General features: G+C 43.3%; 1 protein-coding gene across 2 annotated transcripts; it reads left to right on the top strand.

Moving 5' to 3' along the window:
• The first annotated feature begins 14,607 nt into the window (after positions 1-14,607).
• On the top strand, positions 14,608-150,774 carry LOC137522551 (LIM homeobox transcription factor 1-alpha-like). Of its 2 annotated transcripts, none has more exons than XM_068242631.1 (9): positions 14,608-14,908; positions 16,576-16,657; positions 19,443-19,629; positions 130,039-130,271; positions 135,251-135,411; positions 137,517-137,594; positions 145,686-145,761; positions 147,261-147,428; positions 149,985-150,774. In XM_068242631.1, the coding sequence occupies exons 2-9, from the start codon at positions 16,582-16,584 to the stop codon at positions 150,140-150,142; spliced, it is 1,137 nt and encodes a 378-aa protein (XP_068098732.1). In that variant the 5' UTR covers positions 14,608-14,908; positions 16,576-16,581; the 3' UTR covers positions 150,143-150,774. The 2 variants fall into 2 exon arrangements, with proteins under 2 accessions (XP_068098732.1, XP_068098733.1); XM_068242632.1 differs by lacking the exon at positions 14,608-14,908 and adding an exon at positions 15,150-15,186.
• Positions 150,775-257,370: the final 106,596 nt, after the last annotated feature.

Here is a 257,370-nt window from a genome sequence, read left to right as displayed (position 1 = left end):
ATATAACACATGGATATATTTCTTAATAACCCCTATAACCTTGTTATATTGTTGGCTATATGTAGTTATAAAGTTAACGGAACTAGCATTAGATTCCTGCATCGGTGTACTGTTAGACTTATCCCTCAGAAGTTCATCTCTATCTCTGGAAACAGCAATTTTCTGGGCCCTATCAAGGTCTGGGTCAGAATAACCCCTTGCTTTGAAGCGTGATCTAAGAGTAGAAAACGCCTGTAATGTAAACTCTTCTGTAGAGAAATTTCTTCTTGCTCTAATATATTCCCCTACAGGGACACCCCTGAGGGTATGTTTCGGATGGCAGCTAGTGGCCTGCAACAGAGAGTTCCCAGCACAGGGTTTTCTGTAGGTCCTTGTGTCAATCATTCCAGAATCCCCTGATCCACAAAAAGTAATATCAAGGAAATCTATCTGTGTGTCATTAGATGTACATGTAAAAGATAGATTAAAATTATTGCTGTTGAGATATGCCAAAAACTGTCGTAAGGTTTCATCTATCCCCTGCCAAATTAAAAGAAGGTCGTCAATAAAGCGACCATACCAAACAATGGAATCAAGGAAGGGGTTCATCTCTCCCAAAATGCGGAGCTCCTCCCACCACCCCATGTAGAGGTTCGCGAGTGAGGGCGAAAACTTCGCCCCCATGGAAGCTCCGCACTTCTGGAGATAGAACCCCCCATCAAAAGAAAAATAATTATGTGAAAGGAGAAACTCTGTCACCACCAGAATATACGCTTGTAATGAAGTCGAAAATGAACTATACCTGGAAAGGTGAAACTCAAGAGCCACTGTGGCCAAATTGTGAGGGATGGAGGAGTACAATGCTCTGACAGTATATATGCTCCACCAAGATGTCAGTGTGTTTAGGCTATGAGTAAGGATCTTATCCGAAACATGTCAGCCAATTTTCTGTATTTGCGAGTTGGATTTAAATAAAAACCCTTGGATTATACCAGCGAGTGTGCGGATGTCTTCACTGTGTTCCTGTCCTGCTGTCCAGTATCCAGCACCTTGCACAAGGTATCAGAGGTAGAGTGGACTTTCTCTATTGCTTCTCTCTTGCCCTGCCGCAAGCGTCTTGTCAGAAAGGACCTTCAGTGCAGCTGGAGGCATTGTCACTGAGAAGAGAAGTCGCCTAAGTCACAAAAGTGTTCAGTACCTCACCTTTATCAAAATGATTGAGGCATGGATCCCGGAGGGCTACTGCCTGCCCGAAGACTAAGTCAGACCCCACACACAACATCTCTGCCTGCAGGCCGCTTGCCTTCTCCGCCACCACCAACAGGGTCCAGGACTCTAGGCGGATTCCTGAATTTTTAAGGCCGCTGCTAGCAGCGGCCGCTATACTAATTTTTCTGGTGCGTGTACAGGCCTGCCTAATTTTTCTGGCTGCACTGCGGGCGGCTGCAACAAAAAAACAAAAGGCATGTACATGTGCCCATCCCTCTTCGTGATCATTACCTTGCCGCGGTGAAGGGGCTTGCGTATCACAATGAAGCAATGACCGCCGGCTATATGAGTGTCTCGGGTGGGGGTGGCGCACCAAAGATAATAAGGTCGTTGCTTCATTGTGGTCAGACCAAATTTTATCAGTTGGACAGTCACTATTGTTCTATTATTGAGCTACCACAGCCCGGCGACCATATGGCCTGGTACATCGCCACGGCCTGCACTCTGGCCATGTTGCGCACCAGTCCAGCACGGCCGTCACTACGCAAACAGCTGTTTGCGGGGCATTACACATTGAGTTTGCTGTGTCAGTGTGAAGCAGTACTCTAATTACACTCCCTGATTGATGTATACACATGCAAGATGTTTGAAAGCACTTTAGGCCTGCAATTTAGCATTCAATGTGATTTCTGCGCTTAAAACGCTGCTTTGCGTCAAATCCAGATTTTTCCCTGGGACTTTTGGCGTCTATCCCACTCCGCCATGCCCCCCTCCAGGTGTTAGACCCCTTGAAACATGTTTTTCATCACTTTTCTGGCCAGCATAAGTGTTTCTATTTTTCAAAGTTCACCTCCCCAGTCTATTGCTGTTCGCGAAAGTTTGCGCGAATCTGCGGAAGTTCGAGAACGGGGTTCGCGAACCAAAAATCGGAGGTCCGCGACATCTCTAATTACTTCGCCTTTGTACATCTCAGATCTCATCCAGAGATAGTCCTGAACCTATTATTCAGGGATGTTCACCCCTTGCATCATTTGCTTACTTGCAAGGCTCCAGGATTTCTCCTGAGCAGCCCCTACTTTATAGAATCCCCTCCCTCTTCCCATCAGGTTAGACAGCACCTTCAAATTGTTCAAGGAAACCTTGAAGACCCATCTGAGCACAACAGTTTAACTGCCAATTTCATAGCTCTAACCCCGTTCCTTGGACATACAACCCACCCCTGTAGATTGTAAGCCAATTTGGCAGTGCCCTTCTCTGTGATCTAGTGATACAGCTCCTCACTATAAGAATTACAGTTACATCATTATGATCAGGTCCTTGCATTGCCGACACTTGTGTGTCACTTTCCTATATTAGATCGCTCTGAGAATCGTGCAGAACCCGTAATTCGGCAAATCACAATGGCTCTGTGGGCTCCGCTCCATTCATTTAATAGCTTAGCACTGAATTCCGGTGATTCCAAAGTGTGACTAAAAGCACTGTAGTGGGCCGTAGCCCCCATGGATATTATACAGTGGGATGCGAAAGTTTGGGCAACCTTGTAAATCGTCATGATTTTCCTGTATAAATCATTGGTTGTTACGATAAAAATGTCAGTTAAATATATCACATGGGAGACAAACACAGTAATATTTGAGTGAAATGACGTTTATTGGATTTACAGAAATTGCGCAATAATTGTTTAAATAAAATTAGGCAGGTGCATAAATTTGGGCACTGTTGTCACTTTTTTTATTCCAAAACCTTTAGAACTAATTATGGCAACTCATATTAGCTTGGTAAGCTCAGTGACCCCCTGACCTACATAGAGGTCAATTGTAGGCTTCCCTCCTCTTTTAATTTTCTCTAAAGAGGGGCAACATGGGGATCTTAAAACAACTCACAATTGACCCGAAGACAAAGATTGTTCACCAACACGGTTTAGGGAAAGGATACAGAAAGCTGTCTCAGAGATTTCAGCTGTCTGTTTCCATAGTTAGGATCATATTGAGGAAATGGAAGACCACAGGCTCAGTTCAAGTTAAGGCTTGAAGTGGCAGACAAAATATCTTGGATAGACAGAAGCGACAAATGGTGAGAACAGTCAGAGTCACAGGCCACCACCAAAGACCTACAACATCATCTTGCTGCAAATGGAGTCACTGTGCATCATTCAACCATTCGGCACACTTTACACAAGGAGATGCTGTATACAAGAGTGATTCAGAGGAAGCATTTTCTCTGCCCACAGCACAAACAGAGCTGCTTGAGGTATGCTTAAGCACATTTGGACAAGCCAGCTTCATTTTGAAATAAGGTGCTGTGGACTGATGAAACTTAAATTGAGTTATTTGGGCATAGCAAGGGGTGTTATGCATGGAGGAAAAACAACACAGCATTCCAAGAAAAACACCTGCTACCTACAGTAAAATATGGTGATAGTTCCATCATGCTGTGGGGCTGTGTGGCCAGTGCAGGGACTGGGAATCTTGTCAAAGTTAAGGGAAGCATGGATTTCACTCAGTATCAGCAGATTCTGGAGACCCATGTCCACGAATCAGTGATAAACCTGTAGCTGCGCCGGAGCTGGATCTTTCAACACGACAACGACCCTAAACACTGCTCAAAATCCACCAAGGCATTCATGCAGAGGAACAAGTACAACATTCTGGAATGGCCATCTCAGTCCCCAGACCTGAATATAATTGAAAATCTGTGGTGTGAGTTAAAGAAAGCTATCCATGCTCAGAAGCCATCAATCCTGAATGAACTAGAGATGTTTTGTATAGAGAAATGGTCCAAAATACCTTCAACCAGAATCCAGACAAATTTATGCACCTGCCTAATTTTGTTCAAATAATTATTGCACACTTTCTGTAAATCCAATAAACTTCATTTCACTTCTCAAATATCACTGTGTGTTTCTCCAATATGATATATTTAACTGACATTTTTTAACATAACAACCAGCGATTTTATACAGGAAAATCATGCCGATTAACAAGGTTGCCCAAACTTTTTTCATCACACTGTATTACAAGATGTAATGTTTTTCTTGCATGTAAAAATACACAGGGGTGACTAACAATTAATACTGGTTTTCATTTGTAATGTGATTTTGCATGTAGGAATATGTGCAATTTTGATAAATGTGGTCCCAGCTGCTACCATTTCCTTCCTTGTCTGCTAATCCGCTGCCATCTTTTTCTGTCCAGAACTCACAGTACTCGATAGCTAATATAATCTCTGCTAAATCCAGAGACTCGACAAGATACACTAATCAAAAAACTTTTCCAGTTTTAAAAACTATTACAGGGAAAAATGCAAAGATATTTCCCAACAGTATCTAATTTACAACCAGTTCCTTCCAGCCCACAGATAATTGCAACAATTTTGCAGATAACTGCACCCTGCGTTACTCTGCAGAACTGTGAGAATCCGCTCAGCTGCCTGCGCAGGCAGGCAAGCCTTTTGACCATTGTTTAGGTTTGCTTGCTGCAGGACTCTGGAAAGGAGACCTTCTGTCAGTTGTGCAGCTTGTGTTGCTGAGGGATTTGCATACATTAGTCATGCAAATCCGTTCCCTGCCTTCTTTTGATGACTGGCACTATAAAAGCATTCTGCTCCCAGAATGCTTTGCTGGACATTTCCCTTCCATGGTCTGTTCCTGATGGACACTGCAGGAGTGTTAGCCGTTGCTATGTAGTATACACTCCTAGTGAGTGTCAGCCATGCTACTTCTTGTTGAAGATTAGTTTAGAGTTATTCGTGGGACTGCGCTAGGCAGATTCCCTAGTCTAGTTAGGATTGTATTATTTGTATTGCCTGTTCTGTCTGTCTGTGGGGTGCTAACCAGAGCAGCGGTTGCTACTGGTAGGCCCTTCTGTTCTGTTATTATCTTCTCTGGATCGCACTAGTCTCTTTGCGCTAGTGCTGTGGATCCTTCTGTTCTGTCTTCTGGGATCGCGCTAGCCACTTTTCGCTAGCGCTGGGGATCCTTCTGTTCTGTCTCCTGGGATCGCGCTAGCTACTTTTCGCTAGCACTGGGGATCCTTCTGTTCTGTTTTCTGGGATCGCACTAGCCACTTTTCGCTAGCGCTGGGGATCCTTCTGTTCTGCTACGCTGTCTCCTGGGATCACGCTAGCTACTTTTCGCTAGCGCTGTGGATCCTTCTGTTCTGTCTTCTGGGATCGCGCTAGCCACTTTTCGCTAGCGCTGGGGATCCTTCTGTCGCTTGTCCCTGTTTTCGTGTGTCTGTCTTGTCTGCTGCGCTTGCTGGAGGCTCGGTGAGGTAACCGTTAAGCAAGCGCTCGCGTCCTCTGTTTCATGTTTGTCTGTTAATAGTTAGTTAGGCGTGCTTGTCTCTATTGTGCTTATCACGTGGAGACCGCGCATAACCGCGTGCACTGTTGCGAATGAGTGCGATGTTCGCGGTTAGCTAGCGTTTGTTATTTTCCGTATCTCCTTATTGTATTATTTGCTGTGCCTTTGCTACTCTCGTGCTCCGCCTTGCTGTAACCTTGTGTCACGTCTGGTGATCGCACCTCTCGCGATAGCGTTCCTGCTTCTTATCTGCTGTGGTGTGTGCACAGTCGTGGGTTGGCGACTAATTTTATGCACACACACACAATCTGTCTCTGTGCTCACTCTCAATCGCTTCTCTTGCGATTGCGTTTCTTCCCTTCGTACAATTCCTGTCTGGCGTGTGTGGTAGGGCAGAGGAGCTGTTCCTCTGCACTCCACAGCTCCACCTGCCGACAGGAATTTCCCTCTGCAGGTGCATAGCACCTGGCCTGGGTGTCCTCAATAATATGCTTGTGGAGGAAATCCGCCGCGTCAGCGCACGTCTCGTGCGCTGACCACGGAGACGATTCCGCAATCGTTACAAGAACATATCACCCAGCCTGTAGTTGATTAATGTCAATCTTCAGAAAATTGCATACCTCCCAACTTTTTGAAATAAGAAAGATGGGTACTTAAAGAAAATCTGAACTGAGAACGTCCTCTGCTTTAAAAGATATGCAACAGCATAATAAACTTTAAACAAAAAAACATTTCTTTGTTATAGCTAATACTAATCCTGAAATAAATCTGCAGTGTTCCTACTTCCTGATTCATGGAAGCAGACATATTGTTAGCATCCTGTGCTTTCAAATGAGCTTATCTGCCGTGACAGTCATGTGACACAGGGGAGAGATCAAATTACAACTTGCGATTAGACACAAATGAGAGGTAATTAAACAGGCTAAACTGTCTAAATACATACAGGGTGCATTTTTCTATGTTTTCCTTCTGTCCTGTGCAATAGTTCAGGTCCACTTTAAGCCACTTTTTTTTCATATTCACACTTAAAAATAAGAAATATTTCAGTTCAAAGTGAACCGAGCACCATTTTTAGCACACAGGGAATCTTAATAGCACATTGAAAGAAAGCATGCTGACAATGTGGCTCATAAATAAAAAAAAAAATCTTCAATTTTACCTCTTCTTTCTACATTTAAAAGTTTAGCAAAGTCTTTTATTACTTTACTTCTGTGGACTGCAGGACTACCTGACCACAAACATTTCGGGCAGATAAAGACTGATGTTTCTATTTAAACAATACAAGTTGCCTGGCTGTCCTGCTGATCATCTGCCTCTAACTACTACTGCAGCCAAAGAGATTAGCAGGACTGCCTGGCAACTAGAATGGCTTATAAGAAAATAAATATGGCAGCTATAATATCCTGCTCAGTTCAGAATTACAGTATTTCAAGCCTTGTACATACCTTCAATTTTGATTGGCCAATGTCTGGCCAATTTTACTACCTCCTTATAATACAAAGGTATACATATGTTAAATACTATGAACAGATTATGTAGAATAACTTTCATACTACAATGAGGTGGTAATATTGATCAGTGATTGGTCAATCAAAATTGAATGTGAGTACCAGGTTTAAGTCTGTAAAGCATTGCACCCAGCCTATAGGTAATTGTATTCAGTCTGTAGACAATCGCCTCCTGCTTCAATCTGCAGATGATTGCACCTGGCCAACAAATGATAACATCCTGCTCCAGCCTGTAAATGACTGCCTTAAGCTCAACACACACCATACAATCTAGGTTGTACAGATTTACCAAATCTATGTAGTATAAGGGCCAACAGATTGAAAATACCTTGAATGATTGATTGGATAAGCTCTTATACTACATGAAAGTGGTAAGATTGAACAACCAAGTTTGTATGGTGTGTGTTGAGCCTTAAGCTTACAGACGATTTCTCCCTGTTGCTTCTTATCGAAAATTGAATCAAGCCTGCAGACCATTGCAACCTCCTTCAGCCTACAAACACTTGCATCCAGTCAACAGACAATTGTACCCTACCTCGCCCTGCAGATAATTCAATCCAGTTTGCTTAAAATTGCACCTTGCTTTTTCAGCCTGTAGATTATATCCAGTCTACATACAGTATCACCACACCCTGCCTCTTCCTACAGAAAGTTGTATTCAGCCTTCAGTGGCAGCAGAGACTCAGCCCGCTGTCCCTCCAGTGCTAGCAGAGACTCAGCCCGCTGTCCCTCCAGTGCTAGCAGAGACTCAGCCCGCTGTCCCTCCAGTGCTAGCAGAGACTCAGACCACTGTCCCTCCAGTGCTAGCAGAGACTGAGCCCACTGTCCCTCCAGTGCTAGTAGAGACTCAGCCCGCTGTCCCTCCAGTTCTAGCAGAGACTCAGCCCGCTGTACCTCCAGTCCTAGCAGAGACTTAGCCCACTGTCCCTCCTGTGCCAGCAGAGACTCAGCCCGCTGCCCTTCCAGAGCCATCAAAGACTCAGCCCCCTGTCCCTCCAGTGCCAGCAGGGACTCAGCCCGCTGTTCCTCCAGTGCCCTCAGAGACTCAGCCTACTGCCTGCCACTGCCAGCAGAGTTTCAGCCTGCTGCCCTTCTAGAGCCAGCAGAAACTCAGCTCACTGTGCTTCTGGTGCCAGCAGAGACTCAGACCACTGCCCTTCCAGAGCCAGCAGAGACTCAACCCACTGTCCCTCCAGTGCCAGTAGAGACTCAGCCCACTGTCCCTCCAGTGCTAGCAGAGACTCAGCCCCCTGTCCCTCCAGTGCTAGCAGAGACTCAGCCCACTGTCCCTCCAGTGCTAGCAGAAACTGAGCCCACTGTCCCTCCAGTTCTAGCAGAGACTCAGCCTGCTGTACCTCCAGTCCTAGCAGAGACTCAGCCCGCTGGCCCTCCAGTGTCAGGAGAGACTTAGCCCACTGCCTGCCACTGCCAGCAGAGTTTCAGCCTGCTGCCCTTCTAGAGCCAGCAGAAACTCAGCCCACTGTGCTTCTAGTGCCAGCAGAGACTCTGCCCACTGCCCTTCCAGAGCCAGCAGAGACTCAACCCACTGTCCCTCCAGTGCCAGTAGAGACTCAGCCCACTGTCCCTCCAGTGCTAGCAGAGACTCAGCCCACTGTTCCTCCAGTGCCAGCAAAGACTCATCCCACTGTTGCTCCAGTGCCAGCAGAGACTCAGCCCACTGTTCCCCCAGTGCCAGCAGAGACTCAGCCCACTGTTCCCCCAGTGCCAGCAGAGACTCAGCCCACTGTTCCTCCAGTGCCAGCAGAGACTCAGCCCACTGTCCCTCCAGTGCTAGCAGAGACTCAGCCCACTGTTCCTCCAGTGCCAGCAGAGACTCAGCCCACTGTTCCTCCATTGCCAGCAGAGACTGATCCCACTGTCCCTCCAGTGCCAGCAGAGACTCAGCCCACTGTTCCTCCAGTGCCAGCAGAGACTCAGCCCACTGTCCCTCCAGTGCCAGCAAAGACTCATCCCACTGTTCCTCCAGTGCAAGCAGAGACTCGGCCCACTGTCCCTCCAGTGCTAGCAGAGACTCAGCCCCCTGTCCCTCCAGTGCCAGGAGAGACTTAGCCCACTGTTCCTCCAGTGCCAGCAGAGACTCAACTCCCTGTCCCTACAGTGCCAGCAGAGACTCAGCCCACTGCCCTTCCAGAGCCAGCAGAGACTCAGCCCGCTGTCCCGTCAGTGCCAGCAGAGACTATGCCCACTGTCCCTTCAGTACCAGCAGAGGCTCAGCCCGCTGTCCCTCCAGTGCAAGCAGAGACTCAGCCCGTTGGCCCTCCAGTGCCAACAAAAACTCAGCCCACTGCCCTTCCAGAGCCAGCAAAGACTCAGCCCCCTGTCCCTTCAGTACCAGCAGAGGATCAGCCCGATGTCCCTCCAGTACCAGCAGAGGCTCAGCCCGCTGTCCCTCCAGTGCCAGCAGAGACTCAGCCCACTGTTCCTCCAGTGCCCGCAGAGACTCAGCCCGCTGTCCCACCAGTACCAGCAGAGGATCAGGCCGCTGTCCCTTCAGTGCCAGCAGAGACTTAGCCCACTGTCCCTCCAGTGCCAGCAGAAACTCAGCCTGCTGTTACATCAGAGCCTGCAGAGACTTAGCCCGCTTTTTCCACCAGTGCCCTCAGAGACTCAGCCAGCTATCATTACACTGCCACAGTTTAGGTCTGCTGCCAAGTTTGCATCTGCAAGGCACCATCTCGTTACTAACATCAGCAACATTTCTGCCTGCTGTTCAGCCACACTTCATTCCTTAGTCTGGTCCAGCAAAAGCCTACCACTTGGCCAAACAATGGTTACACTCAGGCCTTGTTCCCATTGTGTTCCGTTCGCGTGGCTGTCCTCGTTCGGCGTTTTTTGATGCATTTTTTTTTTCATTTTCTGTGTGTTGGACGTTTTTGTTAAACGCTTTTGCAGAGTGATCGCATTTTTCCACTTCCTGACGTTAGTCATGAAGTGAACACTTCGATCCGGAAAAAAATAAATAAAATGTATGCTCAGAAAAGCAGTGCATGGAACATTTTTGAGGCGATTCCGCCTCAATGGAAGGTATAGGAAAACGCAAATTGCTCACAAAATTGCTTTGTGCAGCGATTGCGTGAGCGTTTTTGAATTTTTTCTTTTCCGGATCAAAGAGTTCACTTCCTGACTGATGTCAGGAAGTGAAAAAACGCAATTGCTCTGCAAAAGCTCTTAGAAAAGTGCTTAACAACAACATCCAACACACAGAAATAAAAAAAAGCATCAAAAAACGCCCAACGTGGACGGCCACGCAAATGGAATGCAATGGGAGCAAGGCCTCAATCCTTCTGCTCAGACACATTTCAGTTTGCTTTACAACTAGACTGCCACACAGTGTACAATTCATTCAAATTCTGCCCTTGTTTAGCCTGCTCCTCAGGCAAAATCTGCCATGCTTCAGTCTGCCAATAAACCAGAACCTGCCTGCTACTCAGAGACTTTGTTATGGTTCAGCCTACTGCACAGCCAGACTCTGATACTCTGCCACCTGCTGTCCAGCCTGACTGGTCTACTCTGCAGCTTGTTGTCCAGCTTCACTTTGCTGCAACTCAGGTCACCACTCTAGCTTCACCTCTACAGACTTCCTCTAGTCCGCCTGCTTCATCTAGTCATCATCTAGTTTCACCCACTCCAGCTTTTTTTGTTCCAGCCAGATTGTTTTCCAGTCTGCACCAGCTTCACCCATTCCAGTTCCTCCTCCTTCCTTTTCAGTCCCATCTGCATAAGTTTCTCCTGTTCCAGCATCATCTGTTAACCCCCTTAATCACCTTAACCCCCCTCATTACCCATAATAAGTATGGGGTGAATAAACATCCAGCCCCCCCTCTGAAAATGTGGGCTGTATAGCACTTCCCCCCCCCCCCCCACACACACACACTTTTTACACTATTTGGGTGTCTGATGGTCCCCTCTCCCCCTTACAAAAGGTCCTGATGGTCTAGCTGTAGTGGTCCCCCATCCCCCCTCAAATATTCCTTGGTGGTCCCCACATCCCCATATTGATTTTTCTAATGATCCCCCAATCCCCCTATGCAGGCGCTCCCGGCCACAGGGGAGCATGCACGGCCTGGCCACGCATGCACAGAAGAACCAGACTGGCCCCCACTGACAGAAATATCATCAGCTACCACAGGAGAACAGAGCTGCCAGGCAGGACAATGATGGAGCCAACAACCAAACTGGGTTGGAGGAAGCCCCAGCTAAGTATAAATAATGCAGGTTGAAGTTCACTTTAACCGTGACAGTGAAGCATACTGTTCATTGACTTATGTGACGCAACATGTGGATAATGTGCAGTGCGACTTTCCTGTTTCATTGCATTCCTGGTGTTACAGGGTACACAATGCCCACTGTTAATGTAACCTTAAAGTTAAATCCCCTGCCTAAGATGGTAGGTTACTTTCACACTAGCACGTTGCATTGTGTTGGCCAATACATTCGTAAACGTGATGTGTTTATATGGTAATGGGATTTTCATATTAGTGCATTAGCAGCGCATTGCAGCAGAATTCATTGGGATAATGTGAGGCATGTTACCGGATGACTTGTCGCATTTACAGTTGCAGTGAAGCATAGTTTTCATGTACTGTATGCGGCCGGCAGGGATCACACTTGGGGGAATCACTTGTGGCTTTTCCACATGCAGAAACACTCCAGGAAATGCAAACGATTCCTCACAAGCGATTTTCAGCTGGATTAGTGCATTTGTCTGCGATTGATTGCAGGCACTTTTTCTACGTAACCAGTGATTTTCACTGAAGAATTGCATGTGTTGTGCACAAAAGTAGTGTAGGTTGTATATGTTTTTAAATGCTATACACAATCTCAGAGGTTTCCTGAAAATGCGCCATAGGAAAGTATTGCATGTGTTTTCACGATTTTGACAAATGTGACAAATGTAAGGGTTACTTAAAGTGAATGGGAACCGCATTTTAAAAAAATGAAGCAAATACTGACCTAAGGAGAGGGAAGGCTCTGGGTTGTATAGAGCCTTCCGTCTCCTCTCTCGGTGCTCTCTATCCTGTGCTGGCTCCCCCTGTCCCCGTTTCAATCCCCCACTGAAAGAGTATTCGGAAGTCTTCGGGAGCCGTGTCCTCCCAAAGACGTGCGGCTCCATACTGCACACGCGTGAGCGTGCAAGAGAGCGTGCTTGGGCAGGTGCAGTACAGGGCCGCCCTTCTTCAGGAGCACTCGGGCTCCCTGAAATTAGTCAAATACTGCTCACGGGCGAGCCAACACTGGAACGAGGGGACCAGGAGAGGAGCGGGAAGGCTCTATAGGACCCAGAGCCTTCCCTCTCCTTGGGTAAGTATCTGTCTCATTTTTTTAAGTGCGGTTCCCATTCACTTTAAGTCAAAAACAAAAAGCAGTTTAACATACCTGGTGCTTCTTGCAGTCATCCTGTGCCCTCCTCGTCCTTCCCTGACCCTCCAGCCAGCAGCGGTACATACACAGCCCCAAGTTCTGGGCACTCTGATCTCGCTCCCATTGCTTGGAGCGCTCTGTGCTTGCGCATTAGCAATTTTCCCATACTGCCCACAGTCCATGCATAGAATACTGCCGTGCACGGGGATGTAATGAGGAGGTGAGTGGCCAGCAAGCTTTGAGGGGGCTGCGCTGCAGGCTGAAGGGTTGCGGAAGGACAGCCCAGGCACAGGATGACTGCAGGGGGCTGCGAGAAGCTCCAGGTAAATTATACTGCTTTTTTCCTTTAACCAATGGGCTGGCTCACGTTAATGCCATTCCTACATGCAGACAATTTTTTTTGCTGCATGCACTACTTTTTCATGCAATAGGCAGCATGCCATCAGCCAGCGTCAGACCTCCGAGTGGCGACCAGTGAAAAGTGGGTGCTATGACCTCGCGGACACCGCACTAATATGCGGAAGTGACATCACTTCCGCATAAGCAGCACGGTGTCCACTGGGGTTCCAGCGGGAACGGACGGGCGGCGATGAGTGGGGTCCCTGTCACTACCTAAAACTGGGGGGCACCTGTCACTAAACATGGAAGGTCCCCGTCACTACCTAAACTGGGGGGCACCTATCACCAACTAAACTAGGGGGGTCCCTGTCACTACCTAAACTGGGGGGCATCTGTCAACACCTAAACTAGGGGGATCCCTGTCACTAAACATAGGAGGTCCCTGTCACTATCTAAACTGGGGGGCACCTGTCACCACCTAAACTAGGGGGGTCACTGTCAGTAAACATGGGGGGTCCCTGTCAATACCTAAACTGGGGGGTACCTGTCACCACTTTCACCACCTAAACTAGGGGGGTCCCTTGTCACTGCCTAAACTGGGGGGTACCTGTCACTAAACATGGAAGGTCCCCGTCACTACCTAAACTGGGGGGCACCTATCACCAACTAAACTAGGGGGGTCCCTGTCACTACCTAACCTGGGGGGCATCTGTCAACACCTAAACTAGGGGGGTCCCTGTCACTAAACATAGGAGGTCCCTGTCAATATCTAAACTGGGGGGCACCTGTCACCACCTAAACTAGGAGGGTCACTGTCACTAAACATGGGGGATCCCTGTCAATACCTAAACTGGGGGATACCTGTCACCACCTAAACTAGGGAGGTCCCTGTCACCACTTTCATCACCTAAACTAAGGGGGTCCCTTGTCGCTGCCTAAACTGGGGGTACCTGTCACCACCTAAACTGGTCCGGCAGGAGTTGGAGTATGAAGCTCCACTGCCATCTTATTCTGCACCCCAGGACCAGCCAGGACTCTTAGCCCCCAGGCCCCACAATGGTGAGGGTTGTAAGGGCTATTGTTATACCCCAGATCCCAACGCACAGATAACAGGCGATGAAGTATTTTGGCTTTGTTCCCACTTGATCCAGCGCAAGTGGGAACTGAACTTTGCGCTTCATTATGCTCAGGTTTTTACAGGATGTGCAATGCAATGCCCCAATGTGAAATCAGCCTTGAATCCCCTGATTTAGGATTGGAACCCACTAGAGCGATTTTGTGAACGTTTAGGGAGCGATTCAAAATGCTAGCGATTTCCCTAAAAGCTCAGCTAATGTTAAAGGATGGGCCAAATTCCACTGGAGCGATTGTGATTATCAAAATCGCAAACGCAGGACATGTTTAGCGTTCAGCGTTAGCGTTTCTGCAATGTAAAGTGTATAAACGCTGGCATAATCGCTCATCAAAACCTACACAGAGCGATTTTGTTAGCGTTTTGAAATTACTGCACGCTGTAAAAAAAAAAAATTAATTGAAAGGACCGATCAGAATTAAAAACGCTAATCGCTAATTGCTACACAATTGCTGGCAAAACGCTTACACTTTTAAAAATCGCTACCCAAATCGTCATGAAATCGCTTACAAAACGCTCATACAAAACACTAGCGATTGCGATTAGCGATAGCGATTTGTAGTGGGTTCCAGGCCTCAAACGGAAGGGAAAGTTGTGAACCAATAACTTCAAAGGTTCATAAATATACTCCTTGCATCATGTATAAACTGAACCTTCCTGCGTGATGTGGTTAGGTCGTGCTCCCAATTAATATCAGATTATGTATGCCCTTATCATGTGATCTCTCCATACCATCCAGCTTTGCGATATGGGATATAAAGTAGAGAAACTAAAGGGATGGCTGTAATAAGGAAGAAGCTGGATGAACGCAGAAAGGAAGACTTCAGCAGCCAAAGGAGGAGAGGCGGGCCCGGGAGAGGGAAGACAGAAGGAAAACTGGAAGGAACATCAGGAAGTTTGTATCCACTTTCCCTGAAGTGAGAAGGGAGGGGTACCCCAGAAGCGATGCACGGGATCACACACCACATCCCTAGTGATAAGACGGAGATCAGTGACTAATAGAGACTATTGGAGGAAACTCTGAGCTCCAGCCTGGACTGTGGAAGCAGATCGCAGGTAATCGGCTCCATCCCAATATCCCATAAAACAGCGCAGGCAGCGAGCACACAGCTCTGCCAGTCTCCCGGGTGGCAGCAGAGTGACAGGTGTCAGAGGCTGGATCTGGGGACAACGCTGGTGGCCAGTGAGTGCCGAGAGGGGCCGGTCTCTAACCTGTGTGCAGGAGGTGGAGACAAGTCCCAGGACAGAGGCAGCTCTGCTCCTTATATCAGGATCACATCACTGTCTCCTTATATCACCACCAGGACCTGCCATCCCCTTTCCTGTACATCTGGGTGAGTGCTGCCCCTCTCCTGTCTGTACTATTGCTGCATTACCTTATCTCAGGACCACATCACTGTCTCCTTATATCACCACCTGGACCTACCATTCCCTTGTCCTGTTCATCTGGGTGAGTGCTGCCCCTCTCCTGTCTGTGCTACTGCTGCATTACCTTATATCAGGACCACATCACTGTCTCCTTATATCACCACCTGGACCTACCATTCCCTTGTCCTGTTCATCTGGGTGAGTGCTGCCCCTCTCCTGTCTGTGCTACTGCTGCATTACCTTATATCAGGACCACATCACTGTCTCCTTATATCACCACCTGGACCTACCATTCCCTTGTCCTGTACATCTGGGTAAGTGCTGCCCCTCTCCTGTCTGTGCTATTGCTGCATTACCTGTATGGATCGATTCCTCTACAATTTTACCATTCACACAACTAAAACGTATCTCTGTATAGCTCAATACACACCATACAATCTTGGTTGTACAGATTTACCAAATCTATGTAGTATAAGGGCCAACAGATTGAAAATACCTTGAATGATTGATTGGATAAGCTCTTATACTACATGAAAAGATTGAACAACCCAGATTGTATAGTGTGTGTTGAGCCTATGTCTGATCTAGCTGTTCTTTTATATATTTTACTAACTTATATACTCCTGTGTGTCGATCTGTATAAAGTTACTGCCTTTAAAAAAAAATCATCTAACTCTCTCTCTCTCTATCTTTTTATCTTTCTCTCTATCCAGCCTTCTATCTATTTATATTTTGCATCTATCCATCCATCCATCCATCTATCCAGCCATCTATCTCATCTCATCTCATCTCATATGTTAAATTTTGCCTGTTTGTTCGTCCTCACTTCTCTTTTACATTTTATTTATTTTTTAATATTTTATATCCTAATTTTTAATTAATTTTCTATGTGTTTTTAGATATAATAGTCTAGTTAAATCTAAAATACATTTCCTTAAAATATACAAGTTACTTTAAAATATACATATATAAAATATACAAGTTATCTCTGTGCCAGGGGCATATCTTGTGCTGTATTGTTATAAATTAGCGCTAATACTGGCTAGTAATGGACATGTAAGCAGTGATTAATGTGTGAGGCGTCTACCTGCCTGGGTGGTCGCAGTATGGCTATGAAATTACTGCTCAGGTGTAAAGATACCTTGTCTATAATTCACAGGTAATGCAATGCATGCTGAGGGGGTCTAATAACAAGAAAGCGAGAATTGTTAGACTAAATTGAGATATATATATATATATATATATATATATATATATATATATATATATTATTATTGGAGAGAGTGATATGTAGTTAATAAGGTGTCTATTTTTGTCATGTGTCCAGGTCTGTGACTTTCTGTGTATATTTCCAGTGTGTCATGATGCTTGATGGGCTGAAAATGGGCGATAATATTCAGAATGTCATAGAGAACTCGGCAGCTCTGTCTTTATTCGGTAAGTGGCAGTTGTGGCATCGTGTGTTTATTAGGACTGTGTGTACTACTGGATAGCGGGATCAGGTGTAGACTGGAGTCTTCCCAGGAGATGCAGCTAATCATTCATGTACTCAGTAATAATAATAATATTACCACCTACATGTGCCAACGGCTGGTATCACTCAGGACATTTCTTTCCAGCCAGTATTTATTCTGAACTAGTTCTTATGTATTTATAATCAGAGTTTTGCGTATTGTGATTGTATGTTCGATTATATGGTCCTATATCATATGACCGAGCAGCCAAGAAGTGCAATTAATATACCTTATTTATATAGACCGATACATGATAGAGATAGATAGATAGATAGATAGATAGATAGATAGATAGATAGATATGGGATACTTTATCTGTGACATTATTTAACTTTGTTTGTCCATCAGTATCAAAAACTGCCATAATTGCGTTAGAAAATGCAAGATCAATAGTTAGATAATGTTATATATGTTAAACATTATTTGACTTTAGATTTATCCAGCAGCATCCAGAACTGCCATTGTGATAGACATACAGACAGATAATTTTATATATGCTGACAATTATTTGGCTTTAGATTTGTCCAGCAGAATCCAGAACTGCCATTGCTTTAGCTTTTGAAGTTATTATCCCCTTATTATTAGTCTTTAAATTGACATATGTGTAATATAGGAAAAGTGCCCAGTGTGCGAGTAAAGAGCATGTGTCTGTGTATGGAGGGATAAGTGGTGTGGGATGGATGGAGGGATGGGTGGTGGTGTGTGTGGGACGGGGTGGGATTACGCTTGATAGAGTGAGCCCCCCTCCCCCCCTCTACATTTATTGGCCAGGCAGTAATAATGCAGCTCAGCAGTCGGGTTCAGGAATCACACCTCGGGCTCCGCAGATTTAATAAAGAGAATTAACCCTCTCCGCCCCGCGTGCCTAGGGGAGATCCATTATCTTTTTATGAGATTTCCAGGGACTTCATATCTTCCCCAGCCCTGAGACGGGGTGCAGAGACAAATAGCTGTGCCTATTCAGTTACAGAACAACACTCTTCCTGTATATCTATCTACAACTGGCTTCAGGAATCTGATGTGTGACAGATATATAATCAGCCGGCTATGGCTGTATATGGAATATGTAGCTTGTCATTGGAATATCATGCACACCGCAGCATGCCATGGCCAGAGACAGAGGGGCACAGAGGGCCATAGAGAGGTCCCCAAACACCGGCAGACTGACAGCTGAGGACAGAGCGAATACTGTACAGACACCTGAGTCCTCCCTCATCACACAGCCTGGCCATTCACATGCTGGATGTACACATAGATACATAAGATAGGCAACTGTAATATCTACATGCAGCAAATATATCAGCAATATACAAGTAATGTAGCGGGTACTGCTCAAATGAACTCTAGGTGAATTGTAACATTAGGTATGCTATAGTCTGCTCGCAGAGGTATTGCATTTATTGTAAAACATTTGCGCACACATTATAACAATGAATGTTATTAACTTTCGAGAATCAAGCATAAATAAATAATATATAGTAAATAAAACATGTATAAATAAGTACTGTTGTGGCAGTGATAACATGCTTTAAACAGAAAAAACAACTACTTTAGTGCGTCAGTGTCTTTAAGAGAGAGAGAGTCACCCTGAGCTGCTTGGTTACTCTGTTTAAGAGAGAAGTATCTAATAAAGATGTCAATCTAGAGGTTGTGCATATGTCGGCGCTTTATAAATGAATACTGATAATAACCATACTGGCAGCATTGTATAAATGACTTGTCTCCCTCTGGTAAGGGAAATAGTGAATTGGCTGGTTGGGTTTAAGCATTTTTTATTCAAACATCCCATTCTAGAACATGGAACGAAAAACTAGAGGAATAAATAAAAATCCTCATTATAAGACGTTTATTATACGCATAAAGCCCGCAAACGCAACAATAGTTGACCGTGAAATGTGACATCGGGCATCGCACATATATCTACAAGCGACGCGCATCCGATTCTAACTTCCAAACTTGTCGCATCAATTGATGAGAATGGGTACCAGTCATCTGCCCAATTATTATTAGGATGCCAGCATTATTCCTCTATCAGGAATGATTTGTGACAGTTTTAAAATGTATTTGGAGAATTGCTGAACTCTTTTATTATTTGTATTATTAATTATTATTATTTATATAGCGCCAACATTTTCCACAACGCTCTACAGAGTATATTGTTTTGTCACGTAACTTGCCCTCAGAGGGGCTCACAATCTAATCCCTGCCATAGTCATATGTCTATGTATCTATCGTGTTGTGTGTGTATCTGAATCTACGACAATTTAGGGGGAAGCCAATAAACTTATCTGTATGTTTGTGGGATGTGTGAGGAAACCGTAGTGACCGGGGGAAACTCACGCGCTCCTTTGTTGTAATACACCTGTTAACTTAGGTACTGTCACCACCAGTTCACAGTATCGTCAGCAGACCCGAGTTATTGATGTGGCTTTTAATGAGTACGCTTATTTGCTCCGTACAGATTTTAAACTCGGTCAGTCTGATTCCCACGTGTGTTGAGACTGTATTGGTTACATATGATTGTATAGCATTGTGATATGCATAGCAATATTGCTGTACGGGTGATGGAGCTGCGGCTGTAGAGTATCTCCTCTGCAGGCTGTCGGCCCAGTAGATGGTACCCGCAGATCACGCTGGTATCACTGATGGAGGAGGCTGGGGAGTCCTCTGTGAGCACCGTGTGATTGATCGCTCTTCTCCTCTGGCAGGACGAGCTCTGGATCAGAAGTGGGTGTGTGAAGGCTGTGATCGGGCGATCTGTGATCGATTCCTTCTGAGGATCAGTGACAGTCTGTGGCACGAACAGTGTGCTCAGTGCTGTGCCTGCAAGGAGCCTCTGGAGAGCAGCTGCTTCTACCGAGACAAGAAACTATACTGCAGAACCGACTACGAAAAGTAAGTGACAACACGACCCCCCCCCCCCCCCCCCCAATATAAATACTGGTTTCTGATTGAGAGGATGATTTGCCATCCAGTATCAGTTACAAACTGGCTGTGACATCATTCGGCTCACTGCATGTGCTGAAAGGGTTGTTGTAACTGGATAACTGGAAGAAAGTCACGTTTCCAGGAATAGCATTCGGCTAAGTACATGTCTTAGCATGTTACACACCTTCAATTTTGATTGGCCAATCATTAGTCAATTTTACTACCCCATGGAGTATGAGAGTTTATCTACACGATTTATTTCATAGTATTCAAAATCTGTTGACTCATACTACATGGAGGTAGTAAAATTGGCCAATCAAAATTGAAGGCATATATCAGGCTTTCAGGTGTGTACACACGTGAGATTTAAATATTTGCATAACGAGGAATCAATCTACTGCATAGGTTTGGCGGAAAGATTTGAACGACAAATCACTCTAACGATCTTGTACACATGCAAATGGTCAGTTCATGCAAAATAATCAAGAAATGCTTTGGTAGTCCATTCACTTCCTTCTTCTTCAGGCTTGCTCTCACAATTGTTCAGAAATATCTGACGATCTTGTACACGCCTTGCCGAAAGGAAAAATCAACAGGGACAGTTTTTGACAGATCGAAAGACAAACATCTTTTTTCATTATCTTTTTAGGTCAATGAGTACATTTTTTACAAAGATTATCTGCCTATCGGTTGTTGATCGTTCATTTGAAGAGACTATTATCTCACATGTGTATGCAGCTTCTTTGTGCAATTTTTATTTACAACTGTGTATCATTGGAAGATGGGGTAGTATTGGGGAAGCTGTATTGAGTTGATGAACCATTGTGTGAAGATTTAATGAGCTTGGTTGAAGATAGTGGAGACAGAAGATAATGTTTGTGGCCATAAGAATGTTGTCGAAAATGAACTGTTGTGACATTTCCATTTATTTAGTGGACAATTTGTTCTCTACAGTTAGGTTCGAAACATGTTAGTTGGAGTACTCTTTTACCTGCTTGGGATACGTCCTGAATAAATTTGTGGATTGAGGAGGCATCGTGCGGACCTTTTCTCATTTGATACTGTGTCCGGGCTGGGCAGCCCTTGTTCCAGCACTGTCTCCCCGTTGTGAGTTGAGCGGTATTTCTCTTCGTCTATTGGTAGATTAGATGGCACCTGCCACAATGCAAATGTACACGTCTAATTTTTCACACATCTGCGCAAGGTAAATATAATAATCTCAACAAGTGACCTTCAGGTAAAAACACAAAATTCCAAGTCAACCATTTATTGTATCAGGAACAGCTGATCATATTCCACCTATTGCCAAATGTTTGGAGGAACACATATAAATTGTTCGTTTACAATCATTTTTTTTTGTTTTTTTTTTAACTAATAGGTGCAGGTGGTGTCTGTCTCTAAAATTTGGATAGATGTGTTTCATTTTATATTGCTGTATGGTTGATAACCAGTTTATGACTGAACATACTTCATAGATAGTTTCTGGTGTATAACACATTCATTTTATTTTGCTTTTCTGCATGGCAATATGATTGTAGAGAATGACAGTGACGTTTTATCTGACACCACCTTTGTTTGGTCTGTTTTTGTGCTTTAAGATATTGTTGTTAGTTTTAGGCAAGATGAATCTTTGAAAACCCCATGTCCTTAAAATGATGCCCTTTTTCACCAGGATTTTTTATGTATATAATAACAGTGGCAAAGTGGCACTACACTACAGAGTAAATCATATCTTCTTTGGCTGTAGCCTGAAATGTTTCTTGTTGGACCTGATTTGTTGTATCTGTAATATGATTAGTGTGTTTTTGTATACTACAGTATCTGTAATGTTCATTTACTCATTGTAGGGTGTAATGGTGAGGACAGTGTGAATTACAAAGTATACAGAAATATGTCAGGATTTAATAAAAGAAAGATTAATATTTTCCCACTGCAGCTATTGCGATTTGATATAAAAATACTATTAAACTATTATTGCATTGCTATGAAAACAGAATTGCTATTTGCTCTGTGTAATGTAGATGTGCAGCTGTGAAACACTTTTGGGGTTATATTACCCTGATCTGTTTTGTGATAAGATTGCTATTTGTTTCTCCTTTACAGTAGAAGTGATGAGGATTTGTACAGTATAATATTGTTGCTGGAAGGTCCCCAAGTCTCCTCTTCTAGCTGAGATCAGCCTTGGCAGGGATAGTGAACCTGGAAGTGTATGTACGTTGCAAGGGGATAGAGCCTGTGTAGTGCCACAAAGGATTTAGACCTCACTGGGCATATTCATAGTACTGCGTTGTAACCAATCACATTATTCTAACTCGTTGCATGCAGGCTTTGTATTAGGGCCCGGTTCACATTAGCATTAAAAAAATGGTCTGTTCGTGGATCCTAACGCAATGGATCGTAATGGATGCGAATGGATCCAATGTTAACCTTCTTGATCCGTTCACATTGGTCTGTTAGAACATATCCATTCTGCACGATCCGCTGAACGGACCGCAAATTTGGTTCTGCAGCAATTTTTCCAGACCTCTGAGCTCAGCGGAACGGAAATGAAAGCTGAAGCACTGCACTGGGGGCAATGAGAAAACGGAACATTTCCTCACACTAGTGAAGAAATATGGGGAAACGAAATGGAAGCAGCTGAACGGCAAATGGAGTGAAAACGGATCCGCCTGACCGGTAATCAGATCCATTTTCATGGATCCTGTTTGCCACTATTTGTCAGTGTAAACTAGGCCTTAAAGGGACTCTGAAGTCTCCCTAAAATGACATTATAGTCCGACCTAAAACGCAGCAGAACCACGGCGGAAAAGCCCCTCGATCACCCCAAACTCGCAGGGGTACAGGGCAGGCAAAATCCATGACTTTCTTGGTCGTGGATTTTGCTGCCGCCTCTATGCGTGTCACTCAGCGTGTATCTCCGCCTCTCCCCCGCCCCTCTCAGTGAAGGAAGACTGAGAGGGGCGGGGGAGAGGCGGCTATCGGCAGAGCTGCGCTGCCTCTATGCGGAAGTTGCCTCCGTGTACCCCCGTGAGTTTGGGGTGATCGAGGAGGTTTTCAGCCGCGGTTCTGCAGTGTTTAAGGTCGGACTATAATGTTAATGAGGTTTTTAAACTAAAAACCTCATTTAGGGAGACTTCAGAGTCTCTTTAAAGTCTATTCTCAGTCTCCACTACAGTTCAAACTCATTATAATGAATGTGTGCTGCAATGCACTCCTGTGAATCCAGATTCAAAGTTGTTATTTTTTTTAAGAAGTCCTAGGGTGACAATACACAAGACAATCTAACTATGCAGTCTTATGACTTCTACAGTTACTTTGTAAAAGTTCAAAGAGGCACTGTAGTGACATACAGTGGGATGCGAAAGGTTGGGCAACCTTGTTAACTGTCATGATTTTCCTGTATAAACCGTTGGTTGTTACGATAAAAAATGTCAGTTAAATATATTATATAGGAGACACACACAGTTATATTTGAGAAGTGAAATGAAGTTTATTGGATTTACAGAAAGTGTGCAATAATTGTTTAAACAAAATTAGGCAGGTGCATAAATTTGGACACCACAAAAAAGAAATGAAATTTTAGTAGATCCCTCTTTTGCAGAAATTGCAGCCTCTAAACACTTGCTGTAGGTTCCAATGAGAGTCTGCATTCTGGTTGAGGGTATTTTGAAACATTCCTCTTTACAAAACATCTCTAGTTCATTCAGGTTTCATGGCTTCTGAGCATAGACAGCTCTCTTTAACTTACTCCACAGATTTTCAATTATATTCAGGTTTGGGGACTGAGATGGCCATTCCAGAACGTTGTATGCGTTCCTCTGCATGAATGCCTTAGTGGATTTTGAGCAGTGTTTAGGGTCGTTGTCTTGTTGAAAGATCCAGCCCTGGGGCAGCTTCAGCTTTGTCACTGATTGCTGGACATTGGTCTCCAGAATCTGCTGATACAGAGTGGAATCCATGCGTCCCTCAACTTAGACAAGATTCTGAGTCCTTGCACTGGCCCCACAGCCCCACAGCATGATGGAACCACCACCATATTTTACTGTAGGTAGCAGGTGTTTTTCTTGGAAGGCTGTGTTGTTTTTCCTCCATGCATAACACCCCTTGTTATGCCCAAATAACTCAATTTTAGTTTCATCAGTTCATAGCACCTTATTCCAAAATGAAGCTGGTTTGTCCAATTGTGTTTAAGCATACCTCAAGCGGCTCTGTTTGTAATGTGGGCGGAGAAAAGGCTTCCTCTGCATCACTCTCGCATACAGCATCTCCTTGTGTAAAGTGCACCGAATGATTGAACGATGCACAATGACTCCATCTGCAGCAAGATGATGTTGTAGGTCTTTGGTGCTGGTCTGCGGGTTGACTTTCGTTGCTTCTGTTTATCCAATATTTTTATTGGTCTGCCACTTCAAGCCTTAACTTGAACTGAGCCTGTGGTCTTTCATTTCCTCAATATGTTCCTAAATGTGGAAACAGACAGCTGAAATCTCTGAGACAGGTTTCTGTATCCTTCCCCTAAACCGTGATGGTGAACCATCTTTGTCTTCAGGTCATTTGAGAGTTGTTTTGAGACCCCCATGTTGCTACTCTTCAGAGAAAATTAAAAGAGGAGGGAAACTTGCAATTGACTGCCTTAAATATTCTTTCTCATAATTGGATTCATCTGTGTATGTAGGTCAGTGTTCACTGAGCTTACCAAGCCAATTTGAGTTCCAATAATTAGTTCTGAAGGTTTTGGAATCAATAAAATGACAACAGTGCCCAAATTTCACTTCATTTCACTTCTCAAATATCACTGTGTGTGTCTCCTATATGATATATTTAACTGACATTTTTATCGTAACAACCAACAATTTATACAGGAAAATCATGACGATTAACAAGGTTTCCCAAACTTTCGCATCCCACTGTATATTAGAATGCAGTAAATTATTCAGGATATCCACTTCTACAGTAATATTATTGGTTTCATCATCAGAAACACTTCCTGTATCTACAGTATATATTGCTGTATATTGGTATGTAGCCCCACCCTCCCAGTGATGCTTAGTCTAGGCTTTTTAGCTTTGTAGAAATCTACTCCCAGAGCATTCTGTAACATCATGTATATTTTCTACTAGCTTTAGTAAAGATCTCCTGACAGCACTAAAGATGTGGCCACCTGTGATAACTATTAGAATGTGAATTAGGGTAAGAGAAGATTTTAAAATGGTCAAACACTGACTAAACACTTTTTATATTGTAAAAAAAATATATATATATATATATACAGTGGGTTGCAAAAGTATTCGGCCCCCTTGAAGTTTTCTACATTTTGTCACATTACTGCCACAAACATGTATCAATTTTATTGGAATTCCACGTGAAAGACCAATACAAAGTGGTGTAAATGTGAGAAGTGGATCGAAAATCATACATCATTCCAAACATTTTTTACAAATAAATAACTGCAAAGTGGGGTGTGCGTAATCAGCCCCCTGAGTCAATACTTTGTAGAACCACCTTTTGCTGCAATTACAGCTGCCAGTCTTTTAGGGTATGTCTCTACCAGCTTTGCACATCTAGAGACTTAAATCCTTGCCCATTCTTCTTTGCAAAACAGCTCCAGCTCAGCCAGATTAGATGGACAGCGTTTGTGAACAGCAGTTTTCAGATCTTGCCACAGATTCTCGATTGGATTTAGATCTGGACTTTGACTGGGCCATTCTAACACATAGATATGTTTTGTTTTAAACCATTCCATTGTTGCCCTGGCTTTATGTTTAGGGTAGTTGTCCTGCTGGAAGGTGAACCTCCGCCCCAGTCTCAAGTCTTTTGCAGTCTCCAAGAGGTTTTCTTCCAAGTTTGCCCTGTATTTGGCTCCATCCATCTTCCCATCAACTCTGACCAGCTTCCCTGTCCCTGCTGAAGAGATGCACCCCCGAGCATGATGCTGCCACCACCATATTTGACAGTGGGGATGGTGCATTCTGAGTGATGTGCAGTGTTAGTTTTCCGCCACACATAGCGTTTTGCATTTTGGCCACAAAGTTCCATTTTGGTCTTATCTGACCAGAGCACCTTCTTCCACATGGTTGCTGTGTCCCCCACATGGCTTGTGGCAGACTGCACTTATTTGTAGCTTTAGAAGAGGACTATATAGACTGATGCAATCTCAAAAGACGGCAAAAATATTCTGAAAAATATTTATTAACACATGTAGAAAAACATCAAAAGAACATGGTTCTTCAGTATCACAGTGATTGGTCTTAGGAATGCATAAAGATTATTTAATTCGACAAGTGGTTGCAGCTTGGCAGGTATTGAACTTTAAGGCAACGACACATGTTCGTTTCGGGCTTTTATAGAAAATTATATGCGCCCTTCATCAGGCCGTAATACCAGATTCTGTGCAGTTCAACCAGAGGAGGGGACCAATCAAGCAACGAAGGCTAAGTACTGGGGGGTGTCTGAACTTACCAGACACACAAAATCTTCCCAACGGCTGGGGACAAGCGCTGCAAGGTGGGTTCCCACCTTGCAGCGCTTGTCCCCAGCCGTTGGGAAGATTTTGTGTGTCTGGTAAGTTCAGACACCCCCCAGTACTTAGCCTTCGTTGCTTGATTGGTCCCCTCCTCTGGTTGAGCTGCACAGAATCTGGTATTACGGCCTGATGAAGGGCGCATATAATTTTCTATAAAAGCCCGAAACGAACATGTGTCGTTGCCTTAAAGTTCAATACCTGCCAAGCTGCAACCACTTGTCGAATTAAATAATCTTTATGCATTCCTAAGACCAATCACTGTGATACTGAAGAACCATGTTCTTTTGATGTTTTTCTACATGTGTTAATAAATATTTTTCAGAATATTTTTGCCGTCTTTTGAGATTGCATCAGTCTATATAGTCCTCTTCTAAAGCTACAAATAAGTGTTGGTGGGTAAAGTGGATTACCCTGAAAAAGGACTGTGTTTTTGATCCTTCACAATACAAAGGACCGTACCTCTAGATTACTTGATAAAGATTGTGGCAGACTGCAAACAGGACTTCTTATGCTTTCTGTTAACAATGCCTTTCTTCTTGCCACTCTTCCATAAAGGCCAACTTTGTACAGTGCATGACTAATAGTTGTCCTATGGACAGAATCTCCCACCTGAGCTGTAGATCTCTGCAGCTCGTCCAGAGCCACCATGGGCCTTTTGACTGCATTTCTGATCAGCGCTCTCCTTGTTCGGCATGTGAGTTTAGGTGGATGGCCTTGTGTTGGTAGATTTACAGTTGTGCTATACTCCTTCCATTTCTGAATGATCGCTTGAACAGTGCTCTGTGGGATGTTCAAGGCTTTGGAAATCTTTTTGTAGCCTAAGCCTGCTTTAAATTTCTCAATAACTTGATCCCTGACCTGTATTGTGTGTTCTTTGGACTTCACAGTGTTGTTGCTCTCAATATTCTCTTAGGCAACCTCTGAGGCCCTCACAGAGCAGCTGTATTTGTACTGACATTAGATTACACACAGGTGCACTCTATTTAGCCATTAGCACTCATCAGGCAATGTCTATAGGCAGGGCCGGGCCGAGGCATAGGCTGGAGAGGCTCCAGCCTCAGGGCGCAGTGTCGGAGGGGGCGCACAATTCATTCAGCTGTCATTCCCAATTGTGTTTGAAGCAGAGAGAAATAAGAAAAGGGGATACATGGCAGTGACTGCAAGCCAGATAACTAGAGATTAAGGTGTTGGGGAGGTTGGGGGCCCTGGGGCACCTATTAGTCTAATAGCAATCAGTGTGTGAAGGCTGGGGTGGGAGGGATGGAGGGGCGCACTTTGCTGTCTCAGCCTTGGGTGCTGAAGGACCTTGTCCCGTCTCTGTCTATAGGCAACTGACTGCACTCAGATCAAAGGGGGCCGAATAATTATGCACACCCCACTTTGCAGTTATTTATTTGTAAAAAATGTTTGGAATCATGTATGATTTTTGTTTCACTTCTCACGTGTACACCACTTTGTGTTGGTCTTTCATGTGGAATTCCAATAAAATTGATTCATGTTTGTGGCAGTAATGTGCCAAAATGTGGAAAACTTCAAGGGGGCCGAATACTTTTGCAACCCACTGTATATATATATATATATATATATATATATATATATATATATATATATATATATATATATATATATATATATATATATATATATATTCATTACTTTAATTTTGCTACAGTTCTTATTTAACCTCCCTGGCGGTAAGCCCAACCTGAGCATGGGCTGTGATTTCTATGTGCACAGCGGTAAGCCCTTGCTCAGGTCGGGCTGTCAAAAATCTGCCTACTGCTCTGTAGCACTGGGTCCTGCGCACGATCAGTGTTGCCAGCGGGACCCAGGCTTCTCCCCCCGAACCCTTTTCTGCAGTTTTTCGGGTGCCGGGATCCCCAAGTCCCCTCTATTCTTCCGGGGACCCGGCAGCCAATCAGTGCGCGGCGGGGGCGTTGTGATGTCACGGGGCGGGGCTAATCTTTAAAGTGGACCTGAAGATGTTCAGATCCAAAAGTAATGTAAAAGAAAATGCATACATGCATGTACATACATACATGTATGTACGTACATGTACGTTCATGTATGTACATGCATGTATGTACATGTATGTATGTATATGTATGTATGTACATGTATGTCTGTACATGTATGTACATGTTTGTATGTACATGCATATATAATGAGAGTTTAGCATCATTTGTGTCTAATCACAAGTTGCAATTTGATCTCTCCCCTGTGTCACCTGACTGCCATGGCAGAGATGGTAGAAAAGCTTTTTTGAAAGCACAGGATGGTAACAATATAGCCATTTGGTTCCCAACTGCTTCTGAGCTAAGTGCTTCTGCCATACTGTTACCGATTTTTGCCCTTTTTTTGACTACTTTCTGCCTGCCGCCTGCACCGACCTCTGCCCTGATTTTGACTATTCTCTTATTTGTACAGTTTCAAAATGTTTAAAGGGAAGGTTCAGGGAGGGCTGTAAAAAAATAAAAATCAATATCCACTTACCTGGGGCTTCCTCCAGCCCTTGGCAGGCAGGAGGTGCCCTCGCCGCCGCTCCGCAGGCTCCCGGTGGTCTCCGGTGGCCGACCCGACCTGGCCAGGCCGGCTGCCAGGTCGGGCTCTTCTGCGCTCCAAGGCCTGGCACTTCTGTGTCCCACGCGGGCGCGCTGACATCATCGGACGTCCGCCGGGCTGTACTGCGCAGGCGCAGTAGTTCTGCGCCTGCGCAGTACAGCCCGACGGACGTTCGATGATCTGCTTTGTAAAATGCTGTATACCCATATGTTCCTTTGGTGGTGGTAAATTTCTTTTTTAAACAGCAAGTAACCCAGAGATGAAAGTCTCGCACAGACCCAGTCTGTAAGGAGAAAAGCAGATACCTCCAAAATAAACTTCTGCTGGTCCCTGGCTCTCCTCTTCTTCTTGGCAGTGTAGGTGGTTTTCCCTTGACTTTGTTGTGGATTTCCAGCCAGTATTTCAGTGTCTTCAGGACCATTCAGGCCATCACTTCTGATCTCGGGAATAGAAATGGGTAGCAGCCCTGTTAATCAAAGTCACTCCCTTTACCCACCTATGGTGCCTATTACTGGAAGGGGTGAGATGTGGTGTCCATCTTGGAAAATGTGTTGGAAAACCTTCCCTACTATCACTACAGCAGTTGGGGAGAGGAAACCTGAAGAGAAAGGAAAAGAGGGATTGGCTACCAGCAGGAACCATACTGGGTAGGTGAGTATGTCTTTTTCTCCTTATAGGCAGGGGTGCAGCTAAGGTTTTTGTGGCCCCAAGCGGACTGTAGGAAGTGGTCCTATCGGCGAAAAATGGGTGTGGCTATCCCGCATAAGTGGGCGTGGCCACGTCATGTGGGTGGCGCTGGAGGGTGGATTGGGGCGGGGCTGTTTGCGGGGAAAAATGGATGTGGGGTGATTGAGGCACGCGCGCCGCGCCGAAAGATGGATTTGGCCATGACATTGTATGGGCGGAGCTTAACCGTAGCACAGCAAATATAGCCAACTATGACCATTAAATAATAAATGCAGCAACAGTTACCCCAGACACCAGAAAATAAAAATGCAATTTGTGCAACATTTCAGCAGAAAACAAACAGAATTTGGGCCACATTTCAGCAGAAATCAAACGCAATTTGGGCCACATTTCAGCAGAAATCAAACGCAATTTGGGCCACATTTCAGCAGAAATCAAACGCAATTTGGGCACATTTTCAGCAGAAATCAAACGCAATTATGGCACATTTTCAGCAGAAATCAAACGCAATTAGGGCCACAATTCAGCAGAAATCAAACGCAATTTGGGCCACATTTCAGCAGAAATCAAACGCAATTTAGGCCACATTTCAGCAGAAATCAAACGCAATTTGGGCACATTTTCAGCAGAAATCAAACGCAATTATGGCACATTTTCAGCAGAAATCAAACGCAATTAGGGCCACATTTCAGCAGAAATCAAACGCAATTTGGGCACATTTTCAGCAGAAATCAAACGCAATTAGGGCACATTTTCAGCAGAAATCAAACGCAATTTGGGCCACATTTCAGCAGAAATCAAACGCAATTTGGGCACATTTTCAGCAGAAGTCAAACGCAATTTGGGCCACATTTCAGCAGAAATCAAACGCAATTTGGGCACATTTTCAGCAGAAATCAAACGCAATTAGGGCACATTTTCAGCAGAAATCAAACGCAATTATGGCACATTTTCAGCAGAAATCAAACGCAATTAGGGCCACATTTCAGCAGAAATCAAACGCAATTTGGGCACATTTTCAGCAGAAATCAAACGCAACTAGGGCACATTTTCAGCAGAAATCAAACGCAATTAGGGCACATTTTCAGCAGAAATCAAACGCAATTTGGGCCACATTTCAGCAGAAATCAAACGCAATTATGGCACATTTTCAGCAGAAATCAAACGCAGTTTGGGCCACGTTTCAGCAGAAATCAAACGCAATTTGGGCACATTTTCAGCAGAAATCAAACGCAATTAGGGCACAATTTAAGCAGAAATCAAACGCAATTAGGGCACATTTTCAGCAGAAATCAAACGCAATTAGGGCACATTTTCAGCAGAAATCAAATGCAATTAGGGCACATTTTCAGCAGATATCAAACGCAATTAGGGCACATTTTCAGCAGAAATCAAGCGCAATTAGGGCCACATTTTCAGCAGAAATCAAACGCAATTAGGGCACATTTTCAGCAGAAATCAAACGCATTTAGGGCACATTTTCAGCAGAAATCAAACGCAATTAGGGCACATTTTCAGCAGAAATCAAACGCAATTAGGTCACAGTTCAGCAGAAATCAAACACAATTAGGGAACAGTTCAGCAGATATCAAACGCAATTAGGGCACAGTTCAGCAGAAATCAAACACAATTAGGGAACAGTTCAGCAGATATCAAACACAATTAGGGCACATTTTCAGCAGAAATCAAACACAATTAGGGCACAGTTCAGCAGAAATCAAACACAATTAGGGAACAGTTCAGCCGATATCAAACGCAATTAGGGCACATTTTAAGCAGATAAACGCAATTAGAGCTACAAAAAGAAAAGAATTTACTCACCTGGCACTGGCAGAAGTCTTCTCTCCCCGTCTCCTCTCCTGGCCGGCTCCTCAGGCGCGCAGTTCGCACGGAGCTCCCTCCCTCCTCCAATCTCCCGCGCTGATTGAATGCAGGGCTACGGGAAGATGGCCACCCGAAGCCCTGTACTGGAGACATAAAATAGTCTCCAGAGCAGGGCTTCGGCGGCGGCCATCTTCCCGTAGCCCTGCTCTGCCAGCCCCGCGGGGCTGCGGGAAAACAATGACGTCACGCCGATGTCACGGAGCTGCCGAGGCCCTTAAGACCTTGAGGCCCCAAGCGGCCGCGTGGTCTGCTTGGTGCCTCGCGGCGCCACTGCTTATAGGTTATCTTTGTAGCCATGCCTGAAATTCCAGTTACCTTAGTAGAAGGGACTATGAACCCTGCCTTTCACCTTTAGAAATATTTATATACTTCCCTTACTCTCTTGCTGTTCTTCTATTTGTAACAGTGCCCCACATTTTGAACAAGTATGCAGGCAAAGGAGTCAAGTCATCAGATCAGGAAACAAATACTTAGTCTGTAGTTTAGGGCCATTTGCACACATGGGGCTTGATTCACAAAACCGTGATAACTCATATCATGGCCACGCTAGCATTTTGCGTGCGTTATAACGTGCGTATCGGTTTACGCGCACAAACACGTTTTTGCGCCTAAACGCAAATTTTTCCATGCAATTGCACACAAAAATTCATGTTTGCACGTGAAAATTCGCGTTTGCGCACATAAACCGCTACGCCCGTTACAACGAACGCAAAACGCTAGCGTGGTAGTGGTATGAGTTATCACGGTTTAGTGAATCAAGCCCATGGTGTGGTCCGATTTGTGCTTGGCAATAGGGCACACCGCACCACACCATTGAATGCAGAATGGTCCCTGCGGCAGATTGCGCTGACAGGGAACTCTGCATGTACCCCCCCGAACGTATACGCGAGTGACGTGAGACGTCACTTGCGTCCAAACCCTCACTTATATGCACTCTTCCAGACAGGAAGTGCATCACGTGGTTTCTGCATTATGCATTTGCGTGCCGGACCTCTACCACTACAATCTGTAAAAATTGTTGAGGTACCATTGACTGCCTTGCAATCGTGTGCCGTACGGTACTGCTCAGCAATGCTCTGAAGCCTCTGCGTCCCCCGTACTACTTCCTTAGCATTGCTTCATGTGATAAGTTGTGACGGGGAGCGGTAGGGAGAGAGTAAGCGATGTGATGTGCTGCGCTGTATGTGCAAGGGGGCTGAAAGGTATCATAGGCAGAGAAGCATTACAACAACCAAATAAAGCAGCATTTTTTAGGCCCCTTGCACTTATAACATGTCGCAGCACTCTTTCCCGCTACTCCCCGGCCGCAGCTCAATAATCTAACTGAGAATGGTCACAGTACCCATGGTGCGAGGCGATGCAATAGAAGTGGTTCAGGCGACACTGAGCCTGCAGTGTGTTGCCAAGTGGTATGAGCAGTAGCGCACAGCACACAATTGCATGGCAGTCTGTAGAGATTGTTGCAGTATTTGTGGAATGCGAATGCGCATCACGTCAAAATTGTGTGGCGTACTTCCTGTCTGTATGTGTGCGCATGACTAAGGGAACAGATGCAAGTGATGTCTGACGTCATTTGCATACACGTTCAGGTGGAGGGGGCATGCAGACTTCCCTGTTAGCGTAATCTGCAACCAATCTGCATGCAATGTTGCGATGTGATGCGTAGTGCATTAATCTGCAACCAATCTGCATGCAATGTTGCGGTGTGATGCGTGGTGCATTGCAATGCGGTAGGCTCTTCTGCTGCGTGCAAATTGCATACAATGAAACAAAAAGATGTTATATTTGATTTTACATGTGATTTGTGTCCAACTTTTGGAGAGTTTAGAAGGTACGTCTGCAAGTTAAATGAGATTTGCCAAAACAGAGATCCTGTAAGAAGGATATTTAAATTTCAGTTGCTAAATATGTCCTTGTTATGTACTGCAGGAGAGGTGTGCAGAGCAGAAACAAACCTGTTCACTTCTATACCCCTTACTGAAAGTAAAACTTCTGTAGAAATAAAAGTATTTTTTAATTCATTTCAGTATCACTTTAATTCATGCCTTGCTTTGATGAGGACCAACAAGTCTGATCAAGCTGTATGCATGTTGGACGAGCATTGCGCTGTAACAGTAATAGACTATAGGCATGCTTAAAGTTAACCAGAGCTGTTGAAAAAAGAAGAATTGATAGTCACCCGCGGCTTCCTTCAGCAGCATAAACTCATCTGAGTCCCACGCTGTCCTCGCGCGGTTTGCTGTTCAACCACTATCTGCTCCGGTACCAGGCTCAGTCGAGCTCAGTCTGGGTCTACTGCTCATTAGGGATGGCCCACCCTTGGAGAAGCACATGATCGGTTGATAAATTTGTAAGGCTCTGATTTGCTGATCATGTTCATGTGTTAAACCAGAAATTCATCTCAGCAAATCAGAGCCTAACAAATCTGTCAGCTGATCAAACAGATCAGGTGCTTCTCCATGAGTTCTCCAAGGCTGGGCCATCTCTACTGCGCATGTGCGGGAGGTCCGCACCAGGTCACTGAGATGTGGCGCCCCTCCGAGGAGGAAGATGGGAAAGCACAGAGCCGCAGGCTTGTACATTGAAATGGGGGGATGATACAGAGGGCAGGAAGGGAAATGTCATTTTTGATGGAGATGGACTTTTAAGAATGTTAAGGAGGCTGAATAATATCACAAGTATATTGCTATCTAGCTAGAAATCACAATAGGGCCATAGATACAAAACTGCATAGTAACATTAAAAAGATATATCTAGATGTGATCAATCTACAGCTGCAATAATAGGAGAATGATAATAATAATAATAATATCAGCTGGCCATGCATAATGAACGTCTATTATATATAGTAGATAGTGTAAACAAAGCAGATGACACTGTAGGGGACCTGTAAGATATTGTCCCATGAAGAACCTAACAAGTGTCAGTTATCTCTTGTTTGAATACATATGGCATTTATTTTCTTTTGGATCATATGTACATATACAGACAGATCTATATTTATTGGTTCAAAGAGCTCCCTTTCGAGATGTTGAACATTTTCCGAAGTGCCTTTATTCCTGTCTACAGATAGTTTTGCTTAAGGGTTTAATTAGCTCTTTGAACCTGCTTCTGTCCAAAGACTGAGGGATCACCAGAGCTATTTCTGGAATGTCCGAGTGGGTCATAATCAGTAGCCCCTGCTGGGTGTCAGCCCTGTGGCTACAACCTTTGTCATCTGCTGCAGAAACACTGTCTCCGGACACCTCTGCTCGCTCTCCTAAGTTGAAAGGTTACAAGTGTTTTCAAGTTTTACACTTCTCTCTTTTCAGCTTTACAAGTGTGTGTGACATAATGCTAAGAGTGCAACAGGGCTGGTGGATGAACTCCAATCCCATCATTTCCATTGTCCAGTACAGATATTTCTACATACAAAGTAACTATAGCTTTATTAAATAATTGGTTGTATGCATATGTGGCGGCTGTGGTCATAAGTGCTACATACAGATGCGCACATGCTGGCTCTATATAGGGTCATATCACACAGCCCTGATCAAGTAAATGAAGCTGAGTTTTTGTTTGTATGGGTCCCCTGGTTGGAACCAACACTATCACTATCTGCACGGAGTTTGTATGTATTCCCCAGGTCTCTGTGGGTTTCCTCTGGGCTCTCTGGTTTCCTCCCACGTCCCCAAAAAATACAGGTAATTTGACTGGATTCCCCCTAAATTGGCCATAGATTATGATGGACATATGACTATGGTAGGGATTAGATTGAGATCCTCTCTAATGGACAGTTAAGTGACAAGATAACATTTTCTGAACAGAGCTATGGAAGATGTTGGCACTCTATACATACTAAATAATAATAATAATAATATACAGCATGTATTGTATGAATCATATAATGTTATTCTGATTTTAGGGTTTCCCAAACCTGACCCCAGGTTTCACAAGCAGTTTGGCTTTGTGGCAATACACAGAGGTATACTATTTAGATTAAAACAACAGTATTTGGGAGAGAGTAGATTTTAGGGAGTGGATTCTAAGCTTGCTCAGTTCTTATTGGCTTGCAAGGAACACCTGTTGACAGTAAACTGTGTTCAGATCAGAGCAGCACTCTCTCGCACCCTGGTCTGGTGTTGCAAGGAGCAAATCACTGCTCAGTCTGGGTAATTGCCCCCTTTATCACTGATAATAAACAGCATGGTGCACGATCAAAGTAGCTGAATAATACTGGAGTAGGTATGGAAAATCTCGCACACAATCGGGCAAATCTTTGGACGTATTTATAACTGCTGCATACAGTAAAAATGCACTGAGCCAAAACACTTGAGGTGTGGTTAAACTTGTATGGGGCATCTGTAAATGAAAGCAACTATTTCTTGTGCTGAATGTAGGAAATCTATTTTCCACTTTGGCATTGTGCTTATTGGCAGTACAGCAGGTGGTTTGAGTGCTTAGCAGAAAGACTTACCAGTGTTTTGGTTATGGTTTGGGCACTATTGCTTGGCAGAAAAGACCGGTGTATTGATGGTGTTTTGGGCAGAGAAGATTTCCCAGTTTTATAATGGTGTTCCCATAGAAGATTTATTTGCAGAGGGACTATGTGTTGGATGCCAGGCAATAAAGCCGAAAAGAAGACAATAAAAAATGAATATCTGTTAAGCCTCAACTACACGGTACAATTTTCCATCAGATAGACAGATCTATTAGATAGATCTAATAAAAAATTGCATCGTGTGTAGACGTCCAAATTGTTTCAGATCAATTTTGCAATAGATTTTGCTTTGCTAAGTAACCAAAATTGATTGCAAAATCGAACACAATCCGATTGGACCGGTTGGAAATTATCTAATAGATCCATCTAATAGATCTGATCTGACGAAAAATTGTACAGTGTAGATGAGGCTTTAGGGGGCAATAAGGAATGGTGGAAGATAGTGTAAATGGAGGGTCATTATTGGGGGAGATTGGGGCAAGTTTAATTTAGGCATTAGAAGTGTAATATCTGAGGTTATAGATTAAGATTATCCATCACAAAAGAGGATTATATTAAGGATATATGTGTTGAAGTTAAGGGAGATTTCATTATGGGGAAGATTACATTTAGACATCAGTAACAGGGATTTTGTTAAGAAGGTAGATTTTACCATGTTCCCGCCACCATCTGATTAGGAGTGATGGTGAGATTTGAGAGGTGTCACTCTCAGCCACGCCTCTTCTCCCAGAAAACAGCACAGCTCAGGACTCTTCAGCATGAATCAGCCCACTGATCATGGGCAGCCACATGACCCTTTTTCCAATGGAGTACCATTATTTAGGGACTTTCCTAATGTCTTAGACTTGGCTTACATGACTATAGGGAGAGAGAGGCATAACTTTAATTAAAAAAAAAGGAGGCTGGACAGGAGATTTAATGCATAAAGCTTTTATCACATAGTTTTTTAAAAAGTTCTAGAATAATAAAATCAGCATCAGCCACCAATGCTGTAATCTACAAGAGAAGAAACATAGTGAAGGCAAATTTACTTTCTTGGTGACCACTTTAAATATCAAATTGTGCAATACAATTCATATTTTTTTAAGTTCCCCTTATAGGATACTTGAGATGTGTTGCAGACTTTAAGCCAGTTCATGATAACTCTCCATAGGTACAGGATTCTGGATGGTGCATCCACATTTTTGACTGTATGACATTATTGAAATTACAGAGTGATTTAATATGTATTGATGTTGTAATTTGTGATGATTTAGCATTGTATGTGGTACTGGTGGCCTTTACGTGACCTGACTATATGCTGCTCATTTTGTTACGCCTATGCCTTGTGCAAGTTTGAAAGCAATCAACACTCCATATAACAGCTACATGTTATTTTTCTTAGGAAGCAGACTGTGTTATGTGAAATGCATCAATGCATTCTTATTGGCATTGTATTTGATTATTCCTACTTGTAGAATATTGGTGTGAAATGTGGATTTTGTAGTTCTGTGTTTAATATGAGTAAAGAAAAATAAAAGGCTTGAAAGTAAATGTACTGACTTATGTCCAAGGGCATTTTATTAAGCAACAAAGCAGTTGGAACAAACTTACAGTTCACAAGACATGGACGAGTTGCCCAGGCTGGTGATTTTGATGGGGAAGATCTGATGGGGAAGATCTTTGGGCAAAGCTGTGAGCAAGCAGTGTTTAGACGCAAAGTAGCTGTCAGCTGTTTGGATCTTCACCTGCCTGAGCATCCTGTCTGTCTCTTCTGAGCTGTAAATGTGTCCCATTGGCTTTGTTGTTTAATAAAATAACCTTTGATATAATCAGTCCCTTGCCTTTCTATCTCTCTTTCTTATTACATAATAGTATGTATCTACTAGTAATGCTGCTATGCTGTTATATTGGCACTGTGCAAAGCAGCACGGAAAAATCCTGTTCATCCTATTTGTCTTTGTGGACACGGATCTCACCCAGTTATTATGTATTGATTCTTGTGCACATGCTACACTGTTCTGAGCTGAGTTGGCCGGTCAGAACTGTCTCCGCCGAGAATGTTCCCAGGTTACTTAATGATCCAGCATACTTTATCCTTAGTCCATTGTCCCCCTCCTTACCCCACTGGCTTCCTCCCTCTTTCACTTTCTTTATTTACACAGAACACTTTACTTCGCTGTTGCTTAGTGATGAATCTGTACTGCATTAGGCCCCCAGTGTCACCCACAGGATTGTGAAGGTATTGTGCATGTGTACAACCTCTTTAGTCACAGAGATGTTATTTGTTTTCAGTTCATAATTACTAGATGGAACATATAAATCTCTTCTTTGAAAAAGGAGGATTAAATTACCCCTAAAGTGGTTTTAAAAGTAAAAATTAGATTCTTACCTCGATAGTGGGAAACCTCTGGATAGTCCAGGGGCTTACATATCTTCTTACACCCCACTGTTCCAGCACTGGGTCCTTCTAAACATATTTGACTGGGGCCCTTCAAATAAGATTTTTTTGGCCATACTCTCAGTTTGGACTGGTGTATCCCAACTGTGAATGTGCAAGTTAGGTCAAAGAAGACCCAGTAGAATAAAGCCACTCAAGCATGGAGCAAAAAAAGTCATGTATAAGCAGTCATACTGGGCATGTGCAGACCAAACTTGCACATGCCCAGTCAGGTTGCGCTCATCCATGGCAGGGAGCATATCCGGAGAAACTTTTTTGGCTCCAGTTAAATAAGTTTAATAAGCCCTTCGCTGGAATGGTGGGGTGTGAGAAGATAGGGAAACCTCTAAACTATCCAGAGGCTTCCCTCTACCGATGTAAGTATCTATTTTTTATTTTTAAAACCGCCTCAGGGGTACTTTAAATTGTTATTAACAACTTGCTGGCTGAATCTCATTATCATCTAGTCATTTTTTCTTGGAAGGTCCAGGAATGCCTAGCTTCGTATTCAGTCTTCTGTCTTATCTCAGAAATGATGGTTTAGTGAAATTAGTAGTGGAAAGATATAATTAAAAAAATAGTATTAAAATGAAATGAAGCTTCTCCGTTTCCCTTGGGTTGTATGGAATTTTTATTGATGCCCCATACAGTTTACTTCTACATGTTTTTCCTCCCTTAGCCCGAGGGAGTTAGTGTCTTCTCATTGTGATCCCACATCCCCGCTGTGACTCTCACAATAAGCGTCACCCCTACCTTTTCCGTGCTTCCTAAGTCTGATGACTAATGGGACCCCATGGAGTCCATTCTCTATGTGACAGCGCAACAAATCCTGTTAAGCAAAATTATCACCGTTTATTCTTGGTAGCTGTGGTGCTTCCCAGTTGGGAGATGAATCATCCATTGCTTGTCTTATAGTGGTAAACAGTTATGCAGGCAATTATTGTTTATAGTGCATGATTTTTGGAACTATGTGTTATCATTATTTGTTGGATTATGTTGCACTTATAGCATATCTTCTGTAGTGCTGCACATACAGTACAACATAGACAACAATGGGTAAAAAAGTACACACATAGTTCAATTAAATACCAAAGATGGTACATAGTAAAACATCTACAGGATAGGTAACAAATACCTGTTACTCAAGCATAACGTACGCCATAAACAAAAAAACAATAGGGGCGGAGCATGGCCTAGTATGTGTGTGTATGTATGTATATATATATATACCGTAATTATTCATACCCCTGGCAAATTTTTTTAACTTAAAGTTACTTTTATTCAACCAGCAAGTAATTTTTTGATGGGAAATTACATAGGTGTCTCCCAAAAGGTAATAAGGTAATGGACTAGTCCAAAACCTGTCACTTCTGTCAGATTTCTACTACCTACTGTAAGAGACAGCAACATAGGAGAAAAGTAATTTATGGCTCAATTTACTCCAGAAAAAAACATACTTCTTATTTGTCTATGTTTGCACGTATTAAACATTTTACAAATTTTTCGCCACAGTGCCCCTTTAAGGCACCAGTTGCACTACCATTTTTATGATTGCTTTTTCATTTCAATTGATTTAACAAATTAGAAATAATCAATTGGAAATGATTGTATTTATCTAACATCAGTACGGTTTTATTTGAGTTAAGATCAGTCAAACCTGTCAGGTGGATCAATAAATTGGCCATAGACTATATGATCCTTTTTCTTCTATTGTGAGCAGCTGCTGACTCTTTCGAGTAGTTACATCTGATTAAAATAAAGGATCGCTCATAGAAATTGTTCAGTTAATGGGCACCTTTATACACCAGGTATAATTGTTACTTTTTATGCTATGAGGCCCATAGCCCATACTCTTGTAGTGTATGGGCTATGGGCCTCATAGTGTCCTCCTGTGGCAAACTGATGAACGGGACATACTCCATTGTAACCTGTGGTACTCTCCACTATATGGCAATCTATAAAATGGAAATAAGCTGATTGCTGATGTATAACTAAGGGTGCCCATACACAGGGCAGTTTCTAGGCTAAATTGCACCCAGGACGAGGGTGTAAAAATTGTGGCCCCTTTTCCCCCACCCCCGTGGACACGTAAACCCTTACTCTTTAGGGATAGTCACACAGCCACATGTCACAAGTAGATTTGCCTACTTACTAGTGACCAGCCACTCTTCCAGGATGAAGCAGGGACCAGGAAAACACACAGGTGAAGAGAGCCCGGAAAGCCGACTCCTTCATGGGCGCTGTGCACTGACAGCCTGCAGTACTGCTACAGGACATCAGGTGTCATCATGCGGTGGTGACGAGATGATGCCTTGACGTCTGATGCAGGCAGCCCAGGAGAAGTCAAGGAAGGTGATCGTGCTGGTAATCTTTCTTCTTCCATTTGTCTGCACCGTGCATCACCTGCTCCCTATTGGTTATGTCCTACTGCCTGCACCCCCCCCCCCTTCTTCTACTGTACTTGTCAGTCTGCGCACTGCCCAAGAAACGGCCCTGCCCATACATTACTTGATATCCAGCCCATTTGATCATAATGATTGAATATGGCAGAGATCAATGCCACAAGACGATCAGTCATTGCAAACAAAATGATCAGTCTGGTGTGCTGAAAAATCTTGGTCGAAAGGGTTCAATCAGGTGCACAGTGGTAATGGTGATTGTTTTCCCAAAGACTGATGGACCCCTGTCTGGTCTCCCCCAATTGTATGTGCCCTCCCTCCCCTGGACAATGTGTGCGCAGGTAATAGATTCCTCTTTGGTGACCTTGGTCTAACCTATGATCTTGCAGAAGGGGGAAAACTAACACAGAGAGCCCAAAATAGTGTAATATGTTCAGGAAGCAATTAGTAGTAGTAAGGTGTATAAGAGTTTATACTCATAAACGTGGGTTACCACAAAGGCAATCACTGTATAGGTGGGTGGGGATGTTATTACCTGACCACACTCAGGTGAAGAAGTCACTCTCTGTAGATAGGAATCAAGGGGTAACACCCCTCCACCAGGGTTGGACTTGACAATATGAAGAGAAGCTTGAACAGAGGTGCCAGAATAGAGTAAAAACATTTAAAAAAACTTTTAAAAAGGGCGTCAGTGGTGGGCTTACCTCCCGAATGTAACGATCGGTGAAGCACAGAGAGGATCTGATTACCAGTGATCTGCAGAATCACTGGGAATACAGATGTATACCAGATTATACGTGATCTGCAGTATCACTGATAATCCGATATACTAGCTAACCTCTGTTCACCTGAGTAGAGTGTAGTGTTAGGTGCAACAATAACACTTAGAGGACTAGGCCTCAGTGCAGCAAGGAGTACTGCACAGATTCCTTCCGCAGACCTGAGCTCTCCAAGACGGGAGGAGTCAGACTGACAGTAGGAAGGACAGACTGAAAGTAACCTTCAGGAGGAAGAATCACTAACAGAGCGAGGAACCGCCTCTAACAGTAAGGTCGGTTCTCGAGGTCGGACAAGCCAGGTCGTACACACACGGACAGATAAAGTACAAGATCAGGAGGCAAAGGCGGAGTCAAAGTACAGGCAGGGTTCAGCAACGGGGTATCAGATATATCGGGGTACAAAATCAGGAGGCAGAAGCAGAGTCAAGGAACGAGCCGGGGTTCGGCAACAGAGTATCAGAAATATCGAGGTACAAGATCAGAGTTCAGGAGGATAGTCAAGGCAGGCAAAAGTCATAACAGATAATCACAATCAAACTAGTACTTTAGCTATCAACAGAATCTAGCTAAGTGTAGGATTACAGCTCCAGCTGGTCCCGGCACACTGCGGATCTGACTATGGATCTGGGTGCTCCCACATATGTGATCGCACGCCAGACAAAGAGCAAGTGAACAACCAGCAGTATATATACTCTAGGACCTTTCCAGGACCTCCCTAATTGCTGGTCCAATGAGAGCAGTGGAATTTGTCAGCTGACCCAGCTGGTCAGCCGACTCCCTTCTAACTGCTATTTAAACTTTGCCTCTGTGCTCGCGCGCGTGTAAGTCTGAATCTTGGTGGACTATCAGTCCTAGCCACACCAGTACTGTCATGCAATGTATCTAGTGCGGGGGCCGCCTCTGATGCGGATTCCGGCGTTACCAATGCGGATTCCGCCGTTACCAATGCGGATTCCGCCGCACTGCCTATGCGGCATGCGGCGTTTTTTCCGCGTTGTGACGCCATGCTGGACGCGGAAACAGCCGCCTCACTTTGAGAGACGGCGGCCTTTCCGCGTTTCCTTACACCGAACAAGTAAAACACAGACTGTGTTGATTTAAGTTTCAACAAAGACACCGTTTATTTAAGTACTCCATAATGCAACACATTTCGCAGGTTCTATCCCACTTCATCAGGGAATCAAAAGATTAAAAACTAGTACAAGTCTGGGTCCAAGCCAAACACCTCTGTCACAGAAACTCAACCAGTGAAAAAGGGCTCTTATAAACATGTAAAAAGTGTTATTATTTCTGACACAGCAGCTCTTTTCAGGCAGTAAAACTGATTTTCGCCTTTATAAATAGGCACCAATAATTGAAGTGCTGAATTTTGGGATACTTTACATTACAAATAATAGTCTTTGTTTTCTTGTTTTATTTTAAAATACTCATGATAATAATGTACAGCACTGCTAATTCATAAATGTCTTTCTGGGGCCCTCCTTATGCTGTGTAATGCTGGCAGGGTTGTAGACTGGTGGACTGTGGCGCCCCAGTGTGATATCTCTCACCAGGGATGATGTGATCATTCAGTCACTTCACAATTAGCTGCAGGCGTGTGGAAGTGTTTACCTGCCTCTGCCTACATATCTGCAGCCATGTCCCTCGAGCTCCCAGCAGTTTGCTGAAAGACATTACATTACTATGATGATTGTGCAACATAGCCAAGTCTGCTGCTCTCTGGCAATGCCGAGTTTAGAAGTGATGCAGAAGTAGTATGTGACTTTACTCAGCCAAATAATACAGGGAACTACTAATAGAGTAGCTATTGAACAAAGCAGGAACAGATAACATGCCTTTTCCCTGGATGTAATGGGATTTAAAGTGGACCTGAACTCTTGCACAGGACAGAAGGAAACAGAAATGCACCCTGTATGTATTTAGAGAGTTTAGCCTGTTTAATTCTCCCTCATTTGTCTCTAATCACAAGTTGTAATGTGATCTCTCCCCCGTGTCACATGACTGCCACAGCAGTGATGGCAGATAAGCTCATCTGAAAGCACAGGATGTTAACAATATGTTTGCTTCCATGAATCAGGAAGTATAAACAGCGCATATTTATTTTTGGATTTGTATCAGCTGTAACAAAGAATTTTTTTTATGTTTAAAGGTTACTATCTTTTAGAGCAGAGAGGACATTCTGAGGTCCGCTTTAAGGCTGCCTGATGATAAACACCACAAGTCGAGTAATATAGGGGCACCTTTAGTCCTACTAGGCAAGCCCTGTTACTAAAAGTGCCCCTATATTACTCGATTTGTGGCTGGGGATGTCCCTCTGATTCAATCTGAGGGACATCCCCAATCTGGCATAGATCGATGCCGCAAAGTGGCCACGAATCAAACAAGCTGGCATGCTGGAAATATCTAGCTTGAAAGCTACCAGTCAGGTGCATGGTGGAAGCGGCATTTGATTCCCTGACAACTCAGTCAATGACCAAGTGTGAGCTTTGGGATCCTTGCCACCAACAATGTGAGAATGGAAGCAGTTTACAATTACCCAAATCAATCGAACAAATATGATTGGCTGTTTGTGGCTATGAAGGTGTAAGAACATACCATTGCAGCATAGAGATGGGGGGGGGGGGGGGCTAGGTGGGACATGCCTGATGGCTGTTTTGTGTGACGCTAAACCATGGTCAGTGGAAGTGCTAAACCACGGTCATTGTTTTAGCCTCAGAGGAGGTGTTGCTGCAGAGCGAAATGTCAGTCAGGCTTTTCCCACTTAACACCTCCCCATCTCTGTGCTGCAATGGTATGTTGTTACACCTTCACAGTAACAGATTGTTTTTGTTGATGACAAACATAACGTCAGTTCCGTGACAAGGCCCTCCAGCACTAGAGGCAGAGATTAAAAAGTGCGCCCCTATGCGAGCCAAGTATAGGTAATAAACATGCCCCTTTTATTATACGATAGCCAGATGTACCTCCATACAGTATTAAGCAGTCCCCTTCCCCAGTATAAAAGCCAGATGTGTCCCCATACAGTGTTATGCAACTTCTCTCCCCAGTATAAAACCAGATGTGCCACCATACATTATTAGGCAGCCCCCTCCCCCATATAATAGGCAGGTGTGCCCCTCTCCCTAGTATATTAGCCGGATCACCCTTACCCCCCCCCCCCCCCTCCCCCCACAGCTAGATATGTGCCCCTCTCCCTCCTCCCCAGTACAGTAGCCAGATGTTCCTCCATCGACCCTATAGACCCCCTGTCCACAAAAAGCAGATGGGTGTGCTTTCTGTCTACCCACTGTCTCTGTGTCTGCGGGGGGGATAGCGCACCCGTTGCCCTGCCACACACAGTGTGGGTGGCCCAAGGAGAGGGTGGAAAGAGTTGTGCCATGAGAGGGTGGAAGGAATTGTGCCGGGACCCTCTCCCCTGGCAGCCGTGCAACATATCTATTGCTACATTTATGTTTGGGGCATGCAGTTGCCATACTGCAGCATAACCTATGACCCCGAGAGGTCGGGCAGATACAAACTGTTTCTCTTTACAAATAAGTGTTATTTCTAATCAAAACATTTTGCTGTCCTGTGTATCTCCTGTGAGTGTGATACTTTTGAGTTTGTTAATATAATTAACTTGTGAGCAGGGTGGGGTAAACAGACAGCAATCTGGGACAGGGTTCTAGGGTACAGAAGAGGAGTGAGGTAAAAAAAAATTAATTTGGTTCCTTTGCAGCAATTTTAGGCCACCATTCACACCTTTTTTTAAAATCTCAGATATACACTCTACCTATTGGAGGGAAAGAGGAAGCAGAGGCAGAAAGATTATGAGAAGTGTACATATAAAGTAACAGTTATCCAGCACTAGGGGGAGTATGGAGGTGATGAAATGTGGAGTGGAAGAATCTGCTTATGTGGGTTTTATGTGCAGTTTTGGAGAGAGCAGGTAAACAAGGTGTTAAATGCACTATAAATGACAGTGACAGGAAAAAAGTTATTTATAGTGCATTTTACTCCGGGAGAAATGTACATTTATATGTATGTATTTTAAATTAGCGATAGTTGTCATTTGGTTTCTGTAACGTTTATCATTGGCTGTGCGTCCACAGACAGACATAGTTATACAGTATAAATCTGGTATGGAGTTTTTTCCGGTGAGTACAGGAAGATATCAGCAGCCCGATAGGAGCTCTATAGCAGAGCCCACCTTCACTCTTCACATGTTAGGGTTACTGATTCTGTTGATGAAACTGTTTATCTTACTGTAATAGCTGACACTTCTGGACAAAACCTTTGAGGCTTCAGTTTGGACAGTGTTCCAGCCTCCAGTCCAGATGTCTTCATGCACAATAGAACGTTTCATGTCAGAGAAACAGGACTGGGGATGCTTAGAAATCATCTGAAGAAGTTAGCGCAACCCTGGGCCAAGCAAGATCAAACAAACAGAACATTGTTACAGGCTTAACATGACAGGAGCACAACTTCTTCCACACCTGTGTCTCCCGAAGAAACAACTCTGAGTCAAAGAGTGGACCATACAGCTTCCAGCAAAGCCTCTATTTGCTTTATCTTTCTAACTTTATGACACAGTGAGGTCATTTAAAGAGAATCTGTATTGTTAAAATCACACAAAAGTAAACATACCAGTGCGTTAGGGGACATCTCCTATTACCCTTTGTCACAATTTCGCCGCTCCCCGCCGCATTAAAAGTGGTTAAAAACAGTTTTAAAAAGTTTGTTTATAAACAAACAAAATGGCCACCAAAACAGGAAGTAGGTTGATATACAGTATGTCCACACATAGAAAATACATCCATACACAAGCAGGCTGTATACAGCCTTCCTTTTGAATCTCAAGAGATCATTGTGTGTTTCTTTCCCCCTGCATCTCTCATGCACTGAAGTTTCAGGCTGCTCTTTTCTTCCTGCAAACAGCTTTGCCCTTGTCTGTAATTCCTCACCATGTGAAAGCCCAGCCAGCTCAGAGGACGATGTATCCAGCTTGTAAAAAGATAAGAGAGAAGAGAGAAGCTGCTCTAATCTAAATAACACACAGGCAGTGTGCATAGAGGGGCCTGGAAGGGGGAGTTCATAACAGAACCACAACACTGAAGAACTTGGCAGCCTTCCAGACACAGGCTGACAAGTCTGACAAGAGAGAGATAAGTTGATTTATTACAGAGACTGTGATAGTACAAAGTGCTGCAGTAAGCCAGAACACATTAGAATAGCTTTTGGAACTTGTAGGATGATAAAAAAACAGGATGCAATTTTTGTTACAGAGTCTCTTTAATAAAGCAACGCAACAAGCATTGACAATGTATGGATTTTACCTTTGTTTGTCAATAGAAGTCAGAACTATTCAAATTGATATTCACCTGGTGTTAATTGTTTACTATACTTTACATATTACATTTGCCTTGCCTTATAAGTTAGGATAGTTAGAAGTAAGGTGAAACTCAAAATAAAATGTTTGCTCTAAAAATTAAACACAGTGAAAAATGAATGTGAAATATGTCATCTGAAGGCATATTTACACTTCACTGAAGCTAATGGATAACATAGTAGCAGCAGGGATGAAGACAGGGAGCATGGACATAGCAGGCTGGGACAGTTGAGTTGTAATGCTGTAACTTGTCATGGGAGCACAAAGAAAGGAGGGGAGAGGGAGAAGTTTGTGAAACTGGGGAGGAGGCAGCGTAGGGGGTTGGCAGTGCATGGGGGCCCAGGGGCAATTGCCCACTTTGCCTTAATGGCCCTGGAATCACATAAAGTGCGTTGTGAAACGCAATTAAGTGAACTTCCCCTTACTCTGTCCACTTGCTCGGTGCTGAAATGTGGTGTTCAGGCTTATTCGGGTTTCTGAATTCAAACACCAACACCAGTCACAAGTGATTCAGCAAGACCTGGCTAGGTTTTAAAAAATCTGCTGCTTTAACGTGTTCTTAAATATAGAAGTACTAGCTGATGGTCCGGCGTTGCCCGGGAATGTACTTGGCTTTGCTACTTTGGCTACTTTTTCTAACCCTAACACACAATTACTCAATTACCTAGTTTGTGAGCTTTGCGGTTTTTGGCATCAATAATTTGCATTGAAATGAAACAAATCTGATTGGCTCTTTGTGGCTCCACCTCTTTTCCTGAAATTGAACCCCAGTCACCCAATGACCAACTGTACCAGGTTTGAGGCTTGTGCCATTAACAGTGCAAGAATGACAGCAATTAAATATTCTCCTTGAAAATCAATAGGTTAATTTTGATTGGCTTTTGTAGGTTCCATCCACTTTTTTGAATATTAATCCCAGTCTCCCGATGATCAACTGTGCAAAGTTTGAGAACCCTGCCATTAACAGTGTAAGCATGGCTGCAGTTTACATTTTCCCAGTGAAATTTGTATTTGTCTCCGCCCACAGATGACCCGGCATGGCCCGGGTATGTATTTGGCTAGTGTTGGCTGTGCCCACTTTTTCTAACCCTAACACACAATTACTCAATGACTAAGTTTGTAAGCTTTGCGGTCTTTGGCATCAATAATTTGCATTGAAATGAAACAAACAAGATTGGCTGTTTGTGACTCCACCCCCTTTTCTGAATTTGAACCCCAGTCATCCAATGACCAACTGTACCAGGTTTGAGGCTTGTACCATTAACAGTGCAAGAATAGCAGCAATTAAATATTCCCCTTGGAAATCAATAGGTGAATTTTGATTGGCTTTTGTAGGCTCCACCCACTTATCTGAATATTAATCCCAGTCACCCAGTGACCAACTGTGCAAAGTTTGAGAACCCTGCCATTACCAGTGTAAGCATGGCGGCAGTTTATATTTTCCCAGTGAAATTTGTATTTATCTCCGACCCACTTTTTGGTTATGGGGATAAATAGTGTCCTATATGTTATTCCAGGTAATGTACTATGTGTGTGCCAAATTTCATGCAAATCTGTTCAGCCATTGTTGCGTGATGAGTAACAAACACCCAAACATCCAAACTTTTGCATTTATATTAGTGAGATACGGTAAATATCTACAATTAAAGTTCCTTATTGAAAGCAAACCTGAAGCAAACTTTCTTTTTCCTGCGTCCATCTCTGCCAAATTCCTCACCTAAATAACACATTGACACCATACTCCTGGCCACTTGATCAGGTAAAGAACAGGCTTTCCTGAGCAATTTCAATCTACAAAATTATCAAATGTTGAGAAAACTTTCATTTTTGTTGGGTTTCATTTGATTCAGTGTTTCTATTGAAGGCGTGGCCCTTTCCCACATAGCAGCTTTTTCACTCTGCACCCAGGACTGTGCTGTCTCTACCGCTTCTTTTGTCCCCTTAACTATCAGAGATTAAAGGCCCATACTCACGGGGGACGCGTGGCACGCGCGTGTTGCGGCGACAGTTCCCCCGTGTGTATGACGCGCGCGCCCCGAACTGTCGCCCGTCGGAGCTGTCGCCAGGCGATTGACATGTTCAATCGCCGGCTACAGTCGTCGCCGCAACCTCGCCGGAACTGTCGCTAGCCCCGCATGTGTATGCGGGCTAGCGACAGCTACCCACACACACCACACGGAGCTTCCGGCGGGGGGGAGGAAACTCGGCGACAGCTTCCGCCGCATCGCTAATCCCTCTGCTGCCGTGTGGATGCAAAGGGATTTGGCGACGAGCTGTCGCCGAACTGCCGCCGAACTGTCGCGCACACGCTCCCGTGTGCGGCGACAGCTACAATTTTACCCCCGTGGGTACTTAGCTTAACATTAGATGGTGCATTCATTTGTAGGTGCCACCAAGCACTAGTCTATGACAGCCAGGAATACATCGGGGACAACAGAAAAAGAAAGTGCAGCTATTGTGGTGAAGTTGACCTTTAATTTCCCTACCTATAGAAATTGTGCAATTGATGGTGGGGTTAGGCAATATAGGGCAGTGCTGAGCAAATCAGCACTAGCCAATTCAGTGATTTTATTTTTCGGGTTTAGACAAGCAAAATATTGCGCGCTGCACTGTCCACCCAACATGTACATCAACCACAATAAGAATTATAGAACCAGAGGAAAGAATGGTCAAATCGCAGCACCATCTGTTGGAAAGTGTTTCAATTACAGCTTTATTTCAAGATATTTCAACTACATAAAACCCTTTAAAAACAGGTATTATAAACCTCCTCTTTGGCCATCCTTATCACGGTAGATAGATAGATAGATAGATAGATAGATAGATAGATCCATTATAGAACCCAGGTTCAAAGTGCACAAATTAGGACGTAATGAAACCTATAGTGCCCAAAAAAGGTCTCAGAGCAAACAGTGAAAAAACATTTTGAGCAAAAGGAATATCACCAAATACATATAATCCTTAAACCTAAACCTACTAAAGTGCATATCTGAATGGAGCAGCATGCAAGTCTAGTAACTAGACAGTACTGCAATGGAGTGCGGAATACAGTGATAATGGAGTGCAGAATAAAGCGGGTGTTCACACCTGCGATACTTGGTGGGTAATTCTTGGGATGTTTCCTGGACCTCCTCCTGGGTGCTGACTAGAAACCTGGCATTCTTTTTACTCAGTGGCGTAGCTAAGGAGCTGTGGGCCCCGATGCAAGTTTTACAGTGGGGCCCCCCAAGCACTTTATACATAGCAATTGATATGGCGCACCAAAACCTGCCAATGGCAACTACAGTGTCAGAGGTGCAAGAAGGGGATGGGTAACAGTGTGTTAATGATTACTACTATTCAAAGTATCTATAGAAGTAATAATTATGAGCACAGGACCAATTGAGAGCTTATACTGAAGTTGAGGGAGGGCCCTTCGGGGCCCCTCTAGCCCAAGGGCCCTGATGCGGTTGCTACCTGTGCACATCCAATTGCTACGCCCCTGTTTTTACTACACACCCAGGCCCATATGCAATTCACCTTTTTGCCTGAATTTTCTCCTAGAGGAGATAATTTTTCATCTTAACTTTACAATAACTTTTCAGCACTTTTTAATTGAAAAAGTACCAAAAAGCAAAGTAAAAGTACCAAAAATTAAGTAAAATTAAAATTAGTTTTAGCATTTTCTTGCTTGCTGGTGATTTAAAAGTATTTTTATAGACAACGGCCCATATGCAATTCACTTTTTCTCCTGAGTTTTCTCTTAGGTGATATTTTTAAACTTGTGAATAAAATGCCTTTCAAGCTTACAAAAAGCAAGAAAATACTCAAAATAATTTTGATAGTACTTTTTCACCAACTTTTTATTACTTTTTTAGTCCTGGACAGTTATTTTAAATTAAACATGAAAAATTATCACCTGGGTTTTTTTCCTAGGAGAAAAAAATTCATCTTTCATTTAAAATAAAATTTTAGCACTTTGCAATGGAAAAAGTATCAAAAAGTAGGTAAAAAGTACTATCAAAATTATTTTGAGCATTTCTTTGCTTGCTAATGGTTTAAAAATAAATTTATTGACAAGTTTTAAAATATCACCTATGAGAAAAGTCAGGTGAAAAAAATTTGGCCCCGGTGTAGTATCACTGTATTCCGCACTCCATTATCACTGTATTCTGCACTCCATTATCACTGTATTCTGCACTCCTTTGCACTACTGTCTAGTACAGGCATGGGCAAACTTGGCCCTCCAGCTGTTAAGGAACTACAAGTCCCACAATGCATTGCAGGAGTCTGACAGCCACAGTCATGACTCAGAAAGGCAAATGCATTGTGGGACTTGAAGTTCCGTAACAGCTGGAGGGCCGAGTTTGCCCATGCCTGGTCTAGTACATTTATATGCTGCTCCATTTAGATATGCACTTTAGTAGGTTTAGATTGGTTAGGTTGTTTGGATTTTGGATGTATGTATTTGGTGATTTCCCTCTTGCACAAAATGTTTTTTCTCTGTTTGCACTAAGCTCTTTTTTTGGCTCTATAGGTTTCATTACCACCTAATTTATGCACTTTGAACCCAGGCTCTATAATTGAAGCGGGTTTTATTGAATATTATATTTATTAGATATTATATTTATACTTTGATAAGGATGGCCAAAGAGGAAGTATTAAAATTCCTGTTTTTCGATGGTTTTAAATGGTTCAAATATCTTGAAATAAAGCTGTAATTGAAACACTTTCCAACAGATGGTGCTCTGATTCGACTATTATTTTCTCTTCTTCTCTAAATTTAGGTGGGATTTAATGAGGAACTGTAACCAAGGATTGAACTTCATCCCAATCAGTAGCTGATACCCCATTCCCATGAGAAATCTTTACCTTTTCTCAAGCGGATCATCAGTGTGATGTCAGGACCTAGGTACTGACATCACACCATGGGAGCCTTATTGCATTGTGGGAAATAACAGCTGTTTCCAACTGCCAAAAAAGCAGCATCTCTTTCCACAGACATCACCTGCCAGCAATAAAGATGTCTCCTGTGATACATTTCAGAATGTAAATGAGACAGGGGAAAGATTTGACAATAGGCAAACACTGACTAAATCATTTATAAATAATAATTGTAAAAATTAAGCACTTTTTTTCCATTATGTGATTTACATTGCAGTTCCTCTTTAAATTATCTAACTACAGAAAATGTAATCTGATTGTTGTAAGTTTGTATATTTTGCCAATTACTCTATAATATTTTACTTTTAGGAATGAATATTGATTTTCAGCAGGTAAAATCTTTTTTTTATGGGGTTAATCGTTACAAGCCTCATTAGGTCTATATTGAGAACATAGTTTTCGACAAGTAACCAGAAGGGCTCCTGGGATACGCCAGATGTTTTACAACAATCTCCTCCATCCAGCTGTGCTGAAACCTCTCAAAGAACTGGAAGGAGTTCCAGGCTTTAGTCATCCTGCATTAACTCTTGCTTGATTGGATATGAGGGCCTGCACTAATTTGTATGGTCACTTTACACATGGACAGACTGGAGACGGCAGAACTGTGTAGGAACTAGGAAACTGATATTTATTTATTTATAAATGATATTTATTTATTCAATCCCTATTCACTACACTAGCGTGCATTGACAAAATCATATCGACATGGTTTTTAAACCTGCTTTGATGTTTAAGAAGTACTCCTTTGTGTGTCATATTCTTTCAATTGCACCTTGACAAACATACATTTATATTGCTATATTTAAATGCATATAAGTACTTCCAAAGCATTACTTAAAGAGGAACTCCAGCCTAAACAAACATACTGTCATTAAGTTACATTAGTTATGTTAATTAAAATAGATAGGTAATATAATCTCTTACACACCCTGTTTTAAAGGAACAGGCAAATGTTTGATTTCATGATGGCAGCCATCTTTTTGGTTGAAAGGAGGTGACAGGGAGCATGAGACACAGTTCCAACTGTCCTGTGTCCTGAGCACCTCTCCCAGTTTTTTTTCTGTGATGGGTGGAGCTTCGCTTAAAATGCAGCTAAAAATTATGCTTTGGTAAGAAAAACAAAGTTCTGATGCTGTGAAACTGTTAAAGAAACACCAAGCCTTTTCAGTTCTGCTGAATAGATTTTTAGTCCGAAGGTTCACTTTAATGCTTTCAATTAATTAAAAATACTTACAGTAGATCTATGCATCAGTACTCAGCACTTCTTATAATTAATTGACTACACCCTCTGAACGTATCAGAATATATCGGGCTGATGGAGGGACGACAAGGGGCACATGCGTGGCGGCGGGCAGGAGAGCGGCGCAAACAGTGGGATCAGTGGGGGATTGATGTGGCTGGGATTGCAAGGCAAAGTCCTGCACTCCCCCAGAGGACCGCCTGACTTATTTAGCCTGGTTGTTGTGCCCTACTCATTATGCAGCTGGGAACCAGAGATGATGCAAGAAACCTGGGAGGTGACAACAGACAGAGAGAGGAGCCTTTGACTGAGAACACTGGAGAAGTCGTTATAATAACTACAGTACTCTTCTGAATGCTCTGTTGTGGATACTCTTCACATTAGGGAAACAAGCGGTACAGAGGAAGGCATTGGAAGGATGAATGGGAGAAGATACTCTGTTGTGCCCCGTGTGGTTTGCTTTGGGGAATGATGATGGTGGTGCTGGTTTGTGTATATGTGTGTGTGTGTGTGGTGGTGGTGGGGGGGGTTGTTGTCGGATCTCCTTCTTTTGTTTACAGCATTCCTAGCCCCTTCCTGGATAGCTAGCATCAGGAATCATTTGTTTCCAGGAGTCTTCAGAAATCTCCTTTGTGATTATTATTTTAGTTTTAAAAATTGATGTCTATTTCAATTTCAAATTTATTGATGATCTTGGAAGTTCACACAATGTTGCCAATCAAAGATACAGTATATAACTTTGGATTGCTTTGCTAATTAACAAAAATGAACAACCATAATGCTTTGGTGTAATTTGTGCAGTTGGGATCTAGTTTCCTTGATATGGCACTCGCATGAAAAAGAGATCATGCTTTAGGTCACATTTCTAATATCTTACCTATTAAAGTCCCAGCAAATCTACATCTACCACTTGTGTCCGTATCAGCCGTAGTGTGCATGCGCTGGGCCGCAGCCATAGACACAAATGCAGCCGCAAGTGCCGGATGTAAATGCGGCCCTGTGCAAGCACACTACGGCTGACAGCACTGTATGTCTGGAACTGTCAGGCTGTTGCACTTGAGGTCAAGTATAATATCCTCAAAATGACCCACTGCTGAGATGAAATTCATATTTTAAATTGTATAAACATCTTAAGTTCGATGCCTACAGAGCAGTTTTGGTAAATTATATTGCTATTGTTTCAGTTTTAGAGGCCCATTTAGATTCAAGGTCTATAATCTGACCTTACCGCCAGTATGAGCCTGGCAGACAGTCTGCCCTAGAGAATAAAGTCCTGGGTTAAGGAGTATACTGATTTAGCAGCTTGGCAAATCCTATGTTTGACTTGGTCGCAGGATAAGGTTTAATCACATTGGGTGTTGTGAATCAGCAGATTTGTAAGACCACAGGAGGTGGTCCTCTGGGATTCTGTAAGAAACAATCGTGTCCATATCCACATGTTGGTTGAAATTGTAATCTCACCATCCATCAACCTGAATATCAGACAAAATATTTTCATTTTAAATGTAAAAATATGGCACGACTGTTTAGCATACATCTATCACTTTAGCAGAAGTATCGGCATAGGACATCATGTTATATAATGTTATGTTTTTGGTATGCTAGTTTGGATTTTAATGACAATATCTCTGTGCTGTGTAATTTTAAACAGCACCAAACATTAACCTTAATTTTTAACTTTTCACTCCCCTACTGACTGACCCGCTGTAATCCTACCCTCCAAACCAAACATAGGAGACTTTAAATCATTGAGTCCCACAGTAAAAGTTTGATAGCACCCTAATGGCCCATACTCACGAGGGACTTTTGTCGCCTCAACACGCGGCGCGCGCGTGTTGCGGCGACAGGTCGCCCGTGAGTATGGGCCGTCGCACGCCCGCGCGCCCCCGAACTGTCGCCCGTCGCTATGTCGCCATGCGATTGAAACTTTCAATCGCATGGCGACAGTCGCCGCTGCCCCCCGCCGCAACTGTCGCTAGTCCGCGTGAGTACGCGGACTAGCGACAGCAACCTCCATTGAGGTTCACAGACCTTCCGGCGGGGGGAGGAGGAACGTCAGCGACAGCTTCCGCCTTGCCGCTGGTCCCTCTTCCGCATGTGTACGCGGAGGGACCTGGCGAGAAGCTGTCGCCGGCCTGTCGCCCACACGCTCACGTGTGCTGGCGACAGGCGAGTTTTGCAGCCCGTGAGTACGGGCCTTTACCACTACAAACCTCTTTCTTCATGCCTCTTTCTTCCTCACTTATAGATAAGGCATGGCGGGCAATGTCTGAGAGGTTACAGGGTACCCCATTTTATCAGGCAGGAACTGCGCAACCTGCTTCCATAACACCTGCACAGGAGAGCACTCCCAAATACGGTGGTAAAATTAAGGAAATACAAATCTACATTTAGGAAAATCAGGAGATACATTTACATTGTATTTGGCTGCTCTCAAAGGGGTCAAGTACGCTTGATGGGGTTAATTACGCTTGAATTGGGGGGTCTAAAATTCCATGCCCTCACCTGGCATAAACCATGAGGTCCAAGACCAGACCCACAGTTGAGTGATACTTGAAATGGATATCTTAGGTAGTCTCTCATATTACACAGAAATGGTAAAGGGGCCCATACACTTACACGATTTTCCGCCGATGTACAGCAGATTCGATCAATGTGATCAAAGCTGCTGTGAAATCGTTGCGGAAACGCTGACCAAACGATCCCGTCGATCTGTCTGCGAGGAAGATTTCGCTCGATCGCTGGCGGGTCGGGAGTGCGTCAATAGCGGCGTTCGAATGTCCAACGACCAACGCTAGCGGCAATACATTACCTGTTCCGCCGGCGCGTGTCCCCGCAGTCCCTTCTCTGCACTGGCCTCCGGCTGGCTTTACTTACTTCCTGTTGGGGGAAGTTTAAACAGTAGAGTGCCCTCTACTGTTTAAACTTCCCCCGACAGGAAGTAAAGTGAAGCTGGAGCCCTGGAGCCCAGAGCGGAGAAGAGACAGCGGAGACCGGGGGACCCGCACCGGCCGGATCAGGTATTATGTGCAGGGGGGGCGGCGGCAGCGGCAGCTCCACAGATTGTGAATCGGTTTCATAGTGAAATCGATTCAAAATCTGTTTGCAGTGTAGGCAGCCAATAGATCCCTCTTTGATCAGATTCGATCACAGAGGGATCTATCTGCTGGTCGATCTTGGTGGCAATCGACCAGTGTATGGCAGCCCTAAGATAGTCCACAAAAGATTACATCAATGATGCAAACCTTTAGACTGTTTATGAAGCCTAATATTTTCATTGCACTGCATCTGGGGACTTTCCAGATCTCACAACACATAGCAAAACAGATTTAAGATGAATGTTAACATTCTGAGTTTTGTTTGCCTTAAAGGGATACTGTAGGGGGGTCATGGGAAAATGAGCTGAACTTACCCGGGGCTTCTAATGGTCCCCCGCAGACATCCTGTGTTGGCGCAGCCACTCCCCGATGCTCCGGCCCCGCCTCCGGTTCACTTCTGGAATTTCTGACTTTAAAGTCAGAAAACCACTGCGCCTGCGTTGCCGTGTCCTCGATCCCGCTGATGTCACCAGGAGTGTACTGCGCAGACACAGACCATACTGGGCCTGCGCTGTGCGCTCTTGATGACATCAGCGGGAGCGAGGACACGGCAACGCAGGCGCAGTGGTTTTCTGACTTTAAAGTCAGAAATTCCAGAAGTGAACCGGAGGCGGGGCCGGAGCATCGGTGAGTGGCTGCGCCAACACAGGATGTCTGCGGGGGACCGTTAGAAGCCCCGGGTAAGTTCAGCTCATTTTCCCCCGACCCCCCTACATTATCCCTTTAATATCTACCAAACTAAAAAATAGAATATTTAATGAATGTCATTCCTCTGAATGACTTTCTCAACCAGGGTTCCTCGAGTACTCTGGAGGGCTTCCCTGGCATTTCCCCTTTTCTTTGGGTTGAGAGAAGTATAATAGAGCACACTATAATCGGGAGTACTGTAAAAAGATGCATTAAAGTATACTTGAGACAAATGGGAGGAAAAGATTTTTACTCACCTGGGGCTTCCTCCAGCCCCCTGTAGTCCATCAGCTCCCTCACCATCCTCCTGGACCCCTCTGTTGTCAGCCTCATAAATTCTGCTACTTGGCTCAGTCGCAGACTACAGCACATGCGTGGTCCCGGTCGAGGGCACCCATGCATCATACTCCCATGGCCAGGAGTGTTCTGTGCATGTGCAGTTCATTAAGACTGTAACCCACCCAGGCCGGAACAGGACATACCCCGTGGCTCGCAACTTGGCTGGATCACGTCATACTTCCCAGGACCACAACAGAGGGAACCACAAGGATGGCGAGGACGCTGGCACACTACAGGGTGGCTGGAAGAAACCCTAGGTAAGTAAAGATCTTTTTCTTCCCATTTGTCTCAGGTTTAGTTTAAATTGTGGGTCACATTAATAAGGTGCACATAAATAAAAAGCACTAAAATTTGGGGAATCTATAGCAAGAAACATTAACACGCGCTACTATAATAGGGAACACTGTAAGGAAGAAACGTAATGGGGGCTAAACAACAAGACTGTTACAATAAACAGAAACATTATTTGAAGGGTTCCTCCAGGGTAAACAGGGTGAGATAGTATGCTCTAAATGGAAAGGCAAGGGAAGGAGCGCAAAATCATAATGACTGTATTTTACTCTTTGAATAGATATTATTTATACCGGAGGCTATAAACCCAAATTCTAGATCTAGTAACATAACAATTCAGTGACGTTCAGGTTTATGTATTTATTTACTTTGGCAAATATTTTCCATGTCTACATTCACACATTGTAATCTGATGCAGCTGAAGACACTCCCAAAAAAAGCCATATGGGGCTTATTTCAGGTCTCTGCCCTGGATTTTTATGCCTCAGAACATGTTCTTCTGGAGCTCACATTCAAATTTCCTATGTGATGATTGCTTTTCATTTTAGTATTGTTTTCATGTTCTTCAAGATGTCAATAGTTTGTGTGAGACCCAACCAGTACATATAACCCGTGTTACAGATTCAGGAAGTGTTGATATGCATTTTTTTTCGCACACATCCATTTGCTGGGCTTCTCTGTTATTGTTTTATTGTTGCATAAGTTGGAGGGATTTAATGTCACACTAGAGAATATCTTGGCCGGTTCTGTCTTGGAAGCTGCCTGTGAGTTTTGACACCACAGAAACACATTTAGCACAGTACTTCTATATTTTGCCAGAGAGAAATTCAGCACAGAGCGCACAGAAACAAAATCAACATTGAGACAGTGCCTGAAACTTCGTGATGTGTGTTAACATATTTGGAATGGAAGCCTAGACCGATTTTATCTTTCAGATAATCCATAGATAAATTCTGTGGAGTGGGGAAGATTTGAGGGAAGCGGTCCAATCTATGGAAGATTTCGATTGGTATGGCCAAATCTCATGGCATTCTATGGACATGCGGACTGATCTGTTTAAAGGGAAATTCTAATTTTGTTAAAATGATAATAACATACTACAAACATAGATCTATACTGCTCAAGTATTTTTCAAGTATAATGTTAATAATAATAATTTAAATAAATATTTCCAATTCAATATGCAACCACTAAAGAAATTCCCAAATTGATCTTCTGAGCAGTCTTAAAGGACTCCTGAAGTGAGAGGGATATGGAGGCTGACATATTTATTTGATTTTAAACAGTACCAGTTGCCTGGCAGCCCTGCTGATCCTCTGCCTCTGATCAGGGCCGGCGCTGCCATAGTGAAAAGGGGGAAATTTCCCCCGACCTCTGCAGGGACTCCGTGCCGCGGACCCTGTCAAATGCTGTTCCCCTAGCTCGCACTGCTTCCGGGGGCCCTTGCATGAGAACCAGTAGCAGTAGTTACTCACCTGTAAGTAATTACTGCTGCTGCTTTACACCCAGGGCCCAGGCAACTAGTATTGTTTAAAAGGGAATACATATGGCAGGCTCCATATACCTTTCACTTGAGGTTCTCTTTAAGGTGCCTGGGAATCAAGTGAGTATGGGAGGGCTCCCCTTAATGCTAGGTGAGAGGGAGGGAATAGCAATCAAAATGTGTAGACAGCCTTTAAAATTACAGTCTCTAGCCTTGATTTTCATGATACATATCCTTTGAACTAGATGAAGATACCTTCATGCAGTCCCGTTTCTATGGGTGGGAGTTCGCCCAGGGCGCATTGAGGGAGGGGGGGGGGCACAGTGAGGGAAAGGGGAGCTGCAGTCTCAATGGGACACAGCTGTGGGGAGAGGGGCCCAACTTCTCTCACCCTATTCCCGGGGCCCCCCTCCATGCTTCCCCCTCTTGGCAGAGTAAGTGCAGCGGAAGACCTTAGGAACAGCTCACCTTCCTCCCCACTCTAACCACTGATCATTTGCTGCTGGTCTCCTCTGTTTGCATAGCCACTTATAATCTCTCTACTTCCTGATTAGCAGGAAGTAGAGAGAGTAAGTGGCTTGGCAGACAGAGTAGACCAGAGGCAAGTGATTGTCGATTGGAGCGGAAGGCAGTTGAGTTGCTCATACGAGTCTTCTGCTGTGCTTACTCTGCCAAGAGGGGGAAGCATGAAGGAGGGCCCCTAGGAGAGGGAGGGAGAAGTTGGACACCCCTCCCCGCTGCTGAGTCCCAGTGTAGCCGCGGCTCCCCCTCCATCACCTATACAGGGGCACCTATACCTAGCTAACCTATACTGCCTGCACCTATACCTAACTACCTATACTGAAGGCACCTATACCTAGCTACCTATACTGAAGGCACCCATACCTAGCTACCTATACTGAAGGCACCTATACCTAGCTACCTATACTGAAGGCACCTATACCTAGCTCCCTATACAGGGAGCACCTATACCTAGCTAACCTATACTGGTGGCAGCTATACCTAGCTAACCTATAAAGGCGGCACCTATACCTAGCTCACCTATACAGGGGGCACCTATACTTACCTAATCTATACTGGGGCACCTATACCTATCTAACCTATACTGGCTGCACCTATACCTAGCTAATCTACACTGGGAGCACCTATTGCTAGTTATCTATACTGGGTGCACCTACAGCTGGCTACCTATACTGGGATACTTATGCCTGGCTAACCTATACTGGGGCACCTATAGCTAGCTACCTACACTGAGGGACACCTACAGCTGGCTACCTACACTGGGGACACCTATGCCTGGCTACTTATACTGGGGACACCCATACCTGACTATCTATACTGGGGGCATGGTATGGGTTCTTGAGTCCCGGGGGGGGGGAGGGGCACAGTTCAATATTTACACCCTCGCCCTGGGTGCAATTTAACCTAGAAACTGCCCTGCCTTCATGTATAGTTACCAAATATTACCACTGGCAAAGACAATTTTTATTAATTCAAGTCTGACATAGAGATAGTTCAAATGCTTAATAGCCAAACAGTAAAAGTGGGAACTACATTAAAAAAAAAATCTTAATTAAAGTGCTTTTATCAAACATATTTTTATTTGTTCCGATTATCTTTAACAGAGAAGTCTAGCTTACGGAGAAGAAGTCTGTTCTTGTGTATGTGTTTCTGTCTTCGAGCTAATGTGAGCATTACTGGCACATCTTTGGATGGCCTGAGCTGCTGCCTCATTCACAAGGGACCATTGAAACCTCGTCTAAAGAGCCAGACATATAAGTAGTTCCGTAATGTTTAATTCCCCAAACCATCCTCTGACTTCATGTAGGAAAAGCTTTACATTAAAATAGACATGAATTATTTACTACCTGGGGCAAGTAATCGGAAGGCTTCACCACAGCAGACGTGGATAAAGTTAAATGCTATGACAGCACAATAATAAAATGGAAGAATTATCTTAGTGTAGGCTTTCAAGTCAGTGGAGGAACTAGTATGAATGCAGCAGGTGTCCTGCAACAACAAACACATCCTAAGTAGTTAGTTAATTGTTTTTGTACATTTTTTTTTGTTAATTGTTAAAACAGTAATGAGTCTGAGGGCTCGTACACACTTCCAAAGCATGTCACCTGTCGGGGATCAGGACCTGATTCCCTTGGGCGACATCGCTGGGCCAGGCTTCACACACATATTAGCTGTGTAGCTGACAATGTGCTATGTTGCTACTCAGAGGGACGACGCAGGGACGAAGAGCGGTGCGAACAATGGGATCGCTGGGGTTCAGTAGATCTGTCCGGCAGATCGCTCATTGGTTAGATGTCACAGGGCGTAGACTGTTCTTCAGCCGGGAAGGCCAATCAGGATTGTCTCAGTTGAAAATCTAGCATGTGTGGCGATGTCCCCCAAGGTGTTTTGAGGTAATTTAATGATCCACTATACCAGATCTTTAATCAACAATCGCTAGCCAAGTCCATTGTTTCCCTCCTTACCCAACCCACCAGGAAGCAGCTTCATTGTGGGCGACCCATCATCCATCCCCATAGCAACAGATGGGTCATTTTGCTGTAGCAGACCAATACGACTGTACATAGATAGGCTCCCACAAACTGTCACCCAAGGGATCGAGTCCTGATCTCTTTGGGGGACAAGCATTGTGTGTATGTACTCATTCCGTCATATTAACTATAATATACTTTCCCAGGATCCACAATACTTTTCAAATCAGGCTTCACCTTGGCTGGGAATCCACAACAGATTACATGCAATCACTGTTCATTTCATATCCATTTTGTTAACACAACCGTTTGAACTGTAAGAAGCAAAAAACCATTGCCCCCCCCCCCCCCCATTGTCAAAAAAGTTGAGATGTAAATTAAAGAGTGCAACAATGACATGTGAACCACTGAAAATATATACCTAACTGAAAATAGTATCGCAAGCACTGATTGATTTATTGAAAGTTTTTAAAGTGCTTTTCTAAGCGCTTTTGCTGAGCGATTCATTTTTTCACTTTCTGACATCATTCAGGAAGTGAACTCTTTGGCCCGAAAATGAATAAATAAAATGCATTTATTCATAAAAGCGTTTTTTCAAGCACTTTGTGATTTCCCTATACCTTCCATTGAGCCAAAGCGCTCAGAAAATGGTACATGTAGCGCGTTTGCTGTTATAGGGAATCATTACACAAGCGCTTAAAAAAAAAAAAAACGGAAATGCTCATAGTGTGAACGAGCCCTAAAAGTATGTAAGGGAATCCAGAGGCTTCCAAGTACTTAAGTATCTAACTTTTGTTTCATTTTTCATTTCAGGATTTTTAAATGACAGGGATCACCAAGTGCATTATTTCCCTACTCACCCCACCCACCATAAACAACTTTGTCATCGCACCGCCCTATTGTCTCTCCTCTCATCTGCACCCTCATCACAGAAACAGAACGTGGCCACAAAGTGTTATTTGACCACAATGTCACCCGAAGGATTGAGCTTGATTCTACAAGGCAATACTATTAGTATGTGTGTAGGCAACTATAGGTTAAAATGGGGCATATTTAGTAAATATCAGTAAAATGTAGGAGGAAACAAAGCAAGCGCTCACCAATATGGGCCGCATCTGAATGACTCACCACCTCATATGCACCGCTTAAATAGCTCAAATACACACTCAGCAATCAGACAGATGCAAAACATATGCAAAACTAAACTAAATACTTACCATTCAAAACAGGATAGCACAATGGGTGCTGCTAGCCTGGTAGTTACAGAACTGTGGATACAAAATATAGGTAAAAGGCTGCGCATCCCTGACCCAATACTGTACAATTGAATGGTTAATCGCTGTGGCGCACACCGCCCCCCCTGGACTAAAATGTACACCCGCATCCAAACAATGCAATACTGGTCTATGGAGAAATTTTAGCTTCCATCATAGTTTTGCATGCAAAAATATAGATATACTGGACATCTGCACCAACGTTGAGGTAAATCTCCAGAGCAGATGTCCTAACACTAAACTGACCTAAGTTAAAAGCAAATGTCTTTACCCTGGCAGCTGCTATGCTAAAATGTGTAACTTACATTCAATACAGACAGCAGTAAACAAAGCAAGCGCTCACCAATATGGGCCGCATCTGAATGACTCACCACCTCATATGCACCGCTTAAATAGCTCAAATACACACTCAGCAATCAGACAGATGCAAAACATATGCAAAACTAAACTAAATACTTACCATGCAAAACAGGATAGCACAATGGGTGCTGCTAGCCTGGTAGTTACAGAACTGTGGATACAAAATATAGGTAAAAGGCTGCGCATCCCTGACCCAATACTGTACAATTGAATGGTTAATCGCTGTGGCGCACACCGCCCCCCCCTGGACTAAAATGTACGCCCGCATCCAAACAATGCAATACGGGTCTATGGAGAAATTTTAGCTTCCATCATAGTTTTGCATGCAAAAATATAGATATACTGGACATCTGCACCAACGTTGAGGTAAATCTCCAGAGCAGATGTCCTAACACTAAACTGACCTAAGTTAAAAGCAAATGTCTTTACCCTGGCAGCTGCTATGCTAAAATGTGTAACTTACATTCAATACAGACAGCAGGAAACAAAGCAAGCGCTCACCAATATGGGCCGCATCTGAATGACTCACCACCTCATATGCACCGCTTAAATAGCTCAAATACACACTCAGCAATCAGACAGATGCAAAACATATGCAAAACTAAACTAAATACTTACCATGCAAAACAGGATAGCACAATGGGTGCTGCTAGCCTGGTAGTTACAGAACTGTGGATACAAAATATAGGTAAAAGGCTGCGCATCCCTGACCCAATACTGTACAATTGAATGGTTAATCGCTGTGGCGCACACCGCCCCCCCTGGACTAAAATGTACGCCCGCATCCAAACAATGCAATACTGGTCTATGGAGAAATTTTAGCTTCCATCATAGTTTTGCATGCAAAAATATAGATATACTGGACATCTGCACCATTATTGCATTGTTTGGATGCGGGCGTACATTTTAGTCCAGGGGGGGCGGTGTGCGCCACAGCGATTAACCATTCAATTGTACAGTATTGGGTCAGGGATGCGCAGCCTTTTACCTATATTTTGTATCCACAGTTCTGTAACTACCAGGCTAGCAGCACCCATTGTGCTATCCTGTTTTGCATGGTAAGTATTTAGTTTAGTTTTGCATATGTTTTGCATCTGTCTGATTGCTGAGTGTGTATTTGAGCTATTTAAGCGGTGCATATGAGGTGGTGAGTCATTCAGATGCGGCCCATATTGGTGAGCGCTTGCTTTGTTTCCTGCTGTCTGTATTGAATGTAAGTTACACATTTTAGCATAGCAGCTGCCAGGGTAAAGACATTTGCTTTTAACTTAGGTCAGTTTAGTGTTAGGACATCTGCTCTGGAGATTTACCTCAACGTTGGTGCAGATGTCCAGTATATCTATATTTTTGCATGCAAAACTATGATGGAAGCTAAAATTTCTCCATAGACCAGTATTGCATTGTTTGGATGCGGGCGTACATTTTAGTCCAGGGGGGGCGGTGTGCGCCACAGCGATTAACCATTCAATTGTACAGTATTGGGTCAGGGATGCGCAGCCTTTTACCTATATTTTGTATCCACAGTTCTGTAACTACCAGGCTAGCAGCACCCATTGTGCTATCCTGTTTTGCATGGTAAGTATTTAGTTTAGTTTTGCATATGTTTTGCATCTGTCTGATTGCTGAGTGTGTATTTGAGCTATTTAAGCGGTGCATATGAGGTGGTGAGTCATTCAGATGCGGCCCATATTGGTGAGCGCTTGCTTTGTTTCCTGCTGTCTGTATTGAATGTAAGTTACACATTTTAGCATAGCAGCTGCCAGGGTAAAGACATTTGCTTTTAACTTAGGTCAGTTTAGTGTTAGGACATCTGCTCTGGAGATTTACCTCAACGTTGGTGCAGATGTCCAGTATATCTATATTTTTGCATGCAAAACTATGATGGAAGCTAAAATTTCTCCATAGACCAGTATTGCATTGTTTGGATGCGGGCGTACATTTTAGTCCAGGGGGGGCGGTGTGCGCCACAGCGATTAACCATTCAATTGTACAGTATTGGGTCAGGGATGCGCAGCCTTTTACCTATATTTTGTATCCACAGTTCTGTAACTACCAGGCTAGCAGCACCCATTGTGCTATCCTGTTTTGCATGGTAAGTATTTAGTTTAGTTTTGCATATGTTTTGCATCTGTCTGATTGCTGAGTGTGTATTTGAGCTATTTAAGCGGTGCATATGAGGTGGTGAGTCATTCAGATGCGGCCCATATTGGTGAGCGCTTGCTTTGTTTCCTGCTGTCTGTATTGAATGTAAGTTACACATTTTAGCATAGCAGCTGCCAGGGTAAAGACATTTGCTTTTAACTTAGGTCAGTTTAGTGTTAGGTCATCTGCTCTGGAGATTTACCTCAACGTTGGTGCAGATGTCCAGTATATCTATATTTTTGCATGCAAAACTATGATGGAAGCTAAAATTTCTCCATAGACCAGTATTGCATTGTTTGGATGCGGGCGTACATTTTAGTCCAGGGGGGGCGGTGTGCGCCACAGCGATTAACCATTCAATTGTACAGTATTGGGTCAGGGATGCGCAGCCTTTTACCTATATTTTGTATCAGTAAAATGTACATGCTCTGGCAGCACGCATACATTTTAATGGCCATTGGCCATTATGCATACTGCAAAATGTGCAATATGATGTTTTTGTAACTCGCGTCATACCCACAAAGCGTACATTCCTTAGTGCACCTCACTCAAATAGCATAAAGTGCATTACACAAGAAAGCAATGATTTCCATAGCACTCTCCAGCGCCCTGAAGTGACTGTAGTGACAAATTATGGTCATGGTTTTTGGACACATGGAAGTGGTGACCTTTATTTTCCTTATTTTAAGAGGACTTTACTGTACTTAATAGTTATGTAAATTCCTATTTTCTTACCTCAGAAGTGGCTTTGAATTAATTTGAATGAATTATTACATTAGTCAAGTTACAACTTTTCAGTTCCCTGAAACAGTCCATTTATCTCACTGATATTATAATTGCGAATGTTTGGATGCTTGGATGTTTGTTACTCAATCACGCAACAATAGCTGAACTGATTTGAATGAAATTTGGCACACATATAGTGCATTATCTGGAATAACATATAGGATACTTTTCATCCCCATAACCCAAAAGTGGGCGGAAACAAATACAGATTTCACTGGAAAACTGTAAACTGCAGCCATTCTTACACTGTTAATGGTAGGGTTCTCAAACTTTGCACAGTTGGTCAAAGGGTGACTGGGATTAATATTCAGAAAAGTGGGTGGAGCCTACAAAAGCCAATCAAAATTCAACTATTGATTTTCAAGCTCACAAACTAGGTAATTGAGTAATTGTGTAAGTGTGTGTTAGGGTTAGAATAAGTGGGAGGGGCCAACACCAGCCAAATACATACCCAGGCAACACCGGGCCATCAGATACTTTATGATATATTTATATATTTAGGAAGGCACATTAGGGGGTATTCATAAAATAACGATAAAATTCACATGCTTATACAGCGCATGCAAGTTTTACTGCCACTATTCAAACTTTGTGATGTAACTTGCATTATACAAATTACATTTGACTGATTCCATGCAATACCCACCCTCTATGCTTTATTCTTAAATTGCACATCTCTTTGCTTTAATGGTAGGAATTGATAATTGGGACTATTTCCTGGTATTACCATTTGCTTATTTCATTAGTCAGCATTTGCATATCTTTAGACTGGCCCTGCCTGCGTGAGGCTGGTGCCTGTAATAATCACACCTGAAATCAGTCTGCCTGTTACCATCAATGCAGCTAGGGCTATATTACTCAGAACAGCTAAAAGGAGCGCAGGCAAAATTGGGCACCTGCTAAATAGTGGGCAGCGGGACCACCCGCAATGTGAACTGCGGCTACTAATAGCGGGCGTGACTGATCCGCTATTAGTAGCTGCAGTTCGCATTGTTGGCGACCCCGACTCCCGCTTTTTAGCAGTCGCAGAACTTTGTCTCTGGGGTTTAGGGTCCTTTTACACTGTATCCGTTGCTGTGATTTGTAACTGAAAGGACAACTGGTGCGCAGTCCAGTGTCCATGTTTCCCTATGGCCTCATCGAATAGTGTATACCTAGCTTAAAATCAGGATTGTGAGTGTATATTGGATTTAGCTTCTGATTGCAAAGTAGTTCCTGTTTCAGATAAACAGTACATTTTGAGCTTAATCAGTATTCTAAAGCTACTCACAAACCTTTGAATTTAGCCACCTAAAGCATTGGTTTGTGAATGTTTCAGGTGAAAATGTAGCGTGAGTACAGGTACAGTACATCGGCTGCCTCCTCACCTGCAGTCTGCCAAACTGGGAAACCCTTGGCTGATGCTGAGATTGTGCCAAGAGTGGAGTATCTTCCACTTGTTTCCCTGCCCCCTTTTACATAGAGCATAACATACTCCCTGGTAGATCATCCCAAAATTGTCATTCAAAATGATCAGAAATTTTTGTTTGTCAAAATCCACATACATAATCTTTAACACATAGGGCCTGAGCACATTTGTTCTTTTCTGGGCTGATTTTAGCAACACATCAATGTTACATACTGATATACATTGCTGAAATCAGCACAGGAACATTCAAGTGTGCTTGGACCCTTAGGCAGGGTTCATATTCATCAAAATCACATGCCATTCCTCTTTGCAAATTTACATTTGTACTTAAAATAAACCTGAAGGATAAATATAAACGCATGAGATAAACAATTGTATTTATCTTCCTACTCCTAAAAAATCCTTTTTTTTAGATATTCCATGGGCTTATTTTAAATGTAAACATTTACAAAGTAGAAGGAATGTTTTATTATCTCTGCTCAATGGCAGCCTATTAAGTGTCCCAGAGTTAAAATACATGAACTATTGACCTTTTTCTATCTTAACCCCTGCCCCCAGACTTTGTATTCTGCCAGGAAAACTTTTCTGGTTGTAATTTTCTTATCTGTGAGATTTACTATATTCCCAACAAGGTACCTGCAAGACAGAAGCTGTCACTTGCATTCAGAGCCGGGACAAGGTCCTCCAGCACCCAAGGCTGAGACACCAAAGTGCGCCCCTCCATCCCTCCCACTCCAGCCATCACACACTGATTGCTATTAGACTAAGAGGCGCCACAGGGCCCACAACCTCCCCAACACCTTAATATCTAGTTATCTGGCTTGCAGTCACTGCTATGTATCCCCTTTTCTTATTTATTTCTGCTTCAAACACAATTAGGAATGACAGCTGAATGAATTCTGCTCCCCCTCCTACACTGCGCCCTGAGGCTGGAGCCTCTCCAGCCTATGCCTCGGCCTGGCCCTGCTTGCATGCCTGAAAATTAACTCTTTCAGGCAGAAAAATAAAGCAAGAAAAACAGCCTGGTTATTAATGTGTTTTGCACAGCATTAAAAGTATGTTGTTCAAAAACCAGTTAAGGGGTACTTTAAGTTCCTCCAACGCTGGTGTAATGGATAGCGGAGATACCGCCGCAACAGCAAGTGGCATGGCGGCTATCTCCGCGTTGCAGCCGGCGGTTTCCGCAGCACAGTTACATGCTGGTGCTTTGCCTGGTACTTCTATTGCTCATAGACTAAGGGCTACGTGTGCGTGCGCCAAATGAAAGGACCTTTATGCATCTAGAAAGGGAGTCAGCTGATCACTCGGTCAGCTGACTCCAGCTATGCTCTGGATTGGCTGAGTGACTGGGGCGGCGCTATAGAGCGCGTTTAGTATATATAGGACCTGACTGTCAGTTGTTCCGCGTCTGCTGTTGCATATGCTACGTGTTAGCACTCAGACCTATTCATATCCCAAAGTGTGCTAGAACCAGCTGGAGCTGGGGATCCACACTTAGCCACATTCTGTTGATAGCTTAAAGTACTAATTGAATTGAATTATTTGTTATGACCTTCTGCTAGTTTGACTATTCTTCTGCTCTCTGATTCGGTACCTTTGCCTATCTGATATAAGTTGCCGACTCTGCCTGAACTACTACTCTGATTTAGCTTCCTGTCTCTGTACCGTATCTGTCCGTGTGTTGCCGAACCTGCTTGTCTGACTCTTCTGCCCTCACCAGGGAGCTTAGTCCTGGTGAGGGACTCTCAGTTTAGTTATCACCTGCTCCTCAGGTAGATAGCTGCAGTATAGTCTGAATCACCTGCTCCTCAGGTAGATAGCTGCAGTATAGTCTGAATCACCTGCTCCTCAGGTTGATAGCTGCAGTACAGTCTTAATCACCTGCTCCTCAGGTTGATAGCTGCAGTACAGTCTTAATCACCTGCTCCTTAGGTTGATAGCTGCAGTACAGTCTTAATCACCTGCTCCTCAGGTGACTAGCTAATACAGCACTGTCGGGATCTCCTGCCCCTCAGGGAATCACCTGCTGCAGTACAGTCTGAATCACTCACTCCTCGAGTGATCACTCTACATTGTCTCACTGTGTATCACCCTCTCCTCGGGTGAAAATATCACTATTGCTCTGTGTCTCCAGCCTGCTGGGGTACTGATTACTGTGTTCCTTAGAGATACCCCCTTCTATCAGCCCCTCTGGAATAGTGGGTATCTCCATCAATATTACTGTTGCACCAAAACACCAAAACCAAAAAAATCTTACACCTGTGTGTCCTGTGTCTTGCTATACTTGTATTATTGGTGAATCACCACATAATCTGGTATAACATCTGTATTATTGGTGATACTGCAGATCACCAATAATCAGAAAATCTGTTCTTGCTGACACCAATCGTTACAGCTGGTTTAAGTGCTCTTCTTTGTTGAAGTGTCCATCTAGATATACTGTATCTAGATACAGAGAGATCTGTGCACCTTAAAGGACTACTCTGGGGAAAAAAGTAAGCAGTTAAAATCTGATAGAACGGATAGGTTTTGGACTAGTCCATCTCCTCATGGGGTACTATCAGAATTTTATTTGTTTTCAAATGCATTTCATGAATGTCAGTTTAGCTGCAAAATAGCTGTACACTATTTTGGCAGTTAGACTTAACGTGGCCACACACTATACAATTTTTAAAATATCTTTCCAATTCAAGAATTGCAGTTTTTGTGACTGACTGTAATATTTCAAAAATCTGACCTATGTGTTAATTTTTTCTCCAATTAAGAAAAAAAATTATTGGACACTCTGAGAAAAGTGCTTTGGTGTATATATTAATAAATTGACAATCTACCACACACCATTCAATTTTCATAAAAATTGATTAGAAAAATCCACCACTCCCCATTGACTCTTATCAAATAAAAACAGGAAATCCTATCGGATTTCTTGTTCAAATAAAAAAAGCTTTCATTTATCTGGGAAATCCGATTGATTTTATAGAATTGCCGTAACATTGGATCTTTTTACTGTATCGTGTGTGTGGCCACCTTTAGCTACTGCCTTTCAGGAACTGCTTTTGAAAATCAAGACCCTAGGAAACCCCTCATGTGAAGATTGACTATTCCAAAACCCGTTGGTTCTTTCACATTTTAAAGTGAACCAGAGCTGAAGCACCCTCATGTATTTTACTATATTTATCAGTGGGAACATTAGAGAAAACAACTACCCTGCTCTCGGTTTCATTTTTCACTGCTCAGCCTACTTCTTATCAGCCCTGATAAAATCCCCGACTGAGCATTCAGTCTGGCTTTGCTCAGGAATCATTATAGCTGAGTCATTATAGCAGAGCCAGAAGGGGGCAGACTTGGGCTTGAAAAGACATCAGAGAAGACAGACTCAGCTATAATGATTCCTGAGCAAATCCAGACTGAATGCTCAGTCGGGGATATTATCAGGGCTGTTAAGAAGCAAGCTGAGCAGTGAAGAATGAAACAGAGAGCAGGGTAGGTGTTTTCTCTAATGTTCCCACCGATATATATGGTAAAATACATGAGAGTGCTTCGTCTCTGGTTCACTTTAACTGTTTGATTTTCACTGGAGTGGTCCTTTAACATTCTATTTACTGCTAAGCCTGTAAGGATGGGGTGATCCAATGCTCTTTTTGCTGTGGATTCCAGGCATGTAGCTGTCAGTGTTCAGTCTTCAGACAACTGTGTTTGCATTTTCATCTTCACTTGCAGTAAGAGCTCAACTTTAGTAAGTCAGCTCATGTGTGTTTAAGGAGCAGATGAAGGGGAAATTTGCAGAGCGTGAATCAATACTTTTCATGTTTTCTGTTTGTGTAAGAATACATGGAGGAATATAGCTGGCCTTTATCTAACACAATAGAAACAATGTCCCGAAACACATGTCCTGTTGATGAACATGATCATTAACAGATGCAGGGCCGGGCAGGGCGTCCCTAACACAAGCTTGCGCGGTCGCTAACAATGCGTAGCTGAGATTGTATTTAACTTTCCAGCCAGGGTTCCTAATTGGTACAATAAACAGCAGCTATAAAAAGTAATTTGGGGAGAAGGGTTTATTTACAAACCAGGAAATTAACACGGTCATAAAAATACGAGCTGGGTCTTCTTATGATGATTCTTTTAATTATAAAGCAAATATTGAAAGAGACAGTGGTGATAAAAAATGAAAGGCTAAATGTTAATGAGCTCTGGTGCAGTCATAACTGCCGCTTGCATAATATCCAGTCTGCTAGTTATAGCCTTGTGCTTTTATAGAATCGGTTGCTATGAAATGATGATACATTGGTGCGTTAAGTGCCTTATGTAGGAGCTGTATGTTGTATTTCTCTGACATAGTATTCTGTGATTAAAATTAACTTGTTCCTTTAATCTACAAGTCATTAAGAAATAATAGAGTGACATGTGTCCCTCTCAGCCCCGCCCTGCACACAGATCTGTGTACCAGCAAGCTGAGAGGGGTGTCACAGGCAGCACTGTCCCAACTTGATAACCCTTGGCCATGAGCGGCGCCCAAATACCTAGAGAAATGAGATGACTGTCAACCAATCAGAGACAATGCAACTCTATTTGGCACCCTAGTGCCGATTCCTTTTATGCCAGAGGGTGATATTATGTGCACTTTACCAGAGGAAGTGGAGGCAGACGATCGAAACGTAGTTGGTGCAATAAAATGTTTAGAATGATCTTTTTTTTAGTGCCCTTAAAGAGAAACCATAACCAAGGATTGAACTTCATCCCAATCAGTTGCTGATACCCCCTTTTCCATGAGAAATCTATTCCTTATCTCAAATGGATCATAAGGGGTCTCTGTAGGGCTGATTTTGTGGTGAAACCCCTCCCACAGTGTGATGTCAGTGCCTCACAGCACTGAGGTACTGACATCACACTGTGGGAGCCTGTTTCCAACTGCCAAAAAAGCAAGCAGCATCTCCTTCCAGTGACATCATCTGCCAGCAGTACAAATGTCACCATGTGATAAATGTCTGAATGTAAATCATGGAGAGGAAAGATTTTACAATGGGCAAACACTGACTAAATCATTTATACATAATTATTGTAAAAATTAAGCACTTTTTTTATTACATTATTTTCACTCTTTAAAGAAGGTAAAAGTCCTGCTTACCTTTTGTAATTTGTTTATTTTTTATTATTGTATAAATACTTCATCACCTCTGGAAATAGAGGTAGCTTAACAGAAGGTATTTTTAAAGTTACTCATTCAAGGGCCCATCACCAGACCATTCCTGCACTACAGACCTCTTTGTTGGAAAATTCTATATGTGCCCCACCTTCCTACAACATGGTGAAAATCCGGCAGCATCAGTTCTCACAGAGCCTGCTCTTAACCCCTACAGGTTACATGATTAAAATCGCAAATGTCCCCTGAGATTGGTTGACAGTAGTATCTGTGAAATCTGAAGATGCCAAAACAATGCCAAAAACATCACAAGCATCACTTCTCTTTTGAAATGCTCTCCCACAGCCTGCCCAGGGCCGGGCCGAGGCATAGGCTGGAGAGGCTTCAGCCTCAGGGCGCAGTGTAGGAGGGGGCGCACAATTCATTCAGCTGTCATTCCTAATTGTGTATGAAGCAGAAAGAAATAAGAAAAGGGGATACATGGCAGTGACTGCAAGCCAGATAACTGGATATTAAGGTGTTGGGGAGGTTGTGGGCCCTGTGGTGCCTCTTAGTCTAATAGCAATCAGTGTGTGACAGCTGGGGTGGGAGAGATGGAGGGGCGCACTTTGGTGTCTCAGCCTTGGGTGCTGGAGGACCTTGTCCCGGCTCTGAGCCTGCCTATGGTACTTAGAGCCTGGAAATGTACAAACATACGCAAAACACACATGTTCAGACTAGCCCTTCATTTACTATAGGTAGTAAAGGAAGTTTACTGCCTCATCCGCCAGTGTCTCCTTCCCTAATGTCTCCAGCCTACTACCCTCTAGATCAGCCTTTCTCAATCTTTGTACCTTGGAGGAACCCTGTAAATAACTTTTGGATCTCAAGGAACCCCTGCAAATAATGTTTTGGTCTCGAGGAACCGCCTACATTTATTTTTCAGGAGGCATGGTCTTTTAATAGGTTAGGCTGCTAATTTCACTATCTCCTATTACACTGCCACTCATTATACTGTCTCCTGACCCCCCAATGTAGTGCTTCTTGTTACAGTACCACCTATTATAGTGTGCTCTATTATACTTCCCCCACGATGGGGTAAAATGCCAAGGAACCCCTGCAGAGTCCTCAAGGAACCCTGGGGTTCCAGGGAACCCTGGTTGAGAAAGCCTGCTCTAGATTGTAAGCTGGCAAGGGCAGGGACATCCTCCTAGTGTTTCTTATTCTGCTGTAATGCATCATGTGACCATGCACCAGCATTGGTGATGTCCCAATACACGCATCAACTATGTATGTATTTGTATTTCTGGATGTCCTGATTGTTCAGAGTTTCAAACATCTCATGTATCTTTGCTCCCCATGATTTGTTTTGTACTATGTACAATGCAATGGAAGATTTTGGTGCTATATAAACAATTAATAATAATGCCAAAACATCACAGTCTTCTTCCAGTTCTGATGTACATCAGCAGTGAAGGTCTAAATGTTTTTAAACACCCAAATTAATGAAATGATATAATGACATTGGTCCATGAATTGTGTTTTCTATTGCAATAGGTGTTTTGACTTTCTTGCATCTTTTCCTGTTCTCCTTAAAATAAAACCCAGTAGAAAAATAACATTAGGGTAACTCAGAATAGATACCCCATTGAGATGCAATGGCCTAGAGCAATGTCCATCAATAGGCATTCATTTACATCCTGCTGTTAGTTCTGTATACATCTGTCCAAACAGTTGCCTTTATTTAATGGCAACTAAACAGTTACTGAGAACCAGCAGTCATATTTCCAACAATAACATCTAACTGGACTAATTCCCATGATTTCTGATTGGTTGCCAAGGGTTTCTTAACAGTATGCTGTGATTTTAGCATTGAATAAATATGACAAGTGTTACCCAAAGTTGCTATCTGTTGCCATAACTGAGTTTCTTTTCAACAGTTAGATAATGTTGTTTCATTATATAACTATCTATACATTATATTATATGGTTCTATGCTATTCAGTTTTTCTCCTGAGTTTTCTCCTAGGTGATATTTTCAAACCTCATCAATAAAATGCTTTTTAAAACATTTACAAACAAGAAAATACTTAAAATATTTTTTATAGTACTTTTTTACCTACATTTTTAATTGCAAAGTGCTAAAAATTTATTTTAAACAGATGATGAAAAATGATCTCCTAGGAGAAAACTCAGGAGAAAAGGTGAATTGCATATGGGCCATGGTGTCATCAGATAGAAAGCACAGTGTTGGCCATGTTTATCACAGTTACTATGCAAGTTCCTCGATAGCACTGTAGTTACAACATGGCACAAAAGTTGCACAGGAATGACAATATTAGAAGAGAAACGAAAGAAACTAAAAGACTGAAGCCAATGGCTGGAATTACAATGAACCTCCTACAGAGTCTCCAGTGGGGACATGACTGATTGCTGAGCAGTCTTAATAATGGCAACAATAAAAGGGCCATCATAGTCACCAGCTAGCTGAAAATTTAGGGCTACTTGACAGTATGTTAACTTCTCAACCACCCGGTGGCTATATGAATGTCAAGTCTTGAGTGTTATGAAGAGGTTGTTTTTTTTCTCTAATGATAGCTAATGGGCAGCTGTTTACTACTAGAGAATTATTACCCTGAGCAATTTCATTGTTCTATGAAAATTTTAGCATTGCATACAATTCATCTCAGCATGTGAAGCAAATATTTAATGTGAAAGTCTACTCTTGTTTAAAAAAATAATTGCTATGGCATAGATAAGAGGTGCAAGTTCTATCCCAGGAGATATTTCTGTTTAAAATAACTTTTCAGCACTTTGCAATTGAAAAAGTGTCAAAAAGTACGTGAAAATGTACTATCAAAAGTATTCTGAGTATTTTCTTGCTTGCTAATGGCTTAAAATTCATTTTATCATTACCAAGATGGGAAGATATCACCTAGGAGAAAACTCAGGAGGAAAATGTAATTGAATAGGGGCAATGGGGTGTATCCCTGAAACTGCGGTAATCGTATAACACACGTAGGCCCATATGCAATTCACTTTTTCTCCGGAGTTTTTTCCTAGGAGATCAGTTTTCATCTTCTATTTAAAATAACTTTTCAGCACTTTCAACTGAAAACCTACTGAAAAGTAGGCGAGAAAGTACTATCAAAATTACTTTGAGTATTTTCTTGCTCTCTGGCGGCTTAAAACGCATTTTATTGACAAATAGAAATGGCTCGAACTTCCGATTTTCGGTTCGCAAACCTCGAACGCGAACCTCCGCAAAAAGTTCGATTTGCGCAAACTTTTCGAAACGCAATAGACTTCAATGGGTAGGCGAACTTTGAAAACTACTAACACTTATGCTGGCCACAAAAGTGATGGAAAAGATGTTTCAAGGGGTCTAACATCTGAGTTTTTGCATGGAGGAGTGGGATACAAGCCAAAAGTCCCGGGGACAAATCTGGATTGGACGCAGAGCATGCTAAATTGGAGGCCTAAATTTCGTTAAAACATCTTGCATGTGTATACATCAATCAGGGAGTGTAATTAGTGTACTGCTTCACACTGACAGACCAAACTCACTGTGTAACGCACCGCACACAGCTGTTTGTGTAATGACGGCCGTGCTGGACTGGTGCGCACCATGGCGAGAGTGCAGGTGATGGCGGCTTTCCAGCCCATATGGTCGCCGGGCTGAGGTAGCTCAATGACAGAACAGTGACTGTGCAGCTGATCGAATTTGGTCTGTCCACAATGAAGCAACAACCTTATTATCGTGGGTGTGCCCCTCCCCCCGAGATACTCATATAGCCGTCGGTCATTGCTTTATGATGATACGCAAGCCCCTTCACCGTGGCAAGGTAACGATCACGAAGGGGAATTGACACATGTACATGCCTTTGATCTTGCAGCTGCAGTGCAGCCAGAAAAATTAGGCAGACATGACAGAGATGACACCACTTGCCTTTCAACATCACGGTACAGTTTGGGTGTCACCTTTTTTGAGAAATAATTGTGGCCTGGTATCTTCCACTGCGGTGTGTGGCTTTGCTTTTGTGTGCTGCTTTTCCTCAGGTGGTCATCCCATTGCAGTTTGTGCTTTGTCATCATGTGCCTTAGTAAGGAAGTTGTCCCTACGTGGGTCTTGGTCTTTCCACAGCTCAATTTTTGGTGGCAGAGAGTACAGATGGCATTGCTCTGTTCTGAGGCAGACACACACAAAAATTTCCACATCGCTGAGCCCTGGGATGATGGCACTTTGGTTGTGGCGGCCGACTGAGTGTTAAGTGGGGTGCCAGAATCAGAGCAGGAGGAGGAAGATATGTCACGCTTCCATGCGGAAGCTGAGGAAGATGAGGTGTTCTGTGTTAAATAGTCAACTACGTCCTGACAATCTTGGGGGTTGATGGCACGCGCCTTCTGAACACTGTACTTTGGTCCAGGGCCGCACGAAATCACGACAGTACGACCTTGAACAGACCTGCCGGGTGGCCTGCCTCTGCCTGTTTTGCCCATATTGGGAGAGATGAAGTGAAAGGTATGCACTGACTTGACTAATACAATGTGCAGTCACACAGGTGCAGTGAACAGGTATGCAGTGACTGCTATCAATACAATGTTCAGCTGTCACACATACAGGTACTGTAAACAGGTACAGTGACTGGTATATAATATAACACTGCATGCGCTCACGTAGGTAGGTGCACTGAACAGGTAGGTATGCAGTGATTGGTATTACAAATATGCAACTGTCACACACACAGGTACCGTGAACAGCTACAGTGACTGGTATATAACACTGTGTGCGCTCACGTAGGTAGGTGCACTGAACAGGTAGGTATGCAATGATTGGTATTACAAATGTGCAGCTGTCACACACCCACACAGGTACCGTGAACAGGTGCAGTGAATGGTGGTATATAACACTGTGTGCACTCACGTAGGTAGGTGCACTACTGATGCAGGGATTAGTATTACAAATATTACAAATGTGCAGCTGTCACACACAGGTAGTCACTGAATGTGCTGGGCCTAGCAGTGGCACAGTAGGAATTACCAAAGGGCCAAGGTCCAGCAGCTGCGACTGACTGACGGGGCTGTATATGCAACACAAGTGTCTGTGGGACACACACACACACACACACACACACACACACACACACACACAAAAAAGATCACAAGAACAACATTAGCTCTCAAAAGAGCTTTTGTGGATGAGGAGTGCTTTTTAGCAATAAGTATCAGCAAGAAGGAGCAAGCTAACAAGCCTAACACAAGAGTCTACCTAAGCTTTCCCTATGTCAGCAGGTTCTCTCCTTTCTCTAATTACTGCAGCCACACGAGTGAGTGAAAAGGCTGACGCTGCCTTCGTTTTATAAGGAGGCGGGGGCTCCAGGAGGGAGTGTAGCCTGATTGGCTACCCTATATCTGCTGACTGTGATGTAGAGGGTCAAAGTTGACCCTAATGATGTAGTATAGGGGGCGGGTCGAATATAGTTTGAGGTTCACCGTGAACGCAAACCACCGAAGTTTGCCCGAATCTGTTCGCGGTCGAACCGTTCGGGCCATCTCTATTGACAAATTTAAAAATATCACCTAGGAGAAAACTCAGGAGAAAAAGTTAATTGCATATGGGCCGTAAAGTCTTATCAGACAAATAGTAGAGTGTAATGCATTTCATGTAATGTATTGCATTCTGTTCTACTGATTGGCGCCAATTCACTAAGAATTACCATATTTAGTAATGCAGAAAACAGATGATTTTACCGATCATCTTGCCAAATGTCAATTTACTAAACCTATTAAGGAACTGAAAATGACTGACTAGTGAGGTAAATGACCGACTTGCTCAGTAACTACCATAAGAATTGTCGAGAAATTGCAATTCACAAAGATTAAAGCATTTGGTAAATCAAGTTAAAGTGTTTGGTATTTACCTCCAGCTCTGACCAGCCGGTAACTCACAATCTCCGATAAAAGTTGACAATAGGGAGAGCCAGACAGCCAATAGGGAAAGCCATACAACCCTGCTTCTCACTCCATTTGATTCCATACTCTGGAGGGCAGGACTTCAGAACAGCAGAGCAGGAGAAAGAGATGTTAAAAAAGGCTTTTCTGTATCCCTTTAGATGTGCACATCTATATACTGGTATACAGAAGAGCTCCCTCTAGTGGCGGCAGCATATCTAAAGGGATGTGAGGGATGCACTTGATAGTCAAAACCCAGACTCTCAATCACTAGTTGTGGGAAGATTCACAGATTCCTGTCCTGTCCACAGCAGGGCTTAGTGAATTAAAGCTTACTTTCACGGTATATTACCAAACTTTTACCGCATGCAGGAAATCTTAGTGAATTTGGAAAAAAACGTGTAAAATACGGAATGAGGTATTTTACCAACCTAAATTATTTTACTGAACTGCTATTAGTGAATTGTGGCCAATGTGTGGTAAGACTTTATGCATTTATGCAGGTTGATTTGCTTACTGCAGTATACACCCTATAGACAGAAACGTGTTCAGTTCTAATAAGGTTTAGGTGATTTGTAGACCTGTATATGTGATGTAAGCAAATTTCCGGTACTTATAAATGTTCAGGACTCTCCTCCACCTTATTACAGCTGAAGAAGCTGATGTATTAGACACCTGAAAGCTGTTTATTTCATTTGAACTCTTCTGTACTAGTTGGCTGCATATTTCCATGACACCCAGGTTTATATTTGATTATATATGCATATTATTTCTTTCTGAGTGAGTTTTATGACATCAGCAATCAGGAGCTATTTGTATAGCAGGATATTACATCTTCTTTTAATTAAAAGCTACTGCTTTAAATAGCAGACATCTGCGATCTGTTGTGTTACATGTATCTTTGTTTTTATACCCTTCAAGTGGTTACAATATAAAATTTAATAACTATCGCCTGGAGGTAGCATGTTAGCAGATTGTTACCTGCAATATACTCTTTTTCAGAGGCTATGCTAGCTAACAAGCAGAACAGATCTGAGCATCAAACACAATGACACCTTTTACCTGGAACAAGCAAAGCTTATACATGTCAGTGGTAGCCTCCCCAATGTTATGGGAGTCATGGCTGTAACCAGCTGTATAACTAGACAAGACAAGACAAGACAAATAACATTTATATTGCGCTTTTCTCCTTGCGGACTCAAAGCGCCAGAGCAGAGCAGCAGCCACTAGGGCGCGCTCTATTGGCAGTAGCAGTGTAAGGGAGACTTGCCAAAGGTCTCCTACTGAATTAGTGCTGGCTTACTGAACAGGCAGAGCCGAGATTCAAACCCAGGTCTCCTGTGTCAGAGGCAGAGCCCTTAACCATTACACCATCAGCCAACTGAGCCAATAACTAAGGCCCTCTAATGTCCATCTCAAAGGCAAACTCTCTAGCAACACCTGTGCTATTCTAATACTTTATGTACACACTTGCTATGATTGTCAACCACGGATGGTTGGATGGATCTAAGTGGCTTGTGTGCAAAAGCTTAAAGAGGAACTTTAAGCCTGAATTGAATTTCATCCCAATCAGTAGCCAATACCTTGTTTCCCAGGAGAAATCTTTACTTTTTCTCGAATAGATCATGGAAGGGTCTGTATGGCTGATATTGTGATGAAACCCCTCCCACAATGTGATGTCAAGACCAAGGTCCTGACAGTTTTTTGTCTGTGAACCTTGCTGCATTGTGGAAAATAACAGCTTTTTTACAACTGCCAAGCAAGCAGTATTTCCCTCTGTGCATAGAACTCTCAGTAATGAGCATTCCCTATAGATCACCTGGTAGAACTAAATGTCACCACCAGTGATACAGTTTAGAATGTAAATCAGGGAGAATAAGTATTTTACAGTGGGCAAACACTGACTAAATAATCTAAAAATTAATATTGTAAAAAATAAGCAATTTTATTCATATTGCATTTTCACTACAGTTTCTCTTTAACATACATGCTTCTCACAGCTCCCGCCTGAGAGGCATGGTTAGCTCTATGCATAGACCAGTGGAAGAGCGCCTAAGCAACACCCTGCAGGAAGTTTCCACTAGAGGGCAGACCAGCAATGCTGGGAGGCACCTGTGTATTACCAGCCAAATTTACAGAGGAACTTCACCAAAAGATGGCAGTAGGCAGGGCGGGAAAAATAAATCAAGACATTGCAAAGTGAGGAGTTAAAAATAGAATATAGATCAAGAAGTGATTGATACTCGCCATGTAATTGGTACATATTGCTTTATCCACCGTGAGCTTGCAAGTCATCATCTTTTCTGCTGGCAGACATACAAAAAAAAAGGCAGCACAAACTGCCCTTATCTATAAACATATCCACTAACAATGTTATTGTAATGATCCGCTCAGCTGGCTGCACAGGCAGACAGCTGTTTGTCCATTCCTCTAGTCTGTGGGCTGCAGGTCTCTGGAACAGAGACCTGTCTTTTCATTGCAAGTTTCTGTTCTGTTCTCTTGCTGGGGAATTTGCATACATTCGTTATGCAAATCCTCTACCTGCCTTCTTTGATGACTGGCACTATAAGACCTTTATGTTTCCCAGAAGGCTTTGCTGGTCATTTCCCTTCCTTGCTCAGTTCCTGATGGACACTGCTGGAGTGTCAGCCATTGCTATCTAGTATAGTTAATTCCTGGGGGTTGCTTTTGGCTCCCCTTCTAGCCCAGTCAGGTTGTATTATCTGTATTGCCTGTTCTGTCTTGTCTTGCCTGTTTGCCATTGTCCTGTCCCTATGGTGGTTGACAGGAAATGGTTCTGATCTATGTTCTTGGAGTATAGCTGGTGCAGCGATTGCTACCAGCTATCTCTTCTGTTCTGTTTCCTGGGATCGCGCTAGCTACTTTGTGCTAGCGCTGGGGATCCTTCTGTTCTGTTTCCTGGGATCGCGCTAGCTACTTTGTGCGAGCGCTGGGGATCCTTCTGTTCTGTCTTGTCGGTCGCGATTGCGCTGTCACCAACGGCGGTTGATAGCGAATCGTTCTGTCTTGCTGAGATCGCACTAGCCGCTAGCGTTAGCGGCTGTGGATCTTTCTGATCTATGTTCCTGCTTGGATCACACTTGCTCTGGCGGAAGAGCGGTGGATCCTTCCTGCCTAGTTCTTGTTTTTCGTGTGTCTGTCTTGTCCGCTGCGCTTGCTACAGGCTCGGTGAGGTAACCGTTAAGCAAGCGCTCGCGTCCCCTGTTTCATGTTTGTCTGTTTATGGTTAGTTAGGCGTGCTTGTCTCTATTGTGCTTATCACGTGGAGATCGCGCACAACCGCTTGCACTGTTGCGAATGAGTGCGGTGTTCGCGGTTAGCTAGCGGTTGTTGTTTTCCGTATCTCCTTATTGTATTTGCTGTGCCTTTGCTACCCTTGTATTCTATTCTGTTCTGCCTTGTGTCACGTCTCGCGATCGCACCTCTCGCGATCGCGTTCCAATTTCGTATCTGCTGTTGTGTGTGCGCGGTCGCGGAGTGGCGACTGGATTGGCGCACACACATACAACCTATCCCTTTTGCTCAATCTCATTCACTATCGCCTCTCTTGCGATTGCATTCTGCGCTTCGTACAATTCCTGTCTGGCACTTGTGGAGGTACAGAGGATTGGTTCCTCTGCACTCCCCAGCGCCATCTGCCGACAGGAATTTCCCTCTACAGGTGCGTAGCACCTTTTGCTGGGTTCCTGCAAATTATACGCTTGTGGAGGATCTCCGCCGTGTCAGCGCACGCGTTGTGCGCTGATCACGGGGAAAGTTCCACAATCGTGACAGAATGACCAGCCTAACCCAAAACCCCAGTGTAGACGGAATTTCCGATTTGTACGATTTTGTCGAATATGGCTCTTGTACCTTTAAGAGATTTAAAAAACTTGAACCTGAATCAGCAGACGAATTTTTGTCTGAGTGTACGAAACTGTTAGCGAACCCTGAATTCCAATGCACCCCAGTGTCTACCTGGGCCCCCCAAATGGTCTACATTCTGTTGGGGGGCGAAATGTCAATGTGGGGTTATGATGTGTTAGATCATACCACCCTGAGTCAAAGACCCCTGGAATTCTTGGCCTTTTTAATTCACAATTGGCTGAGATTACCTCAATTACCATACCCCCTTAATGAGTTGTTGTCAGCAGCTCAATCAGCTGTTCCATCTACTCTTTCATCCATAAAGCAGCCATCCAAAGCCTCTAAGTCTAAACGTAAAAGATCTAGGAAGGCTTCCCAGCGGAAAGATCCGTTGCCTATGGCAACCACAGATAGAGAGGTTATTTCTGTCAAGTCTGAAATGGGCAAAACCATGCATGATGATAATGATGTTTATAATGCATCTGCTGATCAGTTTCCAGGTTTTTTGCCCCAATCCAAAGCTTATGTGGATCCTGCTATAGGTAGGATCGCACACTATATTAAAGCAGTCAAAAAATCTGTACTCGTTCCTGATCCCCACCCATATGGAGATTATTTAGATACTGGGTTGTTCGAACCGCCATTTGCCTAATGGGAAATCGGGGCCTTGGTAGAGGAATTTGATTTGGATTGGAAAGCCTTTTGCGATTTTTACATCGCAAAAAGCGCGGATGTCCTGAACGATTGTCTTGACTCTGTGTGCCTTTTGATTGATTCTGATGAATGTGACAAGTGTGTTGTGGATCTGGTGATGTATGTGTGGCAGATCATTTTGGATGAATTACACACACACCAATTAATTGATCCCAATAAAGAGGTAAAAGATTCCCGTTCTGTTCCTGCTCCAGTTCCATCTGTAGACTGTGCGCACTATGATTGTTCATCCTTTGTTAAGTGTGCATGGGAGCCCCCGTTTGAGAAATGGGAGATCGAGCTCCTGGTCTATGAATTGGAATGTGATTGGAGATCGTTTTGCAATCAATACCGTTCTAAAAACGAAGCAGTTTTGTATGCGTGCATTGAGTCTGCGTGCACTTTAATCAAGACTGGTGAATGTATCTCTGACTTTGTGACTCCGCTGTTTGACGTGTGGAGAATGATTTTGGATGAACTACATGCGCTTCAATCTGCTAAAAACACATTGTCAGCGGACGATTGTTCCAATCCTCTGGATTTAAAGAAAGTGAGTTTTGAATGCATTCCCTTTCCCAAAGCAACTGAGTGTTTGAAGTCTGAGTGCAAGTCGTTCAGAGCAGTTGCTTGTGTGGAAGTTGAACCAGTGCGGTCTGATGTCGCCACCGCACGTATGGCTGCAAAAGGTCTGTGTGGTCCTGTGTCTAAGGAAGACAGATTTTTTCCCTCAGGATCTCTAAGATCGTCCGTTTGTGAGCCTGCCATGGGGAAAATTCCTAAGTTATGCAACTTTAAGAAAATTATTGATGTGTCTAATAAAGTTTCTCCTGTTGTTGTCGCCACTTCTTTTGCAAATTAATCTATGTCTTATTCTGTTCGCACCTGTGCAGGCCTGTTGCCTGATGACAGTTGCTCCAGTGTTTCTGTCCTAGATGCCTTGCAGTCTGCTCCGCAGATCGCGGAGGTTTGCGATATGGAAGCGTCAGTTTCGCAACCTAAAGCGATCGTGGATCCGCAAATTTTGCGTTCTGACTCCTCGGATTCGACCTTGTTAGCCGAATCTAAGAGTGAGACAGCGCTTCGGTTTTGCGAATCTGATGCTGAAGCTTCTTTGCCTTGTCCAGAGAAGCTTTCTCTGAACCTGCCCTGTACCATGAATGAAGGCATGATGTCCACTTGCATTGACATTTGCGAGTCTGATTCTGAAGAAAGTATTGACTCTCCACCCAGTACTCTGGATGAGTCAATATTGCCTTGTACAATATCTCCTGCCCTGCCCCTAGAGGCTCGTCTAGGTATTGCTGCTATTTTTACCTGTCTTTCTGCAGTTTTGGAGTTGCAAGCTAGTTTGATTACTACGCAGAGTTCTGGGTGCAGCGAGATTAAAGTTAGGGAGTCAGTGTGTGGTCCAGTGAATATTCCTGTACGTTCCACTCATGATGATGAAATTCAGTCTCAGTTTATGGTGGAACCTTCCCTGGGACATCTGCCCTGTTCTCAAAGTAAAGTTCCAGTTTTGCCCTGTAACATGGATAGTACAGAATCCTTCTTAGACAACTTGAAAAATGATGTTCCTGAGGTCTTGTTTGATGATCTGAAGGTCTCCGAGTTCCTCCCAAAGGGTGCAGAACTTGAAGGAGATGTCTCCTGCCCCCCAGGTCCTTCTGAGGTGTTGCCCACTTCAGTAGGCATTGCTGCCTTGCTGACTACTTTTGCAGCTCTTGTGGAGCTTCATTCATGTGAAGTCAATGATGATATTACAGTTACAGAAAATTCTGAATTTGAGTCTTCTTTTGAAAGACCAGTACCTGTGACCTTTACTCGTGATGATTTTCTGCCCGGTACTGGTTTTGGTCTTGTCGTGTCGGACTCTGAGGTTGGCAGTTCCCCGACATGTCCTGAGGTTTCTCCTGTACTAGTGTACCCCGATGTGCTCTGTGACCCAGAAAGCCCAAGTGTGCCTCGGTTACCAGCGTATTCAGATGCTTCCTCAGTGGAGACATGTTCTGATATAGCCTGCCTGCTTGCATGCCCAGAAGTGGTCCCTGAAAGTCCTGATCTTGATGGGTGTCCTGCTAATTTTGAGTCTGGAATGATCATAGGTTCCATAGGGGTTCTTGGTGGTTCTCCATGTGAGCCTGGTGAGCGTTCTGGCTTCTTGGGATCTCTGCGGAGCTTCAAGGCGTTCTGGGAGATTCCGGGAAAGGTTTTGCTTGGTGCCCTGAATACGATCAGCAATGGCTTTGGTGTTGTAAGGGACACTTCGAACAGGTATTGCGGCAGGTTTGGTATTCTTGGACGCTCCTTGGAAGGTGGTGGGTATTGTCTGGAGGGTGTCGATGGCTTCTTCTCTGATGTCCACAGTCCTGATGGGTGTTACGCTGAGACTTGTAGTGCTGATGGGCATGTTTCGGTGGCTTCTGCTTCCGATGAGGTCGGTTTCGGATGGACTGACTCTAGAATTGGGCCTTGTCGGGCTGTCCTGACCTTCATGAGTCTTCAGTTAGAGTTTTGTGATGTTACCAGTCTTGAGGGATGTCTGGAATCCATCCCTAGAAGGGGGGGTACTGTGATGATCCGCTCAGCTGGCTGCACAGGCAGACAGCTGTTTGTCCATTCCTCTAGTCTGTGGGCTGCAGGTCTCTGGAACAGAGACCTGTCTTTTCATTGCAAGTTTCTGTTCTGTTCTCTTGCTGGGGAATTTGCATACATTCGTTATGCAAATCCTCTACCTGCCTTCTTTGATGACTGGCACTATAAGACCTTTATGTTTCCCAGAAGGCTTTGCTGGTCATTTCCCTTCCTTGCTCAGTTCCTGATGGACACTGCTGGAGTGTCAGCCATTGCTATCTAGTATAGTTAATTCCTGGGGGTTGCTTTTGGCTCCCCTTCTAGCCCAGTCAGGTTGTATTATCTGTATTGCCTGTTCTGTCTTGTCTTGCCTGTTTGCCATTGTCCTGTCCCTATGGTGGTTGACAGGAAATGGTTCTGATCTATGTTCTTGGAGTATAGCTGGTGCAGCGATTGCTACCAGCTATCTCTTCTGTTCTGTTTCCTGGGATCGCGCTAGCTACTTTGTGCTAGCGCTGGGGATCCTTCTGTTCTGTTCTGTCACCAACGGCGGTTGATAGCGAATCGTTCTGTCTTGCTGAGATCGCACTAGCCGCTAGCGTTAGCGGCTGTGGATCTTTCTGATCTATGTTCCTGCTTGGATCACACTTGCTCTGGCGGAAGAGCGGTGGATCCTTCCTGCCTAGTTCTTGTTTTTCGTGTGTCTGTCTTGTCCGCTGCGCTTGCTACAGGCTCGGTGAGGTAACCGTTAAGCAAGCGCTCGCGTCCCCTGTTTCATGTTTGTCTGTTTATGGTTAGTTAGGCGTGCTTGTCTCTATTGTGCTTATCACGTGAAGATCGCGCACAACCGCTTGCACTGTTGCGAATGAGTGCGGTGTTCGCGGTTAGCTAGCGGTTGTTGTTTTCCGTATCTCCTTATTGTATTTGCTGTGCCTTTGCTACCCTTGTATTCTATTCTGTTCTGCCTTGTGTCACGTCTCGCGATCGCACCTCTCGCGATCGCGTTCCTATTTCGTATCTGCTGTTGTGTGTGCGCGGTCGCGGAGTGGCGACTGGATTGGCGCACACACATACAACCTATCCCTTTTGCTCAATCTCATTCACTATCGCCTCTCTTGCGATTGCATTCTGCGCTTCGTACAATTCCTGTCTGGCACTTGTGGAGGTACAGAGGATTGGTTCCTCTGCACTCCCCAGCGCCATCTGCCAACAGGAATTTCCCTCTACAGGTGCGTAGCACCTTTTGCTGGGTTCCTGCAAATTATACGCTTGTGGAGGATCTCCGCCGTGTCAGCGCATGCGTTGTGCGCTGATCACGGGGAAAGTTCCACAATCGTGACAGTTATAGACTAAAAGGTTGTGACTGATTAGGATAAAATTCAATCCTCGGTTAAAGTTCTGGGTTCACATCAAGTCCACTTCTATGCTTTTTGATGGATTGAGCTGCAGACTCAAAATGGATTGATGAAGACACCAATGATTTTTACTGGTCCAGTATATACATTATGTATCATTTTTGTATCATTTGTGTTTTGTTTCCACAATAGAAACACTCAAACATTTTTTTTGAAGCAGGCTACATTGCCATTCATCTGATGAATAGCATGCATCCACCTTGGAGTGGCACTGGAAATGGGCTCTGCAATGGACCCTGGAGTAACATTGCAATATAAATATGGTACCACACCAGCTAGTGTGTAAAGCTCTTAGACATGGGCAACATGTAATAGTAATTTATAGGCGGTACAGATCTCCAGCTTTAGCTCTGCAACAATATTGAGAGAAGATGCTGATATATGTGACACACCAACAGCAGCTTGTGGAAGCATGTGGAAGTATCCTGTCCAGTGGGGCCCCTTGATAACTGCAGGGCCTGCCATACTTTTACTACTGACTTTAGCTGTACAATAAAAAAAAGGCGGTCTGCCATGTTTCCTTTAAAATCACTACTAAGTGTAGATTATTATAATTTAATTCTGTAGGTAAATTACTAATCACACAGTTATGGATTAAACATACACACACCCTCAATTAAAGTACACCTGGAGTTTTTTTTAAAAATATAAGTTAGATACTCCCAGCCCTTGGATAGCCCTGAGATTCCTGGAATCTTCTAACATCCCAGCATTCCATGCCCAGTAGAATAAAACTATTTGTGCATGGCTTTTTTCCTTTGTGCAGGAGTACTTGATTCTACTGAGCATGTGTGGATGTTACTCACTCATGCTCAGTCAGGATGCACTCATTCATGGCCAGGAGAGCATCCGGTAGAAGCTTATTCGACTGGCTCAAGTCCAAAAAGTTTAAAGGGATCTTTTGCCAGAATGGTGGGGTGTAAGACGATATAGGAAGCCTCTGGACTAACCAGAGGCTTCCCACTACCGAGGTGGGTATCTAATTTTTATTTTAAAAAATGGTACTTTACATGCTTTTGAGTATTTGTGTTATTCTGTGCATTAGAGAGCATGCTTCTACAGACTTCCTGATCTTATGCTGAGCGCATACTGTGTTATTGCCACATGTGTTGTCTAACAGGTCTATTATATTTTGACTAACGTAAAGATATGTATCTGCTGTTTTACCAATTATTGCTGACATGTTTTTGCGGTTGAATCTATACTGTATATAATACTGACTGTAAAGGAGCAGTGGAATAGTGGAGGATGTGAGCATAATCTCACTGTTATAGATTCTAAAGTATGTACAAGGTGTGACATAAGTTCGTAACTTAAGTTCGTAAGTGACGTAAGCAGTGTTCAAAAGGATTTTATTGAAAAGTATAAGTTCAATAACAAAGTATTATAAACATCCTCATCATACAATCTCACATAATCAAATCCTCACATATATACAAAATGACAGTACTATCAAAGATTAGCATTAGCATGAAAGAACATACTAACTTTGCAAAAAGGCTAAAGGCATAGAACATTACCCTGTGAATAGTCAAACATAACATCCAACAACCATATAAACATAACCCAACAGTGTACCAGGTGTCACCTCTCCCACCCACCCTCCCAAGAAAAGACAATAAACACTGCAAGAGTAACCACATTCTCTAGAAGATTGTCCAAATCAGGGAAAGGGGATATAGGCAACCAGAGCCCATCACCCTATCCCTGAGATAATACTTGTTCTGTTTGCTGTTCAGTACCTGCATCGAGAATCTTTTATGGAGGGCAAGTCTGACATTGCGAGTGACCACGGGTAATGGCCGGGGAATCCTGGTTCGATTCCGGTCCGAGTGGGAGCCTAAGAAACAGCTACCACCACCACACATCCAAGGAAGGCAGCAGGCACGCTGTGTGCAAAGGAGCAGGAACAGCTACCACACACATCCAAGGAGGGCAGCAGGCATGGCATGCACGTCCCGAGGTAGTGACCAAAAATAACAATACAGGAGGACTTTCGGGGGCCCTGCTGTATATGTGAGATGAGTCAACTTTAAATCCTTTAACGAGAATCTGTTATGGAGGGCAAGTCTGCGTGAACATGAGAGAAGGATTACTGGAAGTGGTACCTTTTTTTGCGTTGTTCTGTGACATCACCCTTAAACGCATTGTATAGCATAGTTGCCAGCTTGTTCTGCATGTGCTGCATCCTTTCTGCCTTCTGGTGAGTTGCTAACATCCGCCATTTTGTGCCTATACCGAGGGTCCAGTAGCGTGGCCACTCAGTACAGCTCATCCCCCTTGAGTTTTTTTATATGGGGGTCCCTCAACTCAGTCCAAATAACTGAGGCCTACTTAAATTATAACACTGGACAACATGAAAGATGCCATCTGCACAAAGTTGGATGCAGACATACTATCAATCTCCTCTTGCTCTTCCTCAGTGACGTCAGGTAAGTCCTCCTCCTCCCCCCAGCCACAAACAATACCACGGGAACGTTGAGCAGCACAAGCCCCCTGCGACGCCTGCTGTGGTTGTTCTTCTGCCGCCGCCGCCTCTTCCTCCTCCAAAGAAACACCTTCCTCATCATCTGAGTCTGACTCCTCTTTCCCACATGACTCTTTCTCCTCCTCCCCTTCTGTGCTGCAGGTGTTGAGGAAACATCTGAATCTGATGAAAATTGCTCCCACAACTGTTCCTGCCGTATCTGTTCCTCTTCACGCTCCTCCACAGCTTGATCCACCACTCTACGCACAGCACGATCCAGGAAGTAAGCGTACGGGATCAAGTCGCTGATGGTGCCTTCACTGCGACTCACCAGGTTGGTCACCTCCTCAAACGGCCGCATGAGCCTTCATGCATTTTGCATCAGTGTCCAGTTGTTGGGCCACAACATCCCCATCTCCCCAGAGTGTGTCCTTCTACTGTAATTGTAGAGATACTGGGTGACGGCTTTCTCCTGTTCTAGCAGGCGAGAGAACATGACCAGGGTCGAATTCCAGCAAGTCGGGCTATCACATATCAAGCGTCTTACCGGCAAGTTGTTTCTCCGCTGAATGTCCGCAAAGCGTGCCATGGCCGTGTAAGACCGCCTGAAATGCCCACACAACTTCCTGGCCTGCTTCAGGACATCCTCTAAGCCTGGGTACTTTGACACACATCTTTGAATGACTAGATTCAACACATGTGCCATGCACAACACATGTGCCATGCAGGGTACATGTTTCAGCTTTCCCAAATTCAAAGCGGAAAGGAGATTGCTGCCATTGTCACACACCACGTTGCCGATCTCTAGCTGGTGCGGGATCAGCCACTGATCCACCTGTTTGTTAAGAGCAGCCAGGAGAGCTGGTCCAATGTGACTCTCTGCTTTGAGGCAAGACATGTCTAAGATGGCGTAACACTGTCGTACCAAGCATGTGACTGGCCACTGCAGGTGTCTGATGGATGCTGAGCAAAAGATAGGAAGTGACCACTTTTTATATGTTTTATTTTTGCTTATTCATTTTCATTTTTTTCCGTTTCAATAAAGTTTTTATTCAATAAAAACGGTGAACTAAGAAATAATGATATTATGAGAAAAATCCCCAAACGCCCTGTACTAGAGTAAAGTAAACCACAATATACAACACTCACAGATTTTTTATTTAATTTTAAATGATAAAGATTTAAATGTGCTTAGAAGTATATAATACTGTTTTAAAATGCAGGGCAGTTTCTAAGCAAAAATGCACTCAGGTATATGTGCCCACAATATAGGTTAGCCAGGTCTAGTTGCACTCAGTATAGGTAGCCAGCTATAGGTTCCCCCCTGGATAGTTAGCCAGGCAAAGGTGCCCCAGTATAATTGCCCCCAGTATAGGCTGGCCAGGTAGGTGGCTCCAGTATAGGTAGCCAGTATAGTTGCCCCTAGTATAGGTTAGATAGGCAGGTGTCCCCACTATAGGTTAGATAGGTAGGTGCCCCCAGTACAGGTTAACTAGGTGGGTGCCTCCAATATAGGTAACCAGAATAGTTACCCCCAGTGTAGGCTAGCTAGGTAGCTGCCCCCAATATTGGTTAGATAGGTAGGTGCCCCCAGTATAGGCTAGATAGGTAGGTACCCCCATTACAGGTTAGATAGATAGGTGCCCCCATTATAAGTTGGATAGGTAGGTGCCCCAGGTTAGTCTAGATAGGTAGGATCCCCCAGTACAGGTTAGATAGGTAGCTGCCCCCAGTATAAGTTAGGTAGGTACCTGCAATATAGGTTATATAGGTAGCTGCCCCCAGAATACCCTTTGCGGTATACACACTCTACTTCCTGTTTAGCAGGAAGTAGAGTGTGTATTAGCAGCTATGCAGAGGAGGAGACCAGCAGCAAGTGATCGGCAACAGAAAAGCAGGGAAGTGAGTTGCTGTATACAGCGCTTCCTGTTGCGCTCACTCCGCAGCGGAGGGGGGTGTGTGGAGGGTGGCCCCAGGGAGAAGTGGGGCCGCCCTCCTCGTGGCTGACTTACCCCTCCATCATGGCATTCCATCCCCACCCCTCCCTCAGCGCTCAGGGCAGCTGCATGGGCCGCACGGCCCTAGAAACGGGCCTGTTAAAATACATGCAATTCTGAATTTTTTAATTGAAAAATTAAAAAGAAAACGTTGGATGTTTTTAAGACTTCTTCAGACTTGTTCTTACAATGTTAACCTATCATTAATTTTAAAAGATTCTTCACAAAACTGATGAGATAAGCTGCGGCCAGTGGCAGGAGCAGCAGTGTGGGTCACTAAGTGGTGTACCTGTAGCTGAACTTTGGAGAATAGGGATGAATAAGCGGCGTTCAATCAGCTGTGACATGTTGCTTATGTTAGTGTTAGGAGTTTGTGTGTGAGTGTGTGTGTGTGTGTGGGGGGGGGGTAGTGTAGGGTTAGCGTTAGGCTTAGACAAGGGGAGGGGTCAGTTTTAGGCATAGGTAGGGGCAAGTTAATGTGTGAGATATGTAAGGTAAGGCCGTAGCTGAATATTGGTAAAATTGCCAATATTCTAACTATCATCAATAATTTTCCAGTTCATCCTGCACCATAATTACCTGTATGCCCTTCTTACATGTATGTGTGATATCTTCACACTCATGACAGTCCAATAAAGGAATGTGATGACAAACATTATGATATGATAGGTATACAGTATTTTGGTAAAAACTATATTGGCGCTTTACAATGGATAATAAAAATACTGACAATAATAGAAGCACTGTTGACTAGCATTATTATTATCACTAGTGAGTGAAATTCATGCAAATTCACACTAGTCCAAAAAGATAAAGAAATTAAGCTGGTTAATTAAGCAGCAGCAGAAGACTTTGATTGGGAAAATAATTGGCTCCCTGGGTCAGTGGAGATCAGCCATTTAGGGTCATTTTTTGCTCATTGCTATTTCTCAGTGATATATTTCAGTGATTTGTAGGAAATGTTTTTACTCAGGTAAGTTGTAGCAATTTACCGTAATTTACCTACATGCTCTGCAATGTTCTTTCCAAACATTACCGTATACAGTTGCTCTACCAAACATTGCTGCGTTATCAGATGCTGTGGGACTGTATTGTACCCCATGCCCATAGAAATTAATGGCTTTAGGCTTGCATGCCATGTCTTTACAAGGTACAATAAAATATTCAGCGTGTCTCTCACTCACATAACTGTGAACCATACAGGCAGCAATTTGTATAAACAGGTGGATGACAGAATTGGGGAAATAAAGCTAGAAGATGTCTATAAAATCCACCCTGCAGCTGCCACTCTGCACAAACATATGCCGCGCAGTCTGCTGAAATGTCACTCATTCCATGTATTCCAGGCACTCGCAGTAATGTGGAGTACACTCTGCTGGCATGGATCATCTGATACACACACACACAGGATCAGGCCTTGGAAGCTTTTTCTTTTAGTTCCTGCAGGCTGATTGTTACAATGTAACTGGTGTTCTTCCTTTCAGGAGGGTCTTTAGTGACAAATCTCAGAGGTCTCATTCATTGACATGCTGGCTTGTTTAGAACATTTAACAAAGACCTGTCTGACAACAAAGGCTGATTTACCACCAGGATTGTCCAGAACCCAAATGTCTTTATTCCTTGGTACATCAGGTCATCTCAGGTTTAAGGCGAGAGGTAACGATATTTTTGCAATGTGAAGGCATTAATGGAATTTAATAATAGCTCTCTACATTAAACGGAGAAAACTGCCCGTGACACCTCACAGCAGGAGACCTAGGGCTGGGCAAGACTTGCTTCAGTTGATTGACTGTGAAGCGGAGTGAAATTGACAGATTTGTGGGAGTGAAGGGGTTACTGGGGAAGGAATTCTCCATTACACAGCAATATGCTGGGAATCAGCTTGCTGAGTACAAGCTACATTGGCTGTCTTTGTTGAGGGGCCTTGTTAAGTATTAACTAGAGAAAAGCTGTGCCCGGCCTACTCCATGGGAACACTTTATCTCCTCTTCACTGGAGCCACGGCCTGTGGTGTTTAATTTTTCTCTCTCGGCTGGGCTGCGGCCCTGTGCCGTTCCAGCCAAAAAACGCTCATATTTGAGGAAGCTTAACTCTCCCTTGGTTGCCAGGTATTAAACGAAAACTTGTCTGTCACAGGAGGAGAGGGTCAGGGGGAGAGAATAAAGGGTCATGTTAACTACTAAGGCGAAAAACAAACTGCAGGCCAAACAGTCACGTGAAGCAGCTTTTAGCTATGGTGACAGTTCTGAGGCCAAGGCAGAGACAGATACAGTAGTAACCTCCAGGAGGCATGTGTAAAGCTTCAGCAGTTCCCTTTTCTGTCCCCGAGAGTTCACCAAACCTTACTTGCTTCATGAGATTACTTTTATTATTTCCTCCTGAGTGAAACAATGAACAGCATGTCTCACATGCCTTGCAATAACAAAACTTGATACCCAGGCAGAATATTGGTGTGAGGGATTTATAAAGTGAGATACCTTCTACATGCAACATGCAAATAGATTCTCATGGAGCCTGATGTGTATAATACTCCCAGCTGTCTTGATGTTGGCAGACAGTCCCTGTTTTCAGACTCTGTCAGACAGAATTCAGAAGAATAGGTATGATGTGAATGTCTGGGCAGGTGTGTGGCATACATGGTATATATCATGGCAGTTGCTGGGACTGATGGTCTGGGAAAGGAATTGATAATGTTTAACCACTTCACCACTGAGGGGTTTTACCCCCTGACCACTAGAGCAATTTTCACCTTTCAGCGCTCCTTCCATTCATTCGTCTATAACTTTATCATTACTTATCGCAATGACATGAACTATATCTTGTTTTTTTCCGCCACCAATTAGGCTTTCTTTAGGTGGGACATTATGCCAAGAATTATTTTATTCTAAATCTGTTTTAATGGGAAAATAGGAAAAAATGTGGGAACAAAATATTATTTTTCAGTTTTCAGCCATTATAGTTTTTAAATAATGCATGCTACTGTAATTAAAACCCATGAAATGTATTTGCCCTTTTGTCCTGGTTATAAAACCGTTTAAATTATGTCCCTATCACAATGTTTGGCACCAATATTTTATTTGGAAATAAAGGTGCATTTTTTTCAGTTTTGCGTCCATCCCTAATTACAAGCCCATAGTTTATAAAGTAACAGTGTTGTACCCTCCTGACATAAATATTTAAAAAGTTCAGTCCCTAAGGTAACTATTTATGTATTTTTTTTTTATTGTACATTTTTTTATTTTTTTTTAATTACAAAAAAAAATAAAATGGCAGTGTGGGAGGCAATGAGTTAATTTTTTGTGTAAAAGTAATTTATTTGTTTGTGAAAAATGTTTAGGGTGTAGTTTTACTATTTGGCCACAAGATGGCCACAGTAACTTTTTGTTTTAATGCGACCTCCAAGCGTCCTTCCGGACTCTTGGAGGAAGTACTAGGAGGCTGGGTAAGTGTGTTTTTTTTCACAATGATCGCGCTGCTCATCGGAGAGCAGCGGATCATTGCGGGGCTTAGATCAACGAACGGGAATGGGTTTTCCCGTTCATTGATCTCCGGGCGAGCGGCGGGCGGCGTGTTTACGAGCGGCCGGCGGCGTGTTTACGAGCGGGAGCGCGGGCAGCATTTCTCCGTCCCTGGGGGTTAAAGGATGGAAAAAGGGACGGAGAAATCCGTACGGGCGGGGGTAAAGTGGTTAAATAAGTTCCAAATCTATCCCCTATGCACTGCTTTTTTAACAATTCCACTTTGGGATTTGCTGGTCTTCTTCAGACAGGTGCTCAGGTGGGAAAGTAGATCCACTCCAGGCTTTGTTGGTCTCCCTGAAAGAGGTGCTATGGTGAGAAAAAAAGGATAAATTAGCCCAGTCCAAAGCTTAGTTCTGGAGAGCACATGCCTGGGGTTGACTGGACAAACTAGAGAAATAGAGTTTTCTGCTGCAAAAAGACTTGTTTTTGTTTTTGTTTTCTTCAAGACAAACAGTAGGCTTGCTGTTTGTAGAGAGGATTTTTATATTTAAAGGAATACTGAAGTGAAAATGAGACTGAGGAGGTAAACAATTGTATCTATCCTCCTTCGCCCAAAGATTACTTTTTTAAAATCCCAGTTTTATTTTAAGTTTAAATCTACTTTTTAAGTTTTAATTTTTAATCATCCCTGCTCGATTACACAGTCTTTGAAGTACAGCAAAACTAAAATCTATGAATTTATTGTACTTTTTTATCGCTTCTTTGCTCTCAGAAGCCGTTCTCTGCAAGGAATTTTGTATGGCTAAAATTCCTTATCAGTAAGAATTATGCTATAGTCTGACTAGGTTCCGACTGAAGAGAAGCTGCCACTTGCATACCTGAATATTAACTCTTTCAGGCAGAAAAATAAGGAAAGGAACACAGCCTAGTTAGTTGTATGGCGCTATACCTACACTGTTTATCTCATCAGTTTATTTTCACCTTTAAGTTGTAGATAGCCATCCAATGGCCAAGTTTTCATTTTTTCTATTACCAGCCTTCTGTAAATATTGTAAATAGCCTGTACAGTATGAGTAAAGCTCTGGTGTGTTGGTGATACACAAAAATGGCAAAAGTACCCCCTACAATATATATATATATATTATTATTTTTTTATCTAAATGTTTTGGGTGTAGGATGTTCTTTGCACTGAAGAAACATTCCATCATAATCTTTCCTTTTCCTGAAAACCACAAACAGTTGAGAATTAACAAGAATTCCTTCTTAATTAATACTTTACTTTATTCTGTGTGATGGAACAAATTCTAGTATAGCTCCAATTAGCAAAATTGCTTTAGATTTTCTAGAATGAAGTAAACAAAAAACTAGTTTTGAGTAGCACACAGGAACATATCAGGAACATATTAGATTATGGAACTACTTACTATACCATTTAAACCCAGGACATTCCATAGTATCCGCTATTTAATAACCATTATTTTAAGACCATCTCTAGTCATTATATTAATTTTAATTATGCATATTTGTTTTAATATAAGTTGAAATTACATACATGATGGAGTGCTAAGGTATAAATATATAATATACGTGGTAAAGTTTGTCATAATGGTTTTATATGTTAGGCATTGCAAGGGGTAATGATGGTACAGTTGGTGTGTATTATGGTACACATACATGGTACAATAAAAACGTTTGATTTTCCTGTTTATTCAACCAAAACAATCTAATAAAATGAAAGTCAAAAATAACCCTTTTTTTAACAAGAAAAAACTATTATCCTGTTGTTTTTTTTTTGTTTGCTTGTTTTTTTTAATAAAAATCCGATATGTTGGAAAAATCTTTATATTTGATTTAATTGAATAATCGAACAAAATTATGTAATCGAAAAAAAAAATGAAAAAAATCGACCATGCATGAGCACCAATAGACCGCAGATAATGATACCTGTCTAGCAAAGCAAAATTCTTGCAGTAGATCATGCTTTCACAAACACTACATGCAGCTTCTTGGAGTCAGCTACGTTCACCAAATGACATCACTGACATTGTACTTACATGCTTTTACATGCAATTGATTATACAAATGGCTTTTTCAAACGCCTTAGAAAAATGAGTGGACAGTACAGGAAAAGCATTTGAAGGCGTTCCAATGAAAGGCAACAAAATGCTTTACAATCGTTGTCTGAACCGGCCCTTAAAATGTACCTGAGATGTTTAATAGAGGTGCATTGATATTTACTTGGGGCTTCCTCCAGCCCCATGAGGTGAGTAGGCTCCCTCACCGTCCTCTCTGGCAGCTTTATTCTTTTGTTATCCGCGCCGGTAATCTGCCCTGGCCAGTCGCGGACAGTTGAGCTCTTCTGCGCATGCGTGGCAAGGCCAACTCCACGTCCAGGAGAATTCTGCAACTGAAACAAAGATTATCTCTCTGCTGCTGAAAAGTGTGAAATAGTTGAATGCCTTGGACAAAGTATGAAAACCTTCATATTTCACAAAAACTTAAGTATGATCACTGCACTTTTAAAAGATTAGTGTGCTGACTCAGAGCACACACAGGTTTGTGCAAATAAAAGCAAAATGAGGAAGGGTTCTGCTAAACAAAACATCAGATTGAGAGAACAGCTGCTAAAATGCCATTACAAAACAGTAAACACATATCTAAAGCTGGTGCCTTAAGAGTCACGCAAACATCCAAGTGCAGGATTCTCCAGAGGATTTCAGTGCAAAAAACTATTCAACCACACCTAACCTAAGCTCACAAGCAAAAAACAGCTGCAGTGGGCCCAGAACTACAAGGAAACTTTTCAAACAGTCTTGTTTATTGATAAGTGCCGTGCAACTCTTCATGGTCCAGATGAATGTGGAGTGGTGGATGGTTGGTCAACAGTCACCACATTCGAACAATCCCAACAAGGGTGCAATGTCAGCAAGGAGGTGGCAGTGTAATATTTTGGGCTGGAATCATGGAAATCATGGAAAGAGATCTGTTGGGTCACTGAAGGTGTGAAAATGACCTCTGAAATGTACGTGGAGTTTCTGACTGACTACTTTCTTCCATGGTACAAAATGAAGAACCATATTTTCTGTGATAAAATCATCTTCATGCATGACAATGTACCATATTCATGCTGCAAGGATTACCTTTGCGTCATTGGCTGCTATTGGCATAAAAGGAGAGAAACTCAAGTTGTGGTTCCCATCCTCCCCTGACCTTCATCCTATTGAGAACCTATGGAAAAACCTCAAGCAAAAGATCTATGACAGTAGGAGGCAGTTTACATCCAAACAGCAGCTCTGGGAGGCTACTCTGACATCCTGCAAAGAAATTCAAGCAGAAACTCTCCAAAAACTCACACATTCATTGGATGCAAGCATTGCAAAGCTACTATCAAATAAGGGGTCCTATGTTCATATGTAACTTGACCTGTTAAGACGTTTTTAATTGAAATAGCTTTTTTTCCCAATAATTTTTTATTAAATTTTTCAATAACATACAGTGAAAGCATTTAGAAATTGAAATTGCTTTTGATTTCAGTAAATATGACCTCCCAATGCTGCAAGTTCAACAAATGACCATTTTCAGTTCTTTACAACCCCTAAAATGTTTTGAAACTCTGTGGTGCATAATAATTTGGAACAGAGCATGTAAAATGTTTTATTTTTTAAAAACATACCGTTATCATTAGGAGGTTTGTTCACTAACATTCAAATTACAGTATGCTCTAATGGTTGATTACTTAAAAATGATGCTGACTGCCACTTGGATCAACTATATAGGAAAATCAGAGAAACATATAACTTGCATAATAATTTAGAACGCGGTGTCAAAGGGTGTATGTACTAAATGTCAGTAAAACTGCTGTGCCCAGAAAGCACACAGCAATTTTACCAGCACTCAAGTAGCATATGTTAGCGCGCGGTACCCTGGTGATGCTCACCATTCCTAGGTAATGCGGGTTACACTAATTAGGCAATTTGTGCTACCTAACTGTGCACTCTCTGCTGATAGTAATTTAAAAAAAAGATACTGAATACACCCCAATGTCTCTAATTTCCAAGTTACTGAAACTGATACTGTTCCCTGTTAAGAAAAATACATCTACTGCACTGAAAGCTTATTGTATTTAAGTTCCTACGTTGCTGCATACTATCATACTGGTTGTGTGATCAAGTGTTAAAGGCAACCCAAGTTGAGCGACATATGGAGGCTGATGTAATTTATTTCCCTTTAAACAATGCACATTGCCTGGCTGTCCTGCTGGTCCTCTGCCTCTAATACTTTTTGCCATGAACCCTGAACAAACATGCACATCAGATGTTTCTGAAAAAAATATGACAACATTAGCTCCTTGCTTGTTTTAGGTGTGTGATTCAGATACTAAGGACCAGAAAAATGAGCAGGGATGCCAGGCAACTGGTATTGTTTAAAAGGAAATACATATGACAGCCTCCATATGTCTCTCACCTCTAGGTTCCTTTTAAACTGTCTGACTTCCAACTTACTGCAATTGTGACTGCCCATTATAAAAAAAATAAATACATATTTTACTGCACTGACAGCTGGATTTTATATTAATAGCAGCCTTATCATCTGAGGGTTGAAGTTCAATGAAACTGACAATGACACAGACACTATATACAGTATGCTATAATCAACTTAATTACTTAAAGGGATTCTGTGGCCTTTTAAAAAAACAAAAAGTGTCACTTACCTGGGGCTTCTACCGGCCCTCTGCAGCTATCAACTTCCAGGCCGTCACTAAAGCCCTCTCCGTTCCTCGCTGCGGGTTGTTATAAACTGTTCTTATCACCTTGCTTCGACACCATCGTCTCACAGACTGTGAGATCACTTGACTCTCCACACCGCAAACAAGATATAGACTTTCTCAGGCTTCTTCAATGTTTACGTTATTTATTCAAGTCACAGAAAGACAGATAGATACAGTCATCATATCCTAGCTATGCCAATCTTCATGTTGCGTTACAAGCTCGTGATGAGACTCCCTGCTGAAGTCTATCAGGTACCTTCTTCCTAACTACGTTACACTAAACTACCTATGTACAGCATACATTATATCAGATTACAGAAAGGAAGAACATGCTTAGAATACGTTATTTATTCAAGTCACAGAAAGACAGATAGATACAGTCATCATATCCTAGCTATGCCAATCTTCATGTTGCGTTACAAGCTCGTGATGAGACTCCCTGCTGAAGTCTATCAGGTACCTTCTTCCTAACTACGTTACACTAAACTACCTATGTACAGCATACATTATATCAGATTACAGAAAGGAAGAACATGCTTAGAAGTCGTCCCAGTCAGCCTTGCTAGCTAGTGCGGAAGGAAGAAGCAGAAGTGAGCTCTCGTAGCTCCCTCAGCCTTTAATACTGACTAGGAAAGAGTTAAATATGACATCATCTTCGCCACCCCCTAAACCAGATTATTGGTGGACCCACTCGTGGTGTCATCATACACACCTACTTGATTAATAATCAATGAGGCATTTGACCCATATGCAGGAACGTGGATGTTTAGTAAATATGGCCAATGTTTTCTGTTCCTGTGGTGTAGTGTTAAGGTCAGAGTAGTCCGATGGCCTTCTTTTAGGAACATGTTCTCAGTATCTGTGTGTATCCTCTGCTACACGCAGACCCTGAGATGCCTCTGCCTGCATCACAAAACCTCTATTTATTTTAACGGCATACACTGCGGACAAGCCTTTTACATAAAACTCAGGCCAAGTAACTGAGGCCTACTTAAATTATAACAATCCCCCCTAAAACGGCTTGACCCGCAGATCCCAGCGTCTGAACCTCCCAGTACCTGGTTTCTTTTCTTTTATGTTTCACTTTTCGATGTTCGTGCTCACACAACTTCTCTGCTCTAGGCGATTACCCCTGGAAGAGAGAGAGCAAGACCTCTTGGTCTTCCTGTAACCAGGCTCTCTGGGGAGGCCCTACTTCTAAGTCCCTCTATACCACATGCTCAGCATTTGCGTCACTTACGTATCACTCACAAACTTGCATGACCACAGAAAAGTGAAACTCGTTTGGTTGTTACAAAACGGAGCAGTGCCAGGTGCCTTCTAAAAGAGCGCCTTTATACAATCAGCTCCATCACAGGTACTACTAAACCTATACCTGTAACCCTGTATATCCCTTAATTTAAACTATTGGTTCAGGAGATTGTTTATGAGGCACCAATCTCTGGACCAGGTTAATTTGTTTTACGTAATTTTAACACGCAACCTCACCTGGATAATGATGCCTAAAGTTGTCATCCCCATCCAGACGACCAGTGGGTGTAGAAAGAACTTTGGAACTGCAGAGGCCCAGTCCGAGTGTCCCTGGAACATCACCGGAACCATTGTCCACCAGGTCAGACTGGCACTCACCTGCTCATTTTTGTGTTCTACCTCGTTAAGATCACCTGTATCATGGTGAAATCTTACCTCTAACTTAGTGTACTGTTTGTTTAACCTTTGTAACAAAATGTGGTCGTCTTGGATCAAACCCTGTTCCCCTTTGTCCCATGTCGTGTTCTCTTTCAGGACGGGAACTACCCGTGAAACTTTGCACTTTAGAGTTCTCTTAACAATTTGAGAAATAACGTCCTCCAACCTGGATGACTGGATCCATATGGGATCTCCGCTCCCACAATATGTTCCCCTTGGAAACTCCCCCTTATCGGAACAATTATGAGAATATACCTTGAATGTATCATTAGAACTTATGTTACAAAACCAAACCTTTCCTTTCGCCACCGGAACTATCGGTTGGGCTTCAGGGTGGATCTTTTGAATGGTAGCCTCGCATTCTGCGTTATTGAGCCTGCAGGCTTCTTCACTAAATTTAACTTGCCCCGGCCAACGCAGGTACTTCTGCAAGAATGGCCCGCATGAGGACAACTCTACTTGCTTCACCTCCCCGTCTAGCACCAAAAAAGGTTGACCTCTCAGGTCCTGGTGTAAGACTCGGGTTGAGGTGGGAACTAAGGAAGTGGCGGTGCCTAAAGGAATGTTGCACCGTTTCCATTTGTTCACCCAAACATCTCGAAGCTGCCATGCAAAAGATCCTTCTACAGAAAAATTAATATACCTCCCCTTGTCCAATCTCTCGCTGACAAAATATGTCCCCAGCTGTCCTGATTGGACCTCTTCCCCCCTTATGTCCTGAGGCACACTATGTACCTGAGGTCGGGAAGACTGTACTCTCTGCAATCGTTCGATTAAGAGTACCTCTTCACTTACCAAACTATCATGAGGATAAGCTGTTGCATATGGACTGTGTAATATCGTCCCCTGTTGTGACCCGTGTGGTGTGAATGGGGTTCCCTGTGTGGGCTTTCCCTCCCCCGGGACCGCTCTCCCCACCCTCTTTGTCACCTGGAAATGTGGCTTGATCTCGATTTTTACTTCTTGTTTCAAGAACCACCCACCCTCGGCTTTCCAGCCTTTACGTGTGTATAGTTGTTTCAGAGGCACTCTCTGTTGGTAGCTCCAGAGTGTGATGTTGTCCCCTGCGTCTCTCTGGTAAGAGAATTGATGCCTCCTGCTCGTTCCTCTCCAATCTGGAACCATCTCACTCTGCATAACCAAGACAAGGTACCCCTGAATCACACACTCCACCTTTTGCATGTACCTATTGTACTGCAATGTACCTTTTAACAAACCTTTGGATCGGTGCGTCGATTCTGGGAGTGTGGTACTCAATAGCAGATTTATACTGCCATTCAATTCCCACTGCCCGCACACCTGACCCTTCAGACCTTTCACCCACATTGTGCCATGAAATTTGTTTTCTCCTGGCACAAGTGCTCTTTCCCTCCATCCCTGCTTGGTCCATCTGTGCCAATCAGAGGGAGGTGTGAAAGGATCAGTACCTTTGTCACCCAACATCAACATGTTTGGGCCTTGCATTCTCATTAACCCCTTATTATACATGAGAATGTCCTCTCTTCGTTCTCCTAGGACGAAATGGCAACCTAGGATCACCATCAGCACGGTACTCTTCATTATAAAAGCACCACCTTGGGAAAGAAAAACATTAGCACTTTGCATTATGCTTTGCTCAGACAGTTTTGTTTGTCTCTTTCCGATCTCCGAAATCTCGTGTTTTAATCTCTTTCCGATTTCAGAAATCTCGTGTTTTAGTCTCTTTCCGATTTCAGGAATCTCGTGTTTTAATCTCTTTCCAATCTCAGGAATCTCGTGTTTTAGTCTCTTTCCGATTTCAGGAATCTCGTGTCTCTCCAAGCTTAGATTGGCATCTGGAACCTTTCGCTTATCCGACTGACATCTCCATCCTTGCTGCCAGCACTGCAGCTGTCTCCATTCCATATTGCCAAACACCTGAAATCGAAATACAAGCAAATCAATTCTTATTAATGATTTGGGATTCGCCCTGCGGCTTGTACTCTTTACCCTTTAAAATGATCAATATATACCGTAATTGATCTCGTTGTTTTATGGTTCTCATGAACTCTGTTTACTCTTATTGGTAGATTGGAGTTAAACTTCACCCCCCCCTACCTCAGTACTATCCTCAGTACTTACCTGTTTAAAATATGCTCCCGCGGACTTCACCTTTGGAAGCTCGCTTCACCTTTGGAAGCTCTCACCCCATTGCAGCTCACTCCACATCCCCCCCTATCTGTCCATGCGCGGCCGTCGCATGCACAGATTCCGGATGCCACACCTGTTGCTGCTTTGCAGGTGAGCCTGCAATGCTCTTACTCATTATCGCATTTACTTATCTAGAACTTCATCGCGATACCAGCTCTGCTAGAAGTTCTGTGTGTTGTACCCTCTGATCAATGTTTGCCGTGCCACCACCTAGAGTAGACTACCCAAAAAAAAATGGCTGCCTCCCTGTAGGAAGGGGCACTTTACACTTAAACTACACAGGGTGCAGGGCTAAGCATACCAGCGTCACATGCCTGTATGCAGATCCCTGAATGCCCACTTGGCAGGTAGTCACATGGCAAACACCGTACTGATACACTGTCACTCTGTACATGGCAATTCTATCATCTGTATAATTGCCCCATGAACTGCGGTCAGTTGTTGTTCTTTGTGCTACAATTGATAAGAGCTGGAAAAAACATATTTGACCAATCAGTGGACGAAAAAAAAACACACAAAAAAAACGCCCCAGCCCAGCATAGACCTCTCAGTCAAGCTCTGGCCCTGTCCACGACAAAAACCGGAAAAAAACGTTACCGCTCTGCAGCAGCGGCGACGCCCTTTTTTCCACCTCCGGCACCCCCCTGATGCACTGTCCCCCCCTATACTCTATTGGGAACTCATGCTGCACCACCCATTACGGTGCCCCACTTACAGGAATAATCCCGTAAGCAACTCAGTACAGACACTTTCCTGACCTGCACTGCTACGTGTGTCCCTGCACCTAGCTGGGACACTTTTCCTATCCGTGCTCCTGCTAATCTTACAGTAATAGCTTGGCGCACGTATCCTGGCATTCCTTTCCATGGACTCAGGGAAAAGCCTCTGGGGAAATACTTCGAGAACCGAGACACTCAGTAGACTGTCTCTGTATTTCTACCCCCCTCCCTTTCAGCTGCTCTGCCCGGAGCCGCGAGCACAGCCTGACGTGACGTGGATCCCCCAGCCCCTCCTCCCCCCTGCCATGACGTGTGGGGGCCATGACTCTCGCGAGCGGGCTCTCTCCACTGCCGCCATTTTGAGTCCTGGACTGCCAGCTAAGATGGCTGCTCCCATAGCAGCCTCTCGTTCCTATATCTTAGGAGAGAACACAAAACTCACACAGAACATACATTTTATGCAGAATGACACAGTGCAGAGAGAAAAAAAAATAACAGCATTCTGCCACACACACTTCGTCCCAGCTGCGATTATTCACCCAGGGACCTGGAAAACTCCCTCTCTACACAAATCATCTGCAGTTTATCTCCGCTATAACTCAGAACTACACAAGCGCGCAGCGTAACTCTAAACCACATTAACAGCTAGTACTTCTGAGACGAACATTTATCAATCTGACATGACTAAACAACATTAAACATTTTAGCGGCGCTGACTGGAACTAGATAAGCTTGCACCTCTCACTACACTTTTCCACTACGCTCCTCTCTATCCCTTCTCCCTCCCATCCAGTACTAACAGAAGCACCGCTGGCTTATCTCCTGCTGCGGGGGACCCCCCCCCCCCCCCCCCCCCGCTCTATCTGAAAATTCTTCCCAGCCTCTGTAGAGACGGGGAGAGAAGAGAAGAGAAAAAAAAAACCCAATCGACTTCTTTCCAGCAAAAACATGCATGAAACAAATGCAGAAATAACCACCACGTAAATATGCAACACAGGAAACTTGAATCCGAAGAAACCAAACAAAGCACATAAACTCTGAAAACCGCACCCTGCATTTACAAGATGCGAAACCCGCAGCCTCTACGCTGCAATTAACACAAAACACAGAACACATTATCCTCCTCTCATACAATAAAGATAATGCAACATAACAACGTAAAACATACTTGCCTGAGCAAAAGACTTTGTAAGCCTGCGAATTCGACCAGCTTTTGGCAACTTTTCCACGACACTGAGTGGATCCCTGGAACTCCTGAGCGTCATCTCTGTGTACCCACACTGGCTCAGCGGATCGATATCCAGCGGCAGCTGCCAGCCGTCCTCGGAGCGTTCCAGTCACCTGCGATCCGGTTTAGGCTATGACTGATGTGCACTTACAGTCAAAGTTTAACATCCACGAGTGTCGCCGCTGGTTTCCTCGAATTGCAGCCCGTGTGCTCGGCTCCCACACACTCACATCAGCTTATCAGTATAAGCTTGATAAGCTTTACAGTCCGCGTCCATCTATTCCGCTTGTTTTGCTGTGGAATTTCTTGAAAACACCTTCTTCGGCCCCCGGCCCCTGTCTGCTTGTACTGCTAGACAGTGTTCAATCAGGGTTTAAATCGGCACCATTGTTATAAACTGTTCTTATCACCTTGCTTCGACACCATCGTCTCACAGACTGTGAGATCACTTGACTCTCCACACCGCAAACAGGATATAGACTTTCTCAGGCTTCTTCAATGTTTACGTTATTTATTCAAGTCACAGAAAGACAGATAGATACAGTCATCATATCCTAGCTATGCCAATCTTCATGTTGCGTTACAAGCTCGTGATGAGACTCCCTGCTGAAGTCTATCAGGTACCTTCTTCCTAACTACGTTACACTAAACTACCTATGTACAGCATACATTATATCAGATTACAGAAAGGAAGAACATGCTTAGAAGTCGTCCCAGTCAGCCTTGCTAGCTAGTGCGGAAGGAAGAAGCAGAAGTGAGCTCTCGTAGCTCCCTCAGCCTTTAATACTGACTAGGAAAGAGTTAAATATGACATCATCTTCGCCACCCCCTAAACCAGATTATTGGTGGACCCACTCGTGGTGTCATCATACACACCTACTTGATTAATAATCAATGAGGCATTTGACCCATATGCAGGAACGTGGATGTTTAGTAAATATGGCCAATGTTTTCTGTTCCTGTGGTGTAGTGTTAAGGTCAGAGTAGTCCGATGGCCTTCTTTTAGGAACATGTTCTCAGTATCTGCGTGTATCCTCTGCTACACGCAGACCCTGAGATGCCTCTGCCTGCATCACAAAACCTCTATTTATTTTAAAGGCATACACTGCGGACAAGCCTTTTACATAAAACTCAGGCCAAGGAGCTGAGGCCTACTTAAATTATAACACGGGTCACATGCCAATTATTGCTCTAACTAGATGAATAGCACTGCGGCCGCGCATCCTCTCCTCCGTGTGTGTCATTGGGAGCTTACTGCGCAGACGCTGTACAAGAAAACTTCGTACTGCACCTGCGCAGTAAGCTCCTGGAGACGCCATTGGGGGGATGTGCGTTGCCACGTCCGCGCAGCCGCAGTGCTATTCGTGTAGTTAGACGAATAATTGGCAGGTGACCCGCAGCGAGGAACAAAGGGGGCTTCAGTGACGGCGTGAGACTTGACTTGACAGTGGGCCGGTAGAAGCCCCAGGTGACACTTTTTTTTTTAAAAGGCCGCAGAACCCCTTTAAGACAAACCTGAAGCAAAATAAAAACTTATGATGTAATGAATTGTATGGTATGGATAAGGAATAGAACATTAGTAGCAAAGAAAAGAGTCTCATATTTTGATTTTCAGTTATATAGCTTTTTTTTCATCAACATTGCATCATTCTGTCACAGTTTCAGTTTTAAAACCACACTCTGTCTTTTAAACTATAAAACAAAGTAGAAATAATGATCCTTTGAACTTCCCTGCAATGAAACCTTATCTCAAGCTGTCTCACTGTTTCTTTGCTGTTCAAGTGCTTCAGAAAACAGCACTGTATCTGACTCAGTGGGTCAAAGAGCTCAGAGAAGCTCTTTTGCATTGATAACAACTGAAGTTTTTTAAGTCTTCCTGTACTGGAAAACAAGATGACACTCTTTTCTTTGCTACTAATGTTCTATCATGGGCCCATATGCAATTTAACTTTTCTTCTGAGTTTTCTCCTAGGAGATCATTTTTCACCTTCTATTTAAAATAACTTTTCAGCATTTTGCACTCCAAAAAGAACCAAAAAGTAGTTAAAAAACTACTATCAAAGTAATGTTGAGTATTTGTTTTTGCTTGCTGGTGATTTAAAATGGATTTTATCTACAACTTGTGAAAATATCACTTAGGAGAAAACTCAGGTGAAAACGTGAATTGCATATGGGCCATCATATCATAGGTTTAATGTTGCTTCAGGTTTGCTTTAAAGAGTAACTGTTTGGCATAAAATACAAAATCAATTCTCTATTGCAGGCTGTTACATTGGAAAAAAAGAATGCTAACCAGGCAATTTTAAAGGTTAAAAATCAATCTTACTTTTTTTTCAAATAGATCTCCTCTCCCCGTATCCCCAGGCTCTAACTTCATACACAGACACAAAAGAGAAGTGACATGGCATGCTGAATCAGCCTGATTGGCTGAAGCCTTTGTCACTCACCTCTCTCATCTCTGCTTGGCCACCTGGTCTCCCCTTTACTGTGGTGGTCATAGCCACTGTTAGGGCGCAGGGAGGGGGGCCAGAGGGTGTCCTCGGCCCCCCTCCTCCAGTGGCATGTCTGCTCCCTCTCTGCATGCTTACCGCATCTGCCGCCGCCGTATTGCCCCTCCTCCCCATGTTGCACATTGGGGAAGGATAAAGGTGGAGCACACAGTCTCACCTAATAATGGTTCCAGGTGCTGCAGTTCTCTTCTTTACTCTCTGCACTACCGCTGGCGGAGGGATTCTTTAACCTTGTAGGACACAATATGGCCACTACCAGGAACACAATTCTCTACATTTACTGTATAAAATTATCTGAAATCAAAACGTGGATGCTACAATACATCTGTTATGTAAGTAGAGCAAGTATTTATCTACTTACGTACATGGTTTTGTTTTTTGTGTTTTTGGGGGGAAGGGCATATTATGGCTAATAGTTTCACTTTAAACCTTTACTATTATTTAGTATGACCTAATTTTTAGTGCTATTTTAGTGCTATTTTTGAGTAAAAATAATTTTAGGGCTGCTGCATTCCAGAATCACTAAACTATTCACGACTGATTGTTGTGGTGTCTGGATCTGGGTCATATTTACTTATTAGTGTCACAATGAAAGGATGTGCATAAAAAGCTTAATGGTATGAAGTGTCTGTGGTAATTATACAGAAAAGCTGGAAGTATAGTAACTATTCATATTGTAGCTACAATTTCCATGAGCATGCCTGAGAATGGAATTGAACAGTTGATTGGCTGATTTAGTAAGCACTAGCAGAACCATGTTTAATTTTTGTAAGGTTTAAAGAATGAAACCTCCTGTGCCTTTTAGTACCCTGGTTGTATTGTATTTTGATTTTACCCATAATATAGGCTGTAGGCTACAAAACGAACGTCTGACAGTTTGAGGAGAACATCTTGATGGGCTTGCAGGTCAGAGATCCAGCTGAGGCTCCTGGCTCAGTTATCAGACATCCTGGTACAGTCCATACAACTCACCATCTTGCAGCTGCTCTTCCTTCTGTCTGATGGTCTAAAAACAGACACATTTCTTCCCCATCTCTTGTGGGCGTATTGTAGAACGGTTAATCCTTTAGTTTAATTAAAGGAAAATAAAAAAAAAAATCCGAAAACATGAGTCAGGCTATTGTTGGTCTCTTGGAGCAGAATGTCAACCGGTAACTTCACAATAGGGGAGGATAAAAGCATAGAGGAATCAGTATGGACCATGTGTTAAATCCTCTTATATCAATCCCACCTCCTTCCTCACTTTTCCACTACCCTGCTGAGCATAGAGAGCTGTAAGCATGCAGTAAATTGTCTAAAGAACTGCCTTTGAGAGAAAATGGGTTAGTGTTTTAGTTGAGGAATTTGACTTGGCTGCGAACACAGACAGAGACCACAAGAGGAGGACAGCAGAATGTAAAGATGCTCATTTAGACAGTAGATGAAGGACAGGCATGCCAATAAAGGGATACCCGTGGTGTATTATAGTCCTCAGTAGCAAGGCCATTACCACTTTGAGGCAGGGTGACAGATTGGCTTTTGATGGTGGCTTCTATGAGCAAAATAAGACAAGCTTTGCACCAAGTGCCATGGTCCTGAGTCCTCTCCTAATATGGAGACTAGGAAAACTGTAGAATCTGAATCCTTGCACTGTGTTCTCAATGTCCCCAATGTCAAAATAACAACAATTAGTGGAAGATAAAACTTAGAGGTGACGCTTAGTCTCATTAAAAATGATGCCCTTTTAACCGCCATCCCATCCACTGCACAGTATTGAAGAAGCCATGACATTATTATAGAACTTCAGCCATTTTTATTCTTTTTTGCTAGAATGGGGAATGTTCAGAATATCGTTGGGATGTACAGCTATGTGTGCCACCAATAAGAAGATGTTACAGTAGCCATTCATTATACATTTTTTCTTTTTAATTAGAGAATTACTGTATAATCAAATTTTCTAATTGATTGTAACATTTTAAAAATCTGACCAATGTATCACACACATGTTCAATTGTTCCCTAATTATGAATTTGAACATCTTTCCTACACCATTCAAATGTCATACAAATTGATAAGAAAAATCAGTCACTCACGATCAACTTATGTCAATAAAAATGTGAAATTCAAACAGATTTCTTACTCAAATAAAACAAAAAAGTTAACATTTTTCTGTACAAGTGTGGCCACCTGTAGTATCCCACTAGTAGACTTGTTCTAGTAATAGTAATACAATTAGGAGATTCCCTCCCCTTTTCTTCCATCCAGGTGACAACTGTCATAGATATGCGGAGTGAAGGAGAATTTTCCATTTGGAATACCGGTACAAAGAAAATAATACATCCTTTTATCTAAAACTTGATAGAAGATTGGATTTTGTATACATGTTATATTTATGTAGAAGATTGGGGAGTGAAGGTTAGTAAACAAGCAGGTATTTTGTATTATTTATCAAAAACATTATTCACCTACATAAATCCCTAACGCTAGTCTCCATGTTGCCAGAGCCCCAAACATTCAGTTTTTCTATAACTATACCCATAGTAGATGCTCTATAACTATAGCCATAGTAGATACTATGGAGCCCAGAACCAGTAGGGGTTTGGTCTGACCTGAACCTGTTGACTAATGAACACATGCTGACAGCACAGGGTAGTATTCTGATACTTTATCTACGAGAAGTAGGACTACTAATACATCATGGTGTCTACTCATATCCACAGAGGAAAGCGTGTCATTGCCCAAGTGTTCCATCAAAATATTGCTTTGGGATGCCATGATAAAATGATACATACTAGTTTCAAGTGACACCAGTTCCAGATTTGAGTTTAGTGGCAACACTGGTGCTGTCATATATTACCATTAGGGGTAGCGAACGTAATAATTCCCAGTTGATGCAGATTTTTTTTTTATTGCAAATATACGCTGCTTAAAAATGGACCAATTACCGTAAATCTCATGTCAGCTTCATTCAATTTGCATATGACTGTATAATTTTGCATTATCTGAGCTGTTTATCTCAGTAACTGCAAAACAGGAGCTTTGTAATGGGCTGAAATGCTGAAGAGCAGACAATGCATGTTCTGCACTAATGATTGTTTTTTCCTCTAATACAAAAAACAACAACAACAAAGAAACAACAAAAAAAATAGCATTGCTGTACCCCTTCCAAACTATTTCAGCTCCTGTTGATTGTTTGAGTCTCCCCCATTGCACTTCATCTGTCAGCATTGGGTGGTGCCTTACAAGGTAGAGAACATTACGGTACATTCCTTCCTCTCCCTCTGATGCTGGGAATACATGGTTCGTTTTTGAGCCATTTAGATGGCTCGATAGATCATTTACGACATGTCCGATCTCCCGCCCCATCGTTTCGTTGCTCGATTCCGCATTGAACACAATGGAAAAAGATAAGAAAAACCAGCGGAAGATAAGAGAACCGCCTGCAGAATCGAGCGAGGAATCGATCGAGCGGCAAAATCGAGCCATGTATTGATTGGTTTCTGAGCAAAGATGTAATTTTAGAATTCATACCACACCGGCCCTTTCTGTCATCACTAGTTTTTCTTCACATCAACATGAAATTAAGAAATATATCAGTTTAAATGATGGGACTAAAGTTTGAAGTCAACTAAGCACATTTTAAGTAGAAAAATACATATATTTACATAGCTCTGTACATCAGTCCTGAAAGAGGGACACATGAAGAAGAAAGAGGTACAGAGAGATTTGGTTCACAAAGAGGGACTTTCACTCTGAAAAGGGACAATTGGGAGCTATGACTATAAGGTACGATTAGGTTCACACTCTGCTCTATTGCTCTCTGTCTCCAGTGTTATCCTAAAGCCTCATATACATGTTACAGGGTTCTAGGTTAAGGCAGCTGCTAAGGGCCATCTCCAATGAGAATTCAGAGTCCCTGTATAGCTTTCTTGGATGCAGGTCAAGCACATACAGCATTCCTCCTTACCCCTTCCACTCAAAGCCGCTCTGACCTGTGCCACATCATTGTCCTTCCCCCTTCATAACAACAGAATGCATCGCTAGCCAGTAGGCTAACTTTCGCCCATGGGATTGAGTCCCAACCGCTGTGGGCAACAGTAATTTTGCACACGTACCCACCTTTCCAATGTTTTTGTTGCAAAGTGTATTATCTTATATTTTCTGTCCACAACCCTCATTCATTTTTGAAATCTTATAAGGGTACAGTATATTTACTGTATACAAAGGAGATATTCTTAGATTAACAGAAAAACAGAAGTGAATATATACTAAAAATAGCATATAAAGGCCATATATTATTTATAAGCAATATACAGTAAATAGCAGGGAGAACATGCAGCTATACCAATGTAAAACAGAAATCAATGTTTTTACAGATTAGCACCACTCTAAACTGCGCTAATCCAGATTATCTGGAAATGCGCTCACTGATAATTTGATGTCAATATACTGTGGTTTCACTTGATAATCTGCATTTGTACACAGGGCTGGATTTCCCACTAAGCACAATATGCTCATGTCTAACACCACTGTTAGGGCCCCATTCACACTTGTAAACGCAAAATGCAATGATTACACTCACGATTTTGCGATTACTTTTCCGGCATTTTTGTGGTGATTATGTTTTGCAATTCTCATTCGTTTGATTGAGAATTGCGCTGCAATTGCCCAGGAAAATATTGCCTGCAAAGCATTTGCGATCTGCAGTGAGAGTAATCCCATAGGATTATTTGTGCAGCAGCACTTTGCTGATCACCGCCGATCAGCAAACCACGAATTTTCAGCAAAAAGCACCCCAGAGTGAATGGAATAGAATGCACTAATAATATAGAGGGACCTGTTCTCAGGTTCTCCCTTATATCACTGCTATACCCAAGTGTGGACAGGTTCTTACTGTTATAATGAGGGATTGTCAGCCTCATAGATGTATAGCTTTTATAAAGGAAAAACTTTCCTGAACAGCTAGTGTTGTGAATCCTCTACTATCTTAATTCATTTGCAGGTATTATCTCTGCTTTATATTACTGAATGGGACTGGTAACAGCTGCCTGTGATCTTTGACCTGGCAGTGGCCAACAGGAGTGGGAATGGGAGCGTCATAATCATTACTCAAGGGTACCTTGGGGCAGCAGCAACCCTAAACTTGGCCCTACTAACCTGAGGACTGATTTCTAAACACCTAAAAAGAAAATGTGAGAAATAAACATAGTTGTTACCTGTAATGATCCGCTCAGTTGTCTGCACAGATGGACAGCTGTTTGACCATTCCTTAAGTCTGAGGGCTGCAGGTCTCTGGAAAAGAGACCTGTCTTTGCTTTGCAAGTTTCAGACCTGCTTTGCTGCTGAGGAATTTGCATACATTCGTTATGCAAATTGCCTACCTGCCTCCTTTGAAGGCTGGCAGTATAAATACCATGTTCTCCCAGAATCCTTTGCTGGTCATCTTCATGGTTTGCTACTGATGAACTCTGCTAGAGTGTCAGCCTTGCCTGTTTGTCAAAGATTATCTTAGAGTAATTCTTGGGACTGTACTAGGCATTCCCTCTAGTGCAGTCAGATTGTATTATCTGTTTTTCCTGTACAGTGTTTGTGTTGCGATTGTCCTGGGGCCAGCGGCGGTCGACAGGAAATCGTTCTGTCTGTCTGGGGTTGCTAACCAGAGCAGCGGTTGGTACTGGTAGCCCCTTCTGTTCTTCTGTCTGGATTGCATTAGCCCTAATGGTAGTGGCAGTGCTTCCTTCTGCTGCGATTGTCCTGCCGCCAGCGGCGGTCGACAGGAAATCGTTCTGTCTGTCTGGGAGTGTAGGCCAGAGCTGCGGTTGCTGCTGGCTGCTCCATCTGTCTGGATCGCACTTGCCCTAGTGGTAGTGGCAGTGCCTCCTTCTGTATCTCAGCCTTTGGGGTGTTACCCAGAGCAGCGGTTGCTACTGGTAGCCCTTCTGTTTATCTGTCTGGATCGCACTTGCCTTAGTGGTAGTGGCAGTGACTCCTTCTGTATCTCTGCCTTACTGGTGCTAGCCAGAGCAGCGGTTCCTACTGGCAGCCCCACCTGTCTGTCTGTCTGTCTTGTCCTGTGTGTATGCCTGCTGTTGCCTGGTGTGAGGCAACCGATTAGGAAGCGTCTACGCAACCTGTTTGTCTGTCTTGATCGCTTGCTTTTGCAAGCGTTCATTCTGTCTGTCTCAGTCTATTTGTGTTCATTTGTATTACTTGTAGTTAGTTAGGGTAGCACGCTTATCACTGGGTGCTTAACGCGCGGTGATCGTGTTGAAACGCGTTCGCTGTTGCGAATGAGTACGGTGTTCGCGTTTAGCTAGTGTTTGTTATTTTCCTTATCTTCTGATTGTTGTTTGCTGTGCCTTTGCTACTCTCATGCTCTGTACTTCTCAGACTGGTGTCTGTTGGCAATCGCGATTCGCGCTTTCTTTCCGTTGATGTGTGTTCATCGTCGCTGGGGAGCGACTAGATTGGTGAACACCCATTCTGTCTGTCCCTGTGCTATTTCTCTTGAGGGCTATTCAGTCCTGCTTGATCCTGCTCGTACAATTCCCATCTGGCATCTGTGGCCGTGCAGAGGCTGTGCTCGTCTGCACTCCACAGCTCCATCTGCTGGTGGGAATCACCCTCTACTGGTGCATTGCACCTAACCTGGGTTCTCCCAATTACACGTTTGTGGAGGATTTCCGCCGTGTCAGCGCACGTCTGGTGCGCTGACCATGGAAACGATTCCGCAAACGTTACATTACCCTTAGCAAACTTCACTCAATTCTTTTTGGGTCAAGAATGAAGAAATTGGATTTAATGCTGACACTTACGATTGCTGGAAGATCATCTGTTTGAAGAAATTAGATAATTTGCTATTGCAAAATTTAGACACAAATTAGAGTTAAATTTAGATGACAGACAAAGTTGTTTCAAACTGTGTAACTTCATTGGGCTTAAATCCCTTTGCAATACTTTCCAAACAGATCTAATGTCTTAAAGAGAATCTGTACTCTGAAATTCTTACAATAAAAAGCATACCATTCTATTCATTATGTGCTCCTGGTCCCCTCTGTGCTGTTTCTGCCATTCTCTGCTGCAAACCTGGCTTGTAATTGCCAGTTTTAGGCAGTGTTTACAAACAAACTAACCAGCTTCTAATAGGCTCAGCTAAGCAGAGTGTGTTAGTCACACAGAGCCTGCAGGGGGTGTGTACAGCTTCTAGCTAATCACAAGCAGCCCTGCACATTCCAGTCTGACTGCCTCAGCCTGACTGTGCCGACTGTAGAGAGAAGATTAGATCATATAACAGAGATAACACAGCTACTGTGCAATTAGGAAAAGCTGCTGTAAGCCAGACCACATTAGAAAAGGCATAGGAACTTATAGCATAGAAGAAATAAAGATAAACAATTTGTTACAGAGTCTCTTTAATATGCTGTCTAGCCATGGTGGCATCCACTGCTAAATTACACACAATTAATGTGAATTGTTCTTGTAATTAGATCACTTTCTAGAAATAGCTCCAGCAAGGATTGTAAAGACGTGATACCATCTGGCCAGTTACATGGTCTTTTCAGCTCTCACTGTTAATCCAACTCTTATGTGTCTTCATAGCACTAAGGTTGATGTGAGATAGACACATTTTTACATATTGTTCATACTGTTGCATAGAAATGCACTAGATCCACCTCCCCAAAAAATGACTGTATGTTGGTTGTTTTTTAAGATTTTTTTATTATTATTTTTAAGATTTATTTTTATTATTTTATTTTTTTGAAACCTTAAAGCAATTTCTTTGTAGGTACAATAATATATTAAAGGCAACAGTAATCCAAGAGTCGGGTGTTTTAAGTGGCATTCATCCAACACTTATTATCAAAAACAATAAAAAATGTAGGAAAAGGGAAGGGGGGGGGGGGGGGGGACAATATAGTGTAGTAAGTTTGCGACAGAGGGATTAAGACAACTTGAATCATTATACTCACATTTGTGTGCCACAGCAGTAGCACAACAGTAACAGGTGGGAAGAACAGCCCTAACCCCACTCAGGTTAGAAAGTTGCTCTTTTCAGTTATGGACAAAACATGAAAGGGGTATACCCTCCACACAAGGTGGTACTATTATGTACATGATGCCAAAGTGAAATAAAATTATTTAAAACAGTTTCAAAATAGAAGAGGTAAAGGTAAACTTACCTCCTCTACTAGTGTGGTTAAAAAGGAACTACAGTAAAAATAAAATAATGAATAAAATTGCTTTTTTTTTTTTTTTTTTACAATATTCATTTATAGATTATTTAGTTGGTGTTTGCACTTTGTAAAATCTTTCCTCTTCCTGATTTACAATTGAAAATGTATCACTGGTGGTGACAGCTTTAGTTCTGACAAGTGATCTGAACAGAATGTTTGTTTACTCAGCGTTCTATGCACATAGGGATGTATTACTTGCTTGGCAGTTGGAAAAAGCTGTTATTTCCCACAATGCAATGAGGTTCACAGACAGCAAACTGTCAGGACCATGGTCATGACATCACACTGTGGGAGGGGTTTCACCACAATTTCAGCGATACAGACCCCTTGATGATCTGTTCGAGAAAAGGTAAATATTTCATGTGGGAAATGGGGTATAAGCTACTGAATGGGATAAAGTTCAATCTTGGGTTAAAGGGAACCTAAACTGAGAAGGATATGATTTTTTTCCTTTTAAAATAATACCAGTTGCCTGACTCTCCTGCTGGCCCTGTGTCTCTAATACTTTTAGCCACAGCCCCTGAACAAGCATGCAGATGAGGTGCTCTGACTAAAGTCAGACTGGATTAGCTGCATGCTTGTTTCAAGAGTGTGATTCAACCACCACTACTGCAACCAAAGAGATCAGCAGGACTGACAAGCAACTGGCATTATTTAAAAGGAAACATCCATATCCCTCTCAGTTAAGGTTCCCTTTAAAGTTCCTCTTTAAGAACTGTAATTTTATTTATTCAAATTAGCAAACCTTTCATAGACTACAATGCATTTCTCAGGACTAGTTTTCTACTTCTTCGGGCATATAAAGAGAGCAAAATCTACAATGAGAGCCTAGTGTCTATTTCTAAACTGGTTTTAATAATCTTATTTCACTTTTGCACCTCTAAACCACATAAATAAAAAATATATTACAGTATACTAAGAAAAAAAAACAACTTTAAAAATCACTTATTGTGTTATTTTATTGTAAAAACTTCAATCTATATTGTAGTGTCAAGTAAAGTACATATCAATAAGCTTTTAGCTCTGTGCAATAGAATTTATTGGATAGATAGTCAATTGATTCTAATAATGCCATCTTGCAAGCAAATGTAATGCAAATTATATGCACTGGGCTAGCCTTAACTGAAAGTGCATTTGATTAACCCAGTTCCAAGGTACATTTAATTTGCATGAAAGCAAATTGAAGTAGCATCTCGTTAAAGTGGATCCGAGACAAACTTTTGCTGCCTTCATTTTTCTGCCCCTTACATATATATTTTATTGGACATTTTCCCCCAAAATGCTTTTTTTTTAAATTTTATTTACTACCTAATTGCATATAAATTAATGTATCCACACCCCCAGCTCCTAGGCATTCTGAGTCCCATGTAGCAAGTGTTAATGGGAGCTCAGCCTGGGGAGGAAGAGGCTTTTGCTGAAGCATGCACGAGATTTAAGAGCAAGGGGGAGGAGAGGGGAGTGGAGTTTTCACAGGCTGAGGGGTGGAGATGCAGAGCAGCTTGCCTGTGTATTGATGACAAGCAGAATATGGCTGCTCTCGTATCACAGGAAGAAATAATCATATATATAGAGATCATGTTACAGTATACTACAAGTTTTTATTACATAGTGAATTATCTGCACTCTCACAGTTTCTCAGTGTGTGACAGGCAGCTCCCTCCCCCCTCAGCCTTACAAACTGCATCACAGACAAGCTGAAACTGAGGGCAGAGACACTGTCTGTGAGGAATAAACAAAGCACAGGGAGCCTGGAGGGGGCGTGCATAACTTCTCCCTATTACAACAGAGGAAGCCCATTCCTCCCTGGGTCAACAAAGCTTCACAAAGAAAAGAAGATTAGATATATTACAGAGACAGTGCAACTAGAAAAGGCTGCAGTAATCCAGACCACATTAGAACAGGTATAGGAATTTATAGGATAGAAGAAATAAGGCTGAACATTTTGTTACAGAGTCTCTTTAAAGGGAGCTCGAGGTGGGCTCATATAATTAAAATAATCTTGGCTACCTGATCCGGGGGGACTGAGCAAATCAGGTAGCCGCAATCCATGCCGCTCGTGAGGCCCGCACTGCCCCACGTTCACTTTCGTTACCTCTGGGTTATTTTCACTTCAGATTGGATTTAAATATACTGTATGCACACTAACGCTTAAAGCTATAATAAAAAGATGTATATAAGTACTGTTCTACTAATTTCAGAACATAAATCAATCTTTTGCTGGGAATACACGATGAGATTTTTTAATCGATTTTCCAATTGTTTTTCTGATTGATTTCCATTCACTTCTATGACAAATCGATCAAAAGAATGATCATCAAACAATCTCACTGTCCTTGCAATCACTTTTCCATAAGCGTAGCTGAAAGCACGCTATATGGAAACGAGCCCTTAGTCTCACCAAGCGGTACTTAGTAAACTGTGACTTTAAGAGGGGTATGCAGTATAGTTTTATAATGCTGAGAAATATACCAATTTCACTGCCAGTCAGCGGCAAAGTGCTGGAAAGCTTTATAATGCTGGAGATGAAGACATAACAAGAAACAATTTAGGAGGAAAAACTCCTTCTTGACCTTGGAAAGAGGCCTGATGTACTGTATGCAGCGTGTTTTATGTCAGTCACAGTGGGAGTTACGGGATGTCTCCTATTATCAGACTTTGCATGATGAGTTTAGAATCACTTTGTACACAAGTCTGGTTCAGTGATTGGGTCTGTTTTCTTCTTTTATGAGTAAATACAATTCTGATTATTTTCTACCTACACAACAATGTGTTTGAATTCAAGCAATTTTTTGGCACAGTAAAACATACATTAAGAGGAACTTAACTAAATATAGCTTGAATACAATGAATCAATTGCTTGATCAATACATTTTGATAATTTTGTACAATATTAACCACTTTAGGATCAGATGGTTCTGGCCCTTCAAGGTCCAGACCCGTCCTTTCCCTGTTTAGTCATGTGATTACTATGTTTGGTCAGGAGCCAATAAAATCTGCTCCTCACCATGATATGGAAGCTCTTCTGTCAGCGTGACAGCAGAGCGAGTGGGTGTAGTGGCATAAACAGCAACTTGAATGGCGTAAGCGAGGAGACCATGCAGCATGGCTGATTGAAATCTACACCCTGGCAGGAATAGCAGGACACAAAAAGGGCCAGAACCTGTTTAAATTTCAATCAGTTTGGTCTGGAACCGGTTAATTTATAAATGATTTAGTCAATGTTTGTCCATTGTGAAATCTTTTCTAACACTGATTTACAGTCCAAAAGTACTTTTGAAGCTGGGAAACAATTGATTGAAGCCCATGGCAAGTCCCTCCTACTCCTGGTCCTCTTCTCCCCACAGCCTCCTCGATAGTACCTCGATCAGTGATGAGTGATTCTGAGAGGCAGAGATCCGAAGTGCACATGCACAGTGAAAGAAAGTTCTCATGTGCGAGTGCTTGCTTTTGCTTTTGCTGTGCATGCGAGGTATGGGACTCATGCATGAACAGTTCTGAATCACTCAGGCATGGCCACGGGCACTTTCTCTGGGCTTTTCAATGGAGGGAGCCATTCAAATGTGAAGAAGACTGGGAATGAGGAATGGGAGGGACCCCGAAGACATTGAGCAACATTAGGAGTCTCAAGATTAGGTAATATAGCTCACCATGGGGATACTTCAATTTTTTCCACTGCTTAAGGGGTACTTTAATTTATACATTTATCACAGATGGTGACATCTTTACTGCTGGTGAGGTGCATCACTGTTTAATGTTTGTTTGTTGTGAAGTGAGCAGAAACATCACCTCTCCCAGCATGGTAGAAGGCTTCATGATATCTTAGCTAAGGCTAAGGATCACTGGGGGTTACTGGTGGGGTTACATACATTTAATATACATCAATATATAGATATAGAAAGTTTTTCTGATGCTGAGGATGCAGTCTTAAAATAAAGATGTTCAATTGAAATTAAACTAAAAATAAAATATGAAACACTGTTCTAGGTTATTAATGTTCTATTTATTGCTAGTACTACACATAGAATTATTTATCTCATAGATTTATTTTCAGTTCAGGTTTGGTTTCATCTGTGCAACCTAGAAAGAAAACATGAACAGCCTAAACATAGCACTTACTGTATACACAGCCACTTGACATGGTCCAATACTGAGTGGGGGTTGTGCTGCTATCCATTCACCCCAATAGTGGACTAATAAGAAATGCATCTCTGTCCCTACTAGCGTATACAAGTTTTTCATAATACCCCTGACATATTTGTCAGTGTTGTAAAAGTAGAGAGTATAAATCATATGGTGGTTGTAAATTTATATTGCCCATTTAAGCTTATTAAAGTTATCAGGAATTTTCTCTGGAATCTGAACTCACTCTGCGTCTTCTTCTGCTTGAAGAATCTTGTCAGCTTGCTTGAAGCCAGCACCTTCTCACTGTTGACTGCATTTGTTGTACGATCTCTGAAGATGCTGATCCCAGCATCTTTCTTCTTTGAGCTATTTTGCTCAACTGATTCTCTTCCTCTGCCCCCATTTATTTTGCATTGCAAAACTTATGAATTGTCAATTTAAAACACTCAATGAGTACCTTTAGTTAGTCATTAAAGGTATTATCTAAACAAATGTTGTTAGGTTTTCTCTCCATGACTAACACCACACCACTTACAAATGAAATATATATAAAAGATCTCTGAGCCTGTCTTCAAATAGTTTTTACAAACTCTCTGAGCCCTTCTTTAAATCGTTTTTACCTTATAGTATACCGGTACATTTTGATTTTTGTATATATTAATTTAATAATTATGTGTCATTTAATCATATACTTCAAGCATTTGAAATCTTCATAGGACAGGGTAAGATCCTGTGGTTTGCTTAGACCTCTTTGATTAAAACTATGAAGTGACAATGGCATGTAAATAATGTTTCCCATCTTCCAAATAGTTTCTGAAACCAGCAGTGGTCCTGTGTAAAAATAAGAACCACATGCATCTTCCTTCTCTTCAAAGTGCATTTTCTTCAATGACTGAGGCTACCACTCAGCATTCTCCAATCCAAGTGTGTGACCAGACAGCAGAATAAGGAGTTATTTAGACTGTGTATTGAACACGCTGTGGCCTTGGGATGTAGTGTCAGGATAAATAGCCAGTGTGTAATTTGGTGTTCCTCTGCTGATTAAGCAGCTGGACAGGATCAGAACTTGTAAAGGGTCACTTGTTTTGTGGGAGGTGTGTGCTTTTGCCGCTGAATTGAGAAGTCCTGTTATTTTCAGCCATGTTATCACTGGGTTTAAGCAGATTAGCTCTATTCTGGCCTAATAATGAAATCTGTTCATTGCTCTGTCTCCTTCCCTCCTCCAGACATATCTCAGGATAGGAGTGGATACATTCCATCATACTCTAAAACAAACCAAAAAATATATATATTTTGTCCGCTAATCCATCTGAAAATTCCACTAAATATAATTTTTAATCTCTGCGTGTGCAATTTCGCAAAGTGCAAAATCAAATCACATGTAATGCTTGTCAGTGGTGACGGAGGAGTTTGTCATAACTCCACACAACTTGTGCACATTTAAATAAACTGATACCCCGCCGCACAAAACAGCAACATGTGTAGGATTCCCATAGATTGCTAGTAGGTGTTGACGTGTACATATAATGAAGCCGCTGGGATATTTGGCCGCAGGGTAAAGCCGATAAATGGCTCACCCTCCTGCAAAAATCCTGGGAGTGTTAGTTATCATTCTCTGTCCAGGTCGCCGTGGACAGTGGGGAATTACACTGTTTTTATAGTAATTTGGGCTCTGTCTTTTGACTGCGCACAAATTACTGTCTGAGTTCCACTTTTCCTATTATGGCCTAAGGCGACGCCAGCTGCACTGAAATCTCCAGCGCTGTTTTTAGTTGCTTCGGCTGTTGACAGCCTATGGTGGATGATACGTACAAAAACATACATAGGATGCAAAAAATATCCTGCAGAAAAATACTGGCATTTTCAGCGGACACAAGTGTGGTTTCTATGGGCTCAGTTCCATCCATGTGATTCCAGCCTTATGTAGGAAACGCAACGCAATGCGATCCATAGAAACATCAGTACAGTCTGAGGTTTCCTCTCATGCATGGAATCACAACACATGGTTGCATGCATTTCGGCACGTTTACAACGTCATTCCATTCATTCATGATGAATGAAATTGCAATTGCACCAAGGAAAAGCATGGAGCAATGCAGGACCGTGCGTTATGGTAGCCACCTGCATTGCCCGCAGCCCTGGCCGTACTGATCACATAGACAGATATACAGTGATTATTTTGTAGCAGTCATATAGTGTTGAGATATTTCACAGCAGTGACAGTATTTAGCGGAGTTCATTTTGCTATTTACATTAGTTTCTAATTCCTATATACATAACTTCTCCTGCAGCATCCCTATTACCCTCCTACAAGCACACACATGCACAGTCTAACTTGTTCAGATGCTAATCAACCTCACAATATGTCCTCTCCGATTATCTGTGAAGCGTTGCTGTGATGCTAAACCCCCCATTAGAGAAAGTGTTGTGGAAACAGGGTTCTGAGCATATTGGAGCTGAGCACTTCCTGTCACAGCTGCTCGGTGCCATTATATGTCAGGCAGAGGATGCACCAGGGGACAATTTTTACTCAGTACCATAAACATTAGCATCATCATTTCATCACTGGAGATAAGCAAAGGGACATTTTCTTTTGCTCTTTTTTTTTCTAGAGGCACGTGAAAGATTTTATTTTGCAATGATTTAAAGGGAACCAGAGAGGAATCAAAACCTAAAATAGGAAAAGGTTTCATACATACCTGGGGCTACTTCCAGCCCCAGAAGCCTGGATCGCTCCCACGCCGCCATCCTCCGCTTCCTGTTTCGGCGGTACCGGGTACCGTCACTTCCGGCGGATGCGGGCAATTGTCCGCATGCACAGGGGTTCTCGGCATACCCTTACGCATGCGGTTGCGCAGTATGGAGCCGCATGCGTAAGGGTATGGAGGGAGCCCCTGTGATGCGGACAATTGGCCGTGTGATGACGCCGACTGGCCGAAATACGGGACCCGGTTCCGGCTCATACAGGCCGCGGAGGACAGCGGCGTGGGATCGATCCGTGCGTATGGGGCTGGAGGAAGCCCCAGGTATGTATAAAACCTTTCCTTCATGTCTTCGCTGGTTCTCTTTCATGGCACAGCTCTTGGAGCTCTTTAAAGTATGACATACCTGAAATCTGATTTATATATATATATATATATATATATATATATATATATATATATATATATATATATATAGGTAATTTTATGCTTTCAGAGGCGTGATGTTCTTTACTGTGAATTTGGTAGACTAAATCCTTCAAGGGAAACTGAAGTGAAAGGGATACGGAGGGTGCCATATGTATTTCCTTTTGAACAACACCAGTTGCCCGGCAGTTCTGCTGATCATTCCAGCAATCAGTAGTATCTAAATCACATGTCTGAAACAATATGCAGTTAATCTAGTAAGGTTTGTGTAAAAAATATTTGATCTTTGATATTTAAGCAGAGGATCAGCAGGACAGGACTGCCACGGAATTAATGATTGTGGATCAATCGTTAAGGTAACACTGTGGGGAACATGCACTGTACAGGTATGCTGTTCAGTGGGTACTGCTCATTATCAGAGATGACAGACAGAGTGGCTCATGAGTGAGTGATGTCTTGTGGTGCAGTAACAAATCTACAAAATTACATCTTTAGAAAACTGCCAAGGGGGGTGGGGTGATTGGGGGGGGGGGGGGTTGTGGGGCAGCAGTACCTATGCTAGATTCTCGGCTGAGATGGCACAGGTCAATCAACACTGCTGAGGATTATCTAGCGTGTGATTTTTCCCATTACCTGTATGCAAACTGGCAGCAAACCTAGAGGCAGTGAGTAGGAATATATGAGGGATGGGACTCCACAGAGACAAAATAAAAGTATGAAGCTAAGCTAATAATATTTCCTTTGAAGTACATATAGAGCTCAGGTAATTTAAGACCTCTGTAAGTGCTGAGCGATTTATGGAGCGATTTTGAAAGTGCTTATCTAAGCGTGTTCAGAGCGAATTTCGCTTAAAAAAACGCTTTTCTAAGCGCTTTTGTGTAGCGTTTTTTTCCCCACTTCCTGACGTCAGTGAACTCTTTTCCCCGAAAACGAAAATAAATACAATGTATTTATTCATTAAAGCGCTCAAGAAATCGCTTTTCAAAGTTCTTTTTTAAACTCTGAAAATGTTGCAGGAGCCACGTTTGCGATTGGTTAGAAAGGTCATCGCTTATGGGAGAATACTCACATAATCGAACATTACACAAGCACTTTAAAAAAAAAACGAAATTGCCCCTAATGTGCACAAGCCATTAATATTCTTTTTTTTTTTTGCCTTCTTTAACCATTCCTGCCACCTGGACATGATTGTCACGTCCAGGCGGCTGCTGCTGTGCTGTTGCGCGTGTCTGCGCGCTCCCGCATGCACCCATGCCTCCCCCATTAGCCCGGAGGTCAATGAATGAGACTATGATCTAAGTCCCCAGCAGAAAAACCGTCGGCTTCTTATCAGAGGCCGCGGTCTTTCTGAGCAAAAATGTTTCCCATACTCCATATGCTTCCCGGAAGCGAGCCCTTTGTGGCCAAATAGTAAAACTACATCTACATACATTTTTTAATAAAATAAACCCACATTATTACATTTCAAATTAACTGTTTACCACCCACACCAAAAATTACCCAAATAAATTTTTTATTGAAAAAAAAAATTACAATAAAAAAACACACACAAAAAAACATAAATAGTTACCTAAGGGTCTAAACTTTTTTAATATGCATGTGAAGAGGGTATATTACAAACATTTTTTAATTTGTAAGCTTGTAAATAGTGATGGACGCAGAACTGAAAGAATGCACATTTATTTCCAAATAAAATATTGGCACCATACATTGTGATAGGGAGATAATTTAAATGGTGTAATAACCAGGACAAATGGGAAAATAAAATACATAGGTTTTAATTATGGTAGCATGTATTATTTTAAAGCTATAATGGCCGAAAACTGAGAAATAATGATTTTTCTTAATATTCCTGTGAAAATGCATTTAGAAAAAAATAATTCTTAGCAAAATGTACCACCTAAAGAAATCCTAATTGGTGGCAGAAAAAAACAAGATATAGATCAATTCATTGTGGTAATCTATATATATAAAATCGGACATATGTATGTGTGTATGTGCCGCGATCACGCGAAAAACGCCTTGACCGATTTGAACAAAACTTGGTATACAGATCCCTTACTACCTGGGATGATATGTTCTGGGGGTCTCGCGTCCCCCTGCACACCTGGGCGGAGCTAGCCAATCAGATTTCACCCATTTATATCAATGGAAAAAATGTAAAAGGCTGCCATTCTCACAGTAATCAAGCCAGAGTCCCCATACTTGGCACAGTTGGTCACTTGAAGACCGAGGCTACAAATCCAGGAAAAGTGGGCAGAGCATAAAACAGCCAATCAAATTTCAGCCATTAATTTTAAATGGGAAACTGTAAGCTGCAGCCACTCTTAGGGCCCTTTTCCACCAGCGCGCTGGCTGAATCGCAAAAACGCAAACCGCTTTGCTTTTTAACATAGGAATCGCGGTAGGTCATTTCCACTACCGTGATTCGTTTTTGTCGGGAACGCGAACGCGCGGTGGAGCGATATTTGCCGCGATTTTGCTATGCATTGCATAGCATAGCAAAATCGCGGCCGCGAACGTCGGGGAATCGCCGCTAATTGCGATTCAGCAATCGCTAGCGTTCAGCGTGAACGCTAGCGATTGCTAGTGGAAAAGGGCCCTTACACTGTTAATCGCAGGGTTTTCATACTTTGCCCAGTTGGTCACTGGGTGACTGGGATTAATATTTAGGAAAATGTGTGGAGCCTACAGCAGCCAGTCAAAATTTACCTGTTGATTTTCAAGGGGAATATTTAAATTGCTGCCATTCTTACACTGTCAATAACAGATGCCTCAAACCAGGTAAAGTTGGTCACTGGATGACTGGGGTTTAAATTCAGAAAGGGGCGGAGCCACAAACATCCAATCAGATGTGTATAATTTCAGTGGGAATACACAGATGATTGATACCAAGGACCCGAAAGCTCATAAATGTGGTAAGTGAGTGGCTGTTTGTCAAGGTTAGAAAAAGTGGGTGGTGCCAACAACTAAATGTTTTACATGAGAAAATATAAACTGCAGCCATTCTTACACTGTTAATGGCAGGGTTCTGAAACTTGACACAGTTGGTCACTGGGTGAATGGAATCAATATTCAGAAAAGTGGGTGGAGCCTACAACAGCCAATCAAAAATCACCTATTGATTTGAAAGGGTAATATTGAAACTGCTGCTATTCTTACACTGTTAATGGCAGAGGCCTCAAGCCTGCTACAGTCGGTCATTAAGTGACGGAGCCACAAACAACCAATCAGATTTCTTTGCTGGATAAACTGCTTCCATTCACACAATTTTTTAATGCCAGGTACCCGAAAGCTTCACAAACTTGGTCATTGAGTGACTGTGTGTCAAGGTTACAAAAAGTGGGTGGAGTCAAAAACAAATGTCCCTGGAAAAATGTAAACTGCTGCCCTTCTTCACTGTTAATGGCAGGGTTCTCAAACGTTGCACAGTTGGTTACTGGGTGACCGGGATTAATATTCAGGAAAGTGTGTGGAGACTAAAAAAATCCAATCAAAATTTGCCTATTGATTTTCAAGGGGAATATTTAAATTCCTGCCATTCTTACACTGTTAATGGCACAAGCCACAAACCTAATGCAGTTGGTCATTGGGTCACTGTGGTTTAAATTCAGAAAAGGGGGGGAGCCGCAAACAGCCAATCAGATTTGTTTCCTTTCGCTGGGAAAATACACATTATTGATGCCAAGGACCCCAAAGCTCATAAACTCATTGAGTGACTGTGTGTCCAGGTTGCTAAAAGTGGGCGGAGCCAAAAACAAATTTCACTTGGAAAATATAAACTGCAGCCATTCTTACACTGTTAATGGCAGGGTTCTTAATCTTTGCCCAGATGGTCACTGGGTGACTGAGATTAATATTCAGGTAGTGGGTGGAGCCTATAATAGCCAATCAAAATTCACCTGTTGATTTTCAAGGGGAATATTTAAATTGCTGCCATACCAGATGCCTCAAACCTGCTACAGTTGATCATTGGGTGACTGGGCTTCAAATGCTGGAGAGGGGCAGATCCACAAACAGCCAATCCGATTTGTATAATTTCTATGAGAATATACAAATTATTGAAGCCAAACACCCAAAAGCTCACAAACCTGGTCATTGAGTGTTTGTGTGTTAGGGTTAGAAAAAGTGGGAGGAGCCAACACCAGCCAAATACATACCCGGGCAACGCCGGGCCATCAGCTAGTTAGTGATAAAGTTATTGGCAAATTAATGGGAGGTGAAAATTGCTCTGATGCATAAAGTGAAAAATACCCGCGGGCTGAAATGGTTAAAGTATGTAAGTATGTGTCACCTATCTTTGCTCATTACTTTGGTACTTTTCATCAGCCCTACATCCCTCTTAGGTCAAGGGCTACATGCTTGTCTTTCTGCCCCACATCCATTGTCCTTCTGCAACACCTACAGTGATGTGAAAAACTATTTGCCCCCTTCCTGATTTCTTATTCTTTTGCATGTTTGTCACACTTAAATGTTTCTGCTCATCAAAAACCATTAACTATTAGTCAAAGATAACATAATTGAACACAAAATGCAGTTTTAAATGATGGTTTTTATTATTTAGTGAGAAAAAAAACTCCAAACCTACATGGCCCTGTGTGAAAAAGAAATTGCCCCCTGAACCTAATAACTGGATGGGCCACCCTTAGCAGCAATAACTGCAATCAAGCGTTTGTGATAACTTGCAACGAGTCTTTTACAGTGCTCTGGAGGAATTTTGGCCCACTCATCTTTGCAGAATTGTTGTAATTCAGCTTTATTTGAGGGTTTTCTAGCATGAACTGCCTTTTTTAAGGTCATGCCACAACATCTTAATAGGATTCAGGTCAGGACTTTGACTAGGCCACTCCAAAGTCTTCATTTTGTTTTTCTTCAGCCATTCAGAGGTGCATTTGCTGGTGTGTTTTGGGTCATTGTCCTGCTGCAGCACCCAAGATCGCTTCAGCTTGAGTTGACGAACAGATGGCCGGACATTCTCCTTCAGGATTGTTTGGTAGACAGTAGAATTCATGGTTCCATCTATCACAGCAAGCCTTCCAGGTCCTGAAGCAGCAAAACAACCCTAGACCATCACACTACCACCACCATATTTTACTGTTGGTATGATGTTCTTTTGCTGAAATGCTGTGTTACTTTTACGCCAGATGTAACGGGACACGCACCTTCCAAAAAGTTCAACTTTTGTCTCATCGGTCCACAAGGTATTTTCCCAAAAGTCCTGGCAATCATTGAGATGTTTTTTTGCAAAATTGAGACGAGCCTTAATGTTCTTTGTGCTTAAAAGTGGTTTGCGCCTTGGATATCTGACAAGACAAGACAAATAACATTTATATCGTGCTTTTCTCCTGGCGGACTCAAAGCGCCAGAGCAGCAGCCACTAGGGCGCGCTCTATAGGCAGTAGCAGTGTTAGGGAGACTTGCCAAAGGTCTCCTACTGAATAGGTGCTGGCTTACTGAACAGGCAGTATGCAGTCCGTTTTTGCCCAGTCTCTTTCTTATGTGGAGTCGTGAACACGGACCTTAATTGAGGCAAGTGAGGCCTGCAGTTCTTTAGATGTTGTCCTGGGGTATTTTGTGGCCTCTCGGATGAGTTTTCTCTGCGCTCTTGGGGTAATTTTGGTCGGCCAGCCACTCCTGGGAAGGTTCATCACTGGTCCATGTTTTTGCCATTTGTGGATAATGGCTCTCACTGTGGTTCGCTGGAGTCCCAAAGCTTTAGAAATGGCTTTATAACCTTTACCAGACTGATAGATCTCAATTACTTTTGTTCTCATATGTTCCTGAATTTCTTTGGATCTTGGCATGATGTCTAACTTTTGAGGTGCTTTTGGTCTACTTCTCTGTGTCAGATAGCTCCTTTTTAAGTGATTTCTTGATTGAAACAGGTGTGGCAGTAATCAGGCCTGGGGGTGACTACAGAAATTGAACTCAGGTGTGATAAACCAGTTAAGTTATTTTTTAACAAGGGGGGCAATCACTTTTTCACACAGGGCCATGTAGATTTTTAGTTTTTTTCTCACTAAATAATAAAAAACATCATTTAAAACTGCATTTTGTGTTCAATTATGTTATCTTTGACTAATAGTTAATGGTTTTTGATGAGCAGAAACATTTAAGTGTGACAAACATGCAAAAGAATAAGAAATCAGGAAGGGGGCAAATAGTTTTTCACATCACTGTATATACACAAATATGATGTCAATTATGTAGTAATGCTTGATCACAAATCAGACCATTTTCCACAATGGATCGCAACAGACAAACTATAAAATCCGTTCAGATATGTGACATGTCCATTGTCTCACCTGCAGTGACGGGGAAAAAAGTCTTGTCCAGACATCAGATGGAAACTGGGCATGTCATAGATAGCATGCTATCTATGACATGTCCATTACAACAAACCCCATGAAAAGAATGGATGAGCACAGAGGATCCCACATTAGATCCAATATAACTGTCCACATTATAGCTGCAGTCTAGTGTGAACTCACTCTAATCTTTGGGTAAAAGTATCACAGACAGGTGTGAAGAGCACCAGTCTGTAGAAAGAAAAATACAATTTGATCATGCTTGTTGACCGCCAACTTCATCTGCATATCAAAGTAACGTTTATACCGTTCTGACAATAAAATAACACTTTTTTTTTTTTACTTTACAGATTATTTGCAGTGAAGTGTGGCTCATGCCTGGATGTAATCACCCCCAGTGAGTTTGTTATGAGAGCACAGAAAAGTGTTTATCACCTGTCATGCTTCTGCTGCTGTGTATGCGAGAGGCAGCTCCAGAAAGGTGATGAGTTTGTGCTAAAAGACGGACAGCTTCTGTGCAAGAGTGACTATGAGAGAGAGCGAGATCTGCTCAGCCTTGTGAGCCCAGCAGCCTCTGACTCAGGTACAACTCTCACAATATAAAAGGCAAGAAAATCGACATCTCGTTTATTTTAATGCTTATACAGTATCTAGACATTAATAGAATTACAGGCGATTTGCTACAATGGAGATGCAATGATAGAAAGTGCGGTTAATTATAAAACATATTTTGCGCATTTATTCTTTGTAGTATGCATGACTAGGGGTGGGTTTGGAGTAGGATAAGAGGCGTGGCAGGGATGTGTCTAAAAGTTAGCCCTTTTTCCTATCTCAAAAAGTTGAGAGGTATGATATGCCCTTGTAACATGTCAGCACAGAAGTTGGAGACCCTGTTTGTTTCATGCTACTGGTCAATACATCTCTATGATATGTCAGTGGTCACTCTGTCTTGATGTTTCCATAGAAAACATCAGTCGGCCATGACCCTGCCCATAACTTGTCAATGTCACTGCATCTTCTTGTTATGTGTTAGGGGCCACTGTGTTTCCCAGTGATGATCCTAAAATTTTAAACATTACAAAGGCTAATATCAAGCTTTCAGTTAATCTGATTCGCCTTCTGCATAGTTCTGATTCATACCCCACAAATTCTGGTTATAGAGGAACCAAAAATTATCTGTTTGTTCAAATGTTAGGGTTAGCTGAATATTCCCTCGTTTCAGCAACATATCAGTAAAGTCTTAGTTGGGAGGAAAGAGACAGGGTGCACTTTGCGGTATCCTTGCCTTGGACAACATGTATGTATATATATATATATATATATATATATATATATATATATATATATATATATATATACAGTATATATATTTCTGCTATTACTGCAGGCATTTTCTCTCCAGAAATTGCTTATCCATTGTCATGTTCTTTCCCTATATCGCCTTCTGTATCCTTCTAATGTCTAACTTTGAAAAAGCTCTCTATAGACAAGAGGGCGAGAGAGGGGAAGCATAAGTTAAACCCAATTTTATTGGAAAATGTAAAAAGGGGGATAGCAGAGGCACAGATCCCATATGCTGGAGATAATCTCCAAAGCTCATACTTCAATTACAGCCTCTGTCAACTCAAGCACTCAATCCTGTGTAAACAGAACCAACTCAAAACCATCCGCAATTCCAATTAAGTGCCCTAACTCTGTCACTTCTAATTCCCTCAAACCAAAAGAGGCAGTGATTTAAAAGCAAAGAAGGGGGCTGGAGAGTGCAGCTTCATTATTCGGGTGTCTCGTATTCTTCTTCTTCATCTCATACTCACGATAAACATCTTTTGTACTGTACAGACCTTACAATTGTCTAGAGCCACCCAAGGCCATCTCATACAAAGGTCAGGCCAGCACAATATGGTTTCAACTTCTCAGGCGACACTAAGAGAAGAGTCTTAAGGCTTAATTAAGTACCCTTTCTAGTGCCTGAGACATTTAAGGCTGTAGAGATCTCACTAATTAAAATGAAGTCTCCCGTTCTTAAATTTGCATTGGTTTTATGAGCTCTTACTTTTATTCTACTTGACTATGATCTATTCTGGCAGGTGGTAACCAGCTGTGGGATATTAGGGTTTCAATGTGTGGAGAGCTCCCCAGTGGGCTCATGTTTGCCCTTTCCTAGCTTTACATTTTGGTTGCACATTTCACAGCAAGGCCAACAATACACAGATCCAGGTGCTAACAGCAGATCTGACAAACAGTACTTCTCTAGCTCACACACTCTCAGCATGTGGCATGTGTCATCCAGTGGGTACATCTGATGGGTGGGAAATATGTATATCCAATCAATGTGTAAAAGCATACAGTGGCTAAGTGCTTAGGAACTTTGTCTGCTTGGAGTTTGCACATATTCCCTGAATTTGTAGAAGTTTGCTCTGTGTGCTCTGGTCTCCTCCCACACTCAAAAAAACATACTGCTATGTTAAAACTGGCCTAGACTGTGATAGGGACAGTAGATCGTAAGACTCTCTGATGGTCAGTTAAAGCTCATACACATGCTAGGAAAAAATCGGTTGAGACATTCATTTTGTGAGGTCTCGACATTCAGAATATACTAAAATATCTGGGATTAAAAAAACAGATCCAAGTACCTTTTTTATCTTAAAATTGTTGTTATGTAACCTCAGCAGAGCTTAGACAACTTTACTCTTCTACTGTTCTCAGTTTTCTTTCATGCTTCAGTATCTATTTCCCTTTTTCCTATGGCTACCTATTTTGTCTTTTCTCCATTCTGCAGTTAATTAGGTAAACAAACTCAAAGGGCTTATTACGTGCATTAGAGATCCGGAGCCAAGAAAATTGTTTAACAGGAGATAACAGAGCTTAGAGCTGAATATAAAGGGGCATTCTCTTAACATTTTCTACTAAGAAGCAGGGCCAGATTTGCCATAAGGCAAATGGGGAAGGAGGCGGGGCAGGGGACCAAGCCTTGCCAACTATTAGGCTGTATGGTTGTAAACTCCCATGATCCTTGTAGCATTGTAGCTCTTTACAACCACTGCAAGAGCACCGCTGTTCAGCTGTGAATATTTTGAGGTGCAGCCACTGCTCCAGACTAACATGGGGAAGTAACATACCTTGGGAACTGCTGACTACCTTGCAAACAAGTCCTCTGAGAATGCGAAAGCAGAAACGTTCCACGTTACAATGCACCTGGAATGCTGCACCGCAATGTCCCACTGCGAATGTAGCCCAAATTATCTCCAAGATTACAGCAGTGCTCAATTGTACATAAATATTATGCAATAAATAGTATACAGTTCTCATATAATTCCTATGGGACAGTTAACGCCCTCAACCCTGGTGGATCGCTCTATTAAGATACGTGCAGAATCTTCAGATTATAGGACAAATTTTCTAGTAGCGCTCAGTAACAGTCCATCAAACTTCAATAAATAGCTGTGAGGTGTCCCCCTTCATAAAGCAACTCACTGGATGTTGCAGCCAAGATCGGCCCGTTAACGCTTCTGGGGTATAAGGCCACCCCAGTGCCTCCAACCAGCAATCACCAACTGCTCACAATCCTACATTGGCTATAGAGAGTTTAGAGCAAGTCTAGGAAGGCCTTCCTAGAAACTGCAGGGCTGTGGAAATTACAGAGAGAGTAAACTTCTCCCTGGTGCAGCTGAAGAAAAATAGGAATTGCAAGCTGAACTGCAAGTTGAATTGCCCTTACACACTTCTTGATTGGAAGCACATCCCAGCAGGCTCCACCCTGTATCATCCTCTTGTGTGTATAACAACTTGCTCTAGCCAATGTAGGATTGTGAGCAGTTGGTGATTGCCGGTTGGAGGCAGTGGGGTGGCCTTTTACCCCAAAAGTGTTAACGAGCCGATCTTGGCCGGAACATCCGGTGAGTTTTGTTATGAAGGGGGGGGGGGGGGGGGCGGACAACCTCACAGCTATTTATTGAAGTTTGATGGACTGTTATTGAGCGCTACTGGAATGTAGCCCAAAGCTTGGTTTCCCATAGGCAGCAGGAAGTCTAGAACCTGCCCTGACTAGAGGCAAGGCAGGTGAGCAGTGAGGGCCTCTCAAAGTCTAAAGCCCCTTTGTGTTTGCAGGGCCTGCATTTAGTGTGATTTTTTTTTTTTTTTTATGTTTGACCGCAGTGGTGCAGCAGAACTATGTCAGTCTGTAACTTCACTGCAAGAAAGTTGCAACCAGACTTTTAGGGTCAAATTATTAGGGAGTACTTAAGCAACCTATCACTATGAAGAAAAGAAACCAAAAACTTCTGGAAAGAAAATGCACAAACTGCATGAGGATGCTAAGAATGGAATTCAGGATGTTTGCAACAGAGCGCACTATTGTTTGTAGACCGCATACCAAAATTTGACTCTAAGATGCTCTAAGAGCTCCTGAATGTAATTTAATAAGGCTTTTACATTAAGTTAACCATCACTGTCTTGTAGGCTCTTTGAAAACGGAGTTAAGGATGCCATAAATCAGGCCATAATAAGAACGACCTGTGCTGATTATCTCTTGCTATTTGGTTATTAATTAAGAGGGTATTTACATCATCCCACTATGCCCTAAATCAAGTTCTATGGACAGATAAATTTGCTCTTTTAATTCAGCAATCATTTCCTTTCCAAATTGGCTGTAATGGAACTCGAGAAAAAGTGTTATTAATAATTTACGCTCCATTACAGGTAGTTTAAGAACTAAAATATTCATTAGTTTTGCAGATAAGATGCACATTTAAATCAGTTCTCAATCTCCGTGAAATATGCTTGAAAGCAGTATTTAAGCTGCACAACAAAGCAATAGACAAGGATGGCCACAGATATGTTACTATCATGAAACTAATTTCATGTCTTAGTACCAACACCTATATACTGCTATTGAAATAAAATTCTGCAGGAGAAATGTACAGGTTCTTATTTTTGGTTATATATACATACATATGTACATACATACAGTATGTACATGCTGCTGTATACAAAAAGAAGTCTAGATTACAAGTCTAAATACCTCACGGGTACATGTTATTACACAGGAGTAAAGGAGGACCCAGTCCAATTGAGTTTACATTGTAGAAGTTTGAGGACTATGAGAAACAATAGGTAGAGTGAAGGGAATTGTGTTATTGGTAATGAAGGATAAAGTATAGAATAAAAGTAGTAAATGACCTTGACAAACATTTTTTCAAGGTCTTGACTAAATGTGTGAACAAGAAGGTGGAAAGTAGAAGCAGATAAAGAAATGTCTTCATGCTGTACATGGGAATAGGCTATGACGGAGAAGGTTCCTTTTTTGAATAATGGTTTTCACTGGGATTTAAGCTATGAGGAAAGAGATTTTTGAATAGTGGTTTTCATTACAGCCATTGATTGTTTCTGCAAAAAAAAGATTCTTTTTTTCAAAAATGATTGTGAGATGAAATTGGGCAATACATATAGTTTCTTAGTTTGACCAAAGATTTGTGCAGTATCAATGGCTAAAGATACAGCAATTTATCTATTTTTCATACAGATGTCTTGAGCTTGCCATGCGTGTCTCCTTGTTGTTATTAGGTAAAAGTGATGATGATGAAGATACAGGTAAATTTGAGGACAGCAAAGGCGAAGACAGCAAAGATCAGAAAAGACCGAAGAGACCAAGGACTATTCTGACAACACAGCAGCGTAGAGCCTTCAAAGCTTCATTTGAGGTGTCCTCCAAGCCATGTAGAAAGGTAAGCTGACTTTTCTTCCTTGTTAATACTTCCTCTTCTCATTTTTTACATGAGCAATTTGTAACTCAAGAGTAAACCTGAATTTCAGGTAAGTCAAGTAAACTTGAAACTACTAAAACTCCAAACTGACGTGAGGTGCAGAAACCTCATTGCACATTGAGTATAACATGGATGCAATATAGCACTGTAGTGAAAAATATAACTGTAGATAACTTTGTTAACTAACCACTCCTGAATTAGGAGTTTGAGTTGCCTTACCCTTAAGAAAAATAAGGACAGTTAAATTAAAACAAACCAGCCACCAATGTTAGAAACAGTGAGAGAATAGGGTTTATGCTAGGGATAGTATTAAAGAGGAACTCCAGTTTTTACAATAATTATGTATAAATGATTTAGTCAGTGATTGCCCATTGTAAAATATTTTAAATCCCTGATTTATATTCTGACATTAATCACGTGGTGGCATTTTTACTGTTGGCAGGTGATGTAGCTATTTCTCACAAGGCAACAAGGTTTACAGACAGGAAACTGCCAGGAGTATCTCGGTACTCAGAGCTTCTTGTGGGAGGGGTTTTACCACAATATCAGTCATACAGCACCCCCTGATGGTCTGTTTGTGAAAAGGAATAGATTTCTCATGTAAAAGGGGGTATCAGCTACTGATTGGGATTAAGTTCATATCTTGGTCAGAGTTTCTCTTTAAGATCAGGACACAGGTCAGCTCTGGCAAGTGTTCACTTAAAGAGGAACTGTATTGAAAATAACGTAATGAATTAAATTACTTATTGTTTCCACTATTCATTTATAGATTATTTAGTCAGTCTTTGCCCATTGTAAAATATTTCCTCTCCCTGATTTACATTCTGAAGTTTATCACTGGCGGTGACATCTTTAGTTCTGCCAGGGGATCCGTACAGAATGTTCATTACTGAGAGTTCTATGCAACGAGAGATATATTGCTTGCTTGGCATTTGGAAAAAAAAAACATTATTTCCCACAATGTAACAAGGTTCACAGACAGGAAACTTTCAGGACCTTAGTCATGACATCACACTGTGTGAGGGGTTTCACCACCGTATCAGCCATACATATGTCCCGATAATCTCTTCGAGAAAAGATAAAGATTTCTCATGGGAAAGGGGGTATTGGCTGCTGATTAGTATGACAATCAATCCTTGGTTAAAGTTCTTCTTTAACCAGCTGGGCGGTATGGACGAGCTCAGCTCGTCCATCACCGCCGGAGGCTGCCGCTCAGGCCCTGCTGGGCCGATTTTCATCAAATAAAAAGCAGCACACGCAGCCGGCACTTTGCAAGCCGCGTGTGCTGCCTGATCGCCGCCGCAGCGCGGCGATCCACCGCGTGCAGCGGGAAAGAGGGTCCCCCCAGCCGCCTGAGCCCAGCGTAGCCGGAACAAAAAGTTCCGGCCAGCGCTAAGGGCTGGATCGGAGGCGGCTGACGTCAGGACGTCGGCTGACGTCCATGACGTCACTCCGCTCGTCGCCATGGCGACGAGGTAAGCGAAACACGGAAGGCCGCTCATTGCGGCCTTCCGTGTTACTTCTGGCCGCCGGAGGCGATCAGAAGAACGCATCCGGAACGCCCTCTAGTGGGCTTTCATGCAGCCAACTTTCAGTTGGCTGCATGAAATAGTTTTTTTTTATAAAAAAAAAAACCCTCCCGCAGCCGCCCTGACGATCTTAATAGAACGCCAGGGTGGTTAAGGAAAAAGGTAGTATTAGGTTATGGTTCTCAAATTACACAGTCAGTTAACATAATGTCCATATGCACTAACGTTGCACAGAGACTATAGATTTCCAGCTCCTGAGTCAATAATTTTGGGAAACTCTCAAGAATAAATGTAGTCTAGTGTCTGGTTTCAAACATTTTGGAAAGTCTCGGAATACATCTCAAGAATAAATCACAGGTTTAGGTATTGTACAAGCATAATGCATAGGTCATAAAGTGATCCTCGTGTACAGTGCATATGTTTCACAAATACTGTGATGTATTGTTAAGACGATATTGGAGTGTCTAACTACCTTCTGACCTTTGGGCACTGTAAGTTCTTTTACCTGATATACGTCTGTTGTGTTCTTTGATAAAGGTGAGGGAGACACTTGCAGCAGAGACTGGCCTTAGTGTCCGTGTGGTACAAGTCTGGTTCCAGAATCAACGAGCAAAGGTGAGAAACTAAGCAGGCCTGTGCAGTAATTGACTATCATACCTGAAAACTTTGTCTATATTGCCTTTTAGCAAAAGAAATGCAGTGCTTGAAAGCGTCAAATATTCTGATGACTGCAAACTGTCTGTATAAAACATATGCATAGATCCATTGCCATGGTGCCTTTATTATATTAAATTATATTGAGCAGATTTACCTGATAGTATTTTTTTATGCAATTATTGGCCCACTTATTTCAGTCCTCATATGCAAAGGAACCAATTAATATCTAGTATCTCTTTGGATTGTGGGAGGAAACCCACAAAACATGGCAAGAACACAAACATGCCACTTACACTATATTGCCAAAAGTATTGGGATGCTTCTCCATATAGTTAATTTCAGGTGTTCCAATCACTTCTGTGGCCACAGATGCATAAAACCAAGAACCTAGGCATGCAGGTGTCTCTCAAACATGGTACTGTGCTACCTGTGCAAGAAGTCTGTTCTTGAAATGTTCTCATTATTGAAAGCTAACTGGTCAACTTTTACAGGCATTATAACAAAGCAAAATGTATTTGGAACAACAAACAGCAACTCAGCCAACATCAGCCATGAATTGGTATACCCCATAAAATCACAAAGCTGGGCTAGCAGATACTGAGACACATTTTGTGCAGAAGTCACCAACTTTCAGCAGAATCGATAGCTACAGGCCTCCAAACTTCATATGGCCTTCAGAATAGTTTAAAAACAGTGCATAAATAGCTTCATGGAATAGGTTTCCATGGCAGAGCAGATGCATCCAAACCTTATATAGCCAGGAGCAATGCAAAGCATCAGTCCTCTGGACTCTAGCGCTATGGAGATGTGTTCTCTAGACCGTGGCATATTCTGATGTCTCTTTCTGGCATATTCTGATGTCTGTATATAGCATACGATTGGAAATGTCTTCCTCAAAACCAAAGACATAATCTAGTAAGAGACCTACCAGCCCAGCATCAGCAACAGAGATTTGAAATCTTTGATTGCTAGTTACTTAGACCTTCACTGCTAATGAATTCCTGTCCAATAAGATATACATTCAAGGGTTTTGGGGGTGCCAAACGTTCTTTTATGAAACTAAGAGTAGTTACTGAAATTTTTGTTTTGGGAGTATATTCCTACTTTAACTACTTGCGTACCAGCAGTCTCTAGCGCACTTTAAGGGGGCTTACTGATGACTCAACGCATGGACCCTCGCTCTGCGTTCGCTATGACAGCATCGCTCTGTGAGCCAGTCAGGAGCTGATTTCATTAGCTCTTGACCCTGTCATTAATGTGAGCGAATGGGATTGGCTCACAATGATCATGGGGTCAGGAGTCAATTAAATCAACTCCTAACCTGCTCACAGAGCTCTGGCGTTATAGCAAAGGCAGAGTGAGGGGCCTGCGGTGAGGGAGAGATTGGCAGGTTTGTGCGGGGCGGTGTTATGATCATGTCTGCAGCGTTTACTGCTGGCTGCAGTGGTATTGTAACCCAAGCAGTTCTAATGTCATTACATGCATTTTCTTGCATAGTTTGGTTTGCACTTAAACTAGTTGCTGATTCCATCTGCAGTCACTCTGAAATTAATGACAGTTTAACATGCTCTTGTGTAAACAAACATTGTCTGCTGCAGTGGAGGGGCAGTCCCTTTCCTGCAGGCTGCATATCATTGTCTGCCTTTTCCTGCTATCAGCCTGTGATTAATTACCATTTACTTGTGTGGGAATCTGCAGGTCTGCTCCCATTGGATGACCTCAGTATAAAGAACTGCTTCCTGCAATGTCTCATGGGCTACCATAGTCTCAGATTCGGTCTGTTACTCTGCCCGTGCCCCACCTCGTTCCTAGTCCGTGTGGACTGCGCTGACTCCTGCGAAGGGGTCAGCGAGTCCTCCTAGTTCTGCTCTTGTTCTAGTAGTTGTTACTTTGCTTGTCTTGTGTCATATATTGGTTCATCGCCAATATATACGCATACTTGCACGTTTATTATTTTCCTTGTATTCGTGTTACGTTGATACATCAGTGTCGCTGATATATACGTACACGAACTGTTTATATCCTGTGTTCCGTTAGTCAGCGTTCCAGCACGTTTTGGTAGTTTGCGCGTACCGTGAGCACCCGTGCTGAGCTAGTTATCCTGTTCCTGGTCCTGTTTGTGGATTGCGTTCATCTCTGCGTAGAGATAACGAATCCTTCTGAATCCTGTTCTGTTACCGTTTGTGGATTGCGTTCATCTCTGCGAAGAGATAGCGAATCCTTCTGAGTCCTGTTCCCTGCATTACTCCAGTCCTAGTCAGCGTTCCTGCTTATGTCATATATCGGTTCATTGCCGATATATACATATGTTAGTCAGACGTTACAAATAGTTTCATTGATAGCTGTAATTGTAATACGCTAGGAAACATACTTATTGTGTATTTATCTGTGTTACGTTCATCTGTCTTGATCCTGCTATTTCCTGTCTTTCCTGTCCTGTCTTTGTGAGGCACGCCATCACCGCAACGCATTGGCTGCCTCATTCCAGTCTGTCTGGTTTTGGACGCTTGCTGTCGCTAAGTAGTCGCTAGCTAGCAAGCGTTCATTCTGTCTACCTGTCCTGATCTCCTCAGTCCTGGTTTATGCGCTCAGCGCTACTTTGCGCTGAGACGTTATTACGAAAGTGTTGTTTGTGGCTGTTCGGATCTGCACCGGCTCTGTGCACCACAATCTCCTATTGGAGTCAGTCCTCTCCTCCACTAAACTGGGGATATCCTGATCCCTTGTGCTGGTGTGTGTACCTCCTTCACGTCAGCTTATGTGTTGTATGCTGACTGTGGAGATTACACCACCAAGCCTTACATTATGGTAGCCCCATTACCAATCCCCATTGTGGGGGGGGGGGGGGGTTCCCAGCAAAAATGACACTGTTTGTTATGGTTCCTGTTCCTTTAAGAAATTTGAAAAACTCAATTCTGAAACAGAAAATGAGTTTTTTTCTGAATGTACCAGGTTCCTGGCCAATCCCGAGCTCCAGGCTACTCCTGTTTCAACGTGGGCCCCCCAGCTAGTTTATGTTTTATTTAAGGGAGGATTGTTTCAGTGGGCCTACGATGTCTTGGATCATACCAATTTAAAAGAGAGACCACTGGAATTTCTAGCGTTTGTGATCCATAACTGGCTGCGCAAAACCGATTTGCCTAGCCCTTTTGATAAGCTCCTGGCAGCTTGTCAATCAGCTGCTCCTTCTACTGCCTACAAAAATAATCAGCAAGCAGATAATTGTTCTGATAACTTTTCTTCTGCTAAGGCAGTAGGGTCTAAAGCCAAACGTAAACGCTCCAAAAGAAAAGCGTTACAATCAGCGGAGTCGTTGCCCTTGGCGACTGCGCATCAGATCTGTAATGAGACTCCGCCAGTAGCAGATAATGAAATTCAGTCACCATTCAGGGGAGTCAAATGGACCTATGAAACTACTAATGAACTTTCATTGCTAGCCAGGGAAAATAAAAGTTCTTGTTTAAATGAATTATCTGAATATGATTATGAAGATATATTACAGAGTATTGAACAGATCAATTTATTCGTGCAGCAAGGGAAATTTGCATACACTACAGTTCAACACTTGCTACAGGTACTGGAGATCCTTAGGAATAAGAAATCGGCCAATCACCTGCTAAATAACCCAATGTATGTTTCTGCCACTAACACATTTGCAAACTATGATCAGCCGGACTGCTCAGCTGTTAAATATGCATGGGATCCTCCATTTGAGAAAGGAGAGATGGAAGCCCTGGTCTATGAATGGAAGAAAGATGCAAGTTCATTTTGTCAGTTTTACAGTGCAAAAAGTGAATTAGTATTGAATGCATGCATTAAGTCTGCCTATAACCTAATAAAAACTGGTGTGTGTGGGTATGACTTTGTGGCTCCATTGATCGATGTGTGGATAATGATTCTGGACGATTTTTATGCGATTCAATCAGTTGATACCAGGGAAGACACACTGTCAAGTGGAGATTGTTCCACTTCCTCAGTTCCTGAGGACTCGCCTGCTTCAGCACCTTTGGCTGATTCAGCGAGTGATTCAGAGCTCCTTTTGTGTGAAATTGAAGTTCCTGTAATTCCACCCTGTACCATGGATAACTCAGTGTTACTTCCCAGTAAGACAGAAATTACTAATACTTCCTTAATCTTGCCCTGCACAAATTTCTCAGCAGAGGACCCAGAGGTCCTGCTGACTTCTGAGTCCAGCCTAGCCAGTACTCATGAGTCTTTGTTCAGTGAAACAGACACCAGAAAAATCTTGCCTGTCTCTGCAAACACTTCTGCAGAAATTACCTGTGTTAATAAAGTTCAACTCCTGTCTGATCCAGCAGATGCCAATAGATGCACTACATCAGTTTCTGAGTCCCAGCAATCCTGTCCAGAAATCTCAGAACCCCAGCATCTGAATTTTCCAATTTCACAATTGAATGGTGATTTAGATACGCAAACATTGTGTTTTGATCTTCCTGTTTCTACACCTCACTCTAGTTTCATGAATAACTCAGAGCGTCTGCTATGTGAGTCCGAAATCGCAGAATTATTACCGTGTTCAGAAAATGTTCCAGTGAACTTGCCGTGTACCATGAATTGTGCAGTAGATCTCTCCAATGAAACTCAGGTCACAGAATCATTATGCTGTCCAGCAGGTGCTTCCATGGTTTTGCCCTGCAGTGTGGACTGTTCGGTGATCCTGTCCAGTGAAGCTGTGGTCACAGAGTCTTATGCTTCACCCAGTACTTTGGATACTTCAAACCCTCTAGCAGAACAGTCTGAGGCACTGCTTACCTCAGTTGGTGTTGCAGTAATATTCACTTGTCTAGCAGCTGTTTTGGAATTACAGTCTGCTGTAATAAAACTTGATGAATTTCTGCCCAGCGAAGCAGAAGCCATTGAAATTTTGTCCTCGTCAGCAAGTGTGTTAGATACCTTGCCCTGTACACAGTCTGATTTAACCAATGTTGTTGAGTCCCTCTCCAGTGTTGTAACAGCCGAGGGACTCCAGCCCTGTCCTCTGAATGTTTCAAAAGTCTTGCCCTGTAACATGGATAATTCTGACTCGCTGGAAAAAATAATAGAAATGTCAGAATTTCAGTCTGGGTTAATGAGTGTTTCTGAAACCCAGCCCTGTATCCTGGAAAATTCTGGTTCTCTGGCCGGTGTGGCAGAAGTTCCTGAGTCCCCTTCCTGTCCAGTGAGTTACTCAGTTTTGCCTAGTTCAGTGGGGATTGCTGCACTACTGACTTGTTTTGCAGCCCTTCATGAGCTCCAATCCAGTGTATTTGATGAGTCTCTGTCTAGTCCAGAAGAAGTTATGGGAACCCTGTCTAGTTCGGTGCATACATCAGAAGATTTGTCCTGTCTGGTAAATGCCCCTGAACATGATTTATTAATAACTTTGCTGGAATCAGAGACATCTAAGTCTGATCCTGCATTTTTTAGTGAGAATCCAGTAACTGTGAAGTCTAGTCATGATGATTTTTTTTTGCCCAGTCCTGGTTTCGGTCCTACCTTGACTGACTTTGAGGTTTGCAGTTCCTTGACATGCCCAGAAGTCTCTCTTGTGCCGGTGTGCCCAGATGTGCTTCGTATGCCAGAGTGCCCAAGTGTGTCTGTGTTGGCGTGCTCACACGCTTCCCTAGTGGAGACATGTTCTGATGTTGCCGGTTGGCCTGCATGCCCGGAGATGGTTCTGGTCCCTAAAAACCCTGATCTTGATGTTTGTCCTTGTGACCCTGACTCTAGAGTTGCCCTGGGTTCCATAGGGGTTCTTGATGGTTCTCCATGTGAGCCTAAGGGGCGTTCTGACCTGTGGGGATCTCTTTGGAGCTTCCAAGTGTTCTGGGAGATCTCTGAGGAAACTTGTCCTGGTACCTTGGACTGGTTCAACGGTGGGTTTTGTGTTGGTGGGGACAGTTCCGGTGGGCATTGCAAAGGCTTTGGCGTTTTTGGACAGTCCCGGGAAGGCGGTGGGTATCGCTCAGAGAGTTTCTGGGGGCTTTTCTCTGGAAGTCGTGGTTCTGATGGGTATCACACTGAGGCTTGTGGTGCTGACGGGCATGGTTCTGTAGGTTCTGGTTCTGATGGGTCCAGTCTTGTGGGGACTGATTCTGGAATTTGGTCTTGCCGGGCTGTCCCGGTCATCATGAATTATCAGTCAGATTGTTTTGTTGGGAATTTCAGTTTCGAAAAGCGTCTGGTATCCGCTTTTAAGGGGGGGGGGTAATGTTATGATCATGTCTGCAGCGTTTACTGCTGGCTGCAGTGGTATTGTAACCCAAGCAGTTCTGATGTCATTACATGCATTTTCTTGCATAGTTTGGTTTGCACTTAAACTAGTTGCTGATTCCATCTGCAGTCACTCTGAAATTAATGACAGTTTAACATGCTCTTGTGTAAACAAACATTGTCTGCTGCAGTGGAGGGGCAGTCCCTTTCCTGCAGGCTGCATATCATTGTCTGCCTTTTCCTGCTATCAGCCTGTGATTAATTACCATTTACTTGTGTGGGAATCTGCAGGTCTGCTCCCATTGGATGACCTCAGTATAAAGAACTGCTTCCTGCAATGTCTCATGGGCTACCATAGTCTCAGATTCGGTCTGTTACTCTGCCCGTGCCCCACCTCGTTCCTAGTCCGTGTGGACTGCGCTGACTCCTGCGAAGGGGTCAGCGAGTCCTCCTAGTTCTGCTCTTGTTCTAGTAGTTGTTACTTTGCTTGTCTTGTGTCATATATTGGTTCATCGCCAATATATACGCATACTTGCACGTTTATTATTTTCCTTGTATTCGTGTTACGTTGATACATCAGTGTCGCTGATATATACGTACACGAACTGTTTATATCCTGTGTTCCGTTAGTCAGCGTTCCAGCACGTTTTGGTAGTTTGCGCGTACCGTGAGCACCCGTGCTGAGCTAGTTATCCTGTTCCTGGTCCTGTTTGTGGATTGCGTTCATCTCTGCGTAGAGATAACGAATCCTTCTGAATCCTGTTCTGTTACCGTTTGTGGATTGCGTTCATCTCTGCGAAGAGATAGCGAATCCTTCTGAGTCCTGTTCCCTGCATTACTCCAGTCCTAGTCAGCGTTCCTGCTTATGTCATATATCGGTTCATTGCCGATATATACATATGTTAGTCAGACGTTACAAATAGTTTCATTGATAGCTGTAATTGTAATACGCTAGGAAACATACTTATTGTGTATTTATCTGTGTTACGTTCATCTGTCTTGATCCTGCTATTTCCTGTCTTTCCTGTCCTGTCTTTGTGAGGCACGCCATCGCCGCAACGCATTGGCTGCCTCATTCCAGTCTGTCTGGTTTTGGACGCTTGCTGTCGCTAAGTAGTCGCTAGCTAGCAAGCGTTCATTCTGTCTACCTGTCCTGATCTCCTCAGTCCTGGTTTATGCGCTCAGCGCTACTTTGCGCTGAGACGTTATTACGAAAGTGTTGTTTGTGGCTGTTCGGATCTGCACCGGCTCTGTGCACCACAATCTCCTATTGGAGTCAGTCCTCTCCTCCACTAAACTGGGGATATCCTGATCCCTTGTGCTGGTGTGTGTACCTCCTTCACGTCAGCTTATGTGTTGTATGCTGACTGTGGAGATTACACCACCAAGCCTTACAGGCGGTAATTGAAATCTACGCCCTGGCAGGAATAAGCAGCCACAAACAGGTTGTACATTTCAATTACTATGGTCCAGAAAAGGTTAACTAAATGGCAGGTAAGGTAAAGTATAGTTGCAGTAAATGTTAAGCATTTGGCAAATGCCTGCCAATGTGTTAAAATTGTTTTATTTGTTGTATTTATCACTGATTGCAAAACTTACATGGCCTCATGGGAGCTTTTTGCTATAGAATTGTGGAGATAGCATATTTAATGCATATAGCCTGTTTATTATTCTGACGCAAGCACAAATAATACCTCTTGCGAGATGTGTGAAGGGTGCATCATACAGTTCCCGGACTAGATTTTTATAGAGCACACATTACCTGATGGAATTACTAGAATAGTATGCAGCACACCCATTTTCTAGAAACTCACTTGTGCGCTTTACTTATAACAGATGAAGAAGTTGGCAAGGAGACAGCAGCAACAGCAACAGCAGCAAGATCAGCAAAACCCGTCACGCCTACCAGCAGGTAACCTCTTTTTCCGGCAATGCAGGCTTTAATAAATCAGGGACTGGCCCCGCATGGCTTTTCTCACTGATTTAAATTTTCCTTTGCTTGAACTGATGGGAACAGACTTCTACTCAAAAACAGATTCCTTAGTTTTTCAACATAACTTTATCTTTGTTTGCAAAAATGGAATATCTTGCTGTTCTTAGTCACAAGTCTAAGGTGTAAGCATGAAGGTCATTTCAGTACTACCTGTCATTTATCATTATTTGGTATTTATATAGTGCTGACTTCTGCTGCAACACTTTGCAAAGTATATACTGTATATTCCTGCGTATAGGACTACTTTTTAACCCTTGAAAATCTTCTGAAAAGTCAGGGGTCGTCTTATACGCCGGGTGTCATTGATGCCGGGTGATACGCCCTATCCTGTTACCGCCTCTCAGATCTTGCTGCTGAGTACTGTAGTGAAGTGGCGCAGGCGCACATGTGCGAGATCTGAGAGGCAGAGAAGGAGGTAAATAGGATACAAGGGCGGGCCAGACAAGTGAAAGAGGCAAGTTTTATGGGCACAGCACAATCTATTCTTCCATACCGCTCTGATAAACAAGTAGATAAGGAGAGCTAACCAATCCACTTAAGGAGAGGGAGAGTTGACCAATCCAACCAGTCAATCGCCTATATACTGTTATACACTGGGTAACACTTACAGTACAGTACCAGTATCTGTTCATACAGCACTAACAGACTATCAATGTAGGTTCAGCCTTGAGTAGTAGATGAAGGAAAGATGTAGATGGATTACAGCGTTGTCGTGTACAGATATAGCATCTTGAAAAGCAAATTGCATCCTGCTGGTTCCATCCCAATTTGTAGCTGCATCAAATGCATAGATGAATCATTAAAACAGAAAGGACCGGCACCGCTGTCTTGTATCAAAGCTCTTTTAATAGCACCAAAGTGGCAGCAGTGACAGACTGCTGTTTCGGTTTACACCTTTATCAAACTGCTCAAAGCCATAAAAATTGTGACAAGACAAACACCTTTAAATACCCCCTTCCTGTATGGGAGGGGCCCCAGAGCGGACCTGAGAGGGAACTTCAATGGTAATATGCAAATATGCTCATGTTTCATGCACACTGAAAAAAAGCTGCCACTTTGGTGCTATTAAAAGAGCTTTGATACAAGACAGCGGTGCCGGTCCTTTCTGTTTTATCTGGACTGCACTTCCCAGGAGGCACTGGGGAGAGACCTTGGGCACGCTGCATACTCTTTTTTGGAAACGGTGCTCCCTCTCTTTTGTTTAGATGAATCATTAACACATAAGTGAATAGCCAAAGGCTAAGAGAATACTGAGGGTATAAATTGATCGACTGAGTTTTTCAGGATGTTATGTTTATTACAGTTAGGTGTGTGATCTTTTGCTTTTGTCTTTGAAGACCATTTTGGCATTTTCTGAACATTTTTTTTATAATCATATTTGTTAAAGCCTGTTGTATTAATGTGTGGTTATTTTGCAGCCCAAACACACAGCTCGAGTAGCTCCAGTATTGAAGGAATCATGAATGTGTTCACAACACTTCCTCAGCAGCAGCTGCTGTCTGTGGAGCAGAATATATACAGTTCAGATCCATTCCAGCAAGGCCTCACACCACCGCAGATGCCAGGGGACCACATGCACCCTTACGGTAATCTTTCACATTTCTCTCTGTCGGAATCCCTCATGTTTTTTTCTATATGTGTCATCCGCCCTGAACAAAACTAATTTCATACTGGACACCTAAGACCAAATACATTTTCAGCCTTTCTGAAGGAAGTTTCTAGAACCCTGGCCAATATTGGGGGTCACCTATTACTGTTGGCAGACACCGGAAGCCACCTATGATGGATGGCCAATGATGTAGGCCACGTGACTGCTGGCAGATATTGGGAGTCACTTATGACTGCTTACAGAGAATGAGAGTTGACTGGTGACTGCATACCACGGTCAAGGTTTTTCCTGTTAGTGCTTTAAGATTGACAGTCTGTGATAAGGACTGCCACCTGGCAATTTCTCCTGCATGGCTTCCTCTCTAAGATGTAATTCCTGTGAATGTGACCCTCCCAGCTCCACCTCTCCCAAACTATTGTCCAATCACTAAGAGGGTGGCGATGCAGGGAAGGCTGTGTTCTCAGGACTTACTGCTTAGCAGAGAGAAAGCCACAGAGAAACAACAGCTGAATTAGTAACAGTGTGGCCCTGACCATATACAGATAATCCCCAAATAACCCCCTTTAAAGGGAAGGTTCAGGGAAACCTTTAAAAAAATAAAAATCCATATCCACTTACCTGGGGCTTCCTCCAGCCCGTGGCAGGCAGGAGGTGCCCTCGCCGCCGCTCCAGAGGCTTCCGGTCGTCTTCGGTGGCCGACCCGACCTCGCCAGGCCGGCTGCCAGGTCGGGCTCTTCTGCGCTCCAAGGACGGGCTCTTCTGCGTCCCACGCGGGCGCGCTGACGTCATCGGACGTCCTCCGGGCTGTACTGCGCAGGCGCAGAACTACTGTGCCTGCGCAGTACAGCCCGGAGGACGTCTGATGACGTCAGCGCGCCCGCGTGGGACGCAGAAGAGCCCGTCCTTGGAGCGCAGAAGAGCCCGACCTGGCAGCCGGCCTGGCCAGGTCGGGTCGGCCACCGAAGACGACCGGAAGCCTCTGGAGCGGCGGCGAGGGCACCTCCTGCCTGCCACGGGCTGGAGGAAGCCCCAGGTAAGTGGATATGGATTTTTTTTTAAAGGTTTCCCTGAACCTTCCCTTTAAAGGGAAGAGAGTATAGCACACTTTCCCCTGAGCCAGTCCTCATCTGTTCCATGCAACTGAAAAGTATGAATAGACTCACATAGAAAAATTTGCATTACCCACTGAACCACACCATTGGAAGTTCATGCCATTAACCACTTCAGCCTACAGGCCATTTTACCCCTAACTCCAAAAGCCATTGTCACCTGTCAGCGCTCCTTCCATTCATTTGGCCATAACTTTATCACTGCTTCTCACACATGAATGATCGATATCTTGGGGTTTTTTTGCCACAAATTAGGGCGTTTTTTTTTTTCAGTAATTACTTTATTTTCTATGCATTTTATAGGCAAAAACAAGAAAAAAAAATGCACCATTTCTCCAAATCCATCTCCTATGGCTTTAAAATAAGCAATGCTATTATAAATAAAATCCACCCATTTTATTTGGCCATTAGTCCCGGCTATCACATTTAAATTATGCTCCTAGTACAATGTATGGCGGCAATATAATATTTGGAAGTAAAGGTATATTTTTTCTGTTTTGGGTTTTTGTGTGTGCGTCCGGTCATTTGCAAGCCCTTATGTACTGAAATAACAGTAATATACCCCCATGACATACATATTAAAAAAAGCTGAGTCCCTGCGTAATTTAACTTTTTGCCACCAGGAAGTGTGTAATTTTCTTTTTTTTTCTTTACTTTACTTTCTTCTGTTATTATGGAGAGACATGGCCCCTGATTGGGGACATGTCCATTCACTCCAGGCAGTGCGATTGGTTCGAGTGAACCTTCGGTTCCCTTCCGCAATCGCCACTACAGAAATGCTGCTGGATACGCGCACCACCCGCCACTATAACACTGGACGCTTGTACACGCTTGTACACGTCCAGTTAGACCTGAGCAGTGTCTTAGATTTGAGCCGTGTCAATCTGGACAACTATAGTCATCCAGTTAGACTGAAGTGGTTCAAAGTCGCAAACCCCCAATGTTACTTCTTTCTCACTTCTGCTGCTTTACCATCCTAGACTTCCCTATTTCCACTAACTCAACACGAATCCATACCACACCCTTCAGCTTTCTATATTCGAGATTGGTAACAGCGTCGGAAGGGGTGGCACACATACTAGCCAAAGTTTCAAGATGGTAATATGAGGAAGGGGGTAAAAAGCAGCCAACACTCTTGTAGTGCAGTTTGGCAGGCCTACCCACTTTGAGTCAGGATTGGCAAGTTTTCAAAACTATGAACATTAGCTTTGGGGTTTGCCAGTCTGCCCTGTGTACCACACCAGAGTTCACCCAATACAAGTTAAAAGACGTTAACTCCACCAATGTCATGCAAATCTTTTTTATAATGCAACCAAACCACTGCTGTTTTGCAAAGTGTAGTCAGTGAAATTCTTGCTTGTACTACTAGCTTCAAATGCAGAATATATTAAATCCTCTAAGAATTGTCATTTGTATCATTTCAGGTGGAGAGACTCTGTTCCATGACATGGACAGTGATGATGCTTCTCTCAATCTGGGTGAATGTCTTCTAGCAGCTCCTGAAGTAGGTTCTCTGCAGACCAGAGTGGGAAACCCCATTGATCGTCTGTACTCCATGCAAAGCTCCTATTTCACTTCCTGAAATCCAATTATGAATATTTCAGATATGTTTTCAGGACATGTAAAACGCCCTATGTCTTCTACTGAAGCCGTCCAATTATTCCATTAGTATTAGACAATGAAACTGTCACTGGAGATCTGGAGGATAGACTACAAAATTGCTGCTGTGCTAGAACCTGTTCTGTTCACCCTGAGCCTTCAAGCATGGATAAGTTGGACTGATCTAGACAGAACAGGGGTCTGACCTTGGAGCCCTGTGGAAATCTAAAGACGTGTTCTATTTGTCCATATCAACTGTGTTCATCAGCTGCTTTCATAAAATGTTGTAACAGGATCTGATTTTACCCTGGAAAAACAAGAGAAAGTCAATGTGTCCCCATGAGGACATCACATGCTGAGACGTTGGTTTATCTGTGAATGAGACATGAAATGTTTAACTAGAGTCCAATAGAGTTGTGACTTGTTGTACCACCAGTCATGCACTGGAAGGATGTAGACTGATGAATTCAGTGTATTAGCTGCATTAAAATTGACACTGAGCCTACAGTATAATATGCATTGGAAGGTATTTAATGTTGCACAGTTGTGCATTTATTTATGTAAAGCATAGCTTATTTCTTTTGTCTTTGTGTTAGGACCTGAAGAAAGGTCATTTTTGCCCATTGTTTAGTCCTTGTTCAATGTTGTTATCGAAATAGATAAAAAACATTCAATGACTTAATGGTGTTTTTACTGACTCACTGATGATGAGTGATCGCTGGTTGTACAAGAACTGTTTCTAGGTTGGTAGCTGGTAGGGAACTAGGCCATACAGAAGGTATTTGCAATGATTCAGATTGCAGTGAGACTATGTCTCCCACAATGCTTCACTGCTGAATAAGCAATGATGTGTCATCTTGTTAATTTTACAGAGCCACAATAATCCAACAACATGCATACAGACTGTTTTGGATTGGTTGATCCTCATCAGTGCATGGCATGGACTAGTGTGTCTCTATGGGGTAGGACTTGAAGCACCCAGAGTTACAGATTACACAGCAAGCTCATGGTGATTTACATATTCAGCAGTGAAGCATTGTGGGAGACATCATATGCTTACCCGAATCTGAATGATCACAAATACCTTTCTATTTTAAGAAGGCACACTTTTGTTTTGGGTAAATGAATCAACAAATCTACAATCTATCCTACACCATTGAATTTTCTGAAATATTGATCAGAATTTTCCTTCACAGCTAATCGTAAAATATTGAAAAAAAAACAGACATTTGATTGCATTCCTCGATACAAAAATTACATTATTTAATTTTTCTATACAATCAATTGTTTATTGAAAAAACATGAGCATTTAACTTTTTATGGAATTGTATATGGCCATTGCTTTCTTTCTGAAGCCTGATGGCCCGACATTGCCCGGGTATATATTTGGCGGGTGTTGGCTCCACCCACTTTTTCTAATACTAATACACAATTACTTAATTACTCAATGATCTAGTTTGTGAGTGTTGCAGTCTTTGCATTGAAATGAAACAAATCTGATTGGATGTTTGTGGCTCCACCCCCTTTTCTGAAGTTGAACCCCAGTCACCCAATGGCCAACTGTACCAGGTTTGAGGCTTGTGCCATTAACAGTGCAAGAATGGCAGCATTAAATATTACCCTTGAAAATCAATAGGTGAATTTTGATTGGCTTTTGTAGGCTCCACCCACTTTTCTGAATATATTTCCCAGTCACCCAGTGACCAACTGTGCAAAGTTTGAGAACCCTACCATAAACAGTGTAAGAATGGCTGCAGTTTACATTTTCCCTGTGAAATTTGTATTTGTCTCTGCCCACTTTTTGGTTATGGGGATAAAAAGTATCCTATATGTTATTCCAGGTAAAGTATTACGTGTGTGCCAAATTTCATTTAAAACCGTTCAACCATTGTTGCGTGATTGAGTAACAAACATCCAAGCATCCAAACTTTCACATTTATAAGTAAGATAATAAAAATAAAATGTTGAGACCATTTCAAAGTGAATTTAACCTCCTTGGTGGATATCACGAGTCAGGCTTAGGGTGGAAAAAACAAGCCAGGAGCGGTAACCCTAAGCGTGACTCGTGGTAGCCGCCAGGAGCCTTGGGCAGAGCATAGCTGAAAACAGCAGGTGTTTTCACACACCCCACAAGGGAGTCAGGCGCCGGAAGCCATTCTCCTTCCTGTCCTCGCAGTCTCTGCATTACTCGAGTGAGATTGCTGTTTGTCGTCATGACGACAGACAGTGATCTCACTACAGGGAGTACGGAGGGGGAACTGCAGTGCTGGATCCCAGGGAGGTGACCCCAGGGAAGTGAGTACTGTAAGTGCTAGGGCTGCTGCAGGGCTCACTAGCAGCATGATTTTTTCCTGGTTTTAGGGTCTAAGCCTGCAACATACATTGCACTGATTTTAGACCATAAAATCCGGAAAGAATCATAACGCAAGGGGGTTAAAAGAAATTTCTCAAGGTGGATAGGAACAGAGGCAGGATCTTTCGCAATTTGGTCGCATTCTTCTTTGTGAAAACACTCAGGGCCACTGAGGCCCAGGCCTTGAGCGCCTGCTGCCCAAGGAGGTGGCTGGACATGGAAAAAGGGTTGTTGCATATAGGAGAGGAGGCTGCAGATGAGAAAGGGAAGCCCTGAATAGGGAGCAACACATGGAAAATGGGAGCTGCTGCCTAGGGGAGCTGTAAAGGAGAGCGGCAGCTGTACATCGGAAACTGGGCGCCCCATAGCAGAAATGCTATTCTGCGCGGGGCGCGTAGCGCTAATTCGGGACTCTGGCAGCTGCCAGACCCCGAATTACATCTTCCTCCGAGTTGCGACAACTCGGAGGCGGAATAGTTTTTAACTCCGCCTCGGAGTTTAGCGACAGAGGTGAGAGCCGTCATTCTGCTCTCACCACGCCGAACTGAGCGGCTTTGATGCACTAAGCACTCGCTGTACATGGATGTTACACATGGAAGAGTGAGCTGCACATAATGTAGAATGGGAGGATGGCTGCAAATGGAAGGGGAGCCACAAGAAACTTGGCCTGAGGCAGAAAAAATATAACTCAGTCCTTGACAACATTGAAAGGGCTTTATGGGGTTGGAAGTACCAAAACATCCAATAAAATACCAGCACTTAACTCTCAATGATCAGAACTGAAAATCTCTTTGGGTTCCTTTCTACTAAATGCTTCCTGTTTGTCTTTTTCCGCATGCAGAAATGTGCACATGAATTAATACATCTTATGCAATATTTTTTTGCACACAGAAAAATAAACTGACTACCTCATGTGTTTTTCCACCTTTTTTAATTTTTTTTAATTTAATAATTTTATTTCTGTTAATTACAGTACAGTGGTACTATGAAATAATTCATACTATCAGACCACTGAACAGAAGACAGGCCCCAATCACCCACCTGGGGTGCCCTGTGAGCTACCCACCTCTGCCAGGAACAGTTTTTAAGTTTGTCTTAGGCTAAGCCTAGGTTCACAGTGCTTAGTTGCGTTGCAGAAAAAGTTTGCATGTCAACTCACTGCACATACAATTCTATGGGCCTGTTCACAGAAACTGATTACATTATTCTAACGTTCTGCATGCAGGCTTTGCATTAAAGTCTATGTCTCGTCTCCATTGTAGTTTACACACATTTTAAGGCGAGCAATATGCAACTGACTACTGTGAATCCAGCCTTAAGGACACTGAAAGACAGAAAAGTAATTTTTCACACCTGACCTGGACTTATTAAAAATTAAATACTATCAGGGCTAGTTCACAGTGCTCAGTTGCATCGCAGAATAATTCTGCATGTTGATTCACTGATCATACAGTTCTATGGGGCTGTTCATAGTACTGCATTGTAACTGATCGTGTTATTCTAACTCGCTGCATGCAGGCTTTGTATTAAAGTCTATGTCCAGTCTCCATTGCAGTTCACTTCACACTCCTTATGAGCATGCTTTATGCAACTGACCACTGTGAGGCTAACCTCAGGCTACACAACACAGATAAAACGCAACGCAAAGAAGCAAGTAATGTGTTGTGGTGGCATGCGATCTAACTGAGGCATAAGATTTAAAATTGAATCATAGGAGTAAGACATTTGTGTCTCACATTTGAGAGTATAAAGCCCCACCTTTTTAAAAACAGATGTGCGCATGTGCAATGGCTGTAAGGTAGTGTGACGCAAAACAACGCCAACATTTAAACATGCAAGTGTTACCTTAGACGAATATTGAACACGTCAATGCATTTATTTGCATAAACACAGAGCAGGATCTGCGTTATTTTGACATGAGCCATTGACGCGTATCGCACCCTATGCACTGTGAATGTCACATTGACTTTTCATTGCTGTGCGATATTCTCCGTTAAAAAACTCCGTCATGACGCAACGCAACTGAGCACTATGAACCTAGCCTTAGGGCAAATTATTTATAACCCTTGCTTGAGTCATTTCATGCCCCAATCTGAGTTCCTTCGAGATTAAAGTGAATTTGCATTTGTGTGAATAAAGTCATATGCAGGAATGAAGCTAGGACTTTTTGAAGATAAAGGTAAACTTTCTTGGATTAAAAAAAGATCTCACTACATGTAACTGCATTATCCATCTCTAATGATGTTCAGTGCTAGCCTAGGGAATAAGGTCCTCAATTGAATTAAAACGTAATATTAATTTATAGAAATGTATATGCATGTGTGTGGCAATAATGTCCTGTGCATGATGAAAAGGAAATTAAAAAAATAGCGACTTCACATTCAAAGAAATGAAGACGTTATATTGAGCAGTGTGCAAAACTCTAACTATTTTCAATTACACAAACTGAATTGTTCACAGTGGTCAGTTGCATTGCAGAATAATTATGTATGTCAAGTCACTCCCCATATATTTGTATGGGCCTGTTCACAGTAACAGATCACTGCATGCAGGCTGTATTAACTAATTACTGCACCAGGTGCATTATAAATCACGCCCTGGGAAACTTAATTTAAAGTCCCACTCCTGCGTGCACAGCGGTGCGCACCGCCATTACCGCCAGTTACTAACGCAGTTCCCATTCATAAATCTGAGTCCCCGAGTCAATGAACACTGGCATCTATTAGAGGGTGTTACATTGCCACGCATTATTTCTTATTCACGTCCTTACACACGTGAATTGGAAATAATGACTGGGGGCTTCTTGTGGCCAAATAGTAAAACTACATCACAACATATTTTATTTAATAAAAATACCTACACTTACATTTAAAATTAATTATTTCCCACCCACACTCCCCCATAGTATCAAAACATATATATATATATATATATATATATATATATATATATATATATATACATTTACATAAAAAAATAAAAATACATAAATAGTTGCCATAGGGACTGAACTTTTTTTTTTTATTGTCAAGGGGTATATAACTGTTATTTTTTAATGTGTGGGCTTATAAATAGTGATGCAAAACTGAAAAAAATGCACCTTTATTTCCAAATAAAATACTGGCGCCATACATTGTACTAGGGAAAATTTTTAAACGTTGCAATAACCGGGACAAATAGGCAAATAAAATGTGTGGGTTTTATCCACAGTAGACCGAAAACTGAAAACGGAAAAAATTCGTTTTTCTTTTTATTCGAATTAAAATGTGTTTAGAATAAAATAATTCTTAGCATAATGTACCTCCCAAAGAAAGCCTAATTGGTGGCGGAAAAAACAACTTATAGATCATGTTGTTGTGATTAGTTGTGATTAAGTTATTGGTGAAAGAATGGGAGGAGCGCTGACAGGTGAAAATCCCTCTGGTCCTAAAGGGGAAAAACCCCTCAGTGGTTAAAGGACCACTATTGCAAAAAAAAGTTAGCAGTTAAAATCTGACAGAACCGACAGGTTTTGGGCCAGTCCATCTCTTCATGGGGGATTCTCAGGGTCTTTTTTGTTTTCAACAGCATTTCTTGAACAGCAGTTGCAAAGTCTAACTGACAAAATAGTGTACAAGTGAGTAGGGAGGCTGGCTGGTATCTTACTATTTTGGCAGTTAAACTGCTGTTCAGGAAATGCTGATGAAAACAAAGAAAACCCTGAGAATCCAACATGAGGAGATGGACAGGCCCAAAACTTGTCGGTTCTGTCAGATTTTAACTGCCTTCTTTTTTCACGATAGTGATCCTAAACGTCAATGTCCAGTCTCCATTGCAGTTCACAATTATCATAACGCATAAGTTATGCAACTGACCACTGTGAACCTAGCCGTACAGTTAAAACTGCCAACAGTTTGATAGAGTTAGAGTTAGGACCCTGAACTGAGTAATATCTTTGAAAATACATATACTAGGCTATATATTTATAATTTCTATTATAATAGAAGCATACATACTTACCTTCACAGTCTTCTGTTTTCTTTTGCCAGGTCACCCTTACATTTCCAACAACTTCTTGTAGTTGGGCTCCTGGAAGCAGTTCATCTAATTAGTGGTTTTAACTTTATTTTTCTTTTTGTCCGTTCTAATACTACTGATGTCTTCTTCCTTTGACTCATGCACTTCTAGCTTCTGGTGCACGGTACTGCGCTGATGCTGTGCTGTACACGTAGGACACAGTACCCATGGTATTGTGTGCTGTGTTAGGGGAGTTAGGAAGTTGATGCAAAATGTTTTCAGGGCTTGTTTTTGTAAGGTGCAGTGCAGGAAAAGTGAGGCCCGGCGCAGACCTCCTACACTGCAGCATTGCCCTGTGTTTTCTCAAGATTGCCGCATAGATTTGCTCCGCGGCCCCTCTTCTGCCAAGACGTGTGTATTACACTATTCTCAATTCTAACTGCAAGGCAGAAGAGGGAGCACTGAACAAATATAGAATGTGCCATATACTGATCAGGTCTAAAAATGACACAGGCAGCAGATCAATGAAAATTTGCCTGCTAAGCTCCTATACCTACCAATGCCAAAAATTATAAAAAAAAAAAAAAATTATACTTGCTACTGTTCAGAGCTATATGTTTGTTGTACAACAGAATTACGATCACCATGTTTGGATGCGCATTTTGCCGTGGAGCACATTTGTTTGTGTGCAGTTTTCTGTATGCATTTTCTGCATACTAAGGGCTTGATTCACAAAGCGGTGCTAACCTACTTAGCACGTCTAAAGTCTTTAGACGCGCTAACCAGGGTGCTAAGTAGGTTAGCACCGGATTTCTCAATCAGATCGCGCGCTAACTTTGCGCGCGCAAAGTTTTACGCGCGCAAAGTTTTACGCGCGCTAAGTCCCATAGGCTTCAATGGGCACTTCGCGCGGAGCGCCCTGCGCTCTGTGCAGTACGCGCGTAAAGTTTTACGCGCATAAAGTTTTGCGTGTGTAAAGTTTTATGCGCGAAAAGCTTGTTTAGACGTGCTAAGGGCGTTTTCACAGGCGTGCTAACAGTTAGCACCGCTTTGTGAATCAAGCCCCATGTGTGTTTTTCCCCAGAAAACTGCAGGTGTTTTTGTCATTGCGGGTAATGTATTTGATAGAGAAAATAAACACAGTGCTGCACAGCTGCCAGTTGTTTTTTCTGCATCCAAAAAATTCATACAAGTGTGAACTGTCCCATTGATTAACATGGGTTCTCAATATAAATGCGTTTTCTTGTGCAGAAAACAGGCAAGTGTGCACCCTGCCTACATAGTATAGAAACTTTTATTTAACATTACAGTCTCAATTAGTATACTGGTATAAACAATGTCCACATTCTCGCATGTACATAATCATCAGATGACTATTTCTAATTTATTCCTTTTAATGAGTACCTGATATCTTCTGTTTTCTATTAAATTGTTTGCGTAAGCTCCGCCATGAAAGAGTTAAATCTGTTCTGAGACATGAACCGAGCAAGGTCTGTAGCTGTATGAATGGAGCACATATTATTTTATTCTAGAGGAGGTGGCTGGTTTCCAGGTGACACCTGGTCCAAATGTTCAGATAAGGGGGAGAGTGGATCAGCCAGCGCATAAATTAGCACCTGATGACAGACTTAACTAGAGAACTGACCTGCACACAGCTTATCTGCTCAGCACGGGGTGGAAGAGGTAAAAATGTGTGGAACTGAAGGAGGGTTCAGTATCAGATTCTTCCCTACCTTTTGCACTACAAACTGATCACTTGATAAAAAATAAACATCTCAAGGATATACATATACATACAGTATATATACAGTATATTTACAGTATAGTATCAGAATAGTATCTCACAAAAAAGAGTACACCTCTCACTTTTTATTTTTTTATATTTTAATATCTCTTTTGATGGGACAACACTGAAGAATTGACACTTAGATACAATGTAAAGTAGTGTAATGCCTTGTTAAAAAAAATTGAGCATAAAGGTGCTCCAGAAGTAAACCCTATTGAGCATCTGTGGGGCATCCTCAAACAGAAAGTGGAGGAATGCAAGATCTCTAACATCCACCAGCTTCATCATGGAGGAGTGGGCGAGGATTCCAGTAACAACATGTGAGGCTCTAGTTAACCCATTCAGGTTCCGTCGTTTTCACTTGAGAAATGTTCACCTCCCATTCATTAGCCTATAACTTTATCACTACTTATCACAATGAACTGATCTATATCTTGTTTTTTCCGCCACCAATTAGGCTTTCTTTGGGGGGTACATTTTGCTAAGAGACACTTTACTGTAAATGCATTTTAACAGGAAGAATAAGAAAAAAACGGGAAAAATCATTATTTCTCAGTTTTCAGCCATTATAGTTTTAAAATAATACATGCCTCCATAATTAAAACTCACGTATTGTATTTGCCCATATGTCCCGGTTATTACACCGTTAAAATTATGTCCCTATCACAATGTATGGCGACAATATTTTATTTGGAAATAAAGGTGCATTTTTTCCGTTTTGCATCTATCACTATTTACAAGTTTAAAATAAAAAAAATATAGAAATATTTCATCTTTACATTGATATTTAAAAAGTTTAGACCCTTAGGTAAATATTTACATGTTTTTTTTTTTTTTTATTGTAATGTTTTTTTTTTTATATTAAACATTTTATTTGGGTATTTTTGGGAGGGTGGGATGTAAAGTATAGTTTTATAATGTAATTGTGTGTTATGTTTAATTTTTCTTTAACTTTAGTTGTAGTTTTACTTTTTGGCCACAAGATGGCGGTCATGAATTTGTTTACATGACGTCACTCTAAGCGTAACACACGCTTAGAGTGACTCATCGGGGAGGGAACGGCCAGAAAAGGCGCAGCTTCCGAGAGAAGCTGTCACTTTTTCAGCGGGGGAGAGGAATCAGTGATCGGGCTCCATAGCCCGATACATTGATTCCTTGGCTACCAAATCCGTGGCCGGGAGTGCGCGTGCACGTGCGCGATCGGCCTCAGGAGCGCGCGGTAGCGCGCATGGTTCCGGGACGTAGTTTCTACGTCCAGGAACCAAAATAGGTTAAGGTAGTGCTGGAAACTAATGATGGGCACTCAAATATTGACGTTTTGGGCAGAATTCACACTTGAGACCTTGTAACACCAACTAGTAGCATGACCCCATGGATGAAAAATGTCTAATTGGGCAGAATTTTGACATTCTTCACTTTAGGATGTACTCACATATGTTGCGTGACTTTAGGCGTGATAACCATTGCACCACGCTGGAGAAAAGCCAGTTTAGGTGTGATAAGTTTAGGTGTGATAAGTTTAGGCGTGATAAGTTTAGGTGTGATACGTTTAGATAAGTTTAGATCGCGCGCAAAGTCCCGCACGCAAAGCAGCGCCATTAAACTCTATGCAAAGTGCACCAGACTTTGCTAGCGCAAAACTTTTGATCAGCTGTGCACTGCGGTGCTAACCCAGTTGGTGCTATAGTTATCAGGCCTAAACTTATCACGCCTAAACTTATCATGCCTAAACTTATCACGCCTAAACTGAGTTTAGGCTTGATAAAGGGCTTTTCACCAGCAGTTTTTTTTTTTATAACATTGCATCATTCTCTAATATTTATTTATTATTTATTTATTGTATTTATAAAGCGCCAACATATTACGCAGCGCTGACAGCTCTGACATATTACGCAGTGCTGAATATATTTATATTAGTATTTGAAGTTTATACACTACTCAGCATTCTAAATGATTTTACAGAGCAGGCAAGTGACCTCTGCAGAAAAAAAAACAATACAGTGCCAGACACTTGAGATAATGAGCTTCAGAAGACAGAGCTCTTTGCGATTTTAAAAGTCGTGAAGTTGAATGGCTCCTTTGCATAGATAACAACTGGAGTTTCTTAACTCTTCCTGTACTGGACACAGTATTAAACTTATGTCTCTGCTCGTAATGTTTTATTTCTTTGCTGTACAACACATACAAATCATTGTATCATAATTTTTTTTGCTTCAGTGTCTCTTCAAGCTGTTTAAACTGTGAGTGTCTGGTTAAGAGTTTCACATTTTGCTCTGCCCATCACCGCTTTTACATCTCTCAGGCTAAAAAAAAAAATCATGCTTAGCTTCTCTCTACAGGGGTTTAAGATAAAACTAAAGAGAGCAAAATACAGGCATTTCCAAAATTACCAAAATTGGTTTTGTTTGGATGACTTTCAAAATAATGTAAGGCTTAAGAAAGGAACTCATAGAAAGCTATAACACTTTTGGCAACCTTGACATAGAACCATTGTGTTGTGTTGTATGGAATCTGCATTCATATTATTAAGCTGATAAATTTGGCTCATGTATTACAGACCTATCTTGATAACCCTCCTTATGTTTTCTAAACAGCATTGTAATGGTTACAAAAGTCTGTTGTTACTACAGCCAACTTCTAGACATTTCCAGGGGTCAAACTGCCCACTTTGGTTCTCCTAATGCTGTTGTCAAAAGACAAGAGAAGGATGAAATTCTTCTGTGGAACCCTGATCTTCGGTCAAATAAGAGAATAAGTGCTGAAGCTGAAATACACTGATTAGCCAGAACATTAAAACCATCTGCCTGTACTGCGTTGGTCCCCCCTCATGCTCCGTGACCTCTTGATGCATGGGTCCTAAAAGGTTTCCTGCTGTATCTGCTGAATGTTAGCAGCAGAACCTATTTCTGTAAGTTCTAAGGTGGGACCTCTGTGCATAGAACTTGTTTTCAGAGCTAACACCACAGATAAATAAAGCACATGCAGCCAGCCAGCCAACCACATAAAAGAAAACATAGTTCATCAGACTAGGCCACCTTCTTCTATTGTTCCATGGTCCAGTTCTAATGCTGACTTGCCCATTGAGGGCCCTCTTGCTGTTGGACGGGGTCATGTTTATCTCAGCACCAGTGCTATAGTAGTTTTTCAGTGGGATTGGGCTTGACTTAAATAAATATAAACGTGTAAGATGTCTCACTGGCTCCATCGCCCCTGCACTTCCCTTGTTTCGCAGCCACCGCTGATGAAATGGCAAGAGGAATACCTAATAACTAGAGAAATACCTAATGAGATGTCACAGTGATAGCTGATTCAAAAAGGATTCTCAGAACAACAGACATGCCTGATTGTAAAGGTTTACTTCAGCACAGATCTTTAGTCACACCAGTAATGATCTTGCTATAATTATATGACAATGCCATAGGCCAGTGCAAATGTTAGCACATTTTACAGTAATGCCCTTCCAATGATAGAAACCATCAGAAACATGTACAGCCTTTATGGGCCAGATCCAATTCACTTTTTCTCTTAAGTGTTTTCCTCTGTGATATCTTCACATATTTTCAATAACATGCCTTTTAAGCTACCAGCAAGCAAGAAAATACACATAATAATTTTGACAGCACTTTTTCACCTACTTTGTGGTACCTTCTCAATTTCAGTGCTGAAAAGTTATTTTAAACAGAAATTTCAATGCACAGACCATCTAATATCTGAATACAATCGATGCACTGAAACCGCTGGAATTGGGCATGGCAATTGGCAACAGACAGGCCAGGAGGGGCCGTGCGAGCGACACCAACACTTTGATACACAATATTTCAGGTACAAGGCTGCCACCATCCCTTTTATCCAGAAATAGGGAAACCCTCCAGCTAGGCTGTGCTGAGAAGAAAGGGTTAACAATCAGTTATTACTCAAACAATGCAATACTTCAGGTAGCGAATCTTCAGAAAGGCTAGGATTCTTTCTTTTGTGCTCAAACAGGTATGTAGCCAAAAATTGACCTTAGAGAAACTCCAGCAAAGGTAATGTAATTAAAAAGATGCTTCATTTTTGCAATAATTGTGTATAAATGATTTAGTCAGTGTTTGCCCATTGTAAAATCCTTCCTCTCCCTGATTTACATTCTGACATTTATCACATGGTGACATGTTTACTGGTGGCAGGTAATGTCAGAGGAAGGAGATGCTGCTTGCTTTTCTGGCAGTTGGAAACAGCTGCTATTTCCCACAATGCAATAAGGCTCCCAAAGTGTGATGTCAGAACCATGGTCCTCACATCACACTGTGGGGGGGGGGGGGGGAGTATTCACCACAATATCAGCCATACAGAGCCCCCTGATGATCCGTTTGTGAAAAGGAAAATATTTCTCATGTAAAAGGGGGTATCAACTACTGATTGGGATGGAGTTCAATTCTTGGTTAAGTCTTTTATTGTAAATGCAATAAAAATAATTAATATATACAGAAAATTATTAAAATTAACAATTACGGGAACGGTAGCCACAGGTGAAATAAAACTTCAAAAACAAAAAAAATGAATACTTAAAATTACTTAAAATTTTGGAAGATATATGTCCTTGTGCGGAAAGTTCCTTTGTTTCAGAATCCAGGGAAGCTAGCCATGGGTTTTCTTGCTAGCTTTAATTCATAGGTGGTGTTAAGATGGAGAACTCTTATCAGATTTCAGTCCTTTGCTTATATCGGACCCAGCTCTTAAAGGCCGGAACTCAGAGCCAACCCCTGGGCTGGTGCTAGGGCGTTTCTTTATTTTGGAGGGAACCTTGAATCCTAAATATGTGACATTTTTATATATATCGGGCCACGTTAATTGCACACAAATAATAATAGCAAATTCACACTCCCCAAAGAATATGAATCACATTAATACCAGACATCAATAGTGTAGGACATTCTGTTACTGAGAAGTGGGATAACGAGGCTGTAGCTTATGTTAGCCCCATACAAGAGGGATGAAAAGGACCATCACGTTACTAGAGATGAGAGGATATTCTTTTCATATAGATCATAAGTATGCTATCTTTTAAAAAGGCAAAATAAGAAAGTATAGTTATTAAATATAGCCAGGGCGCTTACTTCCACTGTGTCTGCTCCCATACTGAGCTTCTTTCTGCAGTGTACTACCAAATGTCTCTTTTCAGGTTGGAGTTCACACCTCCATGTGAGCTGGGGAATGCTATCTCCCAGACCAGAGATGCCTGATGAAAGAGGGTCCTGTTGTCCCAGGTATTTTAAGAAAAACATTGTCATCTAAACATAAGGCTCTTTCTGAAGTAACCCCAGGAGTTTTGTACTCTGCTACTCCTAGACATGCAATTTGGATTGTACCATGAATAACAATCAGAAAACCGATTGATTGCATTTTTTCACGGTTCGTCTGTGACAGTGGACACTAATGATCTAATCTTTTTCATCCAATCTTACCAAATCTATGTGATACAAGGGTAAATTGAGTGAATATGTTGAATGTATAATTTAGGCAGTCCCTTATACTACATAAAAATGGTAAGATTTGATAGAAAAGATTGGATCATTAGTGTCCACCAAGGATAAAAAAAGGTATGGTCTGTTAATGAATACTACTATTCAAAGCACATGTATAGATGATCATAACCATTAAAGCACCAATAAAATTCTAATGGAGGCCTCTCAGGTCCAGGAATCCTGGTATGGTCACTCACCACCTATCTATTCCACATTGCTATGCCACGTTACTACTTTGGACAATCTTAACATTGAAGGATCTCTCTAGTAAACATCTGGGAATGATTGCTGTACAGACACAGGGCTTGGCAACCTGTTCCGTTCTATGGAGCACAGAGATGAGCAACACATTTTGCATAGTAGTAATTATGCAGGGAAATTCATAATTATGCTGTGAAATGGTGCTGTGAAATTGTAAACTATTGCAAAATTAATTTAGCATTACCATTGACTCGTAAATTTGTGAAATATTTATCTTTGTGAAAGTATCTTTTCTTGTGTCTGTTGACTTTCAATACATTTGCTGAAAATGAATTTTCAAATGCATGGTCATACATTTTTGCAGATATGTTTTCAAATACTTTACTGAATTTTGTGAAAGTGGAAATTACCCCAAATCATGAATACATGTGAAATCTTAGTGTCTTAAAGAGACTCTGAAGTGAGTCTAAATTCACTTTTTTAACATGCAGTCTGTAACGATTGGTGTCAGCACACAGAGAGAATCTGATTATTGGTGATCTGCAGTATCACCAACAATACAGATATATACCTGATTATTGATGATCTGCAGAATCACCCATAATACAAGTATGACTAACCTCTTAACACCTGATAAAGTGTTAGTGTTTTGGTGCAACAGTAGGCTGTCTCCCGTGGGGCGGGAGACGCAGATAACAATGAGCATGGACCACCTGAGGAGCAGATGGCCCTTGGCTGTGTGTGAACTATCTCCTAGGACAGGGGATAGAGATAACCTGCGAGCCAGTGATTCCCTGTAATACTGGGAATCAGACTATACTGCAGCCAAAGGACTCCTAAGGGCTAGAGCCCCTGACTGGACTGCAGAGAGGCCTCTCTGAGGAACAGGAGGTCTCTGCAGCTACCTGACACTTGGCGGGGTAGTGTCACACAGGTAGTACAAACAGACTGAACACTCAAGGTATGAGTGACAGCCAGAAGGGTCGGTCAGGCCAGGTCGGCAACACACGAGCAGATAAGGTACAGAGACAGAAGGCTGATTCGGTAACCAGGTACAGGCAGGGTTTGGCAACAGGTAGGCAGATATGCAAAGGTACCGAATCAGCAAGCAGGAGAGAGGTCAAGAGAGCAATTGGTCATAACAGATAAATCAGAGGCCTAGTCTAGAGTGTAAGGTCCGTGGTCTCAACACCCAGGAACTGGTCTAAGGTATAACACAGCAATGACACAGTATTCCTAAGCTTGGGAGTGAGGTCCTTGGTCACAACACCCTGGAACTGGTCTAAAGTATAACACAGCAATGACACAGTATTCCTAAACTTGGGTGTGAGGTCCTTGGTCACAACACCCTGGAACTGGTCTAAAGTGTAACACAGTAATGACAAGAGCGTAATCTGGCTAAGTGTGAATTCCCAGGTCCACCTGGTTCTAACACACTGTGGGATCTGACTATGGTCTGAGTGCTAACACGTATGTATTCGCAACGGCAGACAACCTGAGACTGACCAGCGAGATCTATATATAGTGCAGCGCTCCTCCGCGCCACCCAGCGCTACTCAGCCAATGACAGTCTGCGCTGGGATCAGCTGACCAACCTGATCAGCTGATCCCTCTCCTCCTGGCATAAAGGTCCTGCCTCCCAGCGCGCGCGTGTGTAGCTCTCCATCTGTGTGCACTAGAAGGCTCAGACAAACCAGACGCATGCTGCTGTGCGGAAACCGCCAGTCTGAACGCGGAGACAGCCGCCCCGCCGCCAGACCGCGCGGCGGCATCTCCGCAATCCTTTACACAGTCATGTTAAGAACTATAACCCCTGCTAAACCAATGCTATCCCGCGGCAAAACGAGGGGTTTATAACCCCCAAATCCCCTCTCCTAACTCCGGGGAGCGCTTCCTGATGATGCAGAGCTTATGGCTGTAGCTCTGCCTCTTGGCGCATCAATCCCAGCTGATCGCCGCCTCTCCCCGCCTCTCTCAATCTTCCTTCACAGAGAGGGGCGGGGGAGAGGCGGAGATCTGCCTGGTTATTGACGTGCATGGAGGCAGAGCTGCAGCTGAAAGCTCTGCCTCCATGAGCAGCAAAATCCCTGACCAAGAAAGTCGTGGATTTTGCAGAGGGGATTTGGGGGGTATAAACTCCTTGTTTTGCCACGATATAGCAGTGGTTTAGCAGGGGTTATAGTTAAAAAAGTGAATTTAGACATGCTTCAGAGTCTCTTTAACTGCGTAAAATATGCTAAATTTTATAAAAGCAAATGTATCCTTTGCGATTAAGACTGATGGAAAGGGGAGGGTGGAGAACAAACGAGAGGTGTCCTGTTGTGGGGATTACAACAGAAGAACAATTGTTAGTGATCCAACATGATGGTTCACTAACTAGTGGAGCTTTGTACTAACACTACACGGTGGGCCATTTATATGGATGCACCTTAATAAAATGGGAATGGATGGTGATATTAACTTCCTGTTTGTGGCACATTAGTATATGTGAGAGGGGAAACTTTTTAAGATGGGTGGTGACCATGGCGGCCATTTTGAAGTCGGCCATTTTGAATCCAACTTTTGTTTTTTCAATAGGTAGAGGGTCATGTGACACATCAAACTTATTGGGAATTTCACAAATACAAACAATGGTGTGCTTGGTTTTAATGTAACTTTATTCTTTTTTGAGTTATTTACAAGTTTCTCTTTGTTTACAGTCATTGACATGTCGCTAAGATTAACACGTGAGGAGCGGATAGAAATTGTGTTGATGTCTGGCGAACGGAGTAACCGGGTTTGGGTTTTTTTCTGCATATGCGTTTTTCTAGTGTTTTGCGTGTGTTTTACATGTTTGCGGTTCACATACTGTATACAAAACGCATTTGCGTTCTGTATGGGTTTCCATGCGATTTTCTGTTGCGTTTTATGCAAATCACTAGGAAGATAACAGGAAGCTGAGATACATCAGAAAACATAAAAAAAACGCATATAAAAAACGCATGAAAAACGCATACAAAATGCATTATATTGCGTTACCATTGACTTTCATTATGTGTATTTTTTATGCGTTTTTGAAAATTATGCAACAAAACCAGCGTTTTTGAAAAACGCATGTTAGAAAACCCATACAAAATGCATATGTGTTTTTATATGCATTTTTTTGATGCGGCCCATTGACTACCATTGCAGCCAAAAACGCGGCGTTTTCCGCAACGCTAGTGTTTCTGCTAATTGTGTTCCTAGCCTCAATCAGTAGTCAAGGACAAAATGATCAGATACTGAATAGTCTATCTGCTGGTATAATGCAAGGGGTAATCACCAGAAGATGGATAGGGAAACCTACAGTGATGCGACTCAACAAAATGAGCGTTCTTGGATCCACCTTTCACCACGAGGTCACACCGCGGCACACAATGGGCACGAATGAAAGTTCAAACGAACATGGTATTTTGCACAGGAGTGGTCGGGGATCTGATGATCTGATCCGCCATGTCAGTAGTGATCGCTGTGTTGCACAAAAAACAAATCAAATGCAAATGTACCAACGGTCGTAAAATTGGGGAAACAATTGCTCATCATAGAAAAAATGTTGCATCATGGAAAAAAAGACGCCGCAAAAATTGCATCGTAGGGACTGGCCTTTAGTGTCACTTAAGAGTTCTGTCTGGTGACCTCCATGTTTCTGCTCTCACAAGGGAGATTGACAGACTGAAGTACCGCTTACCCCAGACTGTGGTGTGGGCACAAAAGCCGCGTCACAACAATGCAAGCGATCAAATACCACCGTGCGGTCAAACTGAGGAGAAAATACATTTTCAAGAAGTTTCATGGGGATCTATGGAATAGATCTTGTTTCTTTCTGTTTGAAAAGTATTCCTGCAAACAAGGGGTCATTCATTCCATAGGAGCTGCTGTGCAAGAGTGCTCAGCCGTGCATTACGTTTATGCTTAAAAGTATGCTCTAGCTATTTCTGCTTATGAGACAGCCAGTCATGTTCTGAAAGATGAACCCGGGTTAACAACTGTATTATAATACACACAACGAATGTACTCCAACAACAAAAATAGTCATTTTCTGGATGAAACACAGTCTGTCATATACAAATGTAGCAATACTGTGAAATCATTTCCACACATATCGAGCAGTCAACCTTTCTTAATTAAAATTGCAATCATGTATACTGTGCACTATAGATATAAGTTCACATGGATGTTTCAGAGCGGTAGGTACTAAATGTGGGCATTTTAATGCTAAAACATGCAAGTTATACCTGATCTGTACACACTTAAGTGGTGAAAAGGGTAATATTTTAGCACTATTTTTATTATTCGTGAACCATACTCTGATGAGCCAAAACATTAAAACCTGACTGTCTAATATGGAATAAGACCCCCTTGTTCTAACAAAACACCTCTGACCCCTCCAAGCATGGACTCCTTGATGACTCTGAAGGTGTCCTATCCAGCCCCAGGAAATTAGCCGTAGATCCGTAGTTCTTCTGTAAAGTTGGCCAGCCCATACATTGCCAGATGACCACCAGATTCGACCAACAGCTAGATCCCTCACACACTGCAAATGGATTCATATATTTGACCAAACAATCTATTCAAAATCTATGGAACTTTTGCTGCTGCCTCCGCCACCACACTGCAGGCAGGGCTGACTGGCAGGCACCCCATGTCTCCCCCATCTAGTGCTCCCCAGGACCATGCAGAGTGTTGGCAGTGGAGCTCAGTCACCTGTCCACTGGCATTCTCCTCCCATGTCCTGTCTGTATCCCTGCTGGCAGCATGTACTCCATCACCCATTGGCATGTACCATGAAAATGGGGAGAGGGAACAAGTGGAGCACACTGGTGAACAGGTGAGCACATGCTCCTCTGCCAACACTCTGCATGGGCCTAAGGGAGCACTATTTTATATGAAAGGAGATTGGCCGGTGGTCGGTCGATTGGGCGCAAATCTACTGCTGCTACTGCCACTCACCTAATTGCCCCCTTTCCAGCAAGATCTTTCCATCCAAAGCAATCAATAGTTTTGATCAATTTCAACTGCAAATCAGTTGAAACTAACATGGGGCAGCCATGTCAGGGCATTAGTCTCCAACAGAGTCGATAACAGTCATTGTGTCTGCCAGGGAAAAGTGATGGTACATACAAACCTATAGTTACTGCTTTCAGGGGCGTAAGAGATGATTTGCACATTCCAGAGTGATGCATCATGGGAAACCACACTTGCTCACTTAAAGATGAATTATTGCAAATACCTTCTGTTTTAAGAAGGCAAAATTATATTTAGCATCACTTTTTTTAGTAGGAGGGCTTATAAATCTTTTTAAGCTCCTTTTACTCTCCTAATGGTTCTGGGTCACCATGAGCTACAGTATCTGGATACTCTGTAGTGCAGATCAACAAACAATCTGTAAGGAACTTATATGTTGATACTGAAAGTTGTGCCGAGAACCGGGCTGAGACCTCCACTTCTGGGTCTTGGCATTTGTTCCCCCGCTGATGACGTGCAGGCTGGAACGCAGGCCACCCTCCGAGGCAGAGGGAGCGTTCTCAGTACGCCCTCCACAAGGGTAAACAGTAGTCAGCTGATTGCGGTCCGCTGACAGCGCAGTGTCAGCTGATGTTACAGCTGACAATTAGGCAGAATGTGCTGTTGTCTGATTGGATGTGCCAAGTGTGGCCGTCCACTGACTGGATGAGAGTTGTATTTAAACGTGCTGAGTGCGCCCAGTCATTGCCCATGATAGCATAGCTGTGGCTAGTTGCTGGGTGCGCACTTGCTAACATTGTTTATCTGGAATTTGACCCTTGGCTTGTTTCTTGACCATTATTGTCTGCTGCCTGAACTGACCTCTGCTTGTTACCTGGATACTCTTGCCTGCTGCCTGGACCGACCTCTGCTTGTTACCCAATACAGCGCTAATAGAGCTAGGAAATACCTCACAGATACTGGGTATAGCAAGCTATTTACATCACCAAAAAGAAAAGAAAACCCATCTAGTATCTAAATAATGAAGCTGAACAAAAGATTGCAGCATAGAAAAACCTTTATTTATATTTCCACACTGACACTAAGAAGAATTAAAAACAAATAAAATTCCCTAATCACGATAGTAATCATACCTCTGCTCTGCGATATAATAATGTGGTTGGATAGTATTAGGGTATGTTATTTGTAGGCCCCAGAAAAAGGATGGGGGGGGGGGGGAGAGAAAAAATATCCAAAATAGACAAGTGAAACTATGTATATGCACATGCACACACATTCACACACACATCATAAAAAGCAAGATGTGATAGTGATCATATGATCACAAATATTATAAGCCACAAAAACCTTTCAGTTATAATATAAATGTGGTAAAGACTATATCTTGGTACATACACTGAGGAATAAGTAAAAAGTGACTAAGTGCATTATTACAGTTATTTACAAGCTGCTAATAAATAATGTGCAAAATGCAATGAATTGATCAGTACAAACTGTGCAGATAATAAATACAGAGTGATCCATACAGTGATGTGATAAATAAGTACATCCAAGACGGAGGCTTGGATGTACTTATTACATCTTACCATAAAGAACACAGGCAGAGGGACAGGGAAACGCCTTATCCGCTCGGAGCGAACTGCTGCTTCAATGGAGCCTCCATGTGTATACATCAATCAGGGAGTGTAATTAGAGTACTGCTTCACACTGACACACCAAACTCACTGTGTAACGCACCGCAAACAGCTGTTTGTGTAGTGACGGCCGTGCTGGACTGGTGCGCACCATGGCAAGAGTGCAGGCCGTGGCGGTTTTCAAGCCCATATGGTCGCCGGGCTGAGGTAGTTGAATGACAGAACAGTGACTGTCCAGCTGATCAAATTTGGTCTGTCCACAATGAAGCCATGACCTTAGTATCTTGGGTGTGCCCCCCCCCCCCCGAGACACTCATATAGCCGGCGGTCATTGCTTGTGTTACGCAAGCCCCTTCACCGCGGCAAGGTAATGATCACGAAGGGGAATTGGCACATGTACATGCCTTTTGTTTTGTTGTTGCAGCCGCAGTGCAGCCAGAAAAATTAGGCAGAGATGCTGTGTGGGGACTGGGGACCGACTTAGTCTTGGGGTAGGCAGTCACACGGTATGCAGGCAGAGATGCTGTGTATGGGGACTGACTTAGTCTTCGGGCAGGCCTGACCGTGCTTTGCAGACCAGGCATCCATGGTCAGATGGACCCTTGACCCAATGCTGTGTGCCAGAGATGACACCACTTGCCTTTCAACATCACTTTACAGTTTGGGTATCACCTTTTTTGAGAAATAATTGCATATCTTCCACTGCAGTGTGTGGATTTGCTTTTGTGTGCTGCTTTCCCTCAGGTGGTCATCCCATTGCAGTTTGTGCTTTGTAATCATGTGCCTACGTAAGGTAGTTGTCCCTATGCGGGTCTTGGTCTTTCCATTGCTCAATTTTCGGTGGCAGAGAGTACAGATGGCATTGCTCTCATCTGAGGCAGTCACACACAAAAATTTCCACACCGCTGAGCCCTGGGGTGATGGCACTTTGGTGGTGGCGGCCCGACTGAGTGTTAAGTGGGGTGCCAGAATCAGAGCAGGAGGAGGAAGATATGTCATGCTTCGGTGCGGAAGCTGAGAAAGATGAGGTGTTCTGTGTTAAATAGTCAACCACGTCCTGACAATATTGGGGGTTGATGGCACGTGCCTTCTTCTGAACACTGTACTTTGGTCGCGGGCCGCACGAAATCACAACAGCGCGACCTCGAACAGACCTGCCAGTTGGCCTGCCTCTGCCTTTTGTTTTGTCCATATTGGGGGTGAAAGGTATGCACTGACTTGACAATGTGCAGTCAGTCACACAGGTGCAGTTAACAGTTATCACACTACGTGCGCTCACGTAGGTAGGTGGGTGCACTGAAGTGAACAACAGGTAGTAAGCATATGCAGTGATGGGTATTACATGTGCACCTGTCACACACAGACAGGCAAAGTGACACTGACTGACAGGGCTGTATATAATGCAAGTGGGCCACACAAAAAAAAAAAAAAAGATCACAAGAACAAGATTAGCTCTCAAAAGAGCTGTTGAGGGGTGCTTTTTTAGCAATAAAAATAAGCCAGGAGCAAGCTAACAAGCCTATCAGAGCCTAACTAAGCTTTCCCTATGAAAGTCTGCAGCAGCTATCCCTTCACTAATTACTGCATGCACACGAGTGAGTCCACTGCCTGATGCTGCCTGCCTCTTATAAGGGGGGGGGGGGGCTCCAGGAGGGAGTGTAGCCTAATTGGCTACAATGTGCCTGCTGACTGTGATGTAGAGGGTCAAAGTTGACCCTCATGATGCACTATGGGGGAAGACAGAACTTCCAGAAAAGTTCCCGGTTCGCCGCAATCGCGAACCACGGAAGTTTGCCGGGAACCGTTCGCCGGCGAACCGTTTGGGCCATCTCTAACAAGGACAAGACAGGGTCAAAGCTGACTGTAGGCAAGATCAGAAATGGTAGTGTTCCTGAAACTAATAACAGAGACTAACTAAATAAACAGTAGAAGGAGCCTGGTATCAAAGATATCTCATGCCGAGGCGATATGTGAGGTGTTCCTAAAGAGACACTGAAGTGAAAAAAAAAATGATGATATCATGAATTGGTTGTGTAGTATGAATAATTACTAGAACATTTGGTAGCAAAAAAAAAATTCTCATATTTTTATTTTCAGTTATACAGCTTTTTTATAACATTGCATCTCTAATATGTGCAATTTACACATTACTCAGCATTCTAAATGTTTTTATAGAACAGGCATTGAACTTTTGACCTGTCCTGAACTATTTTCTGCAAAAGAAAAACACAATACAGCTGAGATAACCTAATCAGAAGTCAGAGCTCTCTGTAGAACTCAATGGCTATTTGCATAGATAACAACTGGAGTTTCTTAAAGGTAGCCATACACTGGTCGATTTGCCATTAGATCGACCAGCTGACAGATCCCTATCTGATCGAATCTGATCAGAGAGGGATCGTATGGCTGCCTTTACTGCAAACAGATTGTGAATCGATTTCAGCCTGAAACCGATCACAATCTGTTGAGCTGCTCCTGCCGCCTGTGCGCCCCCCCCCCGTATACATTACCTGAAGCTGGCTCCCGGGCGTCTTCTCCACGCTGCACCGCACCGCTCTGTTCCGGCTCCATCCCGGCGCTTCCTGTGTCACTCCGTGACCAGGAAGTTCAAATAGAGCGCCCTCTATTTGAACTTCCTGGTCACTGCAGTGACACAGGAAGCGCCGGGATGGAGCCGGAACAGAGCGGTGCAGCGCGGAGAAGACGCCCGGGAGCCAGCGTCAGGTAATGTATACCTGATCGGATCGGCCGCCGCTAGCGACGCGCACCCTACCCGCGGGCGATCGAGGGTAATTTCCCGCACGGCACGATCGACGGAACGATCCGATTTCGGGAGGAAATCGGATCGGCGGGTGCGTTTAGCACGAACGATTGGCAGCAGATTAGATCCCAGGATCGAATCTGCTGTCGAAACGGCCGCGAATCGGGCCAGTGTATGGCCACCTTAACTCTTCCTGTACTGGAAACAGTATTAGATTTATGTCTCTGCTCCTAATGCTTTATTTCTTAGCTGTTCTACACATACAAATCATTATATCATAATTTTTTTTCGCTTCAGTGTCTCTTTAAATAGTCTGAAGGTAGTCAGCAGCAGACTATTTAAAGAGTCCCAGGTGCAGCTTCAGTAGAAGAAATTCTTAATGCACATCTCAAAGCACATAACTGTAAATTAAATGTTGAGACTGTTATAGACAAGATAACTCAATATGTGAAGTATCAGTTCTGTGAGTCTATCTATCTATCTATCTATCTATCTATCTATCTAGTTAATCTATCTGTACATGATTTTTTTACCTATCTTCTTGTACAGTGTAATGGGAATGAAAGGCATACCTTAGCCCACCTTGGATTAAACACTGCGTGACCACGTGCAGCAAGCCAGCCCTAATGTGATAACATCTCGCCCAAAATAGTGTGCGCATTGTGCACCTCCTGAGATCCAGTTACTCGGCACTGGCTGGCAGAGCTGACTTCAAGCTGGGGATGGCTAGTCAGATGCATTAGAGAGGTCTTGTTATTGAAAGCCTATATGGGGCACGCCTGCTGAGCTCTGCAGGAACTTCTCTACACTTTAAACTGATTAATATCATTCAGACCTCAGTGCTGGCCATTGGGAACTCTACACTACTGAGCATCAGAATCTTCTCTATGAAACATGGCTGATTGAAAAGTGGTGGACTTGTGACATGATTCATTTTACAATGAACTGGACTGAATACGGTAAAACCTTAAAGTGGGATAAAACGCTAGCATAACATTCAATAAAAATGTGTTTTCCTACTTTATAATACCCATACAGTTACCATATTTGTTTTTGTGCGCAAGTAATATTGTCAGTTTACACATGACAACTTCCCAAAGTACAGTTTATTTGCTCTCAAAGTTGCTGTTGCATTTTCTTGCATAGCTGCTGTATTTATATATTAAAATCTATCTTGTGACCACTTCTCAGCTCTCTGCTTCTATAGCAGAGAGAGCTTATTTTCAGCACAGCTAGGAATGTAGCAAACAAAGAAAAGTAAACAAAATATATTGTAATCACCTCTTCGGATGCAGCCAGAAGTTGCCCACTGAAGCAATGAGCTTTTCACTGTAAAACAGAGTGTTGTATTTAACTGTTTGAATATTGTTCTGCTACATTTTTTGATAGTAGATTATATGCTATAAATAATCTTTTAAAGCAAAGAAGAAATGCCGAGTTTCATACCACTTTAACAAAGACTCAATATACTGTAGTGATGTCTATGGACTCAAACTTGCCGAAATGCTTTCTTTACAAAAATTATTTCTAAGTCCAGATTTATATCAAAGGAGCCTATAGGCACAGATGTCCTGGCACCCTAGATTTTGCCCTTTATGAACTTACAAACACCTGGCTGAACTGCACCACAAGTGTGCTGGCTGTCCCAGCTGTTACTTCTCCCTTACTTCCCTTGCCTGTCATAGGTAGCTAAAGGTGTCACTTGGCATTAGGTAGCCAGAGGTAACCTTCGTATTAAGTAGCTAGTGGTGCTCCTGATTAAAGGGAGATCTTGTCAGTGGAATGGTTAGAGCTGGGTGGGTAACCTCTCATTTACGCTCTGCTTGGGACTCTGCATAGGGAAGGATGGAGGGAGGCACTAAGGGATGAGAGTGAGCCGCCTTTCCATCATCAGGCGCCTGTACGCACTTGCCTACAGTGCCTTATGGTAAATCTGACCCTGATTATTTCTGACTTATGCAGTGACAGAATCTATTACTTATATGGCCTATGGGGAAATGTTCATGATCTAAAGGGAAGGCCACAACCATACTTTGGTCTCTGGTGCTATGAAGGGAGAACATTTCACATAAAGATATCAGTTCAAATAATCAATAATATTCCTGATAATGTCTGTTTTTTATCCTCTGTAAAATGACTGGGTACTGGGATACCCTTCTAGGTATATTTAAAAATCATATTACAAACAAATAATATAGTTATTTAAAATCATTTCTAGCAATTGATATAACATGGTTATATTTTTAATGTAAATTTTTTATTGAATTATCCAGCTCTTGCTATTTCATCTACAGAAGCTCTAGTAAACACTTGGAGAGCTGTGGTAAAATACTCTGGGTGTTATATTTGGCATTAGTGTGCAGAGGTCCTCATATGTCACCTTGTGGACAGCTACAGTAAACACTAAACATAAATGAAAATGTAGCAAAACAGAGGTGCCAAAACTGAGTAAAATACTCTAAAAACAGTTTAAAAGGGAGGTAGTGGTGAACTTACCTCCCCATTGAAGACTCAGTATGTCGGTTTCAGATGAACACAAAAATTGTTTACTAAGTAATCAATCTAAAAAGCGTTATGCTGTTTTTAGTTTATTTTACTCTGTTTTGGTGCCTCTAATTTACTACATCTTCAGTGCTTTGTCCACCATGGGGGCGGGGCTATCCCCATTTCTACTGCTACAGAGAGTGACTTTTTAACCTGAGTGGGAATAGGTAAATCTCCTCACTAGCGATTATAGTGGTTGCCTTGGCGACAACCCACTCTCATGAGTAATATTTCAAACAAAGTTCTGTCTAACTGAATGTTCATACTTACTACACTTTAGTGGTGTCTTGATTGTCTTCTTTTTCTTTTGCAAGCTCGACATAAATGGCTGTAGATAAAATTAAACAATCTTAAAAGGGAATGTATAGTGGGTTTATTATAATATTTACTTATTGTGGCTTGCTCTACAAAAAGAATGTAAAAAACATTTTTCTGATTAGAAATATATATTATATACAATATTTCAAATAACAGATTTAGCTCTATTAGTGCACTGTTGGTACACTCTTTGGAGCAGAAGAGATTTAATTTCACATTTGTATTAAACAACCTTCTAGTATTAAAGTGGATCCGAGATGAACTTTTACTCATTGCATAATTGTGTTCCTTTCCTATTGTTTATAGGGCATTCCTTAAGCCAAATACTTTTTTTTTAATACTCTAATTCCCTATAAACTAAACAAGCCTCGCCCACAGTTTTTCAGAGAGCCTTGGCATTTTCAGACAGTAGCAAGTGCTCATGGGAGCTCAGTCTGGGCAGGAGGAGGGGAAGGTATTACTAGCCAGAGATTTCAGAGGCAGAGGGGAGGAGGGAGGAGGAGGGGGATTAGGTTTTTTTCACAGGCTGAGTGCTTTAGATGCAGATAAGCTTGCCTGTGTGTAATGTTTGCAAACAACATGGCCGCTCTCATTGTATCACAGAAAGAAATAATCATATTCAATTGAAGCTGTTTGCAGCTAGATTTGCTGTGTAAACTATCTAAACTTTAGATAAGATATCTTGACAATGTACTTGTTATAGTTAGTTTTTCATCTCAGATCCACTTTAAGCAGAGTGCTCTGAATTGGTGACTCATAACCAGGCCCTGATGTTCTATATGGAGTCATGTTATCTTTACCTTTGCTGCAAAGTAAAACCTTTCTTGTTCCTACAAATCTTGCCAGTCAAACCACCAGGTGGAGCTCTAACCAAATATGACATTATAGTTTGTGATATTTAATATTTCTCCCATCAAAACAGAAAAAAAACTTTAAGGCCCCTTTCATACTTACCACATCGATCTGCATTGTGGTCTGCTCCCCTGCTGCTCACATGTCACAATGGCCATTAGTCTCAATGAGACAATACTGCAACGTGATGGAGCAGAAGTGGCTAAGGGCCTATTTCCACTACACAAATTGGATGCAGAATGGATGCAGAAAAACTCCAATGAATGCCTATGGGAAACTCTGCATCAGAAAAATTGCGTTCAGTGGAAACAGGCCCATAGGCATTCATTGGAGTCAGTTTTTCTGCATCCATTCTGCATCCAATCTGCGTGTAGTGGAAACAGGCCCTAAAGTCAGAGAAGACTGCCGCAAACTCTGCAGTGTGTTGCTGCATGATCCGTGCCTACCACATGGATTATGCAGCAATTCAAGTCTATGACGATGCAGTAAGTGTGCACAAGCGATTGCTGGCATGCGCAGAGCAACACTAAGCCAGTGAAGTACTTTCTGTCCAGCAGGGAGTACTTTACTGAGCTGTGGGTGGGGCTACGCATATTACCCTGTTGGCACACTGTTGCCGCTGGGTAATGTGAAAGGGGACATGGTGCGGTGTGATCATCCTGCCGCAGGCTCTCCTGCTGCAGAACGATTACACTGCTCCAAGTGTGAAAGTAGCCAAAATAATATTTTTTAATAATAATCTAAATGTGTCAGAAAAAAGAACATTTTTACATAAACACTGAACTGATTAGTACTAATATGTTTAATGTTAAAATATTACAATAATACAAATACAATCATACACATAATAATGTATTATTAAATGGTGCCTCAATATCTTTTTTTTTATTAAATTGTGATGATTATTATTATTGTTGTTGTTGTTGTTACTATTCAGTGACTTATATGCCATTTAAAAGGCATGCATTCAGAAGCTTTAACTACATAGTCTTCATGCTTCTTCTTTGTATCACAAACCCAAATCCCTGACATTCCTGTGTGCTGGACCCAGGTGCAGGCTGACTATACCTTCCTTATTCACAAAGCAGCCCACCTCAGAGATAGGACGGTCTGGAAGACAAGGTGGCTTTTGTCCTCTCCTGGCTAAATGAGCAACAGATTAAAAAGCTCTAGCAAAACATAACTCATCTGTTTAGTGCTACAAACTCTAACTCCCTTCAAAAACACATCCTATTAACTTTGGTTTTATGTTTTAATCAGAGTTGAGAGTGCACAATGTTCTGTGAAAGAATGTTGTTCTGGATCTGCTGTATATCATTGGATGTAATTACGATATATACTATTCAGAAATATGATAACAATAATACCAACAGTGCCTGGTAGCTCTTACTCTACATTTAACATACGGTACATATCACATACACATATATGTATACACTTAGCTGTGGCCATAATTTAGTATAGAATGATCAAAACCATCCTAATACATGACTGTTATTCCCCATTAACTTCTCACTAACCTCTGATAAGCACATTTGTTTTATCAACCTCATCTAGAAAGCTAAGGAGAGCAAGTAAAAATAATTGTTTATGCAGTGGTACAGGAGCCACAGTAGCAACTGCTATATGATCTGATGCTCAGGGGTTGGACTAGCTACCCTCCAAGGCCTCATGTACAGGGGTATGCAGATGCCAGGTACCTTATTTCCCCTCCATCTATCATCTGCTCAAAATCTCCCAGACTCCAACCCTGCTTGGACCACCCTAGCCACAGCTCCTGATACACCTCACCACCCATCAGATTCCCCTTATTGACAACTAACCTGCATCTCCATTTGGCAGCATCAGTAGGGCCATATTTTTTTCCCATACCTAAATATTGTTTCTGGTTGTGCTCCATAATTGCACAATATTCTGCTGCACAGAAAATGATCGTTACAGACAGGATTCTACTGCTCCTGCTAAATGTTGAAATGAGCAAGCGGTCACCCACTGGGATGGGTTCAGGAGCTGTTGTTACAATTTGTCCAGGTGGTGGTGGGAGGAAGACAGATCAGAACTGGTGAGAAACTGAGGGTGAACAAAAACCCCAGCAGCTGCATGCCCCTGAAAGTGGTCTAAGTAGATGCACAACTCAACCTGGAGGATGCATTGCAAAGTGGGAACCTGGGGAGAATCATACTAAGAAGTGGCCCCAGGGTCGGACTGGTCCACCGGAAAGTCAGGGGATTTCCCAGTGGGCCTTTTTCAGCTGGTGCTGGTATGCCCCGCCCACAGTCTGTTTTGATACAAGTGGTGGAGACTGGGGCAGGAAAAGGAGTGACTGTGAGCAGCAGTGTGTGCGCTGTCTGCTCACAGAGGTCATGGTCCATGAAGTGTCCCTGCAGCTATGAGACACGGAGAGAGAAGGTGGTTGGCGGGCATAAGCTCTGCCCCGGACACCCGAAACCCTGCCCCTGATGGCCGAAGCCCCGCCCCCACATGGGACTCTGAAGATTACGTGGCTAATGTAAGCTGATTGGCCACCCGCACTGTGGCCCTGTGGATGGGTTATGGCATGTATAATGTAAATGTCCTTAGCAGAGGAGTGAATAGTGTAAGAGTGCTCTTTTATCTCAGCTTCTGGCAAAGCCATCATGATCTTTTTTTATCAGAGCAGGAACTTTAACAACCTGGTCACCCGATAAAGGAGCAACCATATGAAGGTCCACCATGCAGCTCAGTGAAGGACCCACCTTGCCAAAGGCATTGTCCGGTGGCTGAACATTTGCTAGAGGTACTTTGCTGCCTGCTGCTGCATTGCAAGTGTTGCTGAGCTGGTTCCTTATATCTGCCTCTGAAGAAGTTTCTTAGCGAAACAGCTGTAAAGCATCCCCTCACCCCCACTGTGTACCCCTATTGTTCTGCACACCATGGATTAAAAGGTACCTCACTTTGTGACTACAGTGCCTCCACTCCCTCTCTTTTCACATGCATTTGTATGTCTCTGAGAGCATGTTGTGGCATAGAGTACTCAATCCGGTGAACCCAGTGTCTTCTTGCCCTCATCTAGTGCCAGTCTTTTTCTTCTTCATACTACTGTTGCTGAGCAGAGCTGGAAGATGGAGGACAGCAGCTTGCACAGGAAAAATAGGTCTCACCAGCTGGTGCATTTGAGGTAATCTACACAGTCCTAGAGTAGTATGCAAATAGCAAGCAGGCTATAAGTGGCTGCCAGCCAGCACACTGACCATGGCTCCTGGGTATCAATCTGATGTAGCAGACTTTCCACTATAATCAAATACAGGATGCTGCAGGGGCATAGAAACAGGTTTACTATAATAGAAGTTCTATTATATCTGGGTTTACTATAGCATGCTCATATACTAATAATAGTTTTTTGCAGGGACTTGGACATTTAGTTTACTATATTCGAAGTTTTACTACATCAGAATTTACAGAAGTGGTCACAATGATGCAGAGGCTATGCAGACTCTGCTGTGTGCTGCCCAGCAGTACAAGCGAGACCGTGCAGCAGGTATTTGCATTAAAGTCTATGGCACCGCAGCTTTTTCTGTTGGCGATGCAGTGCACATGTGCCGATCTGGATAAAAAGAGTGACGTACTCCCTGTCAAGCATGAAGCATGTCACTGTTCAGGGGTGGAGCGATGCATATTACCCTGTCAGCACACTCTGCGTTCTAAAATAATGTAGTATTTCTATATACAAGAAACTGGTATTGTTTTAAAGGAAATAAATATGGCAGCTTCCATTTTCCTCTCACTTCCATTGTCCTTTAATCACGTATTCTTCATGCTGATATTTTCTGAAAGTAAAGAAAACTTTGTGTTTAGTTCTGGCCACTATAAGGATCAAATAAAATGCCTGACATGTTTTTATTGTTGCCATTGCCTTTGCGAGATTTACCCTCGTTTATTTTTCTTCTGATGGACAAGACGTAAGTGTATTTCACACGTCTCTGAGTGTTACCTAATAGAAGTTTGGGATCAATCTCGATTGGGAGGTTTCTCTTTTGGGACAAATGTCACAAAAATATTTCCCCTTCCTAACTCTCTCTGTGACAAGGAATGAGGGTAAAATTACCCAATTGACACACAGATAGTAATTTTGACAGATTCTAGCTAATAAGAAATACATGACAGAGTCTCCACTATTATAACCTGTGAGGAAACGCGGAAAAGCCGCCGCAAGGGCTCAGAGTAAGGCGGCTGTTTCCGCGTCTAACATGGCGGCACAACGGGAAGAAACCGCCGCATGCTGCATGGGCAGAGCGGTGGAGTCCGCGTTGGAGGCGGCGGATTGTACGCATGACATAGCAGCTGGCACTGCGGCTGGACGCAGGGAAACCGCCGCTCGCACAGAGAGCGGGGCGGCGGTTTCCGCGCTTGAATCAGTGGTCACAGTACAAGACATGTCTGGTGTGGCTGGGACTACTAGTCCACACAGGTTCAGAAGGACGCGCGCGCTGAGAGGCAGAGCTTATATAACAGCCAGAAAAGGGTCAGCTGACCAGGCAGGTCAGCTGACATTTTCACCACCTGCCATTGGTCCAGCACTTAGGGGAGGCGCTGGAGAGCGCTTTGCTATATATACTGGGTGCTGGTCATTCTCTGGTTGTCTGCCTTTGCGATCACTACGTGGTAGCACTCAGACCTTGTCTGTATCTGTGTTCTAGCATAGTTTCCAAAGGTGTTGACGATCAAGGAACTCACACCTTAGCATTAGGAATATTGAACTGTATTATTTGTTATGACCCTTTGCCTGTCCGACCACTCCTCTGAACTCTGATTCTGTACCTTGCTATTTCTGTTACCCTGTTGCCAATCTCTGCTCGTTCCTGGACTCTGTATTGGCCTTCTGAATCTGTACCTTATCTGTCTGTGTGTTAACGACCTGGCTTGCCCGACCTCGAGACCTGGCCTTACTGTTAGAGGCAGTTCCCAGACCTGTTAGTGTCACCCCTTCTCTGGGTGTCACTCACGCTCTGTCCTTCCTCCCCTCAGCCTAGCTCCTCCCCTCTGGAGAGTCTAGGCTAGAGGAAGGAACCTACTTCTGGAGAAGTACTCAAAGTATACTGTTGCATCTAACACTCACTTGTTATCTTGGTGTCCAGAGGTTAGTAGATATATCTGATTATCGGTGATACTGCAGATCACCAATAATCAGGTATATTCTGTATTCTCGGTGATACTGCAGTTCACCGGTAATCAGACCCTCTCTGTGTTACACCGATCGTTACAGAACGGCAGACCAAAAATACAAATGGACGCACGCACTGACCGTCTGGGCGCACTTGCCACTTCGGTGGACAACATCAATCAAGTGCTGGGTAGTCACAAGACTATGATTAAAGCCTTGTCTGGTTCTTTACAAACCCTCCAGACAGCAGTGAATGAGGTGCGATCCCCTCCTAGCTCTGACATGCGTTTGCCTGTACCTGAGAAATTTTCTGGTCACAAATCAGACTTCCGAAATTTTAGAAGTAGAGTGTTATCTTACTTTGAGTTGAAACCCCGATCTTCAGGAACTGTGGCCCAAAGGGTCACATTCATCAAGACTTTGTTATCAGGTGATTCTCAGACGTGGGCGTACAGTTTGCCCACCGGGGATTTGGCCCTCTCTTCAGTGGATGAATTTTTTAAAGCCATGGCAGTAATTTACGATGACCCAGACCTTGCCGCGACCTCTGAGAGGAAGCTCAAGCTCTTGCGTCAAGGCAGGGGTCCTGTCGAAGATTACGCAGCCGAATTTAGGAGGTGGTCAGTTTCAGCCAGGTGGGACACCTATGCCCTATTAGATTGCTTCTTATCAGGGTTGTTGGATGAGGTTTCAGATCTTATGTTAAGTTTGCCTGAATCTAAAACAGTCGATTCGGCCATCTCATCGGCCATTCGAATCGATCGCAGACTACGCTATCAAAGACAGACCTGGGGTAGTGGTCATGTAGAGTGGTGTCCTACGCTGCACCTCCAGTAACTCCACCTCCTCCTGTCTCGCCTCCACCCGAACCAATGCAGATTGGTCGGTCGAAACTATCCCAAGTGGAGCGAAGACGCAGGATGTCTGAGCGGCTGTGTCTTTACTACGCAGAGGGGGGTCATAGAGTACGTAATTGTCCTGACTCCTAACAAGCCGGAAACGCTATTGTTTAGGAGTTGTAGGGGGTAGCACCCTAGGCACGCGGCTTTCACCCCTAGAAGATAAACGGTTACTCCTTCCCTGTACAGTCACATGGGAAGATAAAATTGAGGTTACTGAGGCTTTTATTGATTCAGGCTCTGCAGCTAATCTTATGGATTTTGAATTTGCGAAGAAATTGGGTATTCCGTTCACCCCAGTGAAACCACCCATTCAGGTTACGGCAGTTGATGATTCCCCCCTGCAAAGTGATCATCCGCTGTCTCAGACACCAGAGGTGGAAATCACTATAGGGGTACTACACACCGAAAGATTACAGTTTTTTGTGTTGCACATGACCACCTCCACAATCATCCTTGGCATGCCATGGTTGCACCTTCACTCCCCACAGATCAATTGGAGCACTGGGCAGTTAACGAGTTGGTCAACTCATTGTTTTCAGCAGTATTTAGGGAAGGTGACATTGGGCCAGACCAGGATTCATGTGGAGGGGGTACCAGTACAATATTCTGAGTATTCTGATGTGTTCTGTCCCAAGGCTGCAGATAAGTTACCTCCACATCGCCCCTTTGATTGCCCCATCGATCTCTGATCGGGTTGTATGCCCCCTAGGGGCCATCTTTACAACTTGTCTGGTCCAGAGAAAGTGGCCATGTAGGATTACATTCGTGAAAATTTAGCCAAGGGGTTCATTCGCCCTTCCCGGTCACCTGCTGGTGCAGGTTTCTTTTTTGTTAAGAAAAAAGACGGAGGCCTGCGGCCTTGCATTGACTACCGGGGCCTGAATAAAATCACAGTAAAGAATCGCTACCCGTTGCCCTTGATAGATGACTTGTTTACACAGATAACCGACGCTAAGATTTTTTCAAAATTGGATTTACGGGGTGCATACAACCTGGTGCGGATCAGAAAGGGCGATGAATGGAAGACGGCCTTTAACACGCCCGATGGGCATTACGAGTACCTGGTGATGCCCTTCGGGCTGTGTAACACCCCGGCCGTCTTTCAGGAACTGATTAATGAGATATTTAGGGAAGTATTGGGCAGGTTCGTGTTAGTATACCTAGATGATATACTTATTTTTTTCCAACAACCTCTCTAAGCACATGACACATGTCAAATTTGTATTGGATAAACTAAGGCAAAACATGCTTTACGCTAAATTGGAGAAATGCATCTTCGAGGTAACATCTGTCACCTTTTTAGGGTACATAATTTCCACCTCGGGCCTGTCTATGGATCCTGCCAAGGTCTCTGCTGTGTTGGAATGGCCTCAACCAGTGGGGTTAAAATCTCTTCAAAGATTTTTAGGCTTTGTCAATTACTATAGAAGGTTCATAAAGGGGTACTCCACTGTCATTGCACCCCTCACCAGTCTCACTAAGAAAATGGCAGATACTACCCACTGGTCTCCAGAGGCTCTGCATGCATTTGCTACTTTGAAAGACTTGTTTTGCTCTGCACCCATCCTAAGACACGTTGACACCTCCTATCCCTTTATTGTTGAGGTGGACGCCTCAGAGGTCGGGGTAGGGGCTGTGCTGTCCCAGCGGTCAGGGTTGCAGGGTAGATTGCACCCATGGGCCGATTTTTCTCGTAGGTTCTCTCCGGCAGAGAGAAACTATGATATAGGCAACAGGGAGCTCCTGGCCATCAAATTGGCCTTTGAAGAATGGCGTCATTGGTTGGAAGGAGCAGAACATACGATTACAGTTTACACTGATCACAAAAATTTGGAATACATCGAGGGAGCCAAGAGATTAAGCCCCCGTCAGGCCCGGTGGTCATTGTTTTTCTCGAGATTCAGATTTATAATTACGTACACCCCAGGGAGCAAAAACATTAAGGCAGATGCCCTGTCTAGATGCTTTGAGCCAGAGACAGCACAGCCCTCCCTCCCAGAGACCATTATCCCACAGAAACTGGTATTAGCTACAACTGAGACTTGGGAAGATTGGATAGAGACTTTGGGTCCTTTTCAGCAGGACGTCCCGGAGGGGAAACCCAAAGGGGTTATGTTTATTCCAGTGCCATTTCGCCTTCAGATTTTACAGATGTTCCATTCACACAGGAATGCGGGACACCCTGGGGCCTCCAGAACACAGGACCTTGTAGCCAGATGCGCTTGCTGGCCGTCTCTGGCAGCCAATTGTAAAGAATTTGTCAGAGAGTGTGCGGTGTGTGCGAGGAGTAAGCCCTCCCGACTGGCACCTGTGGGAAAATTGCAGCCCTTGCCCACCCCGAGTGAGCCATGGACCCACTTGTCCATGGATTTTGTGGGTGAGCTCCCCAGGTCTGAGGGCATGTTGGTCATTTGGGTGGTAGTCGACCGCTTTAGTAAAATGACCCATTTTGTGCCCTTGAAAGGACTCCCCTTGGCCCAGGAATCGGCCGATTTGTTCATCATCCACGTTTTCCGATTGCATGGCATTCCGGAAAACATCGTGTCAGATAGGGGAGTCCAATTTGTTTCCAGATTTTGGAGGGCATTCTGTCACCAAATGGGCATGGAACTGTCATTTTCGTCGGGCTACCACCCACAGACCAATGGCCAGACGGAAAGAGTCAACCAATCATTAGAACAGTTTTTGAGGTGTTACGTTGCAGAAGCGCAAAATGATTGGGTCAAGTTTTTGCCCTTTGCAGAATTTGCGCACAATAATCTGAAAAGTTCTTCTTCAGGATTTTGTCCATTCCAGGTAGTGACCGGGAAGTTGCCTAAATTCTCCCCATTGGCAGTTGCCTCCACTCCGTTTCCAGCTCTGGAGGCCTGGCAAAGGTCATTGAAGGATATATGGTGGATTGTGAAAAATAATTTGGAGAAGGCGTTTCAAAGTCAAAAGGGTCAAGCTGACAAGAGACGTTCCTTAGAGTGGAGGTTTTTGCCAGGAGATTTAGTCTGGGTGTCCACACGTCACTTGACCTTGAAACAGCCCTCGGCTAAGTTGGGGCCTAGGTATGTGGGTCCATTCCCAGTGACCAGAAAGATAAACGATGTCACTTATGCCATTGACCTCCCTGCCAGTATGCGCGGCGTGAGATCCTTTCACGTGTCCCTGCTTAAGCCAGCAGTTCATGTAGGTCCCACTCCTCCTCTTCCTGTGATGATAGATGACCAACCTGAGTACGAAGTAGAGAAGATTTTAGACTCTCGCATAGTTCAGAACTCAGTGCAATATCTGGTTCATTGGAAAGGGTATTGTGTTGAGGAGAGATCATGGGTACCTGAATGTCGCATGCATGCTGACAAATTAAGAAGGGATTTCCACGCGTTGCATCCTGAGAAGCATGGTAGGAGCTGTCCGGAGTCCACTCCTCAGGTGGGGGGGGGGGGTACTGTGAGGAAACGCGGAAAAGCCGCCGCAAGGGCTCAGAGTAAGGTGGCTGTTTCCGCGTCTAACATGGTGGCACAACGCAAAGAAACCGCCGCATGCCGCATGGGCAGAGCGGTGGAGTCCGCGTTGGAGGCGGCGGATTGTACGCATGACATAGCAGCTGGCATTGCGGCTGGACGCAGGGAAACCGCCGCTCGCACAGAGAGCGGGGCGGGGGTTTCCGCGCTTGAGTCAGTGGTCACAGTACAAGACATGTCTGGTGTGGCTGGGACTACTAGTCCACACAGGTTCAGAAGGACGCGCGCGCGCGCTGAGAGGCAGAGCTTATATGACAGCCAGAAAAGGGTCAGCTGACCAGGCGGGTCAGCTGACATTTTCACCACTTGCCATTGGTCCAGCACTTAGGGGAGGCGCTGGAGAGCGCTTTGCTATATATACTGGGTGCTGGTCATTCTCTGGTTGTCTACCGTTGCGATCACTATGTGGTAGCACTCAGACCTTGTCTGTATCTGTGTTCTAGCATAGTTTCCAAAGGTGTTGACGATCAAGGAACTCACACCTTAGCATTAGTAATGTTGAACTGTATTATTTGTTATGACCCTTTGCCTGTCCGACCACTCCTCTGAACTCTGATTCTGTACCTTGCTATTTCTGTTACCCTGTTGCCAATCTCTGCTCGTTCCTGGACTCTGTATTGGCCTTCTGAATCTGTACCTTATCTGTCTGTGTGTTAACGACCTGGCTTGCCCGACCTCGAGAACTGGCCTTACTGTTAGAGGCAGTTCCCAGACCTGTTAGTGTCACCCCTTCTCTGGGTGTCACTCACGCTCTGTCCTTCCTCCCCTCAGCCTAGGTCCTCCCCTCTGGAGAGTCTAGGCTAGAGGAAGGAACCTACTTCTGGAGAAGTACTCAAAGTATACTGTTGCATCTAACACTCACTTGTTATCTTGGTGTCCAGAGGTTAGTAGATATATCTGATTATCGGTGATACTGCAGATCACCAATAATCAGGTATATTCTGTATTCTCGGTGATACTGCAGTTCACCGGTAATCAGACCCTCTCTGTGTTACACCGATTGTTACATAACCCAAGAACAAGAGCTAATATAGTCATCTTACTAACCATCGACTCTGAACTCTAGTCACCAGAGGAGGGGACGTGGACAATGGGTCTGTAGGAGAGGGGAAGGCTGTGTTGCCTTTCTCTTACATCTCATGTACCATGTGGGCTAGTATGGCGGAACCCTTAAAGGTTGACCAGCCTGCATGAGTGACAAAAGGTTTATGAAAGTTTAAAGGGGAGCCTTCCCTCTTCCACAGCTTTTTTTAACCCTTGTCACCCATGCAGGCTGGTATAGCCAAGATGGCTGAGTAAACCTATGCGTTGCTTCGCCACACTAGCCATACCAGCCCTCAGGGTACATGATATGGGGTGCTCTGTAACAGAGGGTCAACAAAGCATTTGATATAATAAACAATTTTATTCATTATTTTATTTTTTACTACAGTTCCTCTTTAAACAGGTCTACACTTCCCATGATTCTTAGCATGATTCTTAGTATTACTTGCTAATACCTTACTTTTGTTGTTGAGTCCCAAAGGCTGATGTCACTTTGTAGCGTTGTGCTGGATATCAGTTTAAAACTGATGGAGTAGAATCCCAGTAACCAGCTCCCATTATCATGCAACAGTGTGTCCATGCTGATTTTTTTCCGCAACGTCATCTGACAAAAATAAGAGATAAGAGAAAAGCAAACAATACAACAATATTCACTCACATACATGAACACATGCTTTTTTTTGTAAATTTTGCCAGGAGTTCCTCTCTAATTACTGTCTGACATGCTGCTGCCTATATTCTATGGCACAATAATTTTCAGAAGCAATATTACAAGTAAATGACACATTTCTTGTCTTTGCATTTACAGATGTTTATGCTTTGCCAGAGACGTTGATCATCCTGCCTCGTATCAAGAGAAGTCCACTGCCACCTACAGGTGAACAAAGACTATGAACATGCAGTTTCTTGAGTACAAGATCTTCAAGATATACACAATAAGTATCTCATATATTATACTGTGTGCAGAGTATTGTATGTATAAAAAGTATGTCTAGAGCACCTTCTATTTTAGATTATGAAGCAAAGTTTTTAAAAATCAGCTCAGGTTTGCTAGACAATGAAATACAAGTAAAACTCAATGAAAAGATGGTCTAAATTACAGAAGCTGCTCTCAAAGTGGATCCGAGATAAACTTTTACTCATTGCATACTTGTGTTCCTTTCATATAGTTTATAGGGCATTCCTCAAGCCAAATACTTTTTTTGTTTTGTTTTAATACTCTATTTCCCTATAAACTAAACAAGCCTTGTCCACAGCTTTTTAGAGTGCCTTGGCACTGTAGCAAGGGCTTATGGGAGCTCAGTCTGGGCAGGAGGAGGAGGGGGTTACTAGCCAGAGAATTCAGAGGCAGAGGGGAGGAGGGAAGAGGAGAGGGACTGAATTTGCCACATTACACACAGGCAAGCTGATAGCATCTCCAGCCCTCAACCTGTGACAAACAGAACATGGCTGCCCTCATTGTATCACAGGAATAAATAATCATAAACTATTGAAGCTGTTTGCAGCTAGATTTGCTGTGTAAACTATCTAAACTTTAGATAAGGTATATAGACAAGTTACTTGTTATAGTTAGTTTTTCATCTCGGATCCACTTTAAGACCCAGAAGACACCAGTTATATTATACTGTAGCACATGGCAACCAGTCACCAAGTAGGAATCATTCATTACAAATACAGTGCCTAAAGATGATTTCTGAAGTGGTACTTTGAGATAATCTACTTCAGGGATGAGCAAAATTATTAGTTATTGCTATACTGTTTTTTTTTTTGTTTTTTTTTACAAAAATGAGAGAGTTCTCTCAAGAATATATAATTAATAATAATTCACTGAAGTCAATGAAGGAAGATACATCAATCAAATCAAAAGGATTTTTTTGTATGCGATGGGCTTGAAATTGCCCCTGAGAGGTAAGGGAACACCTTGTAAGTATACTGTACTGATTCTTCCATTAAAGGGAAGACAAAGGACAAAGTTATTCACTGCAATTATGCAATCATCCCCATGCTCTTCTCTTCATTCAAGCTATATGTGAGGGAAATATAAAAAGCTCAATGCAGTTTTACAAATATAACTTCCCACTGAAGCCTACCTTAACCCTAAACCTAACCCTACTCTCACATGCAGTGTTGCCAACCCATCCCTTTAATTACCGACACATCTAAGTTATACAGGTTCTGGGGCTTCTTACACATAATCAGTGCCTTAACTGCATCTACCTAGCCACGAAACCTGTATAATTCATATGTGTCAGTAATTAAAGGGATGAGTTGACAACACTGCTCACATGAGCCCTCCCTCTACCGATGCCTAACTCTAACCGACACCCCCACTGATGCCTAACCCTAACCGACCCCCTTCCGCGAAATATGCCTATATTTAACATTAAACCTAACACAATTTTTACACAAGCCCAGAGCCGGGACAAGGTCCTCCAGCACCCAAGGCTGAGACACCAAAGTGCGCCCCTCCATCCCTGCCACCCGAGCCGTCACACACTGATTGCTATTAGACTAAGAGGTGCCACAGGTCCCACAACCTCCCCAACACCTTAATATCTAGTTATCTGGCTTGCAGTCACTGCCATGTATCCCCTTTTCTTATTTCTTTCTGCTTCAAACACAATTAGGAATGACAGCTGAATGAATTCTGCGCCCCCTCCTACACTGCGCCCTGAGGCTGGAGCCTCTCCAGCCTATGCCTCGGCCCGGCCCTGCACAAGCCCTCTCTCTACCAATGATGCTAGCAAAATATTCCAAAATAGGATGGGGAAACAAAACACTGGAAAAGTTGTGTATTGGTAAAATAACCACAATAACAAAAAAAGCACCAGGAGCGTTCTGTTGAAAAAAGATGGGTATGATACTCTTTCAAATTGCATATGCAAAAAGCAATGTGCAATAATGTAAAATAACCTTACTCAATTATTTAAAGAATGTGGGGTTGTCATTTACAGCACATAGTAACAAACAAATTGAGAGAATCTGGAAAAATCTCTTTATAAAAATCACAAGGTCAAAAGTCAATATTAGATGACTGTAATTTTCAGTTCTTCAGATGGCACTACACTAAAAAAAGACACAATTATACAATGGAAACCACTGCATGGGTTCAAGATAAAACTCTTCTACCCAAAGAAACCATGAATACACATGAAAAATATTCAGAATCACTGCCCCCTGTGCCCATGCTTATTGAAGACGGACTGTGAAAAAGTTGGAATTCTTTAGGAGATCATGAATACTGAGTCCTCTGGGTTAGAGAGAAAAAGGACACTCCAGTTTGTAATCAGGACACAGTTTGTAACTTAACATGTGTGACAGTTCGTTGGTGCTTTTTGCACATGGCATTAATAATGTTGAAATATATTTATAGGTTTTGGAATAACACATGCTGCTATCCAGATTACATATAATTCACAGAAGGCATTGCATGTCTCAGACAGCCAAAGCAAACAAAATCCTCCACGTATTACAACAGCATAGCTCTTATAAAAAACAAAACAAAAAAAAAACCTGTCACCTATTGAAGACATTTGGTGCAATGGTGCATAATAATAAAAAAATAAAATGTGTGTAATACAAAATAATTATATCTAAAATATATATATATTTTATAATTATATATAAAATAATAATTATATTATATATAATTTAATTATAAAAATTAAAAATATTATATTTATGAAAGTGGGTGCATCTTATATTCAGAATATATGGTAAAAAGGTGCAGAGTGCACAGGGAGTATTTACCCATCCTGCCTCTGCACTCCTCTCCCCTTCGTTCCGGTCGTGAGTGTGTCGACATCCACATGACCTGATCTAGGGGGAGAGGAACACAGCAGCAGGATCAGGTGCAGTATGGAAGTGTTAGTACAGTGTAGTGTTAGCACAGTGTAGCTTTAGTGCAGTGTAGTGTTAGTGCAGTACAGTGTTGTGTTAGTGTAGTGTAGTATGTAGTGTAGTGTAGCTTAGCTGGTAGGGCAGCAAAGATTAGTGTAGTTTAGCTGGGCAGTAGTGTAGTGTAGATAGAGTAGCTTAGAGATAGTTTGGTGGGCAAAAGGTCCATAAGATGCCCCTGCACTATGGACACACCTAGGTTTAGTATTTTTATTTTTTTCACTGATTTTTGCCTTCTAAACCTAGGTGCGTCTTAAAGTCTGGAACGTCTTATATTCTGAAAAAATATGGTACATGACAAAGAAAACCTCAAGTCTTGAGCAGCTGAAACACTTTATTCAGAATAAAATTGTATATTTCTGCAAGTAAACTAGCCTCTATACCAACTTTTTTTTAAATGTGTTGTTAGTATGCAATTTGTAAGGATGCAATTTATATGTTTCTCAGTTTCAACATTTGCTATGTTGTCTGTGTACTACTTTTAATTAAATCTTCGGCACAAAACATTCTAATATTTTGGCCCTTTATAAATAAAGTTTCATAATAATAGTAATGATGTTTGGATTTACATTTTACACAGGGTTCCATCTTCGTTGGAGATGTCTGCATCGCATTGGAGTGAAAGCAAAAGAAGCACATTTGTGAACTTTGTTAATGTGTTGTGCAGAGAATTCCCAGGTAACCGTGATCTGCAGGCACACTTGCAGTTTTGCTAGGGTTAAATTGACCTCTTGTGCCAGCAGCATGGTCTGTCAGGCTTTGAGTTCATCCACAGTTCAGCAATATTCTGTAAATCTATTTTACCCTCTGTCTCATTCCGATGATAACAGACATAATTGCACCTCAGATCAAACCTGTGATTAGCTATCAATGTAGGATACCTAGAAGACCAGCACATGCAGCTCAGATAATTTCCTGTGAGAAAGAGAAAAAGAGAGGATGTTCATACACTGAGTACAAGAACTTCTTACATGTGACAACTATACCTAATAGTCATGCTAAAGTGTCTAAAGAAAATGCATACAAAGTATAGAAACAGGCTTATTCAAACAGATACACCTGCTGAGTGTGACAGTAATGCACTGATTCGTGAAACAATACTTACCTGCTGATGTTGCTGTTGCCATTCAGCCTCTACAGCTGTGTAGCACCAGCAAAGTTCTTATATTTACCAGTATCCTCATTTTTTGAATGCCTCGCAGTCATAGCCTGTGATAACAGCAGATTAATGTGTCGACTGAATCCACTACTTCTTTGTTTCTGAACGAAACGTGGAAGCCAACATGAAGAAACAAATAACAAACACCGACACCTAGTCACCTAGACACCCAACTAAACACCAGTTTAAACACCCAACTAAACACCAGTGGCTTTATTGCTCAGGGTAACTAATAGGTTTAGGAAAACTCATAGACATAGGCTCAACCTAACTGGCATGAGCCAACATAGCTATATATCCGAGCCATAAGTCGATTCATCCTTGAGCAACTGCCACAATGCAAGAAAGATGCTCTGAACATAGGAGTGGGTGGGAGGGGTGCACCAGTGGACTAAGGGAAAGCTGCTTAGTGCAACAGTGTCAAGCTGTGAGGAGGTAAAAACATGCAAAAGAGAGAGCGCTCTGAGTGACAAATAAATAAGAGCATCCACCCTGCCAAGGACAGGTCTCACCTGTTCAGAAATGGCTGCTCGTAGGACACAGCCTCTGATAGCGTTTGTCCCTTTAGAGGCCAGGGACCAGGCTCACGATCCAGCTCCAGGCGGGGAATCCGGAGGGCCACCAGGGAGTCACGTTCTCAGTTTGGACACTTCCAGGGAGGCTGTAGGCAGGCCAAACGTTAGATCCTGGTGCACGCTCACCTTGCGAGACCAAACGGGAGTGAGCGGCGTCTATGCGATGTCAGTAGCGTACTGAGTAGTATTGTGCGGCTAGCAGATATAACCGCTGACTTGCCGCAAATAAAATAGAGAGTGGTGAGGTAGCAAGGTGTAAAAGGGGGGCTTATTTATTAGTACTATGCAAAATAGTGAAACTATTTTGCATAGTACTGCCCATGCAATGTGGATTGGCCAATCCCAAAGAACCAATGTTTAGCATTTCCTATAAAAAGAGATGCCGCCATCTTGTTTTATATTAGCCTGATGAAACAGAGAACGTTTTCTCAGAGAAACGCGTTGTTTTTACTAATAAATAAGCCCCCCTTTTATACCTTACTACCTCACCACTCTCTATTTTATTTGCGGCAAGTCAGCGGTTATATCTGCTAGCTGCACAATACTACTCAGTACGCTACTGACATCGCATAGACGCCGCTCACTCCCGTTTGGTCTCGCAAGGTGAGCGTGCACCAGGATCTAACGTTTGGCCTGCCTACAGCCTCCCTGGAAATGTCCAAACTGAGACCGTGACTCCCTGGTGGCCCTCCAGATTCCCCGCCTGGAGCTGGATCGTGAGCCTGGTCCCTGGCCCCTAAAGGGACAAACGCTATCAGAGGCTGTGTCCTACGAGCAGCCATTTCTGAACAGGTGAGACCTGTCCTTGGCAGGGTGGATGCTCCTATTTATTTGTCACTCAGAGCGCTCTCTCTTTTGCATGTTTTTACTTTCTCTAGTGGATACTGAGAGCTGCCTAAGGAGGATTGCCAGATCGCACCAACAGGGAACTGTCTACATTCCCGATTTGCAAAGCTGTGAGGAGGGTCCAGCAGTGTCAGCAATAGTCTCGTGGAGTTAGCAGCAGCAGCAGGTGTCGAGCAATTCTACTATCAAGATATAAGAAAAAGGAAGGCAGAAGATAGAGGACAAGAATACAAGAGGAATAGAAAATAAATTAATTTAGTATCCTTAAAAAAATGCCAGAAGAAGTATACAGTAGAAGACAGCATTACAAGACAAATTTACAGTATACAGAAGAAAAAAGAGAGGTTATAAAAGAGAAGATAGAACCATCCAAAGGAAAAAAAGGGCACAGAAGAAAGGAAAGAAGAAAATAATTTAATAAATATTTTATTGATTCATTTAATTTGAGGTAAAGTTCTTAATAGTATTAACCCTTTGTTCTAGATAGGTGGGGGTTAGAAATTATCCCCTTTATGTATTTACCTGTGACATGGAGGTGGACATGAAGGGGTCCCCTTTATATTAAAGGATGCGTCTAGATTACACCGTAAGCCCCCCCAGGGAAGATTTTTTGGCACCTTCCTGTCTCCGTTGTCATACACCATGGTATTGGTATTGTTCAGGTGGTGGAATCCCACACTATCCTTTCCAGCAAAGTATGGGGTTAGGAGATCAGAGAAGCTTGGGGGGAGCTATGTATGCTTCTAAAAAATAGATAATAAAACACTGAATCAAAAAGCATTGAATGGTGCTGAAGACAGCTCCAAAAACTATGATAGAGATTGCCTAGAATCTCACTTAGAAACTGCTCAGCATCTTGCTTAAAGTCCCCTTGTAATGATTATGGTGATATATTTAACATGCCAGGTGAGATTAAACTTGCATAGACATTAGGAATACTACACTTACAAATTAATAGCTTTTTACTAATGATGTACTACCTCTTTAAATAATGTATAAAGTTGTAAGACAACAGAATTTTAAGAATATACAGAAGAAAAAATATACATTTATGGCCAGCTGTTTACATCAAGTGCAGCTTGAGGAAAGCTTTAGAAAAGGTAATGGTAAGGAAAGCTCTGATCAAAAAAAAATACCAAGGCCAACTACCTATACAAGAGCAAATAGCAAAGAAAGACATATGTGTAGTGTGTCAATAACATATCTAGTGAAGGCAGCAAATGTTCTATTATTATTCTCAATTAAAAGGAATACACACAGGATGGATTCTTTGAAGTGAGTTGCTGAGGCAAAGTCCATGACATCAGAGAGATGAGAGATAGCAACTGGAACAGACAGGCTCTTTCATTTGGTCTAGGTCCAGTTCCAGCCCCTCTTTATAGAGTGAGGATGACAGACATGTGGCCGGCTGACCTCACTGCTGCTCCATCACTCTGCCTGAGTTGGGTCTCACTCCAGACAATCCAGCATTGTGTATGCTATATGCAGGTGAATCCTTATGGCTCATTGATTTGAAGTGGCAAAGTCTTCATGCTGCAACAATGTGACAGTGCACAACCATGTAACACCCCACTAAGCTCAGAAGAAGAATAAAGGAAAGAAAGATACAGCTATAAGCTAGTGTACAACAAATAGAAAGATACAGCTATAAGCTAATGTACAACAAATAGAAAGATACAGCTATAAGCTAGTCTACAACAAATAGAAACATACAGCTATAAGCTAGCTAGTCTATAACAAATAGAAAAATACAGCTATAAGCTAGTCTACAACAAATAGAAAGCTACAGCTATAAGCTAGTCTACAATAAATAGAAAGTAGCAGCCCAATCTGATTTTAAAGATGTAATACGTGAACACATTTTGATGAATGAAACGGGATTGTAGTCTTCAGCTGGAAAGTCCCCCCAAAATATATATATATTCTAAACGTGCTACTACTGATCACCTAGTATTGGCCCCATTTAGTAAGTGTTTGTGTTTTGAGCTAAGAGATTATTTTTTATTTTATCTACAAAGTGACTTTTCAGCACTTAACAACTGAAAAAAATGCTAAAAAGTGAATAAATGTAATAGCAAACCACCACCGCTAGCACTGTCACTCGAGCTCACTTGGATTGAAACAGACCATTGGGAGCTTCCCTCCCCAGGGAAGATTCTCATTAGTTCACTGAGTGGTGGACCAATGAGAATCCTCCTTTGTGCTCTTTTGCAATCCAATAAGAGCCTGATGCTTCTGCTTGGGCTAGGATCTGTATATGCATCCCAGTGTGGTGATTCATTTGTGCTTATAATTACTATTTAGAGATTTTAACTAATTATTTATGTAATGTTGATGTTTGTCAGAATTTGTCAGAACTATAATAAATGCTTTTTCACATGCACCCAAGAGTCTTACCAATTGTTTTAAGATAGCTTTTCAGCACTTTGTAATTGAAAAAGTTCAAAAAAGTAATTTAAAAAGTACTTTCACAGTTATTTAAGTATGTTATTGCTTGCTAGGTACTTAAAGGGCATTTTATGGTGTGAAAATATCACCTAGGAGAAGATTTAGGAGAAAGGGTTAATTGTATATGTGGGCCTAGCTGTGGCCACTTAAATTAGTCCTTCTTTCTTCTGTGACCTTTTTTCTGAGATCAAAAAGTTCCCCTGCTTCTATCTTCTTCCTGGGAGCGAGATCGATCGCTCCCAGGACTTTTTGACTGTGGCCATCTTGTAGCCAAATAGCAAACTACACCAAAAATCACTTTACATTCAATAAATACATTTTTACCCATGTAAAATCCCCTGTTTACCTCCAACACCAAAAAATACCCACATACAAGTTTTAATAAAAAATAAAATTAAAAATTACAATAATAAAAAAAAAACATAAATAGTTACCTAAGGGTCTAAACTTTTAAATATTCATGTCAAAGTAGTATATCAAAATGATTTATTAAATTATGGGCTTCTAAATAGTGATGGACGCAAATTGAAAAAATGCACCTTTATTTCCAAATAAAATATTGTCGCCATAAATTGTGATAGGGACATAATTTTAACGGTGTAATACCCGGGACATATGGGCAAATACAATACGTGAGTTTTAATTATGGAGGCATGTATTATTTTAAAACTATAATGGCTGAAAACTGAGAAATAATGATTTTTTTCCGTTTTTTTCTTATTCTTCCTGTTAAAATGCATTTACAGTAAAGTGGCTCTTAGCAAAATGTACCACCCACAGAAAGCCTAATTGGTGGCGGAAAAAACAAGATATAGATCAATTCATTGTGATGAGTAGTGATAAAGTTATTGGCAAATGAATGGGAGGTGAAAGTTGCTAAGATGTAAAAATTTTCAACCCTGTAGGCTGAAGTGGTTAATTACTTAGTTGCCAACCCAACCTAAATACAGATAATTTGCTTATTTCCCCTTATTTATTACTATGTATTCACTACCCAATATTCTTTCCCCTTATTTATTAATATGTCTTCACTACCCAATATGCTTTCCCCTTGACAGCTGTATGTCTGTTAATAATGACTTTGTATTATTAATGACTATAGATGTGCTGTGATCGAGGGGTACTGGATGCATTCACTAGGCATTTATAAAACAAGATGCAGATGTGTCCTCCACTTATGTCTATTACAAAATTGTTTCACTTTCAAAAGAACTTTAAATGATGTTTATTTTTATGTATTACCTCCCCAAAGCTTATTGCTGCTTTTTCACAAGAAAACAATGCTCTGGCTACCCATTCCATCCAAAGTCACCCAAAATGCTGACTATGGAGGCTCTGATGTTTCTTTCATAGGTTACTTGAGATCCTTCCAGTGGGATCATAAACACAATCACTTCAAGTGATTTTGGGAGATAAGTTATTAATAGTAAAATGGGAGCAAGGGACACTTCCTGATCCATTTTTTTTTAACTCAAAAGGTCTTTATTAAGTAACAGAATCATGCATCAGTACAGTACTTACAACATTGCTATATAAATGCAAATGTCAGTTAAAGTAGCAAACGGAGCTGTCAAATATATACCAGAGGCTTACAAGGTAAAGTGTTTCCTGGTAGGTATAATATCATTATGTAACGATCGGTGTAACACAGAGAGGGTCTGATTACCGGTGAACTGCAGTCTCACCAGGAATACAGAATATACCCGATTATTGGTGATCTGCAGTATCACCGATAATCAGATATACTGTATCTACTAACCTCTGGACACCAGGGAGAACAAGTGAGTGTTTATGCAACAGTATACTTTGAGCACTTCTCCAGAAGTGTGTTCCTTCCTATGGCCTAGACTCTCCAGGAGGGAGGGGCTAGGCTGAGGGTAGGAAGGTCAGAGTGTGAGTGACACCCAAGAGGGAGGGTGTCACTAACAGGTCTGGGAACTGCCTCTAACAGTAAGGCCAGTTCTCGAGGTCGGCAAGCCAGGTCGTTAACACACAGACAAATAAAGTACAGAATCAGGATGCAAATACAGAGTCAGGAACGAGCAGAGTTTGGCAACAGGATATCAGAAATAGCAAGGTACAAGATCAGAGTTCAGAGGGATCGTCAGACAGGCGGAAGGTCATAACAAATAATACAATGCAATGTTCCTAATGCTAAGGTGTGAACGCCTTGATGTCAACACCTTTGGAAACTATGCTAGAACACAGATACAAACAAGGTCTGAGTGCTACCACGTTGTGATCGCAACGGCAGACAACCAGAGAATGCCCAGCACCCAGTATACATAGTAAGGTGCTCTCCGGCGCCTCCTCTAAGTGCTGGACCAATGGCAAGTGGTGAAATTGTCAGCTGACCAGCCTGGTCAGCTGACCCTTTTCTGGCTGTCACATAAGCTCTGCCTCTCAGCGCGCGCGCACGTCCTTCTGAATCTGTGTGGACTAGCAGTCCCAGCCACACCAGACATGTCTTGCAATGTAATCCCTGATTCAAGCGCGGGGACTGCCGCCCCGCTCTCCAAGGGAGCGGCGGTTTCCCCGCGTCCGGCTGCACTGTCAGTTGCTCTGCTATCTGTGCAATCTGCCGCCTCCAACGTGGAATCCGCCACTCTGTCCATGCGGCATGCGGCGGTTTCTCTGCGTTGTGCCGCCGTGTTGGACGCGGAAACAGCCGCCTCACTCTGAGCCCTTGCGGCGACTTTTCCGCGTTTCCTCATCCTCACACATTAGCAGTGGCGTACCTAGGGCATTTGGCACCCGGTGCTGGGTATTGAAAGACCCCCCCCCCTAAAAAAAAATGGGCGTGACCACAACCTGCGGCGTGCTTCGTGGCAAAAATTGGCGTGGTCATGACTGGATGAGGGCGGAGCTAACTGTAATTTAAAATATTAGCTAGTATAGTTGCCCCAGTATAGCTAGTAGTTTCCCCCAGAATAGCTGCCTCCAGTGTAGCTAGTATAGTTGCCCCCAATGAAGTTAGTATAGTTACCCCCAGTATAGCTAGTTTAGTTGCCCCCAGTATATAGCTAGTATAGTTGCCCCAGTATAGCTAGTATAGTTGCCCCCAGTATAGCTGGTATAGTTGCCCCCAGTATAGCTGGTATAGTTGCCCCCAGTATAGCTGGTATAGCTGCCCCCAGTATAGCTGGTATAGTTGCCCCCAGTATAGCTGGTATAGTTGCCCCCAGTATAGCTAGTATAGCTGCCCCCAGTATAGCTGCCCCCAGTATAGCTAGTATAGCTGCCCCCAGTATAGCTGCCCCCAGTATAGCTGGTATAGTTGCCCCCAGTATAGCTGGTATAGTTGCCCCCAGTATAGCTAGTAGAGCTGCCCCCAGTATAGCTAGTAGAGCTGCCCCCAGTATAGCTGCCCCCCAGTATAGCTAGTTTAGTTGCCCCCAGTATAGCTGCCCCCAGTATAGCTAGTATAGCTGCCCCCAGTATAGCTAGTATAGCTGCCCCCAGTATAGCTGGTATAGTTGCCCCCAGTATAGCTGGTATAGTTGCCCCCAGTATAGCTGGTATAGTTGCCCCCAGTATAGCTAGTATAGCTGCCCCCAGTATAGCTGGTATAGTTGCCCCCAGTATAGCTGGTATAGTTGCCCCCCAGTATAGTTGCCCCCAGTATAGCTAGTATAGTTGCCCCCAGTATAGCTAGTATAGTTGCCCCCAGTATAGCTAGTATAGTTGCCCCCCAGTATAGATGCCCCCAGTATAGCTAGAATAGTTGCCCCCAGTATAGCTGGTATAGTTGCCCCCAGTATAGCTAGTATAGCTGCCCCCAGTATAGCTAGTATAGTTGCCCCCAGTATAGCTGGTATAGTTGCCCCCAGTATAGCTGGTATAGTTGCCCCCAGTATAGCTAGTAGAGCTGCCCCCAGTATAGCTAGTAGAGCTGCCCCCAGTATAGCTGCCCCCCAGTATAGCTAGTTTAGTTGCCCCCAGTATAGCTGCCCCCAGTATAGCTAGTATAGCGGCCCCCAGTATAGCTAGTATAGCTGCCCCCAGTATAGCTGCCCCCAGTATAGCTGGTATAGTTGCCCCCAGTATAGCTGGTATAGTTGCCCCCAGTATAGCTGGTATAGTTGCCCCCAGTATAGCTGGTATAGCTGCCCCCAGTATAGCTGGTATAGTTGCCCCCAGTATAGCTGGTATAGTTGCCCCCCAGTATAGCTAGTATAGTTGCCCCCAATATAGCTAGTATAGTTGCCCCCAGTATAGCTAGTATAGTTGCCCCCAGTATAGCTAGTATAGTTGCCCCCCAGTATAGATGCCCCCAGTATAGCTAGAATAGTTGCCCCCAGTATAGCTGGTATAGTTGCCCCCAGTATAGATGTCCCTGGAGGGGGGAAGCAGCGCTAGAAGGAGGGGCAGTGGGGGCAGCGGTGGGGAGGGGGGAAATATCCCCCCCCCTCCCTCACCTGGGACCCCTCCTTCTGCCTCTCTCCCCCTCCATTCAGCGTGGCAAGTGCGCGCGGGCTCGGCGGCGGGGGCACATGCGCAGAATTACTCACCACGTCCACGTTCCAAGCGCCGGCAGCGTCATGTCGTCACAGGAGATCTGTGACGACATGACGCTGCCGGCGCTTGGAACGCGGAAGTGGTGAGTAATTCTCCGCACATCTCCCCGCCGTCAAGCCCGCACTTGCCACGCTGAATGAAGGGGGAGAGAGGCAGAAGGAGGGGTCCCAGGTGAGGGAGGGGGGGGATATTTCCCCCATCCCCACCGCTGCCCCCACTGCCCCTCCTTCTAGCGCTGCTTCCCCCTCCTGCTCTGTGCTGTGGGGGGTCGTGGCGACACCCCCCTGGGTGTCTGTCACCCGGTGCACCCCGCCCCCCTGCGCACTACAGTAGGAACGCCACTGCACATTAGTACCAATTATTGACAACATTCCATTCATAGTGATGACAAATTGCTGTAGAGTGTTCTAGTTCTGATGCTGAGATTCAGGAACAATGAAGAACAAGATTTAACCTAATACTATACTATTAACCAACTTTACCTATGGTAAAAAAAAAAATGTTTGAAAAGAGACAATCAATTTTATAATTTCTATAGAAAAAATGTTTTGTAAATGCAGCTAAGTGATGGATAATATCGTTAGCTATCAGCATTACAGCTGTACATAGATCTCTGGCAAAGCAGTTTATTTACCACCAGGTACCCTGGTCCAAATTGCAATGCTTTGCTGGGGATCACAGCCACAATAGTACTGCATAGAGTTCCCTGGCAAATGCACATATTATTTGCTGTCTAAAAAAACAAATCAATTATGTAACTCCCTTTTTGTTTGGGTTTTTGTCAATCAACACCATGAGAAAATGTGTCTGGGCATTGTTAACTAAAGGTATTTTTGGTTAATGAATAATGTGAATAAAAAAAAATACTTTTCTTGTGGTGTCTTATTTAAATTGAACCATTTGTGGAAATTACTTTGAGGAACAGAGGAGCATATGAAGTATAAATTAAATTAAATTTAGACACTCTTGGAGTTGCTCCTTCTTTTATTTTTGCCTGAGGAAATGGGCGTGAGACCCGCGAAATGCGTTGCAGATCTTTTGGAGTGAGAAATAAATGTAATTTGTATATTACACATTATTATGTCTTTTGTGGGGAGGTAAGTCCACCATTGACCCACCCAATTTTAAATGGTTTTTAATTTATTTTATACTTAATTGGCGCCTCTGTTCCTCAAAGTGATCTTTTATCCACCCAATGATTGGGTGTTACTACCCTTTTCTATCTACAGAGAGCGACATCTTATCCCGAGTGGGGATGGGTTAAATTCACCATTGGTGCATTCAGTGGTTGCCTAGCTTGGCAACCTGTGTTTCTGAGTATACCATTCTATCAATTAACAACCTGTATACCATCGATTTTACACTATTGGGGCTCCCAAATCTTCCTTTTTGTCTCTAAACCTTTGTGGAAATGGTTTAATGAAACATAACTACCCCATGATCCTAAAGGAAGCTCCCAGATTCCACCTTAACCTGCCATTGGGCCCTAGACCCACAGGTGTGTGGGTAGTTACCCCCCTTCTTCCTGGGCACCCAAGGTTGGGTTCAGCCCTTTGTCCTTTGCTCATTTTTTTCAGAGCCCCCCCCCCCCCATGTCATGGACCATGCAGGCTGGTATTGCTTAGGGCTCTGAATTCTGGCTATACCAGTTGGCCTGGGGGGAGAATGGATTAAAGAGAATTGGGAGGAGGGAGCCAATACTGTCTGTATTGTTATAATATAAGAATATAATAAAATGTATAAAACATGTTATTATTAAATATACCACAGCAATGTGTTATGTAAACACATTTAAAAAAACATTTTACTGTGAGGAAACGCGGAAAAGCTGCCGTCTCTCGAGGTGAGGCGGCTGTTTCCGCGTCCAGCATGACGTCACAACGCGGAAAAAACGCTGCATGCCGCATGGGCAGTGCGGCGGAATCCGCATTGGTAACGGCGGAATCCGCATCAGAGGCGGCCCCCGCACTAGATACATTGCATGACAGTACTGGTGTGGCTGGGACTGATAGTCCACCAGGATTCAGACTTACACGCGCGCGAGCACAGAGGCAGAGTTTAAATAGCAGTTAGAAGGGTGTCGGCTGACCAGCTGGGTCAGCTGACAAATTCCACTGCTCTCATTGGACCAGCAATTAGGGAGGTCCTGGAAAGGTCCTAGAGTATATATACTGCTGGTTGTTCACTTGCTCTTTGTCTGGCGTGCGATCACATATGTGGGAGCACCCAGATCCGCAGTCAGATCCGCAAGTGTGCCGGGACCAGCTGGAGCTGTAATCCTACACTTAGCTAGATTCTGTTGATAGCTAAAGTACTAGTTTGATTGTGATTATATGTTATGACTTTTGCCTGCTTTGACTATCCTCCTGAACTCTGATCTTGTACCTCGATATTTCTGATACTCTGTTGCCGAACCCCGGCTCGTTCCTTGACTCTGTTTCTGCCTCCTGATTTTGTACCCCGATATATCTGATACCTCGTTGCTGAACCCTGCCTGTACTTTGACTCCGCCTTTGCCTCCTGATCTTGTACTTTATCTGTCCGTGTGTGTACGACCTGGCTTGTCCGACCTCGAGAACCGACCTTACCGTTAGAGGCGGTTCCTCGCTCTGTTAGCGATCCTTCCTCCTGAGGGTCACTTTCAGATATACCTTCCTACTGTCAGTCTGACTCCTCCCGTCTTGGAGAGCTCAGGTCTGCGGAAGGAATCCGTGCAGTACTCCTTGCTGCATTGAGGCCTTGTCCTCTAAGTGTTACTGTTACACCAAACACTACACTCTACTCAGGTGAACAGAGGTTAGTTTGTATATCGGATTATCGGTGAGACTGCAGATCACTTATAATCTGGTATATATCTGTATTTCCGGTGATACTGCAGATCACCGGTAATCAGATACTCTCTGCGCCCACCGATCGTTACAGAACGCCAGACCCAAAATACAAAATGGACGCAAACACTGATTGTCTGGGTGTACTTGCCGCTTCGGTGGACAACATCAATCAAGTACTGGGCACTCACATAACTCTTATTGATGCCCTATCAGGGTCTGTACAAACCCTCCAGACATCAGTGGATCATGTGCGATCCTCTCCTAGCTCTGACATACGTATGCCTGTACCTGAAAGCTTTTCCGGCCACAGATCTGACTTCCGGAATTTTAGGAGTAGGGTGTTGTCCTATTTTGAGTTGAGACCCCAATCTTCGGGTACTGAGACCCAGAGGGTCACGTTTATTAAAACTTTGTTGTCCGGCGACTCCCAGTCTTGGGCGTATAGCCTGCCCGCCGGAGACAAAGCTCTTACCTCTGTAGAGGAATTTTTTAAAGCTATGGCAGTAATTTACGACGATCCGGACCTTGCCTCGACTTCTGAGCGGAAGCTCAAGCTTTTGTGTCAAGGCGAAGGTCCGGTCGAAGATTACGCGGCCGAGTTTAGGAGGTGGTCAGTTACGGCCAGGTGGGACACCTATGCCCTATTAGATCATTTCTTGTCAGGGCTGTCCGATGAGGTCTCTGATTTGATGTTAAGCCAGCCCGAGCCCAGAACAGTCGATGAGGCCATCTCAGCGGCCATCCGAATCGACCGCAGGCTGCGCTACCAAAAACAGACCAGGGGTAGTTCCCGTCTCAGAGGGGTATCTTACACCACGGTCCCAGTGACTCCACCTACTACTATTTCACCTTCTCCTGTCTTGCCTCCTTCCGAGCCGATGCAGATTGCTCGGTCAAAATTAACCCAGGTAGAGCGAAGACGGAGAATGACCGAACAGCTGTGTTTGTACTGCGGTGAAGGGGGGCATATAGTACAGAACTGCCCCAATAAGCCGGGAAAACGCTGCCGCTTAGGAGTGGTGGGGGGTAACACCCTGGGCGTCCGACTTTTACCCCTAGAAGAAAAACGATTGCTTCTTCCCTGTACCGTTACGTGGGAAGATAAGACTGAGGTCACGGAAGCCTTTATCGATTCAGGCTCCGCGGCAAATTTTATGGATTTTGAGTTTGCTAAGAGATTGTGTATTCCGCTCACACCAGTACAACCACCCATCCAGGTTACGGCAGTGGATGACTCTCCTCTGCAAGGGAATCACCCACTGTCTCAGACACCAGAGGTGGGGGTCACCATAGGGGTACTGCACTGGGAAAAGTTACAGTTCTTTGTGTTGCATATGACAACCTCCACCATTATACTCGGCATGCCATGGTTGCACCTTCATTCTCCACACATTGATTGGGCCACCGGCCAACTAATTTCTTGGTCAGCACACTGCTTTCAGCGATGTTTAGGGAAGGTGACATTGAGCCAAACCAGGGTTCATGTTCAGGGGGTACCTGAGCAATATGTGGAATATTCTGATGTATTCTGTCCCAAGGCTGCAGACAAGTTACCCCCACATCGCTCTTTCGATTGCCCCATTGATATACGTTCAGGTTGTATGCCCCCCCGGGGTCATTTGTACAATTTATCTGGGCCAGAGAAATTGGCTATGCAGGAATATATCCGTGACAATTTAGCCAAAGGCTTCATCCGGCCGTCCCGATCGCCTGCTGGAGCAGGTTTCTTTTTCGTTAAAAAGAAAGACGGGGGCCTGCGGCCCTGTATTGATTACCGGGGACTAAATAAGATCACGGTAAAGAATCGCTATCCGTTACCCCTGATAGACGATTTATTTACGCAGGTCACCGATGCTAAGATCTTCTCAAAGCTGGATTTACGGGGCGCGTACAACCTGGTGCGCATTAGAAAGGGCGATGAGTGGAAAACGGCCTTTAACACGCCAGACGGGCATTACGAGTATCTGGTGATGCCCTTTGGGTTATGTAATGCCCCGGCCGTTTTCCAGGAACTCATCAACGAGGTCTTCAGAGAGGTGTTGGGGAGATTTGTGCTGGTCTATCTAGACGATATACTTGTTTTCTCCAACAACCTCTCTGAGCACAGAATGCATGTGAAATTTGTACTCAACAAATTAAGACAAAACTCACTGTACGCTAAGATTGAGAAGTGTATTTTTGAAGTCACATCTGTCGCCTTTCTGGGGTACATAATTTCCACCACGGGCCTGTCTATGGACCCCGCCAAAGTCTCCGCTGTTTTGGAATGGCCTCAGCCGGTTGGGTTTAAGTCTTTACAGCGGTTTTTAGGCTTTGCGAATTATTATAGAAGGTTCATAAAGGGGTATTCCACGGTTATCGCACCCCTCACCTGTCTTACGAAAAAAGGGGCAGATACCACCCACTGGTCTCCTGATGCATTAAGTGCTTTCTCCACTTTAAAAGATTTGTTTTGTTCCGCACCCATCCTGAGACATGTAGACACCTCTTATCCTTTTATTGTTGAGGTAGACGCCTCGGAGGTTGGGGTAGGGGCTGTGCTGTCTCAGCGGTCAGGCTTGCAGGGAAGGCTACACCCTTGTGCGTATTTCTCTCGTAGGTTCTCTCCGGCAGAGAGAAACTACGATATAGGCAACAGAGAGCTCTTAGCCATTAAACTTGCCTTTGAGGAGTGGCGTCACTGGCTGGAAGGAGCTGAACATACAATTACTGTATACACGGATCACAAAAATCTAGAATACATCGAGGGGGCTAAGAGATTAAGTCCCCGTCAGGCTCGATGGTCTTTGTTTTTTTCGAGGTTCAGGTTCATAATTACGTATACCCCGGGTAGCAAGAACATTAAGGCAGATGCCCTGTCCAGATGCTTTGAGTTGGAGACAGCACAGCCTTCTGCCCCAGAGACCATTGTCCCACAAAATTTGGTGCTGGCCGTAACAGAGACTTGGGAAGACTGGACAGAGACCTTGAGTCCTTTTCAGCAGGATGTCCCTGAGGGGAAGCCTGAGGGGGTTTTATTTGTGCCTCTGCCATTCCGTCTCCGGGTGCTACAGATATTCCATTCACACAAGAATGCGGGACATCCTGGGGCATCTAGAACGCAGGATCTTGTGGCCAGGTGCGCTTGGTGGCCGTCTCTGGCAGCCGACTGCAAAGAATTTGTTAAGGATTGTGCGGTATGTGCTAAAAGCAAACCCTCCCGGCTGGCACCTGTAGGGAGGTTGCAGCCTTTACCCACCCCGAATGAACCATGGACCCACTTGTCCATGGATTTTGTGGGTGAGCTTCCCAGATCAGAGGGCATGTCGGTCATTTGGGTGGTAGTCGACCGCTTCAGCAAGATGGCCCATTTTGTGCCCTTGAAAGGACTCCCCTCGGCCCAGGAATTGGCCGACTTGTTTATCAAACACGTGTTCCGGTTACACGGCATTCCGGAAAACATAGTGTCCGATCGGGGAGTCCAATTCGTATCTAAATTCTGGAGAGCATTCTGTCATCAAATGGGCATGAATCTGTCGTTTTCATCGGGCTACCACCCACAGACCAACGGTCAGACGGAGAGGGTCAACCAGTCGTTAGAGCAGTTTTTGAGATGCTACGTTGCAGAGGCGCAGAATGACTGGGTCAAATTTCTGCCCTTTGCAGAATTTGCACAAAACAATTTGAAAAGTTCTTCCACTGGATTTTCTCCGTTCCAGGTTGTGTCTGGAAGATTGCCCAAATTTTCACCGTTACCAGTGGCCTCCACTCCATTTCCAGCTCTGGAGGCTTGGCAAAGGTCTTTTAAAGACATTTGGCGGACGGTGAGAGACAGTTTGGAAAAGGCGTTTCTGAGTCAGAAGGGTCAAGCTGACAAGAAACGGTCTTTGGAGTGGAGATTCCAACCAGGAGACTTGGTTTGGGTATCCACACGTCACTTGGCCCTGAAACAGCCCTCAGACAAGTTGGGTCCCAGGTTTGTCGGGCCTTTCCCGATAGCCAGAAGGATCAACAACGTCACTTACGCTGTTGATCTTCCCGCCAGCATGCGTGGGGTAAGGTCCTTCCACGTATCCCTGCTTAAGCCAGCAGTCCATGTGGGTCCCACTCCTCCTCCTCCTGTGTTGGTGGATGACCAACCTGAGTACGAGGTAGAAAAGATTTTAGATTCACGCGTTGTACAAAACTCGGTACAATATCTCGTACATTGGAAAGGGTACGGCATTGAGGAGAGACAATGGGTACCGGGGAGTCGCATGCATGCGGACGAATTAAGGAGGGAATTTCACGCCTTACATCCCGAGAAACCTGGTAGGAGTTGTCCGGAGTCCACTCCTCGGGAGGGGGGTACTGTGAGGAAACGCGGAAAAGCTGCCGTCTCTCGAGGTGAGGCGGCTGTTTCCGCGTCCAGCATGACGTCACAACGCGGAAAAAACGCCGCATGCCGCATGGGCAGTGCGGCGGAATCCGCATTGGTAACGGCGGAATCCGCATCAGAGGCGGCCCCCGCACTAGATACATTGCATGACAGTACTGGTGTGGCTGGGACTGATAGTCCACCAGGATTCAGACTTACACGCGCGCGAGCACAGAGGCAGAGTTTAAATAGCAGTTAGAAGGGTGTCGGCTGACCAGCTGGGTCAGCTGACAAATTCCACTGCTCTCATTGGACCAGCAATTAGGGAGGTCCTGGAAAGGTCCTAGAGTATATATACTGCTGGTTGTTCACTTGCTCTTTGTCTGGCGTGCGATCACATATGTGGGAGCACCCAGATCCGCAGTCAGATCCGCAAGTGTGCCGGGACCAGCTGGAGCTGTAATCCTACACTTAGCTAGATTCTGTTGATAGCTAAAGTACTAGTTTGATTGTGATTATATGTTATGACTTTTGCCTGCTTTGACTATCCTCCTGAACTCTGATCTTGTACCTCGATATTTCTGATACTCTGTTGCCGAACCCCGGCTCGTTCCTTGACTCTGTTTCTGCCTCCTGATTTTGTACCCCGATATATCTGATACCTCGTTGCTGAACCCTGCCTGTACTTTGACTCCGCCTTTGCCTCCTGATCTTGTACTTTATCTGTCCGTGTGTGTACGACCTGGCTTGTCCGACCTCGAGAACCGACCTTACCGTTAGAGGCGGTTCCTCGCTCTGTTAACGATCCTTCCTCCTGAGGGTCACTTTCAGATATACCTTCCTACTGTCAGTCTGACTCCTCCCGTCTTGGAGAGCTCAGGTCTGCGGAAGGAATCCGTGCAGTACTCCTTGCTGCATTGAGGCCTTGTCCTCTAAGTGTTACTGTTACACCAAACACTACACTCTACTCAGGTGAACAGAGGTTAGTTTGTATATCGGATTATCGGTGAGACTGCAGATCACTTATAATCTGGTATATATCTGTATTTCCGGTGATACTGCAGATCACCGGTAATCAGATACTCTCTGCGCCCACCGATCGTTACATTTACTATTTTCTGTATTAAAAGCTTTGATTGATCAATTAAACATCAAAATTAAACATTAAAAAAACAGATGACATGACAATGAGGCATAGAATCTACATACACAGACATTCCTGCAGTGTGTTACAAACAGAATTTCTCCTTCTCCCGTGGGCGTTGAAGGCAGGATAGCAAATATATAATGGTATTATTGAGAATTAGCGTGAGATAACGTTCCTGGTTCCAATAACAGTTGCCTATATTACTTATAGGGAATCTGAAGTGAAATACACGTATAATGATTTGTATGTGTGGTACAGCTAAGAAATAGAACATAGTAGCACAGAAATAAGACTTATATAGTTTCCAGTATAGGAAGAGTTAAGAAACTTTACTTGTTATCCATGCAAAAGAGTGTCTCTGAGCTCTCCGACCAGTGTAGTCAGCTACAGTGCTGTTTTCTGAGGAACTTATACCTCTATATGTTCTATGAATTATCTGTACTACTCATACAATTCATTATATAATTATTTTTTTCAATTCAGTGTCACTTTAATATGTATTATAATAATGAAGTGTATTAGGATATACTGTAGGTGTGTGTGTGTGTGTGTGTGTGTGTGCGCGTGCGTGCGTGCGTGCGTGCGTGCGTGCGTGTGTGTGTGTGTGTGTGTGTGTGTGTGTCTGTGTGTGTGTGTCTGTGTGTGGTTGGTGAAAGCAGTACTCTGCAATGCCAGGTCCATAAACAACAAAACAGCAGTTATTCACGATCTAATAGAGGCTTCAGATCTAGCTTTAATTACGGAGACGTGGTTGGATCAGAACTCAGGACCCACTCTCGCGGCTGCGGTACCAGACAGTTACTCAGTTTTACACTGCGAAAGACAAAACCGCAAGGGAGGAGGATTAGCTCTGTGCTTCAAATCCAGTTTGAATATTAAACCCCTTTCTCTAGCCCTCACCCACTCCTTTGAATGTCTGACAGCCCAACTCTCAGCTGAGACAAAAATAAACATACTGCTTGTCTACCGACCCCCTGATGCTGGCTCAGCTTTTCTCAAGGAAATAGCAGAACTTGTATCTTGCATAACACTGAAACACCCTAGGTGGATAATTCTGGGAGACTTTAACGCATGGGTCGATACACACTCTTCCCAATTAGGAACTGAGCTACTTCTCTCCATGAATGAACTGGGCTTCTCTCAAGCCATCAACCTCCCTACCCACAAAAAAGGACACACTTTGGACCTAATTTTTCATTCAGAACTCCTAATATCCAATGTGGAAATTGATCCAGTAGTTTGGTCAGACCACCACACTGTCCACTTCTCCTTTACAGCACCGGCTACAAAACACCAAGTGAAAGAACTAATAAAATATCGTTCCTTGAAAGGTTTGACACCCCAACACCTTCAGAACAGCCTCAATCTAGGCGGACTGACAGATCACAACTTAGGCCTTGAATCCATGGACCTTAAATATAACCATGATGTCTCAGCCGCTTTTGACGCCATAGCTCCCTTAAAGATTAAACGTTCCGCACCATTACATCACGCTCGCTGGTTTGACAACTCTATAAAGGAACGAAAGAAACAGGGACGCAGACTGGAATGAAGGTGGCACAAACATCAGTCCCCTGATGACAAACTCCCCCTAATTGCTCACCTGAAAAAATATCAAACGATGATTAACAAATAGAAGTCCTTACTCCTGTCTCACGAAATTGCAAATGCAGCCAACAGACCTGCCCAACTCTTCCGTACGGTTGACAGTCTCTGCAATCCATCTTGCAGGAAATCCAGCATCAGACCTTCACAGGAACTGTGCGAGAAATTTGCCCACTTCTTCTCAGACAAAGTCTCCTCCATACGATCTGCCATTCAATTCACAGCCCCAGAAACCCATGCAGAGCCATATAACAGGTGCAAAAATAGCCTACCACCATGGTCTGATTTTAAGGTAATCACTGAAAAAGGCATCTTGGACATCCTCTCAAACCTTCACCAGACTACCTGCGATCTGGCCCCTGGCCCCACTAAGTTCATGTTGAAATGCCCTAAACTATTTACACCGGCATTCCACAAAATAGTCAACAGTTCCTTACAAGAAGGGTGGTTTCCCTCTACTCTGAAAGAAGCAATCGTCAGGCCACTACTCAAGAAACCATCCTTAGACTAAGATGCTCTAAACAACTACAGACCTGTCTCAAACCTCCCCTTTCTGGGAAAAGTTATTGAAAAGGCTGTCTACCTCCAACTTGAAGCCAGGCTCTCCAGAAACAACATCCTTGACCCTCTTCAATCTGGCTTCAGGAAATATCACAACTGTGAAACAGCCCTCACCCAGATTTGCAATGATCTGCTCATTGCAAGAGACAAGGGTCAATGTTCCATCCCAATTTTGCTTAACCTCTCAGCCGCTTTTGACCCAGTCAATCATGAAATCTTGCTCAACAGGCTACAAGAGTACTGTGGTATAGATGGCATTGTTCTCCGGTGGTTCAACTCCTTCCTGGCTGGCAGAACACAAAGGGTAGCCTTAGGGCCCTTCCTCTCCAACCCTGTACCACTAAAATACGGTGTACCTCAGGGCCCAATATTATCCCCTTTGCTTTTCACCATATACATGCTGCCACTTGGATAAATCATACAAAAACATGGCCTGACAGATCATTGCTATGCTGATGACACCCAGCTATATTTGTCATTCAAACCTGGCATCAAAGATCCTACTCCACAAATAAATGCATGCTTAGCTGAGCTTCAGGAGTGGATGAATAATAATTGGCTAAAACTTAATGCTGACAAAACTAAGGTTCTTGTTATCGAGGGCCAGGGCTCAACAGCAAAGCAGCCCCTGTCTCAACCAACACCGCTAAGGATAGGGAGCTCAGACCTGAACAACTCAGACTGTGTGCGCAGCCTGGGAGTACTGATTGATGGGAAATTAACCTGCCTGGCATTCTGATTCCCACGGCCCTGCGGCCGCGGGAACGTTTTTTGCAAAAAAAATTTTTTAATTTATCATGTAGCTAGCCTAGCGCTAGCTACATGATTCCCCCCTCCCTGCGGCGTCCCTCCCACCCCTCCGATCGCCGCCGGCGCAATGGCCCGTCCGGAAATCCCGTTCTGAACGGGATTTCCAGGAGGGCTTCCCCTGTCGCCATGGTGACGACCGTCGGGACGTCATGACGTCACAGGGAGTCCCGATCCACCCCTCAGCGCTGCCTGGCACTGATTGGCCAGGCAGCGCAAGGGGGCTGGGGGGGGGGGAGGCTGCATCGCGGCGGGTAGCGGCGGATCTGCGGTGGGCGGCGGCGATCAGGCAAAAAAAAATGTATTTAAATCGGCCCGGCGGGGCCTGAGCGGCGACCTCCGGCGTCTCTGGACGAGCCTAGCTCGTCCAGAACGCCAGGGAGGTTAAGCTTCAGGAATCAAATCTCAGCTGTTGTGAAACATTCCTTCTTTCATCTAAGGAATATTGCAAGGATTAAACACCTCATTCCTTCAGAGGATCTTCCAACCCTAGTTCATGCCTTCGTCACATCAAGGTTAGACTACTGCAATGTCCTGTACACAGGCCTGCATAAGAAAGACTTACTCCGCCTGCAATTAGTACAGAATGCCGCCGCTGTTAACGAGCCAACCCCGCCATTGCCACATAACACCAACCCTGTGCTCACTCCACTGGCTACCGATAAAATGGAGAATTCTGTTTAAGATTGGCTTACTGACATTCAAATCCTTGCACAATCTGGGCCCTGGATACCTGAAGGACTTGTTGCAACTGCATCACACCCCCCACAATCTTAGATCAAAAGGACGTAACGCCTTAGTCACCCCCAGAGTCCACCTCAAAACCTTTGGAGACAGAGCCTTTTGTCATGCTGCCCCTACACTTTGGAACTCCCTTGCCACACCCAATCAGGACAGCTCCATCCCTGGAAGCATTTAAGTCTAAACTGAAAACCTACCTCTTCAATCTGGCATTCATGAACATCTGACTATCTCCTCTGTAACACAACCCAGCCTGCAACCCTGTATTAATCTGAGACACAACTATGCGCTTTGAGTCCTATGGGAGAAAAGCGCTTTACAAATGTTATTGTATTGTATTGTAAGAGAATGCAATACATGATGGAGAAGGTGAGAAACTGCTGCTCATAGATTATAAGTATCTGGAACTTCAATAGCAGGCTGCAATCCATAGATCAAAATTAACCAGCCCATTTCTGGTCATTTTACTTTTTTTTTTTTTAATGGATCCCACTAATCTCGCTAACATATCTAGCAATCTGTGATGTTAGCCTGTATGGGGGCTTTGCTTCTCATGCTTATCAAAGGGTACCTGTAACCTGAAAAAAAAATGAGATACTTACCTCAGTAGGACTCGGAGTAAGCCTCTGTCTTGGTAGTCCAAAGGCTTCCCCGGTCCCCCTATGTAGCACGGAGCCGCTTGTGCATGGTTTTTTTTCTCCATGCAAGAGCGGCTCTATGCTACTGCCCAGACATGAATCCACTGGTACTTGGACAGAACAGCTGCATTCATACATGGATAGGAGCGCAGCCACAAAGATGAAGAGGGTCCTGCTGAGCAGAGGAGGAGTCACGGAGGTTCACTTTCCAACCATGAAGCCTCTGAAGCATCCATAGTTGGGTTGCCTTCAGTCTGCAATGGCACCTCCTGTTGTTCCCTTGCCTTTTAGGCATTGCATGTTCAGACACACTGGAAATGACAGCTCAGCAGCTCTTAATTTGTCTTCACAGATGCCCAAGTCAAAGCAAAAACAAAGCTTAACATTTTGGGAAATATATGTCTGGTTTTGTCAACTTTGTACAGTGTAATATTGGCTTGCAAAGTTCTAAATTATAAATTCATGAAGGTTACTCCAATGTCACAACTACCGTATGTTACCTGGACCAAATCTCCACATTTCTGACATCAGTAAATAACAGCTGCTGAATTTACTACAGTGTTGTCAGCCTCACTGTTTTTACACTTTCGAGCACGATGGAATTGGAGTATGTAAAAACCAGTGGACAGTTACACAATCACGTAAAAAGAGCGTACAGTCCCACCAAAAGGAATTTATAAATGCTGGCTTAATCTGCTTGTAACTGATTAAAGAGACACTGAAGCGAAAAAAAAATTATGATATTATGATTTTTATGTGTAGTACAGCTAAGAAATAAAACATTAAGATCAGATACATCAGTCTAATTGTTTCCAGTACAGGAAGAGTTAAGAAACTCCAGTTGTTGTCTCTATGCAAACAAGCTATTAACTCTCCGACTAAATTTAGTCCTGGAGAGGGCTGTTATCTGACTTTTATTATCTTAATTGTTTTCTTTTTCTCTACTAGAGGAGAAGTCATTAATTCACAGACTGCTCTGAAAAACTCATTTTGAATGCTGAATGTTGTGTAATCTGCACATATTATAGCATGATGCAATGTTAGAAAAAACACTATATACCTGAAAATAAAAATATGAGAATATTTTCTTTGCTGCTAATCTTCTAGTAATTATTCATAGTACACAACCAATTCACTATATCATATTTTTTTTTCGCTTCAGTGTCTCTTTAAGAAAACCAAGATAAATTGTAAATAGATTGGAAGTGAGCACAAGCCCATTTAGGGAACAAAACTACTACAAACATATTTTGAATGCTATATCAGGGCAGTTTATTAGTTTATTTGGTTGGTTTTGCTCTAATGTTTATGGTTATAATGTAACAGATTGGTTATACTTATAAAAAAATATAAATCTATACAGTATATATAATAGGCTACATGCCTCAACCTTCGAGCAAGAAGAAGAAGTATCACCCTGCCCCCAGGGCCGGTCCAAGCAGAAGAAGGGGCCAGTCCAAGCAAGAAGAAGAAGTAGCGCCCTGCCCCCAGGGGCAGTCCTAGACTTTGCTGCCGAGCTGGAGGGTGTCCGCCGAGCTGGAGGGGGTAGCGGGCAGGAAGGGGGTATTGGGCACTTACAATACAGGTCCACTTACAATACAGTGGGCGGCATTGCAGGAAGTGACGACAGTGAAACGTACGCTGGAACGCGGAAGAGGTGAGTCCTCCCCGCCCGCTGCCTCTTACTAATAGCGGCAGCTGCTGCTCAACTCCAGCTACAGGGGGAGCGCAGATTCGGGAACCAGGTGAGGGAGGGGGGTGCGACCCCCTCCCTGCTGCGAACTTAAGCTGGAGGGGGAGCGCACATGGGGGACCCAGGTGAGGAAGGGTGGGTCCGACCCCCCTCCCCGCCGTTGTGCCCAATACCCCCTTCTTGCCCGCTACCCCCTTATGCGGGGTATGCTATGCCGTGGGTCAGCAAGTATATTTTAATCTTAAATGTGACCATTTTGACTCCACATTTACAGAAAGTGGCCTTATTCATTAGTTGTTGTTAATTTTATTATTTATGAGTGTTGAGGGATTTCCCTTCCTTGTGATTGCCTACAACTGCATGGACTTCTTGACTTCTTTGCAATGCCATTTGCATTGACAGTTCTAACTTGTTGCCTGGAGATGCTTCTAATGTCAGAATTGTATCATTAGCCTGTCATTAGATGTTTTGAGTTCGCAGTTACCATTGTGATGATCGCAGTCCACAGAAGCCACAATTTCCTGATAAAGGAAGCTGCTGAATCTCTCTTGATGAGTTGTCAGGACAGCTCAGAAACAGATGACATGACCACAGGAGGCTCCTTCCCTTCTTAGAGATGAGCAGAGACTTTCTATAATGTGATGTGACAAGCTGTCCCATTGCAAGGTCCCACTGAGAAATTTTAATTACTATGCACGGCTCTATGAGACAATAAAGAGATAGGGAGTCATATTGTGTACCTTTACTGACACAAACATTACAGGTGAGAAAGTAATCTTATGTTAGTGAGTTTATAGGAAAGCCTGGCCCTTGTTAAATGTTCTGGTTGCTGAAATCTGTCACATATGAAGGAATATGACCATACTGTAAGCAGACTGCCACAGTGTAGAATGTATATTGTTCTCAGCAATACCGGTTTGAAGCTTAGAGAAACTACAAGGTGTTTAGACATGTAAGCATGATAGGACTGCATAAATAAAACATTCTCCCATGAACATGCACACTTGCTTCCTAATTGTGATGCCTATTTGGGAAGGAGCAGTTCTTGGATCCTGTCTTGAAAAAAATTAAGTGTCTGCCTAGAAAAGTTAAGTCCAGCTAACTGCCCTTTGCTGTGCAGAACTATTTTCCAGCGCAGCCAGTATTTCATGTGTTTAGGTAGGCTGATCCAAAGGCTAATATATTGAATATAACCTATAAGTTACACATAATACTTCACTCATACGCTCAGCACACCTCTCTTCCAATCCCTTCAATGCCATGTGTTATACACAAACACGTATGCCATTGGCAACGCCGGATTTCTACCTTTTCCGCCCCCAGGCCAAGTATGTTGGGGCTTCCTGTCCATGTTCAGCAGTGCCCCTGTGATTCTGCATGTAGCCCCTATTTCATGTGTAACATTCCTAGATTCCTCTAGATTGTAAGCCTTTGGGCAGGGTCCTCCTCCTTTTGTGTCCTACCTGATCATGCACCTCTATTACTGTGCACCCATGCTATGCATTTGAGTGAACCTAACTTGCCTAACTCCATGCTCCCATCCAGTGACTGACTAAGCATTACCTTGTACTCATACTGTGCAGTGTGATCTGGTTTTCTTGTATTCCTGTATTGTCATATTGCTGTATGTCACCCCTAAATATTGTCTGTAACCTAAATTAATGTCCAGCGCTGCGTAATATGTTGGCGCTTTATAAATACAACAAATAAATAAATAATAAATAAATAGAGCTGCAGCCCCTCTCTTTCATGTAAAGCTCACTTGGGCATTTCCTTTTTATGTGTTGCTCCGCATTTTCTGTTTTCTCTTTCATATGTAGCAACCCCTATTTCACATCCAGGTGGCCTCTTGAGCTGCAGCCGCCCAAGGCCTGGGTCTTTGCATCCTTTCCAGAAACTCAGCCCCGCACACTTGGAGCTTAGTGCTGAACTACTGTGAAATTTGCTTTGGAGCCTGGCTTCTATAAATGAGTTTAAATATACTAAAATCTATCCTGCAGTCTGTCACAAATAGTTCGGTACCCTAAAATACTTTGGGGCAAATAAAATAACTAACCATATTCCTTTTTTTAAACTGATATATTAACCCTGGATTGTAGTGAGGATATTATGTTGTGACTTGAGCCCCTTTCATTTCAGAAGATTTTTATTGGAGAAAACAATTAAGTAAAAAAGAAAGTATGCTCAGTTTGATACCCACACAAGGGTTTGAGTTGTGTTAGCTACGTGCAGAGAGTTATACATACTTATAAGTAATACTAGTAGTTTTGAAGTTGTCACAAATACTGCAATTGAGTAACAATCAGTTATAAAGAAAAAAAGGATAAATAAGTAAAGAAAAATATAACAAGAAATGAACTAATAGGGAGTGAAACCTTTCACCCCAATCAACAGTAAAAGATTGCTTATCAAACAAACACAGAACATTTATATCTCGCTTTTCTCCTGGCGGACTCAAAGCGCCAGAGCTGCAGCCACTCGGGCGCGCTCTATAGGCAGTAGCAGTGTTAGGGAGTCTCGCCCAAGGTCTCCTACTGAATAGGTGCTGGCTTACTGAACAGGCAGAGCCGAGATTCGAACCCTGGTCTCCTGTGTCAGAGGCAGAGCCCTTAACCATTACACTATCCAGCCACCATGTTAAGGTAAATTTACCTTCAGCAAAAAGTTCCGGTCAGTATAAATATAGGATAAAAAGATGCCTCTTAGCTATGTCTATAAATAGTTTAGTGACTTGAGATCCTTTAAGGGACAGTTTGCATGATGGTTCTCTCTATTTTGTTATGTACTGTGTAATGTGCTGGCAGTCTGTATGTAGCAGGAAGGATGATGGATAGTTACAATACAGTTACAAATGTAGTAACCATAGTTGCAAATTTTTTATAGATTATTAGTTCAATTTGATAAATGTTTTGAGTACAATTGTAATAAAACGGATTTTTGATTGGGTATTGATTAGGAATTCCAGTTCTATTTTTTGACTGAACTCGAATTGATAAATTGTATTGCATTGATTAACACAAAGCTAATAGTAGTGGCTTTGTTAACATCTTTCAGATTTCTAATTAACCTGTTTGATAATAAGTAGTAGTGCAAGACCATAAACTATCAACATTGCCATTTGCCAAATCCATTTTCAGTCATGAGAATATTAGTTGTTTAACTGAGTCAATGTCATATACTGTGCTGCTGTCCAAAGGGTCTAAAACTCCTGATAATATTTGTATGTTAGTAGTAAATAGTTTAGAGTATAGGTTCTCAACCAATTGGACAACATATGCCAAGGGAACTTTGCCTTTCTGAAAGGGTTGCTTGAACTTGTAATAGTTAATCCATTATAGTAAATCAGTGTTGCTTGCAAAATTTCACCAAAGTCATTTTTGCATTGAAAATTCTAATTTCAATTTTGAGGAAATATTCACGAAAATACATTGTTACAGTACAGGATTTTTGCAATATTGTCTAAGAAAACTAATTTTTCTTTCTGGTGCAAAAACTCACAGAAACTCGAAAAATCACAAACTTATTACAAAATAATTTTTATGGCATTTTTGCTTGCAAGTCGAATTTCACATTATTTTTGCGAAAATTAACAAGAAAAGAATATCGGCATTTTCACTCATCGCTGTAGTAAATATTTAGATTGAGGGTACATTCACATCATGTGCATGGCATTATAATGTAAGTATTATTTGGACAGCATTGCGCTGCGATCATCAGGCAATGGGCAAGTTCACATGATGTGCGCATGGCTATCACGGTGCATTGGATTCCATCATAATAATGTAAGCAGTGCCTTGCACTGCTGTACACCGCGCACGTTATGCACACATCACAGATAAAAGGCGACAAGGTATTGTGCATTGTGAAGCTGCTAGTTTTGATTGCATGCGGCACATTACAACAGATTCCGCATGCACTGTGCCTTAAAAATGGATAAAATATATGTAAACAAACGTGAATAAGTTTGGTAAATTATAAAGTATTCCTAACAAATATGTATGCATCAAGCAGTGCTTGAGATGATGCTAACCACAGTAAGGGCTGGAACCCACTAGAGTGATTTTGTGAGATTTTGTAACATTAGCTCAGCTAATGTTAATGGAGGGGCCAAATGGCACTGGAGCAATTGCGATTACCAAAATCACAAACGCAGGACATGCAGCATTTTAGCATTCAGCGATTAGTGTTAGCGTTTCTGCATTGTAAAGTATATAGACGCTGGCATAATCACTCGTCAAAACCTACACAGAGCAATTTTGCTAGCGTTTTTACATTACTACAAATTGTAAAAAAGATAAAATCAATTGAAAGGACCAATCAGAATTAAAACCGCTAATCGCTACACAATCGCTGGCAAAAAGCTGACACTTTTTTAAAAAGCTACTAAAATCGCTCATGAAATCGCTTACAAACCTCATACAAAATGCTAGCGATTGCGATTAGTGATAGCGGTTTGTAGTGGGTTCCAGGCCTAAGGGGTACTTACCAAAAAGGTACATGCTATATTAGTATTGTGAGACACTGGTTTAGAGACCATAGTTAAAAACCATGTAATAATCAAATGTGTGTATGGTAGTTATAGTTAGGTACATTTACAGCAGCCTGAGTTTCTGCTGTGCTAGCTGCGCACATCGCTCAGTACTTCCTAGTGTGGTAGCTCTGGCTCCTGCAGCTGTTGTTGGTCCAGGCCCAGCATTCCCCAGCACACAAGGCTTCAGAAAGCTGGTAGGAATGTTTTCTTCTAGCTGGTCATTCCTCATCTGCTGTCTCTGATGCCCTGCAGGGAGCTAATTAGAACTGAGGTGTAAAGCATCCGATTCTCCTCTATTTCTTGGCCCAGGAAAGTGCCTACTGAGCACACTCAGCACATGGACTGCTGCTTAGGTATTTCCAAACTAATAATTAGGTTATTAATGCCCTGCTGTTTGGCAGCCTCTGTGGATTGTAGGCCAGGTTGGCTTTTCTTTCCCATACAGCATCCAGTATTCTAGCCCTGCTTGTGGGCCCTAGAGAAGAGGAACTGACATTTTGTTGCTTTTCTTTTTTTTTACATAAATTGCGAAATTGATGATTATGGACTATCCCAGAAGATACTTTATCATCGAATAAATTAATTGAAATAGAATTCCATTTCCTCCAAAATTAGGGTACTGTGTAAAATATAAATGAAAACAGAATGCAATGAGTTTCAACCATGAAAAACCATATATTTAACCACACAGGCTTACACCCCCCTAGTGACCAGGTTATTTTTTACAATTTGGTGCTCTGCAACTTTAATGGTTCGCTGCAGAGCCATACTATTGAGCACTCAAATGATTGTTCTCCCCTTTTCTCCCCACCAACAGAGCCTTCTGTTGGTGGGCTCTGATCACAGCTGCAGGCCTTTGTGTTTGTTTTTTTTTCTATTAATTTTATTGTAATTTTTTTCAATTAAATCTTTCTTTTTTTTTACAGTCCCTCCTCCCTCCCTCCCCCCGCCAGCCAATCACCGCGATCGGCTGTCATAGGCATCAGCCTATGAGAGCTGATCACTCTTGAGCCTCGCCAGGGACATGGCTTTCCCCAAGTACATCGCTGCCGTAGATCACATCGCTGTACAATGTAAATAGGCAATGGTTTCGCCATCAAACAGTCTCCTAGCGGTGATCGCCCCTGGGAGACTGATGACGGAACGGAGCTCCGTCATTTAAGCGGAGATGCATGCGCATCAGCATATCTCCTGTGAAATCCCGCTCCAGGACTTGACGCCTTTCGGTGTTAGGCGGTCCTGGGGCTGCCACCCTCCCGATGCCGATCGGCGTTAGGCGGATGAGAGGGGTTTCAAGGAAATCTGAAGTGAGAGGGATATGGCGGCTGACAAATTGATTTCATTTTAAACAATGCAAATTGCCTGGCTATCCTGCTAATGTCTTTAGCTGCAGTACTATCTAAATTATATTCCCGAAACAAGCATAGAGCTAATCTAGGCAGACTTCAAGACAAAGACAAATAACATTTATATTGTGCTTTTCTGCTGACGGACTAAAAGCGATTGAGCTGCAGCCACTAGAGAGCGCTCAGTAGGCAGTAGCAGTGTTAGGGAGTCTAGCCCAAGGACTCCTTACAGTATAGGTGCTGGCTTACTGAACAGGAAGAGCCAAGATTCAAACCCAGGCCTCCTGTGTCAGAGGCAGAGCCCTTAACCATTACACTATCCAGCCATGAATTATTTGATTTGCATTGCTTGTTCAGGATCTATAAAGCATTAGAGGCAGACGATCAGCAGGACATCAAGGATATGTGCATTGTTTAAAATTACATAAATATGTCAGCCTCCTCATTTCTCTCACTTCAAGTGTGCTTTAATAAAAAAAACTGAGAAATATAATTGTTTCTTGAGAAATACTTCCTCATTTTAAATTCGGTGCCAACTACATGTTTTAAAATGGATAGAGCAGGTGTGTATTTACCAATGTATTCTTTGGTTCTCTGAACAGAGGAGAGACATTGCTTTAGTTTTGAAAGATTTCAGCTGCTCAAGAGTTCAAGGTCTATATTGTCTTATTTTTTATTTCAGAATCTGATAAGTTTTGGACTTCAGACAGATCGGCATAATACATAGTTACATAGTTAGTTTGGGTTAAATCAAATACATGTGTCTATCAAGTTTAACCAGAAAATCAGGCACGGCACTGTCCTCTACCACCACCTATGCCAGTTCATTCAGTGGAAGGCAAAGAATCCTTACAAAGCTTGGGCCAATTGGCCATGAAAGAAAAACAAATCCTTCCCATCTCTAGACGGCAGTCAGATAAAACCCCAGGTTGAACACCCATGGGAATTACCTGGCAATTATCAGTATAAACTTCCGTTAATGCAAGGAAGGCATCATAGCCCACTTTAATTGCAAACATAGAATTTGCCGTAACTTCCTGTGGAAATATATTCCACATTTTAACCATTCTTATTGTAAATAGCCACTTTCTAAATAAATAGTAGAGATGTCGCGAACCTCCGATTTTCGGTTCGCGAACTGCCGCGGAAGGTTTGGTTCGCATGAACTTCCGCGAACCGCAATAGACTTCAATGGGGAGGCGAACTTTGAAAACTAGAAACATTTATGCTGGCCAGAAAAGTGATGGAAAAGATGTTTCAAGGTGTCTAAAACCTGAGATCGTTCAGTGACTACAAGAGGGGAAACATTTTTTTCAAAAATACCTTATAGTTTTTGAGAAAATCAATTTTAAAGTAACTCCTTCTGACCGTGGGAAAATTAAGCGCCCGCCGACTTTAGCAGTTAATAGCAAAGCCGCTTTAAAAGCTAGAAACCCCAAACTTGCAGAAAATGTTAAGAAGAACAGTGGGAATAAGAGGAAAAACATTTTTTCAAAAAGACCTTATAGTTTTTGAGAAAATCAATTTTAAAGTTTCAATGTAAATTCTCCTTCTGACCGTGGGAAAATATACCCCCGCCGATTTTAATGGTTAATAGCAAAGCCCCTTTAAAAGCTAGCAACACCAAAATTACTGGGAATGTTAAGAAGAACAATGGGAACAAGAGGAACATTTTTTTTTCAAAAAGACCTTATAGTTTTTGAGAAAATCGATTTTAAAGTAAAAAAAAAAAAAGAGTCGATTCATAAAAAAAGAACCGATTCATTAAAAAGATCCGGCTCATTCATGAGCCGTTAGTATAGCAGAGAATGGAAGGACGTGAAGCTGCTGGCTCCCGCTGCTGTCTCTCCCCACCTGCCTGCACCTGTCAACCCCCACCTAGGCTGGCACCCAGCGCACCCATGGGTGCACTGGGTGCCAGCCTAGGAGGGGGTTGACAGGTGCAGACAGGCAGGTGGGGAGAGGCTGCGGGAGCTAGCAGCTATGAGTCCGAAAGGACGCATTCTCTGCTATGTGGGTGGGGGGCTTCGGAGATCTTCAACTTAATAGAAGATCACAACATAAGAGGATACAGTTCGTTGGATCATTTACCGAGGATATTGGCGTGGGAAATTTTTTTAAAGGTACAGGTAAGTATTTTTGGTTAATTAAGAAAATTAAAGGACTTTTTTCGTGGTTGTGTTTTTATTTCATTTAACCCTTTGTGGAAATGGGTAAGGGGTACTTTGTACCGCTATACTCATTTCTCCTGGGAGGGGGTGGGCATCTGGGGTCCCCTTCTTAAAGGGGACTTCCAGATGCCACCATGAACCCCTCCCAGGGAGTCGTCGCCCCCACCTCCTCCTGGGGCACCGGAGGTGGGGAAGAGCCCCTTGTCCATGGATTGGACAAGGGCTCCGGGGGGGGGGGGAGGGGAAGGCTTGGCTGCCCCTCCCCCCCCAGAGCCCCCCATACCATGGACCATGCAGGCTGGTATAGCTCAGGGTGCGAAGCCCCAGTCGGCCGGGGCTCCGCATTCTGGTTATCCCAGCCTGCTGGGGGGACAAGGGGTTACAGAGGCTCGGGAGGGGGGACCCCACGTCATTTTTTTTCAGATTTCCCACACTCAGCAAATAAAAATAATAAAAAAAATTATATATATATATATATATATATATATATATTATTTTTTTTAAAGGACTTACGAGGCCACAAGTATGAAAAAAGTTAAATACCATTTCATAATCCAGATCCATGGAGGACGCCATCTGCGCCCCCCGTTCATTCCGCCATGGCACCCGCAGTAATACTGGCCCCGGTCGGGTCCCGACCCCTCCAAACGGGTCGGGTTCTCATTCCCCCCCAATATGGCCACCACAGATTGCCGCGGCTGTGCAGTCCGCATAGATGCGATTGCGGCTGTGCAGCTCTAGGTCCTTCTCCAGATGCATCTGATGTATGCACGCATATTTATGACGCGGCAGGAGGAGGCCCTAGAGCTGCGCAGGTGCAATTGCGTCTGTGCGGACTGCACAGCCACGGCAATCTGTGGCGGCCATATTGAGTGGGGAATGAGAACCCGACCTGTTCGGAGGGGTCGGGAGTTGGGACCCGACCGGGGCCGGTATCACTGCGGGAGCCATTGGGAAAGAATGGGAGGGCGTGGATGGCGTCCTCCATGGATATGGATTATGAAAAGGTATTTAACTTTTTTCACATTTGTGGCCTCGGAAGTCCTTTAAATATTGTTTCCTGCTATCTTTTTAACATATCCTGCAAATTTGGTGTTGCTAGGATGTAAGGGGCCTTTGCTATTAACTGCTAAAGTCGGCGGGTGATGATAACCAACCAGAATTATAGGGGTGCAAAAGTGCTGAATTCTGCCATAGGCTTCCGTTAGGCTCCCTATTTCACTTTCAAAAATCTCAAATCTTTTCAAAGGGCAATTGCTCAGCAGTGGCAAATTTTCTAGCATTGTAGGAACTGTTAGGGGGATCATAACTGGTGAGTTTCGGGCCCCTAGGCCGAAGAGGTCATAGCCTAGGGTCACAAAAACCTGTTTATTTGGGCAATTTCAATGGTGGCGATTCTGACGTACATAAATCGCAGCCATGGCAGTTAGCAACGTCTGAATCTCACAAAATGTCTCATGCAGGTAGAAGACATATTGTTAGACTTGGACTCCAAAGATGGGTTCCCTACATCTCTGCAAACCAGAGTTACAGGGGTCCAAAATTGGTAAAATCCCCCATAGGCTTTCATTGGGCCTCCTATTTACAGTTCCAAAATCTCACACCATTTCAAAGGGCAATTGCTCAGCAGTGGCAAATTTTCTAACATTGTTGGGACCCTTAGGGGGATCATAACTGGTGAGTTTCGGGCCCCTAGGCTGAAGAGGTCATAGCCTAGGGTCACAAAAACCTGTTTATTTGGGCAATTTCAATGGTGGTGATTCTGACGTACATAAATCGCAGCCATGGCCATTAGCAACGTCTGAATCTCACAAAATGTCTCATGCAGGTAGAAGACATATTGTTAGACTTGGACTCCAAAGATGGGTTCCATACATCTCTGTAAACCAGAGTTACAGGGGTGCAAAATAGTAAAATCCCCCATAGGCTTTTATTGGCTCCCTATTTCACTATCCAAAATCTCACATTTTTTCAAAGGGTGATGGCTCAGCAGTTGCACATTTTCTACCATTGTAGGGACTCATGACTGGTGAGTTTTGCCACCGCTGAGCCATTGCCCTTTGAAATGTTGTGAGATTTTGGAACGTGAAATAGGAGACCCAATGAAAGCCTATGGGGGATTTTACCACTTTTGCACCTTTGTCGGCCGCTAGCCAATCGGAAGAGGCAGAGAGGAGAGGGGCGGCGCAGTGGGAATGGAGGACGCCGCAACGTCATAACTGGGGGCGGTGCTGGGCACAATGCGTCAGCGCACGCTGCCCGCCGCCCCCTTCGCTCGCCGGAGTCTTCTTCTATGCCGCGCATCTGCACTGACTCTAGCCAGCGCGGCCGACGGAGGGGAGACCAGGAGGAGCCCCAGACACCGCCGCTGGAACTGGAGGGAGGTGAGTGGCACCTACACCTAACTACTCTATACCTGGCTAACTATACTGAAGGTCCCTACACCTAACTACACTATACCTGGCTAACTATACTGAAGCCACCTACACCTAACTACTCTATACCTGGCTAACTATACTGAAGGCACCCTCACCTAACTACACTATACCTGGCTAACTATACTGAAGACACCCACACCTAACTACACTATACCTGGCTAACTATACTGAAGGCCCCTATACCTATCTACCTAAACTGAAGGCACGTATACCTAGCTACCTAAATGTTAGTAGATCTCCTGGGCTTGGCAAATTTTAAAGTAGCTCGCGAGCCGAAAAAGTGTGGGCACCCCTGCCCTAGGCTATGACCTCTTTGGCCTAGGGGTCCGAAACTCACCAGTCATGATCCCCCTAAGAGTCCCTACAATGCTAGAAAATTTGCCACTGCTGAGCCATAGCCCTTTGAAAAAATTTGAGATTTTTGAAAGTGAAATAGGGAGCCTAATGGAAGCCTATGGCAGAATTCAGCACTTTTGCACCCCTATAATTCTGGTTGGTGATCATCATCACCCGCCGACTTTAGCAGTTAATAGCAAAGGCCCCTTACATCCTAGCAACACCAAATTTGCAGGATATGTTAAAAAGATAGCAGGAAACAATATTTAACGGACTTCCTAGGCCACAAATGTGAAAAAAGTTTAATACCTTTTCATAATCCAGATCCATGGAAGACGCGATCCGCGCCCACCCGTTCATTCCCCTTGGCTCCCGCAGTAATTCTGGCCCGGTCGGGCCTCGACTCCTCTCATTCCCTCCTCAATATGGCCGCCACAAATTGCTGCTGCTGTGCAGTCTACATAGGCCCGATTGCGGCTGCGCAGCTCCAGGCCCTCCTCCCGCCGCGTCATCAATATGCGTGCATACATCGGACGCATCGGGAGGAAGTGCTAAAGCTGCACAGCCGCAATCGCGTCTATGCGGACTGCGCAGCCGCGGCAAACTGTGGTGGCCATATTGAGGGGGGAATGAGTTAAGAACCCGACCCATTCAGAGGGGTCGGGACTCGACCAGGGCCATTATTAGTGCTGGAGCCATGGCGGAATTAACAGGAGGGTGCGGATGGCGTCCTCAATGGATATGGATTATGAAAAGGTATTTAACTTTTTTTCACATTTGTGGCCTCGGAAGTCCTCTAAAAAATGTTTTTATTTTTTTTTATTTGCTGTGTGTGGGAAATCTGAAAAAAAATGGCGTGGGGTCCCCTCTCCCGAGCCTCTGTAACTCCTTGCCCCCCATGCAGGCTGAGATAGCCAGAATGCGGAGCCCCGGCCGACTGGGGCTTCGCTCCCTGAGCTATACCAGCCCGCTTGGTCCATGGTATGAGGGGCTCGGGGGGGGGGTCGACCAAGCCTTCCCCTCCCCCCCCCGGAGCCCTTGTCCAATCCATGGACAAGGGGCTCTTCCCCACCTCCGGTGCCCCAGGAGGAGGTGGGGGTGATGACTCCCTGGGGGGGGGGGGTTCATGGTGGCATCTGGGAGTCCCCTTTAAGAAGGGGTCCCCAGATGCCCACCCCCCATTTCCACAAAGGGTTAAATGAAATAAAAACACAACCACGAGAAAAGTATTTTATTATTCTAAATTAACCATAATTACTTACCTGTACCTTTAAAAAAGTTTTCCCACGCCAATATCCACGGTAAATGATCCAACAAACTGTATCCTCTTATGTTGCGATCTTCAATTAAGTTGATTGAAGATCTCCAATGCCGCCCACATAGCAGAGAATGCGTCCTTTTGGACGCAGAGTTGCCGACTCCTGCTGTCTCTCCCCACCTCCTCACCTGTCACTTTCACCTAGCCTGGCACCCATGGGTGCACTGGGTGCCAGGCTAGGTGAGGGTGACAGGTGCAGGCAGGTGGGGAGAGACAGCAGCGGAGCCGGTAGCTTCACGTCCTGCTCAGGACACATTGTCTGCTATACTAACGGTTCTTGAATCATCCGGTTCTTTTTAATGGATCGGTTCTTTTTTTTATGAATCGGCTCATTTTACTCTAAAACTTTAAAATTGATTTTCTCAAAAAGTATAAGGTCTTTTTGAAAAAAAAAATTCCTCTTGTTCCCACTATTCCACTTAACATTTCCAACACTTTTGGTGTTTCTACTATGTAAGGGGACTTTGCTATTAACCGTTAAAGTCGGCGGCCATTAAAGTCTATGGGCGAACCGAACTTTGAAAAAAAGTTCCCGGTTCTCTGCGAACGCGAACCACCAAAGGTCGCCTGGAACCGTTCGCGGCGAACCGTTCGCTACATCTCTAATAAATAGCAAGAACATATATATGCCATACACATGTATCCTTTGTACAAGTGTAGGGGCAAAAAACGAATCTGCCTAGCTTTCGTATTGGCCTGATGTATTTATTTATATGTCTGTAAAGTGTATTTTTTTCCAGGCGAAATAAACTCAGTTTATCTTGCCTTTCCTGGTAAGTCCCTCTGATCAATTTGCTGGCTTGTCTCTGCAATTGTTTGAAAACTCTAATGTCTTTCTTATAATGCGGTGTCAAGAACTGTATTCCATATTCCAGATGAGGCCTTAAAAGAGAGTTAAACAGGGTCAGTATTATTCTAGCATCCTGAGTCTGTATTTCTCTTTTTATGCATTCAGAATCTCCGTATATACTCGCAAGCAAGCCGACCCACATATAAGCCGACCCCCAACTTTAACCTGAAAAAACAGGAAAAAATGATTGACCCTCATATAAGCCGGGGCTAGGAAATGCTGGCCGCGTGATCCCCCCAGTGTGTCCCAGTATAGTGCCCAGTATGGGTAGGTAGTGCCCTAGTATAGCTAGTAAAGTGCCCAGTATAGCTAGTATAGTGCCCAGTATAATGCCCAATATGGGTAGGTAGTTCCCCAGTATAGCTAGTATAGTGCTCAGTATAGCTAGTATAGTGCCCAGTATAGCTAGTAAAGTGCCCAGTATAGCTAGTATAGTGCCCAGGATAGTGCCCAGTATGGGTAGGTAGTGCCCTAGTATAGCTAGTAAAGTTCCCAGTATAGCTAGTATAGTGCCCAGTATAGTGCCCAATATGGGTAGGTAGTTCCCCAGTATAGCTAGTACAGGGAGTGCAGAATTATTAAGCAAGTTGTATTTTTGAGGAATAATTTTATTATTGAAGAACAACAACCATGTTCTCAGTGAACCCAAAAAACTCATTAATATCAAATCTGAATATTTTTGAAAGTAGTTTTTAGTTTGTTTTTAGTTTTAGCTATTTTAGGGGGATATCTGTGTGTGCAGGTGACTATTACTGTGCATAATTATTAGGCAACTTAACAAAAAACAAATATATACACATTTCAATTATTTATTTTTACCAGTGAAACCAATATAACATCTCAACATTCACAAATATACATTTCTGACATTCAAAAACAAAACAAAAACAAATCAGTGACCAATATAGCCACCTTTCTTTGCAAGGACACTCAAAAGCCTGCCATCCATGGATTCTGTCAGTGTTTTGATCTGTTCACCATCAACATTGCGTGCAGCAGCAACCACAGCCTCCAAGACACTGTTCAGAGAGGTGTACTGTTATCCCCTCTTGTAAATCTCACATCTTATGATGGACCACAGGTTCTCAATGGGGTTCAGATCAGGTGAACAAGGAGGCCATGTCATTAGTTTTTCTTCTTTTAGGCCCCGTTCACACTTGCGGTTTTGTCAAAACCGCACCAGATGTCCGGACCGCACCGTATCCGGACCGGACCTGATCCGTACGGTTCCTATCCGGATCCGGTCCGGATCCGGTCCGTTTGCATCCGGTTTCCGTGCGGTGTGAACACGGTTGCGGTCCGGATCCGGTTTCTTAAGGAGATAACAACCTGTAAATACCTGGGGTCTGGGAGGTCAGCAGAAGGGTCTGGGGTCATTGTTGGAGACAGGTGGACGTGTGGAGACCATCCGTGGATACAGAGACTGCAGTTGGGACCATGGATCCAGGCATTTTTCGTATACCTGGGAATTCTCTGTTGTTCGCCTCCTCGTTATCAGACTTATATCAGACATGTTGCTGCCTAGAGCTCCAGCATGAAATCGCTGCTGCCCCACTCTGTGAACTCCATGTGGTCCCCATTCAAAATGCATAGGAAGTGGGGTAGAACGTCCGGTTTTTGTAGCCAGTGTGTTGTGCGCTCTCCGGTTCTCATTACTTTGTATTGGCCGGATGGTGCAGTCCGGCTCCGCCCCGGATACGGCTGCCGGAGGAGCCGGACCAAAAAATAGCGCATGTTGGAACGGACGCCGGAGTCCGGATCCGGTCCGGATCCGGTCCGGCTCCGGTCCGGCAGAACGGACGCATGTGAACGGACGCATAGGCTTTCATTGCTATTGCCGTGCGTCCGTTCCGTCCGTTCTGCAAGCGGTCCGGCTCCGGCACGGCGATTCCGGACGGCCACCGCTAATGTGAACCGGGCCTTATACCCTTTCTTGCCAGCCATGCTGTGGAGTACTTGGATGCGTGTGATGGAGCATTGTCCTGCATGAAAATCATGTTTTTCTTGAAGGATGCAGACTTCTTCCTGTACCACTGCTTGAAGAAGGTGTCTTCCAGAAACTGGCAGTAGGACTGGGAGTTGAGCTTGACTCCATCCTCAACCCGAAAAGGCCCCACAAGCTCGTCTTTGATGATACCAGCCCAAACCAGTACTCCACCTCCACCTTGCTGGCGTCTGAGGCAGACTGGAGCTCTCTGCCCTTTACCAATCCAGCCACGGGTTCATCCATCTGGCCCATCAAGACTCACTCTCATTTCATCAGTCCATAAAACCTTAGAAAAATCAGTCTTGAGATATTTCTTGGCCCAGTCTTGACGTTTCAGCTTGTGTGTCTTGTTCAGTGGTGGTCGTCTTTCAGCCTTTCTTACCTTGGCCATGTCTCTGAGTGTTGCACACCTTGTGCTTTTGGGAACTCCAGTGATGTTGCAGCTCCCTCTGCAAGATATCTCACTATTTTTGACTTTTCTGAGTCTGTCAAGTCCTTCTATTGACCCATTTTGCCAAAGGAAAGGAAGTTGCCTAATAATTATGCACACCTGATATAGGGTGTTGATGTCATTAGACCACACCCCTTCCCATTACAGAGATGCACATCACCTAATATGCTTAATTGGTAGTAGGCTTTCGAGCCTATACAGCTTGGAGTAAGACAACATGCATAAAGAGGATGATGTGGTCAAAATACTAATTTGCCTAATAATTCTGCACTCCCTGTATAGTGCTCAGTATAGCTAGTATAGTGCCCAGTATAGCTAGTAAAGTGCCCAGTATAGCTAGTATAGTGCCCAGTATAGTGCCCTTTATGGGTATGTAGTGCCCTAGTATAGCTAGTAAAGTGCCCAGTATAGCTAGTATAGTGCCCAGTATAGTGCCCAATATGGGTAGGTAGTTCCCCAGTATAGCTAGTATAGTGCTCAGTATAGCTAGTATAGTGCTCCAGTATAGCTAGTATAGTGCCCAGTATAGCTAGTATAGTGCCCCAGTATAGCTAGTATAGTGCCCAGTATTCCCCCAGTGTTTATTTTATTTTTTAATAAATATTTATTTTATTATTTTTACAATTTATTTCTTTATTTTTTCTTTTTCCCCGCTTCGTCCCTCCCTCCCTCTGCCAGCCAATTAGCGTGATTGGCTGTCATAGGCTTCATGACAGCGGATCACTTCCGCAGTAATGGAGGGGACAGCAGTGTCACACAGCCGTGCAGAACGCAGCGCTGTACAATGGTTATAGACGACTATTGCAGCTGGGAGACTGAAGGCCTGCACGCGATCTCCTGCTAGCCCCATAGACGGCCGTTCACGCCAATCGGCGTGGAGCAGTCCTGGGGTGGCTGCACTGCTCACGCCAATTGGCATGGAGCAGTCAGCGAGTAGTTAAATGGACGAATGGACACAGGGACACAAGAGCATGCAGCAACAGGGAAATTATTATATAGGGTTCTACTCGACATGGTTGATTGTAAACCTACATTTCATTCTGAATACAGCAGCATTGTTCAGAGTCAATGGTCAATGTAAGTGTTCCAACCTGAGTGCATGCAGTGATTTCCAGTACAAACTTTTGTCTGTTTTTAACTCTGAGGCAGGGAACACACTTGACAGTTTTCGTGTGCGTTTTCTGCACAGAAAAACTGAGAACTCATGTTAATCAATGAGCTAGTTCACACTTAACATGTTTTTCACTCGCATAAAAATAACTTACATTCAGCATCATGATTCTGCACATTTTGTCAGTTTTCTGTATCTATTACCAGTGGCGTAGCTACAAACCTCTGGGCCCTGATGCAGAATCTGGATGTGGCCCCCCCCCCCCTGGCAACAACAGCCCCCCCTCCCCCGGCAACACCCGACGCACACACATATCCGAATCCCTATAGCCAGCTATAGGTCCCCCCAGTATAGGTAGCCAGGCATAGGTAAGCCAGTATAGTTGCCCCCGGTATAGGTTAGCCAGGTAGGTGCCTCCAGCATAGGTAGCCAGTATAGTTGCCCCCAGTTATTATAGGTTAGATAGGCAGGCGCCGCCGGTATAAGTTAGATAAGTTAGACAGGTGCCCCCAGTACAGGTTAACTAGGTTGGTGCCTCTAATATAGGTAGCCAGAATAGTTGTCCCCAGCATAGGTTAGATAGGTAGGTGCCCCCAGTATAGGTTAGTTAGGTAGGTGCCTCCAATATAGGTAGCCAGTATAGTTGCCACCTGTATAGGCTAGCTAGGTGCCCCCAATACAGGTTAGATAAGTAAGTGCCCCCAGTATAGGTTAGATAGGTAGGTGCCCCCAGTATAGGTTAGATTAGGTAGGTGCCCCCCAGTATAGGTTAGATTAGGTAGGTGCCCCCCAGTATAGGTTAGATTAGGTAGGTGCCCCCCAGTATAGGTTAGATTAGGTAGCTGCCCCCAGTATAGGTTAGATTAGGTAGCTGCCCCCCAGGATAGATTAGGTAGCTGCCCCCAGGATAGATTAGGTAGCTGCCCCCCCAGGATAGATTAGGTAGGTAGCTGCCCCCCAGGATAGGGTAGAGTAGGTAGCTGCCCCCCCCAGGATAGATTAGGTAGGTAGCTGCCACCCCCCAGGAAAGATTAGGTAGGTAGCTGCCCCCCCAGGATAGATTAGGTAGGTAGCTGCCCCCCAGGATAGATTAGGTAGGTAGCTGCCCCCCAGGATAGGGTAGGTAGCTGCCTCCCCAGGATAGATTAGGTAGGTAGCTGCCCCCCCCCAGGAAAGATTAGGTAGGTAGCTGCCCCCCCCCCAGGATAGATTAGGTAGGTAGCTGCCCCCCAGGATAGATTAGGTAGGTAGCTGCCCCCCAGGATAGATTAGGTAGGTAGCTGCCCCCCAGGAAAGATTAGGTAGGTAGCTGCCCCCCCCCCCAGGATAGATTAGGTAGGTAGCTGCCCCCCAGGATAGATTAGGTAGCTGCCCCCCAGGATAGATCAGGTAGGTAACTGCCCCCCCCCCAGGATAGATTAGGTAGGTAGCTGCCTCCCCCAGGATAGATTAGGTAGCTGCCCCCCAGGATAGATTAGGTAGCTGCCCCCCAGGATAGATTAGGTAGATAGCTGCCCCCCAGGATAGGGTAGAGTAGGTAGCTGTCCCCCCAGGATAGATTAGGTAGGTAGCTGCCCCCCCCCCAGGAAAGATTAGGTAGGTAGCTGCCCCCCCAGGATAGATTAGGTAGGTAGCTGCCCCCCAGGATAGATTAGGTAGCTGCCCCCCAGGATAGATTAGGTAGGTAGCTGCCCCCCCCCCCCCCCAGGATAGATTAGGTAGGTAGCTGCCCCCCTAGGATAGATTAGGTAGCTGCCCCCCAGGATAGATTAGGTAGCTGCCCCCCAGGATAGATTAGGTAGGTAGCTGCCCCCCAGGATAGATTAGGTAGGTAGCTGCCCCCCAGGATAGATTAGGTAGGTAGCTGCCCCCCAGGATAGATTAGGTACCTGCCCCCGCTTTGCCCCCACATAATGGAGAGGGGAGCCGCAGCCGCGGGGAGGGCAGCCCGACCTCTCCCTCCCTTCCTCTCCCCGCCCCCCCCCCCCCCCTCAGATGCAGAGTGAGCGCGCACGGAAGCGCTGTAGGCAGAACTCACCTCCGTCCCTGGTTCCAATCGCCGCTGGTCTCCTCCCGCTCTGCATAGATGCTGTTACACACTGCTTCCTGTTTAGCCGGAAGCAGTGTGTAACAGCATCTATGCAGAGCGGGAGGAGACCAGCGGCGATTGGAACCAGGGACGGAGGTGAGTTCTGCCTTCAGCGCTTCCGTGCGCCGCTCACTCTGCATCTGAGGGGGGGGGGCCCCGGGGAGAGGAAGGGAGGGAGAGGTCGGGCTGCCCTCCCCGCGGCAGCGGCTCCCCCCTCCCAATAGCGCTCACGGCCCTCCACACGAACGTGGGCCCCCCGGGCCCCTCCCCTGCCTCTTTAGGAGCCGGGCCCGGTCGCCACTGTCTATTACATTAGCTACTGTGAAAAAAAAATCTTGTGTTTTTCTGCATAGAAATGCACTTGGTGTGCAGAAAAGGTACGCAGAAAAACGTGCGCAGAAAACTGAAATACAAGTGTGTTCCCTGCCTGAAGATCATGACTGTCCAGACATTCGGTCTTGTCTCTTGCATGAGATTTATGAATATGAAGAATTACAATAAATCACAATCCCTTATCTCAGTGCTGCTGTGATCACCTTGCTAGTAGATTAGCAGTAGTACACAGACATGTGAGCTATGACAGTTTTAGAGCCATAGCCAAATGCCACTGCAGCTATGCATGGCTCCATTGAGACAAATAGGTGCACATTATTCTATGATTTGCTGGGCATTGCAGTGGTCAGATGGCAGCTGCCCCCAGATTTATCCAATATATTCTATTTCCAATAAATGTTTACATTGAACTCTTTATTATAAATAGTTAATGGGTCAAAAATGATCCCATTACCTATTTACATGGGAGGGTCTGGGCCGGCCCCTGGAGAACCTTAATGATTAAAGTTGGTTTCTCAATTCTACCATAGCCACTTTCCCGTAGCAGAAGCTTCCCTCACCTCCCTAGCATGAGGTAACACTAGACAAGTGGAATTTGCTAAGGGGTAGCAGGCTTTGACACCCTGTTTTAAAGAGAATCTGTACTCTAATATTCTTACAATAAAAAGCATACCATTCTATTCCTTATTTTCTCCTGTGCCCCTCTGTGCTTTTTCTGCCACTCCCTGCTGCAATCCTGGCTTGTAATTAACAGTTATAGGCAGTGTTTACAAACAAAAGACTGGCTTCTAACCACAGTATCATAGGCTGAGAACTAGCTTACTGTGTGACTCGTGCAGAGCTTGGAGGGGGTGTGTAAAGCTTCTGCCAATGACAAGCAGTGCTGCACATTCCACACATTCCAGCCTTAGCCCGACAGACATGACAGAGGAAAGGATATAAGATTTATTACAGAGACAGTGCAAGTAGGAAAGGCTGCAGTAAGACAGGCCACATTAGAACAGGTATAGGAACTTATAGGATAGAAGAAATAAGGCTTAACATTTTGTTACAGTCTCTTTAAAGATTGCCTTCTAATGCTATAGATTGTTCGGGTTGGTATTACCCAGGGGACTTTGCCCCTAAATCAGTCAGCTCCACAATTCCTGGGTTTTAACAGCCTGCATGGGGACAATGGGTAAGTGGAATGTGGAAGGAGGCATCATGCTGTTTTTTTTTTATATATTTTTAAAATGTTTTAATTAAATAAAAAGACAAAACAACGCATGGCTATTTTATAACCATTTACCCTTATAAAAATGCCAGGGTAAATGTTTACAATCCACCCCTGAGCAGGTGAGCAGTGCTCCATTGCTGGTTGCTAGGTTAGCGAATCCCTGTACAGCTGTCACTGGCCACACGCCTTGCATGCCTGATATTTGCTTAGTAAATGTATAGGTACCAGTTTTTTTTCCAGAATACACACATGCACAGGGAATTAGTCAATCACCTTCCCCATCTTTAGCTTCAAGCATTTAAATATGTTCACGAACTTACTGATTTTTTTTATGAATTTTTGCTGAATGAAATGGCCCTTTAAGAAGATTTACATTAATATGAATTTTTATATAAATATTTATAAATCTAGTATAGTCTGAATTTTTAAATTATATTTATTTCAACAAAGAAAAAATGTGTGCATCAACCAAGTAGAACCTGATAAATATGGCTTTGCAAATTTGGCCTTATTGACTAATCACGAGACATCGCTCATGCAAATGTGCATTTGCTTTCGCATGCCAAAATATGCAGGGTCTAAAACTAATACCGCAAAGCGGTTGCCCTGCGGGGATTAGTTCATGCTACATTAGCACTATCCAGGAGCGCCACGGGGAGGCTCCCCAATGCCCCCAAACAACCGGGGGGCCACGGGGGCCCCAAGCTCTCTCACTGCCTGGAACCCACACTGCGGCACCCCAGAGGGGGAGGCTGGGAGGTGCAGGTGACCCCCCCAGCATGGCCAGCGTCGGGAAGGGCCGCCCACACCCACCTCCCAAAATTAAAATCAGGCACTTACCTTAACGTCCATTGCGTTCTGCTGCATGTGCATGACCTGGCGCGACACATAAGAAAGGAGTGAAGCATGGGCCCCCCAAGCTTGTAGGACTCAGGGGTGGCTCACACTCCAGAGGGGGGGGGGGGGGGGAGGAGGACAGGCGCAAACAGCTTGCTCCAGGGCTCTCACCTCCTAGAACAAGCCATTCACCACCCGCCTCCAAAGGATAGAAATGCAATACTGATTTCAACAAAGAAAAAATGTGTGCATCAACCAAGTAGAAGCTGATAAATATGGCTTTGCAAATTTGGCCTAATTGGCTAATCGCGAGACATCGCTCATGCAAATGTGCATTTGTTTTGCTTGCCAAAATATGCAGGGACTAAAACTAATACCGCAAAGCGGTTGCCCTGCGGGGATTAGTTCATGCTACATTAGCACTATCCAGGAGCGCCACGGGGAGACTCCCCAATGCCCCCATACAACCGGGGGGCCAGGGGGCCCCCAAGCTCTCTCACTGCCTGGAACCCACACTGCGGCACCCCGGAGGGGGAGGCTGGGAGGTGCAGACGACCCCCTCAGCATGGCCAGCGCCGGGAAGGGCCGCCCACACCCACCTCCCAAAATTAAAATCAGGCACTTACTTAACGTCCATTGCATTCTGCTGCATGTGCATGACCTGGGCGCGACACATTTTTTTTAACTATATACTGTATATAGTAAAATCCTCAAATCTCCAATTTTATGTTGAAGAATGTAATTGTCAAACTGTTGCACTACTTGCATGTGCCATTGTTCATTCACAGGGTGGTGCACCCTCCCTATCTTTACCTCTAAAGGACAGCATCTCTAGGATTTTTTATATATACTCAGATATCTTATTGACCTGTTAATTATTGTGAGATTTTCCAACAGAGGTTTGTTAGCATTACACAACATTTCCAGTCTTTTAATAAGCTTGTTCCAACTATTTTACAACACATTACTGAGGTGAGATTCAAAAGCACATGCTCTTTCTAAAACATCACATTTTATTAATTTTAATTTTTCCTATGTTGCCTCTGTACTATTTTCGATTATAGTACATATAGAATTTCAATGACTTTCAAATTATCACTTTTATGTATTTATTTATTGCATTTCACACAGCATTTCACACTAGCAGTGATGATATATACTATAAAACCACAAAATGCAAGTGCCAGTTTTTATACATTCTTGGACCTCAGTCACTGAATTGGGCATTAATTCATCATGGCTGGAAGAGAAACAGTTTATTAGGACTGAACGTCAGAGCTCCCAGTAAAATGTATGGCCAGGGCAGGACTTTTAATAGATATTAGCCTGGGCATATCATTCTATTTTGCCTGCATTTGTACTTATGTGCCGCACATTTCTAGAATAGTGGAACAAAAAAAATGTTATACAGTATATTAGTACAACTGCCCATTTAAAGCTCAGCTGAACCAAAAATTTAACAAGCAAATTCTAATAGCAATCAGAGTGAAAGGTGAATAGAAACAGTGTATAGTAACGAATTGGTGGGCAAACTACCTATTTTATGGGCTAAATGTCCTTGAAACTGCATGCAGCCTGTTTTCTCTCCTTGCGTTTCAGCTGCAGTGCTGGGGAGGTCAATGACGTATAAGCAAGAGATACAGGCATATAATTTAGAGAAACCGAGAGCCCAATATAGTGTAGTATGTTATGCAAAAATAAAGTAAGGCAAATCGGTGAGAAGATTATACTCACAAGCTTGGGTTACCACATAGGCAACCACTGTATAGGCAGGTGAGGGGATTAGACCTGTCTTCACATAGGGATAAGAAGTCGCTCTCTGTAGATGAGAAAAAGGGGTAGATCACCCCTCCACCAGTGGTGGACATGATATAGCAGTAGGAGAACAGAGGCGCCAGCAGGATAAAAATGGATAAAACCTTTAAAATTTGCTTGGATGAAGTGGTGGACTTACCTCCATGAAGCAGACATGAAAGACTGTCTGAATAGTAGCAATCACATTTATTTTATAGTACCCCAAAAAGTACAGTGCAACGCGTTTCACAGGCCAAGCCCGCTTCATCAGGCAATAAACGTGGAGACAAAACCGAATTTCGGCTATAGCAGGTGTATCGCCTTCTGTTTTGTCCCCACGTTTATTGCCTGATGAAGCGGGCTTGGCCTGTGAAACGCGTTGCACTGCACATTTTGGGGTACTATATAATAAATGTGATTGCTACTATTCAGACAGTCTTTCGTGTCTGCTTTATGGAGGTAAGTCCACCACTTCTTCCAAGCAAATTGTAAAGTTTTTATCAATTTTTATCCTGCTGGCGCCTCTGTTCTCCTACTGCTAAGAGATACAAGCAGTAGAAAAAATTCTGGCACAGATTAAAAGAGACCTGCAAATCTGGCCTTGCAATAGATAAATATATAAAAAGAGAACCGAGAGCCCAATATAGTGTAGTAAGTCAAAAACAATTGATATAATGAAAAGGAGTAAAATGAATACTCACAAACCATGGTTACCTCCAGGCAACCACTGTATAGGCAGGTGAGGAGATTAGACCTGTCCTCACTCAGGATTAAGAAGTCGCTCTCTGTAGACGTGAAGATAAGGGGTATCCCCCTCCACCAAGGGTGGATGTGTAATGTATAACAATTTGAACAGAGGCACCAAAAGGATAAAAATTTTTTTATCCTTTTGGCGCCTCTGTTCAAATTGTTATATCGCAATAGAAAAAGAACAAGCTGCAGGGATATTAATCCTTCCATGTATAGCTACACTGCTGGTTAAGTTAATATTTTTATCAATATGAGTATCTTTAGATTTTACCTTATTTAAATGTGGGTTTAGTTGTTCTTGATCATTAAAAATGCTTTAGGAAAATAAGTCTGAACAACAAAGACACTAATCTATGATCGCCCCGAGTAACGCTATGACATACCGTAGTAGTCATCAACTATTTACGCCACATTTCTACCTTCAAAGTTTCACTCCAGAAGGCAGATCCAGTGGCAACTACAGATACTGTATGTCCTGAAAGATAATTAACGACACTCCCTGAAAGGGAAAGCAGCGTATTACTGAGCAATGAGCAATATACTGGAGGGCAGGGCCAATTCTTGGGCAGTGTGGGCAGGGCGACTGTGCTGGGCGCAGACTGGCAAGTAGAAGAAGGGTGGTGCAGACAGAAGGACATAACCGCTAGGCTGTAGGGAGCCAGTGACACGTGGTGCAGCCGAAAGTAAAAAGAAAGAAGATTACCACTGCGATCACCTTCCTTGACTCCTCCTGGGCTGCCGTCAAGTCATCATCACGTCACCACCACATGATGACACCTGATGTCCTATACTGCAGGCTGTCAGTGCACGGTGTTCATGGAGCAGTCTGCTTTCTGTGCTCTCTTCGCCTGTGTGTTTTCTTGGTCCCTGCTTCCTCCTGGATGAGCGGCTGCTCACTAGTAAGTAGGCAGATCTACTTGTGAACTGTGGCTGTGTTACAGTCCCTAAAGAGTAAGGAACAAATCTAAAAAGTCAAAAACGCTCAAACCCCCTACCAATTCAACCAATGGGTGCAGGATCTGGGAAGCCAGGCCAGTCCATAAATGTGTACAGAAGGATCCGCAAACCAAGCAGTGGTAGAAAAACGCTGATATTCTTTATTCAAAAATTCCACATAGCAAAATGCAGTAAAATCACAGGGTTCAACTGACGCGTGTCAGGCTTACAATCTGCCCTTAGTCATAGTTAGAGGTGAACCTGCAAGGGGAGGGCTTTATGTAGGTGGGAGGAGAAAAGGCTCCACCCTATACCTCAACCAGCCCTCGCCTTAAAGGGAACATTACAGATATATACATAGTAAAAATGTATAATTTAAAAAAATGAAAACATTGCAAATACAAAATGTAATATATAAATGTGATCGGCTGTAGTTAATAGCAAACATTGGAGAAAACTAAAAACTAAAAAGTAATGTAAAAAGTTACCACTTAAAAGAACATTGGAACCTTAAGATCATATATAATGACCAATTCCGCATAGGAGAGAAAGAAAAGGGGGGGGGGGGGGGGGGGGGAAAGAGGGAAGGATATAGACCAGTCCTATATGTAGAAAAAGGGGGGAGGCAAAGAAAAGGGCAAACACACAGATTCAGCCATCATAAACTAGGTTTAAATCCCAACAGGCTTCTCGCCTTAAGAGTAATTTATGGATGTCCCCACCCCTTTTAGGACTCACTATACGTTCTACCCCTTGAAAGATAAAGGAAGAGAGATTGCGCCCGTGAACATTTTCAAAGTGTTTAGAAACTGCCGACTTTTTGAAAGTTTTCCAATTAGTGCCACAATAATGTTCCGCAATGCGGGCTCTCAAATTGCGAGTGGTACACCCCACATATTGTAAACGACAAGAGGTGCAAGAAATGACATAAATAACGCACCTCGTGTCGCAATTAACATATTGTTTAATGGGGGAGACTATTTCCAGTCGCAAAAGAAAGAATAGAGGAACCTTTTTTGTGACAATGGCAGTAATTACACGTTGAAAACCCACATGGGTACGATCCCACCGTCGCAAGCCAGGTGGGGATGCGGGACGAGAGGGTAGATTGAAAACAGCTAGGGGAAAGAATGGACGCCAAGGTGCGTGCCTGTCTGGCAGAGAAACGACAGCCCTGTTTCAAAATAGCTCTAAATTTGAAATCGGAATTCAGCACTGGAAGATATTTTCTCACAATATTTGTGATTTTATTAAATTCAAGGCTGTATTCCGTGACAAAAGTCACCCTGTCATCACAATCCCCGCCCCAGTTCCTTAATGTTAAAAGTTCACTGCGCGGTCTCCCTGTACCTTTAGAACGTCCCCAGGCTAACTGTTTCTTAGTATATCCTCTTTGTCTCAATCTGTCCTCAACCAAATTACATTCCTGTTCCAATTCCACAGGGCTGGAACAGTTACGAACTGCCCGAGTAAATTCCCCTGTGGGAATGGCATTGATAGTGTGTCTTGGATGACAAGAGCTAGCAAGGAGTATGGAATTACCCGCTGTAGGTTTACGGAAAGTCCTAGTAGAGACTCGATGGAGCATGGTGTCTCCAGTAAGAGTCAGATCTAAATAATCGATGTGTGTATCATGGTGACTGATCGCAAAACTAAGATTCAGTTCATTGCAGTTGACATATGCCAAAAAATCCTCAAGGAGGCCGGGAGGATCCCCCCACACTAAAAGCAAATCGTCTATAAACCTGCCATACCAAATGATATGGGAGGCAAAGGGGTTCTCATCTCCAAAGATGCAGAGCTCCTCCTACCAGCCCACATAAAGGTTGGCTAGGGAGGGGGAAAATTTTGCCCCCATGGAAGCTCCGCATCTCTGGAGGTAGAACCCCGAATCCAACATAAAATAATTGTGCGTGAGGAGGTACTCCACGGCCCCCCCAAGGAAAGATTGTAAAGAAGTGTCAAAGGTGGACTATTTCTCAAGGTGAAAATTTAAGGCTTCCAAGGCAAGATTGTGCGGGATGGAGGAGTACAGAGAGGCGACATCCAAGGTCACCTAATAAAACTGCTCCTCCCACACAAAATCTGCAAAGCTGGACAAAACATGTTGAGTATCCTGTAGATAACCCGGTAATCTCAGAACAAGGGGCTGCAGATGTGAATCGACCCACTCACCCAGGCACTCCCCCACGGAGCCAATGCCAGCCACAATTGGGCGACCCCGCTGGGGGCGCCGGGCTTGTGTATCTTCGGGAGGTGGTGGAAAACCGGAACAATGGGATGTGAAGGGCATAAAAATTCAGGCTTGCTCCTGGTAATAACACCCATATTTTGTCCCAGTTCCAACAGCCCCCGAAGATCAGCAAGAAAGTCCAAAGTAGGATCTCGGAGTAAGGGCCGATACACATCCGCATCACCCAACTGTCTTAAAGCCTCTGACCGATAGTCAACGGTGTCCAGGACAACGACGGCACCTCCCTTGTCTGCCGAGCGGATAACAATATCAGCATTATCTCGAAGAGAGTTGAAAGCCTGCCGCTCGAAGACAGAGAGGTCAGACAGTGCCCTGGACAACCTCGACAAGTCGGTAAGCTCCCTCTCTATAAGGTCCTGGAAGGTATCTACCTCCGGGGACCTGGCATTAACTGGATAAAAGGAAGGATTGGAGACCCTGATAGGTGAAACCTGGCTCAAATCCACCCCTGCTGTGCCCCTGTCATCCAAGGCCTGCAGCGCCAGAAGATTCCTAATGTCACAGAAAGAGGGAACATCCTCAATTTGATTCCGTGACAAGGATACTGGTGCAGGGGGTTCAACCATTACAGAAGGATCCTCAAAAAAGTGTTTTTTCACTACCAGGTTTCTCACGAATCTATTTAAATCCAAGATAGTCCTGAACAAGTCAAAATGATCGGAGGAAGCAAAGGATAAGCCTCTAGACCAGTGGTCCTCAAACTAAGGCCCGCGGGTCGAATGCGGCCCCCTGAGGCTTTTTTACCGGCCCCCCACACACAAAATGTATTACTTATAGACGCGGTCAGCTACATCTTTAAATATTGGTTGTCCGCATATAGACGATCAGTGCTGGCACCACCCATCCTCATGGAGGCCAGAAAGCAGTAATTTGCTGGTTTCCAATCTAATTCCACATCAGGTTACACTGCTGTCCACTGCAGGTTGTCACCTGGGTATGCTTCACTGTCTGGCCCACAAAGACATCAACATCATTTTATGTATACTCTGGCCCCCCAGCAGTCTGAAGTATGTTGATCCGGCCCTCGACCCAAAACGTTTGGGGACCCCTGCTCTAGACAGTAGTTTGACCTGATCCGAGGAAAGGGTGTAACTAGAAAGATTAATCACATTACAAGTAATGGGCTCCAAACCAGGAACTACCTGGTTTTTCGGTTTTCTATGTTTACACCCTGCTCGTCTGACACGTTTCTTTTTTGTTTTCGTTTCTTGGTTTTGTTTGGTTTTCTTTGTGTTTTGTAATAGGATGGCTGGGAAATGGGAACCCCTGACGTTTGGAGTAAAGGAGGGTCCTGTGTCTGATGAGCGATATTGGGAAAAATAGTAGATTGTAGAGCTCTACTGTTTGACTCTGAGGCCTCAGAAGCATCTGACATAGAACCTGAAGTGTCTAAGGAACTAAAGCTTACACTTTTCTTAGGGGTAAACTTTTTCAGGATGAATTTGGGGGACCTGTAAAAAGACTCCCACCTCCCCCATTCATATACTACGTTGCGACTGTAATCATTTGTGTCCCTGAGAAATTTGACACGTTTTGTCTCCATGATGATAATTTCAAGTTTATTAATGTTATTTTTTAGTTTAGAGTTTAGATCATCATAGAGACTCAACGAGTCGAACCTCTTTAGATCCTGATTGGTTTTATCTATCTGCAGCTTGAGATATGTCAGCTTCTGCTCCTCGTATGAGACTATCAGTCTCATTAGCTGCAGAGAGCAATCGGTCAGGATCTGATTCCTTTTTCTACATATAGGACTGGTCTATATCCTTTCCTCTTTTCTCCCCCCCCCCCCTTTTCTTTCTCTCCTATGCGGAATTGGCCATTATATATGATCTTAAAGGGATACTGTAGGGGGGGTCGGGGGAAAGTGAGCTGAACTTACCCGGGGCTTCTAATGGTCCCCCGCAGACATCCTGTGTTGGCGCAGCCACTCACCGATGCTCCGGCCCCGCCTCCAGTTCACTTCTGGAATTTCTGACTTTAAAGTCAGAAAACCACTGCATCCGCGTTGCCGTGTCCTCGCTCCTGCCGATGTCACCAGGTGTGTATAGCAGAAGCCCAGTATGGTCTGTGTCTGCGCAGTATGCTCCTGGTGCCATCAGCGGGATCGAGGACACGGCAACGCAGGCGGAGTGGTTTTCTGACTTTAAAGTCAGAAATTCCAGAAGTGAACTGGAGGCGGGGCCAGAGCATCGGGAAGTGGCTGCGCCAACACAGGATGTCTGCGGGGGACCATTAGAAGCCCCAGGTAAGTTCAGCTCATTTTCCCCCGACCCCCCTACAGTATCCCTTTAAGCTTCCAATGTTCTTTCTAGTGGTAACTTTTTACATTACTTTGTAGTTTTTAGTTTTCTCCAATATTTGCTATTAACTACAGCCGATCACATTTATATATTACATTTTGTATTTGCAATGTTTTCATTTTTTTAAAATGATACATTGCAAATATGCGCTGCTCCCCTCCCAAAAACATACATATACTCGGGACATATACCCCCTGCCTACATATACTGGGGACATATACCCCCTGCCTACATATACTGGGGACATATACCCCCTGACTACATATACTGGGCGCATATATACCCTCTGACTACATATACTGGGGACATATACCCCCTGCCTACATATACTGGGGACATATACCCCCTGCCTACATATACTGGGGACATATACCCCCTGCCTACATATACTAGGGACATATACCCCCTGCCTACATATACTGGGGACATATACCCCCTACCTACATATACTGGGGACATATATCCCCTGCCTACATATACTGGGCACATATACCCCCTGACTACATATACTGGGCGCATATATACCCTCTGACTACATATACTGGGCGCATATACCCCCTGGCTACATATACCCCCTGCCTACATATACTGGGGACATATACCCCCTGCCTACATATACTGGGGACATACACCCCCTGTCTACATATACTGGGGACATATACCCCCTGACTACATATACTGGGTGCATATACCCCCTGGCTACATATACTGGGGACATATACCCCCTACCTACATATACTGAGGACATATACCCCCTGCCTACATATACTGGGCGCATATACCCCCTGGCTACATATACTGGGCGCATATACCCCCTGGCTACATATACTGGGGACATATACCCCTGCCTACATATACTGGGGACATATACCCCCTGCCTACATATACTTGGGACATATACCCCCTGCCTACATATACTGGGGACATATACCCCCTGCCTACATATACTGGGCACATATACCCCCTGACTACACATACTGGACACATATACACCCTGGCTACATATACTGGGCACATATACACCTGGCTACATATACTGGTCACATATACCCCTGGCTACCTGTTCTGTGGACATCTCTACCCCTGGCTACCTGTTCTGGGGACATCTATACCGCTGGCCACCTATTCTGGGGACATCTAATACTGCTGCCCACCTATTCTGGGGACACCTATAGACCTGGGGCTACCTATTTTTGGGGAACCACTGCTGTCGGATTGAGTGTATTTTGGGGAACTGCTGCCAGGTGAGAGGTGTCTACTATATTAAGGGGGCATTCTGCCTATTTATGTGAAATGCTGTCTATTCATGTGCCTCATGACTGCTGAATTTGTCTTGTTGGGGGCCTCATGATTTGTTGGGGGCCTCAAGATCGCTGAATTTGTCTTGTTGGGGGCCTGAAGATCGCTGAATTTGTCTTGTTGGGGGCCTCAAGATCGCTGAATTTGTCTTGTTGGGGGCCTCAAGATCACTGAATTTGTCTTGTTGGGGGCCTTATGATTGCTGAATTTGTCTTGTTGGGGGCCTCATGATTGCTAAATTTGTCTTGTTGGGGGCCTCATGATTGCTGAGTTGCTCATGTTGGGGGCCTCATGATTGCTGAATTTGTCTTGATGGGAGGGGGGCTCATGATTACTGAATTTGTCTTGGAACATGCTGGAAGGTACATACTGAGGGAGGGTGGGTGAGCGTGAGCCTGCTAACTTCCTGTACATTTGGCTCCACCCATAACCACGCCCACATTTATTATATAGTCACGCCCCTTTTTTGGAGCGGCGCGCTGAGCGTGCCGCAGCCTTCCCCTTAGGGGGCGCATTAATAGTATTTGTCCCCAGGCGCTGAAAGCCCTAGCTACGCCTCTGACTACTGGATTCAGGCATTTCCTAATCCCAGCCTTAGTGCTCTTTCATTGATAGTTTTTCAAAGCTTCACAGACTATTCTATCATATATTCTCATAGCAGCAGGGGCAGCAATAACAGGAACATGGAGGACATCTGTGATTCTGTCACCCACTGAAATGTAAAAGCACAAAATGCTTGGTATACTGTACAAGCGATATTAAAGTTTTGCATAAGAAACAGCAATTGCTGGGAGTTTTGCCTTTATTGCAATGCAGCATCAGAGTTCATAGAAATGGTTGGCACAATGTTTCTGGCTAATTTCCTTTCTCAAGAGGGCACTTGGCTGGCTGCTTGTTGTTTCTTCTGCATGGATTCAGTGGTGATGGGGAACCCTGATTAGCACTATTGTCGCCTGTAGGGTCCTAGGGTCCTAGGTTACTAGTGATTTTGATACGTTTTTGCCCACAGAAGAACAATGGAAGTCATATAGTCAAAGGAAAAAAGTGTTGTGTAACCAGGTGAAGCATGGTTTGTTCCTTTCTTTGAAAATAATTCAATAAATGATTGATTTAAAAAAGTTTTAACCATTTCAGGGGTAACCATGAGTCAGACTCAGGCTGGAAATCTGTAGCCCGATCCTGACTCGGAGTAGCTGCCGGGAGGTATATGCTAAGCCTGTGCACATCAAAGATGTCAACACGACAGACAGCGATCTCACTAAAGGGGTAGATCGCCACTCAGTGGACGGAGGGAGAATTGCTGCGCTGGATCCAGGGGAGGTGCGTGAAGTGCAGGGCTGTCACAGATCTCTCTGCGGTATGATTTTGTTCCAGCTTTTAGGGTCTAAAAGTTTGTGTAAAAAATTGCACCACTTTTAGACCCTAAAATCCAGAAGTAATCATACCACCAGGGAGGTTAATGAAGGAACGCATTTGCTTGCTGAGCTTGCTGGATCTGAAAGATTGTCAAGAGATGCTCAATCTCTAGGGAGCCAAAATCTACACACACACATTTTGAAACTTCATGCCCAGCATGACAAACAGGGTAAGGGAAATTTCAGAAACATATTCTTTATTATTAATTGCAGAGAGCCTGCAGTTTGAGATATGTCTATGTTTGCATGTCTGCTTACTGCCTTTTGACTTATACTGTACACACCATGCAATATTCCTATCAGTCTTACCAATTGATAGATAATTTCCTGCATGTCCAAACTGCTTCCGATCAAGAAAGGATCCATTTTGAGATCAGTACTGCACAACATCAGAAGCAGATGAGACATGCTGAAAATTATTGTTTGATCAGTAGAAGCAATAGGAAAATTGCATGATTTGAGAGTGATATGGATGCTGCCATTTTTTGCCTTTTAACCAATACCAGTTGCCTGGCAGTCCTGTTTTTATTCTGTAAACTGTAATGTCTGAGTCACAACCATGAAACAAGTATATAGTTAATCCAGTTAGACTTGAGTCAGAGCACCGGCTCTGCATGCTTGTTCAGGGTCTATGGCTAAAAGTACAAATGACAAATGATAAGGGGGACAGCCAGGCAACTTGCATTATTTATAAGGATATAAATATGGCAGCCTCCATATCACTCACACCTTGGGTTCCCTTTGAGACCATGTTATAAGTATAGACTGTAAGCTTTTTTACTATCTTGGAAATATCCCCCAAGATATGCTGAGTGTGATAAGAGAGATATACAAGACAAGACAAATAACATTTATATCACGCTTTTCTCCTGGCGGACTCAAAGCGCCAGAGCTGTAGCCACTAGGACGCGCTCTATAGGCAGTAGCAGTGTTAGGGAGACTTGCCTAAGGTCTCCTACTGAATAGGTACCATACTACTATTCTGGCCATGTTTTAGGAAACAATTATTTAATCAAACACTTACATGCAATGAAGAAAAGTTGCATCTGCCAACCCTCTTTACCAACGTGCAAACCCTAGATGTATACTATATTGGTCAAAAATCTAGCCATCTGTGTGTACAAGTGGCACAGACTAACCAGCAAGCTCATGGTGACCCAGAACTCATTGGAGTGTGTAAGGGACTACAATGGTCCTAAAAGCCCCCTTACTAAGATGTTAAGAAAAACAAAAGTTTGCTTTCTTAAAACAGAAAGAATTTGCGATAATTCAGGTTGGAGTGAGCTTGAGATGTCTCCCAGTGCATCACTGCTGAATATATGCAAATTAACCATTGTTGCCCTTAGAAGCTTCTAAGGGTACAATGGTTCATTTGCATATATTCAGCAGTGTTGCACTGGGAGACATCTCAAGCTCACTCCAACCTGAATTATCGCAAATTCTTTCTGTTTTAAGAAAGCAAACTTTTGTGTGTACAAGTGGCCCCCCAGGTCACATAAAGATACAGCATGCCAAAACTAGTGACAGTGTTGCCAGTGGAGTAGCAATAGGGGTTACAGAGTTCTCAACCGCACTGGGGCTCTTGGGCCAGAGGTTCCCTCCCTCACCGGCATTATTAGCTCTTTATTGGTGCTGTGCTCATAATAATCACTTCTATAGATGCTTTGAATAGTAGTAATCATTAACAAGCTGCTCCCCTTCCCCTTCTTGCACCTCTGACACTGTGGTTGTCCTTGGCAGGTTTTGGTATGCCGTGTCAATTGTTATGTATAGAGTGCCTAGGGGGGGGGGGGGTCAAAGCAAAACTTGCACCAGGACCGATAGCTCCTTAGCTACACCACTGAGCCTGAGCCAATTGTTCCCCTTCTTACCCCACCTGCCGGAAGGATATTACTGAAACTTGATAAATTAGTATTTTTTTTTTCTATATTCTTTATTTTCATTTCACAGGGAAAAACATGGTGCAATATTAAGTTATGAACAAATAACATACTTCTAGGTTAAGGCACATTCAGCTATAACAAAGAATTAGCTGCCATTAGATGAAAAGTTTGTTGAATCCTGTGCAATCTCAGATGTTAGGACGATTACAAGTGTTTTAGTGTCCATTTGCCTGTATTAACACCAAAGATGCATTAACATGTTATATATGAGAACAGCTGTATATTAATCATGAAAGTATACATATTCAACCGTAACTGTGCCCAGGAGCCTAGGTTTCCCCGCAATGTATTTTTAACCATACTCCCCAATAACTTCCCCACCCTCCCCCCCGTCCTCTGGTCGCCAGATCCCCCATCCGCTACATAAAATTACATATGAAACTAGAACTGAACAATTGCTTTACCTTTGCACGCCTAAGGGCCAGCATTTGTTTTTGTGGATAGCCATAGCGGTCTAATCACAGGTCATTCAGGATCTGTTGAAATTCCCCGGAGGCTCTAAAATAATTCCAGAAAGACCATTTTTTTATATGTATCTGCACTATTAGAAGCTACAGAAGCAAGATCCTCCATCAGTTCCACAAAGTCTAATTCCCTAACTAATTCTTTCATGCCTGAGGGGGGGGGGGGGGGTTTGTTTCCAATGCCGTACTATGAGGCACTTTGCTGCATTTAGAATGTGTCTGACCACTGATCGCTTATAATTTTTTGTTTTCCAATTATTTCGATGTAAGAGGTAGAATTCCGGTGTGAATGGAACTGGCCTGTCTGTGGCAGCCTTAAGGGGTCTTTCAGTTTTCTTCCAGAAATCCAATATGACTGGGCACGACCACATAATATGCAGCAAAGTGCCCCTTTCAGTTTGGCATTGCCAGCATAGGTCAGATTTTTCTGGGTAAATATCATGCAATCTGACAGGGGTGAAGTACCATCGTGTGAGCACTTTATAATTCACTTCCTGTATTCTAACAGACCTCGAAGATTTGTGAGCATGTGTGCAGATTGTGGTCTTCTGAGCTGATGCGAAGGTCCTGCCTATTTCCTGTTCCCACCCTTGGATAAAGGATAATGTCGGTGCAGCCAGAGAAGTCATCATGTTGTATAGTGTGGATAGGGTTTTCCTGGTAGGCCCTAGTGCAGTACAGAGGTCTTTAAACTCAGTTTTATGCCTTAATTGGGAAGGTTGGATACCACTATGGGTAAGGAAGTGCCTGTACTGGAAGTATTCCCACCAGAGGATTGACATAGAATTTTGCCTCCTCTTAAGTTCCTCCAGGGAGGCCCATCTATCCCCATTACACATCTCAGAAAAGCACACCTTTCTTGACCTACGTATGGAATCTCTTCTAACATCTGCGCAATTATCACCTATGGTTGGGTTGTCTGAAATTGGGAGTAGTGGGAGGGGCTGGGTGCGAGGTTTAGAATTTTATTTGCCCTATGGAAGGTGAGCAGGGTAGAGTGGCAAAGAGGTGGCAGGCGCCAGGCCCCAATAAAGTTTAGGCTTGTCTGTGGTCCAACTTAATCTGGATAAATTAGTAATTTTCTTGCATTTATTTATTTATGTTTTATTTATATAGCGCCAACATCTTCCTTAGCAATGTACAAAAACATGCAATAATGGGGAGCATAGCTACATGAGCAGTTCATCAACATACTATACAATCAAGACAACCAGTGACAAGTACAGATACATACAATTGATGTGCAGTTTGAAAAATCTCACCAATACTGTTCATTTGATAAAGAGCACAGAAACAGGAAACACAAAGGAGAGGTTCCTGTCCTTATGAGTTACAATCTAGAGGGTAGTGGGGTGGAGACACTGAGGAAATAGATGAATGGCTTATCAGATGAGGCAGTGAGCTGTAAAAGATATGTATGATATGATATGATATGATATGATATGGAGATGCACCAATGATATGCCAGTGATATGTAGATACACCGCTGGGGATAATTACTAATCTGATAAACAGACAGTTGAGCAATCAAGTTATGTAGCATTTTTAGGAATTGTGATGTACCTAAAGATATGGGATGGATCTGCTCTCAGCTCAGATTTGGTGACCACCATGAAAGTAGAAAACAACCCTTTCTTTCAGCTGCATTTATTATTCAGCCCACTGCAAATTTTAATAGGCAAAAATTAAAAATCAGCAAACAAAAAAATACATTCTGAGCTGATTTACTAACAAAACTAGAAAGTGAGGCAATGAGTTGCAACCCATAGCAGTGGAGTACTGATTACCTTTCACTTTAAGAGATAACACTGACAATTAAAAAGCTGCAGTGCGTTTCCTCAAATAAACATCTGTGGTTTGAAGAGTTAACCTTGGTGACAGAGGTGGGAATGGACCCATGTGTGCCTATGCAGCTATCTTGTGTCCTGTCGCGGGCACAAACTCTGGTGTCTGAGGCTTGCCAGTCTCTAAACAGCTGGTGTGGATGTCAGAAACTATTACTATTAGAGGGTAAGAACTGACACCCAGTTGGAGTTCCCTGCTGCCACCAGACAGATGTGGTGAGCAGCACATGCTCCAACACTCATGCCTTCCACTAATTAATCACCTCTCCTGCAAAGTGATATGGCATCATCCCTGGTACGCACAACAATGTAAGCAGAGCCTGTTAAGCGCAATATGTTCCACTGTAACTTTTGGAAGGACATTTTTATTGGAGGCACACTTGGCTCAGGAGCAATATGAATATTAAGATAACTTTTATGCACATCTACTGTACATAAGAATGGCTCTGTATGGTCTCTGAATCCTGTCAAATCATACTCTATTAATACAGAAAATGAATAAAGAACCACATATACAATCTTAATTGGTAACACAAATCCCCAGCTCAGGTGCCATTTTTTATGCATTTAACTGTGCATTATTTTACACACTCGCCATTCAGAGAATACAGAGTCAACTCAGAAGTATTTGGCCTATCAGAGAAAGCAAAAATTGACCAAAACAAAAGATTTCCTACACAAACTTGGACACACACACACTTGGACACACACACACTTGGACACACACACACTTATGCCCCGATCCTTCCACGGGGACTTAATAATCCCACTTAGGATAATATTTAGAGTAGAAGCACAGCGGTGCGATCTTCCTCACACCGATGCTGTGAGTTCCAGGATATGTACTGGGGTCACATTAACTGGAACTACTTTAAAGTCCGTACGCCGGAGTGAGATTTGCTGAGCTTGAGGCAGCCTCACCTGGAGCCTGAATTATGCAGGCTCTGACACTGTGCTGAAGATACCCTGGGTCCATTCTTGGGCAGCACGTTGAGTGCAGCGTGGCCCGCAAAACTCCTCTGGTCCTCCATTGCTGGATTGCAATATACTACATACATGTACTTGCTTTACCTATGCTATCTTTTTACATCCACAGCCTCTCTTTCCACAGGTAATTGGCTTTCATTTTGTTCTTATTTGGTGATCACTGTTTACACGCTTTGTGGTTATATCGTTTGATTTTTGCTTGCACTTAATTTGTTCCATTCTCGTATTCTCTTTTCAATCATTTTTATTGAATTTTTTAAAAAGGGTGTAAAACTTATAACATATCTTAACATACACAGTAGTACAGTTACAGCAGTGACATATAATAACTTACATGCTTCGTAATTAGCTAGCCACATAATACAAATGCGTAATACACAACACCAGCTGCCAGGCTTGGGCCTTTTAGAACAAACAGTAACCAAGCCATTGATTTCAATCTTAAAGCGGACCCAAACCAAACATTTTTTTTAATTCAAAATATTTAGTTGCACCACTCTGACACATACAAAGATAAATAAACCCTCCTTCAAGCCTATGAGCATTTCAGTGCATGCTTTTCACCCTTTTCTTTTTATAACTAGGGTTATACAGGTGGCAGCCATTACTTCTGAGCTTAGAAGGAGGTTTTAGCTCATGGGTGTGTTTGTCATCTGCTACCCTCCCTCACAGGGGCGTCGTCTATGTGAAATCTCAGGTAAGCTGAGATCACCTCCACTGTGACATCATCAGTAGCAGCCTGTGTTTTGTTTTTGTTTTTTATCTCCTCCACCAGTCTGCCGGATTCTGTCCCGGCAATATAAAAGGAAGGGAGGGGTTCCTCCAATAAATGTAAAATATTTTATATTTGTCATCATGCAGCTGAAAAAAGGCTGCTATATATTATTGTAAGTTAGAAAATAGCTTGTATTTCTGAAATCTTGTATTTTTAATTTGCGTCCACTTTAACACATTTAAAGACTACTGGAGGCTTATGAAATGAAGATATAGACAGGAGGATTTCCAGGAATGTGCAATATATAGGGAAGGTCAACCATCCAGTCACTAAGCCAATTATGGTCGGATTGAGACAGACCCACATCAATTTATTCAGTACCTGCAAATGAAACCTGGCCTCCAGCGAGGTCAGGTGTGCCTGTCATTCTCGTATTCTCATTGGATTAGCACTAGCACTTTTTTAGGCACAGCCCTGCGGGCTGTGAATTTGAACACCCATTTCACAGTAATATCTTGCCTGGCGTTACTTGATTGATCTCATCTATGGCACTTTTTGATTACTGTTGCTTTTTATATTTCATGCTTCTCTACTTGATAAATTAAAGGATAGGTAGCTCGACCCAACATTTTGCTGGGCAGGCCCATTGTCTCTTTCCGTTACACCACTGCGAAGTTCATGTACATTTGGCCCCACCCATGGCCATTCCCGTGAGGGATATATAGCAAATCCACCACATGCAATTTTGATACTATTTCAGATATGGTGATACATTTGTGTTGGACCAGCATTGCACATGTCAGGACCCCCACATTGCCTCTTGTTGATCATTGTTGATCATTGATAATGTCTGTATGTGTATTTATAGCTCCCCTATTTAAATATCTTATTTAAAATATGGAGACATTATGACCACACCCTGTTTTTAAGTATTTTTATTACTTGTAGGCATCAAACAATGTTATATTTTGAAATTACATGCATGTTTGAAATATTAATTTTGGATGGGAGGTTTTCTTGTTCTTTTTCAGTGTATGTATGTTGGGCCAGCGACCCACTATACCTCCCCTTAACCTTCCTGGCGGTAGGTTTTCTCAGGCCCTGCTCGGCCGATTTTCTTAATTTTTTTTTTGCTGGACGCAGCTAGCACTTTGCTAGCTGCGCCAGCACACCGATCGTCACTGCCCCGCGCCCGATCGCCGCTATCCGTCGCGGCGCGCGGCCCCCCCCAGACCCCGTGCACTGCCTGGCCAATCAGTGCCAGGCAGCGGCGAGGGGTGGATCGGGACTCCCAATGACGTCACGATGTCGCTGACATTGGTACAGTCATCCCGCCCCGTCGCCATGGCGACGGGGGAAGCCCTCCAGGAATCCCGTTCTTTGAACGGGTTTTCCTGATCGAAGCGGGCGGGGGGATGCCGCTGAGCAGCGGCTATCATGTAGTGAGCCCTGGGCTCGCTACATGATTTAACAAAAAAAAAACAAAAGAAAAACTGCTGCGCTGCCTCCTGGCGGAATTTTGCATACCGCCAGGAGGGTTAATGAAAATCCCCCTATAGTGGAGTATTACATTGTCTTGTAACTCTGTTTTGTACTTTCTACAGTAAAGTGTTTTGGAAGATGATAATGCTATAAAAAAATCCAAAATAGTGTAATAATAATTGACATTTTATTACCCTAATATTCTATACATAGCTGTTTTGTTTATCTCATTATAGGAGACAGTTGTAGCAGACTGGTGGGGTGTAACAAGGGCGATATAAAACTCGACTTTAGCTAACACTTTTAATTTAGTGTTTTGGATTTTGGGTTTTGTTTTTGTTTTTTAGCTGGATACATGCAAAGCAATTTAATAGATTCTAATACATGATTTCATTTCTTTACAGTCACTAACAGACCTGAGCAATTCCTTCTGAGGTATATTTCCAAACTGATAGATTTTTACGATGATCGATTTTGTTTTTTGAGATATCAAGTACTTTTTTATCTGATGGAGAGAAAATAAACACTCAAGTTCTTCTTGTTCAAAATATTCATCAATATTTTGAACAAGAAGTTCAAAATATTCAACAAAAATGTGTTTTCCTACTTTTTATAACCCATACAATTATCATATTTGCTTTTGTGCACAAGTATTATAATTCATTTAGACATTATAACTTCCTAAAGTTCAGTTTATTTACTTTAAAAGCTGCTGGTGAATTTTACTCACAACTGTTGTAATTCTGTTGTAAATGCAGCCATCAGTGATTTCTGACCTGTGTTTTACTCCAGGACTCATTAGCATACATTTCTGCACAACCAGAGAATGTTTACTTAATTGTATCAAGTAAAGAATGTATACAGAAGATAAGCTAATCACCAGTTCCAGTTCGGATGCGGCAGCCCCTGCAGGAGAAAACATCAGTCCTGTGATGTAACCCTTTAAATGCTGTTTTACTAAAAAAAAGAAACATTGTGTTAGTATATTATATGCTGTAAATAATCTTTTAGAGCAAAGAAGAAATACCGGGTTATATTCCACTTTAATATATTCTGTTCTAAGAAGGCACATTTTTGTTTTCCATAGCATTTTTGTAAGATGTTTTTTTTTTTGGTCCTTTTTAGACCCTTACACACTCCTAGGAGTTCTGGTTCACCATGAGCTTGCTGGGCAATCTGTTCCTGTTAATAGAATAATTTCAGGTCTAAAGTGTGATCATTTAAGGCCTGTACAAGCGCTAGATTGATGTTGCCCAACGGTGATTGGGACCCGATCCCTTAGAAACCTCACTGGGTCAAGGCTGTACAGATGCACAGTCAGCCTATAGGATGACAATGTGTTCTGTTGCAATATAGGCTGGCGATTGGTGAGAAAAAAAGCTATCGGCCATTGCTCGGCCGAGTTGACCAACTTGAGGGATCATTGGCTAGGTGACGGTCGGGGACTGCTGTACACGTCAGATTATATTGATTTGTAGCTAAAGATGGTAGGCATTTAACTAGCGGGGATGAAGATGGAAGCACAAAGACTGATAAAGGAGCATGCCGGCTGGACAGGTGAGTTTGCTCCACTGCCAAATATTCTTATAGGTGCCCTGGGGACCACTATTATCTTAGACAGAGGTGCCTGGCTCTTCTACTGACCACATATGCTATTGCTCCGTTGTTATTGCCTGATGAAGTGGGATCAAACCTGTGATACGCGTTGCATATTTGGAGTTCATAAATAAAATATATTGACTGTCTTTACTACAGTTGTTGTGTGTCTACTTGGAGGTGGTAAGTCCACCACTATCTCCTCTATTTACCAAGAATTTGGTTTTTAAGCTCATTTAGCTTCCTTTAATCCTTTCGGCGCCTCTGTTCTCCTGCATAATATTGAGTCCACCCGGGGTGAAGGGTTGAACCCTTTTTTTCTCATCTACAGAGAGCGACTTCTTATTCCTGAGTGGGGTCAGGAAATTCTCCCCATCTGCCTTTACAGTGGTTGCCTAATGGTAACCCTGGCTTGTGAGTGTTAATATTTACTCTATCTAATAACCATTTCCCAGTACATATTACAGTATTGGGGCTCTTGGTGTTCCTTGTTTTTATCCTTCTTACTATTATCTTAGGACTGGGAGGCCTGTCAGCTGACTCTGGGGCCATAAGCAATTGCTTGGTTTGACCCTATGGAAGTGTTACCCTGCACACACACTAGCTGCTTGTGTATGCCATTCACTGACCAAAATTTGAGAGTGTAGGAAGCTTTAAGAGTCTGGAGTTGAATACAGGCAAAAGCAGTGAGAGTTGTGATTCTATAGGAACAGACAGGCTGTGTTCCAGTTTTGGTGTATATTGATTTTACTGTTCTCTTGCAGGTAATGTGTTTAGTCACTTATTTAATTTTTTTTCAGGTATTTTTTTTCTTTTATTGTTGTTTTTTTTGTGTTTCAATTTTGGTGTATTCTTTTGGACAAATTTTTGCCAAATTCTGCATTTTTACCAATTTTTTTTCTTCTTGGAAGTTTAAACTGTATTTTTTGTTAAAGATGATAAAACATACTCTGAAAATAAAACTGGGAATTTTTACTGAGCCAAGGCTCCAATGTTTTATAAAGTAAGTGTACTCATTCTCTAGTTAGCTTAAACGACATACCTAGCTTAAATACCATACCTCCCACCTCCCACATGCTTTGCACT

This window comes from Hyperolius riggenbachi, chromosome 6, assembly GCF_040937935.1.
Source record: "Hyperolius riggenbachi isolate aHypRig1 chromosome 6, aHypRig1.pri, whole genome shotgun sequence".
Classification (NCBI taxonomy): domain Eukaryota; kingdom Metazoa; phylum Chordata; class Amphibia; order Anura; family Hyperoliidae; genus Hyperolius; species Hyperolius riggenbachi.
Note: the sequence above shows the minus strand (reverse complement) of the source record. Positions and strands in the feature narration are given on the sequence as shown.

Excerpts from the sequence above, each read along its gene's own strand:
- LOC137522551 (XM_068242631.1), top strand. The coding sequence starts at position 16,582 with ATGATGCTTGATGGGCTGAAAATGGGCGATAATATTCAGAATGTCATA. Across the intron at positions 137,595-145,685 it reads TCCAGAATCAACGAGCAAAG|ATGAAGAAGTTGGCAAGGAG; the intron begins GTGAGAAACTAA and ends TACTTATAACAG. Across the intron at positions 145,762-147,260 it reads CCCGTCACGCCTACCAGCAG|CCCAAACACACAGCTCGAGT; the intron begins GTAACCTCTTTT and ends GTTATTTTGCAG.